General features: G+C 42.5%; 1 protein-coding gene across 4 annotated transcripts; it reads right to left on the bottom strand.

Annotated features, from left to right (window-relative positions):
- Nucleotides 1-21786: 21786 nt before the first annotated feature.
- Nucleotides 21787-255035, bottom strand: MYT1L (myelin transcription factor 1 like). 4 transcript variants are annotated; one of them, XM_054979300.1, is made up of 20 exons: nucleotides 254981-255035; nucleotides 254748-254781; nucleotides 254385-254447; nucleotides 192257-192627; nucleotides 143401-144369; nucleotides 137174-137308; nucleotides 133860-133950; nucleotides 131261-131368; nucleotides 125808-126019; nucleotides 108579-108826; nucleotides 89453-89689; nucleotides 87298-87419; nucleotides 86309-86377; nucleotides 50521-50583; nucleotides 46496-46579; nucleotides 43851-44072; nucleotides 27184-27275; nucleotides 24241-24350; nucleotides 22855-23002; nucleotides 21787-21812 (listed from the first exon to the last, which is right to left on the bottom strand). In XM_054979300.1, exons 1-20 carry the CDS (start codon nucleotides 255033-255035, stop codon nucleotides 21787-21789), a joined length of 3459 nt encoding a protein of 1152 aa, XP_054835275.1. The 4 variants fall into 4 exon arrangements, with proteins under 4 accessions (XP_054835275.1, XP_054835281.1, XP_054835259.1 ...); XM_054979306.1 differs by having other exon boundaries at nucleotides 24247-24350; XM_054979284.1 differs by lacking the exon at nucleotides 21787-21812 and adding an exon at nucleotides 22391-22531 and having other exon boundaries at nucleotides 22859-23002; nucleotides 24247-24350; nucleotides 143395-144369.
- Between the last annotated feature and the right edge of the window lie 7196 nt (nucleotides 255036-262231).

Raw genomic sequence — 262231 nt, 5'->3', positions numbered from 1 at the left:
CAAGAGTTTAAAAGCCCTGTATATTGCAGAGTCTCAAAAACCCGGAGAGGATCCAGAGGCATATTTAGCCAGAAAACAGCTCCTAGCCGAACTAGCAGACGAGGTAGATTTAGACTTGAGCGACATGCCAGACTTCGATGACTTAGAATTTAGGAGGGCAGTCATAGATGGACTCAACAGCACCACTCGCCTAGCCCTAGCAGGAGTCGAGCCCGGGAGCATTACATGGGGAGAACTGGAATCCCGCATCAGGAGCATTGCTGGCCTGTTGCGAGAGACCGGTGCCATCCGCCATGTGAAGTCCCCGGCCTCTCGTAGGAAGGAGAGCGAGCCGATAAGTGCAGTCACCTATGCCAATCATGGCCCCCACTCTCAGTACCGACCGCAGGGACGCAGCCCGTATCCGGAGGCAAGGGGAGGGATCCTGAGGGGAAGGAGCAGTAGCTTTAACCGGGGAAGAGGACCAAGGGACTACCGCCTGGGAGTTTCCTTTGCGCCCACCCCGAGTTACGGTTCCTCCTCCCAGCAGGGACCCCACGAGCCCCGATTACAGAATGCGCCCTTAGCCCCTTCTCACTCTCGAGCATCACACCCGTACAATCATCAGGTCTACCCACCTCCAGATCAGTCTAACGCTTGGGGAGCATCGCAGGGCGACCACGAGGGCTACCGGGACCGCGGCAACACGCCCCAGTCCAGGGACCCCCTCCGTTGGGAACTATGGATGCGCCTCAAAAACATTGGAGCGAACATGGAGCTATTCGACGGAAAGCCCACGTCCGTTCTAATGAAGGCGATCATGGAATGGGAAGACCAGCAACAGCCCCCAGTACCTCCGTCAGCGCCCCCGTTACCGCCTGACCCTCCCTTCTCGAGTCCCCCGATAGCTGCGGTCCGGGAACGTCCGAGCCCCAACAACCCCTTTAGAGGAAGCGCCGCTTCCACCGACCAGGGCGCAAGATCAGAATAGGGTTGCCCCGAGTCCCAGTCTCCTTCCGTGGGCATAGTTGCCAAACTAAAGCCGGACACATGGGGGAGACCGACAGTGAAGGCAGGGATCGGGACTCCCGGGGAAAAGAAGAAGCCTGCCACTCTCCTCATAGATACCGGAGCTTCACTTAATATACTCCGGCCCACCTTAGTCACAAAGGGAACTCAGACCCCCACCACCATGCAGCTCGCCGGTTTTGGAGGCGGCATGCAGGAATCCCCGGTCTGGCAGGATATCCCCCTCTCCGTTGGGAACCTGGCCACCCGGATTTCGGCATGCGCAAACCGGGGAGAAGATGATGGACTTTTGGGCATGCCATTTTTCCGTGCCGAGGGACTGACCATTGACCTAGCAAATGGGCTCCTGTGGCGCATCCCAGGAGGCCCAGACTTTGTCAATGCAATCCATCGGTGCGCAGCCCTTAAGGCCCCTCTTCCTCTCGCCCCCATTACGGGAGACCCCTGGGCTCAGGACTTCCCCGAAGTTTGGGTGACAGACAAGGCCGAGTGTGGGATCGTGAAGGGCGCCTGCGTCCTGATTGAAGGAAAGGACCCCCCTCCCCAAAGACAGTACAAGTACCCAGCGGAAGCTGAGGCAGGGATAGCCAAGACTATAGAAGGACTCCTTGAGTGGGACGTCATACTCCCGATGCAGTCCATCTGCAACGCCCCATTGTGGCCAGTTCTAAAAGCAGATGGAGTGACCTGGAGAATGACGGTCGACTTCCGTGCCCTGAATGCCGCCACCCCTCCAGTTGCCCCGGTTGTGGCCAAGTACAATGAGATCCTGACGGCCATTGCCGCTGGGTCCCGGTTCTACTCGGTCATAGACCTGGCCAACGCTTTCCACTCCATCCGGCTGCATGAGTCTTGCTGGTACAAGTTCGCGTTCACTTTCCGCGGCCAGCAATACGCATTCAAGCGGACACCCCAGGGATTCCACTCCAGCCCCAGTATTTGTCATGCCCATGTAGTTCAGATGTGGGAACGCCTCCAACCCTCCTCGAGGCCCCACGTACTGAGCTACGTGGATGACATTTTAGTCCACGCCCCCACGGAAGAATTGACCCGCCAAATCACCAGGGAAGTCCTGGAACTCCTCCGCGAGACTGGGTTCAAGGCAAGCAGGGAAAAGGCCCAATTGGTTCAGACCAGCGTCAAGTACCTGGGTCTGACCCTGGGACCCGAGGGTCGCACCCCGGACGCCCAGCGAATGGAGGTCATTTCCAAGCTGCCTGCACCCACCGATGTCCCCTCCCTCAGAGCCCTTCTAGGAACTTTTAACTTTTCCCGAGACTTCATCGAGTCCTTTGCAGACAAAGCTCGCCCCCTTTATGCCCTCCTCAAGAAGAACACTCCCTGGGAGTGGGGACCGGAGCAACAGACAGCCTTAGCCGAGCTGAAGCGCAGCCTGGCCGCAGCCCCGGCCCTAGCCCATCCAGATGTTACCCAGCCATTCTTTATTCAGCTAGCCGTGTCAGACAAGAGCATTGGGGCCACGCTCACCCAGCAACAAGCGGGAGCCGCTAGAGTAGTAGCCTATGCCTCTCGCAATCTAACTTCAGTAGAGACCAAGTTCAGCCCATGCGAAAAGACTTGCCTTGCTCTAGTCTGGAGTCTGACCCATTGGGAATTTATCATAGGTGGCTCGCGCACGATAGTCCAGACCACCCACACGCCCCTCAAATATATTCTGTCTGGCCAGATACAAGATGGCCAAGTCTCAAACGCCCGCATAGCACAGTGGACCCTGGCCCTGGTCAACCGCGGAGTAGAATTCAAAAAGGAAACCACCGAGCCACCAGCCCCCTATGGCCTGTTAGTAACCGGGACTGAGCACGAGTGCCCCCTGGACCCGCCACCGCAGGTTGTTTGGCCCGTCACTTGGGGAGTCCCGCTAGAGGAAGCCCGACAGAACGGCTTCACATGCTGGTTCTGCGACGGCTCCTCCTTTCACGTTGGAGGCTCCCCTCGGACAGGCTACGGCGCCGTGCGAGTGAGCGACGCCCATACTCTCAAAGGTCCAGCCCGCCCCCATTCCAGCCAAGCGGCTGAGGTGCAAGCGCTTCTGGCAGTGCTTGAGTTTGAGCCCCCAGAAAGCCCACTTGCCATTTACACAGACTCGGATTGGACGGCCAAAGCCGCCACAGTCTGGCTCCCGGTGTGGCAGAATCAGGGGTGGAGAGCTAGTGATGGGAAACCCGTAGCTCACCTACAGCTATGGCAGCAAGTAGCAGCGCTCCTTCAGTCCCGCTCAGGCCCAACGCAGGTTACCCATGTCAAGGGACACCAGAAGACAAACTCAGAGACCGCTTATTGGAATGACCAGGCCGACCTCGCAGCCAAGGCAGCCGCCACTGAAAATGCCCCCCTACCGGAACCAGCCACCGATTGTCCTCTACACCCTGTCACCACCCGCGCACAAGCCCGCAGCCAGGCTCAGGGAACCGCAGGAACACTAGACCTAGCACAACTACAGCTATCTGACCCAGAAGTAGCTGACCTCCTAACCGCAGGAAGAGATCAGACAGGAAGACTAATGATCCGAGAGGAGGAAGGCATAGTTTGGGCAGTAGATACAGCCGGCGAACGCCACTGGGTAGTGCCATTGGAAGTTAGGGCTGACTTAATTCAGTTTGTCCACGAGCAGGGACACCGAGGCAAGGACCTGACTCTGGAAAGGGTAAAAGAGGTTGGATGGTGGCCTGGCATGCGCACCGAAGTAGCGCAATGGGTAGACAACTGTCTGTCCTGCGCTATGGTCAATGCAGACCCCACCGGACCTAGAGCTCCCCTCCAGCATCAGAGAATTGACGGACCCTGGGCTCGCATACAAATTGACTTTATCGGCCCCCTTCCCCCCACTCCTCGCGGCAATCGCTACTGTCTCACTGTCATAGACCCCTTTAGCAAATGGGTCAAAGCGTTTCCGTGCAAGCGCAACAATGCAGCCACCACAGCCAAACTACTGTTCAACAATGTCTTTTCAAGATGGGGCATCGTGAGAGTCATGGACTCTGATTTAGGCTCACACTTCATCGGAGAAGTCACACAGGAGCTTTGCAAGGCGCTAGGCATCCAGCAACGCTTCCACATAGCCGGCCACCCTCAAGCTTCGGGCGCCATAGAAAGAACCAACCGGACCCTAAAGGAGGCTCTCCGCAAAATGGTTCGCTCCTCCGGGAGAGACTGGGATGAAAAACTCCCCATAATCTTAATGGCCATCAGAGGCACCACCGCAGTTCACGGGCTCACACCCCATATGGTAATGACAGGGCGAAGAATGCAGCTCCCGGAAGCCTTCTGGCTAGATACGCAGCTCCCTTCTGATATGCAGCCCGTAGTGATTAATGACGCTTGGGTCCAGGATCTGCTCTCATCCATACACGCCGTCCACATGCAAGTGGCCCAGAAGTTAGGCACAGCTCAGAAAGATATGGACCGCAAATTAGGATGGGTCAGGAACCCCAGGCAGTGGGAGGAAGGACAGCTCGTTCTGTACAGAAAGTTCTCGCAAAAGGCGCATTCACTAGCAGCCAAATGGCAAGGCCCAGTCCCCATCACGAAAAGAGTCTCCCCAGCCGTCTATCAGGTGGCTATCCAGAGAAAGACAGGAGGCACTTGGCTAAAATACTTTCACGCCTCTCAGTTAAAAGAATGGAAAGGGAAGCCGCTGCAAACCGCCCCTCCTGTGTATGACCCTGGGGGAGCCGCCACCAGCCCAGCCCCCCTCTGCCCAGTGATTCGCCAGATATCCCTCCACCCTGGGCCAGAGATACCCTGTGTCCCCTTAGACCAGACCTTTGTAGCCCTAGTATAAAAGAAACAGTAGAATATGTAGATATAGGTGTGAATGTCAAAAGTTTTTCCAGTTCTATCCTTTAACTTCATTAGGCGGGCCCCACAGTTGGGACCCTTGGGGAAGACACGGCAACCAAAGCCAAATAGGACCACCACCGAGAGTGATTCTTAATTGGATTTTTAAGCCGCAAGTTCGGAAAAAATTGCACAGGCAAAAGAGATTTGCTGTGTGTGAAAGTGTTTGGAGAGGCTTTAGCCCAAAAGTGAATGCAGTCTTCCAACGGTGAAACCACCAAATAAGGTGATTTCTTTGTTTGAAAACATTTCACCCGCCGTGCTGGTGAAGATCCCGCATCTACGTAGAGTCGGGGTCTCACCTGCCAGACCCACGCTTTCGCATGATGGTCGGCTTTGGCTTTGAGGGCCGTGCCTCCCCTGGAAAAGGATCCCCAAATAGCCCAACATCCCTCTTTTACTAATGTTCATATTCGTCATGGTGAGTTGCTATACGGCGCCACCAGTCCGTACGCTTTAGTGCAAAGGTAAAAGACCCGCCAGTATTTTGTAAATATGTTACCTCTGGAATATGTTATTGAGGTGCGCTCGCTACGCACAAGGAGCAGCGTGCCTCATTTACATAGCCAGGATCCCCTGCGCCAAGATGACCCCCGAACAACCCAGACACAGTGGCGCCGGCAGATCTCGGCCGCCTCCGCCGCTTTTCGATAAGCGCTGCCGAGCACCCTCGGCTCCACTTCGGCCCTTTCCGCCAGCAGCCGCCCGCCCCACGTAATCTTTTCCCTTGCCCGTACCGTATAAGGGAAAAGAAGGGGGGAGACATATGGAAGTTATAATGAAGCCATGCCAGGCACCCCAAGTAAGGGCAACCTAAAAGCATCCCACACCCGGGAGCTTCTGCTCTGTGTATTTTTCTTTTCGCTCAGTGCATTTTTCTTTTGCTCAGTGTATTTTTCTTTTTGCCCGGTGTACTTTTTTTAAACCAGAAAACGGGGCCTCCCGAGGGAGTCCCTCCAAAAATTGGTTGTCCTGCAAACATATGACGAAAGCCCATTTTTGAAAATTAAAGCGAGGGCCCCCGTCTGCAGCAACCCTTATAGTTAATGGATACCGCTCTCTAGTTTTTTTTTCCTTTTAAAACGGCAAGGCCAGGCCGAGCCGGACCGATAGCTCTCAGCCCGCAAAATAAAAGCAGCCCGCCACCAAGCAAGGGGCACCTGAAGGCCACATAGTCTAGGCACCCAGGAACCCCTAGGGCGAGTTTGCATAACCCCGCCTAACGCACAGCCGACCCTTGCTCGACGTAAAGACGTCCCCCCTGAAATATACATGCTTTAGGAAGAAGCCCCCGCACAGGAGTTCCCCAGAGCAACAAGCTGGAAGGCTCGCTTAGTGCCCCTGGGACTTCTCGTTCGAACCCCGCTTAATAGACAAGTGCTGGCAGAAAAATGCCCTCCCTCTTTTTCCCTGCTTTACTTTATTTTATTTTTGCTGCAACAAACTCAGGGAACCTGTACTTATATCCGCAGGTCTCCCCAGGATATTTTCGTTACAAAAAGGAAAAAGAAGGCCAGGAGATGAGGCACCTGGCTACTCTGTGTTTGCTCGTGCTGGCAGGCACCCTAATAGAGGGACGCCCGTCCAAATTAATGCCCTACCCCCACTGGAGATGTATCAATACACTAGCAGGGAATGAAATGATGGTCTGCAAAGTTGTGCAGCAGATTAACATGACCACCCCCACGGATCGCACAAACTTCCGCAGTTGTGAAGAACAGTGGATCCGACCCCCAGAGCTTGTTATTTTATGTGTGGGAGTGAAAACCACGTCCCAAGAATTAGTATGTTACTCGCCTACTGACACAGTGTCACCACTTGCTCCGATTCCATGTATGTTTCTTCCCCGCATCAGGCCAGCCCCCACCGCAGTCCCGGTGGTAGACAAATATACCACCCCTGCCAACTTCGAAACCTCGCCATTTGTTACTGAGGCTTTCGGACCATACTGTGAAGTTATTTTAGTGTCGGCCGCAGTATGGAAGGCAGGAGACCCCTTTAGAATGACCATCTTACTAGGCACTACTACCACTGAATCTGCATCGGTCACTATCACGCCCCCTTCAGGTGCAGTTCTCTCCTTTGCTATAGAACGCTGGGAGAACCTGACCTGGATTGTAAAGGAGGAAGACCTAGCCAAACACGGCCCACCCGATTGGATACTGGTTCAACGGACGCCCGAATGCCAAACCAAGCCCCTAGTAGAGAAATTTCACCGGCTTGGGCTGCTCTTTGTAAATTTGACTCATGAACCAGGCAATTATTCCCTGCTGATCCGGACCCAGGAGACCCACACCATCCAAATTGACCCTTTGATTGCTAGCAATGAGCAATTAAGCCAAGGCGGCACGCATATAGTGGGCTCCCATGTTTTGAAAACTGACATTCGAGAGAGAGTTCTAGTCCGCCCGCAAATGTCTTTAAAAGAGATCCGCATAGACTTAGCTGAGCTAAATATAACCCAGAGGCTGCCGCAGTGCGCTCCCTATCTGGAGGCCGGTAGCAAGGGTTGGAATGCATGGCTACAACTGTGGATCGATCCCTCTCCTTCTCTCTCGCGTGCCAGACGAAGCATTGCCGACTGGACTGCTCCTGCAGCCGGAGGCTTAGCAATCATGGATTCGGTCAACATTGAGACTCTCGCTAATAAGTTTGCCCATGTTACGACTAGCATCTCTGACTTAGGTAAACCAGTGGTGCAGTCCCTAAATTCCATTTCAAATGGGCAACACGAGATCAGCTCCATCTTAGTTAACTGGGAGAGTCAAATTGAAAGAGATTTTTCTCTGCTGCTCAAAGGAACACAGTCTTTTGAACGCAACGTGTCAATAGCCATGGCATGTATGCAAGCCCAACAATTAAACTAGGCTGTGGCCATGGGGCTAATTCGGCAAGCCATGGACGGGCACTTGCCCCTGGAAATTAAAAGATTGATTATGCCCAAATTGTCACCCATAGAACTGGAGCTTGAATCCTGGTGGTCTCTTGTAAATTCCTCATTCTCACCGACCACCCAGGAGCTTAAATTATTTTTATTAACGGCCAGTGCGCACGAGTCATTCCACGTGTATCCAGTCGTGCCTCTGGGACTCCAAGTCAGCGACACCGAGGTCCTCTACGCTCGCCACCCCGACCATTGGGCCCGCTTCACCCCGACCGGATGGCAGCTCGTCAGCCTCCAAGGGTGCCAGCATCGAGACCAGACCGGCTTCATTTGCCAAGACCAAGCCTTTGCACCGCATCACCCCTGTGTAGCCCCGCAAGTCGACGCCCTCAACGAGTGCTCTTTTGAGGTCGTCCGGGAAAACAGCTCCGCTGTCGTCTACATTGGGAAAGGATGTGCCTGCGTGCGAACGGCCTGCGACTTTGTGATCCTGAACTTGTTCCAGCTTAAGCCCGTGATCCCGGGAGTCAACCGCTGCTTCTGCAACCTGTCTTCGGTGGCAGCCTGCGACTTCACCTACACGGTACCGGTCTGGACCCAAGAAGAGATCCTGGTGGCACCCTCCATCTATCGACATGTGAAGCCCATCTCCCTCGGCATCGGTCTGGAACTAATACATGAGCTCCTGGCCCACCCGCAGCTCCACCGCACCCTCCAGAGCATCCAGAGGGACGGGGACACCACTGCTTTGGTTGTGTCCCACAACGGCAAGGAAATTTTGGATCTTGCCCAACGGATCAAGACCACCGGTGAGCACTCGTGGTGGGAAACCCTCTTTGGCTGGAGCCCCACCGCCACTGGAATTTACAATTTGGCTTTGCACCCGATCGTTGTTATTTTGGCCTTCCAAGTTTTGTTGTGTGCTTCACTGCTTTATTTGGGCTGTTGGAGCCGCTGACAGCTCCAGCAACTCCAACTGTCCTACCGTTTGGACCATTACAATCCCGACCTCCTTCTGCCTTAATGGTTGTTCTTGGCGCCCTATTTTTAGCCCTTGTTTATTTTATTGCTTGTGCTATTATGAACTATGCTTGTGTGTTATTATGTGTACGGATTCTGAACCGGCCCCATGGACGCTTTGCTGCCGGATACCGCTCCGAGGCCCTCTTGTGGACTAGGGGGGACGTATTTCTCTGCCTCCCAGCCCACGGCCCGTCTCCAAACGACCGCCAGCAGCGCCACCTCCATGAGGACTAGAACTGTGTGCCTGAAGCCCTTCTCGCCGCCTGCCGACCCTGCTCTGCGGATTGACGCAGACAGCAAGGGGGGGTGGAAGTGTGTTTTGGAACACATGGACCAAGTTTGCTTGTTTCTGTAAATATGCAACCCAGTCTAGCAGCTGTACTGCGGACTGAGCCGTCTGTGATCTTTGTTGCCCTATTGTTTTATGAATTATTTGCCACTGCTTTTTATGAATTTTACTCCCATGAATTTAGCCCCGAACTAGTCCCTCCCTCTATCTACTGCAAGTGCGCCCATGATCTTCCCATGAACTGGGACCCTTTTATCACCCCCTATTAACTTTATCCCTATGAATTTGATTTTAACCTTATGAATTGCCTTTTTAACCTGACTCCCTCCGCCGAGGTAATTCTAGCCTATTTATCAGTTTATGAATTTGGTTTTAACTGAGACCCCTCCGGAATGGTCTCTTTTAAAGGTTATTTAATTACTGATTTTAAACTCTATGAATTTGGTTTTAATCTGGCCGCATGAGTTAGCCTTTTAATTGCGAAGTTTATTTTTCTGTCCCCTATGAGCCCTTCCGCCGCTTACCCCTCATGAATTGTTTCCCCGCACTTGCTTTTACTATTGCTGCTATTATCTATGAAATTGGTTTTAACTTCCGGAATTATTGTTTTAATCCTATATATGTATTTATGGTTTTAATCACCTATGAATTGTTCCACCCTTGATGAATTGGTCTATGCCTTGCTTGCACATTCCACTTTTACCTTGTATGAATTGCTTTTAATCCTGCATTCATGAATTGACCCATGAATTGCCTTTGCTTTTAAACTTATGCTTATGAATTAATCCATGTATATGAATTGCTCCTGGTTTTTAGTGTTTTTAATCCACCATGAATTACGTATGAATTACCTCCATCCATGAATTGATCAATGTACACACACATGAATTATTGCTATTTATATGCATGAATTGCTCATTGCTGCCTATGAATTGCTGTCTATGTTGACTGTAGCACTTGGCACACCCCCTGGTGTGAACCCAGAGACCTGCAGCCCATTGGCTGCTCTAAATTGCACTTATTCGGTTAGGTGGTTCTCCAAACTAAATTTTTGAGTGACGCCTCCTCCCCCTTCCCTTCCCACTTCTTTTCCGCTCGAAGCTCGACCACTGGACATTGCCGACCACCTCGCCTTTGAAGTCAAGTTCGGAGACCCGCGCGCCTGACGTCACGGGGTCTCCGAGGGGGGGAATTGTTGCCAAGTAGGCCCCCTCCCCTGCTTTAAGGCCTGCCATGAACTGTGTCAAAGTTTCCTGCGTTATTATTTTACTGCTGCACCAAAGACTGCCCTGCACGTGTGTGCTCTAGTACACGTGCCAGTTTCCTGTCTGCTGTTTTACTACTTTGCTGCTGCAATAGACTGTGCAGTTTACTGACTCCATGTTTGGTTAACTGCACAAAAGGACTCTCTTACTGGGCAGACCTGCCCTGACCTGTATCTGGACTTCCCAGTGTGCGTTTGGACTGTGTTACAAGTGTGCCCCGTGCCTGCATTGCCATCTGCCACGGACCGTGCCTGTTCCCTGCCTTGGACTGTGTTTTGTGTGCTGTTCCCCCTGCCTCCATGGAAGCCTGCCTCATATGGGCCCAAGCCGCTGCTAGCAGCCGGGCGCCAGCCGGGGAAACCTCCAGCGAGCATGGCTAGGCGCTCCCTGGTCAGTTCCCGCCTGGAGCCTCCCGCGAGCCGGTCGCCGAGCTTGCCCTCGCTACCGGGCAGCCTGCTAACCAGCCCCAGCTATGCCCCGCCGGCATCCATGTTCTCAGGCAGCCAGAAGACCCTGGGAAGAAGACTGCTTTGAGAAGCCATTTCGGCGAAGCGGGCACACCACGTCCGCAGCGAGAGCCCCTCGCCCCGCTCTGCATATCTTAGGAGCCGCCCCGGAGAAGGAACTAAGTGCTGACCATCCCAAGCACTTAGAGAATGCATCTCAAAGGAACCTCCGCATTCCAGAAGCTGATGACATCAGGACAAGCCCTGTCCGCTGGAACATCCTTTCAGCCCACTTGGATTTCCCCCTCCCTCTTTTGTCCCCTCTTCCTGAGGTGTCACTTATCACAATCTGATTACCAAAGTGGCCCATCCAAGCCATTCAGTAGCCCATTAGACCCTTTGTTTTAATCTGTGTCGCTGCCGTGTCTCTGCTTCGCTCCAGGATTGTGAGTATTTCCCTTACCATCGTTGGGAACCCGCTAATGCGAATGTCTCTGTATTTCCTACTCTGTATTTCTTAGACCTTGTGTGTTCCTTGTATGATTGTGCAAGCTAGGCATACGCTACACTCAATACACGTGTTTGGAACTTATTTGTTGTCTGCCTCTTTTTCACTAGAGTGTCTGGGATCGGGACCTCCGTATACATAGGTTATGATCCTCGCTCAATATTAAGGTTACAGACTGCTATAGCTAATTCCCCATTATAATAAAGAGCAGTTCTGGTAACATATCAACATGCAAGGTGCAAAAATCAATGGTTTGAATGTAACACACAATTTACACAATCAATAGATAGTAATAACGTGTCCAACAGGTAGAGTTAAACCGATAGAGTCAAATGTCCATCTAATGAAAATCCAACTGGTGGAGAATCATGCAAAAGTCAATAGTACTTGATTATTTCTTCCATAAACAAGATTTCTTTTCAATCTATTTACAAATTCCTATGTGTAGACCATCATACAGTCTAAAAGTATAAATGCTGGATGTTCCTTCAAACATACAGCCGATGGGTTTTTGCTCGCAGGTTTCCAATTCCCATTTCATGCTCTCACTTCCTCATAGGCAAGATTTTAAAGATGGTCCTCAGTCAATTTCACACACATTCCACAGTTGGAAAAAAGGACAGAGTTGGAAAAAATGACGGAATAGATTGAAAAGAAATCTTGTTTATGGAAGAAATAATCAAGTACTATTGACTTTTGCATGATTCTCCACCAGTTGGATTTTCATTAGATGGACATTTGACTCTATCGGTTTAACTCTACCTGTTGGACATGTTATTACTATCTATTGATTGTGTAAATTGTGTGTTACATTCAAACCATTGATTTTTGCACCTTGCATGTTGATAAAACCTACACATTTTGTAATTCTGATTTTTCCCTGATTGTGTATATATAGTAGTTCTGCTAGTCCAGGGAAATCCCCCTTTGTTGTGGTTGTTGTTATGCACAGAATTTAATCAGGATGCAACCCACAGTGTCTTGGTCATGTCTGATGCAAGACATGGTCAGGGAGATGGACCGGAAAAAAGACAGACTAAATAAGGTCTGGGAAAGGGTCCAGATTTGTTGGGGTTCTCTTACCTTCTTACCCCCAACTTGCAATCCAAGCAACAGCCACTTTACTCATGCTACCCAAGACTTCCTCCTTCCGCCCTCCACCTTCATTTGACCAGATAGGTTGGTAGTCCTTCCTGCCTATGAAACCGGTGCATGGAGAGCTGTGGTTCTGAGGATGAAAGGAGCAAAGACCTGAAGACCTTCCTCATCCATAGCTGTGATATATCTAGCCCCTGCTGCAAAGACTGTTTATGATATGAAAACATGAGCCTCTCAGTCTGATGTATTTTGTGTTGCAGAAGCACAGCTGGTCCAGCAGGACAGAGCATTACCAGATCCAGCTTGGGAGACTGGAATGCACAGTACCAAGCAAATGGAATGCAGGGCAATTAGACTTATTGCACTCCTGCCTCCCACGCCTCAAATTGTAGCTCTTTGAATAAGAAAGGCCCTGAGAAAGATCCCTTTAACACCTGTCTGACATTCCTTCCCCTTTCATCCCAGTTTGGTGAGAACCCCAATGCAATCCTATCCAGCAATCAAGAGTCATCAGTCACCTCTAAGATAGTTTTATTCCTACCCAGGAAAAAAAAACTTAATTAAAACTTGGGAACACATCCCCAGTCTTTACAGATACTTGATGTGAATTATAGTTTTGTTAGGCACCTGAATAAGCAGTCCACCTCTGGTCCCCGAATGAAATGCTGAATAATTGTTTTATTGGCAGGAACCTAAAATAAGCAATTGCACCCCTTGTCTCTGGCCAGAATGTTGATCAAAACTCATCAAAGTCCTTACCACTGCCAAGAGACAAACATTAAATTCCTTTGTGTATGGGACCATTGCGCCTGGTCCACCCTATAAATATTTGGGCTCTGACCCAGTCAAAGTGTGCATGCTTCCTTGGGACCCAAGTGTCGGACCCTCAGGGTTTGCCCTGGGCTTCTCTTTGTGGACACCGGTCATTCTCTGCGGACTTCACTTCTTGCCAGATAGGTAAATTTACCCTGAACCTTACTCTATTCCCCATCTTCCAGCTATATTCCTAGGATCCTTGTTTATTTTGTTTGATATATGTATGTATGTATGCTACTTTCCTTTTCAATAAAAACTACCTTTGTCTTGGAAAAACTCCTGTCTCGTCAGCTCTCTGGGAGAAGGACCCCGTAAAAATTGGTGGAAAATCCCACTAGTTGTCAACCTCTCCCTAAACCCGCTCCTTGCTTGCTAATCTCCCCTTTTGCAAGGAAATTTTGCAAGGAACCTCAACCAGGTAACAGCTGTCCCCTAGAAGTGAAATTCAAAGTATAATAAAGTTCCCAATTAGCTTAAACTGGCTAAATTATAAATAGAACAGCTAATGAACTGGTTGAGTGCTAATTTTCAGCCCCCCCCCCCCGATTTTCAGGTTAAGAGTCTGTTTCAGAAACTAATTTCAGGCTCTGGCAACTGAATCTGCACTTATAACGGATGTCTGGCTTCTGGCCACAGATCCCAGATTTCTGCGAAGCTGTTGCCTTAACTTTCCTAGTCCAACTGTAGCAGGAAATGTGTGATATAAGTATTTTAACTAACTACAAAAACCTTCATGGGGTTTTTTTTGTTTACACCATCAAGCATCTATTGATTGTACTGTCTAATTAGTAGAAGTTCTTGTGGCTTACCATGAGTAGAGTGTCTTAACCGTCTAGTTACAACCATGGACAACCAGTCCCTACCTACTTAGCATCAGCTTAATAGCCATTTCTTACCATCTCTTATTGAGATGAAATAGCATAAGAAACAGGGAATGTTACTGTTTAGAATATCTGGTAATTCAGCATTGTCTAAGACCTATAACCATGGATCATCAAACCCCGTAGTACCTGAATACCTGTAAAGTGAAGTTGGGTTAACATGCCTTTCTGTAAAGGAAATTGTAATGCCATCCTAAACAGAGTTACACCCTTCAAAATCCATTTACTTCAAAGGACTTGGAAGAGTGTTAAATCTGTTTAGGATTGCATTGCTAGTAACGACTTTTTAAAAGCAATTCCTGCTATAAATAATTCTTACTTCTGCCATAAAAAGCCAAACATTAAAAGAACATAGAGAAATAACTTAATAAAGTTAAGTTTGATACTGATTTGATTTATCAACAACAGTTTGACAAAGTTTTCATTTTTCTTAACATCTCGTATTTTGGGGATACGTTTTGAAAATTAATATTAGAGGATATCTAAATAATGTAAACCAATATCAATACTGCATCAATATTTGTTAGCTCATAATTTATAGAAAACAAAATTGGGCAAGCTTCAATATTGTGGCAAAATAAACAGTTAAAGCAAACCTTATTAATGAAATAATAATTTATTTTAAAAACACAAATAGGGTACTTTGCTTATTAGCTTTTTTTAAAAAAAACCCAAACCCTGAATTAGGAAAAAAATTCTGATATAGGAAGTTTTGTGGCTCCTTAAAAACAGATTTATTGTAGCATAAATAATTGCTGGATAATTATAATTTATTAATTGATTTAGTAGTAATAACCAGAACTTTAAAAAGTGGCAAGATATTTCTCACCTGCTACTGGTGCCAAATTAACAGAATCTGGGAGATTTTATTGCCATCCGCTATGGCTGTTGTGAATGCTACTAAATAGTTCTTTGAAGGTGGCTCTTTGGTTTTGCATTAACACAAAATAGTTTGTTCTCTTTCTGCTACTAATTACTTAATTTGTGCCCTTACTAGAACTTAGGTCAGAAGACTGTTTTCAGCACTAAGTCTGAACCCTGGGGGAAAAAACACCTCCTGCCTACCCACTTTAAAAAGCCATTTCCTCCCTCAGACTCCTTTGGTCCTCCTTGGCTTGCCAGCCTCCAGGTGGTAGCTGGAGATCTCCCGGAATTACAACTGATCTCCAAGCAACAGATATCAGTTTCCTTGGAGGAAATGGCTGCTCTGAAGGGTGAAGTGGCATTATACCCCACAGAGGCCATTATACCCCTCCTCAAACCCCATCCTCTCCAGGCTCCACCCCCAAAATCTCCAGGAATTTCCCAACCTGGACCTGGCAACCCTATTCACCTTATGTTGTCTGTCTTCCATTTTGCCTGCCCTTTACACTTCCCTTTTTGCTGATCCACATTTTCCTTTTCCCTGCTTCCTTCTCCACACATATTTGTACTGCTTTTTCCCCAATTGCAGTTTCCCTTCCCCCACTTACAGCCACCATGCCATTCCCCACCACCACTCATAGCCTATGCATCTTTTCCACCTCACACTCTTCCTCCCTACTCTAGCCCCCTTTATCTTCAGATGGGTACTCTTTTGAATTGCTACAGCAACCTCAAATGCAGGTTTTTCCAGGTGATGTCTAAGTATACCTGGATATAGCTTTGAAAAAAAAACTTTTTCAGGATTTTAACCCTCCCCCTTCAAAAAGTTTTGGGATTCCCTTGTGGATTTTTTTGAGCAGCATAGTGGGGTCACCTATCACTATTAGATATATGAGATATACCACACGGGGAAAACAGCTTTAAGTTTCAGCTACAGTTAAAGATGGGTAGGGATGGAAAAGTAAGATTTTGATTCAGTAGCGCCTTAGAAACAAACTAGATTTTGATCTGAGCTTTTGAGAGTCAAAGCTTCTTTTTTCAGATACATTTAGAAGTGGAAGTATGTGGTTTTATCCAGCCAGAAGGTGGGGGGAGCATTTCAAGAAAAGTTGTTATAAGGTATAACAATACTGTAATTAGCAATAAACCAAGATGCCAACTCTGTCCCTATATTCACTCTAACAACTTAATAGCTGGACCTATCAACACCAGTTATACCATCTCAGGCTCATTCACTTGTTCATCTTCAAAGTTATAAATGCCATCAAGTGTCAGCAATATCCTCCAACTCTATTTATTATACAAACCAGGTCAGTCCCTTCATGAAAGAATAAACATAAATCTTATACCAAAATCACAACATTCAGATACCAATAGGGAGGACATTTTAATTTTCCAAGACATTCCATCATTAACTGAAGATTTTCTTAAGCAGAAACTGAAGTTTCTTAAGCAGAGAAACTTCAAAGGAAAATTACAGCACACGATTGCTGAAACTGAATTTATTTGTATATTTGGTACAATGACCTGCCCCCACCCCCACCAGGCTTAATAGGAACATTAGATTCTTCTCTCACTACAGATGCTTTTCACATCCCTGGACTATCAAGCTAATATCATCATCATCGTCATCATCGTCATCATCATCATCATCATCCCTTGCAACACCCTTTATTTAAATACCCCTCCCACGCTCTGGCTGGATAAAACCCTCCATACTTCTAAATGTATCTGAAGAAGGCATCTTTGACTCTCAAAAGCTCATACCTTGGAAATCTGGTTGGTCTTTAAGATGCTACTACCCAGCAATAGTTAATACTACTTAGAGTGCAAAAAAGGAGGCAGAGATCACTGCTTTAACATTAGGAGATTGGAAAGGTGGATTTTGCCTTGAACCCCTAGAAGACAGCCATCAAGGAGTACCCCAGAGCTGGCAAGCCCAGCTGTTCTTGGTGGAAGAGTGGGAGGAATAAGCAAAGACTAGTAGTTCCTGATGGGAGGGGAGAAAGAGGCAGGAGTAACCAGATGGAAAGCACTGCCAGTGATCCAGAGGCTCAGTTGGCTCACTCTTTGGAGTGCCACTATTATGCCACCCCAAGCTGCATAGATGTGTGTTGTGCAAAAAATGTTGAGGTGTTTGGAGACAGAAGAAGGAATCAAGGCATGTGCCTTGGACTGGTTTAAATCATTTCTCATGGTACAGACTCAAAGGGTTGTTGTTGGAGATCAGCTATCTTCAGTGTGAGAATTATCTTGTGGGGTTCCATAGGGCACAATCTTTCCCTCTATATCATTCAGCCATTCAGGAACTTAGGAGAAATCATTTGTAGCTATGGAATTGGATGTTGTCAATATGCGGATGGCACCCAGCTCTGTATCTCTCTATCCAGATACCCTGGTGATGCAGTAGAGGAACTGTGTTGCTGCCTGACAGCTGTGGTCAAATGGCTTAAAGGAACAAATTGAAATTGAACCCAAGACAGAAGTGATGCTTGTTGGGAAAGTGGAGATCTTGAAGGATATTGTACTCCCCACTTTTTATAGGGTTCAATTGACCCTGGCTGACTGACTGAAGAGCCTAGGGGTTATAGTGGATCCAGCACTGCTACTAGAGAAACAAGTTAATGCAGCTGCAAAAAAGGCCTTCTCCCAACTCAGCCTGGCCAGGAAGATGCCCCCCTACCTTGACATGGCTAATCTAGTCACCTGGATTCATGCCACAGTAACATTAAGACTAGACTACTGTAATGCAGTCTACATAGGTCTCCCCTCAAAGTCCGCTTGGAGACTTCAGCTGGCACAGAATACTCAAGTTTGTTTATGATCAGAAGCTAGGTGGAGCATGCATATTACTCCTATCCTACAGTTACTCCACTGTCTACCCATCATGGGGCTCAATCCAAGGTTTTGACTATCACACACAAATCCTTTCTTTGCCTTGGCCCCTCATATTTGCAGGGACACTTTTCCCTGTGCTCTGTCATATTGGTTTCAACCATCTGAATAGGGTTTTCTGCAGGCTCCAGCCTGCATTTGGGCTAAACCAACAGCTACCTGTACATTCACATTCTCTTTGGTGACCCACACCATACAGAATTACCTGCGTGAAGAGGTCAGGGAAGCATCCACTCTCTTGATTTTCTGCAAACTATGCAGAACTGAATTATTATGGATGGCTTTTTTTTACTCAGGTAGTACAGCTGTGCTATTAGAAATGGTTCAGAGTTTCTTTTGGTATAGAGATAGGAACTGTAGACTATACTACTGGATACTGTCTGAAGATACACTCCTGTTGAATAGTTTTTGCATCATTAAGTAGGTCATGTTTAATTACTTATACTTTGTATAAGAAATGTTTCATCTTTGTATTTGGATTTAAGATTGTTTTTTAATTTCTGCAACCCATACCCTGTTGTATTGTTGAACATATAGACTAGCATTGTGTAATCCACCTTGAATCTCAGTGAGGCAATAAATAAATAAATAAAGTAGGTGTAGAAGACAATATTATGACCCCTCCCCCACAAATGATTTTTAATGCTCAGTGTGGTTTTTTAAAAAAATGAATATCCCACTCTTCCTTAAAGAAACCCAAAATAGGAGCAATGTAACTGGCACAGTAGCATGTGCCCAAGGTTCGGCAGGATTTCTGGGCAACAATTTGCCAAGTATGCCAACAATTTGCCAAGTATGCCAAGTTTGATAACAGATTTACATATTTTTATAACATATTTATTTGAGAATATATTAGTGGGAAAGTCACCCAATGAATTCTCATTAATAGATCATATAATATGAGGTCATAACAAGTGCCGATTCACAATGTTCTGCTCAGAATCTAGATGTTTTTAATCTTTTCATTAGTACAAACAATCAGCATAAGCGTAACCTACATGCAATGGTGGTAAAGTCCACATTGCATCTGCCAGCCTAGCCCTACCACCATGTAGCTAATCTTCATATATATGAAGTCATAAGCATGATCTGTACTTTCCATTTTTGTCGGGTACTAATTGTGTAAATAGAATCTATACATGCTCAGGTCTGTGCAGATGCAATATAGAATAGGAGAAATTCTGCCCTCGGTACCTCAAAGTTAACAAACTGACTTTCAAACTAAGTGGTTGGCTATTCAATTTGGTCTTTAATCCATCTGTGAAATTTCAGGTTTAATTATTTGTTATTATTACTTGTTATTATTATTCGTACAATGATTATTCTCCAAATCCTATGTATTAAGTCTATATATCTGGTATGGTGTGACACCATCAACACAATCTAGTGTACTGAAATACATATATGGAGTCCCTTAATCTAGGAGCAACTCTGTACTTTAAGCTAGAGACCTGGTTTGTACATGCAAAAGAATTCATGTGTATTGATCAGGTCCCGGTATAGAGATGAATATAAAATTTAATGTTTGTAAATACATGTTTGTAAATAATTTTGAGCAATGAGAAGGTTTGAACAACTGACATTCTGATAATTTGAGTTCTATTGTTCTACGTTGGCTTGGCCAGCTTCAGCTGTTTTTAAACAAGAATCAATTCAGGAATGAATCTTAATTCTGGCTAAATAATGAAACACTTGAAAACCCTGTGAGGAAATTCAGTGGATAACAAGGTTGGATAAAATTGCCATTGTGTGGAATAGATGAATCCATGCACCTGCCAGTATTTTGGTGTTTAAAAATGAATGGTAACAACTGACCAGAGAACCACTGTGCTACAAATGTGGCAACACATTTTTATTTATTTATTTATTTAGAGTAAGATGTGTTCACATCCAGCATGACAAAATTTGTACAAATTTCACAATTTAAAAATGAAGTTATCACAGCAACTTGTGATTTCACACATTTATAGCAAAATTAAAATGTCAACAAACCCATGCCGTGTAGTACAAAAATAAATCAAACCTCAGTTCCACAGAGAGCACAATAAGTAGTTTATACAAAATTTCTGTCTTAATAAATGATCACTTAAAATTAAACTTAGAAATGAATATGAAGAATAAGTTAGAATAAATAATATTCTGATGACTCACAATAATTTCAGATGAAAAGGTCAGCATTCTAATATGTGACACTTTTGTGATCCCTATATAATAGTCACAGATAACTTTTGATTTGATATTATGTACCAACATTAGATGAGCAGCGCGGATTTGTGCTTAAAATCCCTTTTTCATTGTACATAGGTGATAACAATAAGAATCCAAAACTGATACTATCTATTACTCTACAGAAAGCGTTACTATATTGGCAAAGAAGCTGCAGACACAATGCAGTGGAAAAATGCATATGCCATTATGAACAATGAGAGCCCTAAAAGGAGGCTAGGGCAAAAAGTACAATATATATGGCAGAAGGTGAACAACAAGCACCTTGCTTCAGCTCTCAAAAAGGCAATTCTGAGCATGGCAGCTACAACTAATAGCACAACAGAAAGGAGGGCACTATACAGAGAAGATCCTGCAGAGCCCCCAAAGTAATTACATAATCTTCTCCCAGCTAGTTATTAAAGTCCTCGTGGAAAACTGTAAGCTTTTTGTACAGTGAATAGTATAAAGTGCCGCTGGGATATACATATATTTATACATATATATATACCGAGGTTGAGTATTGTATCAGAATATTTGTTGTGAGATCCCTGTAGTCTCCCCTTAGCAATATTACTGGATTAGCCATCACGGCTTCCACTCTAATTTGTTCAAATTTAGTGTCACAAAGCTAATGACACGAGAAATTGCACACCTCCGTATGGATATATAGGGCAAGGTAAGTGCAAATAGTCAACTGGCACATTGTGGGGACAATGACCCTGTAAGTCCTGTTCTGCTAAAAATATTTTATTTTATTATTATTATTTTTTTACAAAACCCATCTTTTTTCATAACAAAATTTTTAAAGTACTTTTGTACTTCTGCATAACATCAAGACATGGAAGGAAAAGATATGCTATCAAATTGAAATTAATTCAACATCTGACAAAACACAACACGCCATCTGAATTACTACTTTCAATGGAAATAAAAAATGTTCCAAGAAAAAAGTGTTCTTATGCATACATATAGTGCAGTTATTTTGAAGAAATAACAATCAAATCTGAAAAGTACAATACGTTTTTAAGCTTGAAATGATGCAATTTAAAGCAAAAAAGTGCCAAAGTATATTTAGTTACATTAAAATTTTGATTGCATTCATTTTTTTGCAATAGGTAACAGTAGAAGAAATAGATAGCATTATGGAAATGCCACAATAATAATGATTGTACAACAACAAAAAATGCAGAACATAAATAGTGAAAAAGGGAACAAAGTGAAAAGATCAGATCAAACTTTAAACTGAGCTGCATTCCATTTACTATACATCATAGCAATGAATACAGGTCAGCAGTTGTTTTTGAGACAAAAAGCATTTGGGATTATTCCCAAATTAAAAACTTTTTTTTTTAAAAAAGGCAATATTTCTTTTAAACTATTGCCTTTTGTCTTAAGAAGGAAAGACTGCATTTCTGGAAAAAAATAAACAACATTGCTGTAACAGATAACTCAGAGGGACACTTTTAAGAGTCCTGGAGAGATAAGAGGATGTTGGCTCCAAAGTGTAATTGAAAAGAAAAGCTGAAATCTTCACGTTGTCCACCTCTGATAGAGCTCCTGTCATTATGGAAGTTCCCATATTCATACCATGCAATGCTTAGAAGTTAATTAAAAAGTGCTGTTTAAGCTGCTTTGAATCTTCTGTCAAGTTTCCATGGCTTGATGTTGTCTTACAATAAATTACTCCTTTTACATCATACATCTAATTCATGCCCTTTGCTTGGAATTCCAAAAACCCTCTTTTTATTGCCCCCACCACATACCATTCTCTGAAAACAAAAGTCACACAATATTTTCAAGCATTGTTCAAAAATAAAGCATTTTTGCAACCAATTCTTGCTATGAAACAATATGCACACAAAATGTATTTCTTAAATTCCATAAAATCCTCCAGCATGAGGCAAAATGAGAGTGTCTAAAAAGTGGCCGCAGACTGTAACATTGTCATTCAAAGCGGGGATTTTTTTTGTCCATTTCAGTTCAAAATACTAAAACATTTAATCACTAAAGCATTAAAAAGAATTTACACTCTATTTATTTTGATCAGCTTACCTCTTCAGAAATATATTTACCTCAAAAATGTGCATACATTAGCAGCTATAAACATTACATGGCATATCACACTATGTCAGCTTATATGAAAACGTACAAAATGTGAATGTATTCAAAAAACTATTCTGCAGTTACTATTTTTAAAGCAAGACATAAAATCATTATGAAGTCTTGTAAGCATAACACTGTTTCAAACAGAAAGAAATATATAACACTTTCTGGTAAATTACAGCAGCAAAAAACAAGAGGCATCCTTTTTTTTTTAAGGTAAGATTTTCACCACTACAGCAGCTGTTCACACCTGAATTCCTCTCACAGCCTGCTTTATATTTTCCAGTAGGGCTTTATTTTCTGGACTCTGATAACGATCTTGATTTGTATACATGTCCGTCAAAGTGGTCACGTAAGCATCAAAATTTTGTTCATTGATTGGTTCCTACGAGATATTAAATAGTAGTTCATATACAACTTTTATTTGCTTAATTGTATATTCATTTATGCATAACATACTATCACAGAACATTGACACCATTTTCTTAGCACATTTAAAAATCCTATATTAGAACATACTTAATTTTACAGGAGACTTTGGAACTGGCCCACCGTGTCTTTTTTAGAAGTTAAATTTATCTTTATGGTTGCAGGGTTGATACCGCAAATCTCCACCTGGTTGAGGAGCCATAAACATAAAAACAAAAAGACATCTAGTGTATGTGGAGGAGGAGACTGCCAAATCCCTCGACTTGTGCCCTCAATCACTTACCATATGCGGTAGCTGGATATTAGCTAGACTATGAATTAAAGACTGGCTTAAATTGGCCAATTCATGAAGAAGAGATTCATTTTGTTGTTCAATTACTTTGTTTTCCTCTTCTATCGTCTTCAGGTTGCTCTCCATTGTGGTAATCTAAAATGAACAGATTAGGGCACAATGAAATAAAATATAAGAGAAGAAACTCTTACGTCAGTGTTGACAGCATGTTAGGAAGCAGAAACACTCATTTTATTTACATGAAGTGCCTTTAAACTTCATATTTTTCGTTATTGATCTAAGAGTTGTGCTTGTTTTCTGCGAAATGACTTGAATAGCTTGTTTTGGTGGCCCAGATAATGCTCAGGTATAACTGGGACACTGGTGAGAGTCAGGTAACAGAGGGAGAGGGGCAGCATGGAAAAGTTTGTTTTTTAAACAAAATAACCAGAATCTCTTCCCTCTCCCCCTGCAATAATATTTATAAGACTGTTAGCCACAAAGAAGTAAGTATTCAGAAATTGTAAAAGACAGAAATCACAGCATTTTCACTTGTCTAATACTGGCTGAACTTATAATCATAGCAGAATGAGATGGCAGAGTCTTCATGTAGCAGACTGCAGTATTTTAGATTGTATAGGGAGGGAAATCAAAAAGAGGAGAGCAATGTCCTACACCCTAAAGCAAAAGCCTCAGCAACTATACAGATATTTTGAAAATATGGGGTAGGCTGTATTTACACACAACTCCTGTAAACTACTACTCCACTGGGGATAGGATCTGAATGTATGAAGTGGAAGCTAGCTTAATATCCAAAATTAAGAATGTACATTTACAGCTAGATTGTCAAATACTTAGTACTTTGCATTTAGGGTTAGTTGTGTGCCAAACCTGTCATGCTCCCCAAGAAGTCATAGGGGAGTGTTTTACTTAACCTCAGTGTTTTACTTAACCTCTAAACCTGCACACGTAGCTGCTGTGACAATAGGGATAGAAGTCTCTCCTCTGGCTCCTGGAAGGCTGATATGGCTGGAAATGTAGATTTCCCAGAGGTCTGACATCCTCCAGATGGGCATCAGGTACCCTGAAAACTACATGTCCTGTGGCTTCAAAGAGCCTGGGACTGGTGGGGGTGGGGGCAGATTAATCGTTCCTCCCTCCTTTCCTGTCACTGCAGTGGCTGCAAGGTAAGAAAAAGGGTGGGAGCAGCCAGGAGGCAGGCAATGTTCTGTTGTGGCTACTGTTTTAAGGACAATAGTGGAAAGTTATTTTTTCTAATCGTGTAAATAATTTTAAAAATTAGAAAGAGAAAAATAAATCTATAAACGATGTTTTAACTTTTTAAAAAAATCCAAGTGTGGGTAAAGTCTTTCAAGGTTAGGGCTTCATAAAACTGTTACCTGAGTTCGGAGTTTAATCATATCAGCTTCCATCTGAGAGTTGGATTCATTTAGTTCTTTTATTTCTTCATCTAACTGTTTAATTTCTTCATCGTTTTCAATACCTGTGCAATACAAAGATATTCAAATAATAGAATTAAAATCTGATTTTAGCAACTGAGTCATTTCTTAGTTTGAAGTAAAATGCAGAAAATTTAACATTCATTATGACGAAATCTTATTTGAACCTTTGTAAGGCATTCCCAAGCAGTCGTAATGTTCTAAAAATCCATTCTCATTGTAGGTTCTATATTCATATAAGACAAATCCCACCCAGTCTCAATACAGTCCTGTTTTCTCCACCACCACTTATACGTATACTTTAGGGGTAAGTATACAGTTGCAGCACTAAACACATTTTGTATGGCTGACAAGTTTTCTTTTAAGAATAAGTCTTACCACTACATCAGCCTACTCTACAATTTATTTTTTTACATATACAAAAGGAATGATGTGGTCCTTCTGGGGGGAAAATGAAATAATGACAAAACAACAATTAAGTCATACTAATTTCAGAAGAGAAACCCTCTCAGGGAATGGCAGAGTAAGAGCCAAGCCACAAGTGACGCCTTACACAGGTTGGACACTTGTCAGCTTCCCTCAAGTTTTGATGGGAAATGTAGGCATCCTGGTCTTGCAGCTGTAATGGAGAGCCAAGCTGTAAAACCAGGACAACTACATTTCCCATCAAAACTTGAGGGAAGCTGACAAGTGTCCAACCTGTGTAAGGCGTCACTTGTGGCTTGGCTCTAATAAAGGAATAGCTACTCTCTTGCCCTAGTGAAGCACTAACAGTGCAATGCTATGCAGAGCTACTCCAGTCTAAGACAATTGATTTATATGAGATTAGCCCAGAGTAACTTTGCATAGGTTTGTGCTGCAAGAACACTGGCTGTCGTATGTCATTGTTGGCATCAGCATAGGACTGCTGCAAAGGTAGCTATGGCGTTGTGGAAAGGAATAGTTGGGAAGCTCTGCCTCGCTGGGCTGTGACAGCTGGCAGCTGCAGCTGTTGACAGCCTCTGATTGTGCCAGAGGAAATAACAGGAGGTAAAACAATCAAGTTAATACACCTTCATTCAGTGGCTCCAACTGAAACTCCGATTATATGCCTGGAATTTTTGTGTAAGCAAACTTCCTCAGGGCAATGCACACATCATAAAGTCCTTGTGGCAGCTACCTTTGCTCAGACACTCACCTGGATTTTTGGGCTTAGCAAATAATTCCCATGAATTATTTATTTTTATTTTATTTACACTTATAGTCCACCTTTCTGAGACTCAATGTGGATTACAGAATGTAAATTGATACGATCAATGGCTGGGGAATTCAGTAAACAATACAATAGGATATGCATTGCAGAAATCAGATACAGAGCTAAAATGAAACATAAGCAATTTAACATGACATATTAAATGACGCAAAAGCTACCTAGTAGAAGCATACTTGCAGTAGCAGATGGTACATAGTAATATAAAGCCATGCTAGGAATTAATGTGTGCCAAGGTCCACCATCCCATGCTTAGAACAGCATGGAACTTCTAGATCATGTATATCAACTAAGATCATAGGGGGGCACAAGGACTTTCTAATAATAAGGTAATTAGCTCTCACTGACTTCAGCACTGGGAGTAATTCCAGGGATGAAACAGTAAGGTACAAGAGGGGATTCTGCAAGGACTTGCAGGACAGGGAACACCACATATCCTTGGCTCCCCTTTTTCCTGTCCTGCTTGTCCACACCTGGTGTTTTCTTTCTTCCCTCTAGCTTTTAGTCACCACTTTCCCCCCTCTTTCCTCTATTGCCAGTTTCTCTCTTTTTTTCTCCTACAAGTGTAACCACCACCAAATGAGGCAGAACTTCCCAACTACTGCCACCACCAGCAATCTAAGGTGGAGGTGGGTTAAAGAGAAAGGACATTCAGCCCATTCCCCGCCCCCATCACCAGGCCAGCAGCCTGGTGGGCTCTCTTTTGATGGGCTCTCTTGGGCCATGTTAAGAATTAGATATAAAAATGTTTAGAACTGGTCCAACATGAAATCAGCATGGGAGCACAACACTGAAAACACATCACCCAAATTTCTAATGGGCAAGGAGCCACTGGATCAGGACAGTCCTGACCACAAGATTGGGCTCAGAGTTGAGGAAAATGTATAATGTATAGACTCTTAATGTCGCAAAAATTGGTTAGGTGATTCAGTTATGATGGGGTAAGGCCTTTGAGCCTGTTCACACATTTGAGGAGCCAATGTTTTCTGCGTGCAATTATAAAAACGTGGCCACATGTGAACATGTTTGAAAGTTGAAATCTCTTGGTATGACAGAAGAAACTTCTACTTTCTTTACTTTTTCTTGTCTGTCTTTTAAACATCTTAATTGTTTGAATTATTTTAAGGTCGATATTGAATTATGTTTAGATCTTACTGTTTTTTTTTTTTTTTACTAAGCTATCCTCTGAGCCAGGAGATAAATTAAAAATAAAAGAAATAAAAATTAAAGTATTCAAGTTTCATAGTTACATCTGTTGAGTCTTGTTCAATCTGATTGAACCATGCCAAATTTATGAACTGAGATTTTGGTTGTCTGTTGAACCTAGCCAAGTAAAAGAGATTTTTGCTTATTGATTTACTACTGCAGCTTACATCAGAAAATGAACATAGACTTCCTCTTTTATGTGTTGTAATGTACACTGATGATTTTAAAAAATCACAGAGAAGTAGCAGCAAAATCATACCCCTATATTAAACACTACACTGAGAAGTGACCTTCTAAAAGAACTCCAAGCTTAAACTTACAATAACTTCATGATAATGTCATTTTACTCAGTAAATTACTCCCAGAGCCGGAAAGTGAAGTAACAGAAGTAATTTAGGCTCATTTCACAATTAACTATTTACCATTGCTAGCCCGCTGCTTTATTGTAAGCATTTGTTCTCCAGACAGCTTTGCTCTCTTCATTGCTGATGTAGCTCTGGGGCATCCTGATAGACTGTGGACAATAAGAAAGAAAAGAACTATTAATTGTAATGGGCCACTGATGATAAAGCTGTCAGCTAACAATACCATAGAAACACCATGAGAAAGAAAGCCTGTCTTAGCTACCGTTCATAAGGTACCGGTTCTTGCAAGGGAGAAAGAGCTACTCTTAGCTTTCCCCTCAGTTTAATATTCCCTTGTCTCTCTTTGCATTCACAAACAACACGCACATTTTACAACAGCAGCACGAATTAATCTGGGAAAACAAACTAGGTAGGAAAGTAACTGTTTTGTGAGCATGTCTCCAAACTTAGGATGGGGAAAGTTCATCCAGCCTAAAAATACTTCCTCCATTGGAGGAAAAGCTACTGCACTGAGAGCAAGTGCAGTGTAGTAGTCAGAGTGTGGGATCTGGAAGATGTAAGTTTGAATCCCCACTGTACTATGGAAGCTCACTAGGTGACCTTAGGCCAGTTACACACTCTCAACCCAACCCACCTCATAGGTTGATGTGAGAATAAAATGGAAGAGAGGTGAACAATATAAGCCACTTTGGGTCCCCACCGAGGAGAAAAGGTGGAGTATAAAATAAATAATAAATAAATAAATAAATAAAATAAACTGGAGAAGGCTCTTTGGGATGAAGGAATTGAGTAACTGGAAACTTGTTATTTTGTTCAACAATGTTATATGTTACTCTGCCATGTGATTTCTAGGTTAAACTAGATACAACAATTGTGACTGTGAAGGGAGGGGTTTAACCCTTTCCACGTCACTCTTCTGATCTTGTTCATCAGCAATCTGGAATACTAGAATATTAGCTAGAATATTATCTTCAATCCTATTTTGTCCCATTGAACAGGACTCACCTAACATATAACACAACCATTCCTGCTTAGCCGTATCATGGACGGTATCATAGTTCAATAAAATATGATTTTCAAGTTTCAAATACTCTTACAGATGAATAATTCTGTTTTCAAGCCATTGAAGTTAACCTCATTACACACGAAACATTTCTTGATATTTGGTACACAATTTGTACAATCTAGTCTTAGTAACAGATTTCCCCCCCCCCCCACACACACACAAGTATCCCCTATAGCTATTATTCTTATTTAAAATGGTCTCTGGATGATAAATGAGAATGAACAACTGGCCTCATATCTAAAACTTTCTTGATTAAACTAATTTTGTATCACTGGAAGATGTATTTCATTCCATTAGCATCAACATTAACTCATTTAAATCCAGGGACAGAACTTTGTGGACTCTAGTCTTAGATTAATACAAGCGCGGTTTATCAGACCATTAAATATTTATAACTATATCTAATGTTAATTTGGCCAGTCCCATACTACTGATGCAGGACAATGGGACCACCCCAAAAGGGCCAGAATGTTTCTGCATAACGAGGAACACTCCCAGGCAGGCAGAAAACATGCATTTCCCCTTTCAACTGAAAAAGGAGGCAAATCCCTCAAAACAGAAAGCGACTGCTCACATAGGCATGACTCTCATTCTTCCAAGGCCACTTACGCGTTACCTTTTACACTTGTTCTCCCCAGGAACTTTTAGGCAAATGGCAGAAATGATTTCCCCACTAAGAAATCAATTCTCCAGCTTGTAGGGCCCCAACTTGTATTGAAACCATGCCATGGGGAGAGAAGAGGCTTCTGCTCTCTGTGTTGCCATTTTCCCGACCTGATGCAGCCCTGGGGAAGCCATATTTGGCTTGTTGGGGATTAATGTGGTTCTGGACACGACAGAGTCAGTGCCATGGTCAGACCACTTGGTCCTGAAGGCTTGGTTGGATATGCCACCCACCCTTGCAAGGGTGGTGAGCTAATTTATGCTCGCCCGCAGAGATTTAGGGATCCGATTGGTTTCCAGAATGCTCTGTGGGAACCGAGGCTCCATAACGGTTCATTGGATAAGCTGTTGGAAGACTAGCAGGTCTGGCTCTCTGAAGCCATCGGCAAAATCACACCCCGTTGCTCACTTCGCCCCCATGCTCACCAAGACCCTTTGTATATGGAGGAGCTACTGCAGAAGAAGTGGGAGCTAAAATGGCTTGAGCATGTGTGGCGGCAATCTCGGGACAAGGAGGCAAGAACATCTTATAGGTTGCTTATGAAATCCTATAAGGTGGCAGTGAAAGCTGTGAAAAAAGACTTTTACACAGCTTCCATTGCATCAGCTAGCTCACGCCCAGCAAAATTGTTTAATGTGGTACGGTCATTGGTCTCCCTATCTGGGGGGGAGGGGGATCATCAAAATTTGAATTTGGACATTAGCTGTGAGGCTTTTGCGAGCTTTTTTGCTAACAAAATCTTGTCTCTCCACCACGAATTACCAGCCATGGTTGATACAGTATGTGAGGCCCCTTGGCCGTCTTCTGGGCTGATTTTCGATCATTTCATCCCACTCTCTGGGGTGGAGGTTGACAGGATCCTGCAGGTGGTGAGGCCTATCACATGCCTCCTGGACCTGTGCCCATTGTGGCTGGTGAAAGCCAGTGTTGATGGACTACAGGATTCCTTGGAGGCTATTATCAATTTGTCCTTGGGCTCTGGAGTTTTTCCCGGGGCGTTAAAGGAGACTGCGATGAGGCCTCTTCTAAAGAAACCATAATTGGATCCCGCCAACCCAGTCAATTACTCCCCAGTCTCGAACCTCCTGTTTCTGGGTAAGGTGATTGAGCGGGTGGTGGAGAAACAGGTGCAGGGATTCCTCAGCCCTGGCCCCCTTCCAGTCTGGTTTCCACCCAGAGCATGGGATGGAGACATTGCTGGTCGCCCTCACGGACGATCTTTGCAGACACCTGGATCAAGGTCGATCGGAACTGCTGATATTATTAGTTCTTTTGGCAGCGTTTGATACAGTTGATTATGATCTTTTGACCCACCGCCTCACCGATGTGGGGATACAGGGGACAGCACTGCAGTGGACTGTCTCTTTTCTCCACAGTCAGGGACAGGGTAGCGTTGGGGGAGAAGCTGTCATCCCGCCACCTGCTGGTATGTGGTGTGCCCTGGGGGGGGGCAATACTCTCCCCACTATTGTTTAACTATTGTTTATTGTTTATATGCGCCCCCTCGCCCAGCTGGCGTGAAATTTTGGTCTTGGGTGTCACCAGTATGCTGATGACACCCAGTTATACCAGTTGATGGATGGCCGGCCTGGCTTGGCCCCGGAGGTCCTGGAGCATGCTTTTAAAGCTGTGACTGGATGGTTGTGGCAGAGTCAGCTGAAATTAAGCCCCACGAAGATGGAGATCCTGTACTTGAGTCGTGGGTGCGTGGATTTGGCACCCCAGCTTCCTCCCCTCAATGGGGCAGTGCTTACGCCAGGTCCGAGAGTCAGGAGTCTGGGGGTGATCTTAGATGCCTCCTTGAAAATGGAGGCTCAGGTCGCCATCGTTGCCAAGTCTTTTTTCCATCTTTGTTAGGACAGGCAGCTTGCTCCCTATCTTTTGACCCACGATTTAGCTACAGAAATTCAGGCAATGGTCACTTCTAGGCTAAACTACTGTAATGCGCTCTACACAGGGTTTCCCTTGGGTCTGATCCGATGGTTGAAGCTGATCCAAAATGCAGCAGCATATGACATCACCGGGGTGCCTAGTAATGCACATATAACACTGGTACTGCGCCAGCTGCATTGGCTGCCAGTAGAGTACTGAATAGGGATGTACGCTTCGACTTTCTGATTCGGGTAAAATACCTGAATTGGATCTGTAAAGATTTGGAATTCCCGAATCAAAGCTTTCCAAAGCATTCACAATGCTTCGGAAAGCTTCAGGGCCGAGTTTAAAGGGCCTCTTTCCACTTGCAAGTGGCAGGGTCCTTTAAACACCCCCCACCCCTAGCCCCCCACCCCCACTTACCTTGGCCCTACCACTGGTGGTGAAGGCAGCGTCAGCGGCAGTGGTGGCTCTGGCCCTCCCTGCTGCCCTGCGGGGCCGTGGGGTGGCGGCGGAGGCAGAGAAAGCCCTTCTTGCCCCTTAAATGGCCACCATGGTGGCCATTTGAGGGGCAGGAAGGGCCAGAGGAGGCAGCTCCGGCCTTTCCCACTGTCATGCAGGCTCAGAGGAGGTGGTGTGGCGGTGGAGGAACTGGTTCTGGGCTGTCCTGGCCTCGTGCAGGCCGCGGCAGCGGCAGAGGAGCTGGCTCCGGGCCGTCCCAGCCTCACGCGGGCCATGGCGGCAGCAGAGGAGCCAGCTCCAGGCCATCCTGGCCTCATGCGGGCCATGGCAGCAGCAAAGGAGCCAGCTCTGGCCCGTCCCGGCCTTGCACGGGCCATGGCGGCAGCAGAGGAGCCAGCTCTGGCCTGTCCCGGCCTCATGTGTGCTGCTGTCGCCACCGCCATCCAGTTGCTCCCCCTCCCCCTCTCCCTGCTGGCCAGGTAAGGGGGAGGGGGGGAGGGGTTACCCCAGCAGGGTGGGAGGTGGGGGAGTGTTGCTCCCCCTCACTTCAGTATGCTTCAAATCTTTACGGAGCATACCGAAGCGAGTAAATACCAGAATTCCAAAGCGGCTTGCCACCTTGGAATTCTGGTATTTCCAATTTCCCCCCTGCTTTGGGTAAACCTGAAGTGGGAAACCCGAATCTTTTAAGGATGCACACCCCTAGTACCGATTCAAATCCAAGGTTTGGGTATTAACCTATAAAGCCTTATGTGGACTGGGACTAGTGTATCTGCGGGATCGCCTCTCCCTATATGTGCTCCATAGGATACTTCAATCTGGCGACAAACAACTACTAGTGGTCCCTGGCCCCAAGGAGGCCCGTTGGCCTTGACCAGAGCCAGGGCCTTCTCAGTCCTGGCTCCAACCTGGTGGAACGCTCTGTCTAATGAGACCAAGGCCCAGCAGTATCTGTTATCTTTCCACTGGGCCTGTAAGACAGCTGTTCCACCAGGTGTATGGTTGAGGCTGAGCTGGACCCCCACCAGCCGAATTAGAGGAGAACAGGGCCCTCCTTATCAGAAGTATCCACCACCTAACTTGCTTCTAACCGTGTTAAGTATTTTTCAGTGATGGTTAGGTGAGCGACCGATTGATTTTTTGTGCTGCCTTCTGTATTTTTAAATATTTATGCTGTATTTATTGTGATTTTAAATTTCTGCTAAATGTAAGTTTTATTGGAATGTTATGAAATGTAATCCACCCTGTGCCTGTTGGAGAGGGTGGAATACATACATACATACATACATACATACATACATACATACATACATACATACATACATACATACATACATACATACATACATAAATGTGTAACCCATCAGTACACATGCAGCTCTCAATGGGGTAAATAGTACTTCAGGGCCATTTTTGGTCAGAAAAATTCCAGGAGGAGGGCAGGCTCCCCTTCTCTCCATGCACTGTGGACTTGATCTGCATCAGGACCGTACGGTTGCCAGCCTGCAGCTGATGACTGGAGTGCTCTCCGAAATTCAACTGATCTCCAGCCAACCTCTGGAGAAGATGGCTGCTTTGGAGGGTGGACGCCACCCTCCACATTATACCCTGCTGAGACCATCTCCCCCCTAAACCCCTCCTTCTCTCCAGGGTCCACCCCCCAAACCTCCAGGAATCTCCCAACCCAGAGCTGGTAATCCTGGGGCCTGGCAAAAAGGGAATCCAATGCTGATGTCTCTCTAAAAGTTCCTACAGAGGGCAATTATAAAACACAACATGTATTATGCCCTACAATGGTTGTTAGGCTGAAGACTACTTTCCTACAGCCTAGGATGCTTTCCCCTATATCCACAGCAGCCTCCTATGTTGAGGATCTCTGATAAGCAAAATGTACTTCAGCATAAGAGGTGGCAATGTGCAGTAACTGATATATACACCCCAATTCCATTATTCCGCAAAAAGAACAAGCTTAGTTTGTGGGTCAATTTGTGTATACCTGAGTGAGTGATTATTCTATCTAGGTCAGGCAAGCCATATGGAAAAGCCTGAGTGAATCTATGTCTTTGTGAATGAGATGAGAGTTTATTCTGTTAGTGAAGACCTGTATGGAAAATTACTCTGTGAATATAACTTTAAGATATAATTATTTTTGATACTATCAAGCTTAAGAACTATTCTGAAACCAATACTCTTATCAGAACACTGCAACTTTCACACTGATGTTCTTATAAATAAAATTGAAACAGAGCACTTTTTTTTTTTTTAAAAAGGGCCCTAGAAAACTCAGGAACAATGGGCTTCCTACTGCCGCAGCTCCTACTGGAGCTCCCTCCAGAGGGGCAGGGGGGCTTGCCTGGCCATTCTGCCACTGCAGCTCCCTCTGGAGGTCACATTGACCATGACACATTTTTTATCCTGGTGCTGCTGTGCAGGTGCACCAGGATAAAAAATGTGTCATTGCCAATACAGCTTGCCTTTTATATAGAAAAATTCTACTTTTGTTTAAGCAAGAAAGATCCCTTTTTTCCTCACAATTACCTTCACATGCTGATTATTCTGTCACACTACCATCTATAACAAACCTTCCTATTTCTTACCAATTAAAATGAGGTCTAAGATGAAAGCCTTTGATAGCAGCAAAAACTTTTTGAGAGAGAGTCAGGGGGCAGCAATATAAAGGTCACACAAACACAAAAGGGAAGGGTTCTTGAGGTAAAATCCTGGGTAAAGTAGAGAACACCCGAAGCTCTGTTTGAGTGGAAGTAAAGAGTGTTGATTGTGACCTGAGCCCTCCTGAGGTAAAAGTTTAAGTAATATAAGGGGGGGGGGTGCTGAGTTAAAGGTCCAAAGATTATAAACTTATTAAAAAGTTTTAAACACTAAGCAAATCATTACAGGCAATATATAAATGAAGTAAATTAAGCAATATAGATGAAGATGAGGAGCACATAAAGGTAAGTTGTTTAGCGGGTTAGAAGAAGAGAAGGACATAGGAAAAGGTGAGCATATGGAGGCAGCCAGGATGAAGTAAAGAGGAAATAGTATGGAGACACAGGAAAAGTGAATTATTCCTACCCCTCACAAGTCCTTGCAGGTTCCCCACCCCCAAACTGGGCCCAGCTCAGTTGTCACTATGTTACTGGGCCATACGGAGAGGCTGCTGAGGAGAAGGGGAAAAAGCTGAAGAGAGGAGGGCAGGCAAAGAAGCAGGAAAAATGGAGAGGCTATGAAAAGGAAAGACATGGTGGAAGAGGGAGGAAATGAGATCCCCCTGCAAGTTCTTATGAGTCCCTACTTGTCATGTATCTCATAACCACAACTAGACCAGTACAATAACATAAGGATATAGATTTAAAGGCAGACTTTTTTCTGCTTTAGAGCAAAAAAAAAAAAAGTCAGCTAGTGGACATTAATCCAATTTTCTTTGGCTTGTTCATAAACCAGATTATTGAGCTACTGTTTCTGTTGTTATAATCTAAAAGGCCACTGCTTCTTATTTAGTAGCCTGTGGAATGCTCATGGGAAGAATTTAATCACATAACCTTGCATACTGCTTGAGTCTGAAATGGACCAAGGATTCCCTCCTGCCACTGGCAGTACTTTGGTAGTACTTTGGAACTAGTGAATAAGGAAGTACAGGAATGCAGCCTCATTGCTATTTGAGTCCTCTTACTGGGACCCATGCATGCCATACCGCCAACATTGGCTTGTACCCCCTCCAAACTTTACATGGCTGATGTATGTCACAGAAAAGAAGACAAGATCACTGGCTATAGATTTCATATACACTGTTCAAAGAAGGGTTAGCACAAGACAGAGCTGTTCCGCCAGACGTTCGGTGGTTGAAGGGGGCGGTGCCATGTCGGCCTCCCACCTTTGGGGTGGGGGAGGGTTCTCCCCACCATTGCACTTGGTTAATTTATTTCATTATTGTTTTGTATATTGATTTTAGTATTGTTGGTTTTTTGTTCTTATCGATTTTAAACTGTTCACCGCCCAGAGCCCCTGGGATGGGCGGTATATAAATTGAAATATAAATAAAAATAAAAATAAATATGCATAATATTGTGAGAATTTACTTCAGTCATTCACAGAGGCAGGGTAATACCCTTTCTACTGAAATAAACAAATGAGCACACAACTTTGGACTGCATTCACAAACCCTATAGCTTTTTTCTCTAATGACATATGGCAGATATCAGTGTGCATATTAGATTTGTGAACATGTGTTCATAGTAAGGGCAAACAGCTGTTTGCAATTTATGTATTTACATTACAAGACTACTTTTCTATAAAAATGCAGAAAGCAGCACAAAGTACACATCTAGATTACTGATTTTTCAGGGGAGGTGGGGGGAAACAGATTAGTTTGTCATACAAATGTATGAGATTTAAGAATATGACTGTACTGTCAGGTTTCATGCTTTCCTGCAATGTATCACTTTGCCTCATAAAACATACCATGCTGCTGGGGTGAGGGCTTAATAAAACCATACATGTGAGCAGAGGTGAAGAGAGTAGGCTATACTTACACTACATTGCATTTCATCCTGTTTAATTATTATGGCTTCTCTTTTAAAATCTTGAGAAGGTGGTTGGTGAAGTCTTGAGTATTCTCTTTTGCAGAACCTCTATTTGAAGCCGAGTTAAGTCACTGCTCTTGGAGGGGTGTAATTCTGCTTAGGGTGGCACAGTTACAGTACCATCCTAAGGAGGCCAGTGACCTCAATGGAAGAGAGTAACTCTGCTTAGGATGGCACTATCATTCTCCCTCACTGAATTACAGTGTCCTGGTGAGAGGAAACTAATTTAAATCTGTAGCATAAATTTGCCAGGTGTACCTAAGCAGCATGATATTAGGAAGCCTTTACAAAAGTGGGAAGAAATATTTCGTACATGAAAAGAGTGAATATACCAGGTATGAATGTGCATCTTGCTTTGGACAAGGAGAGAAAAAATATTCTCTTTAAATAAAATACATGAATAAATTAGCTTGGTGCATAAGGAATTAAAAGCAAATCTCTTGCAGCTTCTCTGATGTCACCCATTGTTCTAAAAACAATTCTATTTTCCCAAGGAAAATAGCATGTTACTGGATTATTTGGTGACTGTGATAGGATAATACACAACAACTGACATCAGACAGAATGCCTTTATAACTAGGTTAAAACTGGGATTAGTTCATAATCCTGCTTTAATTCATTTTTACATGTCCTGATGCCTGGTAACCCTTAAATTGGTTTTCACAATATACATGGATTTATAGTTTGTTCTTTTGGAAAAGAATATTCACCTGATTTGTTCACAGTGTAAGTGTCAAAGAGAGTTAGGTTATTTATTTCTATTGTTAGAATTAATCTCAGCAACCCTTTAAATATTACTCGGAAGGACTTGCCATGCAAATTGATAAACATTGCATGTCAGTGAGCTAAACTACATGTGATAAAGGAATACATAACTGGATGACTTGACAACTACATGGTTGCAAAAAAGCTGCTATGCTCCTTCCCAATATGGCTCAAGACCACAACGTTTGAAAACATCCTTCTGGGCTGCTCTTTTAGTCCTAATAGAGAAAAGAAATGCTGGTGTTCAGATTGTGCCTCCTTCTCCCCCCCCCCCCTCCCCCAACCTCGCCATGCTAAAAGCAGCTGAAGGAGACACTTTCAATCGGGAAAACAGAGCAGGAGAAAGAATTAATACCCCTGTTCCCGAGTCCCACAGCTCTGATCCATATCAACACACACACCCCTTCGCATTTTGCATTGCTAAATTACATGTCAGTAGATATAATCATAGATTTTCCATGGCATGTATAGTCTGGCCCTAATTCAGAAAGCATTCTAAGAGAACAAATATGTGTTTTTCTATTCTTATTAAAATGCTGATTAACAATGGTCTCTGGAGAGCATTTTTTTTTTTGTAGAAATAATATTGGCTCAAGGACTTTCTTTTAGGTTCAAGTCTTGGAGGCTTACAAGCAGTAAGGACTTGTTCAGACAGGAGTGCCTCTGTGGTATGCAAGCATGAGAAGTGAGTGCCTTATTGCCCTCATTCAGTCCTCTTGTTTATCATTGATACAATTCATGCCTAGGCCATATATAGGCAAGTCTTTGAATAAATAAACAAGGGTCTGAGTAAAAGACCTTAAAGGAGTTTTAGAACCATTCTGCATTATTTCTATTTATCCCACCTTCTAACAGAGGAGGCATGAAGAGAAAATGAGTGAGCAATTAGTACTCTAATTCTTACAGCCAAATTATTTGAAGTAAATCATGTTCAGAAATATGTGTGAGACTACAGTTCCCATAATCAAGAGTCAACAAACTTCTTGATAGCTCACTAGCAGCGTTCTCATAGCTGCCTTAATTAGCTACAATTAATTGCTTTCTAGAGATGCTTTCAGTAGGAAAATACTCTCCTATTGGTTCCTTGCAGTGCCACAATTATTTTAGAGCTTCCAAATGGAAATAGGTTTGAAGAGCAGTTTTACTAACTTTGGAGCACACTAGTCTGTAAAAGATGGCTATACTCTGATTGCAAGAGACTTGTCAAAGGTATGCAGGTGTATGATTGGAGATGTGGCCGACTATCACCCCCAGCTGAGTTAAACTACTTCCAACTCATTTTGTTAATTTGCATTAAAGATGCAAACTATTAAGACTATAGACTACAGCTGACTGCTTTAGGAGATTATGGAATCTTGTTTCTTTGAAGTTTTCAAGGAAAGGGTGGGCAATAATCTATCAGGAATACTTTTATCAGCTATTCCAGCTCAGGATAGGGAATTAAACAGATGAGCAATAGAATCCACTCCAAACTTCTGTGTTTTTGGCACAGATAAAGATGCTTTAAATCATGCTAATGAAGGCTATCATCATAGAAAATACTCTTGGCAAGGCTTTGGAGGATTTACATGGAGGAATTCAAAAGAACTGGGAAACTATGTTCACCATATCCACCTCTCCTGGGCCAAAAGATGTAAAGGTTAATGCATCCTTAATACACTGCCTTAATGGTCTTGTACTGTACCAGATTTTATGGCCTAAATCCACTGAAGTTAACTGCACCCAACTCTGTGCAAGATCTGTCTGTCAAAATGCTGTAATGTTTTGTAGTGGCATCTTGACTGATTTTGTTGAAACTTTCATTCTTCATGCAGAAATATAAATGACCAACAACGCTTTGCAGTTAGAGCGGGATAACTCTGTTTATACCCAGTACAACCCTAAACAAAGTTATACCCTTCTAGGTCCATTGAAGTCAGTGGGATTATAAGGGTGTAACCCTACTTAGGCTTGCACAGTAGGATGTCTGAATTAGTAAATGGTATGACAGTGGATGGGAAAGGTTAACCAAGTGAAGAGTTATGTTAGGTGTCTGGCTGAACAGGATGATAATGAATGTCTTAAACTGTACCAAAATATTGAAAAACACTACCTTGAAATAGTCAAAGAGTAGTCTTAATAGTTTACATCTTTAATGCAAATTTATCAGTGATTTAAGGATTTGTAGAAGTTTAAAATCATATGCATTTATTCATATTTGCCATTATCTGTAATAATCTCTCAACTTGGATTATTCAAGTTTTTAAAAAAGATACCGGAAGCTGGATTCTGTTCTGAGCTTAATTCAAATTCTTTAGCCACTTTTTCTACTCTAAATCTAGTTGTCATGCTGCTTCAAGCCAATAAGCCTCAAAGAAATTACAAAATAATCCCAAAGTCCAACACAGTTCAATATTTTCAAGTTAAAGCATGCATAAGTCCTGTTGAAATCAGAATAGTTATCAGCACAATTTACAAATAATTAAGTGCCATTAGCCCTTCTAATTTCAGTGATATGTACATATGCTTAACTTTCTGTTGTCTGTACCCACTAATATAATTGTACAATTATGCCTTAGTATACATTCTAGTCTCGCATATAAAATTCTTATTTATCCTAGGAACTGCAGTCTAGAACTGCAGTTTTAAAAACAGGGGCACAAGGAGGTCATTATGATTTTATTCCACGTTACCAATTCTGAGAACAAACTAGAACCAGGGGAAAATTTGTTTTATAGACCATCATTTTAGAAACAAGACTTTTCTTCTGTATAGGAGTCATTTATGGTTGTAAGTACAGGTGGGTACGATCCCAAAAAAATTACCGATCAAGCTGATCGGGGATAGGCGCTGGCAACGACCCCAAATCACCGATCCACACCGATCATCTCTCGTTTCCGATCCGTGGATCGGATCAGGGAGGCCAAAGCGAAGGGGTGCCCTGCTGTTCCCAGCTACGTGGAAAGGTGGGTGGTGGCGGCAACCGCCGGGCCCGGTGGGCACGAGGAGGAGGCGACGAGCCGCCTCCCCTCAGGGAGGGGACGTTCACACACACACACACACACACACACACACACACACACACACACACACACACACACACACTTAGAGCGGTGGGGGGGGAGTTTTTAACCCATCCCTGCCTCTTCAAATAGAGAGAGAGAGAGAGACACCCCGTCAACATGTTTCAGCCAGCTTTTTAAAAAAAGCAGGGACAGAATCCTCCATTCCTCCCCACCCAATTTTAAAAGCAAGCAGCCAGACTTCCAAAAGCATATTTTAAACACACACACAGAGCTGTAAATGAGGTTTTCCCACAAAATACAGTGATTTTAAAGCAGGTTAAAAACAGAGAGTGACATACAGAAAAACAGCCATTCCTCCTACAAAGCCCTGTTTTTTTAAAAAGCAAAAAACGTTTGGAGTGCCCATGGCTACAGAACACCCCCTTCCCCCTCCCTCCCTTGGGTCTCTTCTCCGAACTGGTGAGTGTGTTGCTGCTCCGTGATTGGAAGGAAGCCCTGCTAATTAAGGAAAGCTGGGCTTCCATTCGGGTTTCCAGGGTGACAGAAGGAGGGCAAACCCAGCTCAGGCATTCCCCTGGCTCCGTTGCCCCGGGAATAGATTACTGGCGCCTGATTGTCTGCATCCCCGATCAGATCCCGATGGCCCGAATCAAGCCCCGATGAAGCCCCCCCCTGAACGCTGGATCGGTCGCCGTGGATGGCACCGATCTGCTGGGTCCCGATCATGTGAACGCCATTATCGTTGGGTATTTATCGTAATGCTGATCGTGCCCATCTCTAGTTATAAGTGTCATACCATCAAACCTTAGCAGTGCTCAGAAAGATTTCACTTCTTTGCTATGTGTAGGGGGAGTGCAAAGAAACTAACAAAAAGTTGGATTCAGATTTTCATTCTTATGTTACTTTAAAAACTTACATTAGATTCTATAATATAAGAATTAAAGCTAGTTTAATTTGGAAATAGATCAAATGTGTTTTAATGTTAAACACATTTTGGGGTGTAACTTCCAATCTAGTCGCGATGAAATTCTCAGGAACAGTACCCCTAACACAGGGAAACAGTACCCATAACAGAGGGAAATTTCTGGCAGATAGAGGAAAGTATCTCTGTTCTGTAAGCCATAAAAATTCTCATTTGCACAGCAAGCTCAAGGAGGTGAGAATTGGCACCTTTCTCAGAAACCTCAAGAGAAAAATGGAAAGGTTGATTTTTGTGAAAATAGAGCCTCTTCTGCATGGGGAACTTTACATTGGGCTTTCTGCCTATTCAGCCCACGAGGATTGGATCTGCTTTATTCATTGGTTCTGGCCCCATACTGCTTTGGTTGTTTATTTCTACACTTTGAGGGAGTTGAACCAAAGTGGTGTCTGCTTTTTATTTCTGCACAAGAAGCATACCCCGATTCTGCTGCAGGCTTTGAGGACTTGTCAGTTTTCTCAGTCCTTCCCCTGAGGACTTGTCAGTTTCCTCAGTTTATTGCTGAGGAAACGTACAAGAGATTTTTTTTGTCTTTTTAATGGCATCAACATGCAATGCTGCAATTTAATTTTTTTTAAAAAAAATCAGGAAAAAAATTGATTGGTAGCTGTTGAACTAATCAGGATGCAGAGGAATAAAGAGGAAGGCAAAAGGTAGGGCCTCACACATTCTGCAATTCAAAAAAGCCCGTTTGACTTTGCAGGAAAAAAATTGGGGGCATTTGCACAGAGAGAAAAGCTGCAGAAAAGCTGGGGAAAGATCAATTCTGTGGCAGTTGCAGCCTTTCTTTTTTAAAAAATTATTTTTTATTTCTATTGTAGAAAAGTTAAAAGATAAAGCAAAGAAGGAAAATAAGACACAACAAAAACACAACTACAAAGAGCAAACAGTAGCCTACATACAAAGAAAAAAAAAAACACCTGGAAATGTAAACAACATGAAGGTTCATTTTATCACATGTGGTGGTCTTGTGACAAGGCAAAACAGTTCTGGGGGGATATAGTAAAGGTTATGTCAGATATTTTACAAAGGAATGTAATTAAAACCCCGGAATTGTTGTTATTATGTATGAACCTGGAAGACTTCGATAAAATGGATAGAGTTGTGGTATTTTATATGATTACGGCAGCCAGAATGTGTTATGCACAGTTGTGGAAGACTCAGGAGATACTGGAAGACTGGATTTTGAAAGTTCTGAATATGGCAGAAATGGACAAACTAACGAGGAAATTGAAAGAGCAAGAAGTATTGGAATATACATTAAGTTGGGAAAAATTCAAGAAATATGTGGAGAAAAAGTGGGACATGAAGGGGAAATTGTGGTCTTTGGATAGCTATTAAGGGGGAGATAGAACTTTACTTAAGGTTAGAAGGGGGTATATTTTATTATATTTTATTGGATTAGTACAGAGATATAGTATTATAATATTATAAAGTTAAGAGTAAGATAGTGTATTCATATGGGAAGAAATAAGGTTGAATAATAAGGTTGAATAGGTAATAGGGAATATATATAATACTTTAGTGAGGTATTAGAAGCAATAGATTCATAATATAGATTTAAGGATTAGTATATATATATATATATATATATATATATATAGTATGTGTACCAATTATATACTTAATTTAGATAAGTATTATATTAACATAGTTAATACGATTCAATAGACTAGATTAGTAAGTATTATATAGATATATATTATATATATTATTATAGATTTTAAGAATTTATAGTATATATTCTTTAGGCTAAGTTGGGTATGGAAAACTGTTGGGAGTCATTAGATCAGGGAGGGGGGAAAGGATGGGGGAAATGTAATGGGGTGGAAAATGATAATGATTATTATGTTTATGTTTGTTAACCCATCCAATAAAAATTTTTAAAAAACCAGTAAAAAGCATAATAAGCATATTATTAATCCATTACAGTTTTTCGCCTACAACACTTCCTCCTTTAGTATCAATAAGCTTGTGGTCTAATTAATATCTTTTTTCTATATCTCTTCTTAGATATCCCAGGTCCTTATTCTTAAAAATCAAAACCACAAATCATTAATTCATTTTTCTTTGTCTCTCACAGATAGTCCATAGAGGGTTTCCAATTTACCATGAATATAGAGTGTTTTATCTCTGATTAGCACTGTTAAGTTTGGCAATCTTAGTTGCAGCCTTTCTCCATGCAGAATGCATAAAAGTCTGGGAAGAAGTTTAGACACTAAATTGGGGTATTTTGATCATTTGTACATAAGTCTGGGGAGAAATCAATGCAGTATGGGGCCAGACCCAATGAAAAAGCCCCATGGGGAAAAGACCTAGAGCAGGTGAACAAGCGGCATAGCCCTCATTCTCCTTACCTCATTGCACTTTTCTCCCCCAGCTCCCTTAACTACTGGAGATTGGTTAGAAGAATAATATGTTTCAAACAATTAAGTATAATGAGATAAGGTGGAGGAAAAAAGTAGAGTTTACTTTCCTCACCCTAGTTCTGATTACTCCCCTCTCACTTTGTATGTGAAAGGGCAGACTCATGCATATCAAGTCCATACACGGCTGCTCCGAAATACATTATGGATGTCAGAGAGATCTTGGATACGGAATCAGCAGCTCTTTCTTAATGAAAAGATTTTATCCTTAATTATGAATGATCTTCCTTGTGACTCCAAAGGGAATGTGTCTGTTTGTTTTACTCTTTCCTTAAGCCTTCCCCCATCAGCAGAATAGGTATAGATAATGTATAAGACTAAGTGGACAAAGTCTGGACCTCTGCTTTTATTTCTCTGCAGCCCTCCTCCAACTTTGCTGTCTTGCCTGCCTCCCAGCGTGTCCAAACAAAGCTTTGGGTTCTGTCCACTGCAGTATAGGTGGGTTGGCTGTCTATAATGGGGAGGAACAAGAACCATACCTTCAGGATTCCTCCTGTTTGAGCCTCTGACCCAGTCTACAAAGCAGGCAAGCTGTTCGCAGGGGCAGGGGGGAATCAATGGACAACCATGCCTCTGCCTCTATTCTTCCTATCCAAATGTACCATGCATATGTACAAACAAAGGCTTTGCTTCAGTCAGACAGGAGTCTTCAGGTCACTGATGGACCTTCCATTATAAACCCACCTTTTCAGATTCTTGCCTACAAATTCTTGTTTGACTGTTTTTCATAGAATAACAAAGATTAGGGCAATGGTAGAATAGACATATATACCATGACCAAGAGATATTTAGTCATTCTTATTTCAAGCAAGTCATTCCTTGGAACAGATACACACACACACATACACACGTACACATATAGACAGAGGGAGAAGGATGGAGAAAGAACAACTGCTACTCACCTTCTATGTGTAAGAAAACTACCGCTCACATGTCCGGAGCCATCACATCCTGGGGTTGGACATGACATACCTTCCGTTTTCACTGACTTCCAAGAAAACTGGGAACCATTCAAGTACCCATCCTTTTGCCTTTTAGTAGCTAGAGGGCACCCTGATGCACTACGGTGAGATGCATACTTCCCGGTTATATGGCCCTGACCATCGCAACCGGGAACTGGACATCTGGATAGCAGACAGATGAAATAAACTTTACTCTCTTGACATCATATACCTGGCAGCCTCTACAACAGAGTCAAAATAAATCTTCCATAAAAAAGAAAAAACATGATTTACGGTTTAAAAACAAAATACTGAGAATACCACCAAGAAATGCAATTCAAACATAAAATATGTTTATAAATTAGGAACATATCTGTAGTAAATTACATGTTTGTTATATGTTACCAAACAGAACTATGGCAAGCTCTGGATTTTTCAGTTAGGAGGTCTCATACAGGTTTACATTTTGTTGGGTCTGCCTACAGTCCAACTGCTTTTGTGATATGGAAAGTGAGAAATTGCCTAGGCAAAGCAGTTAAAACTTATGAAACATGGAGAAAAAAACTAACAAGGATTAGTGACATAACATCTAAAGGACGAATTATGGAAAAATCTCAATGGGAATCCAAATATGTGGGGAAAATACCTTGGTTTCAGTATTTACAAGGTACTTACATGTAAGTACTTAGATTTAATAAACAACTCAGATATCAAAAAGCCTCAATAGAGATCTACCAGTTTTTGAAAAACTTACCAATGAAAATAGTAGTAAAGACAAAGGAGTGATATTCATATATTATATAAATGATTAAACCAGAACTAATGGGAAAAGTTTCATATCAAGCCAAATAGCAAAGGGACTGTAATATTACCATTACGGATGCACAATGGGAAAAAATTTGGTCATCTAATATTGCCCTTACAAGAGCTACGGATATAAAAACTCAATTTTTTAAAGTACTGGCCAGATGGTACATGTCTATCTACTGATCCACACTGCTGTAAAAAATGCAGCCAGATCAGCTCATTCTTTCATTGTTGATGGGGATGCCATAAGGTTCAAGAATTTTGGAAGAAAATATTAAAAATGATAAACCACATTAAAAGGCACATGGTTCTGCTGCGCCCCAAAATTATTCTATAAAACTATGGGAGGATAGAAAAATACAAAAATTGAGAAAAGATCTAATTTCGGTTATGCTGGTGGCAGCTAAAGTGATAGTAGCATATCATTGGAAAGCCAAAGAATCTCCCACAATAAGACAATGGTTATGCTAAATATGGGAATATTTTATCATGGAGAAAATTTCTGACCAAATATTAGAATCGGAGAACTTTCGATCTTTCTTAGAACATTGGTTCCCTTTTTTGGATTTTGTTGAGGGAAACAAAAAGGTAAAAAAGACAATCCCAAGAAAATATAGAGTATTAGCGATGTATTAATTTTAAGGATGAATATGACTGAATATACTACTGCTCTTGTTTAAAGTTTAACTATGTTAAAGTTTAAATTTATAGTGATATGATATTCTTTGTAAAACTACAAAAATATTTTTTTAATAAGCAATAATTGCAAATAACTGATAGACAACATGGTCTAGTAGCTAGAATGTCAGATTAGGACCTGGGAGACCCTAGTTCAAATCCCCACTCTGCCATGGAAGCTTGCTGGGTGAACTTGGGCCAGTCACACATTTTCAGCCTAACCTACCAACGGGATGGTTGAGAGGATAAAATGGAGGGAAGAAGAATAATCTAAGCTACTTCAGATCTCCCTGGGAAAGGTGTGGTAAAAATGATGTAAATAAATGTAGCTACAACTGATGTTCTTTCACACTGGAGATACAACAAAGATTGAAATGAAAACTATTCATACAATTTGGCTATTGTCTTCATCGTTAGCATTCAGAAATTTCTTTTCAGTTGTGTTTTTCACAGCTATCTTCAAATGGTTACTTTTTAAAAAAAATCAAAGTCTTTGGCAAAATTACTTCTTGTGAGAACTCACATAGGATTATAGCAAGCTTCAAAGGCCAGTAAGAAAAAGTGGTATAGAGACAATGTATAAAAAAATGGCTATGATGACCCGAGAAACAACACACACAGCTTTCCTGTTATTAGCTGTGGGAAAGAAAAAATATCGTATGGGCACTTCAAAGTTTCTCCTTTCCATGGTCCGGCATGTAAATCTCATGAACTCATGTAACTTTGGCTCCTAAGTAACGTCTAACTGGGCACATAAATATCTGCAAGTATGTACCTCATTTATGAGTAAAAAACACAGTGTTTCCATCAATTGTTACAGAGCAATTCAGTTATTCACTGCCTTGATTAGAATTACTTGGGCAGGAGAGGAAGATGCTAGATTATTAAAGTTTATTCAGCATCCGTCCAGTAATGTATTAAGTACATATGTATACATGTATATTTATCTATATACAGTAAGATGCTTCATTGATTTAAACAAAGTCAGACTTGAATTACAAACTTGTGAAGAATTGTTTGGGCATGTCAATAAAATATTTAAGAAGAAAGTGAGCAGAATATATGGTCAAGCTAATTAGAAACATTTATTCGGAATTATTTAATAGTTGTGCTGCACTTACCTAATTGGCTCTTGATCTTCCTTGTCTTCTTTGCTTTGTACTATCCGAATCCCACTTTTCTTTGCTCGTGGACAACCTGAAAGGCTGAGTGACAGAAAACATTTCAAACTGAAGTCTATCATTTTCAGTAGAATCATCTTAAAGAGATTTCTGGAGAAATATACTTTATTTTAAAAAATTACTTGAAAGCTACATCTTGTATATATTTATTTCAAACGGTTCATGATTCAAAGAGCATTAGCAAGATACAACCACAAGAGGGAGCTCAAGAATCACAATCTCCTCACTGCAAATGAAATGTGGCTCAGAGATTAAGAGTATCACTCAGGCACGCTAGGAACCTTGGAATACAAAGACCACTGCATACAAAGTCTTTAATGATGTTTCCAGCTATGAAAATGATGAGCTTCAAAAGGACCACAACCCAGAAAAGTATAGTCAAAAAAGTGCATGGTTGAAAGGAAAAGGAAGAATAAGTGAGGCAAGTAATCAGTGAATCATTTAATGAAGAAACAAATTCTTTAACAGTAGATGCATTAATAAAATGCAAGTTAAATGTCACTGCAGAATAAATATATCACCACCCTGGGCCAAACTGTCATGATGGTAACAATTCTCCACTGGCACTGGTATATTCAGTATTACTTTACATTCAATATTGCTAGTATAGATTTACATCAAAGCAGACCAGATCTTCCCAGAGTGTTTAAAACTAAATTTCAGAGATGTGAAAACTAAACATGCATGCTGAGGAGAAGAGGCTTAATCTTGCATGATTTAATCTATCAAAACTGCCTTATCTCTAACACTATTACTAGCCTTAGAAGGAAAAAAAAGATGGGTACCCCTTTTTCAAAACTAATAGCAGTATGAAAGGCAGTTTCAATAAGTGAATTTGTGCAGCAGCTCCTCTCTTCTTCCTGGGTGGCCCCAGTCTGGTTCCGGCATGGCTGAAATGTAGCTTTAAAAGATGCTGAGAACATCTGACGACAGATATCTCAGTATCTCATTTGTTTTGACCCTTAAATGAAGTTGCTTATGATAAAGCTAAATATGGGCCCCTATGTGCAAGTACCACAGATATCTCCTATGGATATCGCACAGAAGGTATCTGAAACACAAACAAAGCCTGAGCATTTTGACTTCTACTGTTACCCAGATCTTCTTGTATAGAAGAAGATTTAAATGGCTATCTCAGTTACAATTAGGGCTGTGCACGGGTGGGGAGATTTGGTATTCCCGCTTCAGAATACCCCCAAATCTGAAGCGGTGGGGTTCAAGAATCGCTTCGGTATGCTCCGTGAAGATTCGGAGCATACTGAAGCGAGGGGAGGAAACTCCCTACCACCCCCTTACCCTCCCTGGGGCAACCCCTCTACCCCCACCCCCTGGGGAGACCCCTCCAACCCCCACCCACATTCCTGGCGGTGGGAGGATCATCAGCTGGGCGGCGGGCCGCCACCGCCGCCGCTGTGGCGGTGGTGACAGCAGCACAAGGCAGCATGGCCTGGAGCCAGCCAGCTCCTCTGTCGCCACCCCACCACCACCCGAGCCTGCGGGGTGGTGGGGAAGGCCGGAGCTGCCTCCTCCAGCCCTTCCTGCCCCTCAAATGGCCACCGTGCACTGGTCATTTGAGGGGCAGGAAGGGCTTTCTCCACCTCTTCCAGCCCTTCTTGCCCCTCAAATGGCCACCGCGCTGCCGCTGTGATGCAGCCATTTGAGGGGCAGGAAGGGCCAGAGGAGGCAGCTCCGGCCTTCCCCACCACCCCGCAGGCTCGGGCAGTGGCGTGGCAGTGGCAGAGGAGCCGGCCCGGAGCCACCGCAAGGTAGGTGGGGGGGAGGTGGGGGGTTTGATGTTTAAAGCCCCTCCCACTGCTTGCAAGCAGCGGCGGGGCCCTTTAAACAAGCCCCGAAGCTTTCTGAAGCATTTCCAAATGCTTTGGAAAGCTTTGCTTCGGTATTCCGAAGCGGGGCTAGCATACTGGCCCCGCTTCGGGAATACTGAAGCTTGCCGAATTGGGTCCACTTCAGGTATCTTTACCCAAAGCGAAACCCGAATAGCACAGCCCTAACTTACGATACATAGGCCCAGCAATCTAAATAGTAAGAAAATAGCATTATTTACCAGGCTAACACAATCAAAGCCCAGTATTTACTGGTTCAGTGGTAGAGCATCTGCTTTCCAGGAAGAAGATCCCCAGTTCAATCGTTGGCATCTCCAGCTGAAAGTATCAGGTGGCAGCAATGTGAAAGGCCTCTTTATAAGACACTTGGCAGCAGCTGCCCATCAGAACAGACAATACTGAACTTGATAGATAAGTGGTTCCTGAGCAGAAACTACACCAGGGTGTGTTGTTTGTCCTGTTTTGTAGATGCATGTGTACAGGATATAGCACATGCAGGTCCAAACTGGGGCACATATCATCTACTCCATAGTCCCAAGTGAAATCAGACCCATGTGGTGTATTAAAAAGCAGTTCTCTGCAGCTGCAATGTAGTTGTGGGGAAAGTAAACCTGGACTTCATGGTGTTCTTGAAAAGCTGCTGCCAGCTGAAGTAGACAGGACTAGATCAGCAAATAGTGAACCTAACAAGGCAGTGCTATTTGTTGATACTTAATTATACTCCCTGTAATATCCATGTCTGTCCAAAATATGTGACATATGTTAGCAGGGTCTATTGAATGCTGGTTCCATGATATTACAGTAGGCTCCTTGTCTGGTGCTTCTGACCTCAAAAGTCAGATACGGTAAAGTGCGCCTTTATCTCCTTGGATCTTTAGTTAGTTTGCCCTTTGTTCAGAGGTTCACTACCCTCGTTCTGGAAGTTGTATTTAAGAAAAACCTTCCCAGCTTTAAAGAGAGGGTTTAAAAAAAAATTATAAAACCTTTGCGTATGCTTTGGCTGCATTCTTATGTCTACTATTTCTATATAGCTTCTGAAATATATTATGGTGTTTTTATGATAGTTTTATAAGTTTATTTTATTCAGTACTGCAGTTTCAGTGTGCTGCAGTGTGGGAGAGTTGCTTTGAGGGTCCAGTTAAAACTGTGAAGTGTGCTATAAATTTTAAAGACAAGAAAACTAAAAGAGCAGGAACCACTATTGGGTGCTGAAGTAGCCCTGCTTTCTTCCAACAGTATTATTCTCCACATTATTATTCTCCATATAGCCAAATCTAAAATATGCTGCATCTGTCAGATACATGGGGGAACCATTGTCATTAACAGATGCTGTGCAGCTTGCAGGTGTCAGGGGGATTGACTCCACACAAAATGTATGCACATAGAAGCACCCTATGAATGACTTAAACCCTGCTCCATACCTACACTGCACCAGCAGTAGTCTGTATATGCCCCTAATATGAATTTATTACTTGGAACTTTAACATGTGCATCGTTTCAACTCTTGACTGCATATTTATTTACATTAACTATTTCAACTCTTGATTGCTTATTTATTTACATTAACTATTACTGTTTTACTTCCAAGCTATATATTTATTTTAAAATGATTTTGTATAGTAGCCTCAATTCAAGAATTTACTACATCAGAAAAACAGGTTTGGGGGAGGGGGTTGAACTTCTTGCAGCCAGCTCTACTTCAATAGAGTCCTCTGACCACTACTGCTGCCACCATTTTAAAACAACATATTTGCCACATCCCAAAACAAGTACTAGCAAGCCAAAATTCTCTTTAGTGGGAAATCTATCAGCATATGTGTTTGGGCAGGGGGTAAAGAACTGAGATTACAAAAGTGTATTGGTCAATCCTATCTACAGATCTAACCAAGGTTTCATGGTTTGTAAAAAGATCTATTAACAACAATTAAATACAAAAAAGAACTTTGCCATGGATTTGGACTCGCAGTTGATACAAGCTAATTAGCCAGAAATCACTTAACTTTCATAGATTTGCTCTTTAATGTCACTAGGCCACTAATAAGCCTTGTGAACTCAGGCATAATCTCCCAAACCCACCTGCTGGGAATCGCTTTTGTAAAAAGTCCAACTCTCTTTACATACCTTCGATGTGAAGCATAATTTCCGGTAATATGCCCAGAGCCATCACAACCAGGAGTTGGACACCTAAGATGAAAAAAAGAGAACAATTTGAGCAGCTAGCATAAAAGAAACTAAAGCTTACTCATTAATAACCCATCCTCAGAAATTTCTGTATTTGCACAGTTGAGCCTGTCATAGAAATCCCATGAGCCTTTTAAAATCAGTTCTTGCTAGGGATCAAAATGCTATTAATCACAAGCAGAAATCAGTTAGTTTCTAGGTCACCTCCTCAGTCATCATTTTTTAAATATCTCTGATATCACTTGAAGTATTTCCAATGATTACCCACCAGTCCTCAAACATGTTGTCTTCCACTCCCAAAAGAACAAATTTTGTATTGATATTAATGTAATAGCGTTATATTCTAGACGTAATATATTGCAGGTGGTTACTGAATTAAAGATATTACACCCTATGATTTCTTTACTGGAGGAAATCTTATTTTGGCAGACAGAAGAAAGCGATAGAGATGGAAAGAGAAAAAATTCACAGTGCCCTCATGTGGCAAAATCCAAAATTACTTTTAAAAACCTTGATTGCATGTGTTTCTTTACTACCGGCCTAATCCATAGCTTGCTGGAAAATGTCCTCATCTACATAATTATAAATTTTTAAAAATGGGAGCTCATACAACTGCAGTTTTAAACCAAACATATACCGTATGCAATTACATTAATTTTTTTATAGGAACACACATACTGGTTTCAGGATTTTAAACTGTAAGTACTTTATACCCTCTTGTCAAGAAATATGTGGGACTATTATGGAACTGAGGGAAGGAGCCCATCCCATCCACAACATAGCATGACATGACTGGATCAGATTGAGTAGACAGCCCTGGTGCCCAAAGATGTTAGGGTCTATGCCTCCATGTGACTCTTCTCAGTGCTACTGCAACTCCTGTAACAGTATATAATCAGTTATACAATATGGGTTTGTACATAAGACTTCTGCCACAAGAGGGCAGGACTACATATTGTGAGGACAGTCTTTCCCACTTTGACAGAAAGACCTCTAGGCCGGACTGTAGATGGTTGTCATGGAAACGCTACCACTGTGAGGCCCTCTTAGCTCCTTGTTTCCTCTAGTACCACTGCTCTTGTAAGCATGCATTTGCAAGGTGTATTCAACATAATTTAATTGTGGGTTTCTAATTCTTTAAGGGTTCTGTTTATACTCTTCTTTAGTCAAGAAAATTTCTTTTAAAATAAAACGCAGACTTTCCTGAATCTGAAGCATTAAAAATGCATCCTCAGTTCTTACAAAATATGTTACTGACAGTTATTTGTGAAGTGCAAAAAATCTGAACTCTCAATCCTTAGACAGAAATCCACTGTAAGAACCAAGGAGCTTTCTGCTAAACTGTCTTCCTATTTTAACACCCTGAGAGAGCTAGGCCTTACAAAGGGTGGGGTTTCATTAGAAAATGGCTATCTTTAAAGCATGAGAGAAGAAATCTAGTTCATTATCTCAGTTCATGAGCAGTTTATTAACCGGTATTAGATTAAAACTAAGAATTGGATTACTTTCCCCCCTGAAATTTTATTTTTAGCAGAAAGATGAGATGAGAAGCACGTGCCCCATTCATACAGCACAAGTTGAATTAACATTGGTCCGAACTGCTGGCAGGATGAATTAATTTCTCCTCATGTCAGGTTGATTTAAGCTACTGTGACAGTGGGAAGAGGGGATAAACCCATGAATTAAAAAAAAAGTGGCCAGCAGATTTTATGCTATCATTTAGAGACTCCAGCTCCATAAAACATTGTTTGAAATAGATCCTGTCAATTCTCCTCCTTCCTGTGATTAATGCATTTGAAATGTAGTCCTTATAGATTTTTAAACTGCAAAGAATTCCAGAAATATAATTTTAATAATTTACTAATTATGACATGTCTGTATTAATCAGAAAGCAATTTGTTACACTTTGTTATTGTTTGTTATGCACATATATTAATAGAAATGTTAAGAATAAAAACAATATAACAAACTAATAAGAATATAATTTAATACAAAATGCAAGTAACTGAAATTTAAAAAAATACTTCTGTATTTTATTTAGTTACTCTGAGACTGACTCAGCATGAAGAATCATGAGACTGATTTTTTAATGTCAACCATCAGTGAACAGAAGAAAGTTTGACTTGGTAAATAAAAGAATTTGTGCTGTAAACAGGGTTACTAGGCCATCTGCTATGGTGGAAGAATCTCCTGCTGGTAGCCCTCTTTGCCTGCTGCTGCTCTGAGTGGCATCTGGATAATTTTTTTAAAAAAGTGATGTCACAATTTTACCATAGAGTTTCCAGCAATTCCTAGAGCTACCCTACATCATTTCTGGGCTTTTCCTGGAAGAGACACAGTGATGCCCCTGACATTGCACTCCCCATGTCCCTGCCCCTAACCCTCCTGTGGGATGACAGGCTTGGCCTGACAACCCTAGCGTAAAATTGAAAATTGTAATCAGTTACCCATCTTTTATCGCATTTCATTTTGCCAACATTTATTGTCTAGAAAATTGTTCAACAGAACCTCAAAATACTGGGCCAACCTGGGCCCACTGTTGAGATTAGTGCTGATAAGCACCACAGAAATCTTGGTTGATGCTTCTGACAGCTCTGGAGTCATCAAGTGACAGTGGCTTAAGCTGGAAAAAAATATGAGCCTAGTCTAACAGGCTACTTTGGTAATCACAACAAGCCAGGCAAGTCTTTCCTCACATTGTCAGACACCGTGCTTTGAGCTCTATTTGTATAGCTCTTAGCCATCTAACCTCCCAGGAAACTGAACACTAATCTTATGCTTCCCTTTTTGCTTGACAGCACACTAGTTGCTACTGCAGCCCCTTTCTCTTACTGGCAAACTAAATGTCTGCTGCTGGATACCTTAGATGGAAGCAGCACAACTTCCTTCTGTCTCTGGCACTTGGCTATAAGGCATTTGTTTCTCAGCTGTAATAGAAGGTATCAGCAACTGAGCAGGTGAACAAGCAGAACAGGCAAAAAGTATGGTTGGTAAGCGCAAACTAGGTGGACAATTTTGCTTCACTTAAGATTTGCAGGTGTGGATCTCATCTGTGCCTAGATGCAAGATTGCCTAAGATCCCTGTATATTCCACCTGGAGTTCCACAATGGAAGAAGTATAATAAACAAATTAGTGATTAGTTCCCTGGCATGCTAGAAGCAGATACTAATATAGAAAATGAGTTTGCAAAGTATAGCTATCTATCTTCACCCTTGAGTAAATGAAAGAAGACAGAGCAACGGGTGCTGCTGAAGCTGCAATCTCACCCATCTCTCGTTCCAACAACATTGTAGGAGCTTGATCACTGAGATCAGGAGAAGGACCATCTTAAAAGAGTGGAAAACTCACTGTCCAGCCAATAAGTACATAGGATGAAGTGTGCTCATTATTATACTGGTACAGCATCATATCACTTCATAATGAAGTATCATAACCATCAGTAAATGAGCAAGTAAACAAACATTGTATTGTCTTAATTTTCTTTGAAGTGGTTATAGAAACTTGTTGCACATGCAGAACTGAGTTGGAAATTTTGAGAGAGAAGTCAACTGTGGTAGAGAAAGACTGCTGTTCTATCTTACGCTATTTAGGGAAACTCTTACTGCACAATGTATATTGTACTCATGAGGTTGTCCCATGGCATCAAAACATTGTTCTCATGTGCTTACATCACATTTCTTTTAGGGAATTGCTTTGGACTTTCCAAAGAACAGATCTGGCTAGATTTGATCACCTCAGGGGACAGTGTCTACAAATTGCTTTTTAATTTGGAATGGCTATAAAGAGAAATGCAGAGGCAAGGCAGTGGAATACCTTATATAAAAGGGTTTGAAGCACATGTGGGAAGTATTAGGAAGTCAATACATAGGTTTAAGGAGGTATGTTATGATCACAGCCATGAAAAAGAGAATGATTTTATTGCAGGAATTCTGAACCAATTCATAGGAAAGATAATAATAATGAACGCTCACTGAAGAGCAGGTTCTAGTAATAAGGGGGAAAGATTACCAGGATGAGAGTAAACAAAGGGTTAGCAACAGAAACAAAAAAGAATGAATGGATTTTGGAAATTCTATAGAGACAAAAGCAGAACTTGGCAATACATATGGAGAAAATGAGAGGCAAAGTAGATGATCCCATCTTTCTGTGGTAGAAAACATAATAGTTAATCTTAGAATTGAGATGTTATTTAGTTGGGAAGTGGAGGCTTGTACAAGAAATCAAGCTACTCTGGATTTGTATTTGTAGTATCTGTTTCAAAATCTGGGAATATCTCCGATCCACTACAAAGTCCTTTTTCTCTCAAACAAATTTTAGCAAGTCTCATCTTCCATTTGGCTCTGAGCAATCTCTGTACTGTAGTCATTTACTAAGTGACCATTGTTTTTGTTTATACATGAGAGAACCAGCTTCGAACCATGTTCCTCCTTGAAGCTTCCTGGGGTAAATTAATCTCTCTTAGAAACTTTCTCTTAATAATATTGCTCACAGATGTGTAATCAGGACAAAGATAAGATATATAATGAATTTTAAACATGTGGTCAGTAATCTCAGAACAAAGAAAGAGTGCCATCATCTGTTTGCCCCACTCTTGAATGCCAGTTTCCCCCTCTAGACCAGCCTCTAGGTGGTGGATGGAGATCTCCCAGAATTATAACTGATCTCCCAGCCAAAGTGATAGTCCCTCTGGAGAAAATAACTGGTTTGGAGGGTGGACTCCATGGCATTATATCCTGCTGAGGTCCCTCCCCAAATTCTGCCCTCTTCAAGTTCCACCCCCCAAATTTCCAGCAATTTCATAATCTGAAGCTGGTGGCCCTACTTATACCACTCTTGATTTCTACTTTTCTCCTCTAGCTGACATCATGAAGCAGTAGGTGGCTAGGAAATAAGAAGCACACCAAGCACTGACTTCTTGTAGATTCCCAGCTTGGGTATCATGCTTTTTGATTTGAATCTTGTACTTATACCCGTCTAGCTCTCATCCCAGGCATGATACAGAGACTGCCAATGGACCTTGTTGAAGGTGTATGCTTAGGGATAAATGATCTATGATACCAATGATTGATAAGTGTTGGTGATATGACTCAGCAAACTGTAGTTTGGGCAGAGTAACTACAGGGAGATCACTTTTCATATCCAGGCATTCGTTGTGTGATCCCATAGAGATTCATCCTGCTGTTTCAGGCCACTGGGTGATAAACATTTGGAGGTACTACTAATAATATGATAACGATGGTCTGTTCTACCTGTCCTCATTCCTTCAGTTGCAGTTCTATATGCTGTTTGGTTGCTGTTGGGGCAAAAGGCAATCTAACTGAAAATGAAACCTGACATAACAGAAGAGATGATAGCTGGCAGCTCCTATGACCTGGAAAGACTGAGTTCATCAGTCACTGATGGAAGCTGGCCCCTCTTGTTCACTTAAGTTCAGTACCTGGGTGCAACTGGACAGAATATAAAGCCCATGGACTAGTGGTAGCACCCTCCCTGAAGCATTTAGGAGGCCCTGTGAAATTTAAAAATGCCACACTATGTTCTTACGAATAGCAGGGAAGCATGTGTGTGTGTGTGTTGGTGAGGGAGAGGAGTTTGTGCTACTACTCACTCCTGTGTGTAAATGCCAAATGGGAGATTGTACGGGTTAAGGATATGGTTATGCAAAGGATATTCCAAAATATAATGTATCGTATCCCGGGCTTCCCTTTCTCATCCTGTAGTCTATGTGGCAATCCTTGCAGTCTGTATCTGAGAATTGTGTCCTCAACTTCCCTCTGCTTCAATGTTCTGTTCTGTTTTTAACATGGAAATGCATATATTTCACACAAGTTTAAGTGAATAAAATGCTTCCATGCAAACACAAATTTGTTGAGAAATGCACTTGCCAAAGAAAACTACCCTCTTGAGCCTGTGTTCTCACAAGCTATGACTTCTCTGTGCTACATATGTGGTACGTAAAAGAGAAAAAAAGTAATTATAAACACCGAAACGCTGTAACAAAGAGACCTCAAGAATCATATAGTTATATGCTCCTTCTCTATTATCTTGCTCCTGCATTCTGTATTATCTTGCTCCTTTATAACCACTTACATACGTTTGTATACCTATTGTCAATGGATACGATTGCTGGTATTTTAAAGGGTCACAAAGCAAAGCACGATGGTGGAACAGTGGGTTTGCTACTCGACACCACAACGTTTATCTGCTAATTCCAGCCTCCTTCCTTCTCTCCTATTTCTCTTTCTGCAACACCCAATATAATCTCCATATGCACAGCTTGTTGTAGCAAGAAAGAGGACATTAAAAGAAGATATACAGTGGCTGCTCAGACTAGAGGTTCTGCTTCACAGAAAACTCAGGATCCATTAGAGGAGGACTCAGGACTAGGTTTGCCAGGACCCTCTACCTGAAAAGTGGGTGGTGGGGGTGCAGATGTGCTGATCTTCCTCTCCCTATGAACAGAGGCAGGACAGAGCACACTGTATGCTTGTTCTGTAGGCCCGATGATGTCACTTCCTGTTCAAATTGGAAGCGACACAGCATTTCGCCCACTGAGATGGTTGTAGCTTCTGGATGTCACTGGGCCTGCAGAGGCTGCATTCAGCATGCTCTCACCTGCCTCTGCTCACCTTTCCTCTCCCGCTAACAAGGTGAGTGTCATGACGGGTAAAGGCTGGGGGCGGGGGATCCTCTGTTAGCAGTAAACCTGCCCTCACATTAATAGGGAAGCTTATGAATATGGCTATATCATAAGCCCCTCTCCTCCTATGTTTTAAACACAGAAACACTGCCTGGTGAGGCAGGAAATGGCTGCCAATCCCCATCTGGGAATTGGAAAATTACTAACATATGAGTCATGAGGCAAGACAAGCTTTCAGCCCCGCAAAGAGTTACCATTCCAGGTTCGGAAATCCCTGGATATTGAGGGATGGAGCCTATAGAGGGTGAGGTTTGGGGACAGAAAGGACCTCAGCAGGGTATAATTCCATAGATTCCACTCTCTAAAACAGCCATTTCCTCCAGGGGAACTGGTCTCTGTGGCCTGGAGATAAGCTGTAATTCCAGGAGATCTCCAGCTACTGCCTGGAGGTTGGCAACCTTAGCCCCATACCCCTGGAGATGTGCAAAGATCCTAAGACAATAGGGTCTTCCAAAAGTTCCTGAATTAATCACTTCCAGATCTTGCAGATCTTTCCTTATCCACTCTCCCCATCTGGGCTATTCAGAGATCTGATAAGCTTCCCCTGTCCAGCCATCACGAATCATCAAGCACCTTTTTACCTTTAGTAACACCCAGGAAGGTTTAATCAAACCCTTCGCAGTTTTATTGTCTCACCTCCAGAGACAGCCATTAAGTTACTGTTTTGGGGCAGAAGACACCGTCCTGCCCCAGGGTACATTCCACGGTATAATTAGGCTACCCTCCTCCATAGTTGTGTGTGTATTCCGGACGTACCCACGCACCCTCAGACTGCATATCTGAGCCCCTTCCTTCAAGCTACTCTTCTCCATGGAAGTACCCTGTCTTCTGGACTGGTAATTATCACCCAACCCTGAAACCCTCTCCGTTTTTTTCTCCCTGTTTTATTAATTAGCTCTGTGTATATGTTGTTTGTGATTTCCTGTGTATTTGCTTTTGCTACCTCTTCAATAAAAAACATTTTTGTTGAACACCCAGTTGTTTTCATAAAGAGTTCTCTTGAGGAACGATCCCTGTGTACATTGGTGAAAGATCTTGCAGTTACCCATTCTCGCTGCCTCTCCTTGTATACTAATTCTCCCAACTTGCAAGGAGACCCCCTATTTAGGATAACACCTCCTCCACGGACCTGGCAACTCTGACCAAGAGGGCCATTTGTCCTAGACTTTTAAGTTGAAGGGGCCTCACATTTAAACAACTGGGTTTTTTTAGTATCAGATAAGTTTGGTGTAGTGGTTAAGAGTGCGGGACTCTAATCTGGAGAGCCGGGTTTGATTCCCCACTCCTCCACTTGAAGCCAGCTGGGTGACCTTGGGCTAGTCACAGTTTTCTGGAGCTCTCTCAGCCCCACCCACCTCACAGGGTGTTTTGTTGTGGGGATAATAGTAACATACTTTGTAAACTGCTCTGAGTGGGCATTAAGTTGTCCTGGGCGGTATATAAATTGAATGTTATTATTATCATTATTATAAGTTTAACAATTTTTTTATGTGCATCATGTATTGTTGTTTTTATTTTTTATTATGGCCAGGAGCCTCAAAAACCGGAACTGGCCTGCGTCTTTTGGGACTTCAGGTAAACTTTCACTTAGCTTGGATATGGCAACCCTGTGAAGGATATGGGAATCTTGTGGTAGATCCCAATACATATAGCAGTACTGTATTTTAAACTTTCTATACTGTTTTTTTACAATACAGTACCCAAAGTAATTCCCAAAAGCTTGGGGAGAAATGGACCATCTTTGACTAATGACAAAAGGATGTTACATGCCCAATGAACATCCCTTTGGAGGGAATTTGCTTCCTTTGGAGGAAACCTTTTTTCAGGATCTTCTAAAAGTTGATACACATGGAAATAAACCTTAAATGGCCATCTCAGCTGCTAGGCAAAATAATTGTGGAGAAGGTAGTCCTTCAGTTTACCTTATGCTAGGAACTAAGCAATGAACTCTCCTTCATAATAATTTCTAAGACAGGGCCAATGGAACTTAAACAATCTAACTCAGGATGTGACTTTCATCATAACCAAAATGACTAGGTAATTATGTTCAAAACTTCTTTTTTAGTATAACTGAAGTCTAATTTCATCCAACATTTATTATGTTCTTGAGACTTTGAAAAACAAATGAGCTTGAACCTGTTTGTAGCACATACACTACTTGGCTGAAACAATGGAAATTTAATTTGCATTTGGGTGTGAAAGCACTTTTCACTACAATGTAGATTCATTTCAAGGAAATATAATATTTAAGACCATAACTAAACATTTATGGAGTTTACAGCAGTACATTAATCTAGATATCAGCAAGCCATACAAATTTATCTACTACGTGAAATGTGAATTTAATTGTATCACAAGTATGATATTATTCAGTCATCAAATAGAGAACAAATATAAGGCTGGGGTTAAAATTATTCCTACCAAACTAAAGTGACAGCTGCATTTTGGGTAGGATACATTATTTCACCATGCTATACAAACTGGATCATAGTGTAACAAAGAAAGAATCTAAAATCATTAGACTATAATCCCAGGAGGCATTATGTACAGCAACTAGAATAGGATTCTGTTTGGGAAGGTATTCGTGTTGCTTTTTTTCTCAGGCACAAAGTACCATGAGAGTTGTTTGTCTTTATTACCTTTAGTTCATGTGTGTAGTTTCAAAATTTCCCACAATTTAACACAAATATTCACATGATGAATATGTGCCTGTAGTTTCTGTAGCATATCTGTTCTTGCATTTAGATAAACTATGTCCATCTGTATCTGTGTTCGTAGGACCACAGATGTAGGACTACAGAGAAGCCAACCAACAAAACCCAGATCAGCTCCAAAAATAAAAATATAGAAATAATGTTATGCTGCTCCAACAACCCCCCACCCCAACAGGGATCGATGGGAGAGGTGGGGTTTGCTGGTGGCCTGCAGATGAGAGTTGGTAGGCATTGCAGCACCACTGCATGTGAGCACATGATGGGAGGAGCAGGCAGGTGAGGGCTTCTTTAAAGCACTAACACACTGCCCTCCAAATACAGAGATGCACACACTTCCAAATTCTGCAATTCACAGACAGAGGAGGCCTGATCCTTTTGCAACTCTTCAGTTGCCCGCACTGTGATAATGGATGGAGTGAGTTTTGCCCATGGGAGCTACATATCCTTACCTTGCTATAAAATAAATAAAGCTCACCATTGATTATCTCAGCTATTGGTCATGGCTCCCCTTATTCCATATCTGTCTGCCAGCATTAGACATGGGCATGAACAGGATTACAAACAGAAAAAACCCACGAACAGACTAATGTGCTGTTCTTGAACAAGCTGTTCATGAGGCCCCATCCTAAATGAACAGGTGGTTGTTGCAACCCTTGTTCGTGCCCTTCGTCAAGCCAGACAGTCTGGCACCTGCAATCAATCCCCTTGGCAACCAGAGGCAGGGAGGGATTGAACTCTGTCTGAACTCCTCCTGGCTTTCCTTCTGGCTTTAACCCTTCAAAGTACTTCCAGCAGAGAGTCCAGTTTTTGCCACTGTGAAGAGAAAATGACAGCCAACGGGGAGACCCATGGATCATTCCTTTCCTGGGGTGCAATCTCTCTGAAACTGGGGGGGGGGGTCCTTCAGAGGACAGTGAGGACTATGTCCCCTGCAAATTTGGTGGGTATTGGACATTGGGAAGGTCATTTTTGTAACCCCTCAAACCAGCTGCCAGCAGACACTGCTGTTTTTGCCAGGACAGGGCCCTTTAAACTATCAGCTGGCAGGCAGCAGGGGGGAATACCCCCCTGCCGCCTGCCAGCTGATAGTTTAAAGGGATCTTTAAAGGACCAGGTAAGTGGGTTTGAGGGGAGGGGAGCTAAGTGAGGTGGGGGTTTGGGGTGGTTCTGGTTCTGGCCCCCACGAACAACGAACATGTCCGGGAACAGTTCATGTTCATTGTTCATTGTTCGTGGATGTCAATGAACAACGAACAGGGTGTTTGGGGTTTTTTTCCCGTTCGTGCCCATGACTAGCCAGCATACACGGTATAGTTTCTATGCAAAGAATATTTATTATAGTGCTACAAAAACATGAGTGCAAGGATACTTGGAAGCAAGTAGTAATTGTAATCAATGGAATCTTCATCAATGACAAATGACTGGTATTAGGATTAAGGACTGAAATCTTAAATCCTTCTACTGCATCCATTTGGGTACTGTGAAGCCCAAGGGGAAAATGCCCGGGATTTTCTGTTGTAACTAAGCATTATTGAGAAGGTAGTCAAGCACAAATGTTAGTTACCTACAGCAAAATTTTCAGACACGGGACCCACCTTTAATCCCCAGGGGGCAGCATAGGAACTACTAAACTGTAAGTACATGACAGGTAGTTTTGTGAGATCACAGCCATGTGATATCAAAGTCTCGGGGCAGAAGAGAAGCCAAAGTTACAACCTCACCAATGCTCAGTGCAGGATTGTGGGAGTAGACCAAGAGAATTGAGGATAGTGAATACAAGCCATGCACCAGAAGTATTTCATAGCACAGCCTGTAAAAGTCACCCCTTACTTTCTCTTTCTCCTTGCCTGTCACAGCCCAGCCATACCTCATCCCCGTACAGTCATCCATTGTTCTTTGCCCATACTGGCAGTGCAGAGCTCCCGCACCAAAGACCATTTTTTTCAGGGGCCTGCAGGCATGTGCATGAACCCTGATTAGTGGTGGAGAGCAGTAGCTGAGCTGGGTTGGAGAAAGAGAAGGCAAAGGAGAGTTTTTGTGGCAAGAAAGTGCTTTGCTCTGCAAGCATATGCACAAAGCACAGAGTGATAAATTGTGGGGGTTGAGATAGCTGGGCAAAGGGAACGAAGAGAAGGAAAACAAGGGAGAGTTGACAGAGCAGGCTTTCTGGGTTAAAAGTAAGCCACTCTACTTCTGAGTGACCGTACTTTGTCATTCTGCTGCTCTTTTCAGTGTATGTGAAAGAAGAGGGGCTGGAAGTACCTGTGTGCATGAGCAGCAGGTACTTCCCAAAAGCAGCCCACGCCCCACAACAGCTCAAGAGAAGCTCATCATGACCCAGAAAGTGTGTCTCCATAACCCGTGGATTAAAAACCACTGGCCTACAGGAAACAGAACCCAAACACCTTTTGAAAATGCACAAATTCTTAAAGATCATGTGGTTTTAGTTATGCATATCTTTTCACTTTAAGAGCTCCCTTTTTACTAAGTTGAATAAAATTTTATTTAAAAAAATGATCTCCCTTTTTGGTTTATATGTACATTTATTATGATAAAATGAAATTATATTAAAAATTTAACCATACAGAAAAACAAACTAACTTCATGCTAGGACTTTTCTTAATTATTAGTACTGCCTTTTTCTTTGTAACTGTTTTCACTGGTGTCATCTAGTATCTTTTTGGGGTGTTTTGAGACATCATAAAACCAGCTTGCCCTTAATAATACTGAACTGAGAAACTTTGGGTATTTTTTCAGTCATGTTTATTTCACGGATTTTTTCAAAGTAAATTTCATCAGCTGCTCTTCGACCTATATATGCATTTACTGAAAGACAAATGATGCATAAATTACATAAGCATGTGCTAACTTGGAGCTGATTTCATGCTGAAAGGAATGTGGGTTTTCAGATAATGAGAACATAGTTTCCTATAACCATGCTTAGCAAAAATCTCAGATAGATATTATAATGTCAGGATGCAACTCCAGGATCATACTTAGGAATGTTTAGAGAGCTAAGTGTAACTTTCCAGGCTGCTAAAACTGACACCAGCAAAATGTGAAGAAGAAAAAATCCTACTGAGATGGAGCCCCAGGGAGCAAGTCTAAAATGGACAGTTTTTTTAAAAAAATTCATTCAAGCAAAGTTTATTTAATGATAACAGTTCACACAGCAGTAAAGTCTGACAGAATTAAATGGGATTTATTCTCAATTTAGCGTGAATAGATTACAGCCAAAGCAAACAAAACAGTAATTCAAGTATACCAGAAAGCCTTTACTATGGATATCTGAACTTGTTTGCAAACCTGTTAGAATAATAGTAATTGACAAAGGTATGCCTTATTTATTTAGGCATTTTTATTCATGTTTTCTACTTAAAGTGAAGATGCCAGTAGGCTCCCAACAGGATAAACAATTACAATAAATCAAACAAGCTTTTAAAAAGATCAGATAAAATGACTCAAAGGCAGTGAATGATATTATACAAAATGGGCTTCAGGGTATACCAGTCTATAACCTCAGGACAACAGCAGAAAATGCCCCATCCCTGATGCATCCCAGCCTCCGATAGTGCAGGCTTCCAAAGCAGGGTTCCACCAGCTGATTTTACTTGGAAGTCGTCTCTCAAGTACTTGGTCCCAAGCCATTTTATTCAAATTGGTTTCTAAGCACGAATTGGAATCCAGGGTAGAGACTACAAGACTGTTATTATGTGCTCATTTTGAAGGGCTCCAGTTAAAATCCTGGCCATCCATTGAACCAGTTGAAATTTCTGGATTATGTCAATCTCATGCAATACAATAACCTAAATAAGATATGTGTGACTGTAACCCTATAGCCTGTTTTCATCAGAAATGGACGTAATTGGTGATTAAGCTTAAGCTAGTAAAAAAGAACTCCTTGCCAGCCCCGTACATTACTTCTCCAGCAACAATCATTCCAGGGTGACCAAGGCACTTTCCTTCCTTTAACCAATCTGGAAATAAGATTAAAAGAATCCCAATAATTATTATCACCTAGAAATACCTGGAATTGAGATGTCACCCACTCTCTTCAGCATCTTGATCAAGCAAAATAGATTACAGACTGGCCAATAATTGCTTGGCAACCTGAACCAAGAGGGTTTTTTTAAAAAAAGTAAAGGTACTCCAGATCTTTCCATTAAAAAGGCAATAATCATAATCATGAATGCTTCATCCATAGGGATAATCCTCCTCCCGAGCAGATTTTACTGCCCAGAATTGGTGGGTAGGCAGGTTAAATAAAAAAATTAACAGGTCTCGCATCTCCATCTGTTCCGTACACAACGTTACACTGACCTAACTGAAAGGTTAGTATTCTTGAGGTTATCTGAATATAACCTCAGGAATATCTACCCTGTCTGTAATTAAAGTGTCCAGACTGATCAAATATGATCAATTTTATTCATAACATGCTTTGCAAGCTGTGACAGCAAGTTTCCAAAGGATTCACCAGTTCTTTCTGGTGCTCATGGAAAACTTGTCTTATTACCACACAGACCATCACTGGATGATACTGAGTAGACACAAATGGTGGCAGAATGATGGAGGGTTTTTTTTTTACATTGCTAACACAGCAATGTACTCTAGCCTGTGTGCAACTGGTTTCAGCATGGGAATTCTTCCACCATATTTCTGAATATAGTCTCTGGCATTTCACTGCCTCCAATCCTCAGAGAACCAAGAAACTGAAAAGGCTTTTACATTCAAGACATTGGGGTACATTATGGTAACCGCATCTACTACCTGGATATCCTCTTGTTTCCAAAGATCATTCAGGACATCAACAGAAGTTCCAGCTATGTCAGTAAAAAATTCTTCTAAAGTTGTCAGGAACCATTTGGACTTCTAAAGAATTCCATTTCATAAGGCCCCACCGCACCCCATAATTCTAAACTCCATCCATCTGTGATCTGTCCATTAAAACCGAATTACATAAAACTCCTCTATCTCAGACCATTATTTTCTCACCCTGCACAGAAAACTAAATCTATGGCCTGCTTAGGCATGAGACTGTTCTATCAACCATCATTATGTGATTAAAGGAACGATAATGCCAAAATCTGGCCAACATTCCCATATCCTCAATCTTTATCATAATCATTTGTATATCACAAGATTTAAAAAATGAAAACAAAATGTTTCCCCAACCTGTAAAAATGAAATCACAGAAATACAATAAAACTGTGCAGACTCTCTCAATTGTCTTGTGGATTTGCTGTCTGAGTGCTGTACATAGCAAGTAAATTAATTGCTTGCTGTTGCTTAGCCTAAAGAGATTGTTGAGAATCAGTTACTAAAATAATGCTGTTGAAGTCCTAGGTCTCATTTACTTAGGATCTTTCTAAATGCTTCTCAGTTGAGTATACTCTGTGTAGTTTTGTGTGGCCAGCCAAAAAGTAAAATAGTTAGAGAATTAGGACAACTATGGTAGTTTAGCATAAGTCTGATCTGAAAGAGGGAAGTCCTGATTTGCAAAATTCCTGGTTAGCAGCTAAGGGACCCTATTGCAAAATCATAAATTAAATGAGTGTTTTTCAAATGATTTTGAGGGATGTTGAGGTTCCTTAGTGGATTCTCCAATAAGAAGATTAATTATATGGCAGACAAGCTTTCTTCCCTTCCAATGAATAATCAGTAGGAGAGTAAGGGGTATTGCAGGGCATGCTATCAGGGTTTTTTTTTTTTTGCATGCTATCAGTTTTCATAGGCCAAAGCACAGGATACTACAGGGTCTGGACAGTCACCATATATTGAGCTTCCTATGAATGGAGTGACAACTTTTCGAAAGCTGGTCCTGCGGATTGGGGACCCTACGAAATAGCATATAACGTGATGTGGGAAAATGCATCAGAAGATGAAATCACCACCCCACTCTTGTGTAAACTGTTGCTTTTTTCCCAGATCTTGTGCAAGAGCAGATAGGGTAATTTCTGTCAATTTTCACTTGATGCTTTACTCTCAATCTCCCATGCTGCATCCTACAGCACTTCTGAGACTCTCTTGATTGTTCTGAGGGTACATAGGGCTGCTGTGGGAAGGAAGAAACAGAAAAAAAACCTCACCCTGTTTTCAGTTGGCTGGATCCAACACAATGTTGGCTATTAATATGTGAAACAATACCTGTAAGATTTTCAACATCTGTACAAGACATATATTGAGCCATATCTCTGCGTGCTTATTTTTAATCAACAGGCTTAATTACACATGAGTAGAATTACAACCAAGAACTGCAACTGAGGGCCCTGCTATACATTATATTTTCCTTTGTATCTTCCACAGGTCTACCCTGCAGCTTGTAGATCAGATGTGTGCTGGCTCAGAACCATGCTTGGAACTGAAATTCTAGGCACACATGCACCCAAATTGGATCAAGACCATTGCACATGAGGAGAGTGAGCTTAAGCCTTTCTCCCTCTTTTTTTTTTTTTGCTTTACACAGATAATAATAATAATAAATGAAAAGCCTGCCTCCTTCCATGCCATTTTCCTGACTTGTAATATTTGTACTGATGGCTGGGAAATGGGCTATGCGCGGTGGGGGACAAGTTTAAGCCTCCTGTCTGTCTGCTTTGAAGTCCTATCTGAACCCCCAATCTCACTTCTATCCCCACACCCCGCTAATCTTTTTTTTTAATTGGATGGTTAACATAACATACATAATGTTATTACATCTTACTTACTAATTATCCCCTATATATATAGTATACCCCCCGGTAATCTTAAGAACTGAGTTCCAAGCATGGAACTTGCCGCACAGATCTCATTGATGAGACCTAGAGTGGATGTAAGAAAAACGTCACCTGCAGTAAGGCCTTTACATGAACAGCTGCTTTTGAAACGTCTACAAATCTCAAAAGCAAATTGGCACGGATGAAAGCAGTGTTTATGTAAAAGAACTGTTGAGTAATCATCATTGGTTGTCTCTTTTGCAGCCTGACTATTTTAAAGGTAAATGATGAAATATTAAAATACTTCAAATGTTCAAAACACAACTGAAATATTTTCTGTCTAAACAAATAGGCATACACCCAACCGCCCCTAGTTCATTGGCGCATACAGAAACTATACATTCCCTGAAAATCAGGGTTACTTCATATGTGACATGCAGGGCTGGCACGTCCATAGAGGTGGAGCCAGCAACCGCCTTGAGCTCTGAACTCTGAAGGAGGCACTGTGCCGATAGAAAAGCACTGCCTGCCTCTCCAGCCCTCCCACCAGACACGAGGGCGGTGAACTGCCCAAAGCAGAGTTTCGAGTTCAGCCCCATCAGCGGGGACATTTCTCTCTCTGCCCTTTCCCCCCTCTCTGCCCTTTTCCCAAGGGACACTCTAGCTGGCTGGGGAGCAGCAAGCTCCCATCTGACCTTCTGTCCCCCTTGCTCTCTCCTTTCTTTCTTGCTCCCCCCCCCCGCCATGTACTAAAAGGAATGACAGGAGGATTGCCCATTGGCAATAATAGGAGAGGCTTGAAGGCCCATTGGAGATAATGGGAGCCAGGGATGCCATGCTAATTTACTTGCCTGGGCTCCATTGAAATGCATCACAACACAAAAAAAGTTGCAAAGAAACTGCAGATTTTCCATAAAGGTCTCTGGGACGAGATAGAATACTCTGGGAATGGAATGACAGCCTCCAGAGTGCAATGACAGTTCCTAGCTATAGAGTTTGTGCTCCGGGACCAGAAGGACAGGTTTCAGAGTGGAATGATAGTCCTTGGAATAGGCTCAGTGCTCTGGGACTGGAAGGACAGCCCCCAGAGTGCAGTGCAATGACAGCCCCTGGGAGTAGAAGAAACGTTCTGGGACTGGAATGCCAACTCCCAGAGTGCAATGACAGCCCCTCGGAGCAGAATCTGTGCTCTGGGAAGGAATGATAGGTTGCACAGTGGAATGACAGACCCTGGTAGTAGTAGAAGCATTCTTGGAGTGGAATTACAGGCACAACAATGGAATGACAGCCCCTGGGAGTAGCAGAAGTGTTCTTGGACTGGAATAACAGCCCCAGAGTGGAATGACAACCTCTAGGAACAGAACCTGTGCTCAGGGACTGGAATGACAGGTCACAGAGTAGAACGACTGCTCCTGGGAATAGGGTCAGGGCTCTGGGACTGGAATGACACTCCCTGTCATTCCACACCCACTGCCATTCCAGTCCCAGACCATTGATTCTCCTCCCAGGGACTGTCATTTTACTCTGGGGCCTGTGTTGATAGATCAATGTGCGTTTGAATTAATTTATGTATTTTTTGCAATGTAGTTAAGAAAACATACATTGTGTCACTGATGTCGCTTGGGGATGCTCTGGTATTTGTGCAAACTGTACACATTTTTTGCCCTCAAAATGATAGTTTGACCAAAAATGATTTACATTTATACTGTCTGTGGAGAGAGGATCCAAGATAGCGTCGAGACAGAAGCCATGGCTGCTTCGCTCCACAAGTTGATTTTATTTTGCTTTGTTTTATCTTATCTAACCTTATACTGTCTGTGTGCTATAGTGGGTCTTGATAATTTGAACTAAGGAACCCGTAATGAGCACCGTGGCTTTTCTGTGTGTATGTGTGGGTGGGAAGGGTTTCTATACATTCTTATCTGGCCATGATAACTAAAGGGAATCTCCATATACCAAGGTAGCAAACCTCTGGATACCAGTGTTATTCTCACACTTATTTAAAAAATTAAAATTAAGAAATAAAAATTAAATTAAAAATGTAAAAAGTTTCAAGTTTTGTGCTTTTCATTTTTCCTACATTTCTTCTGTTTTTTAAAATTGGTTGGGGGGGGGGGCGAAAGTAGGTATCTCGCCTCAGGTGTGAGAAACCCTGGCACCGGCCTTGGTGACATGCCTTGAAAATATAAAGATGATCCATATACTTTCACTGAACTGAAATCACAACACAGTTCGTGCATACAAAAGAGCATCTGGTTCTTTTACCACCACACATGAACACATGAATCTGCCTTGTACTGAATCGGACCCTCGATCCATCAATGTCAGTACTGTCTACTCAGACTGGCAACAGATCTCTAGGGTCTGAGGCAGAAGTCTTTCACATCACTTGCTGCCAAGTTTTTAAACTGGAGATGCTGGGGGATTGAACCTGGGACCTTCTGCATGCCAAATAGATTACTGCTGAGCCACAGCCCCAACCATAGCACAGAAATTTCATAGCCACATGTATATCACCCATGCGTGGATATAAACAACATGCAAGGGCTGCCCGGCCAGTAGTGATATTGTTTATTGAGGCTGGTGTTGGCTTTATATGTAGAACAATTATACTTCCTAGTTTCATAGGCTATGAAAGTTGAAGGTACTTAAAGGGGGAGAATCGTAGTAAAGTTGATTAATGGGAAAAGGAACATTCAGTGAAGGAACTAGATAGTGAGATTCAAGTTAACTGTCTTTTGACAATACTTTAAAGAGCAAAAAGAAATACTAAACTGCTTTGCTGCCACTGCAAAAAGCATAAATCCAATACTTTAGCATGCATTACAGTATCTCTGCATTGCATATTTGTAAGAATGAGGTACATAGGAACCCAGTCTTAATTTGTCATGGCTTCCTCCGTTCTTGGAGCCCTGCCCAGCTATGGCGAAGGTGAAGCTGCAGCACGTGGGGATGACACAGTGGTGGACCAAGGTCACCCTAAGGGCTGGGTGGGCGTCCAACACCACGGCACAAGGGCTGTAGTGGCCATTGTTGCCAGCCTGGTGGGCACAAAGCTCCAACCCCAAGCAGAGGTGGTGGAGGTGGAAGAGTGCCACACTGGAGGCTGAAACCACATCCAGGGACGTTGCCATGGAGCTGGCGGCCAGTGGCTGGGGAGGCACTAGGTGAAATCCATGGGCCAAGGACAAGCTTCAATTAAGTTTGATGGTTTTACATTTGGCATTTATATTGTGAATTTCAAGCATCCAAAGAGTTTCACATGCTTTTGCTCAATAATACTTACAGTAATGTAGGTACAACTATTGTACAATAGACAAACCACTGTTATAATCTCTGGCTGAGAGAATAAGACCACCTTGTGAGTTTATGGTCTTTGAATCAGCAGGGCTTTTTTTCAGCTGGAACGCGGTGGAACGGAGTTCCGGAACCTCTTGAAAATGGTTACATGGCTCGTGGCCCCGCCCCGATCTCCAGAAAGAGGAGAGTTTAGATTGCACTCTACGCCACAGCATGGAGGGCAATCTAAACTCCCCTCTGTCTGGAGATCAGGGGGTGGGGCCACCAGCCATGTGACCATTTTCTCCAAGGGCAACCCACTGAGTTCCACCACCTCTTTTCCCAGAAAAAGCCCTGTGAATCATAATCTTCTTGGCTCACAAATCAGCCACTATAAGGAGTTCTCTTACCAGCTTCCGCCTATCAGTGCAATCCTAAGAAGAGTTACTCCAGTCTAAACCCACTGAAGTCACCTATGCAGGGTCATGTATGATCTATGCAGGGTCATAGGCTTAGGTCCTACGGTAAATTTTAGCTAATGGAAGAAGAGGAAGCAATTTGGGCCGATTCCTTCCTACCGCTGCAGACTCTCACACCCATTCTGAAGGTCCTCTGTCACCCACAAGCGGTATTCTTGGGAGTATTATGGGCTGCCACGGAATGAGAGAGGCAAAGAAAACTAGCTCTGCTGATGGAAATGTCATATATTAGCAGAGAGTTACTAAGGGATCCGAGCCATGAAACATATATTCTTCTAATTATGACTGAACCACATTAATTTTAACAAACCAATTCATCATGCAAGATGTAAATAAAACCCCTCTTTTTAATGGAACCAATGTATGCTATAAGAAACAGATGCTCTAAATATACATGTTTTATACATGTAATGTGTTACAGTGTTACTGCGCTGCATACGTGTGAGGAACACAATAATACCTGTCATTTCTTGAATTTTAGGAGGTATTATTTGAGGTACAACTAGGGAAACGCTTTCTTCATAAAGTGCCCCAGCAACAAGTGGAGGAATGGTAGATGACAGCTAAATCAATATATGTAGATTTCTTTTGTTACTGAAGAATAAAATGATAGGAATTAGAGTATTTTCCGGCACTTAACGCTTGATTAACTGCATAGTATCATTACAGGAAAAGGCAATGATAGCAGTTAACTAGTTATCAATTTCTCCAAGTTAAATCAAATAACATTTGCTAAGTAAATTATATATAGACAAATATATAAGAAGCTTTGCTTAGAAGCTAATGAAGTATCTTGCCTTTTAACTAGCCTAAACAACTGAGAAAAAAAGGCATTAAAGAAAGATCTGTTCTGCACATCATAGCCAATACACATATGCCATATACACTACAAATATTATTGGGGCATGCAAATTACCTATTCTACCACATATGCACAACTACAAATATAATCACTAAATATACTTCACTTATAAAACACTTCTAATGTTATTTATAATTTTTATCTAGTGAGGGATGAACTTCTCCAGGCTCAAAAATAAATGGGCCTGGCTTAGTATGAATATCACTGAAGAACATTAGGGGGAAACAATCTTTGTTTTTCTGAGAATTCTTTATTTTATTTTATTTTACTTCATGCATACTTCAATTTACTTCAGATATACCTCTCTTGAAAAGTCAGTTTATACTTCCCTTGAAAAGCCAGGTTTGCAACTTGGAAGTGCTGTTCAATAGCAATCAGCTTAGAAAACTGGGTGACTGTAGTGGTTTGGGGTGCTTTTTCTCAGCCTTGATTGGCGTGTCAGCTGTTCCTGGCTCAGCCTGATCTAGCCACAGTGTTCCAAGCCATAGTTACAAGCAGTGTACTGTACTGGGGCTACCCTTGAAGAGTGTTTGGGAGCTTGAAGCTAGTGCAGAACACTGCCGCTAGACTGCTGGTTGGGGCCAGCTGTCGGAATCCTGTAACCTCAATATGACAGCAATTACACTGGCTACCAATCCACTCCCAAGCACAATTCAAAGTGTTGGTTCTGGCCTTTAAAGCCCCACATGGCTTGGGACTGGGGTATCTGAAGGACGGTCTTGCCCCATATGTTCCTGCCTGGGAATTAAGATCACATGGAAAGACCCTCCTACTTGCCCCATCATCTAAAGAAGCTCACCTGGTGGATATGAGAGAGAGGGCCTTTTCAATGGCAGTCCCATGATTATGGAATAGCATCCCCAGAGAGGTGTGCTTGACCCCATCATTGTGCATCATCAGGATGTACCTGAAGACTTTTTAAATTTAAGACTGCTTTTAATTAACTTTGTTTTTATGTTTAGTGGCAGTCCTAAACTGTGTTTTTAAACTTTGTTCTGTTCATTTTATGGCTGTTACTTTAGTTACATTACAAGCCACCTTGAGTTCCTGCAAGGAAGAAAGATAGCTAATAAATGCTCTAAATAAATAAATAAATGTCATACCCTGACTTTCTCCCCAATAGGGATCCAAAGCAGCTTTTCTCTATTTTTTCCTCACAACCGCCGCCACCCCCCCCCCCCCCCCATGAGTAAGGTTAGGCTGAGGGTTTGTGATTGGCCTGAAGTCAACCAGCGAGCTTCCATGGCAGAGCAGAGAACTGAAATTGGGTCGCCCAGTTCCTAGTCTGTCACTCTCTAAAGTCTGTCATGTTCTAAAGTCCCAAAATTCTAAACTTGCTCATATTTTTGAATGACGTTTTAAAATGTTTTAATATGGAATGTTTTAAAAGTTCTTAATGTTGTTCGCCCTGAGCCTGCTCGTGGGGAGGGCGGAATACAAATATGATATAAACAAACAAACAAATAAATAAATAAATAATTTGCTGAACCTTCCTCCCCATGACTCTGCCCATGCCAAATTACCCCACTTCGTACTTTCACGAATCCCACATGGGTGAGGAGACTGTAGCAGCAGCTGTCGGCTGGAGAAAAGAGAGAAGAGTGTCTGTCTACACTTCCCCTGGTACCTAAAATGCACTTTGATACTTTTGAATTCTAATTTGAGATGCTGGGGGAGAAGATGATGGGGAGACAGATACTCATGACTCTTCCTTCTTGTTGCCCAAAGCACTGCAGCCTCCATAGATATGGAAGATGGGAGAAGTAAGAATGAAGAAAGGAAGAGGAATTCTTATCTGGCTTCAATTAGCCCAAACTACAGAAGAGCTCACAAATCATAACCTTCACCAGTTTATTGAACATGAACTTTGGTAGCTTCATGTTTATAGTCTGTTTTGTCCTCATAATTCTCTTACATGTTCAGCTAGTACAAGGCCTGCGGGGTTCACATCATTTCCCCTTTCTTCCTGGCAGCCTCCATATCCTCTCCCCTTCCCTGCTTCCTTCCTACTCATCAACCAATCTTTCTTTTATCTGCCTGGGTCTTCAGATTTCTTTATTATTTATTTACTTCATTTGTGCCCCACTTTTTGTACCCAGTGGGGATCCAAAGCAACTTACACCAATCTCCTCTAGTCTATTTTATCCTCACAACAGCCCTGTAAAGTAGATTAAGCCTCAGGTCACCTAGAAAGTTTACGTTGCTGAGTGGGGATTTGAACCTGGGTCTCCCAGATCCTAGTCTGACACTTTAACCATTACACCATACTAACTCTCAGCTTTCTCTCCTTCCCTCCATCTGGAAGCCTCTCCCTGGAAAAAGTCTGGCCAAGCTGTAAAAACCCATGTGCTAGCAAGTCACTCAGCTGAGTTGTGTTGTGACAACTGCTGGGCCCAGCTAAGTTACAAAAGTTGTTTGGAGGCTGACACTGGGCCCATGCAAGTTGTGGGTCTCAAGTCTTAGCATCCACTGTACCTAGGTGGGTTGTGCAAGTTGCATGTCCATTGTTGCAGGGCCAGCCCCATGAGTCCTCAAGAGCAGGAGGGAGGGGAACAGGGTTGACTGAGAGACCATCATAGCCCTGGAAATGGCCCTGCCTCCTTCCCCTGGTTTTACTGACAACAACCAACATTGGAAGTCTGGCAATACTGTTGCGGTTGCCTAGCAACACCCCCCCTCCCGTGGCTACTGAGATCTCCGAGGACAATAATTTTTTAAAGGTACAGATGGAACTTATTTGGGGGGATTTTAATCCTCGGGTTTTTTTTTTAGATTTCAGATTTTTCTGCAAACCTACGGCTTTTCTCAGGTTTGTAGAAAGATCTCCCTTGTCTGTTCATGGCTCCAATCTCTAGATTTAAATATGCACAGATAGGGCCATATTGAGAATTAGATATATTGATTATTAATTTCAAACTCTTAGGTGTAATTCTATTATAAAGCCACTTACCTAGACATAAATTTCGGGGGTGGGGGGTGGGGGATGGCCTGACTTATTGGACTCAATTTGCTTCTGAATATGTCTCTGTATATACCATAATAAACCTACTACATCATTGATCTTGTTGCCTACTTTAGAATACAAAAAGTATGATAGAGTGCTTGTGAGTGATGTATATATAAGACAACTTTATCTATGTAATATATCATTATACAAGTCTCAATTGCCTAGCATCATGTGCAATTAATTAATTCACAGTTTCACTGCATTACAGACTTTGTAATCTTTATTTGATGCATATATAGCACGATCAAGAAATTACACTAAATTTGTATGCAACAGCTACAATGATATAGCCTTCAATGCAATACAATTATTAGAACTGCAGCTCTACTAAATTATTCAGGGCCATTTCGATATTTAATGTAGGAAGTACATTGGTGCATCAGAATCTGAGAGAAGCCATATGGATATTGATGAATCACTTATAGCTAATAATTCACAGAATAGTCATAGACATATTTAACAGAATCTAGATTTCATTTGAATTATGTTCTGGGTTAAAACTGGATCCATATTACTTATATCCATTTTACAGGAGGAAAAAAATGAGATAGGTTAGGTTGAGAATATGTAACTGGTAGGGGTATGCACCAAAAATATCAGGTTACTTGGATACAGTATTTGGGACAACCATAAATATTTGGTATTCCTGATATCCAGGTTAAATTCTCAGTTTTAATCGGGAATACTGAATATATTTGGCCATTATTCCCTATGAGGAAAATATTTGGGAGGGGGGCTGAAGGGGCATTTTTCAAGAAAACTCTACAAAATTTGAAGAGTACCTAGTCCTTCCTGCCCACTAAATCTTTTTCAGAAAGACTGGACCTCAAGATCCACTTATATGGTTCCCTGAACAAGGTGCCCCCAGCTACTCTCCTTTGTTTCCTATGGGGGGGGGGGGAATTTCCAAGGTTTTCAAGCAAAAAAACAAACAAACCCCTAAGCAATGAGGCAACCCCTGGCCAAAAGCCACTTCTCAGAGCCAATGCAAAGAGAACCAGCAAAGCCCAACAGAACAAAACCAAAGCAAAGCAGAAGAATCCCACCAGAATCAAAGGGAAGCAAGAGGACCAACATCACACAAGAGAATCCCACCAGAACCAAAGCAAAGGTGACTAACATCCCACCAGAGAATCCCACCAAGACAATGTCAAACTGAACTGAAGAGAGGAGAATCAACATACCAGATAATCCCACCAGAACAAATGTCAAAACAGAGAAATCCACCAGAACCGTCAACCAAAAGAATCTCAGCAAGACCAAACTGAAACAAGGAAAGATACTGTTGCAAGCCCAACAGAACCACTGTCATTCAAAGAATCCTGGCGGGAAGAACTCAGGGCCAATGCAAGTACAACAGAACCAAACCTAAACTACAAAATCCCAGCAGAACCAATGTCAAAAAACCAAAGTAAACCAAAGTGAAGTAAGGAACTACACTGTTGCAAGTGCAGCAGAACCAACATTAAACTATTACCAGACAAGTCTGGGAAGCCTGCAAAAGGAGAAGGGGCTCACTCATTCACTCACTCCCCTTCTTCCTGCCTCACTCCCCCCTCCTTGGGGGTGAAAAATCCCAGGAAGCCTTGGAAAGTTGAGGAGGGAGAGAAAACAGGTTGCAAGAGCAGCCAGCCAGCTTTAAAAAGGCTGTAGCTGTGTTTGTGGGATAAATCTAAGTATGTGTTTATATGGCATTGATTTAATCGGTATCCCCATTTTCTTCAGGATTTTCTAATGTTATTTTGGTATAACTGGGTAATACCAAATCGGCAATTATTTGGTATGTGTTCAGTATATTGAATACCAAATCACCCACTCCTAGTAACTGGCCCAAAGTCACCTGATGAGCTTCCATGGAAGAGTGAGAGTTTAAAACTGGGTCTCCAAGATCCTAGTCTGAAACTCTAACCACTGCACCACACTGGCTTTTGTGGGGTGGCTGATGTTGAACAATAGCCAGCAGCATGCAAGTTATGTAGTATCATGTCTTCTAGTGGTTGCTGGTAGGTTTGGCCACAATGAATTCCCCATCAAAGGTTAAAACAGCCCTAGAAAGGGCCCACCAGCTCCAACTGTCTTTTATTGATAGAAGTCTGGAAGGCTGGCAATACTGTTGTAGTAGCCTACTAACAGCCAACTTCCAGGAGGGGTCTGGAGATCACCCAGATTTACAAATAATCTCCACACTACAGAAATCAGTTCTCCTAGAGAAAATGGCTGCCTTGGAGGGTGGACTATGGCATTTAACCTCACGGAGGTCCTTCTACCCCCCTCCAAGCTACAACATCCCCAAGCTCTGCACCAAATCTCCAGGAATTTCCCAATCTAGAGTTGGCAACCCTAGCCACTGAGGGTATTCTTTTTTTTAAAGCTACAGGTGCTTCTTTTATTAGTTTGGGAGTTTTAAACCCCCATATGTATCTTTTTTTTTAAAAAAGTTTTCAGATGTTTCTGCAAACCTGGGGCTTTTCTCAGGTCTGTAGAAAGCCCTGTCTTGTCTTGTCTCCAGATTTAAGTATCCACAGATTTTACCAAACTGAGAATTAGATTTAATGATGGAAGCGTGATTTATACCGCTCTGTATTTTAATTTTACTGTCAGCTGCTTCAAACTTGGGAAGGAAATGGGATACATTTTTAAGGTATTCATGGCAACTTAACCGACAATATAAATTAAAATATGCAAAAAAAATATAAAAAGATAGCATTTTACTGGTAGTTTTAACCGTTGTTTAAACTTAGCTTTAACTATTGTGCTTAGACACATAATCCATTAAAGGAATTCACATAAGGACAGACACAGGAAGGATGAAGGAAAGAAGAGGAGTTGGGGGGGGTTGCTATATACACTCTACCTACAATGGCTTGGATCCAAAAGTAACGTCCACAGCCAGAAGCGATTTCCCAGTCTGTCTCCTCCTCCTGCAGCACAAAATACCCCCTGAAACGCTGTTCCTGGGGGACAGGTGACTGCCCCAGGAAAAGAATAAGAGGGGAAACTGAAGTTTGGAATGGGAGGAGGAATTGGTAAAAATTGCTCCCCCCCCCTCCATTTACAGAAATCCTTCACTGGATCCAAGCCAATGTACTATCGAAGAGCAGAATGATAGAATTAGAGTAAGATGACCTTATGATGGGACTTTGCTTATAGAAGAATGAGTGTGCCCTTAAGCAATGAGATAACACTATCAATAATCAGGTTTTATTGATGACCTTGTGTACCACTTAAAATTTGATAATATAAAGGCTGCCACCTTTTTTCTTTACTTTTACTCTCTGCTTTTTCCTTTAATTCTATTTTCTGCTTAATGAGGAACCTGTGGTTTCCATTTAGTGCCAGAAGAAGCAAATCCAACAGCTGGTGTTTATATTTTGCGGGGAGGGGATGTCTTTGACCTTCTAGCCTTAAGTGCAATCTGATAGCTTTCTTGGATATCAGATTGCACTAAATTAACCAAATTAATCTGCACTAAATTAGCCAAATTAATCTGCAAACTTCCTCTATTTAACTTTAAACTATTACAAATATCTTTACATTATTAGCAGTAAGCTTCTTTTTGTCTCCCTCCTTCTTGTGCTTAACATCCAACCCCATGAAGATTTTTGATGAATTCTAAATGCCTCTTTTTCTTCATTTTTGGTTTATTCCAGGCAGAAGTATGATGCTATTGTTGCTTATCTATTTCTTCTACAAGCAATGTTGGGAGAACGTGAGAGGAGAAATAGTTAAACACCTCTCCCACTAACCACTTTTCTCCTTAAAATTACTCCCTCTGCCCACAACATTTTAACTATTCCTTGATGAACTAGGTTCTCAGAACCAAGTTTGGAACAAAGATGTCAGTGAACCCACAGCTGTTTCCCAGTTTTGTTCAGTGTTCTTTTTCTTGTGGGATGCTAAAGACTGAACATCAGACCTAAGAACATTTTGAAACGGAAGGGTTTTTTCTACTAGTGTTTGAGCATTGGTGGTTTCATCAGCAGTCTCCTATGCTGTTCCTTCCTTTTATAATATGTGGCCGTGGCGATTTTTCTTTCAATCCATTAAAATGACACTTTGTTTGACAAAGACAGAGATTTGGTCCCTGAAGCGGTTTACGATACAGAAAGGTTCTGATCCATAGACCAATCTTCTTGGCATTTTAAGAAGAGAAACAGTCCCTATGCAGGCGTCTTATTTGGATCAGGGTCATGGTGCAGGAAGGGGAGAGAGGATTTAATCTTTCCTTTACATATGGTAGCACTGACAAAAATCAGTCTCCCTGCCCCAATGTTGTTAGGTCTGAAAGAGTGAAAGACAGACTGAAAGGGGTGCCTCTGGTTTTTTCCTTCCAGGAATAACTGCAGTACGGATAGGTGTTTTCAATTTAACACCCTCTCCCTCTGTACTGTGATCACAACCTAAATAGGAGCCCTAGCTGCTGCTACTAAAGGTTGCATTCATTTAAGATGCTGGAAACCCCTGCCTGAAATTGTTATATACGAAGGGTTTCTAGTGATTAACAATGATCTTTTAAGGCTTTCCCCCCTCTCTCTAAAAAAGTTTCTTTAATGATTTATATAATGGTTCATTGATTAATATTCATTAGGGTTTTTTGTTTAACTTAGCTATCTTAATTGTATATGAACAATGTTTTAACAATTAAGTAACTATAGAAATGTGTAGTATTTTTTGCAATATTTAGATAAAAAGTAATTGTTGAAATGTTCTATTCAGAAGTCTCCCATGGTCATGTTGGTTTTATGATTTAAGTATCCAGGAATATTGTGGAATTCCAAATTCAGTACCCTGCTAGTGCAGGTGGAAGAATTATTGACAAGGTCTGAGGCTATCTTTACCCAGAAAATCATCTAGATGGTGATATTTTTTTAAAAACTTCTCTTACTCCCACTATTGAAAAGTATTTCCAGTTTTTAAAATCATAATATCTGAAAGACTGCTACTTTCCCTAGAAACTTAACACGCCAGGCATGTGATAGATTCCAAGAGAGGGAAGAGAGGTGATAAAGATACCTTTATATATGTTGAGAATACCCTGCCCTCTCTTAGGTATTCCACCAGTGGTTTGAAATTATTTCCATCAGAAAAAGAAAAGGAGTTAATTTTGCCACCATTCTCTATGAATACATTTAGGATTTTATCAACTGCATCTTCTAAAAGACTAAAAGGCCCTCATATAATTTTTTCCTATCCTCCCTCCCCTACATGAAAATGGAAGAGTTGCTAAATCTCTTCAGTCTTGGATAAGTTTCAAGTAAGATCTTAGAAAAACAATTTCTTACAAAGTCAAGTTAATCCTTCTCTTTATTTGCAGCTTTTGATAATTATTGGTATTGGTATTGGCTGTATCTCAGTGCTCGTCTTAATGTAGCTTGGATCACAACTACAGTCATCCCAAGGGCAGATGTTTAATTATTAATAATGTCATGCTATTTAAGACATTTTTCGCACTAGCCTCCTAAAAAGGATTAAAGGTGCATCACAATGATTTTAAAGTACCCGAGAATAAAATAAAACCATTTAAACCTGCATATAATACAAACACCTTTAGATGATTGGAAAACATTTATTTCCTGGAAGGTCAGCCTATATAATTTGATCTTGCAGATGCTGGACGGCTTTGGAAGTTTTCCTAACCTGCACAGGAAAGTTGCTGTGTCACACAGGAGCCGCCATTGCTAAAGGTCTGGAGCAGCAAGATGGTCTGATCTGCCTGCATGACGGTACTTTGGTAAGATGAGCAATACTGTTACTGAAGAGTATATTGTGAAGGGCAGCTGTGAAGATCCATGGACCCAAGCTAGAAGTGCCCTGAGCTGGCCCCAGAAACAAATAAGCAGCCAGTGCAATTTTAATACTGGTGTAACATCGGTGAATTGCTCCAGGTAATAAATGGACCTCAATCATTTTGCACCAGCTGAAGTTTCTGGAGAATCTTCAAGGGCTGCCCCATTCAGAGCATGTTACAATAGTCTGTACGAAAGACAGCCAGAAGAAGTGGCTTATATATATTTTTTATCATGTTCTTTATTTTCTTCAGTCTCCTTGGGTGATTTCCTGGGATGCATGAATCTAAAGGACAGCAGTGACATCCGTCCTTATGGTGCACAATGATTTCCTGGCTGAGTGCCCCAACAAGAATTAGGAGGAGGACACTGGTGCTTTTCCTTATTATGATTCTTCTTGTGCCTGATGAAGTATATTGTTTATCCCTCAGCAGGGATAGGGGCAGTCTTGATAGCATGACTTTCTGAATTATTCTGTGTCATTTACAGTGGCTCTGCTGAAATTCCCATACTGGGTGATGATAATTATCTAATTATAAGATTATCTAATTATGTCCCCCCTCATACTAGATTTGCCAAGTGAATGCCCATCACATGGCTATATTTTCACCAGTATGCACCTGCAACTAAATTTAAAAAACCCTTAATGGAAACCCCCTTTGTACCTGTTACAATTCAAAGTCAGTGATCACTTGTGTACTTTTTGCAGAAAGATACTTTAAGTTTTCAGTAACCAGCTTGGCCCATCTTCCCATACCCAATGGATGAGGATTACTGGAACTGAGCATGCCTCTAAGAACATGCTTATTGCATCAGATGTGCTGTTTCAGCTCATGCAATGTTTACAGTACATATGCTTAAGGTGCTTTAGCTATGCAGGTCACTTTCTTATTCCCCCAAACTGCTCACTGCAATCAATGCAGACTGAATGGTCTGCATAGCTACCTCCATGGTTCATTATGAAAGTATCACACAATGTATTCAGGAACGATGCTAAACTTGAATTATTCAAGAGGGCTTTTTGCTCAGATGGGAGGACTGTATTGTAAGGAAGTGGTATCAAGAGATCCATCGGTAAGGAGGGATCACAGACGTATTGCTGTAAACAGTGAGGGATCACAGACTTCAATACTACTGCTGTAAATGGTAAGAGACCATAGACTTTACTACTATTGCTATAAGTATGATCCTACTGGGTAGTTCCTATGTTGTTTAATATATCAATCACCGAATTTCCCTATGCTCTGTTTCAACACTGTTAAATCTTTAAACCTTTGTTTTCATTCTTTCCTTTTCTTTAAATCTTGCAAATTGCATGTATATGCCCAATGTATAATGAAATGTCTTGATATTGATTGTATTGACTCACACTACGTAATCCACTTTGAGTCTCAGTGATAAAGGCGGACTATAAATGATGTAAATAAATAAATACCTACTTTAACCAATGATATGTCTTTGGCCAAAATCAGAAAAGATGCTGGAACTCCATCAGTGAAATTTCTGATTTTTATTTTCTTTAAATAGTAGGTGTACAGAGCCCTTCAATGGATTGGAACCTCGTGAAACAAGGGAGTGGGAGAAACTTTCACCCCATGCTGTATTCCCAACCCAAAATGGCCCTATTAGTCTAATATTGCCCTATGGGGGAAACATACAGACAGATATTGCTACCTGTACATTTACCTCAATGGGACAAATAACACCAATGGGTCATTTCAGGTCTGGAAAATGGCATGGGGGGTGGGGTGGGAAGTTTAAACCTTTGCTATAGTTCCAGTCTGAACTAGGCCTCCATGCACCTGCAAGTTACTGGAGAAAAAACACTGAGTCTCAATCATGCTAATAACAGCGTCACATCTGGTTTAGACCTTATACTCATGGTTAGCACTGTAGTATTGGACCAGGAATGTGGGAAGGTTCTAACTGTCACATTCTAACTGTGCTTTTATCTGCCTGCCAGCCAATTCTACTACTGTACAAGGCTACAGTGCCTTCTTGCTCTGGTCATACTCCTTCGATGACTTCTTCCTTTGGTGTGAGGTAAGTAAATCTCTCTTTCCTGAGTTCATCTCCAAACTATGGTTTCAAAAGATCATAAATGAATGATGTGACCTATAGATGCCACTCTAAAATTCTCAGCTATTAAACAGCCATTTGAATAATCAACAAACAATATAGCCCTCAAATTATGCACTGTTTGAAAAACGGCAGTGCGGCAGAAAGAATGTGTGTGGGAGAGAGAGAGTAAAAAGTAAAACTGCTAAAGATGGGGTGCCATTCAAACAGGAAACATTTGGGCAGGTCTATGTACACCCCAATGGATCAAGCTTTGTTCAGGCTTTTATGACCTTGGTCTACACACCAAGTGGCTGATTGTATCACACACACAGGCACACACTATTCTCCATAAACTGGAAGGGTGCCTGTAGGTAACAGGTATTTTAAAAAAATTAAGGAGTTATAACAGCATTATTAAAGAAAAAAACTAAATGATAGATAAGTGGAAATCTACACTTAAAGTAACCTTATCTAATGGACGTCTATGGCTACAAAGCATCTAAGTGCCTTGCTCTGTGGTAGGCAGGAAGACTGGGGGGTTGTTTCATTAATATGGAAGGGCTCCTTAAGAATGGAGAAAAATTTTACACAAAAAAGAGAGAAGTACTGCTCTTAATTACACAGTATGAGGAATCAAATCCAGCATTGTGAGTCATGTCAAGTCACTTATGGCGATCCCAGCAAGGGTCTTTCAAGGCATGTGAGAAGCAGAGGTGATTTGCCATTACCTTCCTCTGCAAATTCTTCCTTGGTCTCCCATCCAAATACTGACCCTGCTTAGCCTCCGAGATCTGACAAGATCAGGCTATACCATGCCACCTTCCCTCTCTAATCCAGCATTACAGTCATACATTTTAAAATACTGTAAGAAATCCTACTGAATTGCCTATGCATTAACAAAGTCTCAAGGGACAACAAAGCTGACCGTTCTTTCAGAATACCAGCCATGCACAAGGATCAGAGTATTTCTCAGCCAAAGCAATCAAGTGTTGCTGGATGAAGACTTAAGAGAGGAGGACTACCTTCTTCAGCCAAGGGCCCATCGGCTCTTTTCCCCTGCTCATAGTGATCTACCCTTTCTGGTCTATATGAGGCTGTGATTCAGTGCATAGAAATATGTCTACTAAAGCTGTCAAAGAGCACCTTATTGCTAAAAAATGTTCACTGAGAAGACTGAACATACCTCGATGATTACTGGGCCATGGTCCCCTCACACCAAAGCACAGAGTCAATTAGTAGCAATCTGAGCAGCAGAATATGTAAACTGTCAGCTGTGCTACTTGAGCATCATCCTTTATTGGCCAATCTTAAGACTACTTGGTCTCGATATATTGTCGAAGGCTTTCACATCTGGAGAATATTAGTTGTTGTAGCTTTTCCGGGCTGTGTGGCTGTGGTCTTGGCATTGTAGTTCCTGACGTTTCGCCAGCAGCTGTGACTGGAATCTTCAGAGGTGTAGCACCGAAAGACAGAGATCTCTCAATGTCAATGTGTGAAGAAGATGTTAGCAGGTAATTTATATCTACTCAGGAAGGTGGGTGTGGGCTGAGTCATCCTGTAAGAGTTTCCCAGGGTGTGGAATGCTAATGGGGGGGAAGCTTCACTGTATCCTGAGGAGGTTCTTCAAAGAACTGTATCCTGTATCCTGAGGAGGTTCTTTGAATACAGTGAAGGATACAGTGAAGCTTCCTGTATCTCTGTCTTTCGGTGCTACACCTCTGAAGATGCCAGTCACAGCTGCTGGCAAAACGTCAGGAATTACAATGCCAAGACCACAGCCATACAGCCCAGAAAATCTACAACTAACTACTTGGTCTTGCTTCTTGAATTATAGCCCATGTTTCTCTGGGTTTTCTGCTTGCTAACTTCAGTTTTTCCTGGATTCAAAAGGAACAGTCCTTTTGAATCCAGAGTGACTCTCCATTCCTCATTTTCTGGACTCCTGATTCTAAGTAATCTCTTGAGGAAGCTGCCTAGCCTTTAGTTGAAATACTCCTTCCTGCAGGACTTGCAATACACACTTTCTTGAATATTTGGAGTTCAGTTTCAAGCTAACTGTGGCAGCAGTTTAAGTCTCAAAGCCATGACTGTTTCCTTAGATCCTTCACACCTGTATAGTTCCATTCCTCTTGCATCATTTCCTGGCTGGTTTAATCATAAAGACAAAAGGGGTAGTTGAGAGAGGCAACACAATTCAAGGTGCCCTCACCAAATCAAAAGTAAGTTCATTCCTGCAAACTAGGAGTGCACACAGAAACTCTTTGTGATAACATAAGGAGTTTGAAGGGCACTCTCTATTTACCTGGCATGATGCTATTTAAACATACTACGCCTCCACCTAAACCCTTGTAAGGTTCCTTGGTCTACTCCATTATCCTTTGTCTTCTCTAATTCTTTCCCCCTTTCAGATATTCTAGATTTTGAACTTCACACTCAAAGCACCACCTTATTCTCACACAGGTTTTTCTTTTTAGAGCTCTTAGATGCAAGGTATTAGATGTCTGCAATCGAGAAAGATAGGGCAGTGTCTCAAAAATTTATGCACAAATGTGAGAATTAGAATTTCCCCCCAAAAAAGTTAGTAAAGACTAATGTTCTCACTAAGATCAAGTTTTCCTTTCCAGTTGAAAATCTGTCACATGTAAACAGAAACTGTCTAGTCTGTCCATAGCCACTAACTGTTCACTGCAAACTTCAGAACTATCCATTCTTCACTTCCACCAATGGGCTTTTAATCTTATCAATAAAATAAAAAATAAGAGAAAAAAAGAAAAGGACTATCCATTCTTCATTCCCACCAGTGTCATTTGAAAGCCCATTACATGGTCAGTTTTGATACGGTTTAATTTAGCAGAAGTTGTTTAAAATCGCAGTCTAAGGTCTCCTCCGTCTTAGCATTGTATTACCTGGCCCTGCATGATATTAAAGCACACAACTTACAGCGGACAGAAGGAACATGAAAATTCTTTCCCATGTAGACCTGTTATGACATCACAACAATCAGCCACTTCTACCAGGATAATGCTCATAACCTAGGTGTTCAATAGACACAGTCAGAGCTAGTATCCTAAAACTCAGTAGATTAACAAATGGTACTTCTCCAGATGGTGTGAATATGCAGATGATACCCAGTTCTATATTTCATTATCCAAGCCTCTGGATGCATCTTTCTTGGTTCTGAATGAGTGCTTTAAACTATGGTCAGGTGGCTAAGGTAGAACAAGCTGAAGGTGAATCCAGACAAGACAGAGGTAATGTTACTTGGGCAGGCTGATCTTCTAGAGGGACTGAATCCCCTTGTCCTAGATGGCATGAAGCTGGCTTTCACAGAAAAAAAGCAGATTGGTATAGTGGTCCAGAGCGCCTTTTATCAGCTGCATCTGGTGCACGAACTCTCTCACTTAACTAGACTCAGCTGATCTGGCCATGCTGATTCATGCTTTGGTAACCTCATGGTTGGATTATTGCAACACGCTGTACATGGGGCTGCACCTGAAGACCACCCAGAAACTACAACTGATCCAGAATGTAGCAGCCTGACTATTGGCGGGGCTAACCTATGGGAACATATAATGCCCATTTTGAAACAACTACACTGGCTGTCAGTTTGCTTCCGAGTTCAATTCAAGGTGCTGGTTGTGACTTTTAAAGCCCTTCATGACCTGGGACCCCCATATTTAAGGAAGGTTTCTTTCATATGTCCCGGTGTACCAACTACAGTCCTCAGACAGTGATTTCTTGGTTGTCCTACCTCTTACAGTGGCCTGATGGCATTAACCAGAGCCCGGGACTTTTTCATCATGATCTCCTGCTCTGTGGAATGGGCTCCCTGAAGAGATGAGAGGAGCCCCCTCCTCAGAGATCTTCAGGAGATGCTGTAAAGATTGCTTCTTTGCCAGGGCTTTTGAGGGGGTGTAAATAGCAGGCATTTTTTAAGGGAGGAGGGAAAAAGAGATTTGGGGGTCTATTGTTTAATCTTGGTTTTAATTTGAAAATGTTGTTCTAACTATTATTTTAAGCCTCCTTGAACCGCTTGGAAAGGCAGGATATAAATAGATAAATAAAATCTTTTATTGCAGACATTTCTATTTGCAACTGTGAAGCAAACTGACAAACTTTTTTTTTAAAAAATGGCATTATAGCTTACTTGAGTTCCTGTGAGCTTGTGGCCAGCATACTTCGAATACTTTTGTCAGCCAAGGGGCAGCCAGATAGACTGTAAGACAGGGCAGGATAGCTAAGTAAGTCAACCTTATTAAAAACTAAGGCTTTTCAAACAAACACAACGTTGAAAAAAATTAAAACTAAAAAATTGTAATGCAGAAAAGCGATGGGGCGGGCAAGTGCTGCAATATTGAATTTGTAACATAAGTTAACCCTCTGAATATATTTAGATACAAATTTTAATTCTGAAGTTATAGATTTTTCCCCCTGAAAAGCTTGTAAGTGTAACAAAGTAGTATTTAGTGATCTGTGGGTTAACTATTTGAGAAAGTTTAGGAATTCTAAAAAAAAATTTAGTAATTGTTTGAAAAGAAAAAGACGCTTATACAACACACAAATTAGCATGCTCTTAAGATCAACACTGATTACTCAAAGGGTTAACACAATAGTTCGACATTTTTACTTTGACAGCATTGTTGAGGTAAGCTGAAAACAATAAATTGAAAAGACAGAATCCACCATGAAAAAAATGAAGTCACACCTTCTATGTGAGGCGTAATTACCAGTCACATGACCACTCCCATCACACCCTGGTGTTGGACATCTGCCACCAAACAAAAACAAAAAAAACAGCCAAAATAGTAAGTATGTTAAAAAAAAAACTTTTAAAAGTTTCATTGTTTCCAGTTTAGCTGCAATGTCTGCAAGGGGGATTTAAGCATCCTATCGGAAAAGCTGCAAAAATGAACAGAATTCAATGAAAATGTACGATATAGCATCATTAAGGACAAGCAGATACCATGTTAGCTTAATCACTTAAACTTAACTGACAATCTGAAACATTTATATGCTGCAAATGCTGCATGCTCAAACTGCAAGGCATATATACACTTGACTGTTCAGATAAGACAAAAAAAGTGGGGCGGGGGTTAAAAAAGAGTAAAAAATAATTTCACCTCACATTATGCTTACGTTATTAAATCCTTTTTGTTCTCTTTGCACTGCGGATATTTGGGCTTAGGACTTGGGATGGTGACTTCCCCAGGATACCTTCGTTCTTCTAGTGCTTCTTGGAAAGGATCTAAATCTTCTGGCTGCCGGCAGAGGTAAGACATTAGTCAAACTCAAAGAGGAGGCAAGACATATAGAAAAATAACACAGTCAGGTTATTCACTGTGATCCGAACACAGAACGTTTCACCTTTCGTGGGCAACCTCATTCACTTCAGTGGAGAAGATGAGTCCATTCGGACTGTCTACACCTCCAGCAAACCATGACTGTGGAATGGATGCATACGCAGAATTGCCCCTACAATGAAGTTAAACGGGAAGTCCATAGTCTGTGTCTGCACACATGATGGCTGCTTTGAGTATTATCACAGCAGCATAATTATTGACACAAATTCCTTCTACATACTGGAAATAAGGTAGCTGCTGTAATAGGTGATGTGTTTTGCAGGAGGTCTCTTCCCAAAGGAGTTGCACTGACATGGCGTCTTCACATGCACAAGAAGTTACTCTATTAGCCAAGCCATTTAAAGACATTTTAGGAGGTGCTTGGATTGTGTGCCACCCAGAATACATTTCTAATGGTGATAAAGAGTCCCCCTTTTCCCCTTCAAATTTAACCGTGCAATTTAGAATACATTGAAAAGAGATGTATTGTTAAATTAGAATTCATCTTCATCTATCTAAATGACTGACTGGATATCTGAAATGTTTGAAACACCAAAATCTCAGATAAACTGGGTCTTTGAGGTTGCTGTTTACATAAGTATGTACTAATGTATACTAGATTAGCAGAAAAAAGAAATACTGAATTTGGGTAGTAAGACAAGTCTACTATTACAGAGGAAGACATTACGGTTCCTCTTTCAGTCTGCTCTTATTTATAGCAACAGCAACTTCCATTATTTCATTGCTATTTGGGTAAGACAAAGTCAATATTCCTTTGTGAAATAACATACATAAAGACTTTCCATTCTCCCCAACATTAATAACAGTTTCACATAATTAAATGTCCTGACAATATATGAAGAGGGAGATACTATAATATTTTAGTTGTATAGAGAAATCATGTAACAGTCCTTAATGGATCTGTCTACCAAGTACAATTTGTATTTTATAAGTAATAAATCTGATGCATTCATGAGCGATCTTAGAAATTTTCAAGCTCAATCTATTGATGTGCACTGACTCAAGATTTCCTGTAGATGGTGGTCTAAGCAAAAGATTTAAAGTAGTGTGTGTCTACTTTGCATACCATTCCCTATATATTTTTTCTGTTTCAGTAATAACATATACAAAACATACCCCATCATGTATCTATTTAATATATTTTTTTAAAAAAATCTGTGCCATCATTTATTTACGCAAAAAGAAAATGAGATTTATATCACCACAGAGAAAGTGTGTACGTAAGTCCAGACAATCAAAATGTATTGCCACCAAAGTCTATGACACTAAAAACCAAGACTGTAAAATCATGTCTATATTACAGGAGATAAACTATAAATTGTAGCTCAGAAGAGCTGAAACCTGACAAACATATACAGCAGTGTCATAAATAAAGTTGTACTGGTGACAATCAAGAGTATCCTTCCCAAGTAGTGATTGAAAACATATCTCATGTTATGTGTTTTTGATATTTAAACCTATAGACACAAAATAGTAAAAATGATGCACTGTTTTCTATTTTTACTACTACTTTCCAGGTACTGGTTTACTACATTATCAAAGCAACAAGAATAAAGAAGGAAAGCAAAAAAACCCACATGCCTTATTAAGTGACATGCTCCAATAACTATTTCAAAAATTGCATTTCTTAATGTTCCAAAAATTGCTTTAAATATAGCACTGTTTAAGCAAGTTTCACTACTTGAAAAAACAGAGCATCATCAGCTGATTCATAAATAAATTGGACTATGGTGTGGATGTGGGTAATCTATATTATACCCTACCTGCTCAAAATGAATTAAAATAGAATATGAAAACAAACATTGAACAGCAGTAAGTCATCCTTGACTGCAAGCTAATGTTGTTACATTTTTTTATCTCCTAGCTTTTAGAAATCACATGGATCAAGACAATGAAAATTTAAAGAAGCTTAAAAGATGAAAGAGACATACATTAATTTCTTTTGAATCATCTTCATCTATCCTACTAGGCTTCATTTTTGTGTAGTCCACCGGCAAGTCCCAGCAGTCACCCTCATTCAGCTGGTAACACCTGTTATTCATCACAGCCTGTTGTTGCGGTGACATTGGTTCCAGTGGCGTCAAAATGGTGCAACAACCATCCCGCTGCCTCTGCTTGTTCAAGCTAAGATCTAACGTTCCATTTTCATCAACTTCCATATCAGGATTCTGTTTTTTAAAAAAAGAGAAAGAGAAAGTTTAGTTCTTCTTGCCACTATCGAAACACTTTGTTTTGGTTTATAATCTGATTATTTAAACAGAATACTATAACAACCAAGTCTCACTCCCTCCTAAGCATTTCTCATTAATTGGAATTCTCTATTTACAATTCCACTCTTTGGAAATTCCTGTGTAAAACTAAAAGATATACAGTAAGAAATCTATTTTTAAAAATCCTTTTTAAAATTTCATTCTCTTGACTTACTCTTCCTCGGGAGATCTAGTTTTCTGAATAAAGATCTCTATGAATCTAATTGCCAGGTATGAGATAAAGTAATTCCTGCACATGCTAGCATCTACACAAGAAAAGGTTTTAGTTACTAAACACAAAACATACCATTCTCAATCAGTAACACCAATGGGCAGTTTCAGAGGATTGGCCCCCATAAGTCTCTTTCTTTGCAATGTACTTGCCACCTTCATATAAAGTGGCCATGCATTCAAATCACACAGACACTCCATCATAGGCATTCAGTTCTAACATGCCTTTCCTCTCTACGAAGTCTTCCTTTATAATCATCTCAGCTGGGGAAAATGAAAGTGGTACTGACATTCCCTGAAGCAAATGAGGAAGTATGGAGTAAAAAGTGTAAGAAAAGTGAGGCATTTTCATGCTGCCTGGTTCCTCCACCACCTTTGTGTAAGTGGAGCAAAAAATAATTTTCCCTTCAAACCTTTATTTTCAAAAAGCAGGTGACAACATACTGGGATGAAGAGAGATGAGTACAAAACCCAAAATATACACAGCAAATTGTATTTCAAGAGAGAAATTATTCTTCTGGGGAAAATTTTAAGCTTTGTTTGAAAGCTACTCTTTTTTACTTTCCTCGTGGACTAATAAAAGCTTCCAGAAGATAGTCCAAGAGAAAATCCCTTCTTATGCCTATATTACCTAGATAAATCAACATCACAATTCTACTTGGATATCTTCTCTAACAGATTAAAATTGGTTCCTTCTGCGATGGTGATTTTGTGCTTCCTGGAAGCACTACTGCAATCTTAATAGGAAAGCATTTAGGAAGGAAGACTTCAGCTGCATAAACTTTCCTTTCCCTTAAACCAAGTTACATGGTTTACATGCTAGAATACATTAACACATGAAGCTGATTTATACTGAATGAGACCCGTGTGTCTATCAAGGTTGTTCTGCTTACACAGATGGGCGGTGGCTCACCAGAGTCTCAGGCAGAGGTCTCTCATATCAGTGAACCTTTTGACTAGAGATGCCGGGACTTGAACCTGCCCTACCATTGAACCACAGCCTATACCTTTAAAAAGTGGGGTTTTTCCATATAGGATATCGAATGAATGGGAGGAGGATAATTTACATGTGTGAAAACAAAGATTTTCCCCTTTGTATGAAATGACGTTCATTGTTCTAATAATTGTTGCTAAAGCTACATTATCCCTTTATTTTCTTAAAAGAACAGAAAGTTAAGGAGAGTAGCTAAACACATCTACTATCTCCAAAGTTCCTGCATAAGCATGAAATCCCTCCTTATGTTTGTCTGCACAGCCATCTAGTGGCCTTATACAGAAGCAGTACTTTTATCTAGAGTCAGTCTATTTTAAGGAAGTTGGTGTTCATCAATTACTGAAATAAAACTGAAATTCCTTTGCAATAAAATAAAGAGATGAATTATTTGAGTACACAACCCTGACTGCTTTATTTTCAATTGTTTTCTTTCATAATTGCTTTGGATAGGATAGCTTTAAGACTATGAAGAGGGGTGCCCATCACCTTCCGGTGCACTTGCGCAGCTGTTTTCTTGACCACAATCAACCCACAATCCAGGAGGAACAGCACCCCGCCCCCTCTGTTCTCCTGTGCTGCCATGAGTCTCCACTAGACATGGGCACGAATCAAAATACAAAGCAAATTTCATCAAGAAACAGGCCGTTTCATGTATCGTGAAACAGCATTTTGTGGGGCCACGATTATCACGAAATTATCACAAAATTCACAGCTTTTTGGCCTGTTTCATTAGCTTCGTGAATGATTCATAATTGCAGACAGGTCGGCGCCGATCCATTGATTCCCTAGGCAACAATGGGACCAGACCTTTTGTTGCCCTTGGAAACCCCAGTCATAGCCCACTTACCCTTGACTGGCAGCTCTCCTAGCCATATGGAGAGCATCCATTCTACCCTATACGACCAGGAGCTGGGGGTCAATCCCCTAGGCAACCAAGGAGGTGGGCCTTCTGTAGCTATAGGCACACCAATCTCACCCCTCCAAACCCTGTTAGGCAGGTCTGTCAGCCAACCACAGACCTCCTGTTCTGCTCTATGTCAGCGTTTCTTTTTTAAATAAAAGGCACCTCTCTCTACCTCGTGTCATATTTCAGTCCCAGTAGACAGAGGGAGAAGGAGGAGGACCTGTTGCTGGGATTAGAGTGGGAGAGTGTTTGGAAGGATTTGGGATTGTGTTTTTGGCTGCTGCTGCTGCTTTAAAGAGACTGAAAGAAGCCTCTTATTTCCAGATCTTAGCCTTGCTGTGGTAAGGTCCTTGGGTGAGGGTGCCTTTTTTCCTCCACCCCAGCGTATACCTTGGCCTAGCTCTGGGGCCTAGGTTAGGCCTCCCCTTTTTTAATTTGCTTGTCTTTGTCTCAATTCTTTCTCTGCTCTTTTGAGGGTTCACTCTTGCTGTTTCCGTGTTTCCTTTGGTTTAGGGCCTCTCCCCCAAGCCCAGTCCCAGGGCCACTGCCTTGTTCTGGGGCCCAGCTTTGTGTGGGTTCCTTGTGAGGTCCCAACTCTCTTGTTTTCTCACTCTTGCTTGCTATGCATGCCTCTTTGTTGCTGCTCACTCTTGTTTTTGGGCATCCACTGTGTGCATCTTGTTTTTATTTTGAGCACCTCTGCTGCCTGGGCAGGTGTCTCTCTATGTGTTGTTTAGGAGCTCTCCCCCAAGCCCAGTCACAGGGCCACTGCCTTGCTCTGGGGCACAGCTTTGAGTGGCTTTGTTGCCTGAGGGCGGAAACTACTCAAAGTTATCTTGTTTCTTTTGCTTCCAACTTATTTTTGTGTGCAGCACTATGAGGCGTGGAATAAAGAGCAAGAATGGTCGTGGGGGGAGGAAGAGCACAGCTTGTCCTGGTTGCCCATCAGATTCGAGCAATACTGGGGGGGGGAGGTCTCAGAGGCACCAGAGACTCCAACTGCGATAGATCTCCCTGCGGGGGCTGTGGAGGAGGCAGAACACATTTCACTGCTGGCGGGAGTGGAACTGGATTTCCTCAAAATTTTTGAGGAAGATGATGAGGGGTGGGGGATCTCAGGAGGAATGGCGGGGTTTTGGAGAGACATCAAGCTCCTCCAAATCCCAAATACTTGGGACTGTCACTGCCTGAAGTCTGCCCCTCCCTCTGTCTTCCAAGCCCCACACCATACCGCAGCCGGTAATCCTTCGTCCTCCTCCTGACTTGCCAACTCCAGGTTGCCGTTTGGGTCAGGCACTGTGGCAGCACTTCAGGCCCCTTCCCAATGACTCCTGTGCAGTGCAGTGCCATTCCTGCGATGCCCTCGTGCGTAGGGGCTGTGACCCTAAGCACCTGTCATCAACCGTTCTCCACTTGCATCTGCAGAGGCACCACCCAAGCCTGCTGCTTCTGGAGCAATGCGAGTCATCTGGCGGGTGGAAGAGGAGGGCTTCTGATCAGAAAGAAGGGAGAAGGTCACGGGAGTTCACCCCAAGCAAGAAGCCTTGCTCCGAGGGTGATGCAGGTGGGAGTGGAACATTCAGGCAGGCTACCTTGTAGGAGGTTGTCCCCTCAGGGTTGGGGATGGTGCCTATCAAAAGAGTCAGGGGGAGGTCTCAGGAGGCGGGCACTCATGTGCTGGTGGAGACGATTGCCCTGGAAGGTCTCCCTTTGTCTATTGTGGATGTTGTGGGCTTTGGGAGATACTGCATTATTTCGCCCCCTGGTTCAGAATGCCGTCGCGGCGGATCATGGGCTGGCAAATCATTCCCACCCTCTACTGCAGTGTGCGAGACATGGTTGCTCAGGAGCTGTCACGTGCCAAAGGTCGGACCATGCAGTTCACAGCAGACATGTGGAGCAGCTGCCATCACAGCTATCTTGCCCTCACTGCCCATTGGTGGCAACCAGAGGACCTTCGCTGCCCCAGGGGAACACCCGGGCCCCGGGATGAGGTGATGCCCTTGCATCCGGGGTACAGAGTGGTCATGCTTCAGGCACGGGGGATGTATGATGATCACATGGGGGAAAACATCACCACCATGATCAAGGCTGGGCTGAAGGAGTGGGCGCCCGGGGGTGATTTTGTCCATGGCATCATGGTCACCATTGCAGGAAGCAACATGCTGGCAGCCCTGAGAGAGGCATCCCTTGATGGCCTTGTCTGCCTGGTGCACCTGATCATGGTGGATGCTCTTGGGCAAGGTAGCAAGGTCAAGGCCACTGGGGACCAGGCAATGTTGTCCATGCATGACTTGTTGGACAACTGCCGGCTCTGGCTTCGCACTTCTCCCACAGTGTGAAGTCTTCATGTGAGCTGCTCCAGAGGCAGGGGGAGGGGGGTGATCCCGAGCACTACCTCTACCAGGACATGCTCACCCGCTGGAACTCCATCTATGACATGGTTAGTCATCTGGTGGAGCAAAAAAACCTGGTCTAGGACATCATGTCGTCTGTGGCTATTATGTGGGAGGGAGATGACGTCAGCATCAGCTACGCAGACTGGTTGGCCCTCTCTCAGATGGTCCGTGTCCTTAAGCCTTTTAAGGACGCCACTGAGCTCCTAAGCTCGTACCAGTCCAGCCTGGGACAGGTCATCTCTGATCTATGGGCTGGACCGGGTGCTGGTCAATGAGCTGGAGAATGAGGATGATCTTGCCCCCCGGGTCAGAGACTTGGTCTGGAGGTTGCAGGCGGGCATAGCCACCTGCTTGCATTCTCTCTGCCAGGAGCAGCCGTACAGACTGGCCTGCATATGTGACCCCCAAATAAAGGGCAGCATCACCATACAGGACAGTCAGCTGCAGGATGGGAAGAAGGTCCTGCGCAGAGTGGTGAGCAGGTATCAGGCACACAAAGTGGGACAGAGGGTTGAGGGTGTGGCGGGGTGGAGGTGGTAGAAGAGGAGGAGGAGCGGGAGGCTGTAAATGAGCTAGCCGTCCCCATCCATGAGAGCCCTCCCAAAAGAGACCTCTAGTCATATACGGTGAGATGTGCGGTTGACACCAGCAGGGTTGGTGCATCTGTCAGGGCGGAGGACTCGGTGGGGGCCATAATGCGAGAGTACCTTGCCGAGCCCGCCGAGCACTCCCACACCAACCCCCTGGAATATTGGGCATGAAAATCTGCCATCTGGATGGACCTCTCCATCATGGCTATTAACATCCTCTCCTGCCCTCCCACAAGTGTCCACAGCCAGCGAGTATTCTCCCACCTGGGAGACCTTCTTCATCCTCACCGCGCACGTCTGCACCCGGACCTGGTGGATATGTTGTCCTTTATTAAGGTCAACCTCCCCCTGCTTGGGTACCCCTCCCTGGACTTGTCTAGGCCCTGAGCCATCCTGGATCGATGTGTGTCCGCTTGCCTATAGCCAGGCTCCAGGGAAAAGCTTCCTCCTGTGCTCCTGTTGCGAGGCCTCAGTCACTCACTCTGTTTTATTTACTCCTTCACTCTTGTTTTCTGCCATTTTCCCACATGGGAAGGTGCCTGAGTGCTACTGCTGATTTGTTGGGGGGCTCTGGGTCAAAGTTGAGTGGGTACCTCTGCCAGGGGGATTACAGGACAGGTGGTCCTCCTTACTCTTGTTTTGAGCACCTGTCTCTGTGCACTCTTGGGCACTGGTCTCGGGGCCACTGCCTGGCTCTGGGGCAAAGCTGAATGTGGGCAGTTCCCCTGGAGGCTCACACAGGACAACCTTTTGTTTTTGTTCCTCCTTTCTCTTTCTTTGAGCACCTGTCTCAAATGGCAAGGTGTCTGTGAGCTGTTTGGGTGCTCGTCTCGTGGCCACTGCCTCATTCTGGGGCAAAGCTTATACGAATTCTCGCCAAAGGGCTCACAGGACTGATATTCTTTCTTAACGCAGCTGTCCTTAATTGTAAGGGATCTGTGGGTTATGCCCCTCCTGTGCCAAAAGTAAAGTGGTCCACCATCAGGCTATATCTGGGCCACTCACACATCCTTGAGGGAGAAGGCTGTGTCAGTCAGTCTGTAGCACTGTCAAATATCTCCTCACGGGGGGGGGGGGGCTGATTCAATTGTGTGCTGCAGTAGGCACTACCGCAAACCAAAGAGCAGGAGTCATCCGCCAATGCCACCAACTCCAACTGGCGGGTTTTACTGGCGGGAGTCTTATTTTGAGAACCAGTGCCACCTGGAAAGGTGTGACCAGTGGGAATGATTCCGTTGCATGACTCTGCTGACCTGGGGTGAAGGAGATTCCCCTCTGGGCATGTAGAATTTCCTCCCCCCAAGAGGGAGGCGTCCGTCCATCTGTCCCACCCTCCCATGCATGTCCTGGGGAGTGTCAGGTCCAGTGTATATCTAAACTGTACTGACTCCATTTTCTAATGCTTCTAGTGTTTGAGTGTTTTCTTCCCAGGTGCACCAGTTCCCAGGCAGCATTCCCACCGGAGGAGACTGTTTTGTCTAACACCGTTCCACCAAGCATTGGCCTTGAAGGAGAGCAGCTTCCCAGGACTGAGAGATGTTGTTTTGAGAACTGTGGGGGGAGGCTGATCCAGATGGGTATTGTTACTCTGTATCTTATGCTTGCTCTTCATTGGTAACAATGATCATGTACCATCCTGATTCTCCTATTCAGGACAGTGGACTATAATGGACCTTTTCTGCAGTAAAGTTTCCTTTTCCAAACAATGGACTTGTGTTTGCTTCTAAAGGGAACCCTGTAGTGAGTGCCTTATTTAGCCACAGTCTGACATTTTGTTACCAATCATGTCTGAGTCGGGCCCAGCGGAATCCAAGGTTGTCCCGGACAGGGATCCTTTGTTTGATCCGTATGCGTCTCCCGACAATCAACCTGTGCAACCCGTGCAAGCCCAAGACTCCCAGGAGCTGGGAGCAGCCGGGAACGGAACCGGAGCCTCCACTTCCACCCCGCCTCTCATCGAACTCAGTACTCGGAACGAGACCGAAGCCGACCTCGGGGCAAGGCCGAAAGCGACCGCTCTCCCTTTGATTTCGGTACCCACCCCGTCGGAGTGGGGAGCCAGACCCCGAGAAACCAGAGAGCGTCGGGCAGGTGGACTCCATCCACTAGTTTCGATGGAAGGGCGCCGAAGCCTAGGAACCGTCCCGGAGCTAGACAGCAGCCAACCATGGCGATATTGGAACAGGACGTCCGAGCAGGCGGAGGGGGACACGTCTCGCCGCGGCGCCCTGAGTTGGGATTACTCCGAACTTGTTCCGTGGAAAGAGGCAACGGAGGTCCCTGAACAAAGTTGGGAGCAGATACAAGGTCGCACCTATGCGGTGGATACCAGCATCTCGGCCGTGACGGGTATGGCCAAGGGAATCCTAGCTGCGAGATCGAGAGTCGTCCAAGGGGACCCTCCTCCTTGGGGCCCCTTGTCCCCGGTGAGTGCAACGAATGAAGCTGCCATAAGCGAGCAACCGGGGGCAAGTCGAATGCAACAGTTAGAAGCTAAACTGATGGATATGGAAGAAAGTTTGGCTCATGCCATCCATTTAATTTCGGCAATGGGAGCAGGGGAAAGACTGTCCCCTGAAGAGATGGCGATACAGATAGCTACCCTTCAAAGTGTTATCTCCTATCCGATGGAGGATGTCCAGCAGCGGCCGTCACCGACCGGCGAAGGGGACACCCAGCCGGACCAAGCGGGAGCACACGCGGCTCCATCCGAGGAGGGAGCCCCTCGTCAACCGCGAGACATTGTCCCCGTCGGGCAACCTACGGGGGACGGTCTAACAGCGCCAAGAGGCCAGCCGCTGCTTCCCAGATTAACAACGCCCGGAGGGGCAAGCCCGCGCGGCCTTCCACCTGTTCAACCCTCGCCGCTGCGGCCCCTCTCACCTCGACCGCAGCTCATACTGTTGCAGCAGCCCCAGGACCAGCCCGTTTTACCACCCCCGAACCAACCGGGACGGCCTGCACCATTACGACACCTTCAACCCCCTCCTCAGCGGCCGATCTCCACTCAACCACACCAACCTCCTCCACCTCGACAGCTGCCACTAACGCCTCCCGTGTTACCGGCCAGACCGAGACTGCCGCCTCCTGCTCGCCTGCCACTACAGCCTCCGGCCCAACCAAGACCAACCCCGACACAGCAACCACGGCAACCTCCGCCCGCACAACCAGCCCAACCCCAGCCGGCACTGCCGGTTCAACCGCCACCCGTACAGCCGGCACCGTTGCCCCGACCGAGACTCCAGTTACCTCCTCCTGTGCCTCAGGCGCAACTAAGACTGCCGATGGACTTTTACCCAGCGCCTGCTCCGAGACAGGAACTCCCGATGGGCTGGGTGAAGCTGGAAGCCACCTTCGATGGGGATCCATCCAAATTGGGATTTTTCTTAGTCCAAGTGGTACAGTTTTTCAACCGGTGGGGGCACCTCTTCGGCAGTGAGGCCAGTCAAATCGAACATCTTGGATCTCGTTTACAGGGCAAAGCAGCAGACTGGTATGTAGGACTATACAATGTCGGGGCCCCAGAACTCGATACTCTTCAGGGGTTAGTGGATGCTATCCGAGCGCAATATGAAGACCCCTTAGAAGAAACTCGGGCCCGAACAGAATTGCAAGCCATCAAACAAGGCAGCATGTCAGCAAGAGACTATGTCACAAAATTCCGGCAATTAGCAGCCAAGTGCCCTAGGTGTGAGGAGTCCACCAAGATTATTCTGTTCAAACAAGGCCTTAACCCGAGACTTTTGGACAGAGCTCTCATGCAAGACAATCCCCCCACGTTGTTAGGGTGGATCCAACTTGTTTGCGAAGTAGAAAATCGCATTCTGGAAGTCCGATTGGTTGAACAACAACAACAAACGGGACAAAGAAGATCATTGACCTTACAGAGGGGAACACGGGGAGCTAGCTACGCCACCCGTGGAGCGAGAGATGCTAGATGGCAACAAGGGCTGTGTTTGCAATGCGGACAGGCTGGTCACTTTGCAGCACAATGCCCTTACCGGCCTGTGCAAAGACCTCCGCTCCAATTACGGCGTCCAACCCTTGCTCCGTTTCCTACGCTCCAACGCCCGACTCCAGCACCACGAACAAACAGAGGCCGCGGCGCTTCCCAAAGGCCAGCCTCGGAGAGAGGGCTGGAAGCGGAAGAAGTCATGGAATACGATCCCGCTTCCCCATCCGCAGAAGCTAATCCAGAAAGTCCCCAGTCGGGAAACGAAATGGATCTGTCGTGAAAGGACCCAAACGACAGATCCGCCCTAAGCCCGTCCCTGCACGGAACCGGCCGCCTGGGTCCATCTTATTCATGCCAGTGACTTTAATCAACCCAGAGAGAAAGATGCATATTCGGGTGCAAGCTCTTATTGACTCGGGCTGCTCAAGAGACATCATTGCCCCTGCTCTAGTCAATGGACTAGTCCTACCAACTCGGGATCTACAAAATCCAGTGATCTTTGAGCAAATGGATGGTACCAACATGAATCCTGTAACAACTGAAACCATCCCAGTGATCACAGGCATGGGACAACATTGGGAAAAGAGGTCCTTTGTCATCAGCTCTACTGCCAAGTACCCGTTAATTCTAGGCAGCAAATGGCTATGTGATCACAATCCCTACATAGACTGGGCACAAGGATGTATTACCTTCAGTCATACCAACTGCAAAAATCACCGTTGGAATCAAAACTGGGGCGAAGATCCAACTCATAAAGAAAAGGCCCTTCTCACCCAAGAAGAAGTCAACCAAATACCCGAACCGTACTGGCCTTTTCTAAATGCTTTCTCTGAAGAGGAAGCAGATACTCTACCCCCGCACCGACGAACGGACTGTGCGGTAGAAATTTTACCCGGAGCCTCACTGCCCAAAGGACGACTTTATCCCATGAGTCTCCATGAACGCGAAGAGCTCCGGAAATTCATCGACACCAACCTCCAACGAGGGTTCATCCGCCCAGCCGCTAGCCCCCACGCCGCTCCAGTCCTCTTCGTGAAAAAGAAGGATGGGGGACTTCGACTGTGCACAGATTTCCGAGGCTTGAATGCAGTGTCCACCAACAACGCCTATCCTATACCGCTCATCCGAGACCTTCTCAACGTCGTGGCCCAAGGTAAGATCTTTACGAAATTAGATCTAAAAGATGCTTACTTCCACGTTCGTATCAAGGCAGGGGATGAATGGAAAACCGCTTTCAATACGCCCCTCGGACAATATGAATACTTAGTTATGCCCTTTGGTTTGACGGGAGCCCCGTCCGTATTCATGTCCATGATAAACGAAGTTCTACACGAATTTCTGTACAAAGGGGTGGTAGTGTACCTTGATGATGTGTTAATTTACTCGGACACCGAGGAAGAACATATTCAAACGGTACGAAAAGTTTTAGCCACCCTGATGAAGAATAAGCTGCCCATCAAACTGTCCAAATGTGAATTCCATAAAACCGAACTCACTTACCTCGGGTATTGTATCTCCCAAGAAGGTCTGAAAATGGATCCAGCCAAAATAAAGGCGATCCAGGACTGGCAGAAACCCACCACCCGTAAAGAACTACAATCCTTCCTGGGTTTTGCCAACTTCTATAGAGACTTCATAGCAAATTTCGCCCAAATCACGCTCCCTTTAACGGACTTGCTGAAAACCAAAGATAAAGGGGACCAAGCTAAAAAACCCTCTGCCAAACTGCAATGGACCCCCGATTGTCAAACGGCCTTCGATTGTCTAAAAAAGCAATTTGTAACAGAACCCATCCTCTCCCACCCCAACGAACAATCCCCTTTCATAGTACAGGTTGACGCCAGCGATACGGCGATAGGGGGGGTTTTACTGCAGAAGGGGGAGGATGGTAGGCTGCGGCCGTGTGCTTTCTTGTCTAGAAAATTTTCGGAGGCGGAAAGGAATTGGAATGTGTGGGAGAAGGAGGCCTTTGCAGTAAAAGCGGCCCTTACTAACTGGAGACATTGGCTGGAGGGGGCGCGATACCCTTTCGAGGTCTGGACGGATCATAAAAATCTGGAGGCCCTCCGAAGCCCACGCAGACTGAATGCCAAGCAATTGCGATGGGCGGAATTCTTTTCCAAATTCAACTTCACTCTAAATTATCTCCCGGGCAAAACTAACTTTTTGGCAGACGCCCTATCGCGCATGCCCCAACATAAGAGCAAACGGGAGGAGACTGTCGACACTGTCTTCTCGCCTACGCAACTTGGGGGCGTGGTGACTACTCGCAGCCATGCCAAGCAGCCCCTCCCGGCCAACCAAGAGTGGAAATCGAAACTCCAAACCGAGGTGGAGAAGGAGGGGGATAGGGCTCCGCGAAGCAAACTGACCCAAACCCCACAAGGGGATTGGTTAGCCGGGAGCAAGTTTTATGTGCCAGACAGCCTCAGACTGGAAGTTTTGCAGCGCTGTCATGATGCTCCCACTGCTGGACATTATGGGTATCTGAAAACTTTGCACCTAATCCAAAGACAATTCTGGTGGCCGGGCATGCGCAAAGACATTTCCCAATATGTTAGTTCCTGTCCTATTTGCCTCAGCGCCAAAACCAGAAAAGGGAAACCTCCGGGTCTCCTGCAACCATTGGAAACGCCAAACAGACCCTGGGAAATAATATCTATGGACTTTATCACTGATCTACCTATCTCAAAAGGACATAATTGCATTTTAGTGGTGGTAGATCTGTTCTCCAAACAAGCTCATTTCATCCCCTGTACTGCCATACCCTCCGCTCGAAAACTAGCAGATTTGTTTCTAAAACACATCGTAAAATTACATTCTTTTCCGTCCAAGGTGATTTCGGATCGCGGCGGACAGTTCGTTGCCAACTTCTGGCGGGAGCTTTTGAAAATGTTGAATATTGAACAAGGCATCAGTTCAAGCCACCACCCACAAACCGACGGGCAATCCGAAAAAACAAACCAAATATTAGAACAGTTTCTTCGTTGCTACATTAATTTTCAACAAGATAATTGGGTGGACCTTCTCCCTCTGGCCGAGTTCTCATATAACAACAGTGTACACGCTTCAACGGGGGAGGCCCCCTTCAAAATTGTCTACGGGACTCACTTCAATCCCTTCCCGTTGGATGCCCCCCCCCTCCATTCCTCTAAATTGCCAGATGTATCTTCGTGGTGGGGGGAGGCGGCGCAGCAATGGACTCTTATTAAGAAGCACCTTGACAAAGCCAAACTGGATTACAAAAAATACGCAGACCGCCATCGTGCGGCCGAATGGGAATTACAACCCGGAGATCATGTGTATATTTCCACAAAAAATCTAAAACTTGCTCAAACCAGCCGCAAACTCGCTCTGAAATTCCTAGGACCTTTTCCTGTGCGCAAGATAATAAATAAAGTGACTGTTGCTGTAACTTTGCCCAAGAACCTGCGCCATGTGCATGATACGTTCCATGTCAGTCTTCTAAAGAGAGCTCCCACCGACAACAAATGGCACGTCAAAGCTCCACCCATTCCAACTTTGATTGACGACCAAATACACTATGAGGTACAACAAATCTTGGACTCTAAACTCAAACGAAATCAGCTTTTTTACCTCATTAGATGGAAGGACTTTGATTCTGGTTACGATGAATGGGTGAACTCTGCACATGTTCATGCTCCTAGATTAACCAAAGCTTTTCATACTCGCTACCCATATAAGCCAGGGGGGGATCTGTTTTAAGGGGGGGCAGAATGTCAGGTCCAGTGTATATCTAAACTGTACTGACTCCATTTTCTAATGCTTCTAGTGTTTGAGTGTTTTCTTCCCAGGTGCACCAGTTCCCAGGCAGCATTCCCACCGGAGGAGACTGTTTTGTCTAACACCGTTCCACCAAGCATTGGCCTTGAAGGAGAGCAGCTTCCCAGGACTGAGAGATGTTGTTTTGAGAACTGTGGGGGGAGGCTGATCCAGATGGGTATTGTTACTCTGTATCTTATGCTTGCTCTTCATTGGTAACAATGATCATGTACCATCCTGATTCTCCTATTCAGGACAGTGGACTATAATGGACCTTTTCTGCAGTAAAGTTTCCTTTTCCAAACAATGGACTTGTGTTTGCTTCTAAAGGGAACCCTGTAGTGAGTGCCTTATTTAGCCACAGTCTGAAAGGGAGAGGGGAGACACCTCCCAGGCATTTAGAATTTTGTCCCCCCAAGGGGGAGGCATCCATCCATCCCACCCTCCCATGCACGTCCCGGAGTGAGGGGAAACGGCCCTCCAGGCATTTAGAATTTCTTCCCCCGAAGGGGGAGGCGTCCGTCCGTCCCACCCACCCATGCACGTCCCAGGGTAAGGAGAGACAGCCCTCCCAGGTGTCTTTAGAATTTCCTCCCCCCATGCAGAGTGCTGCCATGTATGGTGGGTGGGTTCTCTCAGAAGTCGCCACTCCTTTGCATGGGCATGTGTGCTGGGGCAGATACTGCATGAGCCACTCTATCTGGGGGACTGTTTCTTCCCCTCCAAGCTCCGAGGCAGGGGTTCTGTCGGTGCTGCCATGTCCGGCAGGTGGGTTTTGTTGGCAGCTGTTCCTTAATTTTCATGCCCTGGGGTGGGGGAGGCGCCCACCTCGGGGAGTTAAGAATAACCTCCCTTGAATGGGTGAGACCTCCATCCATCTGATCCGTGCACGCGAAGGTTTCTGAACAGTATTTGGGGGCTCTGTCCCCTCTCTCCCCAGTCTTAGGGCCACTGACTGACTATGGGGCACAGCTTGGTGGGTTCCTCTGCTGAGGTCTCACAATCACTTTTGTTTCCTTTTATTTACATTTGAGTAAGTGTGCCATTTGGCACAGTGTCTACGTGTGTGTGGTGGTTTAGGGCTCTTCTCTCCCAAACGTGGGAGGCATCCGTCCATCCATCTGTCCGTCCCACCCTCCCATGCATGTCCCGGGGTAGGGGAGATACCCCCCCGGGCATTTAGAATTTCCTCCCCCCAAGGGGGAGGCATCCGTCCATCCATCCCACCCACACATGCATGTCCCGCTGTGAACAGAGACGCCACCTCTGGGCAGTGGGGATGGCCCCCCTAGGAGCGGGATCCAGTTCAGGGTCCCCCAAAGTGGGGGGCAATCTGTGTCTACCCTTGGCACATGCTTCTGATCTAGGCATGGCTGATGGATGAGGATCACATGTGGAATAACATGTACAGACCAAAGAGGGTGAGGCATCCATCCAGTCAGCCATCCATCCATTTCGTCCTCCCATGTCCAGCAGGTGGGTTCTCATCAGCCACCACCAGTCCTCCTCAGAGCAAGGGCTGGGCATCTTTCTATCCTTGATGCTTCTCCCCTAACAAACGCGGGACAGTATCCATAGGTGCCGCCATATCCGTAAGGTGGGTTCTGCGGATAGGCAGTGGGCAAGAGTCCACATGTCCATCTGTTCCATCAGAGTACCATCCCCCCAAACTCTGTCTATTCAGTGCTGCCATATCCGGCTTGTGGGTTTCATCGGCGGCTGTCCCCAAGAGTGGGACTTATAGAACCCACATGCGAGATGTGGTGTGTGCCCCTTAGGGCCCAAGGGGGCACTGCGGGCCACCCTTCAAGCCCATGGGTGGGGGCGAAGGCCCCCATAAGAGTGTGTCTTAGAGTAACCTCCCCCCAAGGAGGGAGACATCCATCCATCCAGCAGACGGAGACATTCATCCAGGTCTGCTGACCTCCTCCCGGGCCCACGAGGAGGGGTGGCCACCAAGAGAACCCACACGCCGTATTCGGGGGCTGCCCCTGAGGGCACAAGGGGGTGCAGGCCACCCCCACCCCTGAGCCCGTTGCCCACAGGGGGCAGAAGGGAGGCTGATCACCTCCCAGGTCCACGAGGAGGGGCAGCCACCAAGAGAACCCACATGCTGTCTCTGGTGGGTGCCCCTTAGGGCACATCTCGGGATGAATGGCAGGGTTTTGGAGAAACATTCAGCTTATCCTCCACATCCCAAACTCTTGGAACTGTCCCTGCCTGCCATCCACCCCTCACTCCGTTTTGCTGGCCCAGGTCCACACCATGGCCGGGCCTTCGTCCTCCTCTGATCCAGCAACTCCTAGTCCCCGTTTGAGTCATGTACTCTGGCAGCACTTCCCTTCCCACCCTTCCCGTTGACCTTCCCGATCAACATTGCAAACTGGGAGGGTGGGTGGAGGAGGGCCTGCTGAAGTCTCCCTGCGAGTTTGGCATCTCTGGGTATGATGGAGGCTGTTGAAATGCCTCGGGTTCTGATGAATCACGAAACTAACAAATCATTTCGGCAAACGTGGCAATTTCATGAAATTTCAAGATTCGCAACAAAACACGAAACTCTCATTTCAGTTTTTTTCCGTTTCATGCCCATGTCTAGTCTCCACACGTAAATATATCAAAATAGAGAGCTCACAGTAGAGGAGAGAGAGTATGCGTGCCTGCACAGAAGACTTCAAAGAACAACAGTTACAGGTAAGTGCAACCTTGTTTTAATTTTCAGCCTTGTTGCAGTCCCACATGGGAGTCTAGCAGGCTACTCACCATAGAAAGCAGGGTGATGCTCCTCACTGAAACAGGGACTGTAGCACTGCTTGTCCCACAGTGTCTCTCCTGGCGTTGACATCTACTGTGTAGTGCTTTCTAAAGGTCCACCAATGACCAAGTAGCCTCTTTGCAGATTTTCTGAACAGATACACCCTTGAGGAAAGCTACAAATGATGCTAGAGACCTAGTGGAATGTGTATGTACCTCTAGGGGGCAAAGTAGTTGTGCTAACCGGTAATGCAGTCTAATAGTATGCAGTACCCATCTTGAGATGGTTTGGGATGAAGCTATTTTGCCCTTCTTAACTTCTGAGTGACAAAGAAAGAGTTGCTTGTCCATATGGAAGGATGCTGTACGGTCTAAACAGAATAGGATGGCTCTCCTGACATCAAGCATAAGTTGGGCTTTCTCTGTGTCAGAAGCAGGTGTTGGGAAAAATTATTATATTCTGTGGTGTATGAAATTTGGATGTATGAAATTTAGCATGAATTGAAAGTTTCTCCTTAAAATTACCCTCTCAGTGCATTCATGAGCACCACAAATCCCTCTGTCATGGAGAAGGCTATGGTAGATGGATTCCCCAAGGAGAGGTGCTGGAGTATTTTGTCTTTCAGTTTGGGATCATCATCGAGGGACTTGGCCACCCTCATCATTTGTTCTGCAAAAAGTCTGAAATCATCAATTGGTGATATCAGCTTATCCTCAACATTGTCCTCTGGGGATGAATCTGATAGCACACTTGAACTTTGGTCTGCTCCAACTACCTCCGTCTCCAAGTCTGAAAGCTGTGAGCATAGCATCGATGAATTTTTGCCAAAGATGGATCTGAGGTGGGCCCATAGGTACTCAGGTGACAGATCTCTCCCCAACTGCCTTTTGGGGAGGCATGTAATAAAGGTACCAGGGAGGGCTCTGATGGGAGCAAGGGCCCCGGTGTGTGGAATGCTTATGGCTCCAGTGACTTGACTCCAAATGGTATTGAATCAGTTCTCCTTTGTCCTCCAATGTCAAGGAAGAGGGGAATGAGCCTGGACTGAGGGCATCTTGGACATCTCAGTTATCTCAGATATTCACCCATGATCTCCAGATCTAAAGCTCTTGGATGGAAAATCATTGTTTTCTGCTTCTTGAGATTTTAGAATGGGGTGCTGTTCCTCCCAGAGTGTGGGCTGTTTGGGCAGGAAAACATCCACACAAGTACACCAGGAGGAGACAGATGATTCCTTCCGAGTCTTAAAGCTATATAATCCTACCAGTTGGCTGGCCTGCTCATGCACTGTCTCATATGGGACTGCACATAAGACTGAAAATGAAGCTGTGGACTATTGAAAACACCTAGGCCAATACTTGACATTTTAAAAGCAAAATTCTTCAGGACTGTGTACACACACCAGAGGTTTATTCAAATAGAAATCTAGGCTAATGCTAAAATGAGATGATTTAATGCCTTGCGTATTATATGCAAGCATTGTTTATGAAATAGTGTATTCCTAAGGTACCCACTGCCAACTACAGAAGGCATAGCTCAGGAAATGCAAGGGACTTTCTGTAACCAATGGTGGGGAAATGCCAATATGCAGGGTTACCTGCGGGCCAAGTTGTATGCTTGCAAGTAACAGTATAGACTGAAGCATTTCAGTCTCTTTTTCTAATGTATCTTTCAATATGGAAGCCCTAAGATCTTATGTTCTACTCAGGGACATCCTTATTGCATCAAAAGTGATTAATCAAACTCATCAAGCCTCACAATAATAAAATGCAAAACAGTTCTTTGCCTTTTAGCATATCCTGGCTGTAAGAATCAACCAAAAATTTTAAATGAGGCATTAAAACTATAGTCAAAAACATTCCCAACCTGTTTGTCATTTACTAAAATGTGGACTCATTTGAAACTGTTCAAGCAGATTCTTAAACTTAGCAAAGGCAGATTTCCAAGAAAATTTTCCAGGTAAGGACACAGTCATAAAAACAAGCCTTGGTATGTACCCACTTTTTCAATATGCTAGAGACACTATCTAGGAGGCATCCCTGGCTGAAAGTAGTGATATTTATGGAGACATACCTTATAAAACTGAAAAAACATATGGCAAGATGATTACCCCATAGTGCACCAAGGCTGAAGTTTGTTCTGGATGTTTGTGGACCAAACTTACCTTTCTTTTTCCTGCATTTATATATCTAATTCTGTACATGGCCCACAGAGTACAGATGGGGAAAAAAACAAAATGGGGTCAGGTACAGAAAAAGGACATATTTTGATAAATCTGGGGGAACCACCAGCTTTGCAGAAAAATGTTAAACTCTTAAAAAATAAAGGATGGGATAAATTTTTTTTAAAATGAAGTTTTAAAATGCTGCGATTTTGTGAGAATCCTTCATGAAAATCAATCACAGCAGTCTTGTGATTGCCTAGGCAATCCAAAATGGCCACTGCAGTTTTATTTGGAAACCTGACATAAGTTTAGGTGGAGGTAGGAGTAGGCAAGAAACAAAAACAAGAAGATAGGGTTGACAAGCTACAGTGGAGGAAGAGAGGAAAGAAGAGTGGAGCAAAAGGGAATGGAAGGGAAGAAACAAAGCAGATGAGGGAGGGAAGTGAGAAGTTGGGTGGGAGGGAAAGAAGGAAGCAGGGAAAAGTGTGAAACTTTGGGGTAAGGAGAAGGGAAGGACCAGCAGGGAGACAGTGTGAGAAGAAGAACCAACAGAGGTATAAAATTTCCCCCAGAAGCCCTTGCACATCTTCCACTCATAGTATACACTGTAAGTTATCCTAATTAGAACTCTCAGAGCATAGATCCCAGGCGTTATTCTTCAATTGTGACATATTTCCAACATAAATACATCTTCTGAAATTCCTATATAATAGTACAACTTCTTTCTTAATGTAACTAAACACATAGTTCAGTTCCTTCAAACACCCTTTGTATTTTCAATAGTCTCCCCAGTTATAATAGAGCAACTTTTGTTAAAGTATTATCAGCTTGTTTTTAACTCTGAATCATGAACTAGATTCAGCTGCTCACTGTTGGCCTGCCACAGCAAAGCTTCAAGATTTAAATTTTTCAATTTATTTGAAGAGAAGAAGTGATTACAGAAAATGTCATAGATACATATGCTAGTGCAGCAGACAATTATGTTTCTTCCATGTAAAAGCAAATAAAAATGCATATAGATAGGCACTTATTTTACCCTGGAACAGAGGTCCTGAGGTTTAGTGGAGAGGTTCTGAGGCATCTCTCTGCAACGCGTAGAAAGATTCAGAATAGCAGTTGCAGCCATGTGTGCTGCCTCCATGTCATGAGTATAGTCAAAGCTGCTCTTGCTGCAGGTACTGCTGGCGCTGCTGCCTCCTCCACAGCTCATATTGCTGCTGCTGCTAGGAGCATAACTGCTTGTTGTGCTGCTGGTTGGGCTCGAATTCTTACAGTAACGTTTAGCTGTGGGAAGGAAATAGGACAAGGATGACTTTTTTTAAAAAAAAGATGACATCTATATACATACAAGAAAAGCAATGTAATTTGCAGAGTGGGATTTCATAAGAAACTGCAAAGTCTACTAAGGGAAGAAAAAAAATCATCCCTGTTTTTTATATTTGAGCATAGCTTCTCTGCATGAGAAACCTGGATACAATATCCAAAGAAGGTATGTCATAACAAACAGAGTGTTCCGCAGTGACACAGAGATCAGATTTATAGCAACCAAAGCGTGAACTGTGCATGAAACAATGAGGGCTTTTAAAAGGTGTCTACACACACAAAAACATACGCACACGCGCACACACAGAGTTTATTCCACAGTACCAATTGTCAGTTCTTGTAATAAAATGCCAACTCACTCAAACACCTGCTTGGTGGCTGCACCCACATGGATGTTTTTCTCTGCTTTTGTGACCAAGCTGCAGCACTGTTTTGCTAAAATCTTTTTAGAAAGCACTCCAAATGTGATAATATGCCATGCACATTTTCAAAGGTCCTGTTCCCATCAGCACCATTTCCTGCAGTCAGCCCCACACAGCTGCTATTTTCTTTACTGTGCCACTTGATGGTTTGAAGGCCTTTTTAAAAAATCAGTAAAGGCTATAGTGCTATAATGCTATAGCTATTATCTTTACTCTGAGTCTTTAAAAACCTCTCCAGGAGAAAGTGGCTGCTGATGGGTGAAAGTGACAAAAAAAAACCCTCCCATGTGGATGCTCTATTGCCAACGTGAATGCTTTTGCATTTGCAGCAGCAATGAATGCACGGTGTGGAATCCTTGCTGTGTAGATGCAGCCTGTGGCAGACTTTCTTTACAGTTCTGTCCTAGGAAAACAGAGTTGCACTTATCTGTAACTGTTGTTCATTGAGTGGTCTTCTATGCAGACACACACGGGACTGTGCATGAACAGGGCCAGCCATGGAGGAGATTTCTGAAGAATTTTCTAGATTTCCTAAGCACTAGGAGTGCTCTCCCTTCCCCCAGGCACGTGCCGGCAGTTTCCCACACGAACCAGCATGTGAGTCAGGGAGAGACAGAGCTCATCCCTCGGTCCTCCCTTTGCTGCCATGGAGAAGGATCAGTTAAAGAAAACAGTCCATAGCAGGTAAAGGAGGGAGAGAGATATTCCTGCGCAGAAGACCAACTGATGAACAAACAGTTACAGGTAAGTGCATTCCTGTTTTCATTGTCATGGTCTCTGTGCAGTCCCACATGGGCAAGGAGCAAGCTCACTTACTGAGAGGAGGTGAGTGTGGGTCTGAACATAGTTTGACAATGACTGGTGAAGAAAGGGATCAAGTGAAAGGCATAGCAAAAAAACCCTTGCCATCTCAGGAAGAAAGCATCCCCAAGTGAATTGGGATCTGAATGCCAGGGAACAAAAAAGGTGGCATTTCTTGTTGAGATTGGAAGCAAACAAATCTACCAATGGGTATCTCCATTGTGTGACAACCGGCTGGTGGTATTGATATTGGAGTAACCACTCATGTTTTGTGGACAGTCACTTGCTGAGGGCACCTGCATCTTCACTAGATTTGCCTGCAATGTGGACAGTGATCGAAGACACCTCATGTGTTATGGCCCAGTGCCACATACGGGAGGCATTTGTACAGAGGGACAGTAAACCTGTGCCCCCTTGCTTATGTAGAAGTTTGCTGTAGAGTTGTCTGTGGCAATCTGTACTCTTTTCCCTTAAAGCAGAGCCTCAAAAGAAATTAAGATGTATTTTAGCTTTCTAGTAAGTTTATGTGTAAACCCTTTTCTCTTTGGGTCCCAAAATCACGGGCATCAGTACCCTGACAGAGGGCCCCAAACCTGACAGGGAGGCATCTGAAAATACTTCCACATCTTGAGGTTGGGAAACAAACTCCATACCTGTAAAGAGGTTAGAACTTTTAGACTACCAGGCTCAGGAATGTAGGACAGACCTTGGGACAGATAACTTAATAAACTGATGGCCCCTGTGAGCATTGAATCTATGAAGGAACCAGTTTTGGAGAGATTTCATATGAAACCGAGCCAGAGGCACCATAGCTGTTGTGGATGCCACCAGGCCAAGGAATCTTTGAATGTTCATGGCTGACTAAAATGAATGGAAAACTTCGAGACCAAGGCACTAATAGCCAAAAATCTCTGATATGGTAGCAAACCAAGAATTTATTAACAGCAAAGACACACCTTCAGAGACAAAGCATTCTACATTTTGAAATCGCTAAATACACATTTAAATCTCTTAGGTCTAAAATAGGCCTTCCCCCACCATTTAAAAAAATCTATGCTAACGTAATGAGAATAAATTGTAAACATCATTTACCTGAACAGGTTCAATAGCCTCTTTCTGGGGGACTAGGTCAACTTCCTCCTGCAACTCAGCTGGAGGATTAGGAACAGTTCAGGTAGGGGATTTAATCCCCAAGAATGAACTAAACTCTAAGTAAAAGTCCTTTTTTCACAATGAACAAGACCCACTGGTCATTTGCGACTATTCTCCAGGTATTAATAAACTTAAGAAGTCTACAGACAAAAAAGGGACACAGACCTAGTCACTGATATGGTTTGTTCTTGTTGGACTATTCCCCAGCAGATTGTGTGGCATGCTTTCCTCTACGTTTATTCTGGGACTCTCTGTTCTGTGGGGAAGTTGGAGGCCCTGTATTGAAGCATCTAGTAAGGCTGTAGTAAGGCTGTAGAGGAGTTAGCCGTGTTAGTCTGTAGTAGCAAAATAGTAAAGAGTCCAGTAGCACCTTTAAGACTAACCAACTTTATTGTAGCATAAGCCTTTGAGAGCTACAGTTCTCTTTGTCAGATGCATGGAGGGTATGAAGAAACTGGCCAGAAATATATAGGAGGGGAGGGGGAGAGGGTGCAGGGAGTGAGGGTCATGTAAATGTAAATAAATTACAAGAAGTCATGAAAGAGGTGGAGAATGCACAATCCAGGCTGGATGTGACCCCTTCCCTCCATGGCAGAATCTGAATAGAATGCCTGAAGGCAGTTACTTAACCATTCATAGTCTCTATTCAATCCAAGTCTGATTGAGTCAAATTTACATATGAGTTCCAATTCAGCAGCTTCCTGTTGGATTTTGTTTTTGAAATGTTTCTGTTGAACTATGGTGACGTTTAAGTCCTTGATGGAATGTCTTGGTAGATTGAAATGTTCTCCCACTGGTTTCTGGATGTTGTCATTTTTAATGTCAGATTATTCTTTTGCGCAGAGGTTGGCTGGTTTATCCAATGTACAGAGCAGATGGACATTGTTGGCACATGAGAGCATATATCACGTTGGAGGATGAGCAGCTATAAGAACCAGAGATAGTGTAGTTGACGCCATTGGGTCCTGTAATCGTATTTTCTGGGTAGATATGAGGGCAGAGTTGACATCTGAGTCTGTTGCAGGGTCTGGTACATGTGTTGGTGACTCTGTTCGTCGATTCATAGTTGTTAGTGAGAAGTCGTTTAAGGTTGGGGGGCTGTCTGTAGGCAAGGAGAGGTGTTCCACCCAGGGCTTATGAGAGAGAGGCATCATTTTCCAGGATAGGCTATAGATCACTGATGATACATTGGATGGGTTTGAGCTGGGAACTATAGGTGACAACTAACGGAGTTCTGTTGTTAGTTCCTTTTGGTTTGTCCTGGAATAGGCTGTTTCCAGAAACAGTACCCAGAAAGCCTCACTACCTATATATCTCTGGCCAGTTTCTTCATACTCTCCATGCATCTGACGAAGAGAGCTGTGGCTCTCGAAAGTTTATGCTACAATAAAGTTGGTTAGTCTTAAAGGTGCTATTGGACTCTACTATTTTCCTAGTAAGGCTGCTGTCTGAAAGGCGTTTGAAGTTGCTGCTGGTCTGAGAAAATACATTGGTTTATAGGTAGAAGCAGGTGGGGCTGTCACACCTACTGACTTGATTGTGATCTTATTTTTATAGATTCTATCCAAAGAGTTATCAGTTTTGCCAGTAAAGAGTTCTTTGCCCTCAAAAGGTATATCCTCAACTTTTGCTCGAGACTCATTCAGTAGAGCCCTAGGAACAGAGCTATGAGTGGTGGCAAAGGACGACAACAGAGGCAATGGATCTACTTGCACAATCACTAAGGTATCTTGCTGCATTAAGTTGTTACTTGATGACCTTTTCTCCCTCTGCTTGGAGCACCTTGGCCACAGTTCTTTGCTCTCCAGGGAGAGATAGTAGGTATTGAGTCATATAATGCCATAGGAACACCTGATACCGCCCATGATGGCATTATAGTTAGCTATGCAAAATGTTAAGATGCTGAAGAATATGCCTTATGACTCATGCTGTCTAATTTCCTTCCCTCCTTGTCCAAAGGAGAAGTATGTGAGCCTGAACACTGTCAGGAGGATAATGCTTCAGCCACAAGAGTACTGGCAGGTGGCTGGATAAATAAAAACTCACAACCTTCTTTTCTTACTTAATACATTTCCAGTTTTTTTTGCAAAAGTTGCTGCAGAAGCTGTTTTTAGCCAAATATTCATAGCAATCTCGGTAAGTCCTTTGAGAACAAAAAAAGCCACTGGAACAGAATCGGGATTGTAAACCACATTGAGTATCAGATCCAAAGGTACCAGATCTGACAACACAATGTCAAGTTTTAGGGCCTTTGCCATCTGTATTAATTGCTCCACATACAGTTGGAGGTCTTCTGATGGAGATACAGGTAACTGGTCACCCACATCTCGTTTGAAGACAGGTCAAAGGCGACAGCAGAATCACAGTCTGATTGCAGGGTCTGGCTGTCCTCAGGATCAGAACCAAGGTCCTGCAGAAAAGTGGTTAAGGCCTTCGAAGTCAAAAGAAAAGGGGTGCCTCAGAACTGAACATTGGAGATGTTGGGACCAGTGGTTGGACCATCATTGATTGCTGGCACCAGGGTCCCCACATTAGGAACAGAGCCAATGAATACTGGATCCAGTGTTGCTGTAGGCCCCAATTAAAGGGGGGGGGGTGGCACTGCACTTTTTGTTGGGGCAGGGTTGTGTTGCCCAGTTCCTTTGAATTTCTGATGAGGGGATGAGGACTGAACCAGCTTCACTGAATCTTCAACAGAGGAAGGTGCACTGTGTATAGCCCCAAACTGGGGGTTGAAATGTAAAGAATGAAGGTCTCTGTGAGCTCGGAGGCAAGTTGGTTCCATGTCTTGGCGATGAGTGGCATTTGGAAGAGTGCTCCTCTGTGTGCTTGGATTTCTTTTTTGCCTTTTTTTTGGATGTGGTTCAGAGGCACTTGTTGGAACCGAGAGTGCTCATTTGAAGGTGTGTGGTGTTGGATCTGAAGAGGGAACCAGAGGTGCTGATGCCATCAATGAAATCTGTGCCTGTTTATTGAAGTCAACGGGAGCTTTTGAGGCTGTGAATCTAATGCCCCTAGAGCTTTCTTCCAGAGAGCAGCCTTTAGTCTGGCTGCTCTCTCGCTGCAGGCCTTGGGCATGAAATAGCAGTATGCATTACAGACCCCATGAATTGTGTCCCTCACCCAGACAAACGAGACACTCAGTGTGTTTATCAGATTGGGCTGATTGAGGTAAAGTCTTTCATGGTGGTGAAGAAAAAGGCACAAAGCCTGAAAGTATATTCTACCTCCATGGAAGCAAAGGAAGGACTGAGGGATGTGTGTCCCCTCCCTAGTCCATGTGCCAGTTTGGGCGGGAAACTACCTGCATGTGACTGGAGGAGGGGAGAGCACTCTTAAGAAAGCCAGAAATTCTTTAAAAATCTTCTCCACATCTGGCCTTGTGCTCACACAGTCCCATATGCAACTACACAGGGACCACAAAATGAAAAAAGAAGGAATTATAATACGTGGCACAGCTATAAGAAAATAACGTGCTGATCCCTTCAATGCAATATTTTTGGAAACGTAAGCGAAATAACAAAATGACATCTTCCTGCAATAAACCTTCAAACTGCTGAGCCTGGCTGCCCTTCCTTCAATGTCTGACCTTGCTCCTGGGACCTTGAAACCATTATCAAACCTACCCTCCTTTGATGACACTCTGCATTGCCCCCTCCACTCCTACCAAGTAATTCCTAGGAAACACCAAGATGGGATGGAATGATCAGGTAGAAGAGGAAGGAAAATATGCATGATCGAAGATATTGTCACAAAAGATTCAAAGCAGTACTTATGAAAGGGTCAGTCTGATCCCTCAGCTCTTTCCAATTATTAAAGAGACATGAATATAACAATTAAAAACTTGTGTTTTATCTCCACCAATCATGCAAACAGCAATATGTAACATTCAAGCTGTTGCCTCATTTATACTAATACTCTAAGCAAATATTCATAAGGTCATAGAATGGTTACCTGTATACCATACTTTTAAAAGCTTGTTACATAATTTTTTCTTCCTATTAAGCATTAACCTAATTCCTTATTTTAAATATCTATTTTGTATGAGCACATCACCCAACGTTTAATAATTTAATCCCCAATTCTTCTTTGTTTCCTTAATATATAATTTATTACAGGGACCTGTAATCAAATAGACTACTGAATTAGTATTATAAATTGTAAATTCTAAACATGCCATGTCTTCCCATTTGGGGGATTAATCTAATCTTTGCTGACCCTCTGTTTCTTTAGAATTTACAGTTCTCATGTGGGTTGTGACTAGACATGTGCATGAACCAAAAAAACCCCGAACCATGAGGTTCTTGGTTCGTGGATTTTGATGAACCAAAAACCATGAACTGGAATGGAATTGGGGCCAGTTATGAACCAATTCGTGGCTCGTGGTTTGTGGGGTTTAAATACCCCTTTCCAGCCGCTTAGCAGCGGCAGGGAAAGGGGCATTTAACAGTTTAAATGGCCCTTTCCTGCCTTGCAAGCAGCAGGTCCCTTTAAACTATCAGCTGGCAGGTGGGAGGGATCCCCCTCTTGCCACCTGCCAGCTGATAGTTTAAAGGGACCTGCCAGTGGAAGGGCCATTTAAACTGCCCAAACCCCAGACCTAACCCCCCCCCCCACCCTCCAGCCCCACACTTACCTTCCCCTGTGGTACGGCATCCTCCCTCTCCTCCAGCGAGGGGCAGGAAGGCCATTTTCTCCACCCCGGTGGTGGCCATTTGATGGGTGGCAAGGCTGTTTTCGGCCTCCTCCGTCCCTCTGCGGGCCTGCACAGGGGCGGAGGCCAAAAACAGCCTTGCCGCCCCTCGCAGGAGGAGGGGGAGGACGCCGCAGGCCGCAGGAGTCCTCAAGGTAAGTGTGGGGCTGGGGAGTGGGGTGAGATCTGGGGTTTGTGGGCCATTTAAAGGGCCCTGCTGCTTGCAAGCGGCAGGTTCCTTTAAACTATCAGCTGGCAAGTGGCAATGGGGGGATCCCCCCCCTGCCGCCTGAAAGTTGATAGTTTAAAAGCACCTGCTGCTTGCAAGCTGCAGGAAAAGTTTAAATGGCCATTTCCTTGGGGAAATGACCATTTAAACTATCCCTTTCCCAATACGACCCAAACAAACCTGAACCAGTAACCAGTTCATGGAAGTTCGCAGAAAAGAGCTTCCACAATCCGTGGTTCGTGAACCACGAACTGGCCTGGTTCGTGTGTTTTTTGGGGTCATAATTGGATTCGTGCCCACCTCTAGTTGTGACTCTGGATTGTGCAGTTCCTGCCAAAAATTGTTGTGGCAAAGCTGTATCTTACATAGGTGAACCAAACTAAAAATGACAGGGAGAGATCTGACACTGTATTACTCATGCTTTCTTTTTTTTAAAAGTCCATAGTAGGTGTGCTATTTACTATTGCAAATCAGACTGGGGCCATGGCAAGGTGGGGGGAATCAATCCTTTCACCCATGCATCACTTTTCCAGTTTAAAATGTCCAAAACTGCTATTTGCTTTCATGGTATTTGAAACGGGACGATAAAAAAAAACTCTGGGTACAGAGACTGCCAAGAAGGAGGGGTGGGGGGTGTAGGGAGACAAACTTCTAGGGGTTCTGGTCACCCTGGTGGCTCATGGAGCTGGGTAGGTCCTGTTATTGTTTTGTTATATAGGTACATTATCTGTATGTGTTTCAGATATCTGGCTATATCACTGGTATATTTCAATACAATTATACAATTATCCTAGAAATCTGGAATCTTTTGAAGAATGCATCTTTTGAAGGCTGAAGAGGGCACTTTTCAAACAAACAAACTTCAGATAAGGATTCAGACTACTACTCTATCCTAGGTTTCTCTGTGAATCATCTACCTACAAACTTCTACAGAACAGACAAAATGTGCTTTTTGCAATGTGTGCATACCTCCTTTCCTAATTATACAGCTTGGTGAATTTTGCTATGACATTCATAAGTCAAAAACAAGCACGTCCAATTGTTAACAACTGGACATATGCTAGATTGGTTGTGATATGCTTAGATTGGAAATATTTTTGTGGGATTCTAAACATAAGCACACTAACATATTCTTCTTTGGTGTCCCGACTCCCTAATGACCAAGAATATAATTGAACATTGATTAAATTCCAAACTGAATTTAAGAGTAGTTTCTTATGTTAATCAACTTTAGAAAATCTTCCAGTTCCATATAATTTTCACAACAAATGACAAAATATCTAATGTATCTAATGTATCCACCATGGGGATTAATCTTCAAATTGACCCATATAGAAAGAAGAACCCATTGCTACTCCCTTAAAACACTATTTGGTCCTGAAGCAAACATAATTTTAAAGGAAATTAATTTTAAAGAAAACAAAGGATTTTATGTCTCAGCTGACCAAGGGATCCTTCTTGCTTCACAATGTATGTAAAAAGGTTTTGAGTTCTTGAAATGTATTATATCAAATGTTCATTGTGTTTAATTATCATTATCAAGACGTGGTCAGTAAAACTAGCCACTAGTCAGTACTGGAGTTAAAGAAAACGAATTAAAGCTGCTGGTGAATGGCTGAGCTAAATATTATATATAAAGTTCTAGGTTTCCAATATAATGACTACTACTTTTATATCATATGAATAAGACATTCAACATAGAAAATGTGATATTTTGAACCAATGCCTAAGGGGCTAGTATTGGGGGGTGGGGGAATAAAACTCTGGACACAGGAGGACTGCCAAGAGGAGGAGGGACATAGGGAGACGGACTTCTAGGAGTCTTACAGAGCAATCCTAAGAAGAATTACTCCAGTTTAAACCCGTTGACTCTGCTTAGGATTGCACTGTTAGGAACCCTAGGGGCTCATGGTATTTGTTTTGTTGTTGTTTATGTTAGGTATGGAGGGTACATGATGGGGGAAGGAAACTTTTGTCTGGACTCTAGGGTGGCTCTTGGCAGCCCTGGGTGATACTTGGAGGATGAAGGAAGGGAGAAACAGTGAGTGGCAGAACAGAAAGAAATGTTTTCTTTTTCAGAAACTGTTCCTTTTCAGAAACTGTTATCCCAGAGAAGAGGAAAAGCATGGACTAAAAGCTTTAAGCATGTATGTGGATAAAGCCTTTAAAATAAAACCCTCTTCACCAATACATTTCAATAAGGTTTTGTTCATACAAATAGCAGATACAATGGTAAACCTGTTTCCGGGTTGTATTTCTTCAGATTGAAGAGGCTTGCCTAATTGACCACTTGTATGGCAGCTTTCATTGCTTGAAACTGTGATTTCAAGAATTTCAGTGGAAAAACAACAATCTGATTTGAGAGTTCTAATTTGATTTTTCACAATGCTTTAAAAAATAAAGCTCTAAAGGCTTACATTTTAAGAGAATTTGACATCATGGAAATGTACACAAACTATTGCATTTGACATGCCTTGCAAATTGTATTTATTCTATAATGTGGATCTTCTTTAGGAAAAGAAACTCTTTGTTATAGGGTGTTGAGATGAGAACTGTCTGTCTTTGGGAAGCAGAACAAATTTGGTCTTCATAGTGACACCCCTACTGTGCCTTTCTTGCACCAGGTATGCTGGTGCTGCTGTAATTTTTGTAATATCTATCTATCTATCTATCTATCTATCTATCTATCTATCTATCTATCTATCTATCTATCTATCTATCTATCTATCTATCTATCTATCTATCTATCTATCTATCTATCTATCTATCTATCTATGGGTTGCCAGCTCCAGGTTGGGAAATTCCTGGAGATTTGGGGGGTGGGGGGTGGAACCTGGAGACAGTGGGGTTTAAGGAAGGGAGGGCCTCAGCAGGGTATAATTCCACAGAGTCTACCTTCCAAAGCTGCCATTTTCTCCAGGGGAACTGATCTCAAGTCAGCTGGAGATCAGTTGTAATTCCCGGAGATCTCCAGTGGCCACCTGGAGGATGGCAACCCTAATCTATCTGAATGTTTGTGGCTTGTTTTCCCCTACATTGTGGGCCTTGATTTGGAAATACTGCTCTCTATATAAGTGATTTCTCCACAGGCTGGGTGACTGGTTGCCTGGCAACAGGACAGGAAAAAGGGAGGGTAAACTCCAAGAAAGGGAAGAAAGAGTTGAGGTGATTTGTCCTGAAGTGAGGACTTTTCTATTAAAAAAGGAATTTCAGGGAAGACAGCCTGTGGAGCTGTGATCAGAGCAGTTCACAGAAGAGGTGGGCCTTATGTTCTAGAATACTTCCTGCTGTTGTGAGGGAAAGTAGCTTCTCAGACCATACAGAAAGAATAGAAAGGCTGTAATTTTATATACTAATAGCAATGATCTGCGTATCCTGAAACCTGCCGTTTGGGATTACCTGAGAACAAAACAGATGTTTCAGCAACCCTAATGGATTAAAAAAAAACGAAACCCAAGAAAAAATTAATTGTGTGTGTGGGGGTAATTCCCCCCAAACACTTTTCTGAGGTTTGTGCATGCACCCCAAGAGCAGCAGCAGTGAGACATCTGAAGTCCAGGGACAAGCCAGCCAGCCACCTGAGGCCCGTTGGACAAACTGACCCAAGTGAGGGGGCAACAAGACACCCAAGGCCCAGGTGAGGAGCTGGTAAGCCACCAGAGGCCCGGATGAGGAGGCAGAGAGCTGACTCAAGCCTAAGTGTAATGGCAGCAAGCTACCCGATGCGCAAGTGATGAGGTGGTGAGCTGCCCCGAGCCTGGTGGAGTAGGTGAGAAGCCACTCTGAGGCCTGGTGAGGAGACGGTGAGCTACCCCAAGCCCTGCCGAGGACGCGAAGAGTCACGCTGAGATCAGAAGCACCACTGGCAAGCTGCCCCAGGCCTGGACATAGGTCAGTTTGCAGCCTCATCACTTGGGCCTCGGTGAGCCAACTCAAGCCCAAGTGCAGGGGCAGCAAGCCACTCAAGGCCTGGGTGTTGAGGCGGCAAGCTGTCAGAGGCCCATGTGAGGGGAAGGCAAGCTGCTCTGAGGCTGGACGCGGCAGCAATGAGCCACCCTGAGCCCAAGTGCGGTGGCAGCAGGAAGGAGGTGGGCAGTCGACCAAAGCCAGAGAAAGAAGCGAGAAGGTAGAGAAGGAACCTGGGAAAGATATTTGGAGGGGGAGGGGACTGGGAAACATCTTGGGAGGGGGAAGAAAAAGACGAGGTACTTGGGAAGGGGGATAATTGAGCAATTGGGTGTTTAAAAGGGAGGAATCCCCCACGATTTTCATGGGCCCCCACGTGTGATTATATAAGCGCCATTTATCAATGGGTGGTGCAATGTTTGCTTTGGCTCTGTATTGTTTTATGGTTGCCAACTGCCCAGGTGGGGCCTGGAGATCTCCCAGAATTACAACAGATCTCCAGACTACATGCTGTTTATAGGGTAGACTCTATGGCATTTTACCTGACTGAGGTCCCTCCCCTCTCCAAACTCTGTCCTTCCCAGGCCCCACCACCTCCAAATCTCCAGGAAACTCCAAACCCTGAGTTGGCAAGCCTGTTTCTAGTTGTTCTGTGTTCTGGGGGTGGGTGGGAATCAACTATTTAATTGTCTTTAAAATATATGCTAGAGGCTGCGCAGTACATCACTTGAAAATCTTTATTAAAGTTGGTTTCCTTGAAGAAGTGTATATAAGAATTCTTCCTGCATCCCGCCACAACACTAACTCTGCTGGGATGTTTTCCACCTATTCTAATCCAGAGATGGTATCCAGACATTCCCGAGTTCGTGAGTTACATCCCAGAGACTAATGAGACTACTCAATACACTTTATTGTTTAACAGGGGTTCGTTCAGAACTCCTGCTGGCCCTCCTTTTAAATAAATGCTATGTTTGTTTAAGCAGTCTTTCAGGTTTATAGTTGGGCATCCACAACTTTGTGACAACTAAACTGTGCTTCTTTAAGGCAAATGACCATCCTTTAAATGACCATTGCCATTTAAAGTCATTCCAGGACATAAAAATCAAGACAATAAAAGGAAACTAATTACTGAAGGCAAACTCATTTCACTATAAGTGGATTCTCAGGGATGGACTATTGCAGTTACACATCCTGTATGATACAGATTAAGGAAATTCATAAAAAATAATACCAATTAACCCAGCCTTTTTGTTTAGGAATCTCTTTACTTGTATGCTTTCCTGAGTGCTACAACTTTTTTTTTAAAAAAAAGCAAGAACCATCACTCACTATTTTGCATTTTTGTTAAATGCATCATGCACCTGTCATTTTTCTTGATGTTCTTTGACACAAACCATGCCTCAATATTAAATAAGAGCTCAAACATCCAGCAGTTCATATGTCAAACACTTGACTCTATTTGTAATTCTGGTTTCACTTTAAATAATTTGACAGCATGAACTCCTGTTTAATTTCCGGATCCTACACTGATCAGAGATGTTTAGGAATGTCAGAGAAGAACAGATTTATAGAGGAAGGCTTCACTTATAAGGATGAAAATATAAGCTTAGAGACAGGACTGTTGTTTAAAGAATGAATGTCTTTACAGTTGAAAAAAATTTAACCAGCTGCTGTTTCACATTATACATGGCAGCAATTTCCCCCCCATATTTAACACTTTTTCTTTTCTTAAAAATGCCTAATTATAATATAAATGTAATTATCAAAACAATCTATAAAGAAATTCAAATTGTTATGTGGGTGCACATAAAGTTGTGTGCATACATGTAAAAAAAGCAATGTGTGAAGCCATCTTAGTATGTGGAAAGAAGGGACTGCTGTCTGCCTATGTGCGTGCTCTTTTAAGCATCTGTCACGTCACCATAGGCTGTGTATATCTTGTTGTGCTGCACATTCTACAGGCCTGGTTTCTATGGATATTGGGATCAATCCTAAGCAGATCTATGTAAGAGTATTTCCCACTTTACTCATTGGGCTTACTCCCAGGAAAGTGTTTGTAGGATTGCAGACAATGTCATTTCTGTGTTCTAGACCAGGGTCCCCAATGTGGTGCCTGTGGGCACCATGGCGTCTGCTGACACCTGACCACTCTTGGTGCCTGTCGTGTGTTTTTAGAAACTGGGCTGAGCCTGGTGGGGGTTTTGTCCAGCAGAGCGACCGATTGGTCACTGCAGAGCTGATTGGCTGTGCAGATTTTTTTAAAATTGCTTTGGCAGCAGATGCCACTATAGAACAAGGCTTTTCACTGCATGACTAAAGGCTGTTTTCTGTTTTTTTCTGAAATTCCAACCCAATTGCATTGTTTATTGGATGTCTTAGCCATATGTAATCTGCCCTGTAAGAAAGGAGTTAATATTTAATGTAAACAAATAAACAATTTTAAACAACACGTTCATTTTAAAAGGCATCCTGTTAAACAGATCTTCTGTCTGAAATGTTGAACAGTTACTATTAGAGTTATATATAATCTCTCTCCCTGATACTTTGTGGTTGGCTCCACTTCCTGCAGCAGCCATTTTGTGTTTGTGCTTCCACGTTGTGTCAGAAATCCAAAGGTGCCCACAGGCTGAAAAAGAATGGGGACCCTTGTTCTAGATGTCCACAAATAAAAAAAATATACTCCAGGTGCTAGATTAACATGCTCAAAATTGGTAGTAGTAGCAGCAATAATATCAGACCATTAATTTGCTGAAGTCAAAATGCTTCAGTTATGCTTTGAGGATGTCACACAACTACTCCTTTTCTAATTTCCTTCTTTCCTTTCCTTTCTTACCTATTGTCTTATTTTAGATGGAAGAGAATAGATAAGAGAAGGAATTGTGTCAGAATTTACTTTGCAGCATAATTACTGAACATTAATAATATGGATAGTACTAGGACTGCGACAGCCATTGCTATACATATTTATGCCCCATTCAACACAGATCAGTTTCTAGTCATACTTTATTAATGAAAACTTCTCTCACCCTACATAGTGCAGGTAACTAACAATGCAGTCCTAAACAGAGTTACAGTAAATGAATTTAGAAGAGTATAACTCTCTTTAGGATTGTAATGTAACTCTCATTTCACTGCCCTCCATCATTTACAATCCAGCAACAAATCCTCATGGAATAAGCCTAACACTTAAACATAATCTTAGGCTTGAGAGCTTCACTAAGAATGCTTCAGTTCTTTACTGAATTGAGGTCCCAAAAGGGTAAGTCCCTGGCCCCGCCTATGCCTTAATTTATACATGTGATGAAGACGTAATCCATGGCAATTCTTCTGTGTGAAGGCTTCAAGGCATACACACAATAGCTATAATCCTTTTCAAAATCCCTCTTATTCTTCAAAAAGTCTGTAATATCTTTTTTAAAAAACGTGTGCATAAATTGACATTAGAAAGCAAAATCACAGTTCGGTCGCAATCTTTTGCCCTGCTTTTGAAAGTGAAATTCATGGGTGGACTAGATGAGGGTTTGTGGTATTAATGTATTAAGATACTTTTACAGACAACATCCTTCCTAGTCTTGATTTCCATGCTTATCCTTTTAAAATATCAAAAGCATCAAAGAGACAGGAAGGTTTTATCTATGTCTTCTTCATTTCCTTCTCCCTTAAAAAAATATTTCAAATTAACAGTATTAAAAGTTCAGTTCTAGACAGGACTATACTAATTTGCCTGCAGAACAAGGCATATGTCTATGTGTCTGTGTCTGTGTGTTATACATAAAATAACGTATCTTTGGTTCAGGAAAAAGATTAATATAGTGTGTACGTAGGTTGGAAAGGGGATCTGCAACCTACAGTTAATTAATCACTTAAATGGATTTTTAAAAATTTGGTTAACCAAAAAGGAATTTCACATTGATTGGGAAACATTTTTGGCAATGATTTATAATATAAATATGATGAATGCCACCACAGAAGGGAGGTCTTCCACTTTACCTCTCCCCCCCCCCCCCCGTCCCGGCCACACACACTGCATAATGAAGGAATTCCCTCTGAGATGATATGATTTTTGCGTCATAGCTATTGTTTTATAAATAAGCAGATTAAAGCAGATTTAACTAACTAAAACTTATATACCACAAAACCATGAAGCAGTGATCATTCATATTATCTATCTCACCACCATACACAAGACTTTACAGAGTAACATACATAAAGATAAGTCCCTGCCCTTTCTATACACAATCATTTATCAGTCCAATCCTAAACAGAGTTACTCCTAAACAGAGTTAAGTTTAGGATTACATTGTACGACTGGTAAAATCAACTTAAATTAACCTAAACTGTGTTAAGGTTGGGGATGAGAATGTTTAGCCATCCCTACTATCTACTCTAAGGTGCCTGCAGCACCTTATAATCAAACATCTTCTCCTGCCAACACATCAGACACAGATAATTTTAGGGTTGGTACAGTTGGTACGTGTGCTCTGATTACACAAAGCCCCTGTCCCATTGTACCGGCAAGTCTGGATTTTGTTCCTGTACTAATACAAACATCAGAGTCTGTTAGAGGCTCCCAGTTGTACTTCTCTCTCTCTAGCCCTCCTAACAGACATGAAAAGAATTTAAAGAAAAAAAGAATAGGCCTCAACGTAAGCATATTATGCCTGCCGTGGACTTTTTTAAAAAAAGTGTGGTTAAGGCCATTTTTATATTTCACCTGTCACTGTTAAGTGGCAGATACATGTGCACTTACATACATAAACACACACAAATGCCAAATGAACTTTTACATCCCAACCTTTGTTTCTGCCCCCCTCCCTTCCCCGTCATCTTCCCACTAAACAGTGACAACTGTGTGGTCTCAGAACTCTTCCTATTCCAACTGCTATCATTACAGAGAGAAAAAATGGAACAATAATAATCTTCAGAGCTAGGACATAAGATGTCATTTCAGGTGTTCTACTGAAAAGTCAACAAGAATTTGATAATCAAGGCAGAGTTTGGCACATACTTAAAGGGACCAACAGAAGGTGCTAGAAGTACAGTGAGGCACAAATATTTCAATTTCTCATCCCGAGAGAGCAAGCACATTATCTTTATGAGTTGCAGGAGCATTATATAACCCATGAATTTGGGTCTCCCAGATGGTAGCATTAAAACTGATGCTACAGCACAAGGCTTGCTGCCACTGTCAGTTTGTCCGGCAAACTCTTTCTGCCAGTGCAACCAATTGTAAAACAAGCATGAAACAAAAGAAAGTTTTAATATGCCTTTATAAACAGGTTTCAGGCAACAAAGTCATCATGCAAATTCTTTCAATACAGCAGAAATCTGCTTATCTTCTCAGGATTTTTAAATGTCCTTTTTCTTGCTGCTTTTTGAATCTGTCTCCTGTTAGTCAAGCCAAAGCTTTTTTCCCAGCTTGTGGTGACTGTGGGGCTGTGGTTGACAGTACATGATGATATGATACAGAACTGTACTCCTGCTCTCTCTGCCTGACAGATCAAGCCACTACATATAATCAGCATCAGTAGAAAAATCTACCTAATTGCACCACAACTTCTGCCATATCAAAATAGCTGTACATACAATATTCTATTGCACCAAGTAGGTGAGATAAGTAGACTTCTTCTGTATTATATGAGGATGACCATATGCAATATGTAGATAATATCTACACCGCCCTCAGCACTCTTAGGCGTAAAATTTGTTTCTGATGTATAAAGAGTTTGCACCTCATACCATCATATCCTTTGGGGGAAATATCTCTGGACTGCACCTTGGGAGCTATGGCTCGCTTGCCATATGCATGGTTGTCATAACTGTTATATTCAAACGAAGTCTTAGAGTATTTCTCTAGTTCCTTGGCCAAGTTGGAGCGGGGCGTTGTGGTGGGGACATTGTTTCTGTAGCCATATTGAGGAATCTCCAACTGCTTAACAAAACACATGGGCCTAGAAATTAAGAACATGTACAACGTGTTAGACACATAATATAAAATGTATAACCCTGATAATAACACTTCTATTAATATGGTTACAAGCACTTAAGAGACAATGCATTATATTGTTGTTTTTTGTGTTTAAGTTGCATTTCAGCAGACACCTTCCTTCAAAAAACCCCCAGAGCAATCGAATTATAATTACCACATGTGGCTAACAGCAATACAAAGGGAAATATCCCATTAAAATGTTTTTCTGTTAATTAAGGAAGAAGGGAATGAACATAATAGCTTGAATTCTACAAATAGCCAGGAGTCTCTCTCTGCCATTACCTATGATTCTGCAGCAATTCCAGGTTCTGTGTACCCCAGAAAAAATCCTAAAGTGGGATTAGCAGTAGACTAAATGTGGTTCACAGTACTTTGATAGGTATTCTCTCTAGCAACTCCCCAACTGCCTTTGATTGAATGCTGCTGTGGGACCCATATTTTATCCCTGGGATTTAGAAAATGTATTATACATGCACCATCACCTTTTCAGTACTATGTAGGTGGGAATGAATAGCTGAGAGAGATCATATTTCACATCTACTTTTCTTCCAGTTAATGTTGAGCAATCGAGAAAGGAGTGAATGTGGTATAGAGGTTACAGTGCTGAAACGGAACTGGAGGTCACTTGAGGTTGAATCCTGGTTTGGAATGATCCTAGGCTACTCACACACACTCAGTCTATCCTACCTCACAGGGTTCTACCTTTTCAAATAGTTGTTTATTTTATTACTAATTGAGTGCTGGGTCTTCACATCTCCTACTGAGACTGACAGCCGCAACAGCACCTATAAGATTAGAAGCGTCTCTCAAAAATCAGAACTATGTAAACTAGAATACTGATGCTATGTTGTACAAATTTACTGTTGACCATAAATCTGTTAGGGGATGGAAGGCAGCATGATATAACCAGCTCTCAGAAGCTAAACAGGGTCAGTACTTGGATGGGAGACCATCAAGGAAGACTCTGCAGAGGAAGGGAAATGGCAAACCACTTCTGCTTCTCACTTGCCTTGAAAGCCCTTTGCTGAGGTTGCCATAAGTTGGTTGCAACTTGACAGCACACACATACATATAAATGTGTGAAGCATAATAGTCTTTAACTAAATAATCTCTAGCGGTAGCCCTGACACATAAACTCCCTACCTGTTTATTAAAAGATAGTATGAAAATGCATATTTATGTTGTGCTTCTCAGTGTAGCACTTGAGAAACTCTACATACATGTATTCGTTTATGCTTCCAGAATATTTTTCCTTGGGATTTAAATACAGGTAGAGGTACAGGTATAAATTATCTGTTAAAATCCTATTACTTTTACACTTTAATTTTCTTTAAGATAATGGGGGTAGAAAATTACTTTTTAGAAAACATATTTGGGGCAGAACCTAATGAGGTTTTGCAAATATGTTCCATTGTTGAGACAAATCAATAAAACGAACCCAATTTTATAAGTTTTTAAACTCATATACTCTGCTGTCAGAATAAATTTCAATCTTATATCAGATCACATATTCTATAAATTTGGTTTTTCCCTTTTCAAAAGCCATTTTAAATGCAGGCCTACCCCACGCAGACGGGAAAAGGGACTGTTTCTTCAGGCACCACCAGCTCTCTACAGGGCATGTGAAGTAACCTACCACCAAGCTGCCTCTGTTGCTGCAATTCCTGATGCCAAAGGCACCATCACTGTGCTAGGTCTAAAAAGAGGAGGTAGAAACAGCTTGTGGTTGCCAGGACACAGCCTCCTTGTAGGCCAAGAGGCCAGGCACAAAAACAAGAACCAGCAGGGATTGCTCTGTTTGAATACAGGGAGGAAGAACTAGCCCAGTAGGCTTTTGCTTAGCAAACACAAGATCAAACATTACAGAGCAAGCCTTAGAATTTTCATCTTAAACAGTTCCACAAGATAAAGGCAGCCAAGAAGTTACATCTGAGGTGACAATGCAAGTCAAATCTCTTATCAAGATCTGAAAGGCAGGACAGTTCTAGTAGAGGCAAGGCAAAACTGCCAAAACATCTATTGAGGAGTCTGTCAAAGACTCAAGTGCTGCTCTTGACAAGAAGTCTCCTCTACATAGCGTTTGACTTCTCACAAAAGAAAACCCAGTTACAACAGCATGGTAAAACCACTGCTGTTTTACTTGGTTTTCTTCTGGAAGCAAAAATTAGAGCTCTCTCTCTGTGTTCATTTATTTAGACCATAAAATGGGTTTTTAAAAAAATATTTCTGAATATGATCTTCCTCGGAACAAATATGTAGAACTCAAACACCTAAATCTATAAAGTCATGCTGTATTTCTGAACAATGAACAAGAATACAATATCAAAACGTAATGTCACTTTATTTTGAGGAAATAATTCTGTAATGGACACAGCATGGAGAAAGCACACCAAATGGTTCATAGGAAAGAACCACGTGGATCCACTAGAAAATTCCACAGCAAAAGGGGCTTTTATTCATTGAGCATAACTTTCTTGTCTTCCCCTTCCTGCTGTAGCCCCAAATGCCCACAAAAATGCCATTCCTGAGAGACAGGAATAACATTAGGGAGATTTGCATCTGTGGAAATCTGTCTGGGCTACAAGTCAATGTCTACATAATCCTCACCAAGATCTATCTCAGCATTCCACATTGTAGAGTTGTCATAGAAAATGTTCTCACATTTACCATTAACAGAGATCTGTCATACTTTTCATTTTCAGTCTTCCAAAATTTGTACCCCATTCAAATCACTGCAGTTCCAGGTTAATGGGAAATGCATTTTGAGGAATCATTGGCTGCATTCATACATGTTGAATAATACATTTTAATGCACTTTAGCAATCATTTGCAATTGGATTTTCCTGTTTCACACTGCAAATTTCAGTTGCAAACTATTGCTAAAGTGCATTATGTGTGAAAGTATGTGAAAACAGCCATCCAAAGAATAGCTGAAAAACTTTGCTGGGACTAAAACCACCCTCACATTTCCACATTTAAAGTTATTTATTTACTTATTTATTGATTTACCTAACTTATATCCCACCTTTTCTCCCAGTGTGGACCCAAGGTGGCTTATACCATTCTTCCATTTCATCCTCACAACAACCCTGTGAGGTAGGTTAGACTGAAAGAATGTTACTGGCCTAAGGTCACTTAGCAAGCTTCCATGGCAGAATGGGGAATCAAACCTGGGCCATGCAGATCCTACAATATACTGGCTCTATTATATCACAATATAAATAGCTACTGTGACATATGGATAACACTGTTCCAATGTCTTTGACCCTGAAATTGCTTTTCATATTAATTTATTAAAATATATATTTCCCACTTTCCCCTCTGTTCACAGAGGGTCAAAGAAGCTTAGAACAATGATTCTCAACCTTTTGGATATGGTGACCCACAAGTCCAAATTTCTTTGGTACAGTGACCCATCCAGGGTTGGCCCAAGCTTTTCTGGTAACGTAGGTGAAGTATGACCTCGGAACCCATCTACTCCAGCATTTCATGTTCTATATATGCTCTTGATAAACCAACGAACATCACATTCTACAATGAACCTCAGGAAAGTGGCATTCCAAAGTACACAGACTTTGCATATGAAGGCTATACTCCAGCCTTTGACCACCCTCTTCTTCTCCATTAGTCCCTTTAATCCACTTCCACCTTAAGATTCTAAGAAGTTCACTCTAGTAACATCAGAACACATTTTACTCAATTCTTTATCAATTAACATGCATAAGCAGTGAAGAAAAGTACCAAATAATGTGTGACATGGAAGATACGGTTTCCAGGGTCAGGTCTTAGTTTCCAAGATACAGGACCAAGCCTTGCCTCAAATTAAGCACCAAAGCTGGTTCCTATAAGAGCCACTTCACACATGATGACTTCCCCACAGAAATATTGTTCTACATAAGAAAATGTGTATACCTGTAAAGTTAATAGTTGCCTGATGGCTCCCCCTGCCATTATTGCTGCAAATAGGCGGGAAAGGTCAAAATGTGAAAAGTTTGGCAAGGAGGAAGAGAAAGAGCAATGCAAAGGCAAGGGCAGGCATTAGGAAGGCCTGGCCTACTCTGCAGCCCACTTCAAGGAACTGACCTCTGGATTAGAACATCTGAAAGTGCTCCAAATGACACCCCAGGCAACATATTTAGATGTTTCCCACCTACAGTGACTTGTATCATGATGAATGTGTCTAGTAGATCCATATGGAACTGAATTAAAGGAAATGGTTCAAAGTGGGAAAAACTGCTTTCAGTAAGTCTTTAAAAACTGAAATTAAGAAGACTATGCAGAATATTGATGAAGGAGGAAGTATCAGCTCCTTCAGATGGCTGACTCAGTGTTCTGGAGGCCTCCAAAAATGATCATTACAAATGTCACTATGAGAATGGTAAACAAGTTATTAACTTGTAACTCCAATTTCACCCATCCAGTTAATAATTAATAATCATTGGTATCTTGAAAGAAATCCTGGTGAAAATAAAGATAATTTCTGATGTTATGTCATAAAACTTTCTTTGAATCTCTCTAATACTTACATATATTATTAGAAAATACTGAAGCACAGGAACTAGTACTTTTACATTAGTCTCTGAAACGTGGATCTCAGGTTCCCCAAGAATCATTGTTGTCCAATTCAGGCAAATGCCTGAAAATTCTGCTCATAACAAACACTCAGGAATTATATTGTGACAGGCTGACAGGAACAAAACTGTAACCTATATAAATGTGTATTTGTGCTTTGAGGGAGAGAATAAGAACTCACCCATATCTCAGCATATTTTATTTTATAAATAAAATCACAGATTCATAATGGGGAACTAGTTTTTTAAAGTAGGGCTTCTGGTTTTTCATTTAAACTGATATTTACTAGTAAACGCCTGCTGGAAAAAACAAGACTTACCGGTAAATATTAGTTTATTTCCCAAAGATATCAACCTTTTTCACACTGTTCTTAGATTCAGAACTCCAGCAGGCAGCTTTACACCAAACAATGCCTAAGACAAAAATGAGCTTTTCAGCTTTATTGATATTTGCCAAAAAACATTACCCACCCACCCCCAGGGTATATTGGTAGGCAGATAAATGCTGAAAACAGGATCCAGAAGCCCTAAACCTAACACTTCTTCAATGGTGATACCACATTTAGTGCTCAGGCTAACTTATTAGTCAATTAATCTGGTATATTATTAAGCATTAGAGCAACTATTAATACCTCAAGACACGATCTGATGCCTGGTTTGATTTTGATGCATCACAGCTCTGATGCTTCTCTTGAGCTTTAGCCAGTTTCTCTGCTGCAGCAATAGGACATCCCGAGAGGCTGCAATTACAGAAAGAAAATGTAATTGTCGTGTCCTGAATAGCTTCAAATTAGAGGCCTTCTTAGCAAGCATAAGGAAGAAGCTTGTTGGAAAAAAATATTCCTTTGATGCCCTACATTATTCCTCTCTATTTAAAGATGCACAGAAGACATCATTTTAAAAAAATCCTTTGTGTCCTACTGTATGTAGGTGAAATGAAAACTATTTCTATACAATTTTTGACCCACCAAGCAACACACAATTCACCAACTATATACTGTGGCCCCTTAAGTGCCTGAAAATCCTCTTGACTTTGTTAACCCAGTCAGGCAGCAAAACCAGATTTACCACAAAGGCCTCTGTAAATAGTAGACGAGAATGCATTGATGGTACATCACAAGTTGTGAATGTTTTCTTTAGTTTAGTTTTTTATGCATGTTCATGAGAACGACTAAACAAAATGCAAAAATCCAGCAACAGCTGCACTAGTGTTGCCAACTCTAGGTTGGGAAATTGCTGGAGACTTAGGGATGGACCCTAGGAAGAGCAGTGTCTAAGGAAGGGAAGGACCTCAGTTGGGTATAATGTCACAGAGTTCAACTTCAAAGCAGCCCTGTTTTCCAGAGTAATTGATCCCTGGAGATCAGCTGAAATTCCAGGAGATCCCCAGGCCCTGCCTGGAGGTTGGCAACCCCAGTGACAAAGGTTATTGGCCAAATTATGCATAGATTCAAATTGTATTTGAACTTTTTAAAATGTAAGGCTTCAGTCATAAAACATATAATTTTGAAGTGTTGCTGAACTGAGTTGGTCATTTTTGAATAAATCAAGAGTGGACCAAGCGAGCTGAAATCTGTCAAAACAGAATTTTGTTTATCTGTAAATGGATCAAATGGATCAAAACTGCCAAGGAAAGAATCCAACAGGATTTTGCAGGTATTGTACTGAGCAGATAATGACAATGTCTGCTTCTTCTGAAAAAACATGGGAATGTAAGTAGCATATTAGAAACTGCATATATGGTTTGAAATAACAATGAAAAATATTCTTCTGGTCATAGTCTATGACAGTGTACCCAGACTCAAGTACCTGAGTTTTCCAAAGAAAATAGGGATCCCTTGTCCCCTGTGGGAGCACGGGATCCCCTGCTTTCACCTTCCTCCCCTCACCACTAGTCACCTGGCCAGCGGGGGGCAGGGGAACTGGCCTCCTGGGCGTGCTCCTGGGGTGACACAACAACTTCACTCCTGGGAGTAACATCATCACGCTGCCCCGAGAGTGCTCCTGCACTTCACAGCGGACCAATTTGAGCTCCAAACAGGCTGAATTGAGCCCGTTTGGGGCCCAAATCAGGCGGCTGCGAAGCGCATTTGAGCTCCTGGGTTTGCACGATGACATCACTTTCTGGAAGTGACATTATTGTGCAGGCCTGGGAGCATGAGTTCCCCCTCCCACTGGAAGGGTAAGGGAATCTGGCAACCCTAAAAGAAAATTATAGTACAATGCAAGTTAGAACTTCTGGTGGTATAGTTCTCACTAGCAGTGCAATATAATATGAATCTTGCTGAAATAGTAATTATCCTTTCTACAGAATAAAACTAAAGCCAAGGAAAATACTTCAAAATGTGTAGAGAAGGCACCATGCAGTAGAGATTATTTCTCATATTCTTCCCTCAGTGTTCATGACATTACATTACAGCAGTACTATGAATAAATTTCTATTCCCTAATTCAGATTTTGTCTTTATTCCTTCAGGAAAGCCTTCAAATTTAGTAAAAAGTTATCACGAGTGATAGTAGCATTAATGTTCAGAGTAAACATGGGTATGGAACAGGCTGCTTATGAAGAGAAGAACTACGAGCAAAACTGGAAATTCCAACAAAAGTCATTTATGTCTCAAAATACATGGATCTGAGATGTGAGGTTCTAATAATCACAACTTCAAAGTTCCATAGCTTTTCTCTTTCAGTAGGATGGCAAATAATAAAACAACAGAAGGTTTTATAGGTTAAAATACTTTATCCTGAATATGAGTTAAAATTGCAAAAGAAAAAAAAAGCTGCACATTTAAAAGTATGTGGTATTGTTGTGGTATGTTATTTTGTACCTCATAATAACCAGAAATATAAGGCTTCCTTAATAATCACATGTGCTCCAAATGAGGAATTGGAAAGTAAGTAACCAAGTAACTCTCCTTGTCTAAATGGCACATCTGATACACAGCTAAAAGCATTTATACTTTAAATGTATACAGTTCTAACTCAGGAAAGACAAATGTAAGCAAACAACAACAAACCATGAAATTCAGCTTACTGCCTGAATTAACTGTATCCCCCAAGTTAACCCTCTGGTACAATAAGCCATAAAATACAATCAAACTAAACAATCTATTCAATTAAGTAATGGCCCAAAGCATTCACACTTACACACACCCACACCCTGAGGAGACTGTCTTTTTGCAGCTGTGAAAAAATATCCACCTATGGCATAGCTCAACAAGCACGTTCTTACCTTCTGTGAGAATTCCTGTTGCTATTTACGTGGCCCCGGCCTGTGCAGCCTGGTGTAGGACACTTAAGAACGTTTTCATGCATGGCAAGAACTTGACAGGAAGAAGGAAAGGAAACAGCAGAGTGCGGAAACAACAACAAGAAAAAGATTTCAAGTCCCAGTTTGTAGGAAGCCATTTTAGTACAAAGCAAGATTCATTAATGACCAGCATTCCTGAAAACAGACATGTGACAGGTATAGCCAATAAAGCCTGGTGAAGGAAAGAGGTGCTGTGGTACTATACTCATTAAACACAGGAGGATGTTAATACATTAAGAGTTATGGAGGGCAAGGAATCTAACAATTAATGTGTCTCTGGTGTGATAGTGAAGCGGGAGGCTGACGCTGAGCAAAAATACTGAACAACACAGGGTTGGGGTTTGGAAGCATTTTTTTTTAAAAAGATGCATATATGCAGGAATAGATTGATTCGTGTACACATTATAAGGCATCCAGCATCTGGAGTCAGTACAGCATAAAATGTGTGAATTCTGAATTCTGAATTCACCTCAGTACCGTCAACAGAGGGCATGAGAGAGATCTGAAACCCAGTCATGGAACTCGGTTCTAGGGCCCAGCGACTTCCTGAGTTATGCAGGATGAAAGCTGTTTAAAATTTAATGGTAGTTATAGTCATACTGAGAACAGGATTATTCTTTTTGTTTTGTTTTTTTTAAAAATCTGCAGCCCTTAATAAATCATAATGGGTCCAAAATTAAAACAAAATAGAAACAAAGAATGTGAGCACATTTTAAAGTCAAGAGGTTGGTGGAGTGATAAATTATGACTATAAAGGAGCCAATCGGTTTGGTTTAAGCAACAAATACAGTTGTCACAATACACCACCAAGCAAGCCTTAGGGAAGGGCTGCCACTCAGCGTGCTAGAGAATAATTTGTTTGGATGTTATATCCCCAGCATTTCCAGATAAGGGATTTGAAATATCTAGGATCCTACGGATCTCTTTTGGGGACCTGGCTTAAAGTTGCCATGGCAATACAGGTTAGAGGGATTCCTGGACTGACTCAATATAAGGCAACACCTTATAATTCATTCAGATTACAATCTTTCTGCCATTATGTGATAAACTATTAATGCTTTTCTTTTTTTCAGCATGTACAGAAAAAGAAGGCGATGACTAATTTGTGTGCATGTGTATGACATGAAAAAAAATTGAATCCATGTCACCAGTGCACAGAATTATGCTTCATTTCAAAAGGAACCAATCTTGGAATCATATTTAATGCTTACTTAAAAGCCAAGGACATCAGGAATAGAACCTATACATATTGATTCACAACCACCATCATTCATCACCATCACCACACCACTAGCAGTGTACTAAAGATGTGAAAGCTTCACTTTGGAATTCCTGCTATTCAAAGCTGTTCTTGAAACATGCTTTACAAGCCCAGCACTGCAGGAGTCAGGAAAAAAAAAAGAGAGAGAGAAAGAGAGAGAGATGAGCTCACCTTTTTCACTTTTGTCACTACTGAACATGCAACTGTTTAAAGCTATATTCTTCTTTGATCAGCAACATTTCCTGATTGCTTTGTGTTTACTGTTTAGGGGGTGGGGTGGGGGGAGCTGAGCCCACTCTGAGCAACTGAGTAAACATTTGCATTTGAGAAAATTATAGGCCTTGCTAAACGGGAAATTGAATTCCTTTGATCAACTAAATTCACTCACCAGCTGAGAAGCGGTGTGTTTCATTAAAGGGATTTCCCCCTCCCTTTCTAAAATGGAAGACTATGCTGTTGTGAAAGGATACTGCTTCATGGCTGAAGTCTATACATCTTACTCTAGATTAACAATGCCATCATAGGCAGAAATGCATCCTCCTAAACTCATTGACTTCAATCGATTTAGAAGGGTGTAACTCTGCTTAGGATGGCACTGTGATATGGGGGCCATAATGAAGGTGTCTCTTTGGCCTCTCTCTATACCTATTTACTATATATTCTCTTTTGCAGTGAACCATTTGCTTCCAAGCCACTTCACTGTTTTTTGGAGCACAATGGGATTCCTCAATGGATGGCAAAGGAGTGAGTGTGTACTCCCTTTGCTGTCTTTATGAAGATACCCTGACATATTTATTCCATTATGAGATATATAAAATTAGTTTTCCTATAAATTATGATACATAATAGTGGCAAGGAAATTCACAACATGATGACTCTGCATCACGTGCTGGGTAGTCCTAGATATTAAAGCATTGTACAGGAGAACTACAGTGCAATCCTAAGCAAAGTTACACCATTCTAAGTCCATTGAAATCAATGGTCTTTGAAGAGTGTTTCTATGCACCAGTGGGAGCAAGAATGGGGGCAAAACCCACAGAGAAATGGGGAATTCCTAGCGAGTCATGATGCCACTGCTGTGGTACAACTGAAAGTGTTGTGACATTGCTTCCCCCCCCCCTCATTTTTGCTCCCCTTGGAGTGAAAAGCAGTGGTGGGGGCTAGGAGCAGGATGATACCATCTGGTAAGCCTAGATGGTACTGATATAGCTACAGGGATTTAATCTGTTTGGTAACATTCCCATGATAAGTGTGTTCCAGCTTTTATAAACTATTCATGCAGTAATTTTAAAAATCTATTTAAACTACCATCATGCCCTGCAAAGACCCAGAGAGTTTATGGATTTAGCACGGATGATTCCTTAAAATCTAAGAATATTTTTGTGGCAGCTGTTTCTTAACATATTTACTCTCCTTTATCCCCATCACACAACTGCAGCATTTTTGCATGAACATCCATACAAAGAAAGTTGTATTATTGGCAGTAACTCAACCACATTTCTAGAGGTATGATATTTGAAGTAAATGCTTGAAAATTTGATGTTAATATTTTAAAGTATTTTTAAAATAAATTAAACTGCACACTTTTCAAATTCGTAAGAACAATTGCTCCTATATTTTAACATTACCCTCTTCAAGAGGAGACCATAACAATTTATTCAAAATTAAAATCACTACTATTTTGCTTGGGGGAAGAACCTTATACAGGCAAAACGCAACTGTTTATCAATATCCTCCTGACACTATCAGAATCAAAGAATACAGCTTTAAAACATCTTCCTTCAAGCATAAAGGTTAGTATAGATGTGAAAATGATGAAATAAAAAATGCAAATATAACAGAAAACAGGTTGCTAAATTGAGACATATCATACTGGAAAAATGGGAGAAAAAAAAAAGAAAAAGCTTCTTAATGCATGCTAGAAAAATTTGTGTGGAGTTTTATCCCCCGTTTCCATGAAACATTGTGGACTTACTTTCTGGAGGGACCCTATCTTTGTGTGGGCATCCTGACAAACTGCGGTGATGGGGGTAAAGCCCCGTTACATGGCCAGTTCCATCACACCCAGGGGTAGGACATTTGCTCTCTTTCTTTTCTGTTCTTGAGGGATCTATAATTTACAACAAATGTGTCAAGTGAATGATGTTTTTCAGATTTCCAAATGGATGAAGGTTCATTTAATGAAATCAATTACTCTTTGGAAAATGTTCTTGAAGAACACTGGAAAAAACACATCTGCTACTGCTTAAACATTTTAATTTTCTGCTCCCTTCTTCCATACCATAGGCTCCTCTGATCACAGATGTCCCCATTCACAGATGACAGTGGAGACTGACTTTCATCTAGTAAAGCCACATCACTATCAATTAATATACTCTGTCAATCAGCTATAGGATGATGTTATGGCATCTGATAGCTGCTTGGTTCTGTTTTCACCTTTGTTTTGGTGCTATTCGTATCAGTTAGCAATCTACAGATGCTATGGGGAAAATTCAGTCTTGATGACAGAAAACCCATCTCAACTTGTTCAAAGATCCAGTGCAAATTATTTTTTCTGATGGCATTCTAAAATGGGTAATGTTATTTTCACAAAAGCGTGTTAGGAAATATTAGAATGTACACAGAAGGGCATTTCTTTCCAAGGGAGGATAGATTTTTTTTTAAAGTTCTTATTTGCTTTTAGTTTGGCCCATGACAGTCATATATGTGCTGTGCTTGATTATTGATAACATTCAAAGGGAAAGTGTCTTTAATTCTGCAGCTTTCTTTCAGCAAAGCCTATGAAAATGTTCTCTTTATCTAATGAATGTTTTCTGCCAAAAAAAGTAATGGAATTACTGCTGAAATTTCTGCTGAATTAGAACTAGTAATTCCATCTGCATTATCTAGGAGGAAATATCCCTGATCTTCCTGTTTACACAATCAGTTATCCTGGGATAACAACCCTAGAGCTAAATTAAACCTCTGATTTTCATACACTTTCAAAGCAGAAATTTAGCAGGAGAGTAACCGTTTGGGAAAATTGGAAAGGGAGGGTGATAATGTTATGAGTGAGTGCTATGATGACTTGAAAATGCAATTTTCACTTTCACCCCACTTTCTTTGCTAACTCTGTTCCTCCAACTACCCTTCAGTCTCTTGCTCCATATAACTGTCAACATAGCAATAAAGATTCTGGTGTAGTGCAACTTTAACTGAAGGTTTGTTGGGTGTTGGAAAAGAACTTAGTTTTGACTAAGATGAACCTAACAGAGGCATGCGAGAATGGGGAATGAGAGATGGGAAAGCACAGCAAAGGCAGCAGGAGTGGGGGGAGGCTATGGGCCCTCAAAAAGAAAAGTTTGTGCTTACTCATCCCCTCTCCCCCAAATTGTTGAATGAGGAGAGAGCAAGAGCAACTGAACATTAAAGGAGAGAGATTCTAACCACTGCAGATTAAGGAAGGGATAGGATCTCTGTCCTGTAGTTACGCCACGTGGAACAAAGGTTGAAATCAATTGAAAGAATCAGATATCCCCAGATAAATGATTGTGTAAACAATATTAAGATTAAAATCTCAGGGCCATTTCACAAACTGAGTGGCAGCAAAGTCAGGGGTGCTACTAGCGGAGCTTTCTTAACAGGCATCTACAACCAATCTCATCTTTCTAATGAGCATTTCTTTTCATATATTTGTTGCAGTCACACTTTACAACTAATGTGTGAAGTGGCTCAGGTGGACAGAGTTCAGAGAAACACAATCACCTTTGAATAGTCAGTTAGGTTAGCATCTCAGGATAATTACCCTGAAGCAACAAATGAAGAATCTTGATTGTGTAAAGAAGCCTCCAAGTCAACACTTCCTCAGCATATCATCTTTTATGCTGTTGCAAAGTTTTGAATATCAGAAGAACTAGCAAATTACATGTAAATGTAGATCAGAAGTTTCTGTCTTTTATAAAATTAAAGTCAACCAACCTCAACCATTCACATTCTAGAATTCATCCTTATTACAGCAGTAAAAAATTTTTCTATCAGCACTATGCATTTGAACCTGCTTTTGCCATTCTTTTGCTCCAAGACTGATATTGATTCCTTTTAGGATAAGATTTTTGTTATTGCATTGTCTCTTATATCACAAGTCTTAGTTCAACTATAGGTTTATTTGTTTCACAGCTCAAACCTCGGAAAAATATATGGTAGTTTTAGTAGGAAAAACAGAGATAAAATGATGAGCTTATAATCTATTACAAAGGTTTCATAACTGTATTTAAAACTTAGCTTTTGCTAATATATTTCTAATTACTGATACATTTGCAACCAAACTGATCCACAACACACAAGAACACATAGAGGGCACTTTACATTTGAGGATGGATTGAATGGCAGCTCTTGTGAGCTGGCTGACAACAACAGTAAGAATAGGCACATCTTGTTTGTTATGTCATTCAATGAGATTCTATAGCAGTATGCAGAGAACACGCTTCACATGGCCTTGTCACTGAGAGATGAAAGCCAGCCATATGCTCAAACTTAAAGTGGCCACCATGCATCCAGGTTCACGTGTATTTGCTCCAGGCTTCCACACCTTTTTGTCTTCTGAGTTCATGTATGCAGTCCTACCAAGAAATCTTTAAGTACCCTGATTTTGCAGTCAGTTGTCTAGCAGACCTCATTACATAGTGGTGGGCTGCTTTTGGTTTGGTGGGCCACAAGGTGTACAGACTTGCTCTGGGTTGATCTTAGCCTGAAGATAACTGAAATGGTTGATACCCAATTTTAAAAATTTTGCCCAGTAGGCACACCTCCTATCACGTGTGCTACTGTATCTCATACTAGATAAGGTTAATGGTGCATTTAAATTAAAAGCAACACAGATTTTAAAACACCTTGTATAAATGGCGATAGCTCTTTTGAACGGACATTCTGTATACAAGAATGTTTCTGAGGGGAACAGGATCACAGTGACAGGCTCAACTGCAACTTACGTGCATGAACTGGAGCCTTCAAAGAGCCTACATCAATACAACTATCATCGTGTTGAGGCTTCTAAAGCAATCAAGGTCAGAAAAAGCATATTTCCTGACATTTCTTTTATTAAATACTTCATTTATAGCCTGCCTTTCTCCCCAATGGGGACACAAAGTGGCTTTATTTGGTGTCCTCCATTCCATTTTATCCTGACAAACACCCTGTGAGTTAGGTTAGGCTGCGAGTGTATCAGTGAGGGGCCAAAAAAACCTCCAAGGGACATTTGGATGTTAACCTTGGTCTTCCAGATCCTAGCTGAACACTTTAACCACTACACCACACTGGCTCTTCTACTGATATGTTACATGCAAAGCTTCCAATAAACACACATAGGTTGGGGGCAGGGACTGTCAGTGAGATTCATTCATTAGTCATTGTGACACATGCACTGAAGGGGCTAGAATGTCATCTGAAAAGGTCTTCATGTCTGTGCACTTTGACAAGTTGAGGCAGAACAGTAAACTCGAGACCACTGAAGAAATCAGTGTTGGAGCTGAGAAAAGAATAGCTGCCTCTATGCCTCTGAAGTACACTCTTGCTCGCCATACAGTTGCTGTGAATACATAAAACTTTTTGCAGAAAGCACTTTGAATATTACTTGTCAACGAAAAGATCAGCAGCCATATGCTTTGTTAGTGCTATTTCAAACAACAATATTCAAGGGCAACTAGATACAGAAAATAGATCTTTGCATTGCCATTAAAACAGGTAATACATTGTGTAAATCCACCAACAGCAATGGCAATGAGTGATTGACAGCTGAAGAGCCGAACCATACAGGAGCATATCCAAGTCTGCCTATTCACAACATCAACATTTGAACAGCAGTGCAAACCAGCAATAAGAAATAAGTGATGCTAAGGTACTCAAACATGCAGGCCAGAATCTTTCTTGTCCAGAAGACCGCACAATTAGCTTGGTCCAGTTGTATTGAAAAATATTGAAAGCGGATTTAATATTGACCCTTTGACATTCAATTTAACATTATAAATGCAGGAGAATGCAAGGGTTCCTTTCTTTGCCTTGGCTTAGTAAAATCTGGTGAATATGCCATTATTATCACAACTGATGTAATGCATGCTGCCCAGGAAGGGAAGATCCACATCCTGTCTAACATGAAACAAATGTATATCTATGAAGAGAAAGGATGGTCTCTCTCATTGATTTTAGGGACAAGCCACAGCAGAACTTGAAAACAAGAGAAAAAGGAACTATTGTGCATTCCTTTTGATGCTCCTACTTCTCTAGATTAAAGCATGAGTATTTTCACAGAGAAGTGTACCAATCATCACCTCAGAGAACCTTGGCTGACATATTTGAGGGAGGGGGATGCCATATATACTTGATGATGAGTGATATAAAAACTTTACAGTTTCATTCATTCTCTTTTAAAATACCTCTTTCAGAGCACAGAAGGTATATGATTCTCACCCTGCTTGCTCTGTTAAAACAAGAAAGTGTTCTGGGCTCTGCCAAACTTTTCTAGCTTCAGACCCAGGTGCTATTTGTCACGCTCCTGTCATCAGCTTTCATTCTTCACTTGCAAGGTCCAAGACCCAGTGACATAGGGAAGTTTTTGCTGAGCAAGCAACCTTTAAAGGCTTAAAGCTGTCAGAATTCTCTTGAGTTCAGTTAAAGGTACATATTTAGAAGAAATCACCATTATATATAAAACTTAGTGAAACTATGTGTATGACAAGATTTCTCTCTCTTCAAACAATTTCATGGCTAGTTCACACGTTGTATAATTAAAACAAACTTTTTTTTGTGATTCTGAATAACACACACACACACACTACTTTGCTGTAGTCTGTATATGCACAGTATCCCCTTTGTGTGTGTGTATAAAGATGACCATAAACAAACATGGATAAACATAATGTGTACCAGGGAAACAGAAATTCACAGAATTCAGATGACTGGCAACATTGTCATCATAACAGTCATACAAAATGTGGCTGGTCACATTCATGATTCCTTTGTTCACACATTATGTTTGTCCATGCACCCAAGAATGTTTGCATATACAGAGAATATACTGTGTAAACTGGGTCTGTAACATTCATTCAAGTTGTGATATTCAGCTCTTATTAAAAAGCCTTTTTGATGCTTGTGCAATTTTTGTGGAATATTTCCGCCTTTTCCTTTGTCTTATCAACTTTGCTTAAGAAATACCAGAAAATATCCTGTAATGTTTTTAATTTCCCAACTAACCTTTATATCCCTGTTAATCAAGTTTGTAATATTACAACATAGCATAATAATGTAATACAGTGATGTTATGAGAAACCATAACACCATACATAACTACCTACACTGTTCACTCATCCTAAATAATAGAGATCCCTCAGCTTGTATTAAAGTTAACTGAAAGGAAAAGTGTTCAGCAACTATAAGGACATTAAACCCTTTACTAGGGCATAGGTTCATAAAAATAGCATGCTTATATTTACATGCAATACACCTATACATCTACTTAAAACGTTATTAGGGTTAACTCTCTACGTTTCTTTCTTTCTTGTAAATTGGTTCACTGCTAAGGAAGCACCTTAAATATTTCCACAAAGGAATGAAACCAGTGAAGTGGAATGCTTATAAGAAAGAAATAGCTATTGATCTCAGCCCAGGCCAAAGCATGCCTTGCATAGCAAATGACTTCCATTACCTTACTATTTAAGATAATTAATGTGCAGTCATTGCCCCTACCTTATGTTATTGGTCATTCAGATACTGTTCAATTTCTGTCAGCCATCTCTACATTTTATATGGGGCATGGTTCATCAATAATCACCATTTTGGTGATAGTTTTATAAATCAGGATGCCACCCACACCACCCAACCTGTAAAATACACATTTCCCTGGGGTCTGACTAAGTGACCTGCACCAAGTTCCATCATTTAACTCTGTTCATCATGCAAGGTGCATTTCCCTTTAGGTTTCAAATCATAACTTGGACCAGAACATTTTCAGCATTTCAGGAAAACCTTTGTGCCTTTCAATAGGATCTCTTATTTGCTTTGTTCCTCCTGAAATGGAGAATCTTTTCTACCTGAAACAAATGACATTACTTTAAAATAGTCTAAATGTTTTGAAAAATTTACAAGCAAAATGTTTTTATTTCGCAAACCATAATTATATGCATGAATTGTTAACATAATACATCATACAGTAGATAGAAATATTACCTTTACCATAATATGGCTTTTTGACATGGCCGTCACTGGATTTAGATTTCCTGTCATCTCCAGAAATCTGCCTTGGAGACTGCTCCTCATAGGATCTCATATTATCCCTCCTTCCAGATTCCATTGCCATTTTGTCCCTCATGGCTTTTGCTCTTTCTGTTTCTAAAGCAATAGCTTTCTCAAGTAGCGTTAAGTTTCCTTTTGTCATGTCGAACACCTCTTCAGACCTATCTGAAGTAATAGAGGTCGTGTCATCGTCCCTTTCATGACACCCATCCTCTTTTGCACAACTAGAAAAAGTTCTAGATCTAGGACTCAACTGTTCTTCAAGCCTCATTAAGTTCATCATATCGGAATAGTTCCGTTCGGGTGTCCGTCCTTGAAAATCATCTTCTTGACGGGTGTGTTGGCGAGAATTCAGGTTTTGCTGTTGATTTCTTTCTTGTGGATTTGTCTCACTGAGCTTCCTGGCCAAATCAAAACATTGATTTCTCAAGCATTCCAAGCTACTGAGACAAACCTCTTCATCACTTTCTTCCACCATTTTTTCCGTAAGCCCATTGTTTGTAGGCTTTCCTAGAATTCCATAGTTCATATTCCTATTTTCTTGCTGCGACATATTGTCTGCATAATTTCTGTCGTTAATGTTTTCTGAAAGCACTACACCGTGTCCTTGTGCTAACAATTTGAGCGAGTCCACAGTTTCCCTAACAACGTCACTGTCTAAATCTAAACTCAGCTCACTCTTACGACCAACATTTTCATTTTTGTCGCTATCATCTTCCAGGCTATTAGATGTATTGCTATTCATTTCTGATTCAGTCCTGGCTCTATATGCTGCATCCTCTGCAATTTTGCCAAGATTTAACAATGACTTGGCCACCAGTTCATCGTAATTATCATACTCATCATTATTGTTATCGTCTTTTTCTGTGTCTTGCATTCGAGTATTGTGACAATTCATTTGATGGTCTTCTGCATTAAAAAAAGGAACAAAGAAAGAGAAATGGAAAAGAAAGGAAAAAAGTAGCTAGAATTGGAACTGTTGTTGCAGTAGCATGGACAGAACGCAAACTGCCTGTTCATTTTTTTAGCATACAAAAACTACAAAACCCAGGTCAATTTACATTTAAACTCTGGAATTAAAGAAGTGGATTGTTGTTCTTAAAGGTGTAAGGTCATTTTTTTTTTACCTTGGCTATATCCTATTAACTTCCTTTGCTAATCTCATAATGTTTAGTAGTCATAAGGAAAACAGTACTTTCCTACAAATGTAATATTTGACACATAATTTGCAATGTTTTATACTTCATGGTTTTCTTTTGTATGTATTGCTTTAGAATAATTGCATGAATAATTTATTTATGTGGAATCTTTGAGTGGCTCAAGTCCTGTAGCTTGAACAGAAGGTAGCGGATGGCAATTGTTTTTTATATATAGACACATCAAAAAAGGTTATTCATATAAGCAGTGATTATGTCAAATGCAGTGCAACCATGTTCTCCCTGTGGACATGGGAATATGGAAGAGACAGCATAAATGGATGTTTCATGTAATTAGAGACTTGATATTGATGTTCCCAATGCATATCTCAATACATACTGTTAAGACATACACATGTGTTTTAATAAAGTATTTTAACTGTATGTCCAGGTAGAGAAAATAGCAAAAATATTTTCTGTGAATGTTTTTGCTAAACAAGTGTCCATTACCCAAGTGTGCAGCATTATCTCAAGATGATGTTCAATTTATATTGAAGACTGCACAACAGACTGCACAACAGACAGGTCATACCAGTCAGAACCACTACAAAAACTTTTTGGAACATAACTATTAGCCTCTGCCACATTTTTAAAACATACCAAGTTATCACTGTTACTAATAATCATAATCTGAAAGATATTATTCACATTCTGTTTTATAGAAGACATTTATCTATATAAAAGCCATCCCTTAGCATTACATTACATACTACAGCAATGGGCTTAGATGAAATGTTTAAGATTGCACTGAAAGCCTAGGATGAGCCATCCTGATAAAAATAAGCCTGATCCTCAGTAGCCAGATCACAAGGGTACAATGAGAATTTCTGTCCCCCCAGAAAACACATTATGTCCCCAGGTGCATCCCTGTTATCTTTCCCACCATATGACTGCTATTATAATGCCTACAGTGGAAAATAAAGCATAGTTCTTAAAGACACTCTTGCAAAGAGGCCAATATTTGCTTTCTATTCCTGAAAAAGGTCTCACCAACGGGGACCCAGAGGATATATGACCCACCTGAGAGGGTCCTTGCAATATTCAAATCCTAATTTCACATACATGCCATGAAGTTGCTTACAGTTTGCAAGGAAATCCCTAAATTAATCAGCTTTTCAACTGCTCTAAATCAAGAAATCAATAAAGGTATGTTGATTTACCATTACTTCTAGTTAATTAGTTTAGTTATAAAAATGCAAATTGTTCTGCAGTAATTGAATATGTAGCTTAAGAATTTCAAATATTATACTTGAGTTTGGGGCTAAAAATGAGAAGATGGGTTGGGAGAGACAGATGATGATAGAAAGAGAATACGAGAGAGAAAAATAGAAAATTCCAGGTAACTCATAGTGTGATATATTAGCCTTTGCTCACACACAGGCTTTACAGATTAGTATTTCTGTGCAGTTTACAGTCTGATGTGTTGGAATAACATTTGCACAGGGTGTCCTGAAGGCTATTTAATATGGAAAGCAAAACATTCAAATGATCATTTGCTAAAAAAAATCTTAAAAGTAGCCTTTAACTACTGAAAAGAATTAAATATTGTAAATATCAGAATAAGAACAACGAAAGGAAACGCTGCACACTCATTCTGACATTTCCTCTTACCATTGTCAGAGGTTGAAGAAAAGATATAAGAAGAACTACAGCAACAATTACAGGCTTGTGAGCTAGTACAAAATGAAATTTGCAAAAGCTAAGCTAATGTCAGTTCAATCTGTAAATCCAGAACAGTGAATCCACATGTGGAAATGGGCTTTTTTATCCAGATCAGGTTGAGGCGAGTGTGGGATGATTACTAGGGGCGTGCAATTTGGGTTTGGTGTTCAGTTAAAAATACCAAATTTTATCTGATTCGGTAAAATTTGGTATTACCGAATTGAAAAGGGAATACTGAATCAGATGCAGTATTACTGAACTCAAGTTTACCAAATTAATTTAGTTTAATTTGGTAAACTTCGGTAATCACTGCTGGGCTGTTCCTTTGCTAAGGAAGGTCAAAGAACGACTGTTTCCCACTTTTTTTAACCAGATGGGAGGGTGAGAAGGGAGGGGGGAGGGAGGCAAAGGCAGAAGGGAGAGGAAAGGGAGGAGGACTAAGTGGCCAATCCTTGCAGCAGCTCTCCTTCTCTGGCCAATAGGATTCTTAAGGAGAGTACCTTTTAAAAACTGCCCTGCAGTTAAATAGGCAGGCTTGCCTCACAGTAGTTTCCATTTTGCTCTGGCGGAGATTGAGAGACATTGCCTGCTTGCTGCTGCTGGCTCTTTCTTTCTGTGGTTTGACCTGCTTTGGATTGCAACTGGATCCTGCTTCTCAGTGAGTTGATTCCTGTCTGTTTCCTGCTGAGACCTGCTGCACCTGGAGAACTTCTATACCTGGAAGACTTCTGTTGCTGCCTGTTTTGAGAGTCGTAGACTCACTGTTTTTTTTTCTTTCTTTGGGTGGGGGAGGGGGTTGGCCTGGTGTCTGAAAAGGATAGAGTTGGGCGGAAGGGAAGGTTTTTTTAACACTTTGCATTTTAAAAACTACTTTTTTGCTAGTGAGGTTGGGCTTTATTTGGGCTTTTGTTGGGCTTTTGTGTGTGGGGTGAACTTTGAAGTTGTTTATATTTACTATTCATTTTGCTGCTTATTCTTCTGGGGATCTTTTATCCCCAGGATGTTTTATCCTGTTGTGGGTGATCCTGATGTGGATGGTTTACAGTTCCAGTTAATTTTATTAAACTCACCTCTGGTTTTGCTGGTTGTTCCTTGGGGAGGGGGGGCAGTTTTTCCCTGTTGTTGGCACTTGGGGTGCTGTTTCTTTATAATGTTTTCTGTTGGTGTTTTCTGATGCTATAAGTTTGGTTTGGTGTTCAACTGTTCAGGGTTGTTGATCTTCTGGAGGGGGGGATTGCTGGGGTGCTTGGTTCAGTTTAGCTTAAATTACCTAGTAGTGTTTGGGTGTACTTTCAGGAGTAGGTCCCCTGAAAATTTGATGGATTGTGCTTGCAAAATGTCACCCTCAGCCCCCGGATAGCCCTCATAGTTTCCCCCATAGGGAATAATGGAAATTGGAGGTGGCTGGGGGCAGCTTCTTTGAGGGGGGGCATAGAATGGCTCCTTGGAGTCCAATCTGTATGAAACTTGGGAGGTCTTTAGAGAACAGATCCCTTGCAAATTTGGTAAAATTCGGTCAAAAAATGACCCTCCTAGTCCACTTTCCCATAGGAAATAATGGCCACATTTAACTGAATTTGTTCTGTATTACCAAACCAAACTAGAGAATGAATTAAGCATTTGGGGAATACCAATTTTTTTTTCCAGTTTGGTATTACCAAATTCGAATTTTGTGAACTTTTTTCCTGTGCACACCCCTAATGATTACCCATGCTTCTAGCCTCCAGATATGTACAAGTGGTGCCCCTTCGTTCAGTGATTTGATCTGCACGGTTGATCATTTGTCAGGCAGAGGAAGGAACAAGCTCCACCTTCAGTTAGAGTGTTCGGGGAAGATGCAAGAATTCAGTAACTCAGTATTAGCTAATTAAGGCTTCTATGGCGCATCCTTCCTAAGATGTCATCTATCATGTTTTCACCCCTCCCCCTTATTCCAAGGAGCTCAAGGCACTCTAATAGTTCTCATCTACTGTGTCCTTACCTCAAGCCAGTGAGGCAGGTTGGTCTAGGCAGTGTGTATGTATGACTGGTACGTCACCCACAGAACTTTACAAGAATTCATTTGAAGTCCTACTTTGACAGTCTAACCACTACACCATATCAACTCAATATCTTTAAGGTAAAGAGAAGGAGGAATCCAGAAGAACCAGTCCAGTCTCTCCCTTATCTTTTCCCCACCCTACAGGATGTAATCAGTACTGTCTGCTTAGACAGCACTGATTGTATCTTTGGTAGTCAAGATGTTCAGCAAGAACCAATTAGAGTGTGTCCAACCTGGATTATGGCGCATGTCTAGATCTAGCACAGTACTAGAAATCGTCACATAAAGACAAACATTTTAAGTCACACACATCAAAATGGGCACTTATGGGAATGCTCTACATAGCCTTTGGATTCTGTGGTCTGAAAAATGTACTTTAAAATGAGGCTTATGTAAAGTGGGAAGAACATGTAAAATGGGAAGTAGGAAGAACATGTGACACTTCCTTATACAGCTGTGGAGAAAAAAAACTCAGCCTAAGATATGAGACACGTACTGTATGAGTGGAAACAAGTAAATTCCTTTTTGAGTATTGGTGATGCTGGGTGAAAGCTGTAACTATAATACTGTTTTCTCTTTTTGTTTGGTTCTATCCATTTCATCTCTCTTGTCCGTTCAACCCTAAAGAGGGGGGGAAAACAGTGGTGGAGAAGAAAAAGTGTGAACTGTAAATTTTAAATGAGTGAAGCAGGGAATAAATTATTTGAATCAAGCTCCAGTTTTCCTTTGATATTTTCACTCTAACTAGCTTACTTTTTAGAAAGTACAACCATATCCACAGAAAATATGTATTTCTTCTGAAGTCTCTCTAGATTTCATACCAAAGAAGCCTCAGAATCAGGACCGTACAAGATAGAATACCTTCAAGAAAGTGTACTTCAGGCTTCATCCATGATATCATAATTTCTATCACATCAAAATCCTTTACATATTTTATTAATCATGATATCCACAGATATATTTTTAAGAGACTTGATCTGCAGAGAAAAACTGATACTATTGTTGCTATTATGATGAAAAACTGCATGGCTGACAAAACAAAGAAATGCTTCTTCAAGGATCCATGCAATGTGATGTAAGTAGCATTGCTTACTGGAAAGACACTGAAGTAACAACCATGTGCAAAGAAGCAAAGGATCAGTGGTTAATTGCAGGGGTTCTGAAATGATGCTGAAATTCAACTTTGCCAATAATCACACTTCGTTTGCTAAGACATGGAGTTTTTCTTTTCATTGTTGGATCTTTGACTGCTGGGAAACCAATGTTTGTAACATTTATAATAATATCAGTGCACTTATATACTGCTCTTCTTGAAAGATTAGTGCAATTAGGAAGGAAAAAATGACTTTTCTATTTGTAAATATGTAAGAAATGATTGACATATTTACAGATTTTTTAAAAAAATTACAGCAGATATATGATTTTGTTGACTACCAAAGAACAAGCACCATTGTACTTTTCAAGAGAGATATCAGGAATACTTTGTTAATTTCTTGAGGAATTCCCTACTAACTGAATTATATTTTAAGCTTAAATTGAATGGATTTATGAAGTCTTTGTTTTGCAAATGGTATGTGGTGTTTACTGGCTGCCAGACTAAAAATATAGCCCAGCAGTATCTATGATAAAGTTTCACAAGGAATACTTAGCTGTTAATAAGAGGTAACACTCCCTCCCTGCCAAAATTATGTTATATTGAAACTCTCCACTACTACTGAAATTCTTTGTGGAGATCTTACACTAGGAACTTCATTTATGCAAAATTCTGTCACAGCATGAGTCCTCTTCCCCCAACACTTTTGTTAATCTTAGGAATTTTACTTTAGGTGAGCTTTTGGTGGGGACGCTAGTTAATACCATTAATTCAGTTCTGCCTGTGCTGAAAATTGATCTGAATGGGTATCTTTGTGCACCTTTAAGATAACGAGCAGTGCTCTAATTCTAGATGCACTGAGGTGAAACCATTTCCTGTATAAAAAGAATATCATATTAATTTTAGCACTAATCAATAACATTTGTGGCATGTAGATATTGTCTGGATAAAGTTGATGTCCATATTAAATACATACAGGGCAGAGTTTGTGTGATTGCACAGTAATACGTTAACGGTACTATAAACAATGAACTGAGTTGTAAGTAACCATCCTGGGAAGATGTTTTTAAATAGAAAATATCCTGGACAACATACCAACTATGTTTTAGCAGTTCCAACCTGCATTTCTGTATTTATCAAATCAACAACAGGAGACAATCAACATCTAAGGTACCACCTTCAAAGTAATTTAACACAACTCTACCATCCGCCCTGCCAAAAGAATTTTTTTTACAATCCCTATCACATGAAGTTCTCAGAACACTGTACAAATATGCATAAAGCTTTAAAATGCCAGTGAGGTGAATGTATTTTAATCCCCATCACAATGTAAGCATCTATACTAGTGACCTTTGGGGGGACATTTACAGTGCCATGCTAAGCAGATGTACATCTTTTTATATCCATTGTAAACTTGTAAATCCATCTGTCCATCCAGGTTGCCAGGTTGCAGTGTAACAATAATGGTGATCACATACTGTTTTATTATTTCTTTTCCTTATCTCTTCTTAACAAAATATACAATAGGTAGTTACAAAGGTTTTACACACATGCAACACAACTTCAATATCAGCAGCTGCTATCCTTATAGCCACAAGTTTTGCAGCAAAAAATTTCTTTAATATCGAAATCCACATGGATTGGTTTTGGCATTGGGGACCTCTCTGTGTCATAGGAACAAGCACATATCATGGTCTTTTAAAGATGATCACTATATTTTTGTTTCAAATGACAGATCGTACAACAGCTATTTATGGAGGCCAGGATATTATACCCTGCTCACCCAAGGGTCTTCCATTGTCTGCTATGAGAAGGTATATCTTCCACAGACACAGAATGATTTTTCCTTTGCACAAATTAAGTATTTTGCTTCTAACGAAACAAAATTAAAAACTCCAGTGCCCCAAATAAATACGTTGGATTGACCTTTGTGCCAAGGGATGAACGGACAGATGGACGGATGGATTTACATACTATCTGAGCCACAGCCAAGCTGCACAACATTTTACTTTTTTGAATTGTTTTGTTCCTCATATAATATGGCAAACGTACAGGCTTGTACTTAGACACACATACATTTATATTGGAAAATCTACAGTCATCTTAAAACCACTGGAAGAACTGCTGTTGTTTCTCCTGTCTACATCTGCACATAAACTTTCACTTCTGTACCCCTGGTCATCACTCTCCCCTACCAAGACATATCCTCCTTGATTGACATCCTGCTGCCCATCTTCTGTCAATTTGCAATGCCTCAATTAAAATTATTTTCTTTTTGCCTTGTCTTGCTTTCAGGAGTGGTTCAGGATCCCTTCCCAGGGGAGCTATGGGCCCCTCTGCAAGTAGTATTTAATTCTGTGGCATGCTCTATTCTGCACTATTACTCAGTGGCTGCAACACCTTTCCTGGCATTCTCAGTGAGTATGAGGGATGATGACACATTGTCCATCTCTAACTCAATGACCCTATGATATCTAGCCTCCAAAAGGAGATGGCCTCCAAACCCATGGCCACTCCTCTGGCAGCTATGCCCACCTACAGCCAAGCACAGGGCTTCCCAGCAACATGCTTGCCACCACCACCCTCGACAACCAGAGGCTCATGGCTTTCTCTGTATTTAAAGGGCTTGTACAGCAGCTCATGAAGATCTGCTGGTCTGATTTTGAGATCTTCGTGTATTGGGCCACCTTCATGCTAGCATTTTATGGGGCATTTAGAGTAAGCGAGCTAGTCACAGTCTCTTGCCAGAATCGCTCTGTGCAAGTGCAGAGAACACGGGACATCTTAGAAAATGTGGGTGTTTGTAGGAAATCTAAAATGGACCAAGAATGTGCATGTCTCACATTCATCTTTGCACAGAGGTGTGGAGGGGAAGGGAGGGGTCAGCCCTGGCCAGTCTGCTTAGCTGCCGACTCCTTGGCCATTATGACCTCACTCCCCCATCTCAGATTGGAGCTACCACTGCAGTAGCAGAGATTGGGCTGCTACCAGCCCAAATCCAAGCCATCATGTTCACAAGGACAGGTCTTCCTCACCAGATATGAGTTCATTACAATTATGCACACAGGGCTGGTGGCTGCGAGACTCCCACTGGGGGAATTCAGATTCTACTCCTTCTGAATTGGGGCTACCATGATGGTGGCAGAAGCTGGGTTGCCTCTGATCCACATCCAATTCATTGGGTGCTGGTGTCACAGGCCTACAAAGGAGTACATCCAGGGCCCAGCCAGCTCTAACTCTTCTGTTCTACTTGCAGGAGCCATGGTGGACATGATGCTGGGCGGTTGGCTGCAGCAGAGCCTGAGCCAGCAAGGAAATGAGACCAAGCCAGAGATTGGGGACAGAGACCTGACACACTACTACACCTGAGCGGTATTTTCTCAGATGCCAAGGGCTGATGCCAACAGCCCACTTAGGGGTCAAGAAGAACTGTTTTCCTTGCTAGACCAGATTGGTTGCAGACCCTGGTTTCATCATCTTTCCTCTAGGCACTGAACAGAGATCTCAGGGTGCGGGTATGGTCTTAACTCAGCAGCAACTGTTGGTGTTCCTGCCTCTGGTGGTGGTTTGTGCACACTGGGTCGGATCCACTGGGGGGAGTTCACACTGGCTGGTTGCCTTACCACAATTTTAGGGGTCTCCATAAGGGATATGGGGGAAGCCAAAGGAGATGTGCCCGGCTTGCTGGTAGTTGTCAGACTTCACCCCAGATAGCAGGAAATCACTCTGTGTGGGGAGCTCCATCTCCTGCCATCCCACGTTGGGTGTCCAGCAAACAGGCTGGGGATAGTACCATTGAATGGCTGGGAGGTTGTTTGATGCCATGGATCTGTGCCCTATGCTGAACCAGTGCTCCAGTGGCTATAATAAAGTTGTGGCCATTTTCCCACCAGAACACATTTGCACGTGTCTTCTTTGCCTGCACCACTCGCCTCAAGCATGCCAGTACACTGTAGCTAATGTCATTTCTCCCATCTACATCTACCTTCACCTTTGTACCCTCAGTCATCACTCTCCTGTACCAGGCCATATCCTCTTTGCATGACATGCAACTATCTATCCTCTGTCAATTTGAAATGCCTCAATTAAAATCATTTTCTTCTTCTGGTATGATTGTGTCATCATGCCTTCTCTTCTCTATACTGTCTTTATGTCAGTTTTAAACTTTAAGCTCTTGCTTCTTAAATTTAAGGCTCTCTCTACCTCTCTGCTCCCACGGCTTCTCTTATCTCCCTTCCTACACTCTGTTCTGTGTGAACTGATCTGCTATCAGCCTCTTAGATCCTTCCTCTAAGTCTTGTCTTTGTGCCTTCATCCATGCTGTTCCAGGACAGCTCTAACTCTTCTCTGTTATAGTTGCAGGAGCCATGGTGGACAGTTTTAGGAGCCATGCAGGAGCCATGGTAGACAGCTTAGGACAGTTTTAATTTTTTTTTTAAGCCCACACTGTCTTTGTTGCATTCTTCCTGAAAAACCACTTCCTTCTCATGCCTTTCCTACATGACAGATGTTGCTTGAGGCAGTTTTATATCCCATCGTTATCGTTATCCCATCCTTGTCACTTCATCAAGTTACTGTTCACTTTTTTCTTGCTCATCTCTCCTTCATCTTATTTTCTCTTGTTCCTCTCCTTTTCTTTGCACCTCCATAGTGCTCTCTTGTTTCTCTATTTGCTCACCCCAGATGTTTCTGCTCCCCATCTTTGTTAGCTTCTTATGTTTTTCCACTACTCTAGTGTCTTTGTAACTCTGTTAACCATGTCCTTTCCCCTCTCCCCATTACACAACACTCTTTGATTATCTGCCCGCACCCCCATCTTGCTTCCCCCCCCCCTGCCATACAGGTCTCTTTGTCACCTCCTTCTTCTCTTCCTTCTGCAACATGGAACTTTTGCTCTCTAAGCACAGGTGCAACACCATTTGTTCGGAAGTGGGTCCATGGTTCAGTGGTAGAACATCTGCTTTGTGTGCAGAAGGTCCCAGGTTCAATGAAAGAGTGCTGCAGTTAATCTGCCGTGAACCTATTTTACAGCAAGGGTTATGGCTGTTTTGGCTACTTGATATTAGCAACACATTTTCTAGCTGTTGTAACAGATGAACTTTTGTACATACATGTGAGAGATGTGAATCTTATTAAGCAACCTGTGGGTATTTAGGCAAGAGGGCAGTGCAAAAGAACCCACATAGTATCCTGGTTCAGCCACATAGTATCCTTGTGGATGAAACATAATATATGATCTGAGACAATTTCAGTGAGGCTTTCCAAATCAGATCCCCTTAAAGTGCCATTATAAACACCTTCTATGTATTTACTAAGATAGATGGCTGAAATTAATACTAATTAGCATGGAAATAGCTACTCATTTATAGAATTAAAAAATCTGCATAATTCAAAGGGGTTTTTTTGGTTGTTATTTAGATGACACAGCACATGAATGACACCTGTACAATTTTGTCTGGAAACATACATGGACCAACCCAAATCATTACAAAATGGTATTTACTTCAACCACATACATTATGAGGTAAACCATATGTGCTTTTGAGGTTATTTGGAGAGGCCTATAGACTAAGCACTCACAAGTGGTTCATTAAGTTTCATATGTCTCATGCATTCATACAAAAGCCCATCTATTGATATGCCTGGAAAACATGTACCTTATCAGGTAAGGACAACCACCATGGACCTCTGGACTAGTCAGTCTATAATTCCTCCAAGAAAGACTAGAATTCCTCCAAGGAAGTACTGTGCAACTTTTTTGTTCTATGTAGCATATTGGAACTGCAAGCCCTATGATATATGTTCAGTGGTACTAGAAACCAATAAGCAGTGATGCTGCTAGAAATTCAGCTTTAACCATGCTCTGACCATTATATCCTGAAGACAAAACTGAATATGTCTCCAATAACCATGCAAAAAGGTGAGACCAGTTAAAATGGTTCACCAACAAAGGCTCATGGACCTTATTTCTTTACCTTTGATGAACAGATTACAACCACCTTTTGTTTCCATTGGTCATATCACTTGTCATTAGCGCTAGGCATCTGGCTGTTCTGGTCAAAAGGTTTCATCTTCATAAGGCATCTGTCACATATTTTTGCTGAATCCACATATTTCCATAGTATAATAAACCATTGTGTTTTGAAACTTGTGTTATTGAAACGTATTGTATGTACAACTTGGATTATGTACAAATCCATTAAAATATAGCTTGGCTCCTTTTTAGTTTGGAGTTTGCACAACAGGTTGCGCCAACATTCAGTTTAAGTGCCGTAGCTCATGTTGCAGACTGCTTGGATAAATCTTTATTCTGGGATTATTATTCGTAGTTGGGCTGCAAGATTTCCTATGCCAGTTTTTGAGCAAAGTGCAAATTTATTGTAGTTTTGTACCAAGTGCAAAATTGTTATGCTGTTCCCTGTACCAGAAGGCAGTAGATCCTATTAATCATAAATCAGGTTAATGGACAAAAGAGCATTCCCACTTTTCACTACAGATTTCAAAGCTACCTTACCTGTGCTAGCTTCTCCAGAACAAGATTAAAATCCCAGAGATGTCAACTCATTAATGATTATAGTATAATGGCTCATAGTTCGCATTATGAATTAATGATATAACATGTTCATAAACATCACATTTTTAGTTAATCCAGAGCAACATGTGGTCTATGGATTGACTCTTGAAAGCTTATACCCTAGAAACTCTTGTTGGTCTTTAAGGTACTATTGACCTCTAACCTTGCTCCTAAGTCTTCTGAAAATTTATTTATATCTTCTACTTTGAAAAAGAGTTTCTAAATCTCATGTCCTGAAAGATAATTTTGGGTGTATTACCAAGGGTGATAATTATGGGTAACATTGTGCACTTCAGATTAGATGAACACAGGTCCCCTAGCTGTTGTGCTAGTTTGCCATGCACATAATAAATAATATCTATTTATTATTATGGCTTGGAACCTGCAGGACATTTCCACTGATAGAAGGGATTTCCATCAACAGAGCAGCTCTTCCTTACCTCTCCCTTCCCCTGCAGCTCCAAATTCAACTTGAAATGGTGGTCCAGGTGACAGGAGACACCCAGGAACAGTTTGAGGATAGAGTCAGAAGTCAGTAGTAGGAGAGGTGAATCAGTGAAAATCCCCTCATAGAAATCCTGTCTGAGATCCAATCCATTATCGCATTTTTATTTTGCCCTTCAGTACATATAGTTTTCTCCTTTCCTCATTTTAACCTTACAATCACCTTGAGAAATAGGCTAGACTAAGAATGAGTGGCACAAGGTCACCGAAAAACATTAATGGTAGAATGGGAGATTTGAACTCCAGTCCTAGTATTAAACTAACCATTTCACCACACTGGCTCTATGAGAATTAATTTAAGCCCTCTGGCTTATGTGTTCCCTCTGCAGTTTTCTATGCCGTACAAGTTTCCTCCTTCCCCATTTAATTGAAAGTAACAAATTGTCAGTAGAGTCCAAAAGGCCTGTTCATTCATAGATTATGACTATCTAGAATTACTTCTGTTGATCGTGCTTATCATCTATAATACATCCTACTTAAGTTAGTCACAGACCTACAGCATTTATTATTTATCAGCCCATCATAAGCCATTTGCAAATTAACAGCTGGTCTTAAAAGTTATTCCACTAACATATAAGTAGCAAGTATAGTGCACACCAATAGCTATATTCATTTAACATCACATAACATGACATTTCACAGGAACTACACTGGAATAAGCTGGCGCCACAGGCAGTTATTTTAAAACAATGCTTAGGAACATGCAAGCCATGATATAAAATCAAATCAGTGTAAAGAGGATAACAACCAAAAAAATAAGACACATCTAAATCCTATTAAAATCAGCTGGAAAAAGTTAAATCCTGTGCATTGCTCTGAAGTACTTCTGAATTCTTGATTTCCTTTCAAGAAAGCATAGAGAAGGTTACAGACTGATACACATTTAAGTTTTGATGAAAAAAATCCTAATTACTTTGGACTATGTCCTCTTACTAAAAAAAGCTAACAGACCAATTCCTTCACTTGAGATTTTTCACTTTTTTCTCTTTATGATTCATAGATCATCATACATTGTAAATGTGATATATTTTTGCACACTTACAAACATGCAATGAATTCAATATTCATTTTGATATGGTTGTACTAGGCTGTAACCTCATTACTTCCAATCTCTTTGCTCTGCTCTATTTGACCTACTTACTTGCAACACAGCTAATTCATCTCCCTGAATGACTTCTCTCTGTCCATTTGTATTTGCTGTTGTACTGTGTTTCCTGATTTCCTAAAACCAATTTATTAAGCTTGAACGTTTTCTAACATTCAGGTAAATTGTGGATATTGTTTCACTAACACCTTATCTACTCTATGATGCACAGAAAGAACTCCTGCAGGTAGCATATTCAGCCAAGTCTGATCAACCTTTTAAAACACATATTATAATTGTTTCTAATTATGTATGTTTAAAAAAGCTAATGTATGTTCCTCATTGGTAGACTAACTCCGTTTCTCTGGATAAATGTAAATGTTTGTGGTATTTGGCTTACCAAATACAACAGATATACTTGCAGTCAGCAAATGTATCATGACCATGGTGTAACCTGCTTAAATCACGTAGCTGGAATGAATGAAATAAAGATAGGCAGTTGTGACAGAATTCACTTTAATGAACAGTTTCCACAGTGCAGCACTTGGAGATAGAAGGGAAGGAGTTAATAACTGACTAAAAGAGAGCTTGATTAATAGGTTGCTCCCCCCCTCTTTCTGATTGGCTAGTCAGAATCAGTTTCAGGATGAGAAGGTGCTGACAGGATTTTGAGTTAGCAGTTGAGAGGCGGGTAGGTGTAAGCATCTGACAGGGAAGATCAGACAGGTTCCCTCTGGTGTGAGGGAGAAGAGATCTGTTGCCCTAACTGTAATTCTAGTGTTTTGAGAGAGAAGAATTCTAAGTATTAAAGCCAGCACAAGCTGAAATCTGTTACATAGCCAAGAGAGAAATGGAAGGGTGGGGTGTTATTGGCAAAGAGGGTTTGGGTAGTAAGTGAAAACTTCCATTCTGGCCAAGTGAAGAAGGGTTAATTCTTCTTAGGAAAAGAAGACTAATTCCTACCCAGTGTCTAAATGAGGTTTGACTCTGAGGAGGACACCAGGTCTGCTGTAAAGGGGAAACTGTTGTTAAATTAACATCTGGAAACCTAAGTTTAAAAAGGAAACTCTGTGAAGAAGCATCATTACTGAAGCCAAAGGATTGAACCAAACACCTCTCATTATTAAGAATATAGAAACTAAGCTTAAAGGAAACTATTTTGCCTGAAACTTAAAAAGGATTCTGTTCTACCAGCAAGTTTTACCTCAGCAATTTCAATCCCTGACTGTGCTTATACCATCCCTGACTGTTTAATAAAGTTGTTGTGTATTTCTAAACATTACACCATCGCCAGTGCCATTTCTCACACAGAAGAAGATGGCTCCTGCTTCGTCCCCCACACCCCTAAGTTTCTGAACTGGGCTAAAAAGCCAAAAATATAACTGCTTCTCAGGGTGGTACAAAAAGAAAAACAGTGTTGCACTTACCTGTAACTGTTGTTCATCTAGGTCTTCCGTGCAGGTATACTTGGGACTGCGTGTGCGCAGGCCTGCAGATTTCGGAGATTTCTATAGCACAATACCACTAGGGGGTGCCCTCGCCTCTCAGCACGCGTGCGCAGCTATTCTTCCCGCCAAAAACAGCCCCCTAAGAGGTGGGGCACCCCCAACATACCCTCAGTCCTCTTTCACCGCCATACTACAAGGTAAGTCCCAAGAGTGTTAGCAGGGAAGGAGGGAGGGCATGTGTGCCTGCACGGAAGACCTAGATGAACAACAGTTACAGGTAAGTGCAACACTGTTTTTCATCGACGGTCTTCCTGTGCAGTCCTACATGGGAGATTATAAAGCTTAAATACCTGGGTGGAGGCAGAAAGAAGCAATTATGAGAAGATCGATTGCAAGACCGCTGTGCCAACTGCTGTCTCTTTCCTATCTAGGACGTCCAACGCATAGTGCTTGACAAACGTGTCAGCTGAGGCCCACCTCGCAGCTCTGCAGATGTCTTGGAGTGGAACACCTTTCAGGAGAGCTGCTGACAATGCTTGAGACCTAGCGGAATGAGCATGAACTCCTAGCGGACAAGGTAGGTTAGCAGTTTCATACCACAATAGTATAGCCTGGACCACCCAAAGAGCCAAGGTTTGAGGGGTCGCCCTCTTACCCATCTTTTGGCTCAAAAAACATATAAACAGGTGAGAATCCATCCTGAAAGATCTAACCCGATCTAAGTAAAAGAGAATCGCCCTACGCACATCTAAAGAGTGCAGGGCTTTCTCAGCATCTGAACCCTGTATATGAAAGAATACTGGTAGGGAAATTTCCTGAGAAAGGTGAAAACTAGAAACTACCTTAGGTAGAAACTCAATTTTTGTCCTAATGATCACCTTTTCAGCATAAGCTTTCAAATAAGGGGGTTCGCATGACAATGCAGCCAATTCCCCCACCCTCCTGGCCGAAGTAATGGCCGCTAAAAAGGCTACCTTCAGAGATAATGTAATGAGCACGTGGCCAAGGGCTCAAAGGGCTTAGACATCAGTTTGGTCAACACTAAGAGCAAAGATCACTGAGGAACCACAGCCTTAACAGAAGGAAACAGATTGTTTAAACTCTTAAGGAATAACTTGGCAGTGTGGTGAGAAAACACTGCCTTGTGGTCTATCGGGGGGGGGGTGAAAAGCGGAGATAGCCACCAAATACACCTTAACTGAAGAATTCGATAACCCTTGTTGTTTTAAACCCTACAAAAAGTCTAAAACTTCAGGAAGAAAGGAGACAAAAGGGTCTGAATTCCTCTCTAGACACCAGTTACTAAACTTTCCCCATTTAACAGCATAAGACTGGTGAGCAGACAATCGCCTCACGTTCTGTAAGACGTGAGCTACTCCAGAGGAAAAAGCTAGACTTGAGTGATCAGCCAAGCTGTCAGTTTGAGTTTGTCTATCCTGTGGTGGAACACTCCCTTCCAGGACAATGTCAGGTTCTGCTGGGAAGCTGTACATCCGAGTTTGTAGTCACAACAGGGCATGGAACCATGGTTGGCACAGCCAAAAAGGGGTTATCAGAATTATTGAAGGCCTGTCCAATTGAATTTTGCTGATCACCCTGGTTATCAGGAATGGGGGAAATGCGTAGAAGAGGTGACCTGACCACTCAAGTTGAAATGTGTCCCCAAGAGACCCACGGCATAAGCCGCCTCTGGAACAAAACTTGTGAGTCTTGTGATTTTCTTCAGAGGCAAAAAAGTCTACAATCAGGAAAAAAACCCATTTGGAGAAAACAGGGTTCAGATAAATGTCCTGAAGGGACCACTCGTGGTTGTCCCCGTGTAACCTGCTCAAATGGTCCGCAAATAAGTTGTCTGTGCCTGGGATATGAACCACCAGCAACCACATCGCATGATCTATGGCCCAATTCCAGATTCTCACCGCTTCATTGCACAGAATCACAGACGCTGCGCCCCCTTGCTTATTTATATAAAACATAGTTGTTGTATTGTTTGTGAGAATCTGGACGGACTTGTTCTTCACCATATTTGAAAAGGAAACCAAGGCATAGAACACAGCCCTCAGTTCTAGAAGATTAATATGCTCTTGACTCTCAGATTCACCCCACACACCATGAGCATAAGATCCTTTGCAATGAGCTCCCCAGCCCAGATTAGAGGCATCCATCGTGACAGACACTTGTGGCTGTTTACAACCAAAGTGAACTCCTTGAAACAGATTAGCATCTACCAACCACCATTCTAGGGAATGCAAGATACTCCTAGGGACATTAAACCTCCTATGTTGAGGGTCCCTGTCTGGGAAAAAAACTGAGCTGAACCAAAGCTGTAGGGAGCGCATATGCAATCTTGCCAAGGGTACCACCACAGTGGTAGATGCCATACATCCTAATAAAGTCTGGAGGAACTGCGCTGACTGAAGGCGGCACCTCTTTAAGTCTCTTGATAAGGGCCTTAATCTTTACAGCTCTCTCTTGGGGCAAGAATCCTGTGTTCTGGGTACCATCCAGAGTGGACCCTATAAACTGGATAACCTTAGAAGGGGTAAGCTTGGACTTCTTTTGATTTACAAAGAGGCCCAGACAAAGGCAAGTGGTCAAAGTAACCGAAACTTGTCTAGTTACGTCTGCAGCCAAATTTCCAACCAGCAACCAATCATCCAGGTAGGGAAAGATACAGCACCCCTGGATCCTCAGGTGGGCCACTACTACCGCCATACACTTCGTGAAGACCCGTGGGGCAGTGGATAATCCAAATGAGAGAACTCTGTACTGAAAGACATGGTTAACAACAACAACAACAACAACATTCGATTTATATACCGCCCTTCAGGACAACTTAATGTCCACTCAAAGCGGTTTACAAAGTATGTCATTATTATCCCCACAACAAAACACCCTGTGAGGTGGGTGGGGCTGAGAGTGCTCCAGAGAACTGTGACTAGCCCAAGGTCACCAAGCTAGCTTCAAGTGGAGAAGTGGGGAATCAAACCCAACTCTCCAGATTAGAGTCCCACGCTCTTAACCACTACACCAAACTGGCTCTCTTTTTGGTTACCAAAGGAAAAACGAAGGAACTTCTTATGTTCTGGAAATATGGAAATATGGAAAGAGGCATCTTTCAGGTCCAGAACCGCAAACCAAGCATTAGAAGGTAACAAGGTCAGGACTGCCTGCAAGGTAACCATTTTGAACTTACAAACTCTAAGAAATTTGTTCAGGCCACGAAGGTCTAGGATGGGTCAAAGGCTCCCGTTCTTCTTATCTACCATAAATAATTTAGAATAAAAGCCCAATAAATCGGCTTCATCGGTGACTTCCTCAATGACACCTTTATGTAGGAGAGCTGCGAGCTCAGCCAGAACCCCAGAATGAGATATGTCAGAAGAAAACACAGGGAGTCATAAGTAAGGTAATTGCAAAAACTCAGCTTTATAACCAACTTTAACTATTTTTTGAACCCAAATATCAGAGGTGATAAAACATCATTCATTGGAAAAAACACTCAACCTGACTCCAAAAAATGGATCAGGGCCCTGTAATTGTCAAAACTGCTTATGTGGTTGAGGTTGGTCCTTGGCATGCTGTTGGTGTGTGCCGTGTTTGGACTTCTGGCCTGGCCTCCTCCTGGAAAAGAAGGATTGTGGACTCTGATAGGTTCGTTGACTCTGATAAGCATACCCTTGATAAGGCTGAAAGCATTGTTGTTGTTGGCCACTTTGGAAAGATCTATAGTGCGATTGTGATGCACCTTGCTGTTGGTGTTATGGAAGTACACCATATGAACGAGCAGTGAGCCTATCTTTCCACTTCTTTGAAAGGTACTCATCCGCCTTGTCGGTGAATAAAGTGGAACCTTCAAAGGGAAGATCCTCTACTCTGCTCATTGTGTCTGTAGGAAGAGCTGTGGTTCTCAACCATGCGTAATGGTGAAGGACAACAGCCAAACGCAAGGATCTAGTCGACGTGTCTGCCATATTACGGCTGGCATTGATCTGGTGGCGGGAAAGGCAAACTGCTTCCTCTTGAATAACTCTCAAAAATATCTTTTCATCATCTAGGAATTTAGGTATAAAGGTGGTCACCTTGTTCCAAAGGAGGAGCTGATAGGCAGCCATCATTGCAGAATAATTAGCGATCTTCAGTCCAAAGGCTGCAGAAGTGTAAAACCTGCGTCCCATCACATCCAGTTGTCTACTTTCCTTATCAGATAGAACTGACAAAGACCCTTGTTGGGGCTTCGCTTGCATCTCTTCAGTTACTAGAGATGAAGGCAGTGGGTGGACAGAGAGGAAGGGACAGAGGTCATCTTTTACTCTGTAAAAGTTCTTGACCTTCCTATTCGTAGCAGGAACAGAAGCCGGTTTCAGATTCAGGACTTTCAGCAGCTTTACAAATCCTTCAATAACAATGAAGGAGATAGCCAGGTAGACCCGGAGTAGGTGTGCTGTAAGATTTTATCTGTGAATTTTGGTTCTGCGGAAGTTACATCAATTTCTAGGGCCTTCGCCATATGTTGGAGCAGTTCGTTGTAAGCTCTAAAGTCATCTGTTGGAGATGCATCCTCCATAGGGCCAATCGCCCCATCCGGAGAATCTGATGGGGGAGAATCACTGGATCTACGTTGCTCAGTCCCAATCTCTAGCTCTGGATCTGACAGATGCAGAGTCCATCTGGAGCCTGCATAAAAATGGGCCCTTATGGAAGGAGATCTAGATTCCCTTCTATAAGGAAGATCCAAGCCGCAAGAGCCTTGTCTGTAGTGCTGATAAGGGACCTGTTAGTCATGGAGATGACGGTCTCACGAGTAGCTCTTATAGGAACAGGGGCTTACCCTGTGCCTGGAATGCCCCCTACATTCTTGAGATGACCATGAAGACCAAGAGACACGGGATAATGATCTAGGACGCCCCGTTGGGGTGGGGGGTTTCTCCACCAGAATGACATCCTCCTCATGGCTACTTTTGGAGTGAGGAGCACTGCAGGGTGATGACTGATCCCCTGATCTTCTATGTCTCTTGCTGGGGGGTTTGGAGCTGACATCTTCCGAATGTTCAGGAGGATCCTGAGCCAGAAGGACACTCTAAGATAGCTTTGTCCTGTTTCGATGACTGATGCTTTCTCTTCTTCTTTTTCTTTTCTAGATCAGAACGGACCGATTTCGGAACCAATGTTGGATCCGAGGGTGTTGGAGCCAAGGAAGAATCTCTAGGCTGTGAAGGTCGGTCCAAGATGGGAATCGAGGTCGACAGCGTGCCACTTCGGGGAGTCTTTGGATTGGAGATCTCTGACGGCGCACCATCCCGACAGCCTTCGACTCCAAGGAGTCTTCGAGCCCGCTGGAACCATACCTGATATGGTTGGGAGTCGGTTCCGATGCACTTCAGACCGAGGTTGGAGTCGAGTTCAGTGGTGGTCTAGGCTCCGAGTGGGTAGGAGAGGAGTGCGAGCATGGCGTTTTCGTGTTGATTGAAGTGGGACCTGCTTGGGCAGAGAAGGAACCGGGCGAGGAAGAAGATTGTGCCTTAGCCGGTGGATCCGTAGCCTCCATAGCACGTTTCTACAAGGAAGCTTGTAACCGTCCCACTCGCTCTGTTCTGGCCTTCGTGGTGAAGGCTCGGCAATGTTTACATGCCTGCGTGTTGTGGGTCTCGCCCAAACAGTAGAGGCAGCTTGAATGCCCATTGGACTTGGTCATTTTTCTGTTGCAAAACACACATTATTTGAAAAGCACCATTTCCGACATCGTTGAAGGACTTCAAAGAAGCAGAAGAGCTAAGAACTTCTCTCATCAGTGGCAAAAGAGGAACTGAGGGTATGTCAGGGGTGCCGCGCCTCTTAGGGGGCTGCTTTTGGCAGGAAGAACAGCCACGCACATGCGCAGAGAGGCAAGGGCGCCCCCTAGTGGAATTGAGCTATAGAAATCTCCACAGTCGGCAGGCCTGCGCATGCACAGTCCCATGTGGGACTGCACAGGAAGACTGTTGATGAACTTAAATATATATATAAAAACTTAAATAGAGACCCACTAATTGAGGCCGCTTAGGCACAGTGAGAAAACTTTGATTTTTCTGGGAAAATGTGCCTCAGAGTAGGGGAGTGAAGAGGAGTCCATCATAGTATTTGGTATCCCGAATAGAAAAATGCACTTTGATCAACCTCATTTGCTGAGGCAGAGGGTTGGCTCTAGAGACAAAAGGAAAGCAAATATTTCTCCCTTTTTTCTTCAGAGCAAGCCTACAATCAGGCTGAGGGTGGATTAATACCACAAGTAATTATAGGAAGACAATTATGTTATAGGTTTTGATTCAAGAAAAAGTGTATTGTTTGTAGGATTTTCCCACCCCACAACATCTGGATGCAATAACTGGAATTTGTTGCATTTGTAAATTTGAGGTTATTTGTTTTGTAACTGTTGCCTATTTTGTCTGAGTGTTTTCATACTTTGCAATACTCTCTAAAAGCTAATAATGTGGCTACCCCTGGCCTCGGCTGTTACGGCTGGGTGTTGTAGTTTGCTGCCCTGGAAGGAGAAGGGGCAGTCCCTCCTTCCTGGGCATAAGCTTCTAAAGGGGGCAGAGCTTGGCACGTTAAAGCGTGCTCTGCCCGTTGGCTCCTCATTTGGCACCTCATGCTCAGCCCAACCTCTGCGCTCTGTAGTACAGCAGGCTTTGCTGGTCACCGTTTCTGGGGCCAGGTAGGATTTTCCCCCTTTTCACCAAATTTGTCTGGATGAAAGGGGAGGGAAGTTCACCTACCTTGCGCTATGCACTGTGGTTGTGGTAATTGGATTGCTGGAGCCACATTAATTAGGTCACTGGCAGGTTAGAGTTGGGGAAATGAGAGCAGGTCGGTGAGCACCCTTGGCAACTCCCCATTGGGGAATTGGGGTCTCTCAAGAGCGGTTGTGGCTTCACAGCCTAGCTGCGAGGGCAGACTGCCTGATGGGATGTCCTAGACAAGTCCTTCCCTCAGGCTCTATGGCATGGGGTGTTTGAAGCTTTAAGCTTGGGGTGTTTGGACCATTGCCTGGCCAGCCAGGCCCAAACTATGCTTCATGGATGGCTCATGCTCGAGGCAGTGGGTCTTGCCCAGACAGGTTCAAGGAGGACGTCCCAGGGTGACCATTGACTTGACCTGTACTGCTAGTTAGTGCCCCTATTGCCATGTTAACTGTTCATGTTGTTTCTTCAATAAAGTGGTCCTTAGTACCTAAGCCTGTGTCTGCCTCTCACTTCCAACTAGGGTAGCAAAATACATTTTATTCAAGCAGTGTCTGGATTTACTGACTGAGACATGAGTACACCTCAAAGACGAACTCAGGAGTTGGAGAGTTGGCTTCAGTGAAGGCAGAGCTCTCAGCCCAAATTAAAGGGTAAACTTCCCTCCTGCCTATTGGTGTGGCTGTTTTCAGTGCTTGAAGTAGATGGTGAGGGTTCTTGAACCCTACACCCAAAAGAACCAAAGTGAAGCAAGGGAACCAAGTATCAAACCAGATACTCCCAATGTCAAACTAGAGAATCTTTCCAAACTGAAGCAAAGTGAGGGGGGCTTACTGGAGACAGAATTTAAAAGATGGCTGGAGGTGGCTTGAAGGGCTGTTTTGAAATTCAGGCAGATGTGGAGGAGTAAGATGGGAATCCACTCTCGCTGCTATCTCCTATCCCCTGCCAGCCTCGTGCCACTCTCTTCCTGCCCACCTGCCTTGCACTGCTCTCCTCATGCCTGCCAGCTCTCCAGCCTGCCAGACTCACTCCACTCTCCTCCTGGCCTACCAGGTCTCCTGCCCGCCAGCCTCTTGCCACATTCCTCTTGCCACTACCTCTCCTGCCTGCCAGTCTCATGTCGCTCTCTTTCTGCTAGCTAGCTCTCCTGCTGCAGTGAGCTTGCCTCCACTTCACAAAGTAGAGGCATGCTCCACACTGCCCACTGCCCTCTTGATCGCTGCTGCTGCTCCATCTCAGATGGGGCTGCCTAGTTGACCAAATAATCTGGCCCATCAGAGTCCAGATTCCCCAATCCTATCTGGGATTCTCCAATGTGATACAGCATAGCCATATTATGCCAGACGGACATAAATCCGGCCATTTAGCCTGATCATAAATCTTGGATTGCATACCCCTATTGACAGTGTTTATTGGTGGACAATGGTTACAGTGCTTACATAACAGTGTAAAATCAGTATAAAGGGTCGTGATCTCGAGAAATGTACCAGAAAAGCCATCCACTTGGCAGAACCTCTTCCTAATTTTCACCCAGATCAGTACTCTTCTCTCATCTCCACATCACAGTTTTAGTAGGAGGGATGAATGGAGTGCATGCAGGGTTGCTGATGAGTGATGGAAGATCTGGATGTTGCCATGATGTTGTCTTATACTGAGTCAGTCCATTGTTTTATCAAGATTACTATTGTTTACTATGACTTGCAGCGACTCACAGGGTCTCAGGTTCAGGTCTTTCACATCACTTACTACCTGATGCATTTAGCTAGACACACTTGGAGCTGAACCTGGGACCTTCAACACACAAAGCAGATGCTCTAGCATTGAGCCATATCCCCTGACATGTTAGCATTGATGACTGGCCTATGTTGGGCACTGTTGCTTGATATGTAACCTGATTAAATCCAGATTAGATTGCTTTACATGGGACTGCCTTTGAAAAAGGTCCAGAAACTTCAGCTTGTCCAAAATGCAGCAACCAGGTGGGATACAGGGATCATATCACCCCCATGCTGAAAGATCTGTACTATCTGCCATTTGTTTCCAGGCACAATTCAAAATGCTGGTTCTTACCTTTAAAGGCCTAAATGCTTGGGGCCAAGGCACCTAAAGGACCACCTGCTCCCATATTGTTTAGCCTGCCAGTTAAGATCTGCTTCACAAGCTCTGCTCTCTGTGCTCCTGCCTTCAGACGTGAGGCAGGTGGCAACCTGGGAGAGGACTTTTTCAGTAGTGGCACTTCACTTATGGAATGCCCTTCCCCTTGAGGCTCGCCTGGTGCCTAACATTGCTTTCTTTCAGGTGTCAGACTAAAATACTTTTAAGACTTTTAATTAAGAGGTTGATCTTTTCATACTATTTTAGACTGGTAACAGTTATATTTGAGCTATCAGTCGCCTGTACTTATGGTCTATGTTTTTATGCAGGGCTGAGTTTTTAAATGTTCTTAATCAATATCTTTTCATGTTTTAATTGTTTTTTATTTTGTAAGCTGCCTCAAACTGTTTCCTGGAGAGGCAGCATAAAAGTGTTTTAGAATCATGGTTAGCCCTCCCCAAATTTCAGTTCTTTCCTTGCTGCTCCCCAGCCTGTAGTCAATTTCACCTTTGCCACCACACCTTGTCACTGCTTGCTTTAGGGCTAAGCTGCCTAATGCCATTTCTCTATAAAGATTTTTAGGGAGTTTAATAAGAAATATAAGACATTTGAAACTTGCAGGATGATAATGGCAGAGAATGGCAACAATTTCCCCATATGCAGCTAGTATAAACATGTTCAGTTCGAAACTGAGGCAGGTCTATTAATTCAGAAAGATTTTAATAACCAAGGAGACCCAAGCCAGCTTGAAGCCATGACCCTTCCAACAGTCCTCTCTAATTACCACTTTGTATCCTTAAAGTACTTTCTTTGCTAGCAGTAGGTTTCTCTGTCTCTTCACTGTCTGCACTGGCCAGATGTCTGGCTGACTAATATTGGTTTTGATGGTTGATGCTCATGACTTTAATCAAGCAAAGGTTTAAATGTCAGAGTACAAAAATTTAAAATAATTGTTTTGCAGAAATCATGACAAAATGGAAACAGTACTAGCATAGCAGAGATACTATGATTATTGAACGTGGGTGTGGATTACTGTTCTGTCATTTTTATTTCAATGTTTATTTTTTTCCTCCTATTGTTTTTGCCTGCCTAGTTCATAAGGAAATTCCACAAAAGGAAAAAAAATCCATCCAGAGCTCAGTTGTTTTAAGCAAAATATATTTAGCTTTCTAACTCATAGCTTCCAAAAAGGGTTACATTTCTAATAGGATTTTTGTAGACCAAGAGTAAGCAAAGACATGCATTTCTGGAACCTGTGTAAAACAGCTGTAACAACATTTAAAGGAACCTGAAGAGAAGCTTCTGATAATCCAGGTGAGAAGCTCCCAGTCTCCAAGGCTCCCTTTCTTCACCTACTTACTGATAATTCCATATGCCCCTATTCCTACAAGACTGTATAACTGCAGTGGCAACTAGAATGAGGTTTTCTACTATAGTGTCCTTGAACCAAAATACATCCATTGACAGTGAGCAAAGTTTGGGTCTAATGAATCAAACTTGCTTCATAAAAGTTAAACAGGCAGACAATTTTTCATAATTTATTCCATTCTTAGTGAAGCCTCAAATTTTGATTGCAGAATTATAAATGTTTGATTTGAAGTAACAATTTTCTTGGGTGACAAGAGTTTAAAATTTTTTAACAAGGTTTTTTAAAAAAGTGTACCATTACAGTATACAGATCCTAAAGGGTTTCCTCCCAGATACCTAGACTGATATTGCATCAGGCACCTGTGACCTGGGAGACAACTACTTCTTACTTATTCATTATTTTGCAGACTGCTTATGCACATCATTGTAAGGCATCGTGCCAAGCTCAAGGGATAAATGGAATGTGGTGGAGGGATTCACAATGTTATTAGGGATGAATCTCTAATGTATGTCTCTGACCTTCTCTCTTGCTGCAGGAATAAATAATTTATTGTCTTGCTACCAAAGCATGCAGGGGAGGCCAAATTATGGCTGTGTCAACTCCTTGTTCTTGCCTAGTTATTAATGGGAAAGACAGGAATTGACAAAGTGTTGAGCACATAGTGTTGAGCACCTCTTCTCCATTATGCCACAATACTGGTGCTTAAGGTGGTGGTGATGGTGGGGAATGTAATGCAAAGAATTTTTAAATTTGATTGCATGATGCTCTAAATTCATGTGTTATTAAAGCTAACACTAAGAAAGCCATAAACAATTACCTCAGTTTAAAAAAGAAACCTCGTAGTACGTGCAAACAAATGGGAACTAATAAACAAGTAAAGAAAAAGATAAGCTATCAAATAGAATATATGGCAAACTATAGGGCAAGTCTTTTTTTTCCTTTCAGCTTTCATAGTGCCTTACCAAAGTGGTTAGTTTTCTTTCTTTCTTTGGAGTAGAGGGAATAAGTAAAACAGGGTTGCACTTACATGTAACTGTTGTTCATTGAGTGGTCTTCTGTGCAGGCTCACATGGGGGACTGCGCAGGTGCAGGCCAGCCGTGAAGGTTAAAAGTTCAAGAAAGTTCTAGAGCTTTCTGAAGCTTTACAGCACTTCCCCCCCTCCTATCGCGCACCACTATTTTCCCACCCAAATGGCATGTGACCTAGGGAGAGGGAGCGCTCCTCCCTCAGTTGTCCCTTCACCACTGTGGAGAAGACAGGTATGCTATTACTGAGCCCACAGACAGGAAAGAAAGGAGGGATTGTGCCTGCACAGAGGACCACTCAATGAACAACAGTTACAGTTACAACACTGTTTTCATCTTTGTGGCTTCTGTGCAGTCCTACATGGGAGAATACCAAGCTTGCCTACGATGGGAGGGTGTGGGCTGATCAGCAAAGTAATATTTGTAATACTGCTTTTCCCACAGCCACTTCACTCCTGGAATTGACATCTATGGAGTAATGTCTCATGAAGGTGGTAGGCAATGACCAGGTTGCTGCTCTGCAGATATCCTGAACCTTGAGAAGAACCTTTCTTCTCAAGGCTGCTGAGGAAACTTGGGCTATGGTGGAGTGGGCCCTTATTGTCAACTGACATGGGACTCCAGAGTTATCATATGCAATCCTGATTGCGGAGATCACCCATTTAGACAGAGTTTGTGCAGATGCTGCTTTCTCTTTGTTGGGGCCAGAGAAACATATGAATAGATTATCTTTGTGCATGTTTTTGACCCTCTTCAAATAAGATAAAAGAGCCCTCCTCGCATCTAAGGTATGTGTTCCTGAGGTGAGATGGGGTTAGGCAGGAATACAGGGAGAATAATTTCTCGTGAGACAAACTACTTTAGAAAGAAAAGTAAGGCTAGGGTGCAGCACTACTGTATTGTTATAGAACTTTTTAAAAAGTATGTCACAGAGAAGAGCTCTCAGTTCTCCCAACCTCCTAGCTGATGTGATAGCTACTAGGAATGCTGTTTTGTACGAAACCACAGAAAAATCTGATGTAGTCATTGGTTCAAAAGGTTTATAGATCAATGCTGACAGAACCAGAGACAAACTCCACTGAGGGACAGGTGGAGTAGGGGTGGTACAAACTGAAAAGACCTTTTAAAAATTTATTTGACAGCTGAGCAGAAAACTGTGGAATCTCCAATCTTATTATGGAAAGCTGAGATAACTGCCAAGTGTACCTTGAACAATGCAATTCACAGCCCACTAGCTTTAAAATATAGCAAATACTCAAAGATAAGATTCAAACCACATGATTCAGGGGAAATCTTGCAGTCTCCTGCCCAAACAGTAAACTTGTCCCATTTATAAGCATATGATTTTCTAGTAGCTAGCTTCCTAGAAGGCAAGAGAACCTGGGTAACTCTAGATGATCATCCTGTCAGTGCCTCACCAATCATGCCGTTATATCTAAGGCCTAAACACTGTGGTGGAGATGAGGCCCTATGTGGATGAGCTCCTTCACTTGTAGAAGACCAATGTGTACGCCTCTGGATAGTTGCCATAGGATGGGAAGCTAAGGCCTGCCAACTTACTAGCAGGCTGGTTTGCGGGGCTGCAGGGTGAGAGCGAGCAGCAGAGGCTCTTAGCAAATTGGAAGATGGCCAGGCCGGGGGTGGGGGGTAGGGAATGCTTTGTGCGCACTTGGGTGTGCAGCCGCCTGGGCCCCTGTGTTATTTGAGATCCCATCCAGCCCTCCCTCTTTGCTCTGGTTTTGAGGTACTGCCATTTCCTTGGGTAGTTCCACTGGGGATTTTCCCTTCATCTTCAATTCTTATCTCTTGTCACAACTTGGTGGGCAGTTTGGGCATTGGGCATGGATCCATTTGGGGTTAACACAACCTGCACGTTCTGTTTCCTCATAGCAGGGGATCCCCTTATGGGATCTTGGGAGTGATGCAGGGCAGTGCCAAGCCCAGCTTGGGGGCTGTCAGGGCATGCTTGCTCCCTGGTGACAGGAGAATCATGCAGAAGTATATGCCCATGTGTTTTCCTGCTTACTGTAATCTCAGTGCCTCCCCTCAGCAGGTGTCTTGAGGGGGGTGATCAGCTGGCATGTGGGTCCGCCAATCAGGGATCTGTACTCCATGCAGTACCAAGGCTCTGATAAGCTGTCACCACTAAAGTTGTGACCTTCCAACCTGGTCTCTGTGTCTCCTTCCTCTGCCCTAGCCTTCTCTCCTCAAGCTGGCAATGCAAACCATAGGTGCTTTGGCCAAAATGGAGCTATCAAAATGCACTGTGTGCAGTTACCTCTCAACCTTGGCACCACTCTTGTCAGGATTGGGATTGGAGGAAAGGTGTAGAATAGGGTGCCTTGCCAATGTATTTGGAAAACATCCCTCAGAGAACCCTGGTCCGATGCTGCTAGGAAGCAAAACTGAGTGCATTTCCTGCTGCATCAGGAAGCAAACAGGTTGATTGTGTGAAATCCCTGACATTGGAAAACTGGATAGATATGAGTGCCCACTCATGGCTGGACACAGTAGATCAGCTGAGACAGTATGAAGTCTAGTTGGATTGGCCTGCAATGTGTATGGCTATGATTTTCATGTTGTGTGCTATAGTCCACTGCCATATTCTTGCTGCTTCTGTGCTGAGGGCTAAAGACCTTGTGCCCCCTTGTCTGTTCAGGTACAACTGTGTTGTGCTGTTGTCAGTAGCCATTAGCCACTCTTATTCTCCACAGAAGAACTGCAAAACATATTAAGATAAATCTAACTGCTTGCAACTCAAGCAAGTTTATATGCATCTTCGTTTTCCCAGGGGACCACTGCCCACTTGCAAATGTACCTTGGAAGTGCCCCCCCCCTGACAGGGAAGCATCCGAAAAAAACCTGAATGTCATGTGACTGAACACCAAACTCTACTCCCCTGAAAAGATTAGAGTTCTGAAGCCACCAGGACATTCATTTAAGAATAAATCTGGGGATAGAAAAGCTCGTCCACTGGGAGATAGAAGTGGGGTTAAATTGACGTAGAAACCAATTCTGTGGGGACCTCATATGGAGTCTAGTGAAAGGCATCACTGTGGTAGTGGAGGCCATGAGACCCAAAAGCTTCTGGATAGAATGTGCATACTGAAACCTGTGGGAAGCAAAACCTTTAATCATAATTTGTATGAATCATAGGGTTGGAAGGGATCTCCAGGGTTATTTAGTTCAACTCCCTACACAATGCAGGAAATTCACAATCCCCAACACCTCCAGAGACCCCTGCTCCTGCCATACCCCCAATGGCTCCTGCTTCATGCCCAGAAGATGGCAAAATACCATCAGGATCCTTAGCCAAACTGGCCTCAGGAAAGTTGCTTTCAAAGAGACGATCGGATTACCTTGGGCGTGTAAGAAAGGCCCTACCCTGTGTGGCTTCCAAGACAGGCCCGATAAATGTGACTGTTTGGGATGGAGTTTTGATTTTTTCCAATTTATTAACAGGCCCAAGTTCAGACAAGGTTGATGTAATAAGTGTTAAGTGTTCACTTAATAGCTCCCTTGAGGGGGTGGTGAGTAACCAACCTTCCAGATAAAGGAAGATGGTACATCCCTTCATGGAGAGGTATGCTATAACGAGACACACATTTTGTGAATACTCAGGGCGCAGTTGAAAGACCAAATTGAACATTGTACACTGAAAATGCCTATCTCTGCAACGAAAGCAGAGGTATTTTCTGCAGCTGCATTTATAGCAACATGAAAGTATGCATCTTTAAGATCCAAAACAACGAACCATGTGTTTATTTGCAACAACGAAAAAACTTCAAAGAGAGATAACATCTAAAACTTCGAGACCTTCAAATATTTGTTTAAACCTCTAAGGTCTAAAATTGGTCTCCTTCCTCCATTCCTTTTAGCTATAGTGCAACAATGGGAGTAAAAACCTTTGGGACACTCAGAACTGGGGAATATCTGAATGACTCCCTTTGCTAACAGTCATAATATTTCCTTCTATATAACTTGGGAGGACAACAAAGAACAGTTAACTAGGGCTGATTCCGCACACGTTGGATAATGCACTTTCAATGCACTTTATCAATCATTTGAGGTGGATTTTTTGTTCCGCACACACAAAAATCTGTTCCAAATAATCTATAAAGAGGATTAGAAGTGCATTATCCAACGTGTGCGGAATCACTCTAGATTTGACTCCAATGTGAGTGATTTGAATTTCAGGTAGTATTCCCTTTCTATAATGGACAAGACTCAAGTATCTTGCGTAATGTCCTGCCAGGCCGGAAAGTATGAGGCCAGCCTGTAGAGGAAGAAGGGGGTGTCCTCTACTCATTGGAATGATTTTCCCTTAAGGGATGGATCAGTGGAGGATTGAGATGAATGTCTGTTCCTCCTCTTGCACTGGAGTTGCAGGGGTTGGGGAACAAAGAAGAGTCTGTATGAATGTTGAGGGGTGGGTTGGTATCTATAGGGCTTTGAAAACTGCTGCTGATATAAGTGCCTTGGAAAATACCTTGGCTTATAGAGTGTAGACGGCTAAGGTGTCAAGCCTACTGATTTTGCCATTACTTTATTCTTCCTCATCCTATCCAATGATTCATAAGTTTTGGCACTGAACAATTATTTTTCATCACAAGTTAGGTCTTCTAGTTTAGCTCTTGATTCATGTGGTAGTGTTGATGAACGTTGCCATGAATATCATCTCAATACTATAGCTGATGCCGTAAATCGACTTGCACAGTCTACAGCATGTCTAGCTGTACTCAGCTGCTGCTTATCCAGCCTGACTCCCTCTGCTTGAATCGCCTTAACTAAGATCTTGTTTTCTTGTGAAAGGGAGTTGATGTGTTGAGTCATATGATCTCACAGGAACATCTGGTATCTGCTCATGATGGCATTATAGCTGGCTACCTTAAAAGCCAGGGCATCTGAAGTGTAGATTTTTCTGCCTAAACCATCCAACTTACACCCTTCTTTGTCAAGTAGCGTGGAATGATTGCTTGTCCTTTGTTTAGATGGTAAAATCTCTGCCACTAAGGAATTGGCTGGAGGATGTGTGAAGAGGAAGTGACATCTATCCTCTCTGACTTTATACATATTTTCCAGTTTATGCACTGATAGGGCTGCAGATGCAGGCTTTAAACAGATGTTGAATGCAATGTCTAGCAGACCTTGTAAAACCAGAAAGGCTATAAGACCTGTGTCAGCGTTGTATAGCACCTTTAGTATTGGATTTGAAAGCTTTGGAACTGACATTATGATATCCAGTTCTAGGGATTTTGCCATTCTTATTAACTGTTCTCCATACAACCTCAGGTCCTCCAAGGGTGAAATTGGAAAACGATCTCCTACCGTCTCGTCAAGTGATGGATCAGAGGCCATATAGGATCTGTCTGGTTCTCCCTCTGAATCTTACCTGGCTCTAAGGTCCAGTTCCAAAGACATGGCTTGCACAGAGTGCTAATATGTCATGACTTCAGAGCCGAGGTTGTGCGCCTCTATAGCCTGAGGTGGCATAGGTTGCACCAAGGGTTGTTGGTTCCACTGGCCCCATTGTGGATAAAACATCAGGGATAGGGCTTCAGGGTAAGGAGGTTGTTGAGGACCTCATAGCATAAGAACCAATTGCCTGGAACCATGACTGTGAGTAGTATCTTTCTCATCTGGTCTGGTACACCCCTTGTATGCCCCATGCGGTGGTGACAAATCCTGGAGAATCTCAATTAGATCCTCATCTGAGGATGAATTTAATTCTAAAACTCTCATGGACAAAGATGGTGTACAAGGCGGAAATATGACCTCAGAGTCTATACCCGTCGGATCTGTGGCTCCAGGGAGGTGATCTATGACTGGGTGAGCCTTTGTGAGATCATTTGACTTTTTTTCTTTGCCTTTTTAGGTGGTGGCTCCGACCTGGTCAGTGGAACCAACAAAGATCTTGGCTCTGAAAGCCACTGGACCCAACGGCAGAACCAAAGGCACTGGGACAGATGGAGCATGAGCCCTTCTCTCCGTTTCAGCCAAACACTTTTGAGGCTGTGTCTCTAGAGCCCCAAGAGCCTTTTCATATAGTGCTGCTTTAAGTCTTGCTGCCCTTAGGTAAGTATTGCTGGCACACTTTACAGGATTCCACATTATGGCCCTCTCCCAGGCAAATGAGGCACAAGTCATGTTTATCTGCCTATACCAACTTTGTACTGCACTAAGTACGTGTCATGGGCCAGTCTGGGCTCACTGAGAGCGAGGACTCCTCAGAAGGAGAGGAGCCTTGTGTAGCCAGTCCTGACTCCTCAGGAGAAGAGGAGCTCCGTGTAACCAGCCCTGACTCAGCAGAAGCTGGTGATCAGGAAGAACAGCTGCTGGCTAATCAGAGTCCACAGCAAGCAGCTGAGCCAGCTCCAACACCACCAACACTCCCCAGCCCCAACACCACCAGTGAAGCCCAGCCACCAGTTGCCCAAAGTCCTCAGTCAGCAGCTGAGTCAGAGGCACCAATGTCCTCCAGCTCCAACACTACTGGTGAAGCACAGCTAAGGATGCCCAAACCTCCAGCCTCCCCCAGAGAGCGCCGCAGACAAAAGCAGCATGAAGAGCTGCAGAAAGGCAGCAAAGTGCACGCCTCCTGGCCAGACGCCAGCTGCTTGTTGAGAGCGATGAGGAGTGAGCAGAGGATAGCTCCCAAGCAGCTGGCTGCAAGCCCAGCCTGTCTATAAAACCCAGCCACAGAAGACCAGGAGGCGTGGAAGCAACACGTCAGAATCCTGCTCTTACCGCAACCGCTCTGCTGAACCGTGCCTTGCCATGTGACCTTTGGACTGTGCCTTGACCTTGTTTCTGGATTGCCTTGCTCTTATTGGTAACTGACCTACAGACCTCTTGACCTGGCTCTCGGATTCTGGACTTTGAACTTGGTACTCACTCCTGGCTTTGGACCTGTACTCTGACCTCAGACCGGACTTGGACAACTCTGCTTGGGCTGTCCTAGCCCATGACAGTACATTTTTAAAAAAGGGTCTTTGGGTTAAAAGGTTTCACTCATGGAACTCAACAGAAAAAGTGTTCCTGAGAACATTCTCTGGAAAGCTGAGAAAAGACATCCTAACTCCACAGTGGCAAAGAGAAGACTGAGGGAGGGGCGCTCCCCCTCCCTAGGTCACATGCTGTTTGGGTGGGAAAATAGTAGCATGTGACAGGGGTAGGGGAGAGCACTCCAAAGCTTCAGAAAGCTCTAGAAATCTTGAACTTTTGTCTGGCCTGCTCCTGCAGAGTCCCCCACAAGGGGCTGCACAGAACCCATGAAGATCAACTGTTACTTAGACACTATGCAAATGCCAAATGACATTTCATCTGATAGCGCATGCACTTCAGAGGCAAAGCACATGCCATATTTTTGAAGCCCCTTTTTCCTGAGGAAAAGCAGTTTTCATTCTAGCTAGGTCCTGTTACTGCTTGGTAAGACTGTTTAGTCTGTAGGGTTGCCATGGGAGCGTGTTATGATAAGGAGCATATTTCTTCCTTTCCCATGATATGCCAATTTGATTTTTTTTTAAAAAAAGTACCCTCTCAATGGGCCATTCCAACAAGAGGGATTACTGATTATGTGAGGACTTATGGATTATGTGAAGACAGCACTATGAGGTATGGTACCAAGACTTGTAGGATGTCAGCACTGAGAGCAAGAAACAGACGAGGGAATGGATTTTAATCTTTCTGGAACAGCCCCTTGTTGCACTATTTACGCATAGTACTTTCATAGGTCATGAAATCATTTCTGAAACAGCAAATCTGAACACAAACCAGCTATCCAACTGATCACTGTGCCCCAAGTGTATTGACTTAACACAGTAAATGCCCCATGTTAGATCACGGGAAGCACCAACCATCGCATCTAGGCAGCCCTTATAAAAAGTTAATCCCATATTAGTTATTTTAGAATCATGAGACAGAAAGTCAGCTGTTAGACTATACAATTACAGCAACAGCAGCTGGTGTATATAAAGCACTTTGAATGTTCAAAGTTGTAATCTTGCTGCAATCTTCACAAGAACCCTATAAGGCAATTCAGTATCATTATCTCCATATTGGGGAGGCTGAAACTAAGAATGACTTGCATAAGGCAACTTTGTAAATTTACAGCAGAGGTGAGATAAAGACTGGTTCCTAGCTTAGTCTCTTTGCTTCTAGGCTACATCAGCTTCTAATAGTGTAAGGCACTGCTTCCCTGGTTAGTATCTTATCTTAGCAGTTCTATCTTGAGGAAAGATGCATTTGGCCTTTGAGCTTGCCCTACCTTACTGTGAAGTCCAAGCACAAGCTGTCTTGACCACATCATCTCATACAATGTTACTAGAGGGGTATCTATTCACCTTCAGCAGTATACCTGATATATATTGTACTGAATGGAGAAAAACTGTGTTACACTTACCTGTAACTGTTGTTCATCTAGGTCTTCTGTGCAGGCACACATGGGACTGCGCACGTGCAGGTTTTTTATAGCTCAGAACCACTAGGGGGTGCCCTCACCTTCCAGCACGCATGCGTGGCCATCTTTCCCGCCGAAAATGGCCCCTAAGAGGCAGGGTGCCCCCGACATACCCTCAGTCCTCTTTCGCCGCCGTACTGCAAAGAAAAACACTAAGAGTATTAGCGAGGAAGGAGGGAGGGTATGTGTGCCTGCATGGAAGACCTAGATGAACAACAGTTACAGGTAAGTGTAACACTGTTTTTCATCCACGGTCTTCCTGTGCAGTCCCACATGGGAGATTATAAAACTTAAATACCTGGGTGGAAGTATCAAAGAGTTGTCACAGGAAGATTGATTGTAGGACCACTGTGCCCGCTATTGTCTCCTTCCTGTCTAGGATGTCCAAGGCATAGTGTTTGATGAATGTGTCAGCCGATGCCCATGTTGCTGCTTTACTGATGTCTTGGAGCAGGACGCCTCTCAGAAGGGCAGCTGAAGAAGCCTGAGACCTGGTGGAATGAGCATGCACTTCCAATGGACAAGGTAAGTTTGCAGTTTTATAACATAATACAATCGCCTGAACTACCCAACAAACCAGTGTCTGCGAACTGGCCCTGTTACCTTTGCTATGGCCTGAAAAACATACAAAAAGGTGGGCATCTACCCTAAAGGATTTTACACAATCCTACGCAAATCCAAAGTACGGAGGGCTCTCTCAGCATCTGAGCTGTGATCACAGAAAAAAACTGGTAGGGAAATTTCTTGTGATAGATGGAATTTAGAAACCACTTTTGATAAGAAGTCTACTTTAGTCCGAGGACTACTTTCTCCAAATGAATCTTTAAATAAGATGGGTTGCAGCAAAGCGCTACTAGTTCATCCACCCGTCTGACCGATGTGACCGCTATCAAGAATGCAACCTTCATAGTAAAGAAGCGTAGAGGACAAGTGGCCAAGGGTTCAAAGGGTCTAGACATGAGTCTAGTCAAAACCAAGGGTAACGACCACTGGGGGACCAAGGCCTTAACAGGTGGAAATAGATTATTCAACCCTTTCAAAAACAATTTAGACGTATAATGAGAGAAAACCGTCTTTCGATCCACAGGGGGATGAAAGGCAGAAGTAGCCGCCAAATACACTTTGATGGATGAATTAGACAAACCCCCTTGTTCGAGCTCCCATAGGAAATCTAGAACATCAGACAGGGAAGATGCTAATGGATCTGATCCCCACCCATGACACTAAACAGTAAACGTATTCCACTTTAGGGTGTAAGATTGGCGAGCAGACAAATGCCTTGCATTTTCTAGCACATGGGTCACTCCTTCCGAGAAGGTCTGTCTTGAAGGATCAGCCAAGTCATCAGTTTGAATTTGTCTACTCTGTGGTGAAACACTCCCCTCCATTACAGCAGATCCAGTTTTATCGGAAAGTGGTACACTCGAGTCTGTAGTCTCAGGAGTGTGTGAAACCAAGGCTATCGTGGCCAACATGGGGTTATCAGGATGGCTGATGTCTTGTCTGCCTGAACCTTGCTGAGGACACTGGTTAACAGTGGGAACAGAGGGAACAAATAGTAGAGACGGTTGGACCACTTGAGTTGAAACGTGTCCCTGAGAGACTCGAGGCCAACTCCTCCTCTGGAACGATAATGGGGAGTCTTGCGGTTTTCCTCCAAGGCAAAAAGGTCTATGTCGGGAAACCCGCACTCTGTAAAGACAGGACGTAAATACACGTCTTGACGGGACCACTCGTGATTGTCCCCTTGCAATCTGCTAAGGTGAACCGCCACTGTATTGTCTACACCCGGGATATGGACTGCTTGAAGCCATATAGAAAGGTCTATAGCCCAATTCCAGATTCTCATCGCCTCCTTGCACAAATTGACAGATGCTGTGCCCCCTTGCTTATTTATATAAAACATAGTGGTAGTGTTGTCTGTCAAAATCTGGACTGTCTTGTTCCTAACGGTATCTGAGAAGACCACCGCATAGAAAACTGCTCTCAGATCTAATAAGTGAATATGTTCCTGACGCTCAGCATTGTCCCAAACTCCATGTGCATGAGACCCCTCACAATGAGCACCCCAACCTAGGGTGGATGCATCTGTCGTGACCGAGACATCAGGTTGTCTATATCCAAACCTGATGCCCTCGCATAAGTTAGACTCATCCATCCACCAATCTAAAAACAGAAGGACCTTCCGTGGGATGCTAAACTTTCTACTCTGAGAGTCCCTTTCTGGGGAGAAAACAGAGGTGAACCAAAGCTGCAATGAGCGCATCCGAAGTCTCGCCAACGGGACCACAGCTGTGGTAGAAGCCATGTACCCTAGCAGCACCTGAATGAGCCTAGCCGGCTGAAATCTGCACCTCTTGAATTTCCTGACCAGTGCTTTCATTTTCTCGGCTGTTTCCAAGGGTAAAAACCCCACATCCCGTACACCATCAATAACTGCCCCACAATCAACCAGTTGTCTAGATAAGGGAAAATACAACATCCCTGTACCCTAAGGAAGGCAATAACTACTGCTATACATTTGGTAAAGACTCTCGGGGCTGCAGACATCCCGAAGGGGAGGACACGGTACAGGAAGATGCGAGTACCGTAAGTAAAATGAAGGAACTTCTTGTTTTCTGGAAAAATAGAAACATGTAAATAGGTATCTTTTAGATCTATCACTCCGAACCAGGATTGGGGAGATATCAAAGTGAGTACCGCCTGTAAGGTGGTCATTTTAAATTTACGGACCCAGACAAATTTATTTAACTCGCGAAGGTCCAGAATTGGGCGAAGACCCCCATCTTTTTTCTCCACCACAAATAAATTGGAATAAAACCCTAAAGGTGGAGAGCTATCTGTGATCTCTTCAATAGCCCCCTTTTCCAGGAGAGCCAAAAGCTCAGACAATACTCCAGGCTGAGCACTTTGAGTGGGAAAAAATAGGGAGCCGGACACTCAACTTTATAATTCACGTAGAACCCAAACATCAGAGGTGATGTTACACCACTCAGAAAAGAACGAATTGAGCCTTTCACCAAACAAAGGGTCAGGTCCCTGTAATTGTCAAAATTGCTTTTGCGAATGAGACTGCTCCTGTTGTGAGTGAGCTCCCTGTTTACTTTTGTGGCCCTGTTTCCTCCTCGAAAAGGATGATTGCGGGCTCTGGTAAGATCTCTGAGGCTGGTAACCGTACCCATGGTAAGGGTGGAAAAGATGCTGCCGACCTCTAGCAAAGGATCTATACTGTGACCTGTTGGATGTCTGATGTTGGGGGAAAACACCATACGAACGTGCTGTAAGTCTGTCTTTACGCTTTTTTGATAAGTACCCATCTGTCTTTTCTGAGAATAAGGTTTGACCCTCAAAAGGGAGATCCTCAACCTTATTCCTGCTTTCTGGTGGTAGTGCTGTTGTTCTCAGCCACGCGAATCTGCGGATAACGACAGCTGAGAGTAGGGACTTAGTGGAGGTATCCGCCATATTTCTGCTCACATTGATCTGGTGGCGGGACAAGTGGACCACTTCCTCCTGAATAACTCAAAGAAAAATCTTCTGGCCCTCAGGTAACTGTGGAATAAAAGTGGCAACGTTATTCCAAAGAAGCAGTTGATAGGCAGCCATCAACGCAGCAAAATTGGCAATTTTAATGCCAAAGGATGGTGAAGTATTATTTTTTTCCCCATAGAGTCAATCTTCCTGCTTTCTTTATCTGAAGGAACTGACAGGGGTCCTTGTTTTTACTTAGCTTGCATGTCCTCAGTTACCAAGGAGGAAGGTGGGGGATGCTGAGACAGGAACTGACATAAGTCACCCTTGATTCTGTAGCGGTTCTCTACTTTCTTGTTTGTGGAAGGAGTGGAAGCTGGTTTTAGGTTTAATCCAGTCAGGAGCTCAACAGAACCTTCAGTAACAGGAAAGGCAACTGCTGGTGTTGATCCAGAATAAATATGTTTAAATATCTTGTCTTTGGACTGTGGTTCTGTGGAAGCCATATTGATCTCAAGAGTCTTTGCCATTCGTTGAAGGAGCTCATTGTACACAGGAAATCATCCGTAGGGGGTGCCTCTTCAGAAAGTCCGATCACGCTGTCGGGTGAATCTGATTGCGGGGAAACATAGGGATTTGGATAACGGATGCCTTCATTAAAGTCCATGTCCGACCGTCTTGGGGTCCGCCTGGAGCCTGGGTAAGAATAGGCTCTGACCAATGGGGACTTGGAACGATCTCTGGTCCTGCGATTGGAGTAAAAAGAACCCTCTCTGTAGTACCGGTGTGGAACAGGGTCCTCTAGGGGAAGGTGACGCTCTGAATAAGGGCTGTCCCCTTCATGAGAATACGGGCTCCCTCTATATCTAGAAAGTCCTCTTTCATGGGACGAATGTGAGGACCAGGAACCGTGAAAAGGTGATTTGGCTCTCCCAGATGGTGTGGGAGGCTTTTCTATTAAGATTACATCTTCCTCCGTCACACCCTTGGATTGGGGAGTGCTCCAGGGTGATAAATGATCACCCGACCCTCGATGTTTTTTTCTGGGAGGATCAGACCTGGTTTCATCCTGATGCTTCACGGACAGTTGGGGAGAGATAACACTCTCTAAAACCTGTTTGTCACGTTTGGAGGTTTGATGTTTCTTTTTCTTCTTCTCCAGACTGGTTCTGGATGGTTCCAATGGTACTGCTGGATCCGAAGGATTCCGAGCCGATGAGGTACTATGTTGGCTCCAAGGTGATTGACAGTCCAAAGTCGTTCCATTTCAAGGAGCCCTTGGTTCCAACACCCTCGAAGTTACTGAACCATCTTGTCTAGTGTACGGAGAGTGAGATGAGGCCACAGGCAGTTTTGATGGTACTTTGCTGCCGGAAGGTCTCGAGTCCGAAAGAGCCGGATCTGATGAGGTATATGCAGTCAGTTCCGAGGCACTCCGCACCGAGGTGGCCGGATCCGAAGGTGGTCAGGACTTGGTATGGACCAGGGAAGAACAGGAGTGAGATGTCTTAGCTCCAGCGGGCCCAGTCCCAGGCAGGGTAGATGATCCTGATGAGACAGAAGGTTTTGCCGGTGCCGGAGGATTGGTCGCTGCCATGGCATGCTGCCATAAAGATGCTTGCAGTCTACCCGCCCGTTCTGCTCTGGCCTTTGGAGTGAAGGTGCTGCAGTGTTTACAAGCCTGTGTGTTGTGGGTCTCCCCCAAACAATACAGTCAGAGTGGCCATCAGATCTAGTCATTTTCCGGCTGCACAAAACGCACCATTTAAACAAAGCTTTCTCCGACATGCTTACAGGCAAGATGTCTTTCACTGTAAGAAGTAGAAGAGAGCCAGAACCTCTCAAGTCAGCGACAAAAGAGGAACTGAGGGTACGTCGGGGCACCCTGCCTCTTAGAGCCAAGCTACAAGTGACGCCTGACCCAGGTTGGACACTTGTCAGCTTCCCTCAAGTTTTGATGGGAAATGTAGGCATCCTGGTCTTGCAGCTGTAATGGAGAGCCAAGCTGTAAAACCAGGAAGCCTACATTTCCCATCAAAACTTGAGTGAAGCTGACAAGTGTCTGACCTGTGTAAGGCGTCACTTGTAGCTTAGCTCTTAGAGGCTGTTTTTGGTGGGAAAGACAGCCATGCATGCATGCTGGGAGGCACGGGCACCCCCTAGTGGTGCTGAGCTATAAAAAACCTCTGGAATCGGCAGGCCTGCGTGTGCGCAGTCCCATGTGGGACTGCACAGGAAGACCGTGGATGAACCCTTCCTTTTCCTCACAACTAGTAACTTATACCACACATGAGAGCAGAGAGGCATTCAATTTTTAGTAGCTGTTCTTGATACATTCCGTAACTGGAAGAAACACTAAATGCTAGTTACATACCATTTGAATCCAGAGATATGTTTAATATTTCTTTATTTCAAATTTCAGCTACAATTGTTCATTCTGTTGCTACTGAAACTAGAGACCAAACTAGGTAATGATATTTTATGTAATAAAAAAGGTTAAAGAATTGCTTTTTTGTATTCTAGTGCTAATTGATCACTTAAGAACCTACATTTTGTTGGTAGAGTCAGACATTTGGCAATATTATACCAACAAGTGGACTTACCCTGTGAAAACTCCATGAAAAATATTCTCCCTCCTCAGCTTCCCTTGGTTGCTCAGGTGACTATTCTGTGAAGTAACCCAACTTCACATTCCCCAATGTCTGCTTCAGAGTTTGGGGGGAAGGGACATGAGGGGAGATAAGTGAATGTTGGGAGGTAGGAAGTTTTGGCTCAGAGATGGTGATGGTTCTAATGCAGAATCAAATTGTGAACAGCCACTAACTACATATTCCTAGACAGGGTTAGGATCTGAATGGTACCCTTTGTTGCCAAGAATATTCTGCACAGCACAGGGAATTGTACAAGTGTCCTTGTCCATGCTTCTTTTGTGAGGCAGGTCCCCCTCATTCAACTCCTTCATACATTAGGGGGCACTCATTTGTAAGGGCCCACAAAGGCCTTTCCGCACAGGCAGTCTGGGTGTGGCCCAAGTCTATATGGCTAGAAGCCAGATTACTTTTAAAAGGTCTAATAACAAAACCATTACCATGAAAGGAAGTTTTGCTCCTTTCTTCATAAGCTAACCATTTTCTCTTACCTTTTGAGACCATCTTATTTCTGCAATTCATTCAATATGCTTTTATATGGGATACAATATTACACGTGAATGTATAAAGCTGCCTTTTACAGCTTTAGACTATTGGTTCATGTAGCTCAGTTAATATCTACTTTGGTAGCAGCTCTCCATGAACTGAGGTATTTCCCAGGCTTCCTACTTAAGACCTTTAAAAAAAACCCTGGTCATACAAGCATCAATAAACAAAGCATAATATAATGCACCACCATATAGCTTGTTCTACTTTTCAATTAATCTCTTCCTTGAAAACACAACAAACCCTGAAACGTTCTACATTTTGCAGGGAGAAGAGGCCCTACAAGAGGTCCCATACACTGGTCTTAACTGGAGTGGTGGGGAGAGCAAAAGAACAACAATATAAAGATGGAAGATACTTGATGGAAGACACGCAGCTGGTACAGTTCACCTACATCAAAAAGCTCTCAACTTACATATCGCGGAATAAGAACACTTCCAAGGACTTACTTTTTGAAGTCATGACCAAATGAGAGGACAGAGAATAACACACCAATTGATGCTGAGTGATAAGATTCTGGCCAATTCAGTATTTTTAAAATGTTGCTTGCTCATTTTTACATATACTTCAGCAATGAAAAGAGCAAGAAACTTTTTGTTTTAAATGGGAAGCTGGGAAATCAGAGGTGCTACGTGCTGTATCTTTGAGGAGAAGACACTGCCCCTAAATGCCACCCAAAGATATGGACTTGATGATGTGCCATGCAGGATGCAGAATGCACATGGGTATTAGCTGCTTCTCCAGCATGCAGCATAATAGAAATCACAGTTATCATACACTATGCATAAAGCCTTTGGAACAGTTGCAGTTTTACAGTGGGAATCAAGTTCGTCCTATGATCACTGCCTTCAAATGACTTCTGAAGAACAGCGAGGAACATCTGATCACCATTTGAAGAAATACTCAGGTATTAGCCTGTGGCTGAACCTGGAAGCTTCTACAGAGGCCTAAAAATACACAATCAATTTTGACCAAAGCTTGCCAGGTTCATTTCTGTGCCCTCAAAAGTTGCTGGGAGGACAGAATGATCTCCTGTGCCTGTCATGCTGTGCCATTCAATGTGCTGTCATATAATTCAAATAGTCAAAATTTCCTGGAAGCACAATAGTAATTGAAGTGATTAGCCTGGAGAGAAAACTTCCATTAGGAGCATAAAAAGTAGGTAAACTCTGGGTTTAGTACCAAATAAACACTAGTTTCAATTACTACTGTGTCCCTTAAATTGCATCCATATGCACGTGTTTGAATGTTCAGACACATGATGCTCAACCAGTTACTAACATTGTCTACCAGTTCATCCTAGTTTCCTTCTTCCTCTTAAGAAAAAGAACCCAAGTAGTCAAGCTGTAGCTTCAAGAATCACTAGAATGTGTATGCCTAAAGTTTGTACCACAAACCAGGTACTTCCAGTAAATCCTCAACTAGAAGGGGATAGTTTTGTGCTTCTTTTCATCTTTTGCACTGAAAGACAATGAAACTGTAGAATGTCAGAAAAAATTACAGATTTCTCACTCTAGCCACAGGACACCACACAAAGTGGGCTTCAAAAGTTTCTCTGTCATTGCCATTGTGTAAGTAAGCATCTGAAGTCCCTTGACTAGCAATAAAATGTTTACTGACCTAAGTGTTAACCTTCCTTTTAAATATCCTATATTTCTGTGTGATCTAGATCAAAAAATGGATTCCTTGAGGGGCAATAGCCTGTCTTAAATGGGAAAAATAGATTAAGCTTGATTTACATGTTGCAATATGTATTTAAATCAGGGTCCTTACTGTAGGGATATGACCATTCCTGCATTACGTATTCCTCCCATGATATAGTAGCAAAACAATGAGACAGCCATTTTGCATGGACAAACAGAAAGCATACAGCATGCTCATTCTAAGCAGGTTCCACTTTTTATCTCAAAGAAAAAGGACCTTTCTGCAGATCTGGCTGCTGCCTCTCTGTTTTAAGGAGGGCTTGAAAGTTTACAGGATGTCAATATTTTGGGAACTCTGCAACTTATTATGGACAGAGTTGACAAAGGCAAATTTGTGTGTCTGAACATACTTGATTTAGGCCTGTTTTCTGTTTGAGGGATGGAAAGAGAAGGACTTCTTGAGGCAGCAAACAGTAATAGAGGCTACACTTATAAAACAGATAATATAATAAGGTGAATTGTTTTGTAGACATGTAATACATAGTGGTTCAATTTTGTGTGCCAAAACTGGAAATTGCTGTGTACCATAAATCTACAGTAAGTATTCGGCATTAGTGACCTATTCTCAATCTGTATTCTGGACATTAAAAAAATGAAAAGTGTGTCATTAGTAGCACAATTACGTTGTGGTTGCACTAAGACCATCTATGCATTACTTTATATGCCCTACTAATACCCTCTGGTGGGACTCCTATAATTTGCCATATTACATGGCAAACATTTCCTATTAGATATGTTAGCTATGTTTGCCTTACAACACTGTTAGCACTATGGAAATATATTTTAGCTGTATTTGTCCTGTTATATTCTGGAGAATATACTAACAAATCTGTATTCTATGCCCAACATAGCTATATTTTTCATGAACATGTGAATTAGTTCTAAAAAAATGATCTAGTAATAATAAAAAATATATGGAAAAAGATTTCCAGATTTAAACATCATAGCAATTTCCCCCCATTAACTACACTTAAATATAAACTTGTAGCATGATTGTATGAAATGGATTACGTTTTTGATAATCTGAATTCAGTCTCCTGAGAGTCCTAGAAGCAGCCTGACTCTTCCTGACCCTAAGGGGATTATGAAATACCTGGAGCACAAGCCATCTTGAATGTCTTCATATGATATAGGCTAAATGGTGCCTTAGAACATCTGTTCCTGGAGCTCCTCCAGCGGAGATTTCTTTCTATAATAGAAAAGCTTTGTGAAACAGTCTTTGGGAACCAGCTATCTGATGTGATCACCTCCCAGAAGGAGGAGAAATACCTCAGCCATTTTGGCCTTGCAAATCAGATGGGACGTTTGTACTTATTAAGCAATAATCACATTTGACAAAGGCAACCTGAGAAGTGGCCTTTTCTCTCAATGACACATTTTGCCATGATGCATAAGATTTACTGGTTTAAATCTTAATATTTATTTAAGATGCATAAGATTTATTTCAAGACAGATAACTTGCCTGTCCCTTTTAAAAATGAGATGTGGAGAAAATGGGAAAGATTAGTGCTTCTTTTAATGACTTGGATGGTACAGTTAAGGGTGGAGCACTTTCAAGTGGGTGACAGAACTTCTTGAAGAAATAGATTCAAAGAGACTCAATCCATTTAACACTTGACTAAACAGGACTTCTTTTATGGTTGAAAGGGAATTTTAGGGATTCGTCTTGTTGCGAATAATTATTTACTGAGGTGTGAATCTAAAGTCTGTCTCCAAAAGTCTTTGGTTCTCTTTAATTGGTATTTTGAGATTTGTAAGAGTGTTGCTTTAGGATGCTTTGTATATTTAATCAAAGACTAGGAGTTGATTTTTTGTAAGAGCTTAATTGCCTTAAAGTATTATGCCCAATTAATTTTCTTTGGGATCTAGGATCCTAAAATCCTATGGAACCTTGTGTTAACTTGGTTGCACTGGGGTAGACCCATAATAATATAGAAACTAAACTGAATTTATGACTGGAAAGTGACATAAAGTGGGATTCAAAAGGCAACGACCGGAGCTTACAGCTGTCCTCCAGAACTTCTCAGATTCTTCATCATACAAAGAGTTCCATGTGCTTTCTCAAAGCTATTCCAAAATATATGTGTGGGGCAGCTTTCTGGAGAAACCTCAAATTCAATCTGAGAAGCTGCAGTCAGAACAGGAAATAAAAGAAGCCTCCAGGTACGTGCACAGAAGGCCTGGTTGCCCCCTTTGTACCACAGTCTTCCTTTTATTTCATAGCTGTTTGCTTCTTGGGCAGTAACCCTATAAGATGGAACATTCTAAGCAAATTGAATGTACTTCTAATATTCTGCAGCTGTGTATATCTAAAAAAATGTGTTACCCTCTATAATGATTGTGTGGTCTCAGGGGGAAACATTTTTTTGCAAATATTTTTAGAAATTGCTACACTGGTCATAACTTTTCTCAAAACAAGGAAACCTAAGAAGTCTGTTTGGCATAGCAATGCCTCTTGTCGGTTCCTCCTTGGTCAATAAGGCACAATCAGCCACCATCCATTTAAAGGCTTTTTCCATAGCTTCCCCTGTACTGCGGAATAGCCTTCCAGAAGATGTGAAGACATTACCCCCCGCCCCCCCAAATCTCATTACTCTGGTTTAGAGATTGAGACCGTGTTCCTTCCAGTCAGCCCTTGTCCTCGTGAGCTAGTTAGTTTCACACTTTTCTCACTGGCCTTAACCATGGTTGACTGTAACCCCTATTCTTTCTTAGCCAGGATTTCATGACATATTTTGAATTCTACTTTCAAATCCTGACTGGTAAAAAACCTTGGTTCATGGTAACTGTGGGTTACCACGAGAGACAGATAGTGAGAATGAGGCTATGGAGCAGGCCTCCAAGCTGCTTTCAGTGTCTTCACCAAGTTTAAGAGATCAGGAGTCTTATAACGCCGTTAACCCTTAGAGTTTAATTTAACATGTGATTTCAACTAACATAGATACCTAATTGTATTTCTCCTGACTTCTTCCATTTAAAAAACCCTCTTAATAAAGTTAAAATTAAGCTAAACCTTCACATTCCTTGAATTAAAGAAAAGGAATCTGCTATATTATCACCATAATTTACAACTTGTAGCTCCATTTCATGATTCTACTTTGCTTCAAGAAACAATTCTGTTAGTACTTCTGAAAGTGTGCAGACACAGAAATAATGTAATTTCCCTTAAGTTTCTTGCTCATACTTTTCTAAAACTCTTATTTATCCTATTTTACTTTATGATTAATAGATTTCCCTATCCTGATAACAACTTATTATGTTCAGAAGAAATACCCATAAATCAATAACAATAACAGGGGTTTTGTTGTTATTAATATGGGTGACTAGACTGTGCAGCAGGGAATTAGCCAAAACTACTAACTTCCTTAACATATCACTAGCAAAAAGTCTTAGTACACCACACTTATGAAAATCATTTTGTTTATATTCTTAGTTTATTTTTTATATAATTTTGATAGTGTAGATTCATTTTTTGCTGTCTAGCTCCTAAATTATTGTAAAATTCTGTGTTTCAGGTTCTAAGATAATCTGTTATTTCTATAGGTTGCTATATGATTAAATTTTATGTATCTTCTTTATGTTCATATACTCCAAACCAAAGGGATATGAAAATCTTGCCCTTCTATAACGCTGCTGGACATTTTCAACCTTGGCTATCTTCTTTCTTGGTGAGTTTGGATAAGAACGGTGGATAAGAAAACTTAGTCATAACAAGGCACACCTTGGTCTAAATTAATAGAGAAGTTATAGGGTTGTTGTGGGTTTTCCGGGCTGTATTGCCGTGGTCTTGGCATTGTAGTTCCTGATGTTTCGCCAGCAGCTGTGGCTGGCATCTTCAGAGGTGTAGCACCAAAAGACAGAGATCTCTCAGTGTCATGACACCGAGAGATCTCTGTCTTTTGGTGCTACACCTCTGAAGATGCCAGCCACAGCTGCTGGCGAAACGTCAGGAACTACAATGCCAGGACCACGGCAATACAGCCCGGAAAACCCACAACAACCATCGTTCTCCGGCCGTGAAAGCCTTTGACAATACAAGTTATAGGGTTCTTCTAGATCTTACCTAAGCTAATTCTGAAACAAAAATCAGACAACTTTTATACCTGACTTGTAAAAGTAATATGGCTGAGGATTGCTGAAACCTTTTCTTATATTTTTATTGGTTAGAAAGATGAATCTACCCAACCAAAAACGTGTTCCCTGGAAATGGGAACAAAATGTTTTTTAGACGGCTTTATCATTTTTGCATGAATGATCATTTTTATGGCCTTATGAACTGATTACTGCAGGGATTCTTAGGTGGCAATCCTATACATATTTACTTGGGACCAAGTCCCATTGAGTTAAATGGGACTTATGAATAAAGCTGCATAGGATTGGGCTGTTAGATAAGCAAACAGACTCTAATACTGACTGGTTGTTTCAACAGTCCAAAATACTTGAAAAATAAAAGATGATAACTTAATAGCAGTGGCAATATATTATCTGGAGGACGAATGTTATTTAATTTGACATACAGTGTACACACAGAAATAAAATTGTTAAAGGGGTGTCTACATTAACCTGCCAGTCTCCATAGGGTTAATAGTCAACTAAAGTACACAACATCCAAGTCTCAAAGAACCAAGTATATATCATTTGTAGCCTGTCTGAAAGAAGGTTAAATTCAGGTTTTCAAAAGGGAAGAGGTTCAAATTGCATTGCCAAGAGCACCTGCAAATATGTGGCCACATTCAAATGAGCAGCAACTACTGTGATGCAGACAAGTACAGCAAATGCACATGTAAATGGCTGATACAGATGTGTGCACACATAACTGTTTGCTTCCACATGTATTCCATTGAGACTCGATAACTGCAGGCATCAATACAGCAATACATTTCTGCAGGCATTTTTGGCATGCAGCTCTCTATAGCCTACACATTTCGAAAACTGGACTATTTGCTGTTTCAAGGGCTATTTGCAAGACATTTCTTCTCCAAAAAATCATAAGAGAACACTGCAAGAGAGGTTGTCAGCATGAAGCACAAGGTTTTAGCAGGGTGGCTGCTATTAGCCTTAATGAAAGCAATGGAGCTAAATCCTATCATGCCACACTGGAAGATTAACTCAAAATGCACATGGTGTTTACTTTTTACTAATACTTTGCTCATTTACCGCTTTCATCTTCTTCCTCCTCCTCCTCCTCCTCCTCTTCCTCTTCCTCCTCCTCCACTTCATCATTTTCATCTTCTTCATCTTCTTCTTCCTCTTCCTCCTCCTCTTCAACCTCCTCCTCTTCCCGATCTTCTACTTCATCTTCCTCCTCTTCTTCCTCATCACCTTGTTCCTCATTATCATCAGAATACTCTTCCTCTTCCTCCTCCTCCTCTTCCTTATCATCCATTTCCTCAGTCCCATCTGTTTCATAACATTCATCTACGGAAGAGTTATCAGTTTTAACCACAAAAGGCTTTCTTTTAGGAGCAGGTTCTTGGGGTTGTTTCTCTTGCGTTTTTCTTTTTTTTGCCAAAGGACAGCCATAAACACTGTTGGGGAAAATAAATGCACATATTATTGTATTGTGTGCAAGACCACATATGAACAGCTAATTAGGAAAAAAAATACTGTGTCATTATGTTGATATAATGGGCTGGATCCTGCCAATCATTTGCACACACAATTATCAGCAATTCTTCCCTCCTGCGGCAGACCTCTGACTCCCCTTCATCCTATTCCCTCCGAAATCCTTCAATTAGTGGAGCTTTTCAGTGGGGTCCAAGCCAATATACTTCCATAAAAGAAAACCTGTTCTCCAAACAAAACACTTATCATTAGACATGATGAGAGGAAAGAGCAAAAGCATTTGTTGTCACTAATACCTGGAAATGCCACATTCAAAAGCAATTATTGAAATATGTAATCTTCTGACCTAGTACCCTTTTGACTGGAATTAAGTGCAAAATTCTCATGGATGGTACCCATATTGCTTCCACAATATCTTCAAATCATGAAGTGATGTTTCATATCATTGTAGAATATGATGAAGTGAGCAATTACAAATTATACACAGAATCAATGACTAAAGGTAAATAAATGAGCAAGTGAGCTATATAGTGGGGGGAAAGTAGTCAAACATTCCCTTTTGCACAATGTTAGCAGTATTATTATCAGCCATGACACCTGAGCAAACCAAGACACTCAACTTTATAGGAGTTCGGTCAGCCTTGGGGTGGTGTTGGTGGTAATTATATGCTCGAGCAAGAGAGGAGAGGCAAGGAAGTTCTGTTTTGCTGAGGGATTGCCCTTCCATCCCTTCTATGCATCTTTCGTGGGAGGGGGCTTTCTGAATGACAGCCTCAGAAGATTTGGCTGCTGTGAGTCCAGGAAGTGACAGGCATAAGCTCCCACCCACTGCTTCCCATGCTATTACTGGCCAGTAGCAAGCCGAGATCCTATGACCTGGCAAGATTTCACTTGGTACCAGCCACCTGCAGTGCTGTTCTACATGGCGATCATGTCTCATATCACAGGTGACTGGGGGAACATTGAGTCAGCTGGGGATGAATAGCTGTAGAGGAAAGGAGGGGAGGCAAGGGGAATGTAGCTTCAGCAGGGAAGGGTCCAAGAGCCTCCTTTCTAGCACAGAACCCATCTGAGAATAGTGGCCCATTTTTGAGTCATCACCTACAGTTCAGGAACCATTACTTTTAAATGCTTAATGGAATATTTTTTGTGTTATTCAAGAAACTATTAATGAATGACATATTTTTAAATAATGCTTTTTGGGCTGCAATCCAGTAATTCATTGCCCAAACAGCCAACTCTGATCCTGGGAAAGCTGATGGATGCTTTGGTAAAGGGATACAAACTGTTGACTATACTGCTACATATTGTCTTTTGCTGTAATTACACTCCTACTGGATAGTTTCTTCAGGTCGTTTACTAGATTATGTAAATTTGTTTATGTTTTGTTTCAGCACCATTTCAGCTCTGTATGTCATGTCCCCCTGCATGCTATCTGAACATTTCTGTTATTTCAGTTCCACTATATTACATTTGAAAGAGAAATGGGATTTCTGGTCTAAAAAAGAATGCAATATAAGCTGCTCTAAAGATGATTTCTAAAAAAAAAATAATGTAAACAATATCAAAACAATTAAAAAGTTTCCAGCACTATAACAGTAAATCCTAAACAAAAGGACCAAACAGATGTTTGAAAAGACATTAGTATATGAACCATGGCAGTGCAAAAGCAATAAAATGCTAAGTAGTGTAATGTATTAAGCATCCATGCACCACACAGACTGTAGGTTTGTTGCCAAGTAGGCCCCCTCTCCTGCTTCAAGGCCTGCCATGAACTGTGTTGGAGTTTCCCGCGTTGCTGATTTACTGCTACACCAAAAACTGCCCTGCACGTGTGCACTTTAATACACGTGTCAGTTTCCTGCCTGATTGCTAGTTATCCTGCTGTTGCAATTGTGTCAGTTTCCTGAATCCATGTCTGGACAACTACACTAAGGACTCTCTGGGCAGCCTTGCCCAAGCCTATATCTGGACCTCCCTGTGTTTGGACTTTATTACACGTGTGCTCCGTGCCTGCCTTGCTATCCACCACGGGCTGTGCCTGTTCCCTGCTATGGACTGTGTTTCTGTTTTGCTGAGGGATTGCCCTTCCATCCCTTCTATGCATCTTTCGTGGGAGGGGGCCATGGAAATTAGTAATGAATTGTTTTAGAAAGATTTCATCTCTGCGCTCAATATTATGCTTGTTTTCACATTTTCTGCTATTGTATCTGTTTACTGGATGTCCTGTTGTTCAACACTGTACTTGCTCAGTGAATGATCTAGCCATTGATTATATTGCATTTCATTTGCACTGTGTAATCCATCCCAGATCTCAGTGAGAAAGATGGGCTTTAAAGAATAAATACAAAAATAAAACAAGGCAGCCATCCACTCTGTAAAATAGGCATGAAGCCTTGGCTGTCTTATTAATTTATTTATTTAGATCATTTATATCCTGCTGTCTTCACAATGGGTGTTCAAGATGACTTACAGGCAATTAAAACAATATAAACAATTAACGTGTATTAAAACCCACTTTGAAAAATCAACAGAAGTCAAATACTCTAATCCCAGACTATTAAGTAAAGGGGAGATTGAGAGGTAAAAATGCTGTCAGCCTCTCCCCCCGCAATGGTGGGGGAAAGGAGGAAAAGAGGGCTGGCTTGCGTTGTGGCTACTCATGGGTAGTGGGTGGCTGCTCACCTGCCTGGCTTGAGCAGAGGCTCACTCCCCACAGCAGTTGCTGCACAGGTCAGCCAGATGGCTTGCCACGATGGCTGCTACATTACTTAGGCAGCCAGCTTGCTTGCTTATCGCAACAACTGCTGCTGGCCTACATGGTTTGGGCAGCTGGCTCATTTGCTGGAGCTTGCCCAAGCACATTTGCAGCCAGCACACTCACTTGCCACAGCAGCAGATATTACGGCAGCTGGTCCATGAGGCTCAGGCAATCATGGTATGGTTAGATTGTATTAAAAACTACAAGTGCTCTTCAGTGTGCTCAGAGTGCTCTCCCAGCATATATTTAAATTGTCTTTTTAAAAATTCTGGCATCCCTACAATGATGTTAACCATCATTCATGGATTTACCAGGACTCCAAAGGTCCAAACCAGGGGACAGGGGGGCAGTACAGCAAAGGCAGCAGGGTACTCACCCTTGTGTACTTCCCTGTGGTGCCGGAAGATGATGTCATTTTCCAGGGCAATGGGGAAGCTATGGTTGCACTGGGAGGGAACATTAAAAATCACCCTCAAATACGTATTTTAATGCAATTTTTAATGAATCACACACACACACCGTGTGACCCATAGCTTCCCTATTACACCAGAAAATGACACATTTTCTGGCGCAATGAGGGAGTGTGCATGTGCTCTGACTGCGTGCCTCCCCCAGGTACCTTCCTCCTGGCAGCAGGTGAGTGGAAGTAGGGGGCAGGGTTTGGGGGTAGGGAATCCCCCACCCTCAGCAGGGGGATGGCACCCCTAATCATTCATCATTATATGATTTATACCTAGGGCTGGATGCTTCCTCCTCATCTTCATCCTGCAGTTTTGAGTTAATCATAGTGTACTATTACTACTGATTAGGTCATCAGAAGAAGAGCAGGAAATAGCCAGAATCCTCTGTACCAAGCCTGAATCAGAAGTGTCCAAGGATTATCTCCCTTCCTAAGGAAAAAGGTGTAATCGGTATTGTATATTTACTCCTGACAACTACAAAAAAATGGGTTAAAATGTAACAGATGAAGAAAAGTTTTATCCTCACAACCAGTTTGCACCCATGTTTTGAACTGGGTTTGAAATTCTGACTACAATTGAATCTTATTATCATGAACAATTAACGATTAAGGAGATGTAACTGTGATGGACTCAGCTTCAGAGGCTGAGATTTCCAATCAGTGAGAATATGATTGACATGTCCCCCCACCCCCCATGTGGCTAGCCTGAAATGGCAGTTGGGGATGGAATGTTGGGGAAGCTGTCAGTTGGAGTTAGAGAAAACAAGGGAGTGAAAGGGAGTTGGAGCCTGGCTTTAGACCAGAGAGGGTCAGCCAGAGAATCCTCTGCAAGAGGAAATAATGTTTGTGAAACACTTTTAGTCCTAGGACTAAAGTGGGGAAAACCAGCACTAACTTCTATTAGACTCAAGAGATCTGGGAATTATAGAGGGCCAAGGAAGTGGGTAGAGAGGAGTCTCCCCTTCAGTGCCAGTTCATAACTATAACGCCTGCCCAGTATCTAGGAAGCGGAGCACCCTAAGGTCTGGAGAGGAAGGAAAGTTGTGCTGTGTTTGTGTTGGAGTATATAAAGTGTAACATCTGTGAAGCAGTGTCAACCTCTGAAAGAAGCTAGCAACCTAGTGTGAAACCAAGTGTTTTGTGCCTCACACCAGTGAAGTTGCTGTATAAAAACCTTTCTGTTAAGTTCAAACACCTGCCTACCTGCCTTTTGACTTTAACCTACTGTAAACAAACCTTCGGTTACCTTTTGAACCTCTCCAAGCCTTGTGTGCCAGTTTCTGCTAAAGGGAAGCGCAAACCCCTGATCTGTCCCCTACTAAGACTTGGCTAGGTAACCATTTTTAATAATCCTTAAGGGTGGAACAAGAAGGAAAGTTGAAGCTTAACATCAACCACGCTACCAGAGGCTTCCCAGCCCAGTATACAGCTTCATAGGCTTAAAGAGGAGAAGTTTTTCCTCTGCGTAGGGGAAGGTCTGCCTAAGCCTGAGTTGGACGTGGGTTTGTGGCAGTAACACTACTCTATGGTAGGGTTCCCAACACTGCAAATGCTGAGGGATTTTGGGGGTGGTGCCTGGGGAGAATGGATGTTAGGGAAGATGAGATGTCGTTAAGTGACGGGGCAAGGGATTTTTTTTGTCTGCTTGCTGACTGTGCATATGTATGTCCTGTTATGCCAATAAAGGTATTCGATTCAATTCGATGAGATGTCACTTCCAGGTGACGCTCTATGCTATCACCCCTAGTCTCTATGGAGTTTACCGTAGGGAACAATGGTATATAGGAGAAATTCTTAGAGCAGTTCCTCAATTCCCCGCTCTCAGTAGATAAAGAGTAGGCCTACCCAATAGATAAAGCCAATTGTAGAAGGAAGGAAAAAACTTTTGGGGCAAATTGAAAGAGTGAAGGTAGAGAGGGGAAGGGGGATGGAAATACTATGGGGAAATTTCCCCCCATATTTTTCCCCAAGGCCCTTTTCCATTTTTTCCAGTGGGAAAAAAATTAAAATTTGAAGAGTACTGAAAAAAAAAACCTCCTATGAAATATTTTCACTTTTAGAATGAGTTTAATGTTTTTAAAGACAAGGTGGGCATGTTGTAGACATAAGTAGCTCTTAAATACAGGATACTTTTCTACACCTAGACCGTTTCCAGATGGCTTACCTGCACCTGGAACGTTGCACCACGTTGCGGGGAAAAAGCGAAATTTCGCATTTTCTCACGCGAATTTTGCACGATGTCACGCGACGTCGTGCAAAACTCGCGCGAGAAAACGCGATATTTCGCGTTTTCCCCGCAACGTGGCACGACATTCTGGGTGCAGGTAAGCCATCTGGAAACGGCCCTAGAAGGATACCTACTCTTCATGAGGAAAGCATACAGGACTGTTCATTGCTTCTCAACTGTTGCATGTCTTCTGTTGTCCTTTTGATCTTAATCCTCCCTTGTGATTAAACTTTTCACCTCTCCCTCAAAGCTCTGTGACACATATAACCACAGATTGTGTAACAGTCACTTATTGCCCTAGCTTGCTGGAGAGAAAAAAGATCATAAGGAGGTGGGGCAGCCCCCATGTGTCCTTCTCCAGGTTGAATCACAACACTTGGGCTATAGTCTTGCCCCAGCCCATCACCTGCCTCCCCCATATGGCCTCCAAGTGGCCCAGCCCTGCTCCTTTGTTAGGGCAATTGCCCTAGTCCTTGCTCGTCAGGAGAGGGGCTGGTCCAAAGGCTGATGCCATCCTCCTACTGGTGGCAGGAGCAAATTCAACTCCTGTGCCGCTGAGGACTGCCACAGCAGGCTGTGGCACTGGCTGTTGTGGGGCACTGCAAATCCAGCCATGCCTCCAGAGCTGGTGGAGGCTGGTGGCATGCTCTACCTCTGGGCTGCTGGTAAGGGCGACTCTTTAGGCCACTGCTTGTGCAGTGGTGGCCCCATCCCAGAGGCTGCCAGGGAAAATATCCCTGCTGCTGTCTGCCACAATGGTGGCTCTGTGGCTCCCAGAGCCTTCCTGGGCAGCAGGTCACTCTGCACTGTCCGCAAGGGCCAGATGAGTTCTCTCAGGATCCTCTGGTGGTGGGCATCCAGACCGAAAGCTGGCCATTGTCTCTCTGCTGACTGCAGCTTTGGTCAGGTATATTTGCAATTTTCTTGTAGGCATTTATAACTTTTAAACTCCATAAATGTCAGTTCAAATATTGCAATTTTATAAGCTAAGTTATAAATGATGTATTTTATGTTGTTCATCAGTAAAATTAGTTTAGGTTTGATAGAACATATCACATACATTTCAATTTCCTCCCACATTTCTGTTATTTCCCCCAGAATTTTTTTGCTCATGGAACCAAAATTTCCAGAAACTTTACATTTCTAAGTGAGGGCATACAGAACAAGAACCTGCAGCATATTTCTTACCTCTTAACCATAGTTATAAGATCATGACCATGCGTACACTAGATCAATATAATAAGAATGTCAGTCATTTAACACTACTTACAAGAACAATCAGAATACCTAGATGGACCAGTTACCAGGAACACAGTAGAACAAAGCAAAATTCTAGTTCCTAACTTCTATTTCATTTCTTGAAGTTGTATTGTCATTTTAGGACATAACTTGTACAGCATGGTAAGATTAGCCACAGTAATTTAACAATACTTATAAATATTGCCCACCAATTAATATCATTCATTGTTAATGGTCTGAACACACAAATACGTTTATTTTCATGTGGACTGCTGGCATACAATTAGCATAGCTTTGGAAAAATAACAGTAGGAAAATGATAGAAATAAACTGGTAGGTAACGGTATGAATAATATCTGAGAACAGTTTAAATTACTGGTTAAAAAAGCAATAAAAGCCAGTGGAGAAAAGAGTCCCAACCTGCATCTAAATCAGGGATATAAGATTCTCACATTCAGCTCACTCATACTATAGAATCTTGTTCTGAATCTTACATGGTTGGTTAGGAATTATTCAAGTGTGTAATATTCTGAATTCTATAAATGTAATAAGACTGAGATGTTTTACATTCCTGATTTTGGTGGTGGTGGGAAGATTGCAGCTTTTATTGTCATGGGAGAAATTGCTTTCAAACAACATAGAAAAGATGGCATTCTGAAGTGTGTTCAGCTAAAATCCTTAAAAAAATACTACACAATATTAATTTGCATTTAGAAAACCCGTAGGTTCTGACTGTATTTCTTTCCTTTGTGGCCGCTTCCTTGCTCAATAGGCTTTGTAACACAAATGCTCACAAGAAATCCTGATTAATATAAATATATTTATTTATTTATTTATTTATTTAGGACATTTTGAAGTTGTCTTTTCAGAGTCTCGCTCAAGGTGGCTTACAATTAAAACAATGTAACAATATAAAACAAAATATCTGAAATTGTTCTTCCTCCTTCAGCTTTCTTCCATGACAAAATTCAGCCATAAGGTGTGTTGCTCTGCTCTTTACTATGGGAATGTATTCTATTTGTTTTTATTTTTTAATTAAGGGTAGGAACCAATGAAGAGTTAGAGCAATATGTCTTGCTCAGCAGAAGGGAATAAGAGAATCTAACATCATACTCCACCTTTCCTCTAAAGGAAAAAGTCATAAATTATAAAACAGTACAATCCTAAACAGAGTTATGCCAGTCTAAGCCCATTGAAATCAATGGGTTTAGACTAGAGTAACTCTGTTTAGGATTACACAGTTATAGAAAAACACAGTAAACAAAGTATCTTAGTAGCAGAGGGCTCCAGGTGTAATCCTAGGCATCTCTATTTAAAGGATCGTGGGGATCAGGTCCTGGGAAAGACCTGCCCAAGTGAAAAAAGGAGGCTAAATTTCTAGGTGGGGTTTGAAATAAATGAATGCAAATTCAGTAACTGATTCAACGTTCAGTTGCTGCAGTGAAAAACAAAGGGGATTTTGTGACATCCTAATTTACTGAAACATACACTTCCATGAAATATAGCCTGAGAGCTCTGATACAGTGAGAGATTTGTGTGTTCATAAATGTATATCTTTAAGGAGCAATATAGTTGCCCGTCACACCTAGCAAATGCCCAGGAGGAATGGGGGGGGGGAGTTGTGGTGGTGTCACACTGGCACACAATGTCAGAAGTGACATCATAACACTGATGCCAGATTCAATGGTCTGTGTGTATTTTAGCATCTATAAATTGCTAGCATGAGAAATATAAAAGAGCTTTTTTTTTTCTAAGATGACCGGTCTGTCAGTCCATGGTCTGTCACTTCAGGGGGGCCTGGGACCGCTCCCTTCGCACTCACAGATGCCACACTCACAGTAAGCCTTCAGTAGGCTCTCCCCCAGCCACCCTACAAGTTAGGCCACGATTGGATTTCAGAGGTCTGAGCTATAGACCCCCAAAGCAACCACCCCAGGAAACTTCCAGTCGATAGAATAGGAGCCGCAAACGCCAATTGACTGGCATTGGCTTGCAGCACCAAAAAGTTGCAATGAAAACATTGGACTGAGTTGGAGAATCTTCCTCTGAGAATGGAATGATGCCCCCCCCAGAACAGAATGACAGTTTCTGGGAACGGAAAACCTGCTCTGGGGCTGGAATGGGGAGGGAGAGAAGTATTGCTGGTGGTGGGCACCGATGGGCAACCAGGACAACCTTGGCACTTCTTCCCCCCATGACCACCCTTCCTCCTCATTCTAACCCTCATGGTGCTATAAGAAAAGCCCTCAGTTGAGGAAATCCCCTGAGCTTGGTCCTGTCAGGTCCAGTGTATATCTAAACTGTACTGACTCCATTTTCTAATGCTTCTAGTGTTTGAGTGTTTTCTTCCCAGGTGCACCAGTTCCCAGGCAGCATTCCCACCGGAGGAGACTGTTTTGTCTAACACCGTTCCACCAAGCATTGGCCTTGAAGGAGAGCAGCTTCCCAGGACTGAGAGATGTTGTTTTGAGAACTGTGGGGGGAGGCTGATCCAGATGGGTATTATTACTCTGTATCTTATGCTTGCTCTTCATTGGTAACAATGATCATGTACCATCCTGATTCTCCTATTCAGGACAGTGGACTATAATGGACCTTTTCTGCAGTAAAGTTTCCTTTTCCAAACAATGGACTTGTGTTTGCTTCTAAAGGGAACCCTGTAGTGAGTGCCTTATTTAGCCACAGTCTGACATTTTGTTACCAATCATGTCTGAGTCGGGCCCAGCGGAATCCAAGGTTGTCCCGGACAGGGATCCTTTGTTTGATCCGTATGCGTCTCCCGACAATCAACCTGTGCAACCCGTGCAAGCCCAAGACTCCCAGGAGCTGGGAGCAGCCGGGAACGGAACCGGAGCCTCCACTTCCACCCCGCCTCTCATCGAACTCAGTACTCGGAACGAGACCGAAGCCGACCTCGGGGCAAGGCCGAAAGCGACCGCTCTCCCTTTGATTTCGGTACCCACCCCGTCGGAGTGGGGAGCAAGACCCCGAGAAACCAGAGAGCGTCGGGCAGGTGGACTCCATCCACTAGTTTCGATGGAAGGGCGCCGAAGCCTAGGAACCGTCCCGGAGCTAGACAGCAGCCAACCATGGCGATATTGGAACAGGACGTCCGAGCAGGCGGAGGGGGACACGTCTCGCCGCGGCGCCCTGAGTTGGGATTACTCCGAACTTGTTCCGTGGAAAGAGGCAACGGAGGTCCCTGAACAAAGTTGGGAGCAGATACAAAGTCGCACCTATGCGGTGGATACCAGCATCTCGGCCGTGACGGGTATGGCCAAGGGAATCCTAGCTGCGAGATCGAGAGTCGTCCAAGGGGACCCTCCTCCTTGGGGCCCCTTGTCCCCGGTGAGTGCAACGAATGAAGCTGCCATAAGCGAGCAACCGGGGGCAAGTCGAATGCAACAGTTAGAAGCTAAACTGATGGATATGGAAGAAAGTTTGGCTCATGCCATCCATTTAATTTCGGCAATGGGAGCAGGGGAAAGACTGTCCCCTGAAGAGATGGCGATACAGATAGCCACCCTTCAAAGTGTTATCTCCTATCCGATGGAGGATGTCCAACAGCGGCCGTCACCGACCGGCGAAGGGGACACCCATCCGGGCGAAGCGGGAGAGCAACCCAAGGAACTTCCAGCACAGCAGGAAATTCCACCGAGCAAGGAAGACCCGGTTGAGCCACCGGGAGAGACCCCCACCGAACTTCCTAACCAGGCAGGGGATGCGCCGCCAGACGAGACTCCCGTTGAGAGGCCTACGGAAGGGGAGGGAAAGCCCAGTGATACACCGGGGAGACCCCCTCTTACTTCTCCTATAACGGTCCGGCCGGACCAAGCGGGAGCACACGCGGCTCCATCCGAGGAGGGAGCCCCTCGTCAACCGCGAGACATTGTCCCCGTCGGGCAACCTACGGGGGACGGTCTAACAGCGCCAAGAGGCCAGCCGCTGCTTCCCAGATTAACAACGCCCGGAGGGGCAAGCCCGCGCGGCCTTCCACCTGTTCAACCCTCGCCGCTGCGGCCCCTCTCACCTCGACCGCAGCTCATACTGTTGCAGCAGCCCCAGGACCAGCCCGTTTTACCACCCCCGAACCAACCGGGACGGCCTGCACCATTACGACACCTTCAACCCCCTCCTCAGCGGCCGATCTCCACTCAACCACACCAACCTCCTCCACCTCGACAGCTGCCACTAACGCCTCCCGTGTTACCGGCCAGACCGAGACTGCCGCCTCCTGCTCGCCTGCCACTACAGCCTCCGGCCCAACCAAGACCAACCCCGACACAGCAACCACGGCAACCTCCGCCCGCACAACCAGCCCAACCCCAGCCGGCACTGCCGGTTCAACCGCCACCCGTACAGCCGGCACCGTTGCCCCGACCGAGACTCCAGTTACCTCCTCCTGTGCCTCAGGCGCAACTAAGACTGCCGATGGACTTTTACCCAGCGCCTGCTCCGAGACAGGAACTCCCGATGGGCTGGGTGAAGCTGGAAGCCACCTTCGATGGGGATCCATCCAAATTGGGATTTTTCTTAGTCCAAGTGGTACAGTTTTTCAACCGGTGGGGGCACCTCTTCGGCAGTGAGGCCAGTCAAATCGAACATCTTGGATCTCGTTTACAGGGCAAAGCAGCAGACTGGTATGTAGGACTATACAATGTCGGGGCCCCAGAACTCGATACTCTTCAGGGGTTAGTGGATGCTATCCGAGCGCAATATGAAGACCCCTTAGAAGAAACTCGGGCCCGAACAGAATTGCAAGCCATCAAACAAGGCAGCATGTCAGCAAGAGACTATGTCACAAAATTCCGGCAATTAGCAGCCAAGTGCCCTAGGTGTGAGGAGTCCACCAAGATTATTCTGTTCAAACAAGGCCTTAACCCGAGACTTTTGGACAGAGCTCTCATGCAAGACAATCCCCCCACGTTGTTAGGGTGGATCCAACTTGTTTGCGAAGTAGAAAATCGCATTCTGGAAGTCCGTTTGGTTGAACAACAACAACAAACGGGACAAAGAAGATCATTGACTTTACAGAGGGGAACACGGGGAGCTAGCTACGCCACCCGTGGAGCGAGAGATGCTAGATGGCAACAAGGGCTGTGTTTGCAATGCGGACAGGCTGGTCACTTTGCAGCACAATGCCCTTACCGGCCTGTGCAAAGACCTCCGCTCCAATTACGGCGTCCAACCCTTGCTCCGTTTCCTACGCTCCAACGCCCGACTCCAGCACCACGAACAAACAGAGGCCGCGGCGCTTCCCAAAGGCCAGCCTCGGAGAGAGGGCTGGAAGCGGAAGAAGTCATGGAATACGATCCCGCTTCCCCATCCGCAGAAGCTAATCCAGAAAGTCCCCAGTCGGGAAACGAAATGGATCTGTCGTGAAAGGACCCAAACGACAGATCCGCCCTAAGCCCGTCCCTGCACGGAACCGGCCGCCTGGGTCCATCTTATTCATGCCAGTGACTTTAATCAACCCAGAGAGAAAGATGCATATTCGAGTGCAAGCTCTTATTGACTCGGGCTGCTCAAGAGACATCATTGCCCCTGCTCTAGTCAATGGACTAGTCCTACCAACTCGGGATCTACAAAATCCAGTGATCTTTGAGCAAATGGATGGTACCAACATGAATCCTGTAACAACTGAAACCATCCCAGTGATCACAGGCATGGGACAACATTGGGAAAAGAGGTCCTTTGTCATCAGCTCTACTGCCAAGTACCCGTTAATTCTAGGCAGCAAATGGCTATGTGATCACAATCCCTACATAGACTGGGCACAAGGATGTATTACCTTCAGTCATACCAACTGCAAAAATCACCGTTGGAATCAAAACTGGGGCGAAGATCCAACTCATAAAGAAAAGGCCCTTCTCACCCAAGAAGAAGTCAACCAAATACCCGAACCGTACTGGCCTTTTCTAAATGCTTTCTCTGAAGAGGAAGCAGATACTCTACCCCCGCACCGACGAACGGACTGTGCGGTAGAAATTTTACCCGGAGCCTCACTGCCCAAAGGACGACTTTATCCCATGAGTCTCCATGAACGCGAAGAGCTCCGGAAATTCATCGACACCAACCTCCAACGAGGGTTCATCCGCCCAGCCGCTAGCCCCCACGCCGCTCCAGTCCTCTTCGTGAAAAAGAAGGATGGGGGACTTCGACTGTGCACAGATTTCCGAGGCTTGAATGCAGTGTCCACCAACAACGCCTATCCTATACCGCTCATCCGAGACCTTCTCAACGTCGTGGCCCAAGGTAAGATCTTTACGAAATTAGATCTAAAAGATGCTTACTTCCACGTTCGTATCAAGGCAGGGGATGAATGGAAAACCGCTTTCAATACGCCCCTCGGACAATATGAATACTTAGTTATGCCCTTTGGTTTGACGGGAGCCCCGTCCGTATTCATGTCCATGATAAACGAAGTTCTACACGAATTTCTGTACAAAGGGGTGGTAGTGTACCTTGATGATGTGTTAATTTACTCGGACACCGAGGAAGAACATATTCAAACGGTACGAAAAGTTTTAGCCACCCTGATGAAGAATAAGCTGCCCATCAAACTGTCCAAATGTGAATTCCATAAAACCGAACTCACTTACCTCGGGTATTGTATCTCCCAAGAAGGTCTGAAAATGGATCCAGCCAAAATACAGGCGATCCAGGACTGGCAGAAACCCACCACCCGTAAAGAACTACAATCCTTCCTGGGTTTTGCCAACTTCTATAGAGACTTCATAGCAAATTTCGCCCAAATCACGCTCCCTTTAACGGACTTGCTGAAAACCAAAGATAAAGGGGACCAAGCTAAAAAACCCTCTGCCAAACTGCAATGGACCCCCGATTGTCAAACGGCCTTCGATTGTCTAAAAAAGCAATTTGTAACAGAACCCATCCTCTCCCACCCCAACGAACAATCCCCTTTCATAGTACAGGTTGACGCCAGCGATACGGCGATAGGGGGGGTTTTACTGCAGAAGGGGGAGGATGGTAGGCTGCGGCCGTGTGCTTTCTTGTCTAGAAAATTTTCGGAGGCGGAAAGGAATTGGAATGTGTGGGAGAAGGAGGCCTTTGCAGTAAAAGCGGCCCTTACTAACTGGAGACATTGGCTGGAGGGGGCGCGATACCCTTTCGAGGTCTGGACGGATCATAAAAATCTGGAGGCCCTCCGAAGCCCACGCAGACTGAATGCCAAGCAATTGCGATGGGCGGAATTCTTTTCCAAATTCAACTTCACTCTAAATTATCTCCCGGGCAAAACTAACTTTTTGGCAGACGCCCTATCGCGCATGCCCCAACATAAGAGCAAACGGGAGGAGACTGTCGACACTGTCTTCTCGCCTACGCAACTTGGGGGCGTGGTGACTACTCGCAGCCATGCCAAGCAGCCCCTCCCGGCCAGCCAAGAGTGGAAATCGAAACTCCAAACCGAGGTGGAGAAGGAGGGGGATAGGGCTCCGCGAAGCAAACTGACCCAAACCCCACAAGGGGATTGGTTAGCCGGGAGCAAGTTTTATGTGCCAGACAGCCTCAGACTGGAAGTTTTGCAGCGCTGTCATGATGCTCCCACTGCTGGACATTATGGGTATCTGAAAACTTTGCACCTAATCCAAAGACAATTCTGGTGGCCGGGCATGCGCAAAGACATTTCCCAATATGTTAGTTCCTGTCCTATTTGCCTCAGCGCCAAAACCAGAAAAGGGAAACCTCCGGGTCTCCTGCAACCATTGGAAACGCCAAACAGACCCTGGGAAATAATATCTATGGACTTTATCACTGATCTACCTATCTCAAAAGGACATAATTGCATTTTAGTGGTGGTAGATCTGTTCTCCAAACAAGCTCATTTCATCCCCTGTACTGCCATACCCTCCGCTCGAAAACTAGCAGATTTGTTTCTAAAACACATCGTAAAATTACATTCTTTTCCGTCCAAGGTGATTTCGGATCGCGGCGGACAGTTCGTTGCCAACTTCTGGCGGGAGCTTTTGAAAATGTTGAATATTGAACAAGGCATCAGTTCAAGCCACCACCCACAAACCGACGGGCAATCCGAAAAAACAAACCAAATATTAGAACAGTTTCTTCGTTGCTACATTAATTTTCAACAAGATAATTGGGTGGACCTTCTCCCTCTGGCCGAGTTCTCATATAACAACAGTGTACACGCTTCAACGGGGGAGGCCCCCTTCAAAATTGTCTACGGGACTCACTTCAATCCCTTCCCGTTGGATGCCCCCCCCCTCCATTCCTCTAAATTGCCAGATGTATCTTCGTGGTGGGGGGAGGCGGCGCAGCAATGGACTCTTATTAAGAAGCACCTTGACAAAGCCAAACTGGATTACAAAAAATACGCAGACCGCCATCGTGCGGCCGAATGGGAATTACAACCCGGAGATCATGTGTATATTTCCACAAAAAATCTAAAACTTGCTCAAACCAGCCGCAAACTCGCTCTGAAATTCCTAGGACCTTTTCCTGTGCGCAAGATAATAAATAAAGTGACTGTTGCTGTAACTTTGCCCAAGAACCTGCGCCATGTGCATGATACGTTCCATGTCAGTCTTCTAAAGAGAGCTCCCACCGACAACAAATGGCACGTCAAAGCTCCACCCATTCCAACTTTGATTGACGACCAAATACACTATGAGGTACAACAAATCTTGGACTCTAAACTCAAACGAAATCAGCTTTTTTACCTCATTAGATGGAAGGACTTTGATTCTGGTTACGATGAATGGGTGAACTCTGCACATGTTCATGCTCCTAGATTAACCAAAGCTTTTCATACTCGCTACCCATATAAGCCAGGGGGGGACCTGTTTTAAGGGGGGCAGAATGTCAGGTCCAGTGTATATCTAAACTGTACTGACTCCATTTTCTAATGCTTCTAGTGTTTGAGTGTTTTCTTCCCAGGTGCACCAGTTCCCAGGCAGCATTCCCACCGGAGGAGACTGTTTTGTCTAACACCGTTCCACCAAGCATTGGCCTTGAAGGAGAGCAGCTTCCCAGGACTGAGAGATGTTGTTTTGAGAACTGTGGGGGGAGGCTGATCCAGATGGGTATTATTACTCTGTATCTTATGCTTGCTCTTCATTGGTAACAATGATCATGTACCATCCTGATTCTCCTATTCAGGACAGTGGACTATAATGGACCTTTTCTGCAGTAAAGTTTCCTTTTCCAAACAATGGACTTGTGTTTGCTTCTAAAGGGAACCCTGTAGTGAGTGCCTTATTTAGCCACAGTCTGACAGGTCCCAGAACCTTGCTGCAGCCCTGAGACTGGATTTGGTCAAAGCCCTAGCCCAACACCATAAATAAGAATTGAAAAGGGGAAAAAATGATACAGAAGAGTGAGACCTCAAGGAGCCCAATAAGCTTGCACCTAGAGCCTTACTGTAGCTCTGAGACTGGGTTGGGGCAGAGCCCTAGGCTAGCCCACCACCTGCAAACAAATAAGAATTGAAATAAAAAATATTAAACAGAAGAGTGAGCCCTCAGCAAAGGAAACCCAATAAGCTTGCTCCCACCCAGAGCCTTGCTGCAGTACAAGCCCCAAGCCTCCCTCTCGTGACGTGCAATGCAAAACAAACCTCCCACAGAAAGCAGTTCCTCGCTCAGTAACTGCGGGCTGGAAAGTGAAACTGCAGCTCTGTGCTGTGTCTTATATACTAAATGCTCACATAGAGTATAATGGGAGCTTTCTGGTTGGCGGCCACAGCTGCCTATCAAGGTTTTCAGGGCTAAGATTGGTGTGTTTCGAAGGCAGCAGAAGGTCTGCAGGCAGCTCCTACATTGCCTAGGGAATTGATTGCTTGGTGCTGGGATGTCTAGTTTCACAGACTGATGGACCGGCCAAAGTTCATTGCATCCATGAAAAAAGGCACGTCCCACGACCCACCAGCTCATGAACACTGAACCAGCCCAGTCTGTGTAAAAGTTTGGTCCATTTTCCAGTCTGTGCCCACCTCTAGTAGTGGTGGATCCACTCGCTGCAGTATAACTATGGCCCTTTGGAGAAGGCTGTTCCATAGTCAATATATTACCACAGAAAAAGTCCTCTTTGCACGTACCACCAAACCTTGGAAGTCAGGAGAACCCACAATGGGTCCTCAGAATTTGACTGCAAAGAGCAGGAAGGTCTTTCATGCCACCTGATATGAATATGTTTAAAGTTTGATAGGTCAAATCTAGTGCTGTGAATTCAGACTGGGAAGAAAATAACTGGAAACCTATGATGATTTTTTAAAATTGGCAAAACATATTCCATTCACTAAGTCCCAATCAACACTGTAAACTAATTGAAATATTTTAATGTGATCTTAGAGATGAAACCCTACCATACCACATACTGTGCCTCAAGTTTGAGAGGAACAGAAAGGCGATCAAAGAAGCAAACCTAGGAAGAGTTGCAGAAATTCAGGTGGGTTGAAACAGCCCACAGTAATTACCAGGGAACACAGTAATTACCAGAGAATACAGGGAATCCATTTTGGGAAATTTCTTAAGATTCTAGTGGTGTCTGGGAGGTCCAAGAGCCCCGTGGTGCAGAGTGGTAAGCTGCAGTACTGCAGTCCAAGCTCTGCTCATGACCTGAGTATGATCCTGGTGGAAGCCAGGTTCAGGAACCTGGCTCAAGGTTGACTCAGCCTTCCATCCTTCTAAGGCCGGTAAAATGAATACCCAGTTTCCTGGGGGTAAAGTGTAGATGACTGGGGAAGGCAATGGCAAACCACTCCATAAAAAGTCTGCCAAGAAAACGTTGTGATGCGACATCCCCCCATGGGTCAGTAATGACTCGGTGCTTGTACAGGGGACTACCTTTACCCCTTTACCCTATGAGGGCAAAATTTGGGTAGGGGACAGAGCTCAGCATGAATATGATGCAACAGAGTTCACCCTCTTGAGAGTGGGGGCAAAAGACAGGAAGTAAGTGTGACAGAGAGGAAGTAGTTAAAAAGCTGAGATAAACAGGGTTACCAACCTCCAGGTGGGGTCTGGAGTTCTCCTGGAATGAAAACTGAACCCCAGACTACAGAGATTAGTTTCCTTGGAGGAGATGGCAGCTTCAGTGAAGGAACATAATGGCATCAAATTCCCACACAGTACAGCCAACCCAACTGGCAGCAGAATCTCTTCAATACCACTATATCAGCTCTGCGATACAACATCTCTTCTTAACAGGAGAAGATGGGAACCTATAGCCATGCAAACCACATGTTCCACCACTAAACAATTGCTCCCTTAAGACAGTCTTGTACCCAGTCAGCAAATAGTTGGTTTATTCCATATTGTCAATCATGATTGGCAGCCTCTTTCTCATACTAAGGCACAGGGCTTTCTCAGCACTTGCTGGAGATCATTTATTAAGGAGTTGCAGCAAGGAAGATGGTATGTCAGCTCAAATTAAACACTTTCCACTTAGGACTGCTACCATTCACAGGAGCACATTAAAGAAGATGCTGTTTCTAATCTCAAGACTCCTGAGAAACAAATGAAGACTCCAGAGCAGCTGATAAGTTACGGGAGCAACAGTTACAATACGTTGAAAAGATGGCCTAGCCCTGCTTTTAGCACTGTTCCTGTGTATGCTGTACATATCCCTCTGTCAGGTACGTTTTAATCTGATTCTCACCAAACGGTGTTTTAAAAGGTGCAGAAAGTGCATTTTACTTGAAAGATTCAGCTAGCTGCTATAATACTAAGACTCAGTTCTGGTTTTAACAATGGGATCTCTTTTCTACATGTCCTTAAGTGCTATAACTTTAAGCATATTTACCAGAATGTAAGCCTTACACGTATGCAGGGCTTTTTTTGCTGCCTATTGCTAAGGGTTCAAGAGTGCAGCGGCGCGGCAAGAACAACCCCAGACACAGAGCAAATGGAGGAAAATGGCCAAACTTTATAGACAGAAAACAGCAAACAGGAGCATTGGCAGTCATGAGGATCGGATCCCGCAAAGCATCGGCTGGCCCGCCTGCCAGCCGATGACCCCTTCCCCCCTCAGACCCGTGCTGAAGGGGAGGAAACCAGGAGTGGCATTCGGAGGGGAGATCATCTGGGTGTACACCCCTGCATGATCCCCCCTGCCACCTGGGAGTGAGTCCGCCCTGACAGCCCCTGAGCTGGGCATGCACCTCCGTCCTCACTCCCAAGATCCCATAAGGGGATCCCCTTCCCAGGGGACCAAGGCGTGCCCTGATCCCCGAAAAGAGATCCGATCCCATGACCACCGCCAGATCGTTGTAACAAACAACATGAAAACATAAGCAACAAAAGAAGGGCGCGGAGGGTGGGATGTCGCCGCCGAGCCCGAATGCGGGGACGAGGGGTCGGCGGCCGGTATTTATGCTGCACTGCCGGACCTGAGGGAAGACTACCTCCCCCAGGTCCGGCAGGGGCCCCGCCCCCCCCAGGCGGCCCCTGATTGGCCGCCTGGGTTTAAAACTATTGGCCGCTGGTCGGCCCGTTGCATGCCGGGCCGGCCAGCCCCGGAGCAGCAGCCGCGCCGGCCCTCCTCTCCCCCTCGGCAGCAAACATCGCGCCCGGTAAGTCGGGCGTTCGGGCTTATGGGAAAAGAGGTGGTGGAACTCAGTGGATTGCCAGCACAGGGGGAAACTCTTGGCAGGAAGTGGTGCCCCTGGTACCACATGTGCACGTGCAAAGGGCACGCATGCTCCCAGGGCCAATGATGTCACTTTGGGTCAGCTGGAACATGGGGGGAGTTTTTAGAAGTTTAAATCGCCCTCAGTGAAAATGGTCACATGGCTGGTGACCCCACCCCCTGATCTTTAGACAGAGGGGAGTTTAGATTGCCCTCTGTGCCACTCCAGCGGCACAGAGGGCAATCTAAACTCCCCTCTGTCTGAAGATTAGGGGGCGGGGCCACCAGCCATGTGACCATTTTCATGAGGTTCCGGAACTCCATTACACCGCATTCCAGCTGAAAAAAAGCCCTGCACGTATGTGTAACCAGCATAGTGTCATGTTTAGAGTGTCAGACTAGGATCTGGGAGGCCCAAGTTCAAATCCCCACTCTGCCATAGAAGCTTACAGGGATTCAGTGGGCCAGTCTCCTCTCATCTTCCTACCTCACAGAGTTGTTGAGGGGATAAGATGGAGGTGAGAGAACAATGTTCTAATAAAGAAACAAAAAACATGAATGTTATATTGCAAGGTTGTAATAAAGTTATGGAACTCCTCGGGGATATTTCTCCATCCCCTTCAATCACTGCCTTCCAGCAGCACACACACATATATATATATATAAACCCCCATATATATATGGGGTTTAACTGGTTTTATGATATGTTTTTATTAAGCTGTTTTAATTGTTTGATCTGATTGGGCAGAAAGGTGGGATATAAATGCAAATAAATAATATGAAAAATAGAGAAAACTACTGCTCCTATTGCTTGATTGTGCTTGTGTTATTAAAATATAGTTAAAATCCTGTCCTTGGGATTGGAGAGGTTAGAACATTAAAATACATAAATGACACCCTTCCATTTACATCTTTTTGTTCAAATGTTCATATTTTCAAGTAAATGTGTAAAGCTTTCTTGCATTTAATGAAATAATAACCATAGCAATCTAGATTCCTTGATGCAAAATTTGGCATAAGGAGGTTGGCGAGGAACAAGAACATAGTTCAATTTACAAATTAATCTGGTCCGATTATCTTGATATGCTTAAAGAAAACATAAGATGTGGTAAATTATTTTCATTAGATTTTACCAGGTTCCAACCTATAATACTCGAGGTCCAATCCAGAGTCAAGGACACAGTTTAACACTAACATACAGAGAGAGAGAGAGAGAGAGAGAGAGAGAGAGAGAGAGAGAGAGAGAGAGAGAGAGAGAGAGAGAATTCAGCTGTATATAGTGTTGCTTATCCAGTCTGACAGCAAGATCTATTAGTCTGGAGACCAATCTCCCTAGAGAAACAGAAGTAGGCTCTCAAGGGAGTGGAAGCCCCAAACAGCATGATTTGAAAATGTGGCAGCTGGGGTGTAGGAGGAAAGTAGCAGTTTCCATTGATACTCCTCTCCCAGTAAATTCCGTACGTCTAGACCTCTGAGAAAAGGCTGCATCTTTCTCACAAACCTGTTCAATTGCTAAATTTTTAAAAAGTTGCAAGAGAAAAGAGGCCAGTGAAGAAGGCCAAACAAAAATAAAGGGTGTTGGGGAGAGGAATGGAAGAGCTAGAGATCAGAAGCGGGGGGGGGGGGGGGAGGTGGTACATTATGTGGATCAAAAGTGCAAAATGATTTGCATTCTATCTACAATCTATGCTCAGCTATTAACTTTTGACTAGTTCATTAAATGCTGTGTAATGAAATCAATTGCAGTTCTGCTTAGGGAACGCAAGAAGACACCTTTGAATTAATCTTAAGTGGAAACACTGCAGGAAAATGAGATTTCAGCCATACATTCCTGGCCTCAGCTCAGCTCTATACTTGATAAGCAGATAACTAAGACGGTGTGGATGACCAAACTCCTCTCTCTCTCTCTCTCTCTCTCTCTCTCTCTCTCTCTCTCTCTCTCTCACACACACACACACACACACACACACACACTTTTATCACTGCCTTTCGCATGGCAGCCTTTGTTCTTGCTGACTCCTAGCCACCAGTGGCCATGTGAAAGTCAGCAGTGCACAAAGTACTCTGTGCACCTCAAAAAGGCCTCATGCAGCAGTGTGCTGAAGATATGTATATGTGCATCACTGGTCGCCAAAAAAACCCCCAGCACAAACAGCAGCTGCCATATTGGAAGCAGTTGTACAAATGGACCTCCAGACATCTTGTATTCTAGGCAACATGTTTCCATATTAAGAGCAATGTCAGAATACCAGTGTTTCTTGCAATCATAGGCATTTTCAGTTAAGGTATTTGAGAAATAATGACAAATTCTTGGATCATACTGGAAAATAAAGGAATCTCTTCCACAGCGCTATATAGAAATGAATATTGGTAGCTAGCATGCTACCGCTCATACATCTCCTCAAAGATCTAGGAAAAGATTGTGAAAAGATTCTGGTGGAAGGAAAGCAGCTCAGAGTATTTTTCATTACTCAGAAGTAGCTCTTAAAGAAAAGGTTGGCCATTCCCGACTTAGATATTACAAGAGTAATTTCTTTGGCATCTCACAATCCTTTGCTATTTCTAAAGTACTCAGAAGGTCCATGGATTACAGGATGTTCAACCAAACAGGTTGACTTTCCATAACTTTACTTCTTTTCAGTGAGCCACTCATGAAAACTAAACGAGGGTAAGTATTGCACTGACCAAATCTACTTAGAGACAAAATCTGTATATTTATCTCCCAAACACACACATATACAATGCATCTAATCGGGTATAATGAGCAGGTGACTTGAAGTAGTTAGTTGGCAGCTACCTACGATCCATCTAATCCAACATCCCATTTCATACACTGGCCAATCACAGGCTCCCAGAAGGCCTACAAGAAGGATGTAGAGATCTTCCCCTGTTGTTTCTCCTTTGTACTGGTATTCATAGAAGGTGAACACACATCTTCATATGGCAGGCTAGCAGCCACTGATGGACCAGTCTTCCATGAACTTGGCTTATCACCCCGTGGCACCCGCCACCCCCCTTAAAGCCAACTAAAAACACATTCCATGACGGAGAATTGCATAAACTGCTTACTCTGAGTAAGAAAAGTATTTGCTTTCTGAGTGGAAAAGTATTTGCTTTCAGTTGTTCAAAATAATAGCGCCCTTGTATTAGATGGGGCAAAATTTCCCTGTCTGATCAGGTAAATAGTTTAGGGGCTCTTGCAGCCTTGGTCAGTCTTTGAAAAACAGGTTCATGCTGTACATTTTTACTTGCATCCATTTAAAATATTGACAGGTCATCTCTGGTGAGGCTTATTTATGCCACCAGGACCTCAAGGCTGGGTTATTGCAACAAACTGTATGGGGGCTGCCCTTGAAGAGAACTCTAAAGTTCTGATTAGTACAAAATGTAGTTCCTCTAGGGTTGCCAGGTCCCCTTACCCTCCCAATAGGAGGGGGGAGCTGGCACTCACTTTTTTCAATTGGGGCCCAAATTGGCCCACTGCAAAGCATGGGAGTGCTCCCGGGGTGGCGTGATGATGTCACTGCTAGGAGTGATGTTGTCACACTGCAATGGGAACTTGCCTGGGAGGCCTATTCCCCTGCCTTTCCTGTTGCTGGCCAGGTGAGAGATGGCAGGGGGCGGAAGGTGGGAGTGGGGAATCCCTTGCTTCCACCAAGGGACCTGGGTTCCCTAGGTTAGTTATTGACAGGCGGTAGATACTATGGGCACATTGCACCTGTCCTAAAGCAATTATACTGCCTGCCCATCCGCTTCCGGATTAAATTCAAGGTGCTGATTATCACTTCTAAAGTCATTTAAAACCTGGACCCAACATAGTGGAAGGACTGACTTATATGAACCTGTGTACCCCCCCCTTAGATCTGCTCAGTATTTTTGTTGTCATTATCGCATTTTTCTCCCCAGAGCTCCTGCAGAAATCAGGCCTTTGGAATAGACTGCCTAAGCGCACACAGCAAACCCCATCAATGCTTTCTTTGAGGAGGGCTTATAAGACTTTCCTTTCTCAAAGGGTGTTTGTTAATTCAGAGGATACTTCATTTTATGTTGGTTAGTTGCATTTTTTTTTCTAAAAAAATGTTTAGGGGTACTCTCAGTTTGACTCAAGAAAATCACCATTTTATAGTTCAAATCAGAAAAAGTAAATGCAGTCAATGGACAAAACTACTAAGAACATGTATTAACTGTTGGAAGTCAATAAAAAGGGGGGGGAAAGGGAGGGGGTTAGAATTAGAAAAAATTAAAGAATGTGATTATAATTGTTATTATATGTTTCTAATCCAATAAAAATTCTTAAAAAAAAAAAAAAAAGAACATGTATTATCTCATATTACACAGCTCACAATAACTTCCAGGTTGGCATGAGGTTGTGTTCACTAACATCTTGCCGATTCCTCTGCTTGCTTTTGGTGTCCATCGCCAGATGTCGTCCTTTCAAAAACCATGAATTTACATATACTAAAGGCTTAAACAAACTCAAAGGAGGGCCTCTATAGCGCACAACCAAAGAGTTTCGGTATAGACAAACTCTTTGCGCAAAATGTACACAAATACACAAATTGGTTGCTGCCATCGGGGGTAGCAACAAGACTGACTAATCACTGTGCTAGATTCCAACTACCAGAGCTCCAACTGGCTTAGAGAAGACTTGTTCGTATTTGTCTGCACCCTATTGATCACCAATTATGCCATGTTCGATGCTTAAAGACATTCCATTTTTTGTAAGACGAACAGTGCTCCTAGTGAGTTTAAATATAACTAAACATCTTTGTTGCCAACATACGCTACATAAAACTTAACAAATCACATAAATATCCATTATAATATGTTTGGAGTTGGTTTAGCAGGAATTCCAACATTTTAAAATTTTTACGTTCTCCCGTTAGATTCACAAAATGTTTAGGGGTACGTGTACCCCTGCATACCCCCAGAAAAAAAGCACTGGTTAGTTGTAGAGATTTGGCATTCATTAAGAGTGGAGATCTGTCTTTTTTGAGCATTTAGTTTGTGGCAGGGTTTATAGATTTTTTAATTGCTGTTGCTATCTGAAGTTTTCTGGATTTCCTTTAAGAAATTGTTTCATTAATTATGCTATTAGTTGCAAATGTTTTAAAATACATTTGAAAATATGAATTCAGGCCTGTCATATCCTTCAAGGATCCCTTCTTATCTTAGGCAGCAGCAGTCTCAGGAACAGCCAATTTCACTCACACCAACTCTAGTCTGAAGAGGAATAATGATCTCTTTGTTCCTGCTCTGTTGGGAAACCCTCAACCTTTCTATTCCATTGCTACAGTAGTGCTGCCTGGCAGAAAAAGGACATAATTAACCTAAGACAACTGCCTCCTCTGTCTTTACATTTTATTGCTTCTACAGGCACTGATAGGGATAAAAGGGCACCTGACTCTACTTCACTTTGCATAGCTAACCAATCCTCGTTGGTGCAACAACCATAGTATGAAGAGACAACCAGCCCCATTTCCAGCCATCCAGTAAAGATACATCATTTACTACCTTGTTGAATACTGCTGCCCTGCTTTGAGGAAGCAGAGTTTTGACAGGCAGCCACAAGGCTGCCCCTGCCATGTTTCCAAAGAATCAGGGCTGAGTTGCAAGGGCATTTCAAAACAAATCTAATTATAGGATGCAGTATGGATCTCCTCAGCTGAAAGAAAAGGCCTGTCACAGGGGCCATCTAATTCAGTGATCGGCCATGTCTTTTCTGGCCTCCCAAGGTAATGTGGGCCCTCTGAATATTGTACCCTTAGTCTTCCCTCTTGGCTGCATTTACAAGAAACTGTAGTCTGCCATTTGGAAGCAATGACAAACTATGGTTTGTTGCAAATCATGGAGACTCTGACATCTGAACCATGCATGGCATGAGTGGAAAGAATTTTATGAGCCTAACATCTTCCATAGTTTATTCATTTTTGTAATAAATTGGGGTTTGTCATTAGGTTTGAATGCAACCACTATCTCATTCTTTGATAGCAGTAAAATGAGAATATGAATGCCCTTCCTAACAGGAGTGGATTAGCTTTAAATGTATTTTGTACTTTAAAAGTGACACCAAAGTTATTTGTAGTAATAATACTGTCCTCTGGCACCTTGGATTACTTCCTGCAAACAAACAGTAAAAAGACAATAAATAGCGAGGTTTCCAAAATTAAGAAATACCAGAATTCAGATCAAACAGAGGTCCTGACAACACCCAGTTATTCCAAAATTACTGTTAGTCATACTGAAATGTTGCTGTAAGAAACTTGGATGTGCATATGTTGAAAATGCTACTGCAATTCTTAATTCGTATTATTTCATTTGTACAAAGTAATCTTTTTACCACTTTTACATATCACACTTTCTCTGATAGTTTTGTGTTTTCTGTTTTACCTTAACAATTAGCAAGGTAGATTAGGTTGAAGGAGAGTGACTGGGCCAGTAAGCTTCACTTGAACAAGAATTTCTACTTGCATCTTCTCAGTCCAATCCAATAATGTTCACTATAACTTATCAGAAGAGTCACTTAAATGGGAGGAGGTTCCCATAGATTAAAGGAAGACTTCAAACTAAAGCCAAAAGGAAAGGTAAGGTATAAATATTTAAATGAATGAAAAAATGAGTGAGTTTCACTCAGTGGACTGGTAGGATAGAGATAGGATCCAACCCAATGGGTGGATTCTATCTTGATCCTACCACTCATCTGAGCAAAATATCTGCTCCCACTAAAGCTCTTGCACAAGCAGAAATTCAGTGGCTGCTTATGCTAAGTTAGATATATTGTATATGCTAAGCCAGACATAACTTCCTCTTGCACAAGTACTTATGCAACAATTTTGGGGGCATTATAATAAATGCTGGGTGTTGCACAAGATATTCTGCAAGAAGAACTGTGCTAAGTCCATTAAGTTTCTGCTTGGATCTAAGTAACTTTCTGCAAATCATGTACCACAATTTTAGTAAATCAGTATGAGAAATGAATACAGTTGTACACAAAACAGTTAAAACCTTTTACTAATCACTTTCTTCCACTATTAGCAAGATGTTATAAGATCAATGCACAATTAGCTATATCAGTTTTACAGAGAGTTTACAGCTTGATATCTAAAACTGCACTGCCTAAGAAATCTTTCAATAGCTTTTCACACTGGTAATCATGGCTCTTGCCACTACTAAGGTATTAGATGCTGTACTAATGAGTAGCAGAGATGGTGTACAATGAGCCTAGTCCCTGGGGGGTTCTGATGTAATTATACTTTGTTCCTCATCCTTGAAGAGACTGTGCAGAAACAGTGGCATAGCGTGGGGGGGAGCAGAGGGGCAGCAGCCCCAGGCACATAATTTTTAGGGGGTGTCATGCCCAAAAGAGCCTGCGCTGCGTCCGCAGGAGGCCGGCTGCAGTGCCCAGGCCGGCTGCTGTGCCAATGATGCAGCCAGCTCACTGGGCGCTGAGCTAGCCTGGCTGTCTTGCAGCCAAGGAGCGCACTGAGCTGGCATGAAGCAAGCTGACTGAACTTATTTAAGTATAAGATGGAAGTAATTAGAGCTGGCAGGCCTGAGAACCAGGGATGAGTCCAGCAGTCTGTCAGCAATGGGTTTTGGCTTTCATGGTAAGCGAGGCACCGTAAAACATATTGTTCTTCCCAGACCACGATTCATAGTAATACCCAGGAATGCAGTATGTCAGTTCCATCTTATGAGACAACTATAACCTCTCTTTTACATGAGGTTCCCTCAATGATTGTTTCTTAAGTGAAGGAAACTCATTTTGATAAGACTACCAATATTTCTTGGGGGCAAGGAGTATTCCACAAATTTTCACTTGGGACCCAGAGAAACCATGAATGCTGTCAAGCTGTGCTGGGACTAGAGATGGGCATGAACAGCAATACAAACAAAAAAAGCCACAAACAACCCAATCCGCTGTTCATGAGCGAGCTGTTTGTGAGGCCCCATTCCCAGTGAACATGTGTTCGTTCCAAGCCCTCTTCGTGGCATTCGTCAGCCGTTCATAAAGCCAGACAATCTGGCGCCTTTCAATCAATTCCCCTGGCAACATAGGCGTGGACTGTCTGAACTCTTACTGAACTCCTTCTGGCTTTCGTTCTGGCTTGTAACCCGTCAAAGTAGCTTCCAGCAGACAGTCCAATTTTTGCCACTGTAAAGAGAAAATGACATGAAAGGGGGAGACCCATGGATCATGCTTTTTCCGGCGTGCAATTTCTCTGAAACTTGGGGGGTCTTCAGAGGACAGTGAGGACTATGTCCCTTGCAAATTTGGTGGGTATTGGACATTGGGAAGGTCAGTTTGTAACCCCTCAAAGTAGCTTCCAGCAGACAGTCCCGTTTTTGCCACTGTGAAGAGAAAATGACATGAAAGGGGGAGACCATGGACTCTCCTTTCCCCGGCTCAAGTTCAGCTAAGTCTCAAGGGGGCCTTCTGGCTCCCATGAACCTCCAACTATGAACATGTTCGTGAACATGTCATGTCCGTCAATGTTCATGAATGGCAACGAACAACGAACATCATGTTCGGCTTTTTTTCCTGTTCGTGCCCATCTCTAGCTGGGACTAGGGACCAAGCATTATTTTGGGGTCCAGTACAAACTTATAAAGTACACACACACACACACACCAGCACCACAATCTGTGAAAAAAGTTTGTTTTAGTTATGAAATTACTGTATGCATATTCTACATTTCTGAAAAATGCCCACTTTTGCAACTTTTGTTTACTAATAATATCCAGACTGAGAGTCCTTCAAGTCTGCAAACTATTTTGTAAGTTTTCAGTCACTAAGTATTGTTACACATGGTAAACTTTACTTTGGGCTTTCTGCATATTCAGTCCATGAGGACTGGATCCACTTTATCCATCAGTTCTGGCCCCATACTGCTTTGATTTTTTAATTCTACACTTTGAGGGAGTTGAGCCAAGGTGGTGTTCCTCCCTTAATGGAGGAATTAGCCAATGATTTAAGTGAAAAGCAAAGATGACTTTTGGCAGAAAACAGAGGCTCACAGAAGGAGGACAATCTTATCTGTGAATATTTTAAGGAAAGGAGGATCATATCTCAAGGCTTGCAATTCACTGACCCTGCTAGCTGAGGTTATAGCCACCAGAAAGGCTGTTTTAGCCATCAGAACCTTAAGGGAGCAGGTAGCTAGGGGATCAAAAGTTTTGGAAGCGAGAACCAAAGGGAATCAGCCTGGAATCTGGAAGATATAGGTTTGCTAAACCTCTGAGGAAAGATTTGCAATGTGGGCGGAGATTTCCCATTTATATCATCATGGTAGGCTGAAATGGCTGCTAGGTGGACTTTAATGGAGGAATTATCCAAATCTTGATCGTTTACCTGGACCAAATACTGCAAAATAGATGATAACAAGGCCAAGACCAGGTTCAAGTTGTTGTCTGAGGCCCAAAGACAAAATCTTTTCCATTTGGCTAAGTATGATTTCCTGGTGGGTGGTTTCCTAGCTTCCAAAAGGACCTTCTGGACTGGGAAGGAGAAATTCAGTCCAGGGGGAATATGAACTAGGCTGTCAATTACAGAGTGCCCAGGTCATGGTGGAGAACCACAACATCCTGTAGCAAGTGTGGTGTTAGGGGAAAATAGTAGATCCTGTCCTGTGCCATTTGGAACAGAGTGGCAAACTATTGGCCAGCAAAGGGCTATTACAATAGCTGAGGAACCTTCCCTTATCATTTTCCTGAGTGTCAATGTCATAGGAGGAAAAGGGGGAATGCATATAGGAGGGTGCCCAACTAAGGGATCTCAAAGGAGTCCCTGATAGAGGCTTTCTCTTTTCCTGCCTGTGAGCAATATTAAGCACATCTATTGAGGTCTGTGGCAAACAGATCTATGGTAGGATACCTCCACATTGCAAAAACAGAGTGGAGAAAGTCCATGTGAATGGAACATTTGTAGTTCTGGGATCTGGACTGACTTAGTGCATCTGCCAGAATATTGTCCTTGCCTGCTCTGTGTATGGCAGAGAGAGACTGGATAGCCCATTCCCACATCAGTGAGGATTCCCAGGAGAGAGCCAGGAAAGCTATGCCCCCCATCTGTTCAAATAATGCATGACAGTCTTATTGTCCTTACATATCTGAATATTCTTGCCTTTCACTAGGCAAACTAGAGCCGTCAGGGCATACCTTATTGCCCTGAGCTCAATGAGGTTAATTTGCATAGACAATTCTTGAGGGGACTATGCTCCCTTTACCTGAGTGATATCAGAACAAGCCCTCCATCCCGACAGAGAGGCATCTGTGTAGATCAAAATGTGAACCGGAGAGGAGCCGAAGGGGGTTCTCAATAAGAGGTTGTGTGTATTGTTCCACCACTTCAGGGACCTATGGATGAGCCTCAGGATAGAGAACCGTTTGTATAGGTTCTGGTGGTTCTGCAGGGGATGAAGCCTCAGCCTGGCGAACAGAACTAAAGGAGTCAGAAAGGCTATAAAACCTAACAGTCTTTGAATTTGTTTTGCGTTTTGGTGCCTCTATGAAAAGACCTTGTTCAAAGTGAGGTGAAATTTCCCTGTCCTTTCTGGGGTAGGGAAGACAAGGACTAGTGAGGAGACTAAGACTGCTCCCACAAATATCACCTTTTGCCAGGGAACCAGGGATGACTCTCAGGGCCAGCCGATGGAGGATAGTAAGAATCAGAGATGTGCTGAGACAGGGATTCCCTAGTGTGGCCTACTAGAAGCCAGTCATTGAGATACGGAAAAATGGTATACCCTTTTCCCCTAAGGTGGCTTACTACTACTGCCATGATTTTCATAAAGATATGAGGAGAGAAGGAGAGGCCAAAAGGAAGAACCTTGTATTGGTAGTCTTTCAAGTCATATTGAAAGCGAAGGGAACTTTCTGTAATGAACATTTATTGGAACATGAAAATAAGCATCTTTTAAATCAACAGTAATGAACCAAACTTGACTTTTTAACATGGGTAAAACGTCTTTTAACGACACATTTGAAACCTTTTGAAAACAAATATATAATAATAACATTCGATTTATATACCACCCTTCAGGACAACTTAACACCTACTCAGAGTGATTTACAAAGTATGTTATTATTATCCTCACAACACTCTCCTTGTGAGGTGAGTGGGTCTAAGAGAGCTCCGGAAGAGCTGTCACTTACCCAAGCTAGCTTCAAGTGGAGGAGTGGGAAATCAAACCCAGTTCTCCAGATTAGAGTCCTACTGCTCTTAACCATAACACCAAACTGGCTCTCTATAAGTAAAAGGTGATGACAAAATAGGGGTAATAAGGACTTTTTCATTTTCTAAGATAAGGAGTAGAAATAGGTTTGAATTCTGCATGTGCTGTTTATTTGAAAATATATACTTTTAATAATCCCAATATTATTCTAACACTGTTAAAGGTTATGATAATTAGTTGCATTAAGAAATCAGCATTGTTATTGTTAAGAAAAGGTAATGATAAAATAAGGGTAATGAGGGAATGAGTTTTTATTTATTTGTTTATTTTACGATAAGGAATAGAAATAGGTTTGAATTCTGTTGTTTATTTGAAAATATATACACCAAACCATTTTAATTATTATTGTAACACTTTTAAAGGTTATAATTTTTGTACTCTGTATTTTGATAATCCTTATAGCACATAGCTTCATATTTGTTTTTCTTGTCCCCCTCCTTTATCCCTCTTTTTTCTGTATTCCTTTTTTGTTTTAATAAAATATTTTTTAAAAAATAAACCTTTTGAAAACTATAAACTTGTTTTGGGAATGGAGGTCTAAAATAGGGCAGGAACTGTCTGATTTTTGTCCACAATAATATACTGGGAAAACATTCCATCAGTACAAATGGATGGAACTGGTTCTATGGCTTGTTTCTTCAGCAATGACCACACTTCCTCTAAGAGTAAGGTGGGAGGAGGTGGAGGGTTGGACAGAGGGGGAATGTTGGGTAGAGTTATCTTGATCTCCAAGCAGTAGCCTTGGTTGACTACGGACAACACCCAAGCCTCGTGGGTGATTGACTACCAAGTCTGTAAAGGAAGTGAGTGGTTGACATGGCACAAGAGGGTGTGGCCTCACAAGCCTTGCTTATTGGATCCAGCCTGATACTTTGGAGATCAGGAACCATCCTTTGATTTTGTTTGGAAGTATCTTCTCCAAGATTTCTTTGCTGCCAGGCTAGTGCCGCTAGATATGGCTTTCTCCCAAACCGTAGCTTTTAGATGGGAAGCCTGATCCCCTCTTGCCTTCGTTGTAAAGACCTGGAAATGTTTGCACCAGCCAAGCAAATGGCCTTCACCCAAGCATGCAAAGCATAGAGAATTGCCATCAATCTTAGCCATCTTGGTCTGGCACTCCTCACATTTTTTAAACAATGACTGGTCCACCATGACACCAGTCGAAAACTCGTTGATCAGGAAAAAAACCCCCAAAGCTGCACAAGGTGAAGCAACTCACTAATTCCATGGCAGATCCAATGAAATGCAGTAAAAGAACAACTTTAACCACTAGCCTGAATTATAACTAGTAACAGTTATTAACAACTAACTAACAACTAACAAATGTTATTTCTCAGCAACCATTGCATTGCCCAGTTCAAGACCATCCCAATTGTTCAAGATATCCAAACACCTTCTAACTCCTAAATCTAAAACATTAAAGTCCAAAGAATATACAATTAGCTGCGAGGCCTTTTCTAATTTTTTTGCTGATACAATAGCACAAATATGGTCTGATCTAGCTGCTAGCTGCAATGCAAATGAGACAGAAAAAATGCTTAATATACCATCTGGCCTACAATTGGACTGCTTGGAACCAATTACAATGACAGACCTTAACAGAATCCTGACATCTATGAAAGCCATTATTTATGCACTCGATCCTTGCCCATCTTGGATGTTAAAATCAAGTAAAGATCACATAACTGAACCACTGAGATCTATTGTAAATCAATCGCTAACTCAGGGCCTTTCCCTGGCCATTCAAACAGGCAGCTATCCGCCTGCTAATTAAAAAAACATCCCTAGATAAAACTGATGTAGCCAATTATCGCCTAGTCTCTAATCTACCCTTTCTGGGCAAAGTGATTGAGAAGGTAGTAGCTGACCAACTCCAGATCTTCTTGGAAAACTCTAGCGCTCTAGACTCTTTCCAGTTTGGATTCAGACAGGGCATGGGACAGAGATAGCACTAATAGCGTTAGTTGATTATCTCCATCGGAATATAGATAGAAGCCAGACCTCCTTATTGCTCCTTCTGGATCTATCTGCAGCCTTTGACACAGTAGACTATGCCATCCTGTTGAGGTGTTTAGAAACAGAAGTGGGCAGCAAAGGATGTGCCCTGGACTGGTTTAAATCGTTTCTCATGGAACAGACTCAAAGGGTTGCCATCAGAGATCAGCTATCTCCAGAATGGGAACTATCTTGTGGGGTTCCACAGGGCGGAATCTTAACTCCCATGTTATTCAACCTCTACGTAAAACCTTTAGGAGAACTCATTCACAGCTATGGAGTGGGATTTCATCAATATGCAGATGATACCCAACTCTGTATCTCACTATCCAGGCCTCCACAGGATGCAGTAGAAAACTTAGATCACTGCCTGACAGGCGTGGTGAATTGGCTGAAAAATAACAAATTGAAACTGAACCCAGACAAGACTGAAGTGATGCTTGTTGAGAAGGCAGAGACCTTGAAGGACACTGTACTCCTCACTTTCAATGGAGTCTGTCTCACCCTTGCAGTCTCAGTTAAGAGCCTAGGGGTTATACTGGATCCATCACCACTACTAGAAAACAAGTAAAGGCAGTGGCTTTCTACAATCTTACTCTAGTCTGGAAGATGGCTTCTTACCTCGACATGGCCGACATGGCCACCTGGATCCATGCTATGGTAACATCAAAACTTGGCTATTGTAATGCCCTATACATTGGTCTCCCATCTAAGTTAACTAAGAGGCTCCAATTGGTGCAAAATGCTGTGGCTCAACTCTTAGCAGGAACGAGCAGGAGTATGAACATTACTCCCATCCTGCAGTCACTCCACTGGCTACCTATCAGTTACCATTCTCAATTCAAGGTATTTGTTATTACTTACAAAGCTCTTCACAGCCTTGGCCCAGCATACCTATGGGACCACCTTCCTCCCTATGTTCCTTCACAGTGCCTTTGCTCATCTGAATAGGGTCTCCTTCAGGTGCTAGCCTGCACATGGGCAAAATCAACAGCAGCCTGTACATGGGCATTCTCTGTGGTGGCCCTTACCCTGTAGAATGGCCTACCTGAGGAGGTCAGGAGAGCCCCGACTCTCTTGGCTTTCCCCAAACAATGCAAAACTGAATTACTCAAAAAGGCTTTTTACTCAGACAGGAGGACTGCATTGTAGAGAGCAGGGTCCCAGATGCTTCGCTAATGAATTAGGGAGACTCCACCACTTTGTTGCCTTATGTATTATCCATGCTTTAAATGTGTACTCCTATATACTACCACTGCTTCATGTTGTCTAATGTCAGTCCTAGAATGTTCTGTTTCAGCATTTCTTCAACTCTGTATTAGATCTTTGCTAATGCTATGTGTATTTACCCTATGGCATTGTTTATGGAAATGTCCTTGATACTGATTGTATTAATCTGACACTATGTAATCTACCTTGAGTCCCAGCGAGAAAGGCGGACTTACAAATGACATGAAATTAATAAAAATAAATAAATAACAGCAAACCAGCAAAAAGTGGAGCAGCTAGCAGGAAAAAAGTCTGTTCTTTGCAGCTGCAAGAAGCAAACTGAGGGGAAAGGAGGCGACCTCTCTATACCATGTGACTGTTACTGGTGGGAAAAAACTGCCTCGGAGAGGTTCAGGGGGAGGGATAACCCCCTCAATAGCCTAAAAGCTAAGAAATTCCTGTTCTGAGCATCCAGCCTGTGCAAGTGCAGTCCTAATGTGGGACTTCACTGAAGACTGTAGATGAAGAAATAATTACATCTGAAACTGTCAAGGCCTTTACATCTCTAGTTGCCACAGATTTAGCCTCTATATTGAAATCATTTTCATCTTGATTTTGTTCATCACCTTCTCTAATTACTAAGGGTGTGCATAACAGAAAAAACAACCTGAAAATGCACACAGAACTCCCTGGTTTAGCTTATTAAAGCAGCTTCTGGAACACTGAACCAAATCTGGGAAACTAAACTGTAATAACACCCTTCCACCAAAAGGTTTGTGTGTTTCATTTTGGTTTGTACCTTCCAGCAGCAGGGAGGCACTGTACTTGCCTTGCAGGGCAGCAGCTTGTTTTCCTGCACAGAGCCAATCAGACTCCAAAGGGAGAGAGTCCTTACGTTATTAATTAACTCTGTTGGCAAGGAGGGGGAAAGAGACTAATGCACTTGAGTGCCCCTCCCCATGCCCCATGGCGTAGCTTCCCAGAAAATGGCATTCTCTGCCAATCAGGTCCTCTCAAGGGGAGACCCCTCCCCTCCTATCCATTTTGGAAATGTTTGGAAGGGAGACTTCAATCATAGGATGTAATTTGAAAGACTCTTCCCTGGGAGTAAGCACTACTGAATAACATGGGGCTTACATCTGAGTACATCTGTTTAGGATTGCTTCCATAGTCTTTCAGGGCTTTCTTTTTCTGAGTCAAATGGCAAATGTGCACCTATTCCACCCTTTCAAAAACAACCCCTTCCTCCATAGCAAAAGGAAAACTTATGGGAAAGAACATAGGTCTGTTTCGGTGTGTGTGTGTATGGGGTGTGTGTGTGTGTCACCCAATCATTCTGCCTGCCTGCCTGCCTGCACTCAGGCAATGAAGAAGATAAGTAGTGAGAATGTTTGATTTTGCAGCAGAACGCTGAGCATCAAAAGGAAGGATTTGGATTTGGCCCTGATTGTGAGCAGAAAACTACAAAGAACAAGGCAACATTAAATCAGCAGGCGACAGCATAATGCAAAGGTAAACAGTTATTGGCACTATAGAAAAAGCAAAAGCAAACATGAAGCAGATATATTGTTAAAGGGTTTCACGGCCAGAGAACGTTAGTTGTTGTAGATTTTCCAGGCTGTATGGCCATGGTCTTGGCATTGTAGTTCCTGACGTTTCGTCAGCAGCTGTGACTGGCATCTTCAGAGGTGTAGCACCCAAAGACAGAGATCTCTCTGTGTCAATGTGCGGAGAAGATGTTAGTAGGTAATTTATATCTACTCAGGCAGGTGGGTTTGGGCTGAGTCATCCTGCAAGAGTTTCCCAGGATGAGGAATGCTAATGGGGGGAAGCTTCACTGTATACTGAGCAGGTTCTTTTGCATATGGATTGGTGGTTGATATGCTAATCTTATCTGCAGGGCGATTGTAAGATGTAGAGTATCTTGTTAGTCTGGTGTTTTTCAGGACTGGAAACCATGCCCTATTCATTCTTAAACTATCTTCTTTCCTGTTGAAATTGTGCTTATGCTTATGAATGTCAATGGCTTCCCTGTGCAATCTGACAAAGTAGTTGGATGTGTTGTCCAGTATTTTAGTGTCCTGGAATAAGATACTGTGTCTTGTTTGAGTTACACTATGTTCAGCCACTGCTGATTTTTCAGGTTGGCCAAGTCGGCAGTGTCTTTCATGTTCTTTTATTCTTGTCTGGATGCTACACTCTGTGGTCCCAATGTAAACTTGCCCACTGCTACAGGGTATGTGGTATACTCCGGCAGAGGTGAGAGGGTCTCTACTGTCTTTTGCTGATCGCAGCATCTGTTGTATTTTTCTGGTGGGTCTGAACACTGTCGGTTGTGCTTTTTCATAAGTTTTCCGATCTGATCAGTGATTCCTTTGATATATGGCAAAAACACTTTTCCTATGGTGGATTGTTTTTCCCTAGTTGTTTGATTTATCCTTGGTTTAATCGCTCTTCTGATTTCATTTTTGGAGTAGCCATTTGCTTGAAGTGCGTGGTTTAGATGATTAATTTCCTCATTGAAAAAGTGCAGTTCACATATCCGTTTTGCACGGTCTACTAAAGTTTTTATTTTCCCTCTTTTCTGTCATGGGTGGTGACTGGAGTTTTTGTGTAAGTACAGATCTGTGTGAGTTGGTTGCCTGTAGACCTTGTGACCTCATTGAAAGTTTGTTTTGTGGTTGACCAAAGTAATGGGAGTTTACCTTCGATTTCTTTTTCCATGGTGAATTGTATGTTCGGGTGGATATTGTTAAGGTGGTTTAAAAACTCCATCAATTCTTCCTCACCGTGGCTCCAAATGATGAAGGTATCATCCACGAACTGGAACCAGACTGTAGGTTTGTGGGGTGCTGATTCTAAAGCTGTTTTTTCAAACTGTTCCGTGTAGACGTTTGCTATAACTGGGCTGAGAGGGCTTCCCATGGCCACCCCATCCATCTGTTCATTGAATTCATTATCCCATTGGAAGTAACTGGTTGTCAGACAACGGTGGAATAAGGCTGTTACATCCTCTGGAAAAATCTGATTAATAAGTGCAATTGTGTCTTTTACTGGAACCTTAGTAGATAAGATTAGCATATCAACCACCAATCCATATGCAAAAGAACCTGCTCAGGATACAGTGAAGCTTCCCCCCATTAGCATTCCACATCCTGGGAAACTCTTACAGGATGACTCAGCCCAAACCCATCTGCCTGAGTAGATATCAATTACCTGCTAACATCTTCTCCGCACATTGACACTGAGAGATCTCTGTCTTTCGGTGCTACACCTCTGAAGATGCCAGTCACAGCTGCTGGCAAAATGACAGGAACTACAATGCCAAGACCACGGCCATACAGCCTTGAAAAAACAATGAACATGAAGCAGGCTTGTTTTTATGTTGCTGCTATGCACTGCACTTGTTGGAATGCTTTCCTACTTGGGAAAGCCCTGCTGTTGCTTTTCCACCCGCTGACACTTGCCTTTCTACAAGTCTGTTGTTGCAGACCTGTACTTGAGAAAAACTCAGTGGATCAATAGTTTAGAATCGGAGGATTAATGGTAGATGCTGGTTTTGGTTAAGTGTAAAAACAGGTGCCCCAGAGCCTTGTTTCACCACCACTCCTTGAAAAGAACAGTGTGTGTTTGCACATGTGCAGCCAACATGTGCACAACTGACCGAAACTTATGAAAATGAAAAAATCAAATGGATCAGTTCTAAGCTGGTCCTGGCCAACCTGCAACAAACAAGTAACGAAACAGAATTATTCTGGAACCACTGGAACCAAAACTGAAATCAAAACTTTCTTGGGTCACACCCCTACTAATTACTGTATTGTTGTCTGACTGCAGAATGGCCTTGTCTAATTGGAAAGGCCTCGTCTAATTGGAAAAACTTGAGGATAAACTGGTTTCCTTTAATTCTTTTGTTCCTTTTCTTTTACCTCCTTACAATTTTGGCTGCCTGATCTGTATTTATAGCTATTACTAGACATGGCAGATTTGTGCTCATAGCCACAACTAGACACGGCAACAAGCATGTGTGTTTGTGACTGTGAGTGAATTAGACACTTGCATATATTTTGGGCCTGCAGATCCTACCAGAAGATGCAGCAGCAGCTGCTCCCACTGTCTTATGATGCTTTGCTTTGCCCTTTGCACCAGGTATCTCTCCCTTCTGTCTATACAAAAGGAACTGCTAGATTGGTAGTTCTTGATATTACAGACCCAGGAGGCCTAGCAATTCAGCATGTTGCCTGCAATTGCTGCTCTAACACTACTTCTGATTGGCTCCAGCAAATCTCACAAGATCTAGACAATAGATACACAGATACAAAGAAATAAGATTTTATAAATGTCCTCAGTACAGTTCCAGGGTACTTATACCCTTTTGGTCGGAGGTGGGGGACCTAGGACACTGAGTGGAGGTTTCTTGTGCACACACCTCCAGAAAGGCATGATGACACCCATAGGTATGCTCTTGCACTTTGTACAGGGCTAATTCTGGCCTGTTTGGGGCCAAAATGGGCCCCAATGAAGCATGGCAACATGTCTGCGGCTGGCGTGATGACATCACTTCAAGAAATGATGTCATTGCACCCCAACAGTGTGTTCAGTGTGCACTTTCCCTGGTTGTCTGCTGGTGATGGGCAATCGCCAGGGGGTTTGCTACCTCCCACTGATTGCCAGTGATTGGTGAGCGACCAGGCAAACCCTGAGAAATTGCTCGCCACTGGTGGGCAACTGGTAAGCCTAGTTCTCAGGCATGATCTACAGGTTATCCTCATTTTTTCCCCTTTTCCTCATGGTAATTATGATTGCATCCTGGGCCAGGTCCTTCCTTCTCCCCATGTGGGGGCCCTGAGTGGGACAGCACACATGTGCACGCATGCACATGCACACACACACTCAGCCCTAGAGGGAAAACAGATTTAGTTTTTTAAAAGATCTGTATGTGGAGGATAAAGTTGTTGAAGTCTGGAAATAGTTGGGGCAATGATCTGATGAATTTCTAGGCAATTAAAAGGTGTTGATAAGACTAGCAATGATACTTCTGGGGGTACAGTCCTACTTCCTATCATTGCCACTGCTACATGTCATCTCCATAAAAGAACTCAGTACTTAATATCATACTTTTTGAAAGAAATAATCTGAAATAAAATGGTGGGAAAGCCAAGAATGATGGTAGTTTTATATAAAGTTTGAGGTGCTTTGGGCTTAACCCTTTTTCCTGTGCTAATTTCTCAATGCAAATCATCTTCCGGAAGCTGCTAGTTTTATACTTTTTAAAAATCCCATCTAGTTAAGATAAGAGGGTTCCAAAGAAAAGACAGGCTTTAAGAAAGGAACGAGGTGTGGACCTTTAGGCTCTTTCAACATGACCCAAAACATTTTTTTCCTTCCCCCTTTTTTTCCTTCCCCCTCCTAGCCAATACTTAACATCCAGCCTGACCAAGCATTCTGGGGAACTCCACAGCTTACCGTTTTGTGATATGTTGGTGGCTCCTAATAAAAAGATATTATGCTATTATTTATAGAAAGATGGACAACCAGAAATCTAATTCACTTGTTACCACTAATCACACAGCTAATTACCATCTTGTGTTGACAGGACCACACCCATAAGTCTATGATGATATGGCATCTTCCTAAGGAATTAAAAGCCTATTTAGGAGATGTATTTTAAGTTTTAGTTTTATAACTTGTCTTTGAATATTTATCAAAATATTGTCCTCAGCTGACGATATACAAAACCATGTCATATATTCATAGATGAACACTACCTTAGAAAAGACTGTCTGTATTTGTGGAGCGCTTCAGTTTTAAAAGAGCAACCTTCTTGTATGAAAAACCGAATATTTTCCCATGTATCCTCTTTAACCCTCATTGTTCTACTCAGCATTTTTTTTTTTAAAAGAAATGCTTGTACTCATGATGTTCACTGCCAGTATTACTGAAAGAGGTGCAGGTATTGCATACTGGTGCATAATACCAGAAAAAAAAGGCTTGGTTCTACTCCTATTGCTTTCTCTATATATACACGTCGACATAATCAGTGAAGCCAGAGTTGAACTGAAAAAGTCAAAGTTAGCAGACATACCAAAAGCTATCAAGAAGGTATGTCAATACAAGTATTCGTCCATCAAACATTGCTTTTTTTTCTAGCTATTCCGCCCATCAAAGTTCCATTAGCCTTTCTTCAAGATTCTCATTATAGGAATTAATTTTAAAAAGCAGGTTGGAATATACTGCATATTCCAACATGCTGTGTACAAACAGGCAAATGGCTTCACAGGTTCCAATTTGGAATATATCTACTGGATTGTCAAGATCTTGTGTGTTGCATATAGAGCTTAGAGTTGCTTCTGACCATTTTAATTTTTATAACTTACCTATATGACCTGAGTGTTGGATATAGCAGCTTGACTATGAACCCACTTGATGATCTTGGCTTCCATCAATCTAACTGCACGAGAATGTTGTGCAGGTAAAAATGGAAGACTGCTCTGAGTGACTGAGAGGAAGGGTAAAGCAGAAATGTAAATAAATAAAATGAGCACTACAAATGCCACAAATGCTGCGAAATAAGCCACTATTTAAGAGATATCTGGGGTTATACCTAGAGGCATCTGAGCATCAGTTCTGCAGAAACTAAGAAGGTCTGCTTCTGGTCAATATCTGGATTTGATACCATTTAGGAATATTATATACTACCAACAAAGCCTGTTGTGGGAAAAAATACAATGGGCTCTAGAAAGAGGAGGGCGAGCAGGCAGGCATTCCCTCCTCCTCTGTCACTGATTGTGGCCGGATGAAGGCAGGGGGGCGGGCAAGGCCACCTCCTTTGCATCTGATCCCATTTGAGTGAAGGGGGGGGCAGGCATGGCCACCTGCTCTGCGCCTGATCCTGGGTGAATGGGGAGCAGACATTGCCTCCTGTTCTGCACTTGATCCCGACTGGGTGAAGGCAGGGTGCGGGCATTACCACCTGCTTTGTTCCTGATACAAGCTGAGTGAGGACGGGATGGGCGTTTCCACTTGTTCTGCTCCTGATCCCAGCTGGGTGATAGTGGGGGGGGCATTGCCTCCTGCTCTGCACCTGATTCCAGCTGGGTGAAGACACGGGGTGGGCATTGCCACTTGCTCCAGTCCTGATCTAAGCTGGGTGAAGGCGCGGGATGGGCATTGCCACCTGCTCCGCACCTGATCCCAGCTGGGTGAAGGAGGGGGGTGGGCATTGCCACCTGCTCTGCTCCTGATCCCAGCTGGGTGAAGGCGGGGGTGGGCATTGCCACCTGCTATGCTCCTGATCCCAGCTGGGTGAAGGCGAGGGTGGGCATTGCTACCTGTCCCGCTCCTGATCCTAATGTACAGCAAACAAACAGGGCAAATCCCAGAGCAACAGCTCAAAAGCAGAGTGGAAAAGAACACCACCTGAGATTAAAGAAACAGTAATATAATCTATTTAAAGTGCTAGTGCTCCCAAATTCATATACATTTACAACATGCAATTCGTGCAACAAGATCATATATTAAATACAAAGTACGAAGTTCTAAGAACAAGGATCACATATTCTCCTCCCATACATTCCAAGGAAGCAGGATGCCAACTGCAAGTCCAATAGCAGCTAAGTACTGTGCTTTTTAGAGAGTACAAGTCTCATTTAGTTCTTCTTTCTTGCTGATAGGTTTTCTTCTATATTCCATATAAGAGATCCTGAAGGGTAGTAGCCCAAACTGGGGGCCGGCTGCAATGCATTATCACTGTATCTGCGTCACTCTCCAGGTTCTACGAGGGAATGGACATTTGAAATAATTAATCTCCATACGGTGATCCTCTGCCTGCCCCTGAGGAAGTCAGAAGATGAAATATGGCATTGCAGCCGGCCTTGTTCTTAGAACTTTGTATTTTGTATTTAATATCTGAGCCACTCCTGATCCTGGCTGGGTGAAGGCGGGGGATGGGCATTGCCACCTGCTCCGCACCTGATCCTGGCTGGGTGAAGGAGGGGGGTGGGCATTGCCACCTGCTCCGCTCCTGATCCCAGCTGGGTGAAGGCAGGGGTGGGCATTACTACCTGCCCCACTTCTGATCCTGGCTGAGTGAAGGCGGGGGATGGGCATTGTCACCTGCTCCGTTTCTGATCCCGGCTGGGTGAAAGTGGGGGATGGGCATTGTCACCTGCTCCACTCTGGATCACAGCTGGGTGAAGACGGGGGCAGGCATTGCTGCCTACTCCATGCCTGATTTTGGCCTGGGCTTCCCACTGCGGCACACTCTCTGGAGGTCGGGCTGCCTCATCTGGCTTCCCTGCACAGCAGCGCCCTCTGGAGGCACACTGAGGTAGGTAGTGAGTTGTCTTGAATACGCTTAGCCTTTTATATAGTAGGATGATGCTGAGAGAAAGTAGAATTGCTTATGAAATTCTCCAATGTCAAATTTCCCCCTTGAACTTTGGGATTTCATACTACCAAAAATCTTTGTGGGATCAGATCTGATAAGGTCATAATCCATGCCCCCTCCCAGAAATTTCATTTTTGAATGAAGACACACACAAAGTAAAAATAGTAATAATAACTTTTGATTTATATACCACCCTTCAGACAACTTAACATCCACTTAGAGTGGTTTACAAAGTGTATTATTATTATCTCCACAACAATCACCCTGTGAGGTGGGTGAGGCTGAGAGAGCTCTGAAAGAGCTGTGACTGACCCAAGGTCACCCAGCTGGTCTCAAGCGGAGGAGTAGGGAATCAAACCCAGCTATCCAGATTACAGTCCTACCACTATGTCCTGTGTGTGTCAGAAAACATGGTGCTTTGCTTTTTATAACTTGTTATTATATTATAATATACTCTTTTGCAACAGAAAACAAAAAATAAAAATTCCTTCAAAATTAATCTTTTATAATGGCTAAAAAGGGGTTAGTTTTAACAAGGATTATTTCTGGTTATAAACTGTGTATGAGTGCTCTTGTTGCATTGGAGGAAACTAAATGGAAATAAATATTTTCATTTAGGGAAGCTGTTTAATTTTCAGTATATTTACTAGTCTCAAAAAAGAATGTGAATCTTTTTTCCGTCTGTGAAATCATTTACCAACTCCCAAAAATTCTCCTTTCTTTCCAGAAGAGAACCAAAATGGAATCCAAGCTATAATGAAAAAGATGAATAATAACAGAGAGGAAAGTGAATGAATCCACTCATCCCTAATGTCAAAAGCTAGAAATATAATTTTAAAAGCTCCTTGATAGTAAAATGTTGGTATTTATATTAAAGACTTGTCAGATAAACTGCAGATGTGTTTAGTACAGTGTACATCTCCATTAGGAAAAAGATCTTTTTCAAACCACCCTGCTTGCCAAAATAAATAATGTCAAAAATTTCACTGAAGAGTATAGGTGTTCATCCAAAATTCAGAGATGCCGTTGCCAAGAGAAAAAGTCTTCTAATAAGCATACTGGATGTTGGGATAAGAGCTTGAATTATGTGCAGAAGTCAAACTGGTTGCACTGAGCCCAATCATGGAAATGGTCGGTTCTTCATACTGCTGCTCAATGACATCCCTCAAATGTTTTACAGATGAGGATGAGTGTTTAGTATCTCAGCTCTTTAGAGATGTGGGAAATGAAGGGCTGGGAAAGCAAGAGAGGGAGAGAATGGCTTACTCAACATGCGAAGATTGCCTCGCCATCCCTCTTAGAGCTACTTTTAGAAGCAGAATTCATAAAGTTGCTCTCAGACTATCTGTTACTATCAGTGAAGTGAGTGTATTATGCTTTCAGCCAAGCCAGTCAAGCTTTTAAAAAATCTGCTGTAGGTAGGTAGGACAAATCTATATGGATATTTGCAGCGGCCTCTTGAGAAAATTATCTCAACCATCTTATTGCTTCTTTTTCTCTCTGCAGTACATACTCAGCTCTCATTTATTTGGTGGCTGAGACAGCAACACATCTATGCTGCCACCCCCACACCAACCTTCTCATACTAAGCAATGTGGCAGCAAAGAGAATGCCAATGCAGGTATATGCCCAGCACCTCCCATTCAAAAGGAAAAAAATATAATCATGGAAAAAAACACCTGCTGTGTCTCTAGACCAACAGATCCTACAAAATGCGGCAGCGCGCATCATTATGTAAGCACCAAATAGGGTGCATATTACATCAATACTGCGTGAGCTGTATTGGTTGCCAGTGGAGTACTGGATCAGGTTCAAGGTTCTGGTATCGACCTATAAGGCCTTGTCCAGACTGGGGCCAGCGTACTTGAGGGACCATCTCTCCCCGTATATTCCCCTGAGGACCCTCTGATCGGGAGAAAAACAACTGTTATCGGTCCCTGGCCCCAAGGAGGCCTGCCTCGCCTTGACTAGAGCCAGGGCTTTTTCAGTCCTGGCTCCTACCTGGTGGAACGCTCTGTCTACTGAGACCAGGACCCGGCAGGATTTACTATCTTTCCACCGGGCCTGTAAGACAGAGTTGTTCCGCCAAGCTCATGGCTGAGGTTGGGCCTCCACTGGCCAGAGGATGCAACATCTACCCCCCTCCCTGTGAAAGTTGCCCACCACTGTTTGTTTTTCAGCTGCTGTTACTGTGCTGCTATATCCAGTTGTACTGCTGTAACATTGGATATTAGTTGTATTGCTGCCAGCAGGCAAAAGAGTGCCGCTATTTTTATATGATGTTTTAATGTTTTAATATGGAACGTTTTAAAATAATTTTAAGGTTGTTATCCGCCCTGAGCCCGCTTGCGAGGAGGGCGGAATACAAATATGATATAAATAAATAGATAAATAGATAAATAAATCCCTAATCAGCAGTTTGCTGTCATGTGACTCATCATATCCTGCTTCTGATTTCTCTTTCTTGCATTGTATTAAAACTCTCAACAATTTTTTCTTGAGATTCTTCATTCTCTCATAGCGGTATTCCTCACAGTAAAATTACATGGGTTCAGACTGCTTCTCTTACTCTTCTGAGTTCTGCATGGTAAAAGGCTGCATCTGCTACAGAATCCATTTTTCTCCAGTTTTTTTGCATTTTTTTTCCTGCACACATACTCTGGTTTTTTTTTATGTGAAGACACTTCTTTGACTTGCAGAATTTTTTTTCAGCGCAAGCCCTCCCTCCCTTATTTCTCTGCACATTAATTGGATGAATGCCAATATCCAACCACTTTCTCCACCCCCCTTTCTCTTCCTACTCTTCCCCTTCAGCTTTCCTTGTGTGTATATAAAGAGCTGTCAAGTTGCAACCAACTTCTGGCAACACCAGCAAGAGGCTTTCAAGTCAAGTGAGAAGCAGGGGTAGTTTGCCATTGCCTTCCTCTGCAGAGTTTTCCTTGGTGGTCCCTCATCCAAGTACTGACCCTGCTTAATTTCCAAGAAATGGAAAGACTGGGCTATACCATACTGTCTTCCCTTCCCAGTTTTCCTTGAATAGTGTAAATCGTTATGTGTCATGTGTACACATTAACCTCAGCAGTATGAAGTAATTCATCAAAGTCTGCTTGCCAACACAAGCTGTGGAAGATAACATTTTGTACATTATTCTCAGTTTTTCCTGGTTTTGTCCAAATTTTCCTGACGCCCCCCTTTTTATTCTATAAACTGCTTTGTACTATGCACGAGCTTTGTCCATTTCTTAACATTTGTTTCTCATATGATTCTAAACATGGCGTTTGCAGAGCAAGCAATGATGCTTTGGCGAGGCTCAATCTGAACACGTGATTAGGATTGTCCAACGATGAAACTGATTCTCTGGGTGGTAAACATTTGAAATATCTCAAATGGAACAGCATAATCTCCTCTAACGTACAAACATAACACATGTACAAAAACCAAATGAAAAAGGAGATGCCTACACTGACGACAATTCTGACATCATCAATATGACCCAAAAGGTCAAATCAAGAACGAGGAACTTTTCTAAGTGCGGAAAGAAAGAAAAAAGACACCACTTTGGTTGAACTCTCTTAGGTGCGGAGCTACAGAAGCCCAAACTGGATCTGATTCTTGTGGGTCGAATATCCAAAAAATGTGCTGTAAGTTGAGCATGTGGGAAAGCCCATATTAGTTGTTTTTAAAACATACTGGGGGGGGGGGTCTTACTCCCCCTGTATAAATTAAAGGTTAGGAGTGCAGGCCATAGTTACTCATTGGCAAGAGAAAGAACATGTGCAAAAAGAAGCTCTTTCAGTACCTTAGCTGAACAGCCCATGAACAGGATACCAGACTCAGTCCCCAACATCTCCAATTCATCTTTGGTAGCAGTGTTGGGAAAACTTTCTGTCTTTGACAGCTATTGCCAGCAGGCAGTATTGGAGTACATGGATTAGTGTTTTGGCTTGGTATGTATACTTGGTTTGAGTGATGATATATAAGGTCAGCTTCATATGTTGATATGGACTACTCCATCTAGAGCTGATTACCTGAGACTAGTATCTGTGACAGACACAATATCAGATCCCTGAAAACAATGGTTTACAAATCAAGAGCCCACGTCAAGAAAATACTTCTTTATCCTTTCTCCAGATCAAATGTCCTCAGTTTTGTTTCCATTAACTATAATTTAGAGTTAGGTTGTGCACCAATGCTAGCCATATTCCCTTGTAACCAGTATATGCAAGCCTACTTCTGATTCTGGTTTCATACTCTGGTTTATGAGGACACTGTTGTGCCAGTACATGAAATTCTGTACCACGCTTAAGACCAACAAGGGAAAGAAGGTTGTTTGGTCTGCAGAAGAGAAGAAACGACAATGAGCATAGATCCCCAAAGCTGGTTCCTGATTTGCAAACATTTATTCGCAGGCATCCAGTGTTACATCTACAGTGGACCTAAACTGTAGCCTGGTTTAACCATCAGTCACAGTTTGGTCCATATATCACACATACACAGAATTCACAAAGTCATGTCCTATTTAAGCTTACCCATCATGAAATCTGATCTAATATAGCAAGAATATTGTAAAATGGCCACAGCTGCCCTGTGATGTCTGAACTGAAAGAAATATTAAAAGAGATAAATACAGGAGGTAAGGTATGGATATTATTTGATAATTACAGCTCAGCAGGAAGACCCAGTTTGACTAGACTAGTCGAGAGCATATGTAGTATAACAGTTAAAGCAGCCCTAATCAGGTTACTACTCATGACATATCAAGGTAATGAAAACCTGCAGAAAATTAAATGGCTGTTCTCCAGCTCAACTAGCAGAAGTGGGCAATAGTAACAAAGCATAAAGCCTTGTTACTATTGCCCAGCTGTGAGACACACCTGGATTTGGTACCTATTTTGTTCATGTTTCAGACTCTAGTTTATACTTTCACCATTAAACACAAATTCTGATAATGGATATAATAATAATAACATTCAATTTATATACCGCCCTTCAGGACAACTTAATGTCCACTCAGTGCGGTTATGCTATTATTATGTATGTTGTTATTATCCCCACAACAAAACATCCTGTGAGGTGGGTGGGGCTGAGAGAGCTCCTAGAAGCTGTGACTTGACCCAAGGTCACCCAGCTGGCTTCAAGTGGAGGAGTGGGGAACCAAACCTAGTTCTCCAGATTAGATTCCCATGCTCGTAACCACTACACCAAACTGACTCAAACAACAGCTCATACAGACCTCGGATACATTGTGGATTCCCTGCCTGTACATTTATTTATTGTTTATCATGTTTTAAAAGCCTTGCAGTATTGTTGGTTAGGACTGAAAACCATCCGGAGAAAATATTTCATATGATTTGACATAGTGCAGGTACTGTGTGTGTGTATACTCACTCTCTTGTGTATGTGAATTTTAAATGCAGCACAGTAGATTTACATTTTTTTAATAAAATCTTATTAAAATTACATTTTTTTATTTGCCGGAACTGCTTTCTTTTTTTAATTGACAAATGTATTGTAAATTATTTCAGTAATTCAAAGTTTGGTTCAATATAAGAATGCTTTATTTTACCAATATTTTCATATCTTAGTAAAAATTAACTTCCAATTTGAAGTGACATAGATGCCTTTATTTCTACAATTTGATATTATTTTTCTCTGCTGGATTTTTTTTTAAGTCAAGGACTACACTGATCCCTTTTCGCCCAAATGAACTTTGATTTCTGAATAGTGCACAAATCAAGCTTTGCTTTCAAATTAATGTTAAAATATGTGTGCCCTGACTGCTGATTTATGGTATCATTGACAAATAGTAAAGAGGACAGGCACGTCGTAAAGTTTATGGATGGAGTGATGGCATACACAATGATGCCTCATAAAGAATAAAGGGGAGGGGGAGTTATTTATTCTTGTGGATTCAAGAACATACAGATAGACTGTCTGCGTGCACAGAATTTTTCATAAATATCCCACAGTGCACCCTGTTGTACAGCCGCCATACATTAATTAGAGCATTCAGCAGACACTGCAATGTGTTACACTCACCCAAGTGAATCTTCATTTTTCACATGCAGGGCCTTACTAATTAAAATCAGCTTTGCAATTAAATGTGGAAAATTGTGTTAAACTTTCAAGCATGCTTTTAAGGACTGGAATGGGGTGGGGAAGCTAAAGGAAGGGAGGGAAAGTGTTTATTTTTAGGGTGTTTTATTTTTGATGCAAATGAATATTTTCCCCTCAAAATAAGAACCAGCAAAAGGGGAGGTATGAGGATTTCTCTCTCTCTCTCTCTCTCTCTTTCACACCCCCCACCTTCAGCATTATAGATGCTCTTCTCTGTTGCATGTTGCAATGCTCCACTATCTCTCTGCCAGTACCTGGCCTGGTTCCAATGCTTTTAGTGAGTGCTATCTGTCAAGGCATGAATAATACAGCCCCTAGGCTGTCGGCAGAATCCAAATGAGGCATACATCAGGAAGCAAGCACTCGACTTTAGCTCCAGAACATGCTCCTGTGAAGACAGGCAATTATTCACCCACGTCTGCAGCCATGGCAATCAAACTGGTGGGTGAAAAGGTATAAGAAACAAGGGTGGGGGGAGAGAGATGAAGGAAAAGAAATATGGCACAATGAGCTGAAGAAAATTCAATATTTTTTTTTAATAAGGGAGGATTTTCTAATAAGAGAGAGATTTGAGACCTCTCATTTTAAAGTCTGGAGCGGAAATGTTTGACTACGACTTAACAGGATGCTCAAGCAATTGTTATAATTTTTTTTTTAATCAGAAGGGCAAAACTAAATTGACAATTGTTTACTTTTAAAAATCAAATTACCAGGTTCCTGGAGAGGGGTAAGAATTCATAAATGGGAAAAAGAGAAAAGCTCCCCAGTAGTTATATTATTCAGTATCAAATTGGCTAATAAGGGTATGCTGATTTCAAAGGCTGGAAGCAGTAGCCCTTGTCTACAATACTAAGGGTGAAAAAGTGCATGCAGCCCCCCCCCCAGTAATTCTAGATGACAAGGGGAAAAACAGAGCTGCATTTTAGTACAAGCCAGAATCCAGTGACAGCAAAATATCCTGCCACTATGTGATTGTGGGGGGAGGCAGCTTACTTTAGGGAAACAGCCTGTATTTTAGGTGTTAAATTTTTCTTTCTTCTTAAAGAAATGATTAAAACAGAGGAAATAATAAACAGGGAGGTACAGCGCTAAGGGAAAAAGCAAGAGAAGCTAAGAAAAAGGATTTTTACCCTACCCTTTTAAAGGTTACATTAGTACTTCAGCTGGTATGATCAAATTAGAAGTTTTCAGTTAGAAAATAATTCTTTTAAAGATTTCAAAGAAACATGCAAATAAAGATACATTTCTTTTGCCTATCATCAGTAATATCACTGGTACTAACCAATTAGGTGTGCCATTTGGCCACCCATAGCAGACAATCACTTTCCTTCGGCCCCTGCCCTTGAGAAAATGGAGAGCAAGAGGAAAAAATGACTGAAAAATGGCCCCATGTCTGGTCTTCTTGACCACAGAGATTAGGAGATATTCCTAGAGCATCATATCCGCCCCAAACTCCACCACCTCCAGGCACCCCCCTCAAAATTTCCCAGAATTGTTTAAGTGCTGGCAACCTTATGTTTGTCATACAACTGACTTCCACATGGTGCAATACAAACCTTTCTGAAAGTACGAATGGGGATGGACAGGAAAGAGAGGCATACATACCCCAGCAAACAAATGGTGTAATTACTAATAAAACATATGGCTGGATCCTTCCAGCTTTTTTGTGGTTACCAGAGAGAAGGGCAATTTTGTCCAATGCCCTTCCTTACTGAATCCTTGTTACATTTTCAATGATCCCCAGCATAGACTTTTCAGAGAGGCCTGACATTTCTGACATTTAGTCAGAGCACATAACCTTCTGGATCTGGTAACCATGCATGAGTTCCTTGCTACAAATGTCACCTGGTAACTGTTCAGACTGGTCTTTTAACATATTTCTGCAAGAGGGGTTTTTGAGCATTTGCAGCAACATCCAATGAATGGCATCAGTATTCACAATTAACACCTTATTACTTGCCATTCATGCCTTGACACTAGAGCATGCAGTAGCTATGGTGCTTCAAGCAGCCATAATAATGGGATCCCAGTAATAAGACAACACAAACATAGTTTAGGAAACAACACAGTTAATTACAGTATAATATCAGGGCTTGAATATGTGTGTGTGTGGGGGGGGGGGCTTACAACTAACACAAGAAAACAAAACCATTAAAACAGCCATTAAAAACAACAAAGCAATTAAAACAAGCCATAAAAACAACCCATCATGTAGAAACAGCATAAAACAAACATCAATCAGCCTAAAATGATATTGATAAAATTGCTCTCAGGCAATAAGCAAAGTCCTTAACTAAAAGCCTGGGTAAAAAAGAATGTTTTGGGCCTACAGACGGTAGGGTAGGCATCAGCCAAGTCTGAAGGGAGAGGGCATTCAACAGGCAAGTTAGCAATAACCCAAGGTGCAAAAAAGCCTTTTAACTTTTTACTACCCATCTCAGCTCTGCAAGTGGGGGCATAAGATAGTACGGCTTCAGAAGAGAATCTTATCAGGGGGCAGGGTTAACATTATGGGAGGAATTGGTCCTTCAGTGGTCTGAAGCTATTTAATGGCTTGAAGTTAAGAACCAGGACTTTTTAAAGCTTGTATTTGTAGTAATTTCTGGGCAGGTAACAATGCATTTCAGCTGTACTTAGAGGAAATGGCTGAAATATGCACTGCAAATGTGAATTTGCTCAGAACAGACAGCTAAACCTGAGCAAGCAGTATTCAAACTTTATTTTTCTGTGTTTGGCACAAATGTGTAGCACAGTCCCATCCCCACATACAAATCCTAGCCCACACATACAATCTTATGAACAAAATATCTATTTCTGATATTGTATAAATAGTCCATATTATGGCAATAGCCATAGTCTCATAGGTCCCCTTGAACTTCCTCAGCCTCAGTAAAGCCACCCTTCCCTCCACGCCCCCATGCTTGGTTCCTTGAGCAATCTATTCTTTCAGTCAAAGTATTTGTTTCTAGGTCATCGGTCTGCACATTCTTCACACAAACTGCTTAGCATTTAACCTTATAATAGTCTAACACAACAACAAAAAAATCTGTGAGTGGGGGGCAGTGTGATGCAGTGCCTAATGTTCTGGATATTGAAGTGAAAAGGCCCCCATTCAAACCACTGCTTGTTGATATGCTCACTGATCACCATTTGCAATTCACAAAACTTAACCAATTTCACAAGGTTGTTTTGGGGATAAAAAGCATAATTAGTTAGAAACGTCTTTGCCTGAAAATGGCTATGGAAGGCATTGATGGTAATACTTGTAGATGCTGCCCAATTTAACAGACTGATTCTTGGCTTTGGTTCAAATCCAAATTCATTCTTTCAGGATACTGAGTCTCTCAGTATCTGAGTCTCTGCTTTGCAGACATTATCAAAATCCAATAAGGACTGAAAATCATTTTGCAATAGAGATACAATCAAGTATTAACAAATCAAATAATTAACCAAAATAATACATTTGAAAATTAATTTTAAAAGTAATGATATTTGGTAATATTCAGAAATATTTGGATATATTGAATTATTTTGGCACATAATTTTGTCTAGTTAAGAGTTTGCAGAGTCAGAGAGAAAGGGAAGAAATTTTAAAAAAGCAAAGAATATGATCATCGTATGTGGTCTCAGACTAAGGGACCGGAATGACCATTTTCTTCTGCATAGACCTACTGTCAGTTAAGATTGTCAGGTACCTTGCATTCCGTGCCTCCACTAGCAGAATTAAAATGGGTTACTAGAAATAGGGTTGTTTCCATTGTAGCACAAGGTCTTTGGGAGTCTCCACAGAAGCTCACCTGGCATCAAGCTTGCAAGTTTAAAAATGTCAGCCTTTGGTGTACTGGGGTAGTGGTGGGGATTCAGAAATAAAAACTTGGTGTCTGGAATACAGGCCGTGCTACAGATCAGAAGGCAAATGCCAACTGTCGCCTTTACACACTAAGCTGCATCTTCCCCATAATATGTATAGTGCAATCCACAATACACAGGGAGACAGACAGACTTTACATTATGCACTCCATAATCCTTTTAACAGAATTTTGTTTTATACCAAATAAGCGACTGCATTCAAAAGCAAGGTCAGTCCAAGGAGTTAGGGGCTTTTAAACCTTTTCCTTTAGGTCATTTTCTTTCCAAAAACCACCATCCATAAGCTGCTTCTGGTTAAATTTAGTTCTTCCCTCAAACTAAGGAAAAGGAGAAAAATGTACAGAAGAGGAAAAAGGGTGATGTTTGACATTAATACCAACACTTTAAACAAGAGAAGAAAATGTACACTCCCATCAGTGCAACTGACAACCTGACCTATCACCCAATCAAACCCAAATACTTGGATTTAAGGTGTCCTCAATTCTGTTTCTGTGCTTCTTCCAATTCTACAATATTTTAATAAGAAGCATCCCTGCGGCAAATATGACTCGAGTAGCAGGGGTCATATTGAAAAGATTTTTTGCAGTTATCAACCAATACCATTAAGAAAAATGGCACTCACATGACTATGCAAATACTGAGGGTAGTACTTATATGCATGCACATCTGTTTGTGTGGTGTGGGGTAGTGGTTAGAGTGTCACACTAGTACCTGGGATACCCGTGTTCAGATCCCCACTTTACCATGGAAAGCTGCTGGGAGCCCATTGGACAGTCATATGCTCCCACTCAGTCCCTAACAGACTTGTTGTTGTGAAGACAAAATGACACTGTAAGCCATCCGGATCCCCGCTGGGAAGAAAAGTGGGGTATAAATATCTACAATTAATAAAAATAAAACATTGTTCTCTTATCACTTGATTATGCACCTGAAAGCTAAACATATGCATTATCTGCATTAATAGTGTGTTTGAGTTGGCAATGAATGATAAAAAGGTTGATTAGTCTGTAGTCATTATCCTGTGATGGTTTATACAAATATGAATTCATGCTTAAGGCTACAACAATTAATAAACGTGTGTAAATAGTCTTGTTAGATCATTGTGGCCTTAACGTTACTAGACTACAAGGCATCTTAGGAACTGGTTTAAGAATATAAGAACTGCACTGCTGGTTCAGACCAAAGTCCATCTAGTCTAGCATTTTATTTCCCATGGCAACCGACTATACGGTTCCGGGTAGCGTTGCAGCCCTTTACCGATTGCTTGTTCCGTACACTTGTTGTCAGAGGTATACTGTCTCTGAAAATGGATTTTGATAATAAAGTCTATACTGTTCAAGGGAGGCTGAACTATGGCCTGAGAGATGCTACTTCCTGTACCTTCAAATATACCTTATAAGCCATGTATGAAGTATTCATTTTATGCAGGGCTTTTTTTCTGGGAAAAGAGGTGATGGAACTCAGTGATGGAACTCAGGACTGCACAATGATGTCACTTTGGGTCAGCTGGAACTAGGGGGGAGTTTTTTAAAGTTTAAATCGCCATTGGCGAAAATGGTCACATGGCCGGTGGCCCCATCCCCTGATCTCCAGACAGAGGGGGGGTTGGGCAATCTAAACTCCCCTCTGTCTGGAGATCAGGGGGCGAGGCCACCGGCCATGTGACCATTTTCAAGAGGTGATTATTAATATTTCTTTACCCTCTGGTTACTTACTACTTTACATTTTCAAGAGGTGCCAGAACTCCATTCCACCGTATTCCTGCTGAAAAAAAAGCCCTGATGTAGCCTAAAGCAATAGATTTTTAGAATTTATTTTCAAGAAACCATGTCTGCAGTGACATCTGACAAGTAGTTCCTTCACATTGCAATGGACTCTGGGAAATGTTTTAAGGTGCACAACCAATTCAAGCACATCAAAGTTAATGCCTGTTGGACTTCACCATCTCCCAGCAAAGGTGTGCTCTAGAATACAGTCAACAAGGAAATATCCATAGGTTGAGCAAACTATTTTCCAGGGGAGTTTGTAGCCCATTATTGTCCTCTTACTGAAGAATTTCGGGTAAGTTTTCAAGAATTCTAGGGTTCCCCAGAACACAGAAAATTAGTTCCCTAAAAATACAACAAAGACTTATCCCATCTCCCCACCCCCACCTTGTAAGAGAATTGAGAGGAACAGAAATGAGAAGCAGCATCTCCAAAGTTCCAAGCAATGGGAGGCACACTGAAGTATGTAATGGTGGAGCAGCTGATGGGTTAGGCGGAGGTGTATGAAACTTGGCATACAGAATTGGAATGTGAGTAGCAGTAACAACGGGAAGCCCAGTTTAGAAGCTGGATCTGAAGATTTTTGGGTAGAAGGAATTTTGCTACACTTGCTGAATATACAAAGAATTATTATAAGGCAGCTAGGGCCATGCTGAACAACTAGGAAGCAACCTACCCTTTCAAACATCTTCAGGTTCAAAACCAAATCGAGATAAAGCACACATCAAATACAAAGTACATGGTTTCATACAGGATCTCAGCCTATATTTGTATTGAACAGTTGGTCTTTTATAGGAAAATAAAGGATCACAAACTAACAGTCTCTCTACACAAGACAGCTTACACAGGATGCTCAAGTAACTTACTTTTTGTGTGGTCTTATAATCAAGTGTACTCTTTATCCCTAGTGGTCCATATGTATCCGCAATGGGAGAACAAGTGTAAGATCTTTCACTTGATCCTACTTGTGTAAGATGGCTTGTATAGTGAGACTCTCAGTGTTCGTCAGTGGAAACAGCATGCTGAATATTCACTCAACATTGTTCAACTTTATGTGAAATCACACTATTCACTACTTTCCTATAGTACTATTTCAAACAAAGATGTATTTGCAAAGTATTGATCAGCAAACATTCTTTTAAAAAGAGAGCTTATAATGTCAACTGAAAGTTTTCTTTCCAGTCATGTTAATAAGAGGTCTGTTCCATGGACGTAACTGATAATTAGGGTGTTAAGAATTCATTAACAGCAAAAAAAAATAATGTTGATATTTTTCCAAATTGTCTAGTTTGTGAAACGCCCTCAAATATTCATTTAATTAACAGCTTCAAGATCCAGTCTGTTCATGTATTGACATAGAAGGATCGTGTCAAGAAAGCAAAATATAAAATTCGCATTTGAAAGTGAACAAAATTTCAACCAGAAGCTTTAAATGTCCAATAATGTATATCCTAAAAATAATCCACCTTCCTTAGTTCCTTTCTTTCACAGACATATATTAATTGCAATGACTTAAAATTATATGTCAATTGGATTAAAGCACAGAATTGTATTTTACTTTTTAATTATGCAATTAGAATATCATCTCATATCATTTAGCTATTGGAAGTGATCCTAGAGTTTCTCAGAGAAAGGATTTGATGCTACACTTCAATCATTGATGTGGTTTGTATTTTACGCAGAGCAAAACTTGAAGAAAAAAAATCACCTATGAAACCAAAGTATGGAAGTTTTAAGTAAAATTATATTTTACTAACAAACTGCAGTATTCAGATCTTTGAAACAGCCAACACATGTCTTTTTCAAAATATGAATGGTAGACTAAAATTATCATTTCTTTCCCACCTGTATTCAAATAAATGTGTCAAATTTTGATGACTTTCTTTAATAGATAGTTTTGCTAGGGATACCAGAATATGGTTCTGTCTTTTAAAAATCTCCCACAGTACTCAAAGCTATCCAATATACACAGTGCTTTTTGTTTTTTAAAAAGTGCTGTTACTTGGTTGCACCGATTTTCACCAATTCTCCTTCAGTATTTGGGAGAGTCCACTAACAGGTGATGGTATTGATTACCAAAAAAGTGACACCTTAAATCCTACCAAAAAAGCACTGAATTTACATATAGTTGAACCAAACTTCACAGACTTTTTAATGAATATTTTTGTAGTATCAGAAAAACAATGGCTCCCAAACTTAGGGTTGCAGGCTGTGCGGGGAAGGTGAACAGGGAAATGGCATGGCAGCCACCATGTTGTGAGAGGGGCGGGGAAGCACCAGGGGCCTGGGGGAGCATGCCCTTGCACATCTGGTGCAAGTCCCTGGTCAGGGAAGCTGGCCCCCACCCCTCAGCACTTGGCTCCTGGCGGCATGCAGTTCAGCCCTCCCTTTCGTCACAACTTTAGAGAGAGCAGGCGGATTGGGCATTGGGCACCGATTCATTTGGGGGCAACAGGGCTCTCAAGCTGTTTTCCTATTATGGCGATCCTCATAAGGGGTCTGGGGAGGGAGGAATGGTTGGTGCATGCCCAATCAGGGGCTGTCAGTTTGCCTCACTCTCAGGTGGCAGGGGATGATTCATACAGGGTTGTAAACTCACATGGCATCCCACTGACTGTCATCCCATGGTTCCCCCCTCAGCAGGAATCTGAGGGAGCGTGGGGGTCATCGGCTAGCAGGCGGGTCAGCTGACGCTCAGATCCATGCCCTATGCATGCCTATGCTCCCTGAGCTGTAATTTCAATAAAGTTGTGACCTCTTTCACCTCCAGCACTGTTGTCCATGTGTTTTTGTCACTGTGTCCCCTCCCTGCTCTCCACCCCCACTTAGCACTGGCCTGCAATTTCCCCTTTAGACAACCTTTCAGCTTTCTTTTAAAAAAGTTTGCATGTTCCCATTCTTGTTTTCATTTTCAATTGACTACACTTACTCTCATCACATGGCTAATTTGACTGGATTACTAAATGTGATGTCATACTATTTATTTCATGATCCCTAACTGGGTGGATTCATCCACGTGCCATGAAGCACAGCCTTTGATAATGTTAAGCCTGCAATCATATATTTCTTTGGCCTAGTCATCCTGTATGCTATATGATCACTCAGTTACAAGTCAGCTATAGTAACTATAGGGAAATATGGTGCTGAAGCAGCAGCAACTATGACAAGCATCAGCATTAAACAAGATCAAAATTCACTGAACAATGCTGTCTTCAAGAAACGGGTAATTCTACATCAAACACACTATGTTTGACAGCAACCTCAAATGTAAAGAATATCCTTAACAGTTCTACCCATACATATAAGGTGAAAGGCAACGTAAAACACGAACAGCCCTGTTTTCTGAATCAGACTCAGTTAACACCATAACTGATTGAACAGGTGGTGGCTAGACATCTTTAGGCTTTCCCGTATGTGGCAAATTGCTTAGATCATTTCCAATCTATCTTTAGGCCTGGTTATGGGACCAAAAGAGCCTTGGTTGCTGTGCTGGATGACATGAGCTGGGAGATTGATTCTCCTAGACCTCTCAGTGGCTTTCAATACCATCAACCATGGTATTCCACCATTCTGCAATGGTTCCAGTCCTATCTGGAGGGTAGGTTTCAGAAGTTGCCCAGCCCCTTGGCCTTTGGCATCCTGCAAGATTCCATCTTGTCCTCTATGCTGTTTAACATCTACATGAAACCACTGGGTGAAGTCATTCAGAGATTTGGGCTGGGTTTTCTTCAATATGCTGATGATACTCAGCTATATCTTGCACTTACAGATGATCCCAGGGAGGTAGTAGAAACCTTGAACCAGTGCCTGGAGGTGGTTTTGGAGTGGATGCAGGCTAATAAACAGAAGCTTAATCTCAACCAGACAGAATTGCTACTGGTGAGTGGAAGGTCTGACCCAGGATTTAAGGTGTCACTTATTCTGGATGGGGTTGTACTCCCCTTGAATGAAAGGTCTGTAACTTTGGGGGTGCTCTTGGACCCAGGCCTGATGCTAGATAAGCAGGTGGCAGCTGTGGCCAGGAGTGCCTTTTACCAGCGTTGTCTGGGTAACCAGCTGTGGCCTTTCCTAGACAGAAAAGATCTGGCCACTGTGGTCCATGCCCTGGTTGCATCTAGATTCGTTTGCTGCAATGTGCTTGAGAAGGATTTGGAAACTTCAATTGGTGCAGAATGCTGCAACCAGAGTGTTGACTGGAATGGGTCATAGGGACCATATTACTCCACTCTTGGCCCATGGACACTGACTCCCAATTTGTTTCTGAGCACAATTCAAGGAGCTGGTGCTGACTTTTAAAGCCCTATATGGTTTGGGACCAACATATTTGCCGCTTACTCTGTTATGAATCTACCCAATCATCTTTCGTGGCCCTACTGTGGGTGCTCCTGCTTTCTGAGATTAGGTGGGTGGTAACTTGGGAGAGGGCCTTCTTGGTCATAGCCCCAAAACTTTGGAACTCTGTCCCCAGAGTGATTCATCTATCCCCTTCTTTTGCCATCTTCTGACAACAGGTGAAGACTTTTTGTTTTGTTGGCATTCCCTCAGCAATGCCTCCTTTTTTTAGTTCTGGTTTTAACTGTTTTAATGAGCAGTTGCTGTGGTGTTTTGAGTTGATTTAAACGTTTTAAAATGTTGTTTTATTATGTATATTTTAATTTGTTAACCACTTCAGTGGTCCTTATGAGGGCAGAAAGGCAGGATATAAATTGTGCTAAATAAATGAATGAATGAATGAATGAATGAATGAATGAATGAACGAACGAACGAACAAATGAAACATCTTAATTCTGTGCGGAGAAATCTTGCTCTGCCTTCAAAACCCCTTACTATCAGGAGCAGCAGTACATAATTGCACCATTACATCTAATTCTAGGGCCCATTAATAATCCTTATGCTGCTCCTTAAAGTGATATCAGCTGCCCTTGCTGAATATCCAAGTCTAGCTATGCTAGACATAGAATTAGAAAAGTAGGTTAGGCTGAGATTGTGTGACTGGACCAAGATCACCCAACAAGCTTCCATGGCAGAGTGGGGAGTTGAACATGGGTCTTGTAGGTCCTACTCTGACACTCGAGCCACTACACCATGTTGGCTCTCATCCATTTCATGTACTCTAGATTAATTCTGTAAAGTCACTGGCGACAGTTCAGAGTGGACGGCACTGAGACACCATGGCCAAAATCCATTTGTGGCAGCATATCCGCCTGCAATGTCAGCATGACATCCTAGCATGCTTTATGACTCTGCAACAGCAAAGCAGAAGCTATGTTCCAACTTCAGGATTTGCTGTTGCAAGTCTTAGGACTGGGCTATTAGCTTGTAAGAAAATGTTTCAGAAACAAATATACGAAGAAGCAAACAATGTCCTTGAATCTAAAGAAGAATGGCTGCAAAAAACCCAAACCTAAATAATAAAATACCACTTTAGACACAGTCCAGCATTGAGTTAAATACTCATGTCCACTAAGATCAATACATTGATGCACACTTCACTCTTATACTATGTTGTGACTTTTGTATATAATTGTCCCCAATACATTTTGATACATTTGGGACACTTAATGGCAGTTTCCCATCAACTCACCTTGGCATTGCTGTTTTGAATAGGAAGCACAATATAAAGAGGGCATTTCCAGAATGAAACAACCCAGTTGTTTCTTTTTTGTTATCTTAGCATGGAACTTCGACAGCTGAGTAGATTCTAGCATTCTATGTTGTTATCGTTCCATGGATTAGATCTCTCCTATGTTTTATTTTTCTTACTTTCTACCTTAGTCAAAAAATACTAAAATAAATTCCAGAACTGGTACGTGTACACTTTCACACAATTTTCAATTCAGCTTCTGTTTTCATAATGGTTACCAATTTGCAGGATCACATTATGTATTCTTTTTGCATAATGTTTTAATCAATGTTTTAATAATTGTACATATCCTGTTAAGCTCATTAGGAGTATGTAAATCCAGGGTGGGGGCGGGGGCAGAGATAAGTGAGCATGTATAGCAGTTTGAATAAAGACCAGAAATAAAGAAATGGAAACATGATAAATTACTATCATATCAGTGAACTTGTTCTCTCCTAAACTTGGGGATTTTCCCTAATGTAAGATTCCCAGCAGTATACCTTTACCAACTCCTGGCTCCCAATTTACGCAGAGCCTTTTCTCTGGCCAGATTTAATGTTCTTCCTTCAGCCATTTTATGTGGCAGATTTCATGGGATTCCTTATTATAGCAGGTGTTGTCCTTGTTTGATGGACTGTGTTGAAACTGTTTCCCATGTTCTTCTCCAGTGCCCTTTTTATCTGGCGCCACGCCAGGATCTTCTACATCCTATATTAGCCCAACTTTCAGAGTTTTCTGATGATTTTAAACTTCAGGTCCTGCTTGACAACCCAGATGGGGAAATAACTGAAATAGTAGCTAAGTTTCTCTACAGTGCCATGGCTATACGCCATGACAAGTAATATTCTGTACTGGTTTTGCTGCACTGTTGCCCTGCTCCTATCTGTATTTTAATCTCATTTTGTATGGAGTCTCTGTATTTAAAAATTTTATATTTTATATATGCCAATAAAGGCTTGCTTGACTGACTGACTATCATATCAGTGATATGAAGCAAGCAAGATCATGTGATTTAGAGCTCCAAGTCCTGACAGAAATAGTCTGTCAAAATGGCAGACAAACATTGAATTCCTATTTTCCCTCCATAATATCAAATTCAACATGTGCCATGCCCTGATGTCAATACACTGTGCATTTCCTTTGCCCAAGGAGCAACATCCATTGAAATGAAGGAGGAATTGGTAAACAGACAGCATGATGACATCAGGTGATGGTTTAAACTGAAGTAGATATTATGTAGATAGGAGGGGAACTGAACACAGGACGCTGTCTCCACAGAAGCCTAAGTTCCTTATAATGCATATTTCCACTTTCATTGCTTCCAGTAGTTTTGCAGTTGCAAACACTGTCTGGACAAAAAGGACATCAGCAAAGGATGAAGCTGTGTGGAAGGAGTAGATCAGCAGAATGTACTCCAGATCTTTATCTGTTTCTCCATTAAAATTCTATGCCAATGCACCTTGTCCTTCAGATATAGACTAAATCTGCAAATGCCATTATTGCCACACAAACAACATAATTCTATTTTGAGGTTTTATTGACAATAAATGCCCAACACCTCTCATCACCTGAAATTTCATCATTCATCTTACTCTAGAAGGTAAAGTAACAGAATTTATGGAAATAATATAATCATCTGGATCTCAAATGCTCATTACCACTGATCTGCCATAGTGTTTGCCCTCTGGATCTAACTTCATCCTTGAACTCCTGTGCCCAAAAAGGCCAAGTTTTCACTCCATTATATGAACTATATTAAATGATAGAATTCACACTGGCAGAAAAATGTCAATAAGGTCACATTTTAATTTGCCACACATGAACATCAAAAGGAAAGCTGGGAAGCAGACACAAGTGGCTTCAGTAAAACATTCTTCTATATTTTTTGCATTTTGAGATTATCCCTCAACATGACTAATCAGTGCCAAGCTTGATAAGATAATGAGGAAGGGGCATAGCAACACCTCCTAAATTTTTTTAGATTTCAATTTACACTGTAGTTTTTTGGGACAGAAAAGTTAATCTTTGAGGTGTTGTAACAAAGACAGACCACCATCAGGTGCATTAAAAAAAAGACAAAAGTGCAAAAAACAAGGCTACAGTATCCATTCTACAACTATTACAACTTCCATTAACAGGGTTGTGTCAAGCAAGCTGTTTACTAAATATTTTCATGGTATTAACAACACAAATACATACAAGTGCGCGCGTACACATGTATTACCTTCTGTGTCTTGCATATTTGCCACTAACGTGACCGCTGCCATCACAGCCAGGAGTCGGGCAGCTGTAAAAGGGAAGAAATTAATTACAAAGGTTTAGGTGTGCTGCACAGAGATTATATTAAAAGCAGGCAGTAGGTAATACAGAGATGGAGGGCAACAAAGACAGAAAGAGAAAAATCAAATAACTGAAGGGAAAGAGGGGGAGGGGTGCTTTTTATTAGCAAATCCCAGGGGAATTAATTTCATCAGTGCAGCAGGGCATGAGCAAACCACCAATGAACTTGAAAGTGCATTATACCCATTAAAAGGCATGAATTTGCTAAATTGCTAATGGGGATACATTTTACACTCAGAGCACTAACCTGAACAGCTCTTGTATGGCTGGTTCCACGGGAACTGCAGAGAGATGGAAAATATATAAAAATTTATCATCTATTACAAGTAACCCCCCCTCTTCTGTTGAAAATTGCCAAAAAAAAAAAAAAGAGCTGTGTAAAAAAGCAAGAGGTCAGAATGAATCATGCAAAGAGATTCTGGAGGATGAAGGTCACCCTGAGCAGGGGCCTTGAGTGATTTACTGAAGCAAGAGACGTACCTCGAACACCTTTGGACCGTGTGCGATGGCGCTTCTCGTCTGCATCCACCTCCATCTGGGAATAGATTAGCAGGCAGTCAATGCTCTTATCCTGCATGCACAGACTATCAATGCACAGACTGATACGGTCTGTCTCTCACACAATTTATTGACAATATTTTAATTTTATTTTATCCTGTAAGGGAAGAGTCTACATTAAGAACGATTTTTTAAAGGATCTCTACATTTGTTTAGAAACAAGAAAGCATATGGCTCTTTTTTTGTTCTAATCAACCAGTTTATGTGCTTGTTCACATCACTGTATTTTTTTTAAAAAAAATCCTATGTATTAGGTTTCCACCTCCACTTTCTTTATTAAGGGGTTTTCTTTAAAGGAAATCTAGTTGAGATGGGAAGTAAGAGATTTCTCTGCAGTTTGAAACAGAGGTCAGGAATTCTAGAATGTTAGGATGCTCTCAAGAGCGAATCTTAAGCAAAAAGAGAAAATAAAATGTGATAGAACAGGCGAGCACAAAAAGACATTCAGATTTTAGATGGTTGTCTAGTATTTTCATACAGATATGCTTTTTCTTTGGGGGCTGCAGCAGTATCGTAACATACTTAAAGTTAGTTAAACCTTCAGTCACTGGATACGTTCTAACAATTTTGTCATGTTTGCACAGCACAGATCTTTCTAACAGAATGGTGATCTCTAATCAGAGATTCGTGCAGGTGCTCACCTGTGTTTACATATCTATTGTGATCATGAGGTCCCCATTAATGGCAACAGAGGGAGCAGAACAATCCATATGACAGAATGCATGTTTAGATTAGCCACTTCCATTAAAATTAACTGGGAAGCCATGGTGAGCTGCAGTTCTGTACATGCATTAGAACTACCAGAATAGATCACTGGATTGGGGAAATGGGATTAGAGGGCTCCTTGAAAGTCATTTTGTATAAATATGTACAATGATAGGGTTCTTCAGTTCATTCAGAGTATTAAGAGTTCTCACCCTATTTTGAACACAATAGGTATACAATACAACCCAATACAAACAGCATCAGTATTTTCAACTATCAAACAGCATGGGAAATTGACTTGCACTCTAAACTCCAGCCCTTCCCAATGTAACTATTAAATGGCCAATGTTCACTCAATACAAAATTCTTCAGGAAAAACAATGTTACAATTAAATCTTAGCATCATTGCGTAATCTCCCTTCATTTTATCGCACTGCTGGATGTCCCACACACAAGCCTTCTGCAAAGAAAGAGGTGTGAACTTGTCACATGTCACACTAAATAAATATCTAAATTATCCTTGTATCTTCTATGCATTGCAGTTAATCTGAAAATAAATTCCTCGCAACAGTATTCATTGTAGACCTAGAGTTCTGTCCATGCTGTTTTGTAAAGTTTCTTTTGGGAGGCTAGAATTCCTTACTTTGTATTACTATAAAATAGTTCGATTGTTTTATGAAGAATAAAAAAATCAGCAGATTTGAGATTACAGACTATAAATAGTTTATTACATGAAAATAATGCCTCACCCTTTTGATAAATACCATGCAAAACTCATCAGTATTTGAAATGAATAGGATTCCTAATGACCATGAAGGATCTAAGATTTAGTCAACCTTACATTTTGGAGAGTTTCATTGGCGCTCTGTGTCTGTCATGCACAGAGCGGCACCGTGATTGTGGAAGTGATTGTGTGTTTTTGACTGTCACCCAAGGTTCTTGCTATGAAAATTAGAAGATGGCAGTAGCTTAGCAGAAACTACCCATCAGCTTTTATTAGCATGAGATGACGGTGCAATCCTAAACAGAGTAATTTCAGTTTAAGCCTATTGAAATCAGTGAGCACAGACTGGAGTAACTCTGTTTAGGATTACACTGTAAGTGACTTAAGTTTCACAGCCTTCTTTCCATCTTGCACTATAATTGGTAGGTCACCAAGGAGATGAACCCCTCCACCAACTCTGAAGGATTTAGATCAGGGGTGGGCAATTGTTTTGGCTCGGGGGCCACTTTGTGGGAGCGGAGGTTAGCGGAGGGCCGCACCTTTTAAAATGATTGCATTCATTAGTTAACTTTGCATTTCAGAAAAGGTATAAATTATATCATAAAAATCAATAAATATAAATTAAATAAAATAGTGGTAGTTTTATTCAATTTATTTATTGTGTGAGGGAAAAAAGCTGCAGAGTGTTGCTCTTTCGGTGCCAGGTGCCCAGTAGGTGACTGGCTTGGCGGGCCGCATGTGGCTCTGTAGCGGGCCGCATGTGGCCCGCGGGCCGCAATTTGCCCACCCCTGATTAGATTGTTTGATAACTGTCCCAAGACCGAAACAATATCCAAACTTTAAATACATGGAATCCGGCTGGATTAGTCTAAGTCAATATCCACAAACGCATATATGACTAGGGGTGTACATACCCCCAAACTTCGGGTTTCCCCCCAAAAATCCAGAATTACCAGATAGTTCATATATGCTTGTCTCTGTCCTTCCTGGTATGTGACTTTAGGATTTAAATTGCCCCTAACCCAGGAGATAAACCTGTGTTATTCTAAGGAAATTTTTATCCTTTCATAATACACCAAACTCTAGAAAAACGCAAAAGGTGACACCAATACAGTTATTTAATGGCAAGTTCCTAATACATTTCAGGATTAGAGATTTATACCACCCCCACCTCCCCCAAACTGATTTTGATCATTCTGTCTTTCTAACTATTTGAATTCTTTACTACTGAGTTTAAAGCATGTTTTAATAAATTAATCCGATAGTCATATATCTATTGGTTTGGCTGCTTGTGATTGCACCTCTCACCTAAAGCATCCTTCTCCTCAAATTTCAGGCTAATAGAAGAAAACAGCCCCATTCTTTAAATAATTAAAATTTTAATTTGTAGACTGGGCACAGAGAGAGTAAATTAATACACAGAATATCAATGTTAATTCCAGTTTTAAATCCCCCCCCATTTTATACATTAATAGACATGTACACTGTTTCCCAGAATCCATAAGCAAGAAGAGAGTTGGTCTGATATTTTAAACCAAAAACTGGGCACATCATAAGGAGATCTAGGTCCTGGCCCTTCTGCAGTTTACCTCATGGTGCTTGCACTTTCCATACTGCAATCTAGCTGGGCAAAAATATGCTTCCATGTAAGGTGTGTATGTTGGGTGGGTGGAGGCAGAAGAGCAAGATTAATTCCAGGTTTGTTTAAAAATACCGCCCCCTGCTTTATACATGAATAGGCATGCATGCTATCAGCCCCCCCCCAGCTGCACTGCTTTTCAAGGTAATAAAGACATTTAAGAGATTTCAGATCTGTCACATACATAGAGATGGATCTGACCCTCTGTCATCACTGATCTCCCACATCTCCCACATTACTGATCTCCCAAAGTGTGTGTTTGCTTTATACTATAATGGGGAGGGGCTTAAGAAGCCCTTGTCTTTTGTTTCCTCCCACCCAATTTGCATGGCAAGTAGGCTGCCTTACACTAGGGTAGGGGAAAGTACCCTAAACCTCTGCCTTTATCCCCCACCCCCTTTTGAATCAAGTTCACATCCTTTGAAATTGTTCATTCAGTAATAAAATTATATTGATGGGGAATTAGGGCTGGCACCAAATATTTTTCTCAAACAATTTTGGGGTAAATTGCTAGTGGCGAGGTTGTGGGGTACAAAATGCCCCTCTGAGAAAATTCAGTGTACTTTTTATTGCTTCTTTTGTGACTGCTCACAGCTGAGATAATCCATCTGTCTGATCTTCAACACCTTAACGCCTCAGCTCAGGAAAAGACTAAGTGCTGCTTCGTTGTCTAAATACCAAAAGCGTGTCCTGTTTGCAGAAAGCCTAGGAGGGTGCATCCTCATGCAGGAAAAGCCCAGTTTCCTAGGCAATACTAGGAAGCTTGCCCACCTTCCCACACAGTGCTCCCTCACTGCTGTTTAACTCAGAAAAGGAGAAAAGCATCCCAGTGTTGCCTGGGCAACACAAAGCTGTATTTCCCTTCTCCTACATAATCTTCACTCAGTGTCAGCAAAACTGGAGATGGGAAATCCAATTTCTCTGCATGCAAACTATGATGGGCAAACTGGAGGGGCTGTTCCAATTCAGCCCTACTTAAAAACTACTGGAGAACATCTGAAGTAATTATACTTTCATAGATGACTGAAGTTAAATGCTGTGGGATCTCAGGTGACAAGGCTAGGGAAAACCATGGGGAAATTGTTCCTGGAAGACTGGTTGCTGATGAACAAGTCATACTATTCAAAGCAGAGTTTCACTTAAGTAGAGATGTACAATTTCTGGATGGTTGGAAGCCCGAGTAAAAAAGTAACTGGAACAATTGTATTATGTTCGGTGACCACCCTAAGGCATCAATTTAAAAGTGAAGAAGATCTTACTCAGATCAAAATCTCGGGGCTTCAGTGGATGTGTGGGGTGTGGGACAGGAACATTCTTTGGGGCTATCATGATCCCTGACCCAAAGAGAGAAGGGATCTAGATTATTCTCTTCAAACAGTTGACATGATTTGGCAAGGAAGAGTCTAGTCCTGAAGACTGTTCACAGAATTGGAACCAGGATGTTTATACACAAGAGGCCCAACTCTTCTGCATCCCACTTAGTTAGCACCCACACTCTGTATGGTTAATTATTCCACATGTTGCAGATCCCTTGTATTCAATAAAGTTACGGCCCATTTAACATCCAAAAACTTGTGCCTCCTCTCTTTGTCCTATGTCTATCTGCAAAGTCAGTTCTACAGACTGCAATATAATATGCTACCCTAAAACACATCTTAGTTTTCGCCATCTGAGAGACAGAAAAAAATAAAAGCTGAAAACCTGAAAACACAAATTTTGGAGTTAATAAAAGGAAGTGTACTATTTGGACAGAAATAGTTCCATACAGTCATTCATGATATGCTACTAGTCTTATTTGAATATCAAATTAAACTTTGTAACACTGAAAACCTTGATCTCTTCAATGGAGTATTATCATCATACTCATTATAGCAAATGAATTGTGGACAAAATTAGTTACCTTTCAACAATAAACATATCTTTGAAAATGCAGTTTCTCTATTTGTGCTGTTTTATCTGGTTCAATAGGACCAGGACAACAGAATCTGGAAAAGTCAGTTAACAAAAGCTCTATTATAGTCTGATTGAGCTTCAAAGGATTAGAAGCGATAAAGCATTTTTTGGTCAAGTCATAACTAGAGATGGGCACAAACAGCAATACAAACCAAAAAAAAAGCCACAAACAGCCCAATCTGCTGTTCAAGAACAAGCTGTTTGTGAGGCCCCATTCTAAATGAACAGGTGGTCATTGCAAGCCTCGTTCGTTGCTGTTCATCTTGCTGTTCGTCAAGCCAGTCTGGCACCTGCAATCAATTCCCTTGGCAACTTAGGCAGGGATTGTCTGAACTCTGTCTGAACTCCTGCTGTTGCCCTGGAAACCCCAATCCAAGTCCAATTTATCTTGATAGGCAGGTCTTCCTTCCAAGTGTGGAGCTCCAAATTTGTTACAAGGGAGCAAAGACCATAGGGGAGGGGGGGGGCTCCCAGCTCTGTCTAGTCTTTGCAGACAGTGGAGAGGGAGAGAGAGCTGCTGTTGGCATTTTGATAGAGAGACAGGGAGAGTGCATTGGAGCTTGAATTTTCTTTGTGTGTGGTGGGATATGGATCTACCCCTTCAGGTTCCAAGGCTGCTGCCAGGCTCTGGGGCCAAGCTATTATTTACTATTGGTACCTTTCCTGCTGCCTGCTCAGGTAGGGTTTCTGGAAGTGGTGTGGTAGGGATCTACCCCTTCAAGTTCCAGGGCTGCTGCCAGGCTCTGGGGCCAAGCGATTATTTATTATTGGTACCTTTCCTGGTGCCTACTCAGGTCAGGTTTCTGGGAGTGGTGCAGTAGGGATCTTGACCAAACTTGGATGACGGCTAGATGAGAGCCTGCTGGCCCCCACGAACAGCCAACCACGAACATGTTCGTGAACAGGGTCATGTTCGTGGTTGTTTGTGAGTCCCTGTTCATGGATGGCAATGAACAACTAACATCATGTTTGTTTGTTTTTCTGCTCGTGCCCATCTCTAGTCATAACCAAGTGTCCTGCATGTTCTTAAAAAATGTCCCCAGTCCTGATGCTGAACTTGGATAAAAATGTACTGGAATGGTTTCTTTAAATAGCCCAGCTGTGGGTAAGAGTGAAAATCCTGGAAATGTAGTTTTAAAGCTACACGAAATGCTAATGGCCTATGCAATCCCTTTAGTTATAATGTGTATTGTTTTCCTGATGAGGAGCTCTGTGATTCACAACAGCCTGCAGTCCTGTATGTAACTAAAACTTGCTGAGGCAAGGAAATTCTTATTTGATACCTCCAAGTTGCAAATTATAGCAATTTGTTCCTAAAGGGAATGTACTTTCTTTAGAGAGCAGCATTTAAGTCATTAAAGGCTATACGTTTGAATGTAATGACTTCTGTTCATAATAATAATGTGAAAATTGTGGCTTTATTTTAACTATGTTTAGCTTGTGGATTCATTTTGCAGATAATCCTCAAAGCCATTTTCACCTTAACAAATGCTGATTTCATTACCTTTGTCTTTAGCCAGGCAGAATGGTGCTGGGAAACAAGCTAGCATTAAGCTGGATGTATGCATTCACACATCACATGAAGCCACAGGTTAAAGATTAATTGTGGTGAATACATAGGCTTTTTAATCTGTGATTTTACAGCCTAGTTTCATAAACTCTTAACTAACCATAGTTTGTGGAGCTTCAATGGATAATCACTAAGCATAGTTAACTTAATTAGCTGCTACATACTACCTGTACCCATGCTTAGGGCAGCCCTCTTAGCATCCTTTTCTGTCAGGCTAACTTGTGGAACAGGATCCCCAAGGAGATAAGAATTTTTTTAGATGTGCAGTAAAACCATTTTATTTGCTAAGTTTATAATGGAGTTTGAGTTGCAGGCAGTTTTTTGTGGAGGGATTAATGGGATTTTATTGTTTTAAACTGGAATGGTTTTAAATTAGAATTCCAATCTACCTTGAGAAACAGGGTAAAGGATGGAGATAAATATTTTAGTAAATACGTATGAATTTAGTGAGAGATTCCTGACTGCAGCCTTCTGCGGATGTTGTGACATTTACCACTGTTAATACTTTTACCCACAAATGCAAAGTAAGAAGCAAAGTGTTGGACACAGTATTATAAACTAAAGTTTTACAATGGTTAACCT

This window comes from Eublepharis macularius, chromosome 1 (genome assembly GCF_028583425.1).
Source record: "Eublepharis macularius isolate TG4126 chromosome 1, MPM_Emac_v1.0, whole genome shotgun sequence".
Taxonomy (NCBI): Eukaryota; Metazoa; Chordata; class Lepidosauria; order Squamata; family Eublepharidae; genus Eublepharis; species Eublepharis macularius.
The sequence above is the reverse complement of the archived record's forward strand: the minus strand, read 5'-3'. Positions and strand labels throughout refer to the sequence as shown.

Bases quoted from the DNA above. Each gene is read 5' to 3' on its own strand.
- MYT1L (XM_054979284.1), bottom strand. From the start codon at position 255,035: ATGGAGGTGGATGCAGACGAGAAGCGCCATCGCACACGGTCCAAAGGT. The intron at 126,020-131,260 runs GTATTAATAGTT...CTTAATTTCTAG, and splicing joins GCATCAGATCGTGTCTTGAG to GCCCATGTGTTTTGTTAAGC. The intron at 86,378-87,297 runs GTAAGCATAATG...CCTGTCTTACAG, and splicing joins AACAAAAAGGATTTAATAAC to TCTATCTGGCTGCCCCTTGG.